At 52.0% G+C, this 288,358-nt stretch overlaps 1 protein-coding gene and 4 non-coding genes across 5 annotated transcripts; 1 reads left to right on the forward strand and 4 right to left on the reverse strand.

Moving 5' to 3' along the window:
* Positions 1–2,232: 2,232 nt before the first annotated feature.
* trnak-uuu (transfer RNA lysine (anticodon UUU)) lies at positions 2,233–2,305 on the reverse strand. Its single transcript has one exon. It is a non-coding gene; the product is annotated as a tRNA-Lys (tRNA).
* Positions 2,306–2,990: 685 nt separating this feature from the next.
* On the reverse strand, positions 2,991–3,063 carry trnak-uuu (transfer RNA lysine (anticodon UUU)). Its single transcript has one exon. It is a non-coding gene; the product is annotated as a tRNA-Lys (tRNA).
* A 4,132-nt stretch (positions 3,064–7,195) lies between these two features.
* trnak-uuu (transfer RNA lysine (anticodon UUU)) lies at positions 7,196–7,268 on the reverse strand. Its single transcript has one exon. It is a non-coding gene; the product is annotated as a tRNA-Lys (tRNA).
* Positions 7,269–9,905: 2,637 nt separating this feature from the next.
* trnav-uac (transfer RNA valine (anticodon UAC)) lies at positions 9,906–9,978 on the forward strand. The gene has a single exon. It is a non-coding gene; the product is annotated as a tRNA-Val (tRNA).
* Positions 9,979–48,248: 38,270 nt separating this feature from the next.
* On the reverse strand, positions 48,249–219,437 carry LOC140411569 (high affinity immunoglobulin epsilon receptor subunit beta-like). The gene is made up of 8 exons (XM_072500651.1): positions 219,389–219,437; positions 212,928–212,972; positions 211,241–211,351; positions 202,216–202,329; positions 190,044–190,100; positions 179,450–179,563; positions 60,472–60,583; positions 48,249–48,391 (listed from the first exon to the last, which is right to left on the reverse strand). The coding sequence occupies exons 2-8, from the start codon at positions 212,943–212,945 to the stop codon at positions 48,354–48,356; spliced, it is 564 nt and encodes a 187-aa protein (XP_072356752.1). The 5' UTR covers positions 212,946–212,972; positions 219,389–219,437; the 3' UTR covers positions 48,249–48,353.
* Between the last annotated feature and the right edge of the window lie 68,921 nt (positions 219,438–288,358).

Consider the following 288,358-nt stretch of genomic DNA (forward strand, 5'->3'; position numbering starts at 1 on the left):
CGACATGAATCCCAGGTCCCGGTTGAGGCCGCACTCATGTGTGCGGAACTTGGCTATAAGTTTCTGCTCGGCGATTCTGCGTTGTCGCGCGTCCTGAAGGCCGCCTTGGAGAACGCTTACCCGGAGATCAGAGGCTGAATGCCCTTGACTGCTGAAGTGTTCCCCGACTGGAAGGGAACATTCCTGCCTGGTGATTGTTGCGCGATGTCCGTTCATTCGTTGTCGCAGCGTCTGCATGGTCTCGCCAATGTACCACGCTTCGGGACATCCTTTCCTGCAGCGTATGAGGTAGACAACGTTGGCCGAGTCGCACGAGTATGTACCGCGTACCTGGTGGGTGGTGTTCTCACGGGTAATGGTGGTATCCATGTCGATGATCTGGCACGTCTTGCAGAGATTGCCATGGCAGGGTTGTGTGGTGTCGTGGTCGCTGTTCTGAGATAGGGGTAACAGAAACTTCTCGCCAAGTTGTGGGGGGTGAGACTCACGCAGACATGGGGAGAATGTGCAAACTCCACACGGACAGTGACCCAGAGCCGGGATCGAACCTGGGACCTCGGCGCCGTGAGGAACATTCTTTGTTGACAGAACTTGCATCAATGGAGGAAACGATTAATTTGCATAGTAAAGCTAATTATAGAAAGATTCTGCTTGTCAATTCAACTGAATATCAATATCAAGCAAAAACATGATGAACTGACGTTTCAAAACAGCGTCAAGCCTGCAAAGGTGTCAAATTCTGCTGTTAAAATTACGTTTATTATCGATTTCCTGAAGTGAGAGTCTGTATGGCTTGTAATAATAATTGATAATAATCTTTATTAGTGTCAGAAGTAGACTTAAATTAACACTGCAATGAAGTTACTGTGAAAATCCCCTCGTCGCCACATTCCGGCGCCAGTCAGGGTACACTGAGGGAGAATATCCCCATTTACCTCCTGTGTCTCCCGCAACTTCTCTCCCGGTTGGATTCAATTCGCCAACACGAGCCACTCTCCCACTCATCTTCCGTCGGATTCCATCTGTTGAAGGCGCGGAGTTTATGTTGGAAAGTTGGATTGGAACAGACAGGGGTTTGATCATAGAATTTACAGTGCAGAAGGAGGCCATTCGGCCCATCGAGTCTGCACCGGCTCTTGGAAAGAGCACCCTACCCATGGTCAACACCTCCACCCTATCCCCATAACCCAGTAACCCCACCCAACACCAAGGGCAATTTTGGACACTAAGGGCAATTTATCGTAGCCAACCCACCCAACCTGCACATCTTTGGACTGTGGGAGGAAACCGGAGCACCCGGAGGAAACCCACGCACACACGGGGAGGATGTGCAGACTCTGCACAGACAGTGACCCAAGCCGGAATCGAACCTGGGACCCTAGCGCTGTGCTACAGTGCTAGCCACTTGTGCTACCGTGCTGCCCTCAATGGATTGCGTTATCCCAATGCACTCCTCGCCCACTGTTGATACCGAATTCTCCATGAACCGGATGTCATCCAACTCTTCTTCACATCTCCCAATCCGTGGTCTCGCATACCCTTCTGGATGCACAAGGTTCCCAAGAGCCACTGCCTGGTTTTTGAAATAGTGTTGAAAAATCTATTCCTTTAAATCAATCATACCTCCATAAATCCTCAACTTCAAATGACAAATAAACAAGCGCTCCATAATATAAGCTCTCAGCAAATTTCTTGCTAACTGGGTGCGGTGGAGATTTCTCAAATCTGAAGTTGCTCCACAAAGCTGTTAGGAAGGAAGCTCCATGGTTTGGACCCAACAAGAGTGAGTGAATGGGGAAATGGTTCCAAGTGAATATGGCGCGTGTTCCTTGGAGGGGAATCTGCAGGCGGCGGCAGAGTTAGCAATCGGCGCTGACAATACTTGTTTTGTCAATGAAAATAATACTCCAGTTACACTTCAATACAAAGTCGATATGCAATATCCACGGCAAAACAGCGGATTTCCTGCCACGATTCACAGTTAATTCAGAAAACAAAATGAAATGTATTGAAATGTAATTTTTATTGGAACCTAACACGAGTTTTCATTGGATAGCAGGACAGAATAGAATGAAACAGCCTCGTTTATTGGGGCTGGATGAAATTCAGATTTTGCTGGGAACAGACAGGGGTTTGCGGGGCAGCAGAGACACAATGGGCCGATGGGCCTCCTTCCCAGTTGATTGACTCCACGAGCGCACGTCGGCATCGATCATTGGGATTTAAAAGTATCGCCCAAACAGGGACTTGAACCTTGGACCCTCAGATTAAAAGTCTGATGCTCTACCCACTGAGCTATCCAGGCTCTGGGAAGTGTTGCCTATAGCCACCATTGGTAGAGGGATTGAGTTTAGGAGCCATGAGGTCATGTTGCAGCTGTACAACACTCTGGTGCGGCCGCATTTGGAGTATTGCGTGCAATTCTGGTCGCCTCATTATAGGAAGGATGTGGAAGCATCCTGCCCGATGGAAGAAGTTGGAAAAGTGAGTAAGCGTGTGGGAGGGGTCTTTGATTATGCTGCCCGCTTTTCACAGACAGCAGGAGGTGTAGATGGAGTCAATGGACGGGAGGCAGGTTTGTGTGATGAACTGGGCGATGTTCACGGCTCTCTGAAGTTTCTTGCGGTCCTGGGCCGAGCAGTTGCCATACCAGGCCGTGATGCAGCCAGATAGGATGCTTTCTATAGCGAGAGTTAATGTGGACATGCCGAATTTCCTTAGTTTCCTGAGGAAGTATAGGCGCTGTTGTGCTTTCTTAGTGGTAGCGGCGACGTGAGTGGACCAGGACAGATTTTTGGAGCTGTGTACCCCAAGGAATTTGAAACTGCTAACGACTGCATACCGCCGAGGTGTGCAATGGTGACGGACCTTGTGTAGGAACAGACAGGGGTTTGATGGGCAGTAGAGACACAATGGGCCGATGGGCCTCTTTCCCAGCAGATTAACTCGACGAGTTCACGTCAGCATCAATCATTGAGACTTAAAAGTATCGCCCGAACAGGGACTTGAACCCTGGACCCTCAGATTAAAAGTCTGATGCTCTACCGACTGAGCTATCCGGGCTCTTGCAAATGTGGCGAGCGCAGCGATCTTTGGTGGATGGCAGGGAATATTGCATCGTTCAAATTCTGCATTTTCATTCTGCAACCGTCCAAGTCTGCCACACACATCCTGGCCCCCAACCCTCCCGTCCTAACTTGCTTCACGATCGCGCTTACCAATGCCGAAGCTTTCCACTTCCATCAGCTCCCATCAAACCCACTTTCCTCTTTTCTGATTGGGAGCAAAAATTGATAATACCGAGCGAATTGCTCATCTAAAGTGAATGCAACACTTGCGCTATCAGGGAAGAAGGCGGTGGCTTGTGGAGGGAATCTTTCCAAACACAAATTTGAATTGAATAAAAAATAACTCGAGTTAAAGTCTATTGTTTTAAAACTAAAACCCCATCTGTTTCATTAATTCCATTTAGGAGAGGAAATCTGCCATCCAGATCTGGTCTGGCCTTCATGTGACTCCAAACCCTCGGCAAGTGGCTGGCCCTTCTTTTGAAATGGCCTAGGGGATGGGACACCCATGGCTCATGAAGGAAATGAGCAAAATAAAACAAACAAGAGTTCCGAACCCACTCTGGGATCCTATGAGATTTGAGTTCTGTTCTGCGTTTGAAAAAAAGTCTCAAATTAAAAATCGCTGGGCAACGCAGAGGGCATTTTACTCTATCTAACCCCGACCTCTGCTTTGCTTATGTTGTGCACAGTAAGAAGTCTTACAACACCAGGTTAAAGTCCAACAGGTTTGTTTCAAACACTAGCTTTCGGAGCGCTGCTCCTTCCTCAGGTGAATGAAGAGGTCTGTCCCAGAAACATATATACAGACAGATTCAAAGATGCCAGACAATGCTTAGAATGCGAGCATTTGCAGGTAATTAAGTGTTTACAGATCCAGAGATAGCGGTAACCCCAGGTTAAAGAGGTGTGAATTGTCTCAAGCCAGGACAGTTGGTAGGATTTCACAAGTCCAGGCCAGATGGTGGGGGGTGAATGTAATGCGACATGAATCCCAGGTCCCGGTTGAGGCCGCACTCATGTGTGCGGAACTTGGCTATAAGTTTCTGCTCGGCGATTCTGCGTTGTCGCGGGTCCTGAAGGCCGCTTACCCGGAGATCAGAGGCTGAATGCCCTTGACTGCTGAAGTGTTCCCCGACTGGAAGGGAACATTCCTGCCTGATGATTGTCGCGCGATGTCCGTTCATTCGTTGTCGCAGTGTCTGCAAGGTCTCGCCAATGTACCACGCTTCGGGACATCCTTTCCTGCAGCGTATGAGGTAGACAACGTTGGCCGAGTCGCACGAGTATGTACCGCGTACCTGGTGGATGGTGTTCTCACGTGTAATGGTGGTATCCATGTCGATGATCTGGCATGTCTTGCAGAGATTGCCATGGCAGGGTTGTGTGGTATCGTGGTCGCTGTTCTGAGATAGGGGTAACAGAAACTTATAGCCAAGTTGTGGGGGGTGAGACTCACGCAGACACGGGGAGAATGTGCAAACTCCACACGGACAGTGACCCATAGCCGGGATCGAACCTGGGACCTCGGCACCGTGAGGCACATTCTTTGTTGACAGAACTTGCATCAATGGAGGAAACGATTAATTTGCATAGTAAAGCTAATTATAGAAAGATTCTGCTTGTCAATTCAACTGAATATCAATATCAATCAAAAACATGATGAACTGACGTTTCAAAACAGCGTCAAGCCTGCAAAGGTGTCAAATTCTGCTGTTAAAATTACGTTTGTTATCGATTTCCTGAAGTGAGAGTCTGTATGGCTTGTAATAATAATTGATAATAATCTTTATTAGTGTCAGAAGTAGACTTAAATTAACACTGCAATGAAGTTACTGTGAAAATCCCCTCGTCGCCACATTCCGGCGCCAGTCAGGGTACACTGAGGGAGAATATCCCCATTTACCTCCTGTGTCTCCCGTAACTTCTCTCCCGGTTGGATTCAATTCGCCAACACGAGCCACTCTCCCACTCACCTTCTGTCGGATTCCATCTGTTGAAGGCGCGGAGTTTATGTTGGAAAATGGGATTGGAACAGACAGGGGTTTGATCATAGAATTTACAGTGCAGAAGGAGGCCATTCGGCCCATCGAGTCTGCACCGGCTCTTGGAAAGAGCACCCTACCCAAGGTCAACACCTCCACCCTAGCCCCATAACCCAGTAACCCCACCCAACACCAAGGGCAATTTTGGACACTAAGGGCAATTTATCATGGCCAACCCACACATCTTTGGACTGTGGGAGGAAACCGGAGCACCCGGAGGAAACCCACGCACACACGGGGAGGATGTGCAGACTCCGCACAGACAGTGACCCAAGCCGGAATCGAACCTGGGACCCTGGAGCTGTGAAGCAATTGTGCTATCCACAATGCTACCGTGCTGCCCAATGGGCAGCAAAGACAGAATGGGCCGATGGGCTTCATTCCATACCTCGATGACTTCACATCAGCATCAATCATGGATTGATTTAAAATGATCGCAGTGCCGCAACATAAAGAAATTCACTGCGGGAACTCGTCAAAGTTCACTCCTCATGTTAGAAGAAAATCTCCATGACCGCTGTAAGGTTGTCAGCAGCGGACTCCCAGGAACACGACCAGCTGAAGTTTCCCCGTGAATTTACTCACACCCTGACCTGGAAATATATCGGCGTCGTTCCAGGGTCATTGGGCCAGAATCCTGTGACACCCTCTCTCGCAACATTGTGAATGTGCCCATTCCTCAGCGATTGCTGCGATTTAATGAAGGAACTGACCAGCACCATCTCAAGGGCAAGAAGCAATGGGTAATAAATGTTGGCATTGCCAGCGACGCCCACATCCCATATCATAAAACAGAGGAGCTTTTAAAATTCGAGCTGTGCCATCATAAAGGCCGCCGATTCCTACCTCATATCCATTGACCGATACCTCATGTACTTTACCCTATCAGCTTGTTGAAACTTCAGCAAGAACTCTGATATTTGTAGACTTGGTTATACATAGAACAGAGAACATACAGTGCAGAAGGAGGCCATTCAGCCCATCAAGTCTGCACCGACCCACTTAAGCCCTCACTTCCACCCTATCCCCGTAACCCAATAGCCCCTCCTAACCTTTTTGGTCACTAAGGGCAATTTATCATGGCCAATCCACCTAACCTGCACGTCTTTGGACTGTGGGAGGAAACCGGAGCACCCGGAGGAAACCCACGCAGACACGGGGAGAACGTGCAGACTCCACACAGAAAGTGACCCTGCAGGGAATCGAACCTGGGACCCTAGCGCTGTGCTACAGTGCTATCCACGTGTGCTACCGTGCTGCCCTCAATGGAGTGCGTTATCCCAATGCACTCCTCGCCCACTGTTGATACCGAATTCTCCATGAACCGGACGTCATCCAACTCTTCTTCACATCTCCCAATCCGTGGTTTCGCATACCCTTCTGGATGCACAAGGTTCCCAAGAGCCACCGCCTGGTTTTTGAAATTGTGTTGAAAAATCTATTCCTTTAAATCAATCATACCTCCATAAATCCTCAACTTCAAATGACAAATAAACAAGCACTCCATAATATAAGCTCTCAGCACATTTCTTGCTAACTGGGTGCGGTGGAGATTTCTCAAATCTGAAGTTGCTCCACAAAGCTGTTAGGAAGGAAGCTCCATGGTTTGGACCCAACAAGAGTGAGTGAATGGGGATATGGTTCCAAGTGAATATGGCGCGTGTTCCTTGGAGGGGAATCTGCAGGCGGCGGTGGAGTTAGCAATCGGCGCTGACAATACTTGTTTTGTCAATGAAAATAATACTCCAGTTACACTTCAATACAAAGTCGATATGCAATATCCGCGGCAAAACAGCGGATTTCCTGCCAGGATTCACAATTAATTCAGAAAACAAAATGAAATGCATTGAAATGTAAATTTAAATGTAATTTTTATTGGAACTTAACACGAGTTTTCATTGGATAGCAGGACAGAATAGAATGAAACAGCCTCGTTTATTGGGGCTGGATGAAATTCAGATTTTGCTGGGAACAGACAGGGGTTTGCGGGGCAGCAGAGACACAATGGGTCGATGGGCCTCCTTCCCAGTTGATTGACTCCACGAGCGCACGTCAGCATCGATCATTGGGATTTAAAAGTATCGCCCGAACTGGGACTTGAACCCTGGACCCTCAGATTAAAAGTCTGATGCTCTACCGACTGAGCTATCCGAGCCCTGGGAAATGCTGCCTATAGCCACCATTACTGGCTGGTCACGAACATTGCATTGATTAAATTTGGTATTTCCCTGTTCAGTCAGACAATCATTCCCAGTTGGGTTTGAGACGCTCACTCCTGACTCTCAATTACTCAACATTCTGCTCAAGCTTTGCTGTGTCCAACACAGGTTGTTAAGAAGGCGTACGGTGTGTTAGCTTTTATTGGTAGAGGGATTGAGTTTAGGAGCCATGAGGTCATGTTGCAGCTGTACAACACTCTGGTGCGGCCGCATTTGGAGTATTGCGTGCAATTCTGGTCGCCGCATTATAGGAAGGATGTGGAAGCATTGGAAAGGGTGCAGAGGAGATTTAGCAGGATGTTGCCTGGTATGGAGGGAAGATCTTATGAGGAAAGGCTGAGGGACTTGAGGCTGTTTTCGTTAGAGAGAAGAAGGTTAAGAGGTGACTTAATTGAGGCATACAAGATGATCAGAGGATTGGATAGGGTGGACAGTGAGAGCCTTTTTCCTCGGATGGTGATGTCTAGCACGAGGGGACATAGCTTTAAATTGAGGGGAGATAGATATAAGACAGATGTCAGAGGTAGGTTCTTTACTCGGAGAGTAGTAAGGGCGTGGAATGCCCTGCCTGCAACTGTAGTGGACTCGCCAACACGAAGGGCATTCAAATGGTCATTGGATAGACATATGGACGATAAGGGAATAGTGTAGATGGGCTTTAGAGTGGTTTCACAGGTCGAGGGCTGAAGGGCCTGTACTGCGCTGTAATGTTCTATGTTCTTACCTCCCCGCCGTAACGTTTAAATGCTCTTTCACTTGGCCTCTTTTTTCTGGAATTTGCCTGACCCAAAGCAAAAAAGTTGGGAACAGTCAGCTGAATGTGAATCAATGGGAAACTCCAACATATATAACAAGTCAGGCGTTGACAGCTGAGCAAATCCCACTAAATGGATGCCTTGCAAAGTTTCTGGAGCGAAGAATGCTGCCACCAACTCCAGTCATGTAAACAGCTGGGGGTGCCACCAGCTGGTTCCGTGGTGTAGTGCTTATCACGTCTGTTTTACACGCAGCCGGTCCTGGGTTCGAGCCCCAGTGGGATCATTGCTGCTATTGGACAAGGAGTTGGCAACATTTAAGAAGCGTGCATCATGATCCTTACTTGTGAGTTATTAAATGTTCATTTTCTTAACCATTATTTACCCAAAGGTCCACTACTTTGTTCACCAACAAATATATTTCGAAATTTCCCAACTATTGCTCTTTATCTCGTGATCCTTTCCCATCTCAAACCCCCTTTGCATCCTGTCCCTGCCCCAACTTTCCCACCGACCGGTTTCCATTCGCCAATTTCTCACTCACGTTCTGTATTTGGTTCTATGGGGGTCCGATCTGTTAATCGCGATTCTCTCCTTTTCTAAACACCCATTAACCTTCACCACATCAACAGACAGCCATTCTCTGTCTAATTCCTTTATATGAGAACATCGAAAGAAGATTTCTTGGGCATTATAGTGGTGAGTTCTTTAAATCCATCACACCCCGATAAATCCGCAATTTCAGATGATAAATAAACAAGCGCTCCATAATATAAGCTCCAATTAAATTCCCATGAAACTGGGTGTGGTGTGGATTTCTGAATCTTGCAGTCCAGTGGTGCAGGTGCACCCACAAAGCTGTTTGGAAGGAAGCTCCATGAATTGGTCCCAACAAGAGTGAGTGAGTGATGATATCAGTCCAAGTGAGAATGGGACACATCACATGTTTCCCATGTGTCCCTAGTCCGACCCTCGGTTTGTGAAGTTCTCGTTCTCCAGATGGAGAAATTCCAACAGATCGCCGGAGGAACAGGATTTTCCAGCGGACGGTTAAGGAAGCAAAATCCAGGGCATCGGCCCTGTTCCCCATGTGTAGTTCTAGTTGGTCTGATACCCCGGACACTACTACTCTCTTATTTTTCTTTTCTTTTATAAATTTAGAGTGCCCAATTATTTTTTTCCAATTAAAGGGCAATTTAGCACGGCCAATCCACCTAACCGGCATATCTTTGGGTTGTTGGGGTGAAACCTACGCAGACACAGGGAGAATGTGCAAACTCTTCACAGAGACTGCACCCGGGTCCTCGGCACTGTGGGCAGCAGTGCTGAACAGCAGTGGTCAGCAGTGCGCCACTCTACTGCCATAAGACTGCCACTCTCGGGCACGGCTCCACCCTCACCCTCGCAACCTCGCGGCATGAAGGCGGTCCAGAACCCAACAAGTCTCGGGTTACCCAGAACATGCGGGCGTGTTTGGCTGAGCCTCCCTGGCACCGTTACCCTTTATCCTCCACCTCCGCGAAGAACCTGCTCATTCAAATTCTGGTTCTGTAGTGCTCTGTACACTAATTTAAACTGCATGAGGCATAGCCTTGCGCAGGATGAGGTGGAGTTGGCCCTGCTCAGTGCTTCCAGATTCCCTCAAACCACTTCATTGCCGAGTTCATCCTTCAGTTTTGCCTAGATCCGTCCAGTGGTGTCCTTGCTCTTTCCAGCAGTCGTCAGTACTGTCCATGTTTATTAGCTCCTGCAGTAAAGGGTCCCTCGGGCCGATAGGGCACCTCGTCGTCTCCCTGTGGAGAAAGTTGATTACCAGCTGGTTCCATGGTGTAGTGGTTATCACGTCTGCTTTACATGCAGCAGGTCCTGGGTTCGAGCCCCAGTGGCATCAGTGCTGCTATTGGACAAGGAGTTGGCAACGTTTAAGAAGCGTGCACCATGATCCTTACTTGTGAGTTATTAAATATTTACTTCCTTACCCATTATTTAGGGGCTGGTTTAGCACACTGGGCTAAATTGCTGGCTTTGAAAGCAGATCAAGGAAGGCCAACAGCGCGGTTCGATTCCCGCATCAGCCTGCCCGAACAGGCGCCGGAATGTGGCGACTAGCGGCTTTTCACAGTAACTTCATTGAAGTCTACTGGTGACAATAAGCGATTTTCATTTCATTTGAGGTGCCAGAGTTCCTGTCCAGTTCATCTGTAAATTCGTCCAGAGTCGCGTGTCTGTCCCCGATGTAAACATTCCTGATCGCGACCGTCCCGCCATCCTGTCTCCATTTTTTGAAGGTGGCGTTGAGCATCTTTAGCGGGTATTTGTGGTTGCCACGGTGAGGGCTCGGAGAGTCATTTCTTTGCAGGAAGGAGGCTCCAGTCTCACCCATTCCAAGTTGGGTTCTGGTATCCATCCCTCACCCTCTCGGCTGTGGCTGCCCAGTAGTAGTGACGAATGTGATATAAAATAGTTACTTTAGAGATATTAGTTACTGTAATGTAGAGATAGGCCAGTCTCATTCTGGTGAGTTCACAGACAAAGGATTTCAGACCGCATGGCAAAGCAAGAAGAGGTGTGTCCACCATAGGAGGAGAAAAGGATGCTGGGTAATAGGGGCCAGAGGAAGGGATTGGAAGTGAGCCAATCAGAATGTCTGACTAGGTCAGGAGGGGTATAGGCTGACCTATGGGAATCGTGTATGTGAAACTTGATACCATTTGAATGGATTTGCAGAGATCCCTTTGTCTCTTTGTTCATTCGCTTTCCGGGATGTAGGAGACTGGATGTGTCCTATGCTTCTGTGAAATGAAACAAGCTTGCAAGCTAAATAAAATAACTAATGCTGTACCTGCAAATCCATCTCGACTTTTATTGAGGCCAGACTGACGGGTAAAGAAATTTGGGATTTGTCATTTGGTGCCGAAAACCCGGGATTTCTCAAGACGGTTCTGACCAACTGCGAAATCAGAATTAGACTGATTATGAACAGGAGGATGGGGAAAAAGGGCCCACAATGTAAAGCTTGAAAATGACCACACATTGATTTTCCCCTCTTCTTATCGTCTGATTAGTCTGGTCACTCGCGGTTGGTACGGAAAGATCGTCTCGACGAAATCAAAGGTCAGTCTGGGGATTAGAAAATTAATTGATGGGATTTCATATTGTTGATTCGGCTTGGGTTAGGTTTTGGGTTGATGAGACATCTAAAATGATGATTCAATTCCAAGTATAAGTGTTTAAGGGCTGATGTGACTTCAGTAGTGAAGGTTCAGTCCAGTATAAGTGTTTTTATGGCTGATGTGACCTCAGGATTAGGGTTCAGTTCAATGAGTGTTTTTAAATCTGAAGATGATTCAATTCCATGTGTGAGTGTTTTAAATCTATAGTTTATTAAGCTAAAAAATTGTACCCTTGGACTGTAGTGGCGAAAAACGCAGTTCTGAGGATGAGTTGAGATTGTGGGGAATTGCTTGGGTAAATTTCAAGACAAGAGCATCCTGTCTTGAAAGCTGGATGCTGCATATTGGTTGAAGCAGAAGTCTCTCAAAGGGTTAACAGCAGCAGCCAAAGTTAAAGACGACAGACAGTGCTTCTCACTCAGGCCTTGAGATAACAGCAGCAGCCTGTAGTGTAATCGGATACCTTTCCTTTGAGTCAGTGAACTCCAGCAAAGTTACGTTTTGAATTAATTAAAGGAAACCAGTGGGTTTCTCCACCTCTTTGATAAAAGTTATTATTTTCGAAAGCAATTGATTGAAATTGCCAGAATCTTAAGTTTTACTTACTTGAAATAATGTTTATCTCATTTTATTTGTGAATTAATAGAAACTTAAAGAAGATCACTGACACCATTTTAAAAAGTGTAAATCTGGAGATGATAGTTGACTTTGCCAACATTTTTGTGAATGTAAGAAAAACTTGTTGAAAGAAAAATTGTTAAGATAAAGAATTAATTAAGTTGTAAATGTTATACAAGTTGTGTTGAGCAAATCGTAAATTTAGTTCTGAGTTGAGATCAGAGCTAAGCTTGCAAGTTGCAGTAATTCAATTTGAATTTTCAAACATTTTTAAGTTTTAAAAGAACACTGTTAGAACCTTTTCAATCATTTTGCCAAGAAAAAAAAAACAAAAAAACGCGCAAGTAGAGACAGGAAAGTCTCGGGTCAAACAAAAGATGAGCTACGTAGTTCAATGGCTGGCCTTGAATTGACAGAAAATGATTAATTTAATAATTTAAAAATGTCAGTAAAAGTTTTGACTGCACCTGTAGCATTGTCTGCACTAATTCCAGAACCACCAGAGTATAATAATTTATATCCAGTTACTGCTCCCCAGATTCCAATCATGCCAGTAACTCCAGCCCTTTTTCGTTGATAGTGTGGGTCCTGATTTACCATCTTCACGATCAGTAGAGAAAGAGGAGCTCTGTTCCGCAAGCCCAGTTAGCTCTAGGACCAGATCTCGGACAGCAAGAGAAGGGCTTGATCATAACCAGAAACAATTAAGCATACCAACTAAATCCCTCCAAACCAAGGGGAAACCGCAAATTTCAGATCAAAGGGAGCTGCAACAGATGATTTTGAAGAGAAAGAACTCCCTCTAGTGACAGGGAGGGACGAAGAACCAGAGGAAATAGCTAGAGTGCCCCCTGGTGAGACTCGGAGACAGTTGCCGATTAGGAAGATACCGATCACTTGAATTATGCTAGCCACGCCGCACTTCAGCAAGCCCATGCGTTAGACGACGCTAGGCGGGCACAGATCCTGAATGCGTTGAATAGCACATTTCAAAAGCCCATAAATATTTCTGCTATCTTAGACCTAAAACCTAAGAAGACTGAAGAGCCAGAGGAATTTCTGGAGCGTTTTAATGAAATCTACTGTGGGCAGTCAGGCGACTTGCTGTATCAAAATGGTCAGAATTCCCCTCAATATTGTGCTATGTTAATGCATTGCCTACTACCTTCCGTGGCTACTGCTGTGAAATGTAATAACATGAATTGGACAGAGAACGACCCTTCCCAGATGGCAAGGGCAGTCAGATTTTATTGGAAGGAGGGTGTAGGCCAGGAAGGAGGCTCAGTTACAAAGGTTAAGACTGAGTATGTAATGAAAAAGGATGATCTGCGACCCCAACAAGCAGCAGAAATGGTAATTTACCAGCAGGAGCCCCAATATTGTGACTTTGGGTGGGTGGATCAGCGAGGGGGAGGAGTTCAAACCCACCCAAAGGGACCCTCATCTGCTTTTTATGGCCCACTGTATACACCAACTGCTTTACAACCGCCGCCCCCTCTGAGGGGCCATTGGTCTACTGGGAGAAGAGGACGGGGCAGATATAGAGGGAGCAATGCATGTTTTAATTGCGGCCGTGCAGATCACTGGCAACAGGAATGCCCCTTTAAAAGACAGGCAGCAGAAGGAGGGGGTACCCACCAAGGGGAAGACAGACGAGATACACTGACTTCTCCCAGGCAAACCCTATCCCAACACAGGATTGACTAGCTAATTTAGTCATAAGGACTCTCCAATCGGACAGGGAACCTATTATCTCTCTGCAGATAGGAGATTAACATCACTCATTTGTAAACGACACTGGAGCAGCCATGTCTTCTGTGCAATCAGAATTTCGACTACCACTATCCGACCACACGCTGCAATTGTCAGGGTTCCAAGGACAGGTGTGTGAGTATCCTATTTCTGAACCTGTGACAGTCACTTACGAGAATAAGTCTGCAGATCATCAGTTTGTAGTGACTACTGGATTGGACTGTAACTTGTTGGCCCGAGATTTACTGTGTATCTTCCAGCTACAGCTAGAGTGCGGAGACGAAGGGGTAATGGTCCAATCATGGAGGATGAGACAACAGTGCTATATTTCTATCACCCCCAGTGGTGGACGTTAGACATTGAACATTCACTGCATCACGTTACCCTGGCCTATGACAGAACCGGACAAAACAGGGAGTTGGAGGACAAATACCGGCCATTAATTGGGACCGAATGGCCAGTCAAAGGTACAGCCACAGTCACGGGAAAAGAAGGTACAGCCGATTTTGTTACAATACCACCGCATTTATGGCCACAGTCAGCTTCGGTAAGCCCTCATATTACACGTCAGGTCCACGACCAGTACCATGCCAGGGATCTGGGGCAAATGGTAAGGAGGGTAGTGGATCATTCGGATCCAACAGACTACGCACTTCAAGTCATGCCGGATGGCACTTCCATAAAATATTTTGAGGTCCCTGAAACAATTAACACTCGACTGCAGCATCACTGGGGACATGATGTTTTGGAATATGTCAATCCACAGGTCCGGGCGGAATACCCATCACAAGTGGGAAAGACAAATGTTACACCTATTAAGGTAACGATTAAGGATCATGTAAAGCTACCTTCCATTCGGCAATACCCCCTGAGATCCCAAGCTGCTCCGTCTATAGACAAATTAATCCGAGAGCTGTTGCAACAGGGCATTTTGGTCCCTTGCCAATCAGAATGTAACACTCCCATACTTGCTGTGCCTAAACCAGCCAAACCAGACCAGTACCGATTAGTACAGGATTTACGTTCAATCAATGCCATCGCATAGCCGTTACATGCTCTCACTCTCCAACAGGATATTACGGTGTATAGCTCCCACTCGGTCATCGCACTACTGAGGCAACTGCAGACTCAGCATCTTACCGCAGCTCGTCAGAATAGGTATGAGATATACCTTTTGAACAATCCACGTCTGACATTTAAACACTGTACCACTATCAATCCAGCCTGTTTTCTTAGTGGTCCCCCTGTCCATGAAGACGCACCTGGCCACGACTGTTTAGCCTTGATTCAGGAAACTACCACAATAAGGGACGATTTGAGTGACATTTCGTCAGAACAACCTGACATGATTATGTGTGGTCAAATATCCCACCGGGGTTTAGTTAATGACTTACTGCAGGCCCTCCTTATGCCCGCACAGATTTCCGTTATTAAATGCGCTGCCCACACAAATGGTAAGACCCCAGTTGACATTGGTAATGAACAAGCAGATTGTGCAGCGCGGACAGCCGCGCAAATTCAGCAAGTGATGGTGCCTAAAATGTTAAGTCAGACTAAATGATCTACTATAAATATGTCTGCTTCTGACAAGTCAATGCCAACCATCCAAGACGTCATGAGGTTACAGGAGGATGCTCCTGAGAGTGATAAACAAATGTGGAAGTGGTTAGGTTGTACATATGATTCTGTTTCCTCTTTATGGACCACGCCAGCACATCAGACTTGTATGTCTGAGGTACTGGCTTTATGGGTCATCGAATGTGTACACTTTGCAACTCATTGTGGGGCTCGGGGGACTAGTGATTTGTTGCTGGACACTTGGTGGCACCCTAAAATGCAGGGGTTGGCCCAGAGTATCAGTAATCGGTGTTTGATTTGTCAGCAATATAACACCGGAAAAGGTATCCCTTGTGGGATGGGGCAAACCCTGTTGCCCAATGGTCCCTTTGAGACGCTCCAGGTGGATTACATTGAGTTGGAAAGGTGTCAATGTTATAAATATGTTTTGGTCATTGTGGATGGGTTCAGCAGATGGGTCGAGGCGTATCCGACTACCGATAATAAAGCTGCTACTGTGGTTAAAGTTCTGATGCGGGAAATCATTCCCCGGTACGGTATACCAGCTCAATGAGTTCTGATAACGGGTCTAATTTTCTTGGACAGTTTAACCTGCCTCCCTTCCCCAGCGCTATTTTACAGGTGTGGAGCATGATGGGGTGGCTACGCACCGCCTGTGTAATCTTCGGCCTCACCTCGCTTGGAGTGTTATTGGCGATGGACATGGAAAAGGGGAATATTATATATTTTTGTAACCCCAACCAATCTACAAGGATATATCACCTATGCAAAGGTGATGTTCTTCGCTGCCCCCATATACGAGGACATGGTATCGACTCATGGAAGGTCGTCAAAGTTAAGGAGAATGCAGGAGTCATGAAGCAATTGCACCGGTCCCGGCGATGGGAAGGGAACATTACATGGACATTGCCTTGTTTTTGGAGTACATGTAAATTTGATTTTGGATGTGTTAAGATTGGTGCGATAAAGGTAACATCAGTCCGTCAGGAGAGCGTAGGAAGAGGCTATGAGAGCAAGAGAGGGACTAGAGAGAGGACGGGGCGTGTGAGAAGGGAAGTACAGCTAGAACGTAGGTTATCGGGAGATACACTTAAGTTAGTTAAAGGCCAAACTGAGGAAAACCTGGGTAGTATGAATCTCTTTTACCAGATTTACCACCGCTTGTATGGCCACGGACGGGTTGTCTGCTACCCGGACCCCGCAGCGGTGTCTAGGTTATTTTCTGTTTCACCGCTTTGGGGCACTCCCCAAACGGTGGTTCATTGTCAGCGTTCCGAGCCATTGCCCGAGCAAGTCACTCTTCCTTACGATCCGGGTTCAGCACCACCGGCTATTTGCCTTCCCCTTCCTCGGGATAATTCCCATTCACAGTATGATAGGCTGCAATGGTGGAGGGCATATATACCTAACCACTTCACTCTCAATAGGGATTCCCGGTCATACGAGAATTGTTTCAGCAGTGAAGGATACGGCTGTTTGCTGGTAGAGGTGGAAACGAATATAACATGTCTGTTCCCCACCTGTACGGACAGGAGGTGCCATATCACCCAGGCGTCTGGCCAATGCGTTTGTTACAACACCACTTGCGTTCCATTGAACGCCGGCCTCCAGCTCCTTTGTGGCTGGGGGAATGTCTCTCATATCACTGTTGGGACGAGGGCTTTCCGCATTGCTAGGCGGCCCGAATGGGCGTTTCGAAGCTAGATAAACTGGGAGGTGTGGGGGGTTCCTTGGCTGTCGGCAATAGGAATTATTTTATTTGTGGCCTTACCATCTTGGGAAATGAAACCTTGGGAGCCCTCGGGGAAATAACCAAGGAATTGTCTCAGCTATGGTTGTTTGCAATGCAGAACCGGTATGCTCTTGACTATCATCTGGCCCGTGAGGGTGGGGTATGCGCCATAGTGCAGGGCAAGTGTATCATGGGAGTTCAGGACTTGACCGCTAACATCACTAAATTTATGGATCACATACGGGATCACCTGGACGGAATGCAGGATCCTGGCGCTTGGGGTAACTGGGGATTTGGAGGTTGGAAGGACTGGTTGATAAATATGGCCATGTATTTAGTGGTGGCTATCGGCTGCATCTTTGTGGGCCCAGCCATCCTTAAATGTGTGTTGGGTAGAATGCGGGGTGCACTGGAACAGATCAACGCCCCTAAAATCTTAGCTGTCAAAATCCATGAGGGTGCAGCAGATGAAGGGGGGCTACGCCAGGAATTGGAAATGCAGTGACAGATCTTTTTAGATGAGGAACCGTAGCTATGGATTGGATAGTTCGGTTATCATGGAATGATAAAAGGAGGGAATGACGAATGTGATATAAAATAGTTACTTTAGAGATATTAGTTACTGTAATGTAGCGATAGGCCAGTCTCATTCTGGTGAGTTCACAGACAAAGGATTTCAGACCGCATGGCAAAGCAAGGAGGAGGTGTGTCCACCATAGGAGGAGAAAAGGATGCTGGGTAATAGGGGCCAGAGGAAGGGATTGGAAGTGAGCCAATCAGAATGTCTGACTAGGTCAGGAGGGGTATAGGCTGACCTATGGGAATCGTGTATGTGAAACTTGATACCATTTGAATTGATTTGCAGAGATCCCTTTGTCTCTTTGTTCATTCACTTTCCGGGATGTAGGAGACTGGATGTGTCCTATGCTTCTGTGAAATGAATCAAGCTTGCAAGCTAAATAAAATAACTAATGCTGTACCTGCAAATCCATCTCGACTTTTATTGAGGCCAGACTGACGGGTAAAGAAGTTTGGGATTTGTCAGTAGTATTGCAGGTTGTGCAGGGCCAGGCCATCCATGTGTTTCCTCCTTTGCAGTGTTGACTTGGGGGATCCTTGGGTTCTTCCCCATAGCCAACCCCCCACCTCCACCCCCGCCCGCACACAAGCACCATGACCATTTTGTCTATCCCTTGGAAAAAGGCCTTGGGGATCTAGATCGGTATGGATCGAAACAGGAAGAGGAACCTTGGCAGTACATTCACTTTGATCACCTGCACTCTCCCCACCAGGGAATGTGGTAGTGTATCCAACTTCTTTCGGTCCTTTTTTACTGCCTCCAGCAGACAGGTGAGATTCCAGTTGTGGATCGGTGTCCAGTCATGGGCGATCTGGATCCCCAGGTAGCGGAATTTGCTTTGGGATAGATTGAATTGTCGGCGGCCCAGCCCTATCCCTCCCCCACCCTCGGGTTCACTGGGAATGCCTCGCTCTTGCCCAGGTTGAGTTTGGAGCCGGCGATGGCCCCAAACTCTTGCAGGAGCTCCATGATTGTTTCCAGGCCATCCTAGGGGCCTGCGGCGTAGAGCAGCAGGTCATCCGCATAGTGTGAAACTCTGCTCTCTGCATTCTCTTCGGATACCCCTCCAGTTCTTTGTGTCCTACAGGTAAATCACCCGGGGTTCGATTGCCAGGGCGAACAAGAGTATCCCTGCCTTGTAGCCCCTGTGTAACTGGAAGTAATCATAGATTCTGCTGTTCGTCCGAATGCTCGCCCTGAGGGCGATGTACAGGGGTGAACCCCTGTCCAATCCCAAACCACTCCAGTACCTCAATGAGATACTTCCATTTGACTCTGTCAAATGCCTTTTCTGTGCCAGAGAGATGATCACGTCTGGTATTCTCTCCGTGGGCAGGGTCTTTGTTACATTCATCAGCTGGCTGATGCTCGCACTTAGCTGTCTACCCTTACAAAGCCCATCTTGTCCTCTGCGACCTCCTCTGGCCCGCAGTTCTCCAGTATCTTCGCGTCCACATTTAGCAGCGAGCTGGGTCTGTATGATGCGCATTCTGTCGGGTCTTTGGATTTTTGGGGTGTCATGACCTGTGTTAGGGTCGCAGGCTGGGTGCATCGCGCTCGTGAGTCCCCGAACATTTCGTGTAGGTGTGGGGCTCGGGCTGGTGTGAATATTTTATACAAACCCACCTGGAACTCACCGCCCTCCCCGCCTGCATGGAGCTGAAGCTCTCCATGACCTCACCCAGTCCGATTAGTGCTTCCAGCTCTCCTCACCTATCATCCCAAGACTGGCATGTCCAGTGCATTGAGGAACCATTTCATCCCCGCCCCCGTGTTGTGGGGTTCGGAAGTGTACAGTCATTGGTAGAAGGTCTGAAATGCTTGGTTGACCTTTGTAGGTTCGGCTACCAGTCTGCCTCTGCTGTCCTTTACCCGTGCGTATATCCCTCGTGGATCCCTGCTTTCTCAGCTGGTGAGCCAAGAGGCGGCTGGCCTTCTCTCCGTGTTCATAGATGGTCCCTCTGGCAGAGGTGGTGCACCGCCTTCCTGGTGGATAGCAGGTTGAAGTCCAATTGCAGCTTTTTCCTCTCCGCCAGAAGCTCTCCAGTCGAGGCCTCAAAGAGTACTTTCTGTCGACCTCCAAAATGGAGTTGAGCAGATGCTGCCTGGCCGCCCTCTCTTCCTTGTGTGCCTTGTGCGCTAATCACCGCTTTCAGTGACTCCCAGAATGTGGAAGGTGAGACTCACCCGTTCTGGTTGTCAGTGCTGAGTCGCCTATGGCAGAAGACCTTATTGGCCAAAAGGCCAGTGTCCAACCTCCACTTGGGGCATTGGTCCCGGCCCACCTTCAACTTCACATCCATGTAATGTGGAGCACAGTCAGAGATAACTATCACGGACTATTCCGCCCTTACTATCTCCGGAAGCATCGATTGCCCCACTGCAAAGACTACGATCCGGATGTATACTTTGTGCACCGGCAAGAAAAACGAGAATTCCTTCTCATCGGGGTGTAGGAGTCGCCGGGGCCTACTGCCCCCATCTACTCCATGAATACCCCCGTTCCCTAGCCGTGTCTGTCTTTGTCCCCGTTCTGGGGTTCGATCAGTCCATCAATGAGTCCTGTACACAGTTGCAGTTGTCCCCGATGATGGGTCGGTGTGTGTCCGCCTCGGCGATTTCCGCCACGGACTTTTTTATGAAATCTGTGTCATCCGAGTTGGGTGCATACGTGTTAACGAGGACTCCCAGTGCCCCGTCCAGGACACCACTGGCTGAGACATGCTGTTCCCCTGGGTCCATATCTGTACTTGTCACCATAAACACCGTCCTCTTACTAATCAGGATAGCTACCCACTTAGCCCTCGTCCCGTAACAAGAATGATAGAGCTGTCCCAACCAGCCCTTCCTTAGATTCAGCCAGTCCATCTCCCTCAGGTTTGTCTCTTGCAGGAAATACTATGTCGGCTTTTAAACTCCTCAAATGGGTGACGACTCTGGATCATTTCACTGGGCCTTTAAGACCTCTGACATTCCAGGTGACTATCCTGATGGGGGAATCTGTCCCCCCATTCTTGCGGGATCAACCAAACTTGCCCGTTGGACGCGCCCCTGTACTCCAGGGTTTCCCTTTGTTAAGGGCCTGTCCACAATGGCCACGGTCAACGTTCTCACCGTGTGGCTGTGCCTGCGCTCCGGGGTCTCCCTTGATCAAGGGGGCAGCCAAAATGGCTTGCTTAGGGTCCCTTGAAAGGGGCTGTTTGATCCTTCAGCCTGTATCTTATCTGCTGAAGCCCAACCCATTCTTCCCTTCGTGTTCCCTTTGTGTTCATCCCCCCCCCCCCCACCTGCCTCACCCCACCCTGAGGCCCCCCCCACCCTGTGTCGCTCCCTCCCAGACCCACACTCTGCGTTCATCCTCCCTGCCCCTGTTGCACCATCTGGGATGGCCACTTCCAGAATGCAAAATGGACATTTGCAAAGATTGCTGGGAAAAAATGGACAATGTTAAGAAAGCAAGGCAGGCACAGAGCCTGTCTGCCTATTGGAGCCGCAGCTCCCAGGCGGGACTGAAGCTGTAGGCCCATTAGCATATGGATGGCCCATCTCCGGGAACAAAGGGAGATACTGAAGTAACCGATCTGACCCCAGACCTCGCGCCGCCAGTTCCCCGAACCGAAAGCAGAAAACGAAGCCAGGCCAACATGCCACCCAGGACCCGCCCAGCCATCAGGGCTCCCACCCCTTTATTGGTCAGGATCAATGCGAATGATCAGGAAATGGCCCAATTGATTGGGGCCAAGTTCAAGGCCCGCCCAAAAGCACGCGAAGCCCCCTTCGGGTATAAGAAGAAGGCCCCAAGAGAGAATCGCTCTCTTGGACTTGGCGCTCACAGCGGAGAGACCCGTCCACCAGCTACACCAGAAGCAACTAAGTCCAAGGTCAACGCTCGCTACCAGACGGACGACCTTAGTTGTTCCCCTCGACCACTTCGACCCCAGCAGCCTCAGAACCGAACAACGGCCATTGTTCCTCTGACTGAGTGGGCGCCCGAAGCTAAGTATAGGCTTTAGTAGTAGTGATAGTTTAGTCTGTAGTATTTTGTGCATGAGTAGATATTGCTGTGTACGGAAATAAATAGTATTGACTTTGAACTAACGAACTGGTGTACCGAATCTTTGATCAGTATTCGGGTTTGAACCGTGTGGCGGTGTCGAAAGATACCTGGCGACTCTAAAGCAAAACGTAATTAGAATTAAGGAAGGCGACCATATTGACCGCCATATTTAGAAACAAATAAAGAGAGCAACACTGTCTCCCCCCCTTCCCCAACAGAGAGGGGCTCCCACCCTGCCGGGAGGTGCTCCGCGTCCCGCCTTGCTCTCTTTCTTCTTGTGCTAGCTATCCCTGCTAGTGTGATGCCCCGCCTCTCGCGGGGCTGATCTTTTTTTTTAAAATAATTTTTATTAAAGGTTTTCATAAAATATCAATGACAAAATGAGAAAGAAAAAGAGCCCAACAGGGTTAAGTACAAAACACAATCTAAAAAAGCAGCCCCCCAAGCCCCTCCCCCCCGTACCTGAATAATAAATTAACATTAACACCCCGACCTAAGACAACAGGGGCAAAATTCTCCCCCAACGGCGCGATGTCCGCCGACTGGCGCCAAAGACGGCGCCAATCAGACGGGCATCGCGCCGGCCCAAAGGTGCGGAATGCTCCGCATCGTTGGGGGCCGAGCCCCAACATTGAGGGGCTAGGCCGACGCCGGAGGGATTTCCGCCCCGCCAGCTGGCGGAAATGGCGTTTGTTGCCCCGCCAGCTGGCGCAGAAATGCGGCGCATGCGCGGGAGCGTCAGCGGCCGCTGACAGTTTCCCGCGCATGCGCAGTGGGGAGAGTCTCTTCCGCCTCCGCCATGGTGGAGGCCGTAGCGGAGGCGGAAGGGAAAGAGTGCCCCCACGGCACAGGCCCGCCCGCGGATCGGTGGGCCCCGATTGTGGGCCAGGCCACCGTGGGGGCACCCCCCGGGGTCAGATCGCCCCGCGCGCCCCCCCCAGGACCCCGGAGCCCGTCCACGCCGCCTGGTCCCGCCGGTAAATACCAGGTTTGATTTACGCCGGCGGGACAGGCAATTTCTGGGCGGGACTTCGGTCCATCCGGGCCGGAGAATCGAGCGGGGGGGGGGGCCCGCCAACTGGCGCGGCCTGATTCCCGCCCCCGCCGAATATCCGGTGCCGGAGACTTCGGCGGGGGCGGGGGCGGGATTCACGGCGGCCAACGGCCATTCTCCGACCCGGCGGGGGGGTCGGAGAATGACGCCCCAGGTGTATACACCCCCTCAGACCCTTCCAGTGTAAATAACGTAAACAAAAATAAAGTAACCCCCCCCCACCCCGAGCTGCTGCTGCCATTGACCAAGGTCTAGCGTTCTGCCAGAAAGTCTAAGAACGGTTGCCACCGCTTAAAGAACCCTTGTACCGACCCTCTCAAGGCGAATTTCACCCTCTCCAATTTAATGAACCCTGCCGTATCGCTGATCCAGGATTCCACGCTTGGGGGCCTCGCATCTTTCCACTGAAGGAGAATCCTTCGCCGGGCTACCAGGGACGCAAAGGCCAGAATTCCGGCCTCTTTCGCCTCCTGCACTCCCGGCTCCTCTGCCACCCCAAATATTGCGAGCCCCCAGCCCGGTTTGACCCTGGATCCTACCTACCACCCTCGACACCGTCCTCGCTACGCCCTTCCAAAATTCCTCCAGTGCTGGGCGTGCCCAGAACATATGGGTGTTATTTGCTGGGCTCCCTGAGCACCTAACACACCTGTCCTCACCCCCAAAGAACCTGCTCATCCTTGTCCCGGTCATGTGTGCCCTGTGCAGCACCTTAAACTGTATGAGGCTGAGCCTCGCGCATGAAGAGGAAGAGTTCACCCTCCCTAGGGCATCTGCCCACGTCCCCTCTTCGATCTCCTCTCCCAACTCCTCCTCCCACTTACCTTTCAACACCACCACCGAGGCCTCCTCCTCCTCCTGCATCACCTGGTAAGTTTCCGAGATCTTCCCCACTCCCACCCACCCCCCCGAGAGCACCCTGTCCTGTACTGTGTGTGGCAGTAGCTGCGGGAATTCCACCACCTGCCGCCTGGCAAACGCCCTTACCTGTAAGTACCTGAAGGTGTTCCCCGGGGGGAGCCCGTACTTCTCCTCCAGCTCACCCAAGCTTGCGAACTTCCCGTCCACAAACAGGTCCCCCATCCTTCTAATACCTACCCTGTGCCACACCGAAAACCCTCCACCTGTTCTTCCTGGGGCAAACCGGTGGTTCCCCCGTAATGGGGTCCACGCCGAGGCCCCAACTTCCCCCCTATGCCGCCTCCACTGCCCCCAAATTTTGAGGGCCGCCACCACCACCGGGCTCGTGGTATACCTCCTTGGAGGGAGCGGCAGCGGCGCCGTTGCCAGCGCCCCCAGACTCGTACCCACACAGGACGCCGTCTCCAGCCTCTTCCATGCAGCCCCCTCCCCCTCCATCACCCACTTGCGCACCATTGTCGCATTGGCGGCCCAGTAGTACCCACAGAGGTTGGGCAGCGCCAGCCCCCCCCCTATCTCTACTCCGCTCCAGGAACACCCTTCTCACCCTCGGAGTCCCTCGCGCCCACACAAACCCCATTATACTCCTGTTAACCCGCCTGAAAAAAGCCTTCGGAATAAACACGGGGAGGCACTGGAACAGGAACAAAAACCTTGGGAGCACCGTCATTTTGATTGACTGCACCCTACCCGCCAGGGACAGCGGCAACGCGTCCCACCTCTTGAACCCCTCCTCCATTTGCTCCACCAGCCTTGTAAAGTTAAGCCTATGCAGGGCCCCCCAGCTCCTGGCCACCTGGACCCCCAAATATCTGAAGCTCCTCTCCGCCCTTTTTAGAGGGAGCTCGCCAATCCCCCTCTCCTGGTCCCCTAGCTGAACTACGAACAGCTCGCTCTTCCCCATATTGAGCTTGTACCACGAAAAGTCCCCGAATTCCCTAAGGATCCTCATTACCTCTGGCATTCCTCCCACCGGGACCGCCACATACAGCAGCAGGTCGTCCGCATAAAGCGACACCCTATGCTCCTCCCCACCCCGCACCAACCCCCTCCAGTTCCTCGACTCTCTCAGTGCCATAGCCAGGGGTTCAATCGCCAGTGCGAAGAGCAGGGGGGACAGGGGACACCCCTGTCTCGTCCCTCGGTGCAACCGAAAGTACTCGGACCTCCTCCTATTTGTGGCCACACTCGCCATCGGGACCTCATACAACAGCCTAACCCACCTGACAAACCCCTCCCCAAACCCGAACCTCTTCAGCACCTCCCACAGGTACCCCCACTCTACCCTATCGAAGGCTTTCTCAGCGTCCATCGCCACCACTATCTCCGCCTCCCCTTCCACCGCCGGCATCATGATAACGTTCAAAAGCCTCCGCACATTCGCGTTCAACTGTCTCCCCTTCACAAACCCCGTCTGGTCTTCATGGATGATCTGTGGCACACAATCCTCAATCCTCGTGGCTAAGACCTTCGCCAGCACCTTGCCATCTACATTTAGCAAGGAAATCGGTCTGTAAGACCCACACTGCAGGGGATCCTTGTCCCGCTTCAGGATCAAGGAGATCAGTGCCCGCGACATCGTCGGGGGTAAAGCCCCCCCCTCCCTTTCCTCATTAAAGGCCCCCCTCCCCCGCCGACTAGCCATGACCCCTCCTTGGCCAGCCACGCGCCCGCACCCCACACCCGGCCCGTTCCCCACAGCGGCATTCCCCCGTCTCGACCCCCCCCACTCGCTCCAGCTCCTCCTTGAATTTAGCCCCCGCCCCCCGCTAGGACCCATCCTAGCTGGTTTACTCCCCCCATTGCACTTCCGCAAGTCAGCTGACTCCTGCTGACCCCGGCCACTCCCGCCTCCCCTTCGACTCCTCACATTATGTGGCACGCCCTCCTCCCCCGCTCCCCATCCACAGGCTCTCCCCTCCCCCCTCCGTTCTAAGCGCGGGAAACAATCCTCACTTCCCGGCCCCGGCCCCGCCCCCCCCTGTCTTCAGCGCGGGAAAAAAGCCCGCGCTCTCCACCTACCAGGCCCCGCCACCAACCAAAACAGTGCCCAACCCGCCCCATCCACCCTCCCCAACCCGAAAGAGAAAAACACAGAGAAAAAGAAACCCAAAACAATGCAAAGGACCTCCCCCAAACAAAAAATAGGCATAACATATCCACCGCAGTCCCCAATCGCCCATCCTGACCCTCAGTCTGTGTCCAGCTTCTCGGCCTGAACAAAGGCCCACGCCTCCTCCGGAGACTCAAAATAATGGTGCCGGTCCTTGTAGGTAACCCACAGTTGCGCCGGCGGCAACAAGCCAAACTTCACCCCCTTCCTGTGCAGCACCGCCTTCGCTCGATTGTACCCAGCCCTCCTCTTCGCCACCTCCGCACTCCAGTCCTGATATATCCGAACCTCCGCGTTCTCCCACCTGCTGCTCCTCTCCTTCTTGGCCCACCTGAGCACACACTCCCGATCGACGAACCGATGGAACCGCACCAGCACCGCCCGCGGAGGCTCGTTAGCCTTGGGCCTCCTCGCCAGCACTCTATGGGCCCCTTCCAGCTCCAGGGGCCCCTGGAAGGACCCCGCTCCCATCAGCGAGCTTAACATGGTGACCACATAGGCCCCCACATCCGGCCCCTCCAGCCCCTCCGGGAGGCCCAGAATCCGCAGATTCTTCCGCCTCGACCGATTCTCCATCTCCTCGAACCGCTCCTGCCATTTCTTGTGGAGCGCCTTGTGTGCCTCCACCTTTACCGCCAGGACTAAGAGCTCGTCCTCATTGTCAGAGATCTTTTGTCGAGCCTCTCGGATCGCCACCCCCTGGGCCGCCTGTGTCTCCAGCAGCTTATCAATAGAAGCCTTCATCGGCTCTAGCAGGTCCGTTTTAATCTCTTTGAGGCAGCGCTGGATACCCTCCTGCTGCTCCTCCGCCCACTGCCTCCACGCTGCCTGGTCTCCGCCTGCCACCATTTTGTCCTTCTTCCCTCTCTTCTTCGGGTCCACCACCACCTTTTTTGTCGCCCCGCTCCTAGATAAAGCCATATACTGACGGGGAGCTATTATTAACTCCTTCCCACACCGGGAAACATCGAAAAAGTGCCGTTGGGGGCCCTGAAAAGGGCCCAAAAGTCCGTTTTCGCGGGAGCCGCCGAATGTGCGACTTAGCTCCGCATAGCCGCAACCGGAAGTCTCGAGAGGGAATCCTTTTGGCAGTGTCCCAAAAAGTCTGTGGAAACTCCTGAAAAAGGTCTGAGAGTCCTTTCCAGACGGGAGCTGCCGAATGCGCGACCTACTCCTCCAGGGCCGCCCCGGAAGCCTCGTGCCCGCTTCTTCAATGGCCTTGGTAGATCTCTTCACAGTTGTTCCCTCTGCTGCTAGAATTCACCTTTAATAAAGGCCCTCAAGTCAGCTTGAAGCCTTTAAGTTTGCCCTTCCCCCGCCTGCATGCTGGAAGATGCTTTTGTCTTTCCTGCAGCTCCAGCCATATCTTTTACTGTTTCTGCCGGGTCTGGTAACCAAGAGACATACCCTTCCTGGGGGACACTGTCGGGGGAATGTTGCAGTCTTCTTCCCACACCGGGAAATGTCGAAATAGTTCCGTTGGGGGCCCGGGAAAGAGCCCAAAAGTCCGTTCCAAGTGGGAGCTGCCGAACATGCGACTTAGCTCTGCATAGCCGCAACCGGAAGTCGACTTGAGAATGGTTAAGTAGACCCTCAAGTACTGAGGAAAATGACTTGCGTATTGTAACCAACTTTATTTTTGCTTCGCGAATGCACAGTGTATAAAATGTAAAAATCTTAAATAAAAACATTAAAAAAACTTTATTCCAATGAACGATATTAAGTATGTTATCTCTTTTCCACTATCGTAGGATTCCTTTCAAACCTGAGACAAACTCTCCCTCATTTCTCCAACCAGGCCTCATTTGCCTTGATTACCTGTGAATTTCTGATTTCCCCGGTTTGCAAACTTCGCAGGTGGACATTTGCGGCGAAAGCGAGGCCTCTGCTTTGAGAGCTCATTTAAAATCATCTCCCAGCCTAGCCGAGCTGTTTAATCGGTTTGATTTTCCACATGCGTTCTCACTGCTGCGGGAGGAGAATCTTTAAATTCCTCCAAAATAGTTGTTTCCACAAGAGAGCCATGCATTTGCTCTATTTTTAGTGCTTTTCTCCACCTGTCCAAATTATTTTGTTTCATTCGTTCAAACTCTATATCTGTCTGAACTGTTTTGATGCCCTGAAATTTCTCTCTGTGAGCTTCTGGCACGAGTTCACTGACTCCGTGTTTCCTCGCCTCACCAGAATCCCCGGACCTCTGAGTTGATGCAACCACTTCACTAGCTGTACCAACCGACGTTGTTTGAACCAACACTGCTGACATGTTCTTTGGCCAATGAAGTTGCTTAGCCACATCCTCAAATGAGATTTTCACATCCTTCTCATCAAGGTTTAGCAGTGTTTGAACAGGTTTAAACATCGGCTTTTGACCACTGAGTGTTATGACTTCATCTAGACTCCCCTCAGCATCTGTCTTTAACTCCAACATTTTCTGTTGATGTTCTCTTTTCAGGCCCATGACTGCGGCAGTCATACGCACACCTCCCCAGGTTTTTAACTCTTACTGCACCAGGTTCATATAATACAATAGAGCTGAAATTCCTACATTCATCACATTAGGCAAGGTCGACAGATTTTGTTTCCGAATGGGCATTAGTGAAACAGCAGGGTGTCCACGGCAATCGATCATTGGTTGAACCTGGATCTCTAGAGCTTTACTCTGGGTCTCTGTAATATTTGTCCAGTGACAATACCAAAATACCGCCACCTCCCCTTAATGCTGTAGGCTGTGTGAAGTAAATTAATAAGAAAGTTATATTACACCAGTTGATTGGGATGATGTCGGCGAATGGGCGCGATGTCTTGGGTATGGTGGGAGTGGTGATTTACGAGAGTCAATTAGTGGTGGAAGTCAACTTGGGCTTGTTCTGATCATGCGGAAGTGGCCAATCGTGTTAGATGGTCGACTGGGGAGGGGTATTGACTGTTAAGCCCAAGCTTGGGAGTTCAGAGAGGAATCTGGTGATGGGGCATGTGTAAGTAGGGTCAGAGATTAGTAGGTGAGGCAGTGGAGAAATTGACGAATACTGTCACTAGACCAGTTGTCCAGAGAGCCAGAGATATTTGGGGGGACGCGGGTTCAAATGCCACCACGGCAGATTGTGAAATATTAATTCAATAAAACATCTGGAATGAAATTTCTAATTCTGACAATGAAACAATGGCCGGTTGTCATTTAAAAAAAAAACACCTGGTATATTAATGCAGTTTTGGAAAGGAACCTGCCGTCCATATGTGACTCCAGATCCACAGCTACTCTTAAATTCCCTCTGAAAGGGAAGGCAGTTAGGGGCGGGGAATGACTACTAGCCTGGCGAATCTACGTCCCGTACAATGAACCATTAAATGGTAATCTGGCAGTAGAGATAGTGGAGTGATTGGAATGGTGGGTTGTAGGGATGTTCAGTTGCAGACTTTCCAAAAATGTGAGACAAAGATACTTGTATCTCACGTTTCCAAGAAAGTTGTAACCCTCTGTCGCCTCGAACCTCACTCAGAGGGTCCGGCGGAGCAGGAAAATAGCTATGGGGTGTTATTCAGGCTTCATGGGAATTATTCACCACGTCAATGCTTTGGGACGTCCGAGTGATCGGCTGGTGTAGCGGGGAAAGTATTTCAGGTGCCCGGCGAGCTGGTGTGCGGGGGCGCATCCACATGGTGTACACATAGTTGGCGGGCATGTTGGGTGCCCCCTGGGCAAAGGGAAAGCCTGGGGCACTGGGGCCCGATCTCACGGTGAGAGCGGCGGCCGCAGCTGTTTTCATAGAATTTACAGTGCAGAAGGAGGCCATTCGGCCCATCGAGTCTGCACCGGCTCTTGGAAAGAGCACCCTACCCAAGCCCACACCTCCACCCTATCCCCATAACCCAGTAACCCCACCCAAAACCAAGGGCAATTTTGGACACTAAGGACAATTTATCATGGCCAATCCACCTAACCTTCACATCTTTGGGCTGCGGGAGGAAACCGGAGCTCCCGGAGGAAACCCACGCACACACGGGGAGGACGTGCAGACTCCGCACAGACAGTGACCCAAGCCGGAATCGAACCCGGGACCCTGGAGCTGTGAAGCAATTGTGCTATCCACAATGCTACCGTGCTGCCCCCGAGCAAAAGGAAACCCTGGAGTGCAGGGGCGCGTCCACCAGGTAAGTCTGGGTAATCCCGCAGACTAGGGGTCAGAAACCCCCCACCAGGATTGTTACCTGGACGTAAGGGGACTCAACGGCCCAGTGAAAAGATCCAGAGTCTTCGCCCACCTAAGAAGCCTAAAAGCAGACACTATCTACCTACAAGAGACGCACCTGAGGTAGAAGGACCGATTTCTGGTAAGGAAGGGATGAGTGGGATAGACATACCACTCTTGTAACGGGGCGAGTGCTCGGGGAGTGGTAATACAAATCAACAAGAGGACGAGGTTTATCGAAACCATTACAGTTATGGACCCAGGGGGGCAGTCAGCGGTGTCCTGGAAGGGGCACTGGTAGTACTGGTGAATGTGTACGCTCCCAACTGGGACAACACATAATTTATGGAAAAGACCATGGCGGACATCCCCGACATTGACACACACCGACTGATTATCGGAGGTGATTTTAACTCTGTACAGGACCCAATGACCGATCGATCAAACCCCAGAACGGGGGAAAAGACAGACTTGGCTAGGGAACTAGGAGCTTTCATGGAGCAGATGGGAGTGGTGGACACATGGAGGTTCCTGAAAGCAGGGGAAAAGGAATTCTCATACTTCACACAAGTGCACAAGATGCACACCCATATCGACTTCTTTGCAGTGGGGAAATCGGCTCTTCCAGGTAATATAGGAGCGGAATACTCCGCAATAGTCATCTCTGACCACACTCCACACTACAGGCATGTGAGGTTGTTCACAGGCCATGCCCAGTGTCCACATGGAGGCTGGACATGGACTTCCTGGCCGACAAGGCCTTCTGCCAAAATACATTGCGGGCCATCGGCGACTACGTGAGTAACAACCAAAACGGGGAGGTCTCACCCTCCACATTTCGGAGGCACTGAAGGCTGTGATTAGATGGGTGACCATAGCCTACAAGGCAAGCAGAGAAAAGGAAGAGAGAGTGGCCAGGCAAAAACTAGTGGACTATATTCTGGAAGTCAACAGAAAATACTCTGAGGCCCCGACCTTAGTGCTGCTGGCGGAGAAGAAAAAGATGCAAATGGACTTAAACCTGCTATCCACTAGGAAAGCAGTGTAGCAACTCTGCCAGACACGGGGGACCTTCTACGGACACGAAGACAAGGCTGGACACCCATTGGCTCACCAGCTAGGAAATGGCGCAGGTAAAGGATAGCAGAGGCAGACTGGTAACAGAACCAAAGGAGGTCAATCGGGCATTTGAGACCTTCTACCGGGGACTGTACACCTCCGAGCCCCCCCAAAGGGGACTCGGGAATGAAACAGTTCCTATACGGATTGGAACTACCGTTGGTGGGGGAGGACAGGCGGGGGGGAGCTGGATAGACCTGGGGCGAATCATGGAGCATCAGCTCCTTGCAGGTAGGGAAGGCATGGGGATCCGGCGGACTTCGACAGAAAATGTGCACCAGTCCTGGCCCCACACCTAAGGGATATGTTCGCGGACTCACTGGCGAGGGGCACTCTGCCCCCCCCAAGCTAGCACAGGCCACAATTTCTCTGATACCCAAAAAAGATAAAGACCCGACGGAACGTGGATGATACAGACCCATTTCACTGCTGAACGTGGATGCGAAAATACTCGCAAAGGTCCTGGCCAAAAGGCTGGAGGGCTGCGTACCAGAGGTGGTCGCAGAGGATCGAACGGGCTTTGTCAAGGGTAGGCAGCTCACAGCGAACATCAGGCAGCTGCTGAATGTGATAATGACCCCACCCGCAACCCCCCGGCGAGAGAACACCAGAGGTGATCGTCTCCCTGGACGCAGAAAAGGCCTTCAACAGAGTCGAATGGAGCTACCTCCTCGAGGTACTGGAACGGATTGGAGTAGGAGTCGGGTTCACCACCTGGGTGAGGCTCTTGTACAACGCTCCCAATACGAGCAGCCAAACTAACACCACCAGCTCAGAATCCTTCCAGCTACAGAGAGGAACAAGACAGTGCTGTCCCCTGTACCAACTCTTGCTCGAACTAGTGACCGAACCCCTGGTGATAGCCCCGCGGGATGCGAAAAGCTGGAAGGGAATCCGGAGAGGAGACAGAGAGCACAGAGTCTCATTCTATGCAGATGACCTGCTCTTCTATGTCTCGAAGCCACTGGAGGGTCTGGAGGCAATACTGCTGATCCTGAAGGAGATTGGAACCTTTTCAGGCTACAAACTTAACCTGGGCAAAAGCGAGGCATTCCCAGTGAACCCAAACGGGGGAGGGGAGAGCTGGAGGGACTCCCGTTTGAAACGGCTCAGAACAGATTCCGTCACCCGGGGATCCAGATAGCCAGAGACTGGACACAGATCCACAAGTGGAACCTGACCAGCCTGGTGGAGGAAGTAAAAGAGGACCTGCAAAGGTGGGGCTCACTCTCGCTCTCCCTGGCGAGGAGAGTGCTGACGATCAAGATGAATGTACTGCCTTGGTTCCTCTTCCTGTTTCGATCCATACCGATCTTCATCCCCAAAGGCCTTTTTCCAAAATGTAGACAGTCTAACCATGGCATTTGTGTGTTTGGTGGGGGGTGGGGGGGGTGGGGGGGGGGGGGGGGGGGGGGGGAGGGGGGAAGAATCCGAGAATTCCCAAACCGACACTGCAAAGAAGGAAAATCAAAGGGGGCTTGACTTTACCGAACCTACAATACTACCACTGGGCAGCAACGGCAGAAAGAGTGAGGGATGGGCACACGACCCAGGCACAGAGTGTGTACGGATGGAGGAGGCCTCCTGTAAAGGAACGACCCTCCAGGCCCTGGCTACAGTAGCCTTCCCATCCCCCTCAACAAGATACACAACGAGCCCAGTGGCAGCTGCCACGCTGAAACCGTGGGTCCAGCTGAGACAACACCGGGCTAACTAGGATATCCCACATGGCCCCCATCTGCAGCAATCACAGATTCCCCCGCCAGCCATACTAGATACCACCTTCAAACAATGGAGGCGGGATGGGGACACACTGACGGTCGGGGAGTTTTACATTGGGCGCAGACTGGTGACACTGGATGAACTGAAGAGGAAGTGGAAATTAGCAAAAGGACAGGAAATGAGACACCTCCAAATAAAATACTTCCACCGCAATGAGACAGTGGGGAACCTGGGGTCCCAGAACCCACTCTATTAGAGTACCTGATAGGCACAGGCAGCAAGGGGGGGGGGGGGCTATGAAGGAAAATATACAGACAATTACTGGACAAGGCACGAACACCACTGGGCGTGACCAGACAAAATTGGGAGGACAAATGGACAGAGGTAGGATGGGGTCTCTGGAGCGAAGCACTGAGCAGGGCTAACTCCACCTCCTCCTGCGCAAGGCTAAGCCTAATGCAGCTCAAGGCGGTGCACAGAGCGCACCTGACCAGAACCCAATGAGCAGGTTGGCTGGATGTATGACTGCATCACCTCTTCCCAGAGGTGGAGGATCAACGTGAATGGTGCCAGGGGGGCCGGCCAACCACACCCACATGCTCTGGGCTTGTCCTAAACTTGCTGGGTTCTGGACAGCCTTCTCCGATGCAATGCCCAAGGTTGTGAGGGTGCGGTTGAAGCCATGCCCAGTAGTGGCAAACTTTGGGGTATCGGAGCAGCCAGAACTATACGTGGGGAAGGGGGGCCAACCCTAGCTTTTGCTTCCCGAATCGCATCCTGGGTAATCCGGCTCGGCTGGCGATCGGCAGCACCACCCACAGCTGTAGACTGGCTCGCTGACCCCGTGAATTTCTCCACCTGGAGAAGATCAAGTCTGACATCCGAGGGTCGGAGGCGGGCTTCTTCGATACTTTGTCGGCCTGTTCCAAAACCTGTTCGAGGCCAGCAACGAGGGGTAAGCTAAGAATTAAAACACAAGATAGATGAGGAACCAAAGGACTGCGCAACCAAATGGGGGTCGGGAGGGAGGGGGGGAAGGAAGACGGAAGGTGGAGAACCACAAAAAGAAGAGGAGGAGGGAGGGGGGTGTCCCCCACCTTGAAAATAAAAACAAAGCACAGCTGAAGTCAACGGGGGGAGGGGGGAGAAGGGAAATGGGGCATATGCAAGGGAGGGGGTGGCAAGGGTGGGTACAGGAGTGGGAGAGACCATACACCGACCCAGAGGGTGGCGAAATGTAGATAGGGTCAATTAAAAGAAAGGCAAAATAAACCTTTCTGGACAATAAAGCAAATTAACGTGGGTGAGGAAAATGTGATGTATATATAGAATTGTTTATAAACCTGAGAAATGGCAATAAAAAGATTTCAAAAAACATATATAGTCAAGCAATCCCATCGTGCTTTTTCTATAATAGCAACTAATATGAATTTATTCTCTAAGCGGGCAACTAATATTACTAATTCCGTGCATTAACTTCCCTGCTACAGAGGTCATTCGGCCCATCGAGTCTGCATCGGGCCGTGGAAAGATCATCCTATCTAAGCCCTCCACCCCTATCCCCATAACCTCACTAAGGGCAATTTAGCACGGCCAATCCACCTAACCTGCACATCTTTGGACTGTGGGAGGAAACTGGAGCACCCGGGGGAAACCTACGCACACACGGGGAGAACGTGCAGACTCCGCACAGACAGTGACCCAAGCCGGGAATCGAACCTGGGACCCTGGGGCTGTGAAACAACTGTGCTAACCACTGTGCTACCGTGCCGCCCACTGATGTTCTGCTGAAACAATGTTGTGCCGAATCAGCTACGTTCAGTCCATTCGAATTGATTTTTGGTTATGAGTTGAGAGTACCACTTCAATTGATGAAAGTGGACAGGGTGAGTCAGTGTTCGGAGACTACGTTGTTGGATTACGCCTCAAACCTTAGGGAAAAATTAACTAGTGCTGGCGAGTTGGCTAGGAAACATTTAAAATGATAACAACGTGACGAAAAAAGAGGCGGATAAGAAATCAAAAGTTTGTAGTATTGTTAGTGAGGAGAAAGTACTGCTATTGTTACCAATGGTAGGTGAACCAATAAAAGCTAAACGTAGTGGGCCTCATAAAATTGAAAGGAAATTGAGTGAGATTACTTATTTGATAAAAACGCCAGAGAGAAAAAAGCTCAAAGAGTGTGTCATGTTGATATGCTCAAAAGGTATTTTGGTAGAGAAGGAATGAAGGACTAAGTATTAATTGTTGTAATGGAGAAGAGATAAATCCAGACGATCCTGAATTTGACATTCCACAAATTGAATTGAATAGTGAGGAAGTACTAAAAATTGGGATAAATTATTAAGTTACCTTCTGGAGAAAAATCAAAATGACCTAAAAGCTTAAATACAGTCACATAGAGCTGTATGTGGGAATAAATTGGGAAGTACGAAAGTAATCATGCATGTTATACATATAGGAAATCTATTTCCCGTTAAATAACATCCGCGCAGGCTCAATCCACTCAAGTTAGCAGAGGCACAAAAGGCGATTGACAACATGCTTAAGGACGATATAATTGAAATGAGTTGCAGCGATTGGAGCTCACCGATTGTCATGGTATGAAAACCGGAGGGAACAGAACAATAGTGTGTGGACTATAAATAGGTTAGCGCAGTTACAAAGTCTGATTCGTACCCTATTACTACTTTGGAAGGCTGTATTGAATGGGTTGGAGAATCACATTTCTTTTTTGCCAAACTTGACTTACTTAAAGGATATTGGCAAGTACCTTTATCAGGCAGGGGAAGGTCATTTCGAATTTTGTGACAGCAAATGGTTTGTATCAATTTAAGGTCGTGCCAATTGAAATGGCCAGCAACATTCCAAAGATTAACCAACAAGATAATCTCTGGACTAAACAATTCTGCAGTGCACAATTGACGATTTGATGGTCTTCAGTGAGACCTGGAAGGAATATCTGGAACATGTTTGAAACTTATTCCATTGATTAAAGAAAGTTGGATTAGAGGTAAACTTAGATTTAGATTTTTAGATTTGTTTTATTGTCATGTATACCGAGGTACAGTGAAAAGTATTGTTCTGCATACAGTCCATGCAAATCATTCTATACTTGAAGAGAAGAAGCGTTTTTGAATTTGTTCGTGCGTGTCCACAGACTTTTGTATCTTCTGCTCGATGGAAGAGATTGGAAGAGAGAATGACCAGAGTGGTGGAGGCCTTTGATTACGCTGGTCACTATTCCAAGTTAGCAGAAGGTGTAGACAGGGTCAATGGGTGGGAGGCAGTTTCGCATGATGGACTGGGCTGCATTCAGGGCTCTCTCTCGGTGCTCACAGTCCGGTGCCGAGCAGTTGCCATGCCAGGCTGCGATGCAGCTATGTAAGATACTTTCTATGGTCAATCTGTAAAAAATGGTGAGTCAATATGGGCATGCCGAATTTCCTTAGTTTCCTGAGAATGTATCAGCGCTGTTGTGCTTTCATGATCATAATGTTGATGTGGGTGGACCGGGACAGATTGTTGGTGATGTGTACACCGAGGAATTCGAAGCTGCCAACCATCTCCACCTCGGCACCATTGATGGAGACAGGGGTGTGTACGGTACTTCACTTCCTGAAGTCGATGACCAGCCCCTTAGTTTTGCTGACATTGAGAGATTGTTGTCGTTGCACCATGCCACAAGGTTCTCGGTCTCCCTCCTGCATTCTGACTCATTATTGTTTGGGATTCCGACCCACTCGGTCGTGTCATTAGCAAACGTGTAGGTGGAGTTGGAGCCGATTTTTGCGACACAGTCGTGTGGGTACAGGGAGTATAGTGGAGGGCTAAGTACACAGCCTTGCGGGGCCCCGGTATTGAGGACAATCGTGGAGGCGGTATCTTATTTATCCTTACTGTTTGTGGTCCATGTGTCAGGGAGTCGACGATGCATGGGGAGGAGCCAAGTCCTAGGTTTTGGAGTTTGGATATGAGCTTGGCTGGGATTATGGTGTTGAAGGCGGAGCTATAGTCAGTGAATAGGCGTCTGATGTAGGAGTCCTTGTTGTCGACATGCTCCAGGGATGAGGGAGATGGTGTCTGCTGTGGACTGGTTGTGGTGGTATTGGAATTGCAGTGGATCAACGCAATCTGAAAGTAGGGAGTTGATGTGTCTCTTGACCAACCTCCGGAAGCACTTTACAATGATAGATATCAAGGCCACCGGATGGTAGTCGTTGAGGCATGTTGCCTGGTTATTCTTTGGCACCTTGGCTAAGAGTGAATTTTCAAAAGCTTATTTCAAGACACTCAGTTTCTGTACTTGGAAATATATGGCCGTCACTTCAGTGTGGCTGCGTCAAAATGATATAATTCACTGCCTCAAAGCACTGGCGTGTACCTGCACTAATGCCCAACAACCTTTCCAAAAGGTAGCTCACCACAAACTATTCTCTGACACGTAATATCGAGACAAAAAATGTTGGCCTAGCCAGAAGAAAAACACATCCAAGGAATGAATAAGAAGTCTTGCTCTGCTGTTTGGATAGAATTGAAATGGGCGAGAGCAGTCTCACACAGCTTCAGGATTGTCACAAACATTTGGAATGAGGATGGGTGTGGTTAAGTGTGCTATATTGTTTGGTTGTGGAAAAGGAGCGTGAAGGAAAGTTTACCTTTGTTATAGTCACTTGCAATTGTTTTTGGAACCTTGGTAATAGCTGCTTTGTAATTCGACACTTTCAGCAACCTAATTTCATGGATTTCAGGGAGGGAGCTCTGCGAACGCTGAGCGTGGATTTCATTAACTTTTATCATGGAATTGAGTTTTGGGTTGAGTCAACAGTTTGAAAGGACAGAGTTGTCAAGGGTGGTTATCGTGAGTTGTGGCCTCACGTGACCACGTTTCTGCGGAAGTAAAACACAGATTATTCACAAAGCTGGCTCACAAAGCTGGGGGAGTGGGGCGAATAGGAAGGAGATTGAGTCAATAAACCGTCTTCAATGATAAAAATAATTAATGCAGACAGGAAGATTTACAACATTAACAACACTTTAGCTTTTTCAAGACATTTCTTTTCCTTCGTTAGGAGATGCGAGAAAATGTGCGTTGATAACGATGGAGGAATATTCCTGGCTTTCCTGTCTTCTCCCGTCCTTTGATGAAACGTTTGAATCTCCTCATGGGACCCTGACTTCTGGAATTCCAGCTGTCACTTCTTGGACAATGGCGTTTTACTTTGCCAACTTTCGATTGAGAATCTCCCACAGGTATTTCATTAATCATAGAATGTACAGTGCAGAAGGAGGCCATTCGGCCCATTGAATCAGCACCGGCCCTTGGAAAGAGCACTCGAGTTAAGCGCCCCCACCTATCCTGTAATCCAGCAACCCCACCGAACCTTTTGGACACGAAAGGGCAATTTAACATGGCCAATCCACCTAACCTGCACATCTTTGGACTGTGGGGGGAAACCGGAGCACCCGGAGGAAACCCACACAGACACGGGGAGAACTTGCAGACTCCGCAGACAGTCACCCGAGGCCGGAATTGAACGTGGGACCCTTGGAGCTGTGAGGCATCAGTGCTGACGGCTGTGTCGCCCATTCAGGCTGGGGAGCCAAAGAGATCCAACATATTTAACCTTTATTTAAAAACACTAGAGACCTTGAAAAATCCACTCACTGTTCGCCTGTGCTCAAGGCAAATAGAAACAAACATTATGTAAACTGTACTTTTAATGAAGCCATTAAAATGCAGAATGCTGCTGGGGAAGCTGCTCTTTCCACTCCCAGCTCACTATAATCCTGTGTGTTGCTCTCCTGAGGGTCTGCAGGGATATCACAAGTAGGAGCAGCAGGAACATCTACCGGATGTAATGACTGCTCCAACATTCAATATGTTCATGGTTCATCTATGTTAATTGTACCTTCCTGAACTGTCCTTGTATCCCTTTGTGCTCAAAGAACCCCTGGAAATGTCCCATCAATATAATCAGCGAGAATCCAAAGAGCTCCCTGAGCCTAGAATGCAGAAGATTCGCAAGCCTTTGATTGGGCAGTGGATATTATCCACATGGACTTTAGTAAAGCCTTTGACAAGGTACCCCATGGCAGACTGGTACAGAAGGTGAAATCAAACGGGATCAGAGGTGAGCTGGCAAGATGGATACAGAACTGGCTCGGTCATAGAAGACTGAGGGTGGCAGTGGAAGGGTGCTTTTCTGAATGGAGGGCTGCTGTTTGCAATATATATATAAATGATTTGGAGAAAAATGTAACTGGACTGAATAGTACATTTTCGGATGACACAAAGGTTGGTGGAATTGGGGATAGAAATGGGGCTGTCAGTGGATACGGCAGGCTGTAGATCGGTTAGACTTGGGTGGAGAGATGGCAGATGGAGTTTACTCAGACAAATGTGAGGTAATGCATTTTGGAAGGTCTAATACAGGTGGGAAATAAACAGTAAATGGCAGAACCCTTAAGAGCATTGATAGGCAGAGAGATCTAGATGTACAAGTTCACAGATCACTAAAAGTGGCAACGTGGGTTGTTTTTGAAAAACTCACCACTATTCTCAGAAGTCCCCCTGTACCAAAAAGGGCCGACATTCTAAATGGTGATCAGGGATTCTCACTCCCCGACTCCGATACAGGCTTCAGTGGGTGCTATTCAGGTCAAACTATATTTTCAAGTTATCCCCTGGTATAACCCATACCTTCACTGAAGATTTCATCTACTTACCACTTAGTAGCATCGGTCCTGGGTCCCGCATTGCTAAGTAAAGTAGACTTTGGAATAACCACTGTTTCAGGTTAAAATGTTAAAGTTATTTTATTATTATATATATATTTTTTCTTTTTAAAAAAAAAGATGCAATCACTGTCTTTACAGAAAGGTAAAAAGATCTTGCTTCTGGATCCTTCTGGTTGGTTGAAGGGACCTTCAGGCCCAACTTGACAATCAATCTTCTTTAAAGTCTGGTCTTCTTTAGATGTATCAGCTATTTTAGCTCGGCTGCTCTGCCCTGTCCATTTCCCATGGCCGAGCTGATTGTGATCTGACTCTAGCTGCTTGTTCCTTCTCTGCTTCTCTCTCTCTCCCTCTGAGCTCTGGTTGTGGATCTGGATCTGATTCTGATAGTTCCTGCCCTGGTCTCGAGGTTTATATTTGCTTTCTAACAATTAAGTTTTTTGATGTTATCGTAAAGTAACTCTTATTTTCTTTAATTGTAAAAAGTACCTTTTGATCTAAACCTTTTAATCCAACTAAGTATACATTTTGACGTGACTTCATCTCATAGATCTGATTACATTGTTTCCTTTGTGATGTTCAAAATGCTTTGGTTTCAATAGGTGTTACTTTTAATTCCTGTCATTTCTATAGTTTTATTTTCCAATTGTGTCCTCAGCTCAATTTTGACTTTGATTTTGGCTTTGAATTATGTTTCTCTTCGACTGAGAGCCTCCAGTTTTCTTTAATTTACCTGGTATTAGCAAATTTTCACACTTAGAATCTCATCCTTTCTTTTCCAGATCCTTACTAAGTTAGTTACTTTCAATGAAGGTGTGAGCCATTGTTTTTGGCTTCATTCAAAATCCTGTTTGTCTTGTTTGCTAAGCCTGCTTGACCAAGGATATCTGCATTTTACAATCCTTCCCTGGCAGCTGCTGTTAACCCTTTGTGGGATCTTTCCCTACATTCTTTCATGTTTCTCTCAGGCCAGATATTGCCAGACTTCCATGTTTCAAATGACACATCTTTCCATATTATCAATTACAGGGTGGAGAAGGTAGTCAAGAAGGCACAAGGCATGCTTGCCCTCAGTGGTCCGGGCATTGAGTATAAAAATTGGCAAATCATGTTGCAGCTGTACAGACCTGAGTTAGGCCACCGAGAGGGCTAGAATACAAGAGCTGGGATGTGCTGCTGAGACTGTATAAGGCTCTGATGAGACCCCATTTGGAATATTATGAGCAATTTTGGGCCCTGTATCTAAGGAAGGGTGTACTGGCCAGAGGAGAATTATTCCAGGAATTAAGGGCTTGTCATATGAGGAGTTGTTGAGGTCTCTGGGCCTGTACTCGATAGAGTTTATAAGGCTGAGGGGGATCTTGCAGAACACTGAGAGGCCTAAATAGAGTGGACGTGGAGAGGATGTTTCCACTAGTAGGAGAAACTAGAACCCGAGGGCACAGCCTCAGACTGAAGGGATGATCCTTTAAAACTGAGATGAAGAATTTCTCCAGCCAGAGGGTGGTGGATCTGTGGCATTTATTGCAGCAGAAGGCTCTGGAGGCCAAGTCACTGTCTTTAAGACAGAGATAGATAGATTCTTGATTAATAAGGGGATTAGGGGTTCCGGGGAGAAGGCAGGAGAATGGGGGTGAGAAACATATCAACCATGATCGAATGGCGGAGCACATTTGATGGGTGGAATGGCCTAATTATGCTTCTGTATCTGATGTCTAAGCTATTTTATTGAGCCGAGGTGAGAGGGATTTGATAATTTTGACGCAGTTCTAACCCCGTTGTTCTCTTTCTCGCTAATTCTGTTGCTCAACGCTCCGACAGTCCGAGCATTGGAGACACTAAATTATGAAGATAGGTTGGGTAGGCTTGGGTTGGTGTCACTGGAGCAGAGAAGACTGAGGGGCAACTTGATCGAGGTGTGCAAGATTATGAGGGCCATGGACAGGGTGCATAGGGAACAGGGAGCAGCTGTTCACCTTCGTTGAAGGGTCAGTTACAAGGGGACACAAGTTCAAGATGAGGGGCAGGATGTTCAGGGGGAATTTGAGGAAAAACATTTTTACCCAGAGGGTGGTGACGGTCTCTGATGCACGATCAATTGGACAATGACGAGAGTTGAATACAACTGAGGCTTTATTGCTCTCAGATGTGTGGCCGCCACAGCAGCTGGTGAAATGGCTGCTGCACGGAGGACACACATACTTATACTCCGCCTACTGGGCGGAGCCAGCAGACAGGAACTACCGCCATACCTGTAGTACAGGTCCTACCGTACATCACTTAATATAGGTGCAACAGTGGTCTACCACATTCACCCCCTGTTAAAATTGAGTACGGCGGGGGGTGGTGGAGAACTATATACAGCAACTGAATTTACATATACAATATTTGCAAAAACAAAATGTTTCTTTTGAAGTCCAGTGAACCAGTTAGAGGTTTAACTGGTTCGGGGCCTTGATGTGCCGCTGGGAGCGAAGCAGTGGTGGCGGCGATGCCGATGCTGGTCTTCGGTGACTCCGGGAGCATGCTGAAATCCTCTTCATCCTTGGACATGAGCAGGGGGAGGACGGATGGTCCTGGAGGGGTTGCTGCTGGGAGCGCCTGGGGGAGGGGGGGGGGGGGCGGTTTGAGCCGGGCCAGAGGTGTGTGTGTGTGGAACCTGCTGGTGCCAGGTCCCTGAGGGGGACAGTATCCTGGCGGCCATAAGGGTACGCCACGTAGGCATACTGGGGTTCACATGGAGCAACTGCACCCTCTCGACCAATGGGCCCGCCTTGTGGAGTCGGACGTGCCTACGGAGGACGGGTCCTGGAGCTGCGAGCCAAGTCGGGATCGACACCCCGGATGTGGACTTCCGTATCCGGGTGGATGAAGCTTTCGGTGCTCCCAGAGTCCAGCAGGCAAGAGGTCACGTGTCCGTCGATTTTAACGCTGGTCGATGCAGTGGCCAGGTTGTGCGGACGAGACTGGTCGATGGTCACTGAGGCGAGTCGTGGTTGGTCGTCGCTGGTGTCGAATGATGGGGTGCCCGGGTCCTGGAACGCTGGTGGTGCCCATGTGCCGTGGGAGAGACAAGATGGTGGCGCCTTAAGATCTTGGGGAGGACAAAATGGCGGCACCCATGGGCCGCATGTGGCAGGGGTTGAACAAGAAGGCGGCACCCATGGGCCGCACGTGTTGCGTGGAAGGGAAGATGGCAGCACCCACTGGCTGTGCTTCATATGAGGGGGAGAAGATGGCAGCACCCACTAGCCACGCGTGGTCTGAGGGGGAGAAGATGGCGGTGCCCACTGGCCGCACATGGTCCGGGGGGGTGAAGATGGCAGCGCCCATTGTGCGTAAACGAGGGGGGGGTGATAGCAGCGCCTGGGCGGGCGCGGGCGAAGTGCCCCTTCTTACTGGAAGCCTTACAAAGGGCAGCGCAGGCCGGGCAGCGTTGGCGGGGGTGTTTTTGCTGGCCGCAAAAGTAACATCGGGGACTCCCGGGGTTAGCTGGCTGGCGCGTGGTGCAGGCGTATTGGCTGGGTAAGGCCCCCGCTGGGACGGCCATCTGTGGGGTTCACGATGGGAAGGGGGTGGGCTGCGCCGCTGGGGGGGGGGGGTAGGTCTGAGTATTCCGGGAGGCGACTGTCATAGAGAGCGCTAGCTTCTTTGTCTCTGCGAGATCGAGCGTGGCCCCTTCTAAAAGTCGCCGGCGTATAAGGTCCGACCCAATCCCCGTAACAAAAGCGTCCCGCATAAGGAGGTTTGAATGTTCAGTGGCCGTAACGGCCTGACAGTCACAGTCCCGGACTAGTGGGATTAGGGCCCGCCCGAAGTCTTCTATGGACTCACCAGGGAGTTGAGAGTGAGTGGCGAGTACGTGTCTGGCGAAGAGCGTGTTCATCCGCTGGGTGTAATTTTAAGTAGCGCCATGGCTTTGTCATAGTTTGCCGCGTCCTGGATCAGCGGAGACATTGGAACTCAACCTCAAGTACAGTATCTGTATTTTCTGAGCCTCCAGAACAGGGTCTGGTGCAGACCTGATGTACACCTCGAAACAAGCTAGCCAGTGCTGAAAAGTCCTTTTTGGCGTTGCTTGATTACAGATCCAGCTGCAGGCGATCCGGCTTGATACGGAGGTCCATCTTCTGAAAATCTTAGAGCAATAAATTGATGCACGATCAATTGGACAAAGACGAGAGTTGAATACAACTGAAGCTTTATTGCTCTAAGATCTGTGGCCTCCCACAGCAGCTGGCGAAATGGCTGCTGCACGGTGATGTGTTGGGTGCTTTGTATCTGTGGAACACATACAGGCTACCAACACTTAAAATAGAACACTATTTTATTAAGCTAGAAACTGTTGAATATACTTTCACTGTAGGTTAACACGATGTTAGATTAAACTAAGGACCTATGCCTATCCTAACCAGTCTATGCACTCAGCACATGGTGAAGATCTGTGCTGTAAGCTCTGTCCTTCTGAGAGGCTGCATCCCGAATGAGCGGGAAAACTGATGCCCTCTATCTTTATAGTCAGTGTGCTCTAACTGGTGATTGGTTGCGATGTTGTGTGTGTTGATTGGTCTTGCTGTGTCCATCAGTGTGTGTGTCTGCACCATGATATACTAGTGTATATTATGACACACAAGGACACACATTTATTCTCCGCCTACTGGGCGGAGCCAGCAGGCAGGGACTACTGCCGTTACTTGTAGTACAGGTCCTACCGTACATCACCGAATAAAGGTGCAACAGTGGTTTACCAGTCTGGAATGCACGGCCTGGGAGGGTGGTTAAGGTGGGTTGCCTCACATCCATTGAAAAATACCTGGATCAGCACTTGGCACCCAATAACATTCAAGGCTTGGGCCAAGTGCTGGCAAATGGAATTAGGTAGACAGGCCAGGTGTTTTTCATGCATTGGTGCAGACCCGATGGGCTGAAGGGCCTCTTCTGGGCTCTATTTTCTATGGTCCTGTGACTTGTAGAGATGGTGTTGTCCCTGAGCTAGTAATCTGGAGACGCATGACATTGCTCTGGTGACCTACCTTCAAGCCCCACCGCAGCAGGTGGTGAAGTTTGAATGTAATAAAATTCTGGAATTAGGTCTAACGATGATCATTGTCGATTGTTGTTAAAAATCTATCTGGTTCCCTCATATCCTTCAGGGATGGAAATCTGCCATCCTTATATGGTCTGGCCTACATCTGACTCCGGACCCACAGCGATGTGAGTGATTCTTCGATCAAGGACAATAATGGAGGGGTAGCAAATGCTGGCCTTGCTAGTGCCACCCACATCTCATGAAAGAATAAAGCAAAAAAGCACATTTTAATGGCCAGTCACGTCCATAAGGGACTGAATGAGCAGGGCAAGACAGAGAGAGAGAGAATCGCAGTGACCCAGAGGTGGAAAGCAGAAGGAAGTCTTTGATTTTACTCTTCACCATATGGGGCAGCTTCATACTTCAGCTGTGGTCAATAACTGTTCCAGTATTATAGGGATTACAGTATATTACAGTATTAAAGGAGCAGATCCCACGTCTGACATGGCTTCTGTAACATTGCTTAACCAAGTCAGATTTATGTTGGTGAGTTTAAATTGCTGCACACTTATTTATGAGATGAGCTCGTCCACATTCAGAAAGGTCTAAGAGTGCAGTGAAGTATCTTGTTACATCCATTATTCAGTTCATGAATTAGAAAACCAAGTGAGAGCCTCCCAGATGGCCATGAAAGTAAGTACCATTTATCTCCAAACTTCCATCAACTGATAAGCACCAGGAATCTCTGGGGCTCTGAAAATATATCCAGCAGGGGGACTGCTTCACTGCTTGGCACAGACATTTTGAACCGCGTGGAATGCTAGTTCACTCTCTCAATCTCTGCTCATTCGTCAATCCCCTCATTCTCCAACATCACTATTCAAAGGAGCTGCATAGAGGATTAGACCGGTAGGACGCAGCCTGACAGTAGTCTGTGCATGACAGGCTGAATGGCCTCCTCCGGTGCTGCATGCTTCTTTGACTCTGTGACCATCTTGCTGCTTCTGGAGATGGTAAAGCCCAACCTGTGCGACTCCAAATTACACACAGACATTGCTTCCACAAGTGACACACACACGCAAGCACTCACACACTTCTTAGTGATGTGTTTGTTTGTGAGTGCATGTATGTGTGCGTGTAGACATTGCTTCCACAACAGTGACACACACACGCAAGCACTCACACACTTCTTACTGATGTGTTTGTTTGTGTGAGTGCATATATGTGTGTGAGTGCATGTGTGCTTGTGTGTGTGTTTGTATCTTTGAGTGCATGTGTGTTTGTATGTTTCAACACCATGATCCCAGCCAAGCTCATATCAAAGCTCCAAAACCTAGGACTTGGCTCCCCACTCTGCAACTGGATCCTCGATTTTCTAACCAACAGACCACAATCAGTAAGAATGAACAACAACACCTCCTCCACAAGTCCTCAATACCAGGGCCCCGCAAGGCTGCTTAATTAGCCCCCTACTCTACTCCCTGTACACACACGACTGCGTGGCAAAACTTGGTTTCAACTCCATCTACAAGTTTGCTGATGATACGATAGTGGGCCAGATCTCGAATAACGACGAGTCCGAATACAGGAGGGAGATAGAGAACCTAGTGGAGTGGTGTAGCGACAACAATCTCTCCCTCAATGCCAGCAAAACTAAAGAGCTGGTCATTGACTTCAGGAAGCAAAGTACTGTACACACCCCTGTCAGCATCAACGGGGCCGAGGTGGAGATGGTTAGCAGTTTCAAATTCCTAGGGGTGCACATCTCCAACAATCTGTCCTGGTCCACCCATGTCGACGCTACCACCAAGAAAGCACAACAGCGCCTATACTTCCTCAGGAAACTAAGGAAATTCGGCATGTCCACATTAACCCTTACCAACTTTTACAGATGCACCATAGAGAGCATCCTATCGCGCTACATCACAGCCTGGTATGGCAACTGCTCGGCCCAGGACCGCAAGAAACTTCAGAGAGTCGTGAACACCGCCCAGTCCATCACACGAACCTGCCTCCCATCCATTTAACTCCATCTACACCTCCCGCTGCCTGGGGAAAGCGGGCAGCATAATCAAAGACCCCTCCCACCCGGCTTACTCACTCTTCCAACTTCTTCCATCGGGCTGGAGATACAGAAGTCTGAGAACACGCAGGAACAGACTCAAAAACAGCTTCTTCCCCAGTGTTACCAGACGCCTAAATGACCCTTATGGACTGACCTAATTAACACTACACCCTGTATGCTTCATCCGATGCCAGTGCTTATGTAGTTACATTGTATATGTTGTGTTGCCCTATTATGTATTTATTCCCTTTTCTTCCCATGTACTTAATGATCTGTTGAGCTGCTCGCAGAACAATACTTTTCACTGTACCTCGGTACACGTGGCAATAAATAAATCCAATCCAATCCAATGTGTGATTGCGAGTGTTTGTATGTGTGTTTGCATGTGTGTGAGTGCGTGTTTGTATGTGTGTGAATGCGCGTTTGTATGTAAGTGTGTATGTTTATATGGGCGTGCGTGTGTGTTTATATGTGTGAGTGCGTGTGTATGCGTGTGAGTGTGTGTTTGTGTGTGTGAGACGCATGGCATGGCTGGTGTTAAACAAAGTGACATTTTCTGGGGAATCAATTTGACACTGTTTTCATTTTTGTAATTAATCTTTGTTTATTGAATTAAATGCTACAACACACATTGTCAGATTACAGTTAGTCAGAATGGTAACCTACCCAGCTGGTGAGCAGATAGTTGAGGAAACTCAGTGGAACCTCACAGTCTCCTCTCAGCGAATTTAAAAAAATCAGAACACTCCATCTATTCTAGAAAAGATTGCGAGGGCACATTCGGGCTCGGTCCGTTTCCCTAACCCTCCTGAATTGTAAATAATCTTTACTGCACTCCACATGGTCTCTAACATTCACGCAGCTTGGAGATCTGGGCCGTGAGCGGCAGGAGAAATGCCAGGTTTCGGACAGGAGAGGAGAGGAAAATGACCAACTAGACTGGTAACAGTGGGGGAGGGACTTTGGTTAATGTGGTGAGAGCAGAGAAGCTGGGATTGTTCTCCTCCAGGCGAAGGTGAAGGAGAGATGTAAGAGAGGTGTTCAAAATCAGGAAGAGTGTTGACAGAGTGAATAAGGAGGGACTGTTTCCAGTGACAACAGGGTATGTAACAAGAGGAAACAGAAACTTGCCTTCACGCGGTGAATTGTTGTGATCTGGAATGTGCTGCCTGACAAGGCAATGGCAGCGAATTCACTTGTAACTTCCAAACTGAAATGGATTGAATATTTGAAGGTGCAACGTTCGCAAAGCTACCGGATTGGGGAAAAAATAGATTGTCCTTTTCACCACAGCTGGCCAGGTGGATGACATTTCCCCTTCCTCCTCTGTAGCATTCTGTGATCACAGTTTCTGATGACATTGTGCAGATCCACAACTCTTCCAGGAATTCACTTGGAGACTCAGCTTGACAGCTGGAAATGTAGCAGGGAGGTGACTGGAAACCATTGCAGATAGCACAGAAGGATTCCGAGCGGCAAAGAGATACTTGCAGCTACTCCCATCTCCTTGACCAGCCATAAAATGGGCAGTCATCTTCAGAACATCAGAAGGTAGTGTGAGGAAGTACAGAAAGATGAGCCATGATCCTACTCAATTGAGGGCCACATGGGCTCCTAGTTCTTAATGTATTCGTTCCCCGCTCCCCCAATTGACAGTTTCAAATGCAGAAGAACATTTTAACTGAAGGGGAACATTTTCACAGTTACCAAAGACAAGGTATTATTCGCCCTATCCACCACAAACGACCACGTTGATTCCTGCGATTGCCACACTTTCCACATTGATGTCTGGAGGGCGAGCGAGTCATTAAACATCCAACAGAAGGCTTCAATGGTGACTCCCAGGCAGCATCTGCAAACCCATCTCTAAACAGATTAACACAGCGAATGTTTAGCTTTATTTGACAAGTGTAGCTCAGGCAAGCTTCATACGTTCGCCCCCCCCACCCCCTGCAGCAGAGCACCAGCAGCGAGAAGGCTACATTCCGCAGTCCTACTTCACAGTCAGAATCACAGAAAAACACAGCGCAGAAGAGGCCTTTGGCCCATCGAGTCTGCACTGACCCACGGAAAGAGCACCCTGCCTGATCAGACTTTACCGCCCTATGTGACCCCACCTAAGGGGCAATTTATCACGGCCAACCCACCGAATATGCACATCTTTGGACTGTGGGAGGAAATCGGAGCACCAGGTATAAACACACGCAGACACAGAAATAACGTGCAAACTCCACACAGGCAGTCACCCGAGGCCGGAATTGAACCTGGATCCCTGGTGCTGTGAGGAAGCAGTGCTAACCACTGTGTCACTGTGCGAGGCCAATCTCCAGTACAACATGACTCCAAACCCCAGTAGAGATATAAACTCAAGACAGGTCACACATACAAAACACAGCCCCAGTCCCCAGTACAGCTGTAAACACAAGCAGTCACACACCCACAACACAGCTCTCGTCGCCAGAACTGCAAACTCCAGCACAGTCACACACTGTGGTAAACCACTGAACATACATTACATTTATTATGGTACACTGCCATTGTACTCCAGTTATTACGGTAAATCCCGGCCTGCTGGCTCCACCCAGCAGGCTCTGTATAAAAGTGTATGCTCTCCTGCACTGCCCCCATTCTTGTCCAGCTGCAGAAGGTTTTACATTGAGCACAATAAAGCCACACTAGTTTACCATTCGTCGCGTGGTCATTGATGGTGCATCAATTTATTGTGCTAGAATTTTGCAGATGAACGTTTTACTCAAGCCGGATCGCCTGGAGCTGAACCCACACGCAGCCGACGCCACAGCGACTTTCAAGCACTGGCTAGCCTGCTTTGAAGGATATCTCGGGAGCATCCACCGAAGTCTTCTCAGACACACAGAAGCTCCAACTACTCCACGCATGGGTGAGCCCACAAGTCTTCTTCCTCATTCGGGACGCTCCCACCTACACAGAGGTGATAGAACTACTGAAAGGACAGTATATCAGGACTGTAAATCAGATGTTCGTCAGGCACCTCCTAGCCACGAGACGGCAAATCCCGGGGGAGTTTCAGGACGATTTCCCACGGGCCTTGCGGCTACTTGGCAGAAACTGCAGTTGCCAGGCAGTGTCGGCCGTCCAACACACGGAGCTGCTGATCCGGAACGTCTATGTTGCGGGCATTAAGTCCAACTACATCCGCCAGCACTTATTAGAAGGGGGTACACTCGGCCGCACAGAGTACAGCTTGCGAACTCCTTAGAAGTGGTCTCCCGCAACCTGGACTCTTACACCTCTGACCGCGCGGCACCCTCGTGGGCGTCGTGGGACCTGCCATCCGACCCGGTTACACCGCATACCTGTGTTGCGCAGCAGCCAGCTAACTCCAGAGGCCCCAAATGCTACTTTTGTGGCCAGAACAAGCACCCCAGACAACGCTGCCCAGTGCGGAGCGCGACCTGCAACGGGTGTGGCAAAAAGGGTCACTTCGTCACCGTTTGCCAGGCCCGTTCGGTCGCTGCCGTTTCTAGGCCCAGCATCGCGACCGCGACATCCCCCCCATGTGTGATCCAGGGGCACGGTTATCTTCGCTTCTGCCCGCCACGTGCGGCCCATGGGCGCCACCATCTTGGATGTCGCCTGCCATGTGCGCCCCGTGTGCGGCGCCATCTTGGAACGCACCCCAGGACCCCTGCTCGCCTGGCAGTATGCTGGCCGCCGATACCTCCGCCATCGCCGATCGGCCCTCCCACCACCTTCCGCAACTTGCCTTCATCACCCTCGACCAGTCTCGGCCTCACAACCTCGCGACCGCTACAACGACCGTACAGATCAACGGGCACAAGACGACCTGCCTCGTCAATTCCGGGAGCATGGAGAGTTTCATACACCCAGCTACGGTAAGGCGCTGCTTACTGGGAACAGGGAGTACTCACCGACCACGTTCAGAAAGTACGTGTTGCGGTCGGTGGAGGGGAGTCTTTGAAGTCCATGCTAAGGCGCTCAAAGAGACGGGAGGCCTTTACCGGGTGCGCTCAAATTGGCCGGTAGTGGTGCGGCTTGCACTCTGCGCAGACCTGGCAGTCTCTGGTGACAGGCCTGACCTCCTCAATGGAGTAGGGCAGGTTGCGGGCGATGATGAAATGGATGAACCGGGTGACCCCCGGGTGGCAGAGGCCATCGTGGAGAGCCTGGAGTCGGTCCACTTGTGCGCTGGCACATGTATCATGGGATAGGGCGTCAGGGGACTCATTGAGCTTCCCGGGGCGATACAAAATCTCGTAATTATAGGTGGAGAGCTCAATCCTCCACCTCAAGATCTTATCGTTTTTGATCTTGTCCAACTGTGTATTATTGAACATGAAGGCAACCAACCGTTGTTCAGTGAGGAGAGTGAATCTCCTGCTGGCCAGTTAATGCCTCCAATGCCACACAGCTTCCACAATGGCTTGGGCCTAATTTTCGACAGAGGAATGGCGAATTTCAGAGGCATGGAGGGTGCGGAAAAAAAAGGCCACGGGCCTACCCGCCTGGATAATGGTGGCGGCCAGAGCTACGTCCGATGTATCGCTCTCGACTAGAAGGGGAGGGACTCATCGACCGTGTGCATCGTGGCCTTGGCGATGTCTGCCTTGATGAGGTTGAAGGCCTGGCGGGCCTCAGCCGTCAGGGGATAAACTGTGGACTGAATGAGTGGGCGGGCCTTGTCTGCATAGTTAGGGACCCACTGGGCATAGTAGGAGAAAAACCCTGTGGTAGTCGGTATGAGGGGCATTACGGTACCCAGGTTGATGCTGTAAGACCATTGGTGTGGGAGGTACCTGAGACAGCAAGATCATTGGTGAAGCCTGCCTGCTGGTCCCGCCCAGTAAGGCGGAAGCTGCATTCTGTACCTGCGCTTCTGGGGGAAACATCTAGTCCAATAAAGCCTTCAATTGTCATCCAATCTCGCTTCTGGAGCCATTGATCAGGCATCAATTTATTGGACTAGATTTTAAAGAATGGAGCTCCGAATCAAGCCGGAGTGTCTGCAACTCAGTCTCACGCGGCAAACTCAGCGGCAACCTTCAAACACTGGCTGCCGTGCTTCAACGGGTACCTCAGGACAATCACGACTGCACCCACGGGAGACCAAAAGATGCAAGTCCTCCACTCGAGGGTGAGCCCAGAGATCTACACCCTCATCGAGGATGCGGACGATTTCGAGGCCGCGATGACGCTGTTAAAAGGACACTACATTCGCCCAGTAAACCAGGTCTACGCTTGACATCTGCTAGCGACAAATCCCGGGGGAATCGCTGGATGAATTCTACCGTGCACTCCTGGTATTAGGTTGGAACTGTGACAGCCCACAAGTTTCAGCCAGCGACCACACAGAACTTTTAATCCGGGACACATTCGTTGCAGGTATGATATCCTCCCAGATCGTCAGCGGCTGCTAAAGAAAGAGACACAAGGCTTCAAGGAGGCACGGGCCCTTGCTAGCTCCCTGGATGTGGCCTCCGAAACGCCCGCGTGTACGTCCCTGACCGCGCGGCAGCCCCTTGGGCAGCGTGGAACCCGCCCGCGGCCTACCCCGATACACCCTCCATCCCCCGACAAGCTTGTGCCGCGCGACTACCAGGCAACCCCGGGGGGCCCCGCTGTTATTTTTGCGGGCAGGCCAAGCACCCCCGGCAGTGCTGCCCGACCCGCTCCTCCACCTGCAAAGGGCGCTGTCTCCGGGGGCGAACCGGGACCGCCAGAACGGGCCACGTGCGGGCAGCGGGTACCACCATCTTCTTTTTCCCGAGCCACGTGCGGGCCCCAGGCACCGCCATCTTGTTCCCCAGGGACCACGTACGACGCGTGGGTGCCGCCACTTTGCCCACCCCCAGCCATGTGCAATCCGTGGGCGCCTCCACCTTGGCTGGAGTCTCAGGACCCCGATTCGGATGACCACACACCGCCCGAGGAAAATCTTCAACTTTTACCACGACTCGCCTTGGTGACCCTGGACCAGTCTCGGCCCCGAACGCTCACGACCGCGACGACGACCATGCTCATCAACGGGTGCAAAACATCCTGCCTGATCGACTCCGGGAGCAAAGAGAGCTTCATACACCCCAACACGGTAAGGCGCTGTTCTCTTCCCATCCATCCAGCTAATCAAATAATCTCCCTGGCCTCCGGGTCTCACTCAAAGGGTTAGAGATCAAAGAGTTCTTCGTAGCGAACCTCACGGTCCAGGGAAGGGAATTGAAAGATTTCAGACTCTACGTCCTTCCTCACCTCTGCGCTGCCACGCTCCTAGGGTTAGACTTCCAATGCAACCTCCAGAGTTTAACCTTTAAATTTGGCGGCCCTATACCCCCTCACTGTCTGCAGCCTCGTGACCCTCAATATCGACCCGCCTTCCCTTTTTGCGAACCTCACCCTGGACTGCAAACCCGTCGCCACCAGGAGCAGACGGTATAGTGCCCAGGATCGGACCTTCATTAGGTTGGAAGTCCAGCGGCTGCTGAAAGAAAGTATTATTGAGGCTAACAACAGCCCCTGGAGAGCTCAAGTAGTGGTTGTCAAGACCGGGGAGAAGCACAGGATGGTCATCGATTCTAGTCAGACCATCAACAGGTATACGCAGCTCGATGCATACCCTCCCCTGCTCAATCAGATTGCACAATACAAGGTCTTTTCAACGGTGGATCTCAAATCCGCCTCCCACCAGCTCCCCATCCGCCCGGGCGACCGCAAATACATTGCATTCGAAGCAGATGGGCGGCTCTACCACTTTCTAATGGTTCCTTTCGGTGTCACAAACGGAGTCTCGGTCTTCCAATGGGAGATGGACCGAATAGTTGACCGGTACGGTTTGCGGGCCACGTTTCCGTACCTCGACAATGTCACCATCTACGGCCACGACCAGCAGGACCACGACACCAACCTCCGAAAATTCCTCCATACCGCAAAAATCCTTAATCTAACCTACATCAAGGACAAATGCGTGTTCAGCACCGACCGTCTAGCCATCCTCGGCTGCGTAGTGCATGATGGAGTTATAGGCCCAAATCCCGAATGCATGGAGAGTTTCCCCTCCCCCACTGCTCCTAGGCCCTGAAACGCTGCCTGGGATTTTTTTCATATTACGCCCAGTGGGTCCCCAATTCTGCGGATCAGGCCCGCCCACTAATCCAATCCATGGTTTTTCCCGTCGGCAGAGGCCCGCCAGGCCTTCAGCCGCATCAAAGCGGACATCGCAAAGGCCACGACGCACGCAATCGATGAATCTCTTCCCTTCCAAGTCGAGAGCGACGCGTCTGACGTAGCTCTGGCGGCCACCCTCAACCGGGGGGGCAGGCCCGTGGCCTTCTTCTCAAGCACCCTCCATGCTTCAGAAATCCGTCATTCCTCCATTGAAAAGGAGGCCTAGGCCATAGTAGAAGCTGTGCGGCATTGGAGGCACTACCTGGCCGGCAGGAGATTAATGCTCCTCATCGACCAACGGTCGGTTGCTTTCATGTTTGATAATGCACAGCGGGGCAAGATAAAGAATGATAAGATCTTGCGGTGGAGGATCGAACTCTCCACCTACAACCATAAGATCTTGTATCGTCCCGGGAAGCTAAACGAGCCTCCTGATGCCTTATCCCGCAGCACATGTGCCAACGCATAAGTGGACCGCCTCCGAGCCCTCCACGAGGACCTCTGCCACCCGGGGGTCACTCGATTCTTCCATTTCATCAAGACCCGCAACCTGCCCTACTCCATCGAGGAGGTCAGGACCGCCACTAGGAACTGCCAAATCTGTGCGGAGTGCAAGCCGCACTTCTACAGGCCAGAGAAAGCGCACCTGGTAAAGGCTTCCCGCCTCTTTGAACGCCTCAGTATGGACTTCAAAGGGCCCCTCCCCTCCACCGACCGCAACACGTACTTCCTGAACATGATTGACGAGTACTCCCGGTTCCCATTCGCCATCCCCTGCCCCGAAATGACCACAGCCACCGTCATAAAAGCCCTCCACAGTACCTTTACACTGTTTGTTTCCCCCGCCTACATACACAGCGATAGAGGGTCCTCCTTCATGAGCGACGAACTGCGTCAATTCCTGCTCAGCAAGGGCATTGCCTCGAGCAAGACGACTAGTTATAACCCCTGAGGAAACAGACAGGTAGAGAAGGAGAACGGAACGGTCTGGAAGACCGTCCTACTGGCCCTGCGGTCCAGGAATCTCCCAGTCTCCCGCTGGCAGGAGGTCCTCCCCGACGCACTCCACTCCATCCGATCACTGCTGTGCACCATGACCAACGAAACACCTCATGAACATCTCCTTGTCTTCCCTAGGAGGTCCTCCTCCGGGACCTCGCTCCCAAGCTGGCTCGCAGCTCCTGGCCCCATCCTGCTCCGCAAACACATGCGGGCGCACAAGTCGGACCCATTGATCAAGAGGGTCCACCTCCTCCACGCTAACCCTCAGTACGCCTACGTGGCGTACCCCGACAGCCGACAGGATACGGTTCTCTCTACGGGACCTGGCGACCGCTGGAGCCCCACCCACAACCCCCACACCGATCTCACCCGCTCTCCAACCGGCGCACCCCACGGCCATCCCCTTCCCAGGTGGATCGGTTCTCCCACTGGTCCCATCTAGGGGTGATGAAGCTACCGACGAAGCCAAAGTCACGCTCCCGGAGTCACGGATGCCCGAGCCCGCGCCTGCATCACCGCCAAAACTGAGACGATCACAGAGGACGACCAGGGCCCCCGATCGACTAATTGCTTCATTTTGATATGCACATGTAAATAAATACTGTAAATAGTTGTGACATGTAACAAGGCAAAACACTGTACTAATGTCTAACGGGTACCACCAGAACCTCAACCTCTACCACTGTATAACGCGAGACCACCACCCCCGCTGGACTCTTTTTTTTAACAGGGAGTGAATGTGGTAGTCGGTATTAGGGGGCATTACGGTACCCAGATTGATGCTGTAAGACCATTGGTGTGGGAGGTACCTGAGACAGCAAGTTCATTGGTGAAGCCTGCTTGCTGGTTTCGCCCAGTAAGGCGGAGTATAAGAGTCTGTGTCCCCCCAGCTGCTGCAGTCTGTACCTGCGCTGCTGGGGGAAACATCTAGTCCAATAAAGCCTTCAATTGTCATCCAATCTCGCTTCTGGAGTCATTGATCGAGCATCAAACCCCAGGCATCATTTCAGGGCCTTGGGGCAGTGGGGGAGGGGAGTTCCAAGAGTTCCATGCGGTCAGGGTCGAGCCCGAGAACTCCATTTTCCACGACATAGTCAAGGATGGCTAAGCAGTCGGTGTGGAATACGCATTTCTCCTTATTGTACGTGAGATTAATGAGCTTGGCGGTCTGGAGAAATTTTAGGAGGTTAGCGTCGTGGTCCTGCTGGTCGTGGCCGCAGATGGTGACGTTGTCGAGGTACGGAAACGTGGCCCGCAAACCGTACCGGTCAACCATTGGGTCCATCTCATGTTGGAAGACCGAGACCCCATTAGTGACGCCGAAGGGAACCCTAAGGAAGTGATAGAGGCAGCCATCTGCTTCAAACGCAGTGTATTGGCGGTCCTCCGAGCGGATGGGGAGCTGGTGGTAGGCGAACTTCAGGTCCACTGTGGAAAAGACCCGATACTGCGCAATCTGATTGACCATGTCAGATATGCGTGGGAGGGGGTACGCGTCGAGCTGCGTGTACCGATTGATGGTCTGACTGTAGTCAATGACCATCCTGTGTTTCTCCCCCGTCTTTACTACTACCACTTGGGTTCTCCAGGGGCTGTTGCTGGCCTCAAAGATGCCTTCCCGCAGAAGCCGTTGGACCTCCGACCTGATGAAGGTCCTGGACACTGTACAGTCTGCTCTTGGTGGCGACGGGTTTGCAATTTGGGGTGAGGTTCGCAAACAAGATGGATCGACCTTAAGGGTCATGAGGCCGCACATGGTGAGGGGTAGGGTAGGGGTCCACCGAATTTTAAGGTTAGGCTTCGGAGGTGGCACTGGAAGTCCAGGCCGAGTAACAGGGCAGCGCAGAGATGGGGGAGGACGTCAAACCGGAAGTTGCTAAACTCTACGCCTTGGACGCTGAGGGTCGCGATGCAGTACCCCTGGATTTCCACAGAATAGGATCCAGAGGCCAGGGAGATTTTCTGGGTAACGGGGTGTACCGCGAGGGAGCAGCGCTTTACCTTCGTGGGATGAATGAAGCTCTCTGTGGTCCCGGAGTAAAAAAAGCAGGTCGTCTTGTGCCCATCGATTTTCACCGTTGTCGTTGCGGTCGCGAGATTGTGGGGCCGGGACTGGTCTATGGTGATCGAGGCGGTCTGCGGCAGATGCCCAGGCCCTGGGCTGGTCAGCGGAGGTGGAGGTAGCGGCAGACGAAGAACGGCCAGACGAGCAGGGGTCCTGAGGCGCCGAAGATGGCGGCACCCACGGGGCGCACATGGCGGGCAGCATTAAAGATGGCGGCGCCCACGGGCTGCACGTGGCCTGCGGGGAAGATGGCGGCGCCCATGGGCCGCACGTGGCTTGCGAGGAGGAAAATGGCAGCTCCCCATGTCGCACATGGGAGGTGTAGGAACGCTGGGCCTAGAAACAGCGGCGACCGACCGGGTCTGGCACACAGAAACAAAGTGTCCCTTTTTTCCGCATCCGTTGCAGGATTCGCTCCACGCCGGGCAGCGCTGCCGGGGGTGTTTGTTTTGCCCGCAAAAATAGCATTTTGGCCCCCCGGTGTTGGCTGGCTGCTGCGCGGCACAGGTTTGCGGTGAGCTGGAGTCGGTAGCTGGTGGGGCCCACGATGCCCATGAGGGTGCCGTGCGGTCGGGGGCGTACGACTGGACGTTATGGGAGGCCACTGTTAACGAGTTTGCGAGCTGCCTGGTTCCTGCAAGATCAACCGTACCCTCCTCCAATAGGCGCTGGCGGACGTACGCAGACCTCATGCTCGTAACAAAGGCATCTCGGATGAAAAGTTCTGTGTGCTGGACTGCCGAAACTGCCTGGCAGCCACAGTTCCTCCACAGGATGTGCAGGGCACGCCAGAAATCGTCCAGAGACTCCCCGGGGAGTTGCTGTCTCGTGGACAGGTGGTGCCTGGCGTTTAGTTGGTTGACTGGCCGAACGTAATGTCCCTTCAGGAGCTCCATTGCTTCGGAGTAAGTGGGCGCATCCGGGATGAGAGAAAAAATGTTAGGGCTCACCCGTGAATAAAGGACTTGGAGCTTTTGCGCATCCGAGGGTTCCTCAGCGGATGTTCGGAGGTAGTGTTCGAAGCAGGCTAGCCAGTGGTCAAAAGCGGACGTAGCGTTGGCTGTTTGAGGGCTCAGTTGCAGGTGATCAGGCTTGATGCGAAGATCCATCGTTTAAAAAATCTTTGCTCAATAAATTGATGCACTATCAATTACCACACAGACGAGAGTAGTGGAATAATCGAGGCTTTATTGAGCAAAGATGTTGTGCCTCCTGTAGCTGCTCCCAGAATGGCTGCAGCACCGGCGAGCACACACATTTATACGCCGCCTACTGGGCAAAGCCGGCAGCCAGGGATTTACCCATGTACCTCTAGTATATGTGTCTTACCATAATACATATAATACAGCCAGTGGTGACTACCACAAGCTGCAAACTCCAGCACACTCACACACCCACAACACAGCTCCAGCCCCAATAAAACTGTTAACTCCAGCAGTCCCACACGCACAATACAGCTGCAGTCCCCAATATAGCTGTAAACTCCAGCACGCTCACACACCCACAACACAGATCCAGTCCCCAATATAGCTGTAAAATCCAGCAGTCACACACCCACAACACAGATCCAGTCCCCAATATAGCTGTAAAATCCAGCAGTCACACACCCGCAGCACAGCTGTAAACTCCAGCAGTCACACACCCACAACACAGCTCCTGTACCCAGTACAGCTGTAAACTCCAGCAGTCGCACACCCACAACACAGCTCCCGTCCCCAATATAGCTGTAAACTCCAGCACAGTCACACACCCACAACACAGCTCCGGTCCCTAGTACAGCTGTAAACTCCAGCACAGTCACACACCCACAACACAGCTCCGGTCCCTAGTACAGCTGTAAACTCCAGCACACTCACACACCCACAACACAGCTCCCGTCCCCAGTACAGCTGTAAACTCCAGCACAGTCACACACCCACAACACAGCTCCGGTCCCTAGTACAGCTGTAAACTCCAGCACAGTCACACACCCACAGTACAGCTGTAAACTCCAGCACAGTCACACACCCATAACACAGCTCCCGTCCCAGTACAGCTGTAAACTCCAGCACAGTCACACACCCACAACACAGCTGCCGTCCCCAGTACAGCTGTAAACTCCAGCACAGTCACACACCCACAGTACAGCTGTAAACTCCAGCACAGTCACACACCCACAGTACAGCTGTAAACTCCAGCACAGTCACACACCCACAGTACAGCTGTAAACTCCAGCACAGTCACACACCCATAACACAGCTCCCGTCCCAGTACAGCTGTAAACTCCAGCACAGTCACACACCCATAACACAGCTCCCGTCCCCAGTACAGCTGTAAACTCCAGCACAGTCACACACCCACAACACAGCTCCCGTCCCCAGTACAGCTGTAAACTCCAGCACAGTCGCACACCCACAACACAGCTCCAGTCCCCAATATAGCTGTAAACTCCAGCACAGTCACACACCCACAACACAGCTCCGGTCCCTAGTACAGCTGTAAAATCCAGCACAGTCACACACCCACAACACAGCTCCCGTCCCCAGTACAGCTGTAAACTCCAGCACAGTCACACACCCACAACAGAGCTCCAGTCCCCAGTACAGCTGAATTCCTCACCTCACACACCCACAGCACCTTTCCAGGAAACAGCCGCACAGCACAGCTCAAAGCCCAAAACTTCCACACGCTGTACTGTATAGTCCCTAGATCTTCCTAACCTGCGCCCCAGCACTTCCCCAAACCACAGCACAGGTCTATCCATCAGCACGCACCCACACCCCTTAATGAGTCATAGACATACGGAGATTTTAGCGACGGAGCAGTGGGGAGGGTTACAGAAATAGATAGGGTTGTTGAGGCTGAACGAGCTTACAGAGATAGGAAGGATTGTAGAGGCTGGAGGTTACAGAGATATGGAGCGTTATAGGGGTTTGAGGAGGTTACAGAGATAGGGAGGGTTGTAAGGGCTGGAGGAGGTTGCAGAAATAGGGAGGGTTGCAAGGGCTGGAAGAGGTTACAGAAACAGAGAGGGTTCTAAAGGCTGGAGGAGGTTGCAGAGATAGGGAGAGTTATATGGGCTTGAGGAGGTTACAGAGATAAGGAGAGGTTTAGTGGCTGGAGGAGGTTACAGAGATGGGGGAGGTTGTTGGGCCTGGAGGAGTTTACAGAGATAGGGATGGTTGTAGGAGGTTATAGAGATAGGAAGGGCTGTAGGGGCTGGAGGAGGTTACAGAGATAGCGAGGGTTGTAGGGACTGGAGGCGGTTACAGAGATAGGAAGGGTTGTAGGGGCTTGAGGAGGTTACAGAGATAGCGAGGGTTGTAGGGACTGGAGGCGGTTACAGAGATAGGAAGGTTTGTAGGGGCTGGAGGTGGTTACAGAGATAGCGAGGGTTGTAGGGACTGGAGGCGGTTACAGAGATAGGACGGGTTGTAGGGGCTGGAGGAGATTACAGAGATAGGGAGGGTTGTAGGGACTGGAGGAGGTTACAGAGGTAGGGAGGCTTGTAGGGGCTGAAGGAGGTTACAGAGGTAGGGAGGCTTGTAGGGGCTGGAGAAGGTTGTAGAGTTAGGGAGGAACGTATGAGGCTCGAGTCGGTAGCTGATACAAACTGGTTTATCGGAGCTGGAGGCCTCCGTCCACCTGGTGAAAACTAAGATTCATGCTGCTGAAAGAACTCCATTTTGATATAAATTCCCTTCGAAGAAAAACTAACTCTCGTTGTCTCGCACCATCTTACCGTCAATAGTGTGTAGGAGGAGTGTACAGTGCAGGAACAAAATAGAGGAGGAGATGAGAAATTCCAGTAAGCTCAACACTGTGAGGAACAAGATCATAAACAAGGGACCCAACTGTAAAAAAAACACAACGTATGACAGCCCAGTCACCTCCTGTCAGTCTGGAACACACACTCAATCCCCTTGTTTCTTCAACACCATTACTGCCGTGCATTCTCTGTCCTCTTTCTCCAACTTCCTCAAACTCTATCCCAAGCACTCCCAAACTCTATCCCACTGACTCCCAAACACTATCCCACTGACTCCCAAACACTATCCCACTGACTCCCAAACACTATCCCACTCACTCCCAAACACTAACGCACTCACTCCCAAACACTATCCCACTGACTCCCAAACACTATCCCACTGACTCCCAAACACTATCCCACTCACTCCCAAACACTAACGCACTCACTCCCAAACACTATCCCACTCACTCCCAAACACTGACCCACTCACTCCCAAACACTGACCCACTCACTCCCAAACACTACCCCACTCACTCCCAAACACTATCCCACTCACTCCCAAACACTATCACACTCACTCCCAAACACTATCACACTCACTCCCAAACACTATCCCACTCACACAGTGAGAATGATAGTGTTTGTGTGTGAGTGGGATAGTGGTTGGGTCCAAACCACTTTCCCATTTACTCCCAAACACTGTCCCAATCTCTCCCACATGTTGTCCAACTCTGTCGCTGCCGATCAGTGACCCACACTCGCCAAAATACTAAGCGCAATTCTCCGATCGCAGGACAGAGTGTCCGCGCTGTCGTGAACGCCGCCGCGGGCAGTAGCGATTCTGTCCCCCACAGGAGGCCAGCACGCCGCTGGAATGGTTCACACCGGCCCCGATGCAACATGGCGCGGGGGTTCTGGGGCCGGATGCGCAACAAATTAGGCCAACAAAGAGGCCGGCCCGCCGATCGGTGGGCCCATTGGAGGCCCCCCCCCGGGGACAGAGCCCCACTCGCCCCCCGAAAAAGCGGCGGTTTAAATGGCACCGATTCTCCGCACCTCGGATAATTGCGCACCAGCGTCGGGGTGGCGTGGCGCGATTGCCCCGATTCTACGGCCCGGCGCAGGACTGGGAGAATCGCGTCCACTATCCCACTCTCTCCCAAATGCTGTCTTTGCCGAACAATGCCCCACATTCTCTCTCCCAAACACAGTCCCACTCTCTCTCACCCCAAACACAGTCCCATTCTCACTCCCAAACACTGACCCACTCACTCCCAAACACTGACCCACTCTCTCTCACCCCAAACACTTTCCCACTCACTCCCAAACACTGACCCACTCACTCCCAAACACTGACCCACTCACTCCCAAACACTATCCCACTCACTCCCAAACACATTCCCACTCACTCCCAAACACTGACCCACTCACTCCCAAACACTGACCCACTCACTCCCAAACACTATCCCACTCACTCCCAAACACTGACCCACTCACTCTCAAACACTGACCCACTCACTCCCAAACACTATCCCACTCACTCCCAAACACTATCCCACTCACTCCCAAACACTATCCCAAACACTACCCCACTCACTCCCAAACACTGACCCACTCACTCCCAAACACTGACCCACTCTCTCTCACCCCAAACACTTTCCCACTCACTCCCAAACACTGACCCACTCACTCCCAAACACTGACCCACTCACTCCCAAACACTATCCCACTCACTCCCAAACACTTTCCCCACTCACTCCCAAACACTGACCCACTCACTCCCAAACACTACCCCACTCACTCCCAAACACTGACCCACTCACTCCCAAACACTGACCCACTCACTCCCAAACACGAACCCACTCACTCCCAAACACTAACCCACTCACTCCCAAACACTATCCCACTCACTCTCAAAAACTATCCCAAACACTATCCCACTCACTCCCAAACACTGACCCACTCACTCCCAAACACTGCCCCACTCACTCCCAAACACGAACCCACTCACTCCCAAACACTAACCCACTCACTCCCAAACACTATCCCACTCACTCTCAAACACTATCCCAAACACTATCCCACTCACTCCCAAACACTGACCCACTCACTCCCAAACACTGCCCCACACTCCCAAACACTACCCCACTCACTCCCAAACACTAACCCGCTCACTCCCAAACACGAACCCACTCACTCCCAAACACTATCCCACTCACTCCCAAACACTATCCCACTCACTCCCAAACACTAACCCACTCACTCCCAAACACTATCCCACTCACTCCCAAACACTAACCCACTCACTCCCAAACACTATCCCGCTCACTCCCAAACACTATCCCGCTCACTCCCAAACACTATCCCACTCACTCCCAAACACTGACCCACTCACTCCCAAACACTACCCCACTCACTCCCAAACACTATCCCACTCACTCCCAAACACTAACCCACTCACTCCCAAACACTAACACACTCACTCCCAAACACTATCCCACTCACTCCCAAACACTATCCCACTCACTCCCAAACACTAACCCACTCACTCCCAAACACTATCCCAAACACTATCCCACTCACTCGCAAACACTATCCCACTCACTCCCAAACACTATCCCACTCACTCCCAAACACTAACACACTCACTCCCAAACACTATCCCACTCACTCCCAAACACTAACACACTCACTCCCAAACACTATCCCACTCACTCCCAAACACTAACACACTCACTCCCAAACACTATCCCACTCACTCCCAAACACTATCCCACTCACTCCCAAACACTGACCCACTCACTCCCAAACACTGACCCACTCACTCCCAAACATTATCCCACTCACTCCCAAACATTATCCCGCTCACTCCCACACACTATCCCGCTCACTCCCAAAAACTAACCCGCTCACTCCCAAACACTGACCCACTCACTCCCAAACACTAACCCACTCACTCCCAAACACTATCCCACTCACTCCCAAACACTACCCCACTCACTCCCAAACACTATCCCACTCACTCCCAAACACTATCCCGCTCACTCCCAAAAACTAACCCGCTCACTCCCAAACACTACCCCACTCACTCCCAAACACTATCCCACTCACTCCCAAACACTAACACACTCACTCCCAAACACTATCCCACTCACTCCCAAACACTAACACACTCACTCCCAAACACTATCCCACTCACTCCCAAACACTAACCCACTCACTCCCAAACACTAACACACTCACTCCCAAACACTATCCCACTCACTCCCAAACACTATCCCACTCACTCCCAAACACTGACCCACTCACTCCCAAACACTGACCCACTCACTCCCAAACATTATCCCACTCACTCCCAAACATTATCCCGCTCACTCCCACACACTATCCCGCTCACTCCCAAAAACTAACCCGCTCACTCCCAAACACTGACCCACTCACTCCCAAACACTAACCCACTCACTCCCAAACACTATCCCACTCACTCCCAAACACTACCCCACTCACTCCCAAACACTATCCCACTCACTCCCAAACACTAACCCGCTCACTCCCAAACACTGACCCACTCACTCCCAAACACTAACCCACTCACTCACAAACACTATCCCACTCACTCCCAAACACTATCCCACTCACTCCCAAACACTATCCCGCTCACTCCCAAAAACTAACCCGCTCACTCCCAAACACTACCCCACTCACTCCCAAACACTATCCCACTCACTCCCAAACACTATCCCACTCACTCTCAAAAACTATCCCAAACACTATCCCACTCACTCCCAAACACTGACCCACTCACTCCCAAACACTGCCCCACTCACTCCCAAACACGAACCCACTCACTCCCAAACACTAACCCACTCACTCCCAAACACTATCCCACTCACTCTCAAACACTATCCCAAACACTATCCCACTCACTCCCAAACACTGACCCACTCACTCCCAAACACTGCCCCACACTCCCAGACACTACCCCACTCACTCCCAAACACTAACCCGCTCACTCCCAAACACGAACCCACTCACTCCCAAACACTATCCCACTCACTCCCAAACACTATCCCACTCACTCCCAAACACTAACCCACTCACTCCCAAACACTATCCCACTCACTCCCAAACACTAACCCACTCACTCCCAAACACTATCCCGCTCACTCCCAAACACTATCCCGCTCACTCCCAAACACTATCCCACTCACTCCCAAACACTGACCCACTCACTCCCAAACACTACCCCACTCACTCCCAAACACTATCCCACTCACTCCCAAACACTAACCCACTCACTCCCAAACACTAACACACTCACTCCCAAACACTATCCCACTCACTCCCAAACACTATCCCACTCACTCCCAAACACTAACCCACTCACTCCCAAACACTATCCCAAACACTATCCCACTCACTCGCAAACACTATCCCACTCACTCCCAAACACTATCCCACTCACTCCCAAACACTAACACACTCACTCCCAAACACTATCCCACTCACTCCCAAACACTAACACACTCACTCCCAAACACTATCCCACTCACTCCCAAACACTAACCCACTCACTCCCAAACACTAACACACTCACTCCGAAACACTATCCCACTCACTCCCAAACACTATCCCACTCACTCCCAAACACTGACCCACTCACTCCCAAACACTGACCCACTCACTCCCAAACATTATCCCACTCACTCCCAAACATTATCCCGCTCACTCCCACACACTATCCCGCTCACTCCCAAAAACTAACCCGCTCACTCCCAAACACTGACCCACTCACTCCCAAACACTAACCCACTCACTCCCAAACACTATCCCACTCACTCCCAAACACTACCCCACTCACTCCCAAACACTATCCCACTCACTCCCAAACACTATCCCGCTCACTCCCAAAAACTAACCCGCTCACTCCCAAACACTACCCCACTCACTCCCAAACACTATCCCACTCACTCCCAAACACTAACACACTCACTCCCAAACACTATCCCACTCACTCCCAAACACTAACACACTCACTCCCAAACACTATCCCACTCACTCCCAAACACTAACCCACTCACTCCCAAACACTAACACACTCACTCCCAAACACTATCCCACTCACTCCCAAACACTATCCCACTCACTCCCAAACACTGACCCACTCACTCCCAAACACTGACCCACTCACTCCCAAACATTATCCCACTCACTCCCAAACATTATCCCGCTCACTCCCACACACTATCCCGCTCACTCCCAAAAACTAACCCGCTCACTCCCAAACACTGACCCACTCACTCCCAAACACTAACCCACTCACTCCCAAACACTATCCCACTCACTCCCAAACACTACCCCACTCACTCCCAAACACTATCCCACTCACTCCCAAACACTAACCCGCTCACTCCCAAACACTGACCCACTCACTCCCAAACACTAACCCACTCACTCCCAAACACTATCCCACTCACTCCCAAACACTATCCCACTCACTCCCAAACACTATCCCGCTCACTCCCAAAAACTAACCCGCTCACTCCCAAACACTACCCCACTCACTCCCAAACACTATCCCACTCACTCCCAAACACTAACCCGCTCACTCCCAAACACTATCCCACTCACTCCCAAACACTAACCCACTCACTCCCAAACACTATCCCACACTCACTCCCAAACACTACCCCACTCACTCCCAAACACTACCCCACTCACTCCCAAACACTACCCCACTCACTCCCAAACACTATCCCACACTCACTCCCAAACACTGCCCCACTCACTCCCAAACACTAATCCACTCACTCCCAAACACTATCCCACTCACTCCCAAACACTAACCCACTCACTCCCAAACACTAACCCACTCACTCCCAAACACTAACCCACTCACTCCCAAACACTAACTCACTCACTCCCAAACACTATCCCACTCACTCCCAAACACTATCCCACTCACTCCCAAACACTATCCCGCTCAGTCCCAAACACTATCCCACTCACTCCCAAACACTAACCCACTCACTCCCAAACACTGACCCACTCACTCCCAAACACTAACACACTCACTCCCAAACACTACCCCACTCACTCCCAAACACTAACCCACTCACTCCCAAACACTAACACACTCACTCCCAAACACTAACCCACTCACTCCCAAACACTGACCCACTCACTCCCAAACACTATCCCACTCACTCCCAAACACTAATCCACTCACTCCCAAACACTGACCCACTCACTCCCAAACACTAACCCACTCACTCCCAAACACTATCCCGCTCACTCCCAAACACTATCCCACTCACTCCCAAACACTACCCCACTCACTCCCAAACACTATCCCACTCACTCCCAAACACTAACCCACTCACTCCCAAACACTAACCCACTCACTCCCAAACACTACCCCACTCACTCCCAAACACTGCCCCACTCACTCCCAAACACTGACCCACTCACTCCCAAACACTGACCCACTCACTCCCAAACACTAACACACTCACTCCCAAACACTACCCCACTCACTCCCAAACACTAACACACTCACTCCCAAACACTACCCCACTCACTCCCAAACACTAACCCACTCACTCCCAAACACTAACACACTCACTCCCAAACACTAACCCACTCACTCCCAAACACTGACCAATCACTCCCAAACACTAACACACTCACTCCCAAACACTACCCCACTCACTCCCAAACACTAACCCACTCACTCCCAAACACTAACCCACTCACTCCCAAACACTGACCCACTCACTCCCAAACACTGACCCACTCACTCCCAAACACTATCCCACTCACTCCCAAACACTATCCCACTCACTCCCAAACATTATCCCACTCACTCCCAAACACTGACCCACTCACTCCCAAACACTAACCCACTCACTCCCAAACACTATCCCACTCACTCCCAAACACTGACCCACTCACTCCCAAACACTAACCCACTCACTCCCAAACACTATCCCACTCACTCCCAAACACTGACCCACTCACTCCCAAACATTAACCCACTCACTCCCAAACACTACCCCACTCACTCCCAAACACTAACCCACTCACTCCCAAACACTATCCCACTCACTCCCAAACACTGACCCACTCACTCCCAAACACTATCCCACTCACTCCCAAACACTAACCCACTCACTCCCAAACACTAACCCACTCACTCCCAAACACTATCCCACTCACTCCCAAACACTGACCCACTCACTCCCAAACACTAACCCACTCACTCCCAAACACTATCCCACTCACTCCCAAACACTATCCCACTCACTCCCAAACACTAACCCACTCACTCCCAAACACTAACCCACTCACTCCCAAACACTGACCCACTCACTCCCAAACACTATCCCACTGACTCCCAAACACTGACCCACTCACTCCCAAACACTATCCCACTCACTCCCAAACACTGACCCACTCACTCCCAAACACTGACCCACTCACTCCCAAACACTGACCCACTCACTCCCAAACACTGACCCACTCACTCCCAAACACTGACCCACTCACTCCCAAACACTGACCCACTCACTCCCAAACACTATCCCACTCACTCCCAAACACTACCCCACTCACTCCCAAACACTAACCCACTCACACCCAAACACTGACCCACTCACTCCCAAACACTATCCCACTCACTCCCAAACACTAACCCACTCACACCCAAACACTGACCCACTCACTCCCAAACACTAACCCACTCACTCCCAAACACTATCCCACTCACTCCCAAACACTAACCCACTCACTCCCAAACACTACCCCACTCACTCCCAAACACTGACCCACTGACTCCCAAACACTAACCCACTCACTCCCAAACACTATCCCACTCACTCCCAAACACTAACCCACTCACTCCCAAACACTATCCCACTCACTCCCAAACACTAACCCACTCACACCCAAACACTGACCCACTCACTCCCAAACACTATCCCACTCACTCCCAAACACTAACCCACTCACACCCAAACACTGACCCACTCACTCCCAAACACTAACCCACTCACTCCCAAACACTATCCCACTCACTCCCAAACACTAACCCACTCACTCCCAAACACTACCCCACTCACTCCCAAACACTGACCCACTCACTCCCAAACACTAACCCACTCACTCCCAAACACTATCCCACTCACTCCCAAACACTAACCCACTCACTCCCAAACACTATCCCACTCACTCCCAAACACTAACCCACTCACTCCCAAACACTAACCCACTCACTCCCAAGCACTAACCCACTCACTCCCAAACACTGACCCACTCACTCCCAAACACTACCCCACTCACTCCCAAACACTATCCCACTCACTCCCAAGCACTATCCCAAACACTACCCCACACTCACTCCCAAACACTACCCCACTCACTCCCAAACACTAACCCACTCACTCCCAAACACTACCCCACTCACTCCCAAACACTGTCCCACTCACTCCCAAACACTGACCCACTCACTCCCAAACACTGACCCACTCACTTCCAAACACTACCCCACTCACTCCCAAACACTATCCCACTCACTCCCAAACACTAACCCACTCACACCCAAACACTGACCCACTCACTCCCAAACACTGACCCACTCACTCCCAAACACTGACCCACTCACTCCCAAACACTGACCCACTCACTCCCAAACACTGACCCACTCACTCCCAAACACTATCCCACTCACTCCCAAACACCATCCCGCTCACTCCCAAACACTATCCCACTCACACAGTGAGAATGATAGTGTTTGTGTGTGAGTGGGATAGTGGTTGGGTCCAAACCACTTTCCCATTTACTCCCAAACACTGTCCCAATCTCTCCCACATGTTGTCCAACTCTGTCGCTGCCGATCAGTGACCCACACTCGCCAAAATACTAAGCGCAATTCTCCGATCGCGGGACAGAGTGTCCGCGCTGTCGTGAACGCCGCCGCGGGCAGTAGCGATTCTGTCCCCCACAGGAGGCCAGCACGCCGCTGGAATGGTTCACACCGGCCCCGATGCAACATGGCGCGGGGGTTCTGGGGCCGGATGCGCAACAAATTAGGCCAACAAAGAGGCCGGCCCGCCGATCGGTGGGCCCATTGGAGCCCCCCCCCCGGGGACAGAGCCCCACTCGCCCCCCGAAAAAGCGGCGGTTTAAATGGCACCGATTCTCCGCACCTCGGATAATTGCGCACCAGCGTCGGGGTGGCGTGGCGCGATTGCCCCGATTCTACGGCCCGGCGCGGGACTGGGAGAATCGCGCCCACTATCCCACTCTCTCCCAAATGCTGTCTTTGCCGAACAATGCCCCACATTCTCTCTCCCAAACACAGTCCCACTCTCTCTCACCCCAAACACAGTCCCATTCTCACTCCCAAACACTGACCCACTCACTCCCAAACACTGACCCACTCTCTCTCACCCCAAACACTTTCCCACTCACTCCCAAACACTGACCCACTCACTCCCAAACACTGACCCACTCACTCCCAAACACTATCCCACTCACTCCCAAACACATTCCCACTCACTCCCAAACACTGACCCACTCACTCCCAAACACTGACCCACTCACTCCCAAACACTATCCCACTCACTCCCAAACACTGACCCACTCACTCTCAAACACTGACCCACTCACTCCCAAACACTATCCCACTCACTCCCAAACACTATCCCACTCACTCCCAAACACTATCCCAAACACTACCCCACTCACTCCCAAACACTGACCCACTCACTCCCAAACACTGACCCACTCTCTCTCACCCCAAACACTTTCCCACTCACTCCCAAACACTGACCCACTCACTCCCAAACACTGACCCACTCACTCCCAAACACTATCCCACTCACTCCCAAACACTTTCCCCACTCACTCCCAAACACTGACCCACTCACTCCCAAACACTACCCCACTCACTCCCAAACACTGACCCACTCACTCCCAAACACTGACCCACTCACTCCCAAACACGAACCCACTCACTCCCAAACACTAACCCACTCACTCCCAAACACTATCCCACTCACTCTCAAAAACTATCCCAAACACTATCCCACTCACTCCCAAACACTGACCCACTCACTCCCAAACACTGCCCCACTCACTCCCAAACACGAACCCACTCACTCCCAAACACTAACCCACTCACTCCCAAACACTATCCCACTCACTCTCAAACACTATCCCAAACACTATCCCACTCACTCCCAAACACTGACCCACTCACTCCCAAACACTGCCCCACACTCCCAAACACTACCCCACTCACTCCCAAACACTAACCCGCTCACTCCCAAACACGAACCCACTCACTCCCAAACACTATCCCACTCACTCCCAAACACTATCCCACTCACTCCCAAACACTAACCCACTCACTCCCAAACACTATCCCACTCACTCCCAAACACTAACCCACTCACTCCCAAACACTATCCCACTCACTCCCAAACACTATCCCACTCACTCCCAAACACTTTCCCCACTCACTCCCAAACACTGACCCACTCACTCCCAAACACTACCCCACTCACTCCCAAACACTGACCCACTCACTCCCAAACACTGACCCACTCACTCCCAAACACGAACCCACTCACTCCCAAACACTAACCCACTCACTCCCAAACACTATCCCACTCACTCTCAAAAACTATCCCAAACACTATCCCACTCACTCCCAAACACTGACCCACTCACTCCCAAACACTGCCCCACTCACTCCCAAACACGAACCCACTCACTCCCAAACACTAACCCACTCACTCCCAAACACTATCCCACTCACTCTCAAACACTATCCCAAACACTATCCCACTCACTCCCAAACACTGACCCACTCACTCCCAAACACTGCCCCACACTCCCAAACACTACCCCACTCACTCCCAAACACTAACCCGCTCACTCCCAAACACGAACCCACTCACTCCCAAACACTATCCCACTCACTCCCAAACACTATCCCACTCACTCCCAAACACTAACCCACTCACTCCCAAACACTATCCCACTCACTCCCAAACACTAACCCACTCACTCCCAAACACTATCCCGCTCACTCCCAAACACTATCCCGCTCACTCCCAAACACTATCCCACTCACTCCCAAACACTGACCCACTCACTCCCAAACACTACCCCACTCACTCCCAAACACTATCCCACTCACTCCCAAACACTAACCCACTCACTCCCAAACACTAACACACTCACTCCCAAACACTATCCCACTCACTCCCAAACACTATCCCACTCACTCCCAAACACTAACCCACTCACTCCCAAACACTATCCCAAACACTATCCCACTCACTCGCAAACACTATCCCACTCACTCCCAAACACTATCCCACTCACTCCCAAACACTAACACACTCACTCCCAAACACTATCCCACTCACTCCCAAACACTAACACACTCACTCCCAAACACTATCCCACTCACTCCCAAACACTAACCCACTCACTCCCAAACACTAACACACTCACTCCCAAACACTATCCCACTCACTCCCAAACACTATCCCACTCACTCCCAAACACTGACCCACTCACTCCCAAACACTGACCCACTCACTCCCAAACATTATCCCTCACTCCCAAACATTATCCCGCTCACTCCCACACACTATCCCGCTCACTCCCAAAAACTAACCCGCTCACTCCCAAACACTGACCCGCTCACTCCCAAACACTAACCCACTCACTCCCAAACACTATCCCACTCACTCCCAAACACTACCCCACTCACTCCCAAACACTATCCCACTCACTCCCAAACACTATCCCGCTCACTCCCAAAAATAACCCGCTCACTCCCAAACACTACCCCACTCACTCCCAAACACTATCCCACTCACTCCCAAACACTAACCCGCTCACTCCCAAACACTATCCCGCTCACTCCCAAACACTAACCCACTCACTCCCAAACACTATCCCACACTCACTCCCAAACACTACCCCACTCACTCCCAAACACTACCCCACTCACTCCCAAACACTACCCCACTCACTCCCAAACACTATCCCACACTCACTCCCAAACACTGCCCCACTCACTCCCAAACACTAATCCACTCACTCCCAAACACTATCCCACTCACTCCCAAACACTAACCCACTCACTCCCAAACACTAACCCACTCACTCCCAAACACTAACCCACTCACTCCCAAACACTAACTCACTCACTCCCAAACACTATCCCACTCACTCCCAAACACTATCCCACTCACTCCCAAACACTATCCCGCTCAGTCCCAAACACTATCCCACTCACTCCCAAACACTAACCCACTCACTCCCAAACACTGACCCACTCACTCCCAAACACTAACACACTCACTCCCAAACACTACCCTACTCACTCCCAAACACTAACCCACTCACTCCCAAACACTAACACACTCACTCCCAAACACTAACCCACTCACTCCCAAACACTGACCCACTCACTCCCAAACACTATCCCACTCACTCCCAAACACTAATCCACTCACTCCCAAACACTATCCCACTCACTCCCAAACACTAACCCACTCACTCCCAAACACTGACCCACTCACTCCCAAACACTGACACACTCACTCCCAAACACTAACCCACTCACTCCCAAACACTAACCCACTCACTCCCAAACACTAACACACTCACTCCCAAACACTAACCCACTCACTCCCAAACACTGACCCACTCACTCCCAAACACTGACACACTCACTCCCAAACACTACCCCACTCACTCCCAAACACTAACCCACTCACTCCCAAACACTAACCCACTCACTCCCAAACACTGACCCACTCACTCCCAAACACTGACCCACTCACTCCCAAACACTGACCCACTCACTCCCAAACACTATCCCACTCACTCCCAAACACTATCCCACTCACTCCCAAACATTATCCCACTCACTCCCAAACACTGACCCACTCACTCCCAAACACTATCCCACTCACTCCCAAACACTATCCCACTCACTCCCAAACACTAACCCACTCACTCCCAAACACTAACCCACTCACTCCCAAACACTATCCCACTCACTCCCAAACACTGACCCACTCACTCCCAAACACTATCCCACTCACTCCCAAACACTAACCCACTCACTCCCAAACACTAACCCACTCACTCCCAAACACTAACCCACTCACTCCCAAACACTGACCCACTCACTCCCAAACACTATCCCACTGACTCCCAAACACTGACCCACTCACTCCCAAACACTATCCCACTCACTCCCAAACACTGACCCACTCACTCCCAAACACTGACCCACTCACTCCCAAACACTGACCCACTCACTCCCAAACACTGACCCACTCACTCCCAAACACTGACCCACTCACTCCCAAACACTGACCCACTCACTCCCAAACACTATCCCACTCACTCCCAAACACTACCCCACTCACTCCCAAACACTAACCCACTCACACCCAAACACTGACCCACTCACTCCCAAACACTATCCCACTCACTCCCAAACACTAACCCACTCACACCCAAACACTGACCCACTCACTCCCAAACACTAACCCACTCACTCCCAAACACTATCCCACTCACTCCCAAACACTAACCCACTCACTCCCAAACACTATCCCACTCACTCCCAAACACTAACCCACTCACTCCCAAACACTAACCCACTCACTCCCAAACACTACCCCACTCACTCCCAAACACTAACCCACTCACTCCCAAACACTGTCCCACTCACTCCCAAACACTGACCCACTCACTCCCAAACACTGACCCACTCACTCCCAAACACTACCCCACTCACTCCCAAACACTATCCCACTCACTCCCAAGCACTATCCCAAACACTACCCCACACTCACTCCCAAACACTACCCCACTCACTCCCAAACACTAACCCACTCACTCCCAAACACTACCCCACTCACTCCCAAACACTGTCCCACTCACTCCCAAACACTGACCCACTCACTCCCAAACACTGACCCACTCACTCCCAAACACTATCCCACTCACTCCCAAACACTAACCCACTCACACCCAAACACTGACCCACTCACTCCCAAACACTGACCCACTCACTCCCAAACACTGACCCACTCACTCCCAACCACTGACCCACTCACTCCCAAACACTGACCCACTCACTCCCAAACACCATCCCGCTCACTCCCAAACACTATCCCACTCACTCCCAAACACTGACCCACTCACTCCCAAACACTACCCCACTCACTCCCAAACACTTTCCCACTCACTCCCAAACACTTTCCCACTCACTCCCAAACACTCACCCGCTCACTCCCAAACACTAACCCACTCACTCCCAAACACTAACCCACTCACTCCCAAACACTAACACACTCACTCCCAAACACTGACCCACTCACTCCCAAACACTGTCCCACTCACTCCCAAACACTAACCCACTCACTCCCAAACACTGACCCACTCACTCCCAAACACTGACCCACTCACTCCCAAACACTGTCCCACTCACTCCCAAACACTATCCCACTCACTCCCAAACACTGACCCACTCACTCCCAAACACTGACCCACTCACTCCCAAACACTGACCCACTCACTCCCAAACACTAACCCACTCACTCCCAAACACTAACCCACTCACTCCCAAACACTGACCCACTCACTCCCAAACACTGACCCACTCACTCCCAAACACTACCCCACTCACTCCCAAACACTACCCCACTCACTCCCAAACACTACCCCACTCACTCCCAAACACTAACCCACTCACTCCCAAACACTGACCCACTCACTCCCAAACACTACCCCACACACTCCCAAACACTAACCCGCTCACTCCCAAACACTAACCCACTCACTCCCAAACACTATCCCACTCACTCCCAAACACTAACACACTCACTCCCAAACACTAACCCACTCACTCCCAAACACTAACCCACTCACTCCCAAACACTATCCCGCTCACTCCCAAACACTACCCCACTCACTCCCAAACACTAACCCACTCACTCCCAAACACTACCCCACTCACTCCCAAACACTAACCCACTCACTCCCAAACACTAACCCACTCACTCCCAAACATTATCCCGCTCACTCCCAAACACTACCCCACTCACTCCCAAACACTAACCCACTCACTCCCAAACACTAACCCACTCACTCCCAAACACTATCCCACTCACTCCCAAACACTAACCCACTCACTCCCAAACACTGACCCACTCACTCCCAAACACTAACCCACTCACTCCCAAACACTAACCCACTCACTCCCAAACACTATCCCACTCACTCCCAAACACTAACCCACTCACTCCCAAACACTATCCCACTCACTCCCAAACACTGACCCACTCACTCCCAAACACTGTCCCACTCACTCCCAAACACTATCTCACTCACTCCCAAACACTAACCCACTCACTCCCAAACACTATCCCACTCACTCCCAAACACTTTCCCCACTCACTCCCAAACACTGACCCACTCACTCCCAAACACTATCCCACTCACTCCCAAACACTATCCCACTCACTCCCAAACACTGACCCACTCACTCCCAAACACTAACCCACTCACTCCCAAACACTAACCCACTCACTCCCAAACACTAACCCACTCACTCCCAAACACTAACCCACTCACTCCCAAACACTGACCCACTCACTCCCAAACACTATCCCACTCACTCCCAAACACTAACCCACTCACTCCCAAACACTAACCCACTCACTCCCAAACACTAACCCACTCACTCCCAAACACTGACCCACTCACTCCCAAACACTAACCCACTCACTCCCAAACACGAACCCACTCACTCCCAAACACTATCCCACTCACTCCCAAACACTAACCCACTCACTCCCAAACACTAACCCACTCACTCCCAAACACTAACCCACTCACTCCCAAACACTATCCCACTCACTCTCAAACACTATCCCAAACACTATCCCACTCACTCCCAAACACTGACCCACTCACTCCCAAACACTAACCCACTCACTCCCAAACACTATCCCACTCACTCCCAAACACTGACCCACTCACTCCCAAACACTAACCCACTCACTCCCAAACACTATCCCACTCACTCCCAAACACTGACCCACTCACTCCCAAACACTAACCCACTCACTCCCAAACACTAACCCACTCACTCCCAAACACTGACCCACTCACTCCCAAACACTATCCCACTGACTCCCAAACACTGACCCACTCACTCCCAAACACTATCCCACTCACTCCCAAACACTGACCCACTCACTCCCAAACACTGACCCACTCACTCCCAAACACTGACCCACTCACTCCCAAACACTATCCCACTCACTCCCAAACACTATCCCAAACACTACCCCACTCACTCCCAAACACTGACCCACTCACTCCCAAACACTGACCCACTCTCTCTCACCCCAAACACTTTCCCACTCACTCCCAAACACTGACCCACTCACTCCCAAACACTGACCCACTCACTCCCAAACACTATCCCACTCACTCCCAAACACTTTCCCCACTCACTCCCAAACACTGACCCACTCACTCCCAAACACTGCCCCACTCACTCCCAAACACTATCCCACTCACTCTCAAACACTATCCCAAACACTATCCCACTCACTCCCAAACACTGACCCACACACTCCCAAACACTGCCCCACTCACTCCCAAACACGAACCCACTCACTCCCAAACACTAACCCACTCACTCCCAAACACTATCCCACTCACTCTCAAACACTATCCCAAACACTATCCCACTCACTCCCAAACACTGACCCACTCACTCCCAAACACTGCCCCACTCACTCCCAAACACGAACCCACTCACTCCCAAACACTAACCCACTCACTCCCAAACACTATCCCACTCACTCTCAAACACTATCCCAAACACTATCCCACTCACTCCCAAACACTGACCCACTCACTCCCAAACACTGCCCCACACTCCCAAACACTACCCCACTCACTCCCAAACACTAACCCGCTCACTCCCAAACACGAACCCACTCACTCCCAAACACTATCCCACTCACTCCCAAACACTATCCCACTCACTCCCAAACACTAACCCACTCACTCCCAAACACTATCCCACTCACTCCCAAACACTAACCCACTCACTCCCAAACACTATCCCGCTCACTCCCAAACACTATCCCGCTCACTCCCAAACACTATCCCACTCACTCCCAAACACTGACCCACTCACTCCCAAACACTACCCCACTCACTCCCAAACACTATCCCACTCACTCCCAAACACTAACCCACTCACTCCCAAACACTAACACACTCACTCCCAAACACTATCCCACTCACTCCCAAACACTATCCCACTCACTCCCAAACACTAACCCACTCACTCCCAAACACTATCCCACTCACTCCCAAACACTATCCCAAACACTATCCCACTCACTCCCAAACACTATCCCACTCACTCCCAAACACTATCCCACTCACTCCCAAACACTAACACACTCACTCCCAAACACTATCCCACTCACTCCCAAACACTATCCCACTCACTCCCAAACACTATCCCACTCACTCCCAAACACTACCCCACTCACTCCCAAACACTATCCCAAACACTATCCCACTCACTCCCAAACACTATCCCACTCACTCCCAAACACTATCCCACTCACTCCCAAACACTAACACACTCACTCCCAAACACTATCCCACTCACTCCCAAACACTATCCCACTCACTCCCAAACACTAACCCACTCACTCCCAAACACTGACCCACTCACTCCCAAACACTAACCCACTCACTCCCAAACACTGACCCACTCACTCCCAAACACTATCCCACTCACTACCAAACACTATCCCACTCACTCCCAAACACTAACCCACTCACTCCCAAACACTAACCCACTCACTCCCCAACACTGACCCACTCACTCCCAAACACTATCCCACTCACTCCCAAACACTATCCCACTCACTCCCAAACACTAACCCACTCACTCCCAAACACTAACCCACTCACTCCCAAACACTAACCCACTCACTCCCAAACACTAACCCACTCACTCCCAAACACTGACCCACTCACTCCCAAACACTATCCCACTCACTCCCAAACACTAACCCACTCACTCCCAAACACTAACCCACTCACTCCCAAACACTAACCCACTCACTCCCAAACACTGACCCACTCACTCCCAAACACTAACCCACTCACTCCCAAACACTAACCCACTCACTCCCAAACACTATCCCACTCACTCCCAAACACTAACCCACTCACTCCCAAACACTGACCCACTCACTCCCAAACACTAACCCACTCACTCCCAAACACTATCCCACTCACTCTCAAACACTATCCCAAACACTATCCCACTCACTCCCAAACACTGCCCCACACTCCCAAACACTACCCCACTCACTCCCAAACACTAACCCGCTCACTCCCAAACACGAACCCACTCACTCCCAAACACTATCCCACTCACTCCCAAACACTATCCCACTCACTCCCAAACACTAACCCACTCACTCCCAAACACTATCCCACTCACTCCCAAACACTAACCCACTCACTCCCAAACACTATCCCGCTCACTCCCAAACACTATCCCGCTCACTCCCAAACACTGACCCACTCACTCCCAAACACTGACCCACTCACTCCCAAACACTATCCCACTCACTCCCAAACACATTCCCACTCACTCCCAAACACTGACCCACTCACTCCCAAACACTGACCCACTCACTCCCAAACACTATCCCACTCACTCCCAAACACTGACCCACTCACTCCCAAACACTGACCCACTCACTCCCAAACACTATCCCACTCACTCCCAAACACTATCCCACTCACTCCCAAACACTATCCCAAACACTACCCCACTCACTCCCAAACACTGACCCACTCACTCCCAAACACTGACCCACTCTCTCTCACCCCAAACACTTTCCCACTCACTCCCAAACACTGACCCACTCACTCCCAAACACTGACCCACTCACTCCCAAACACTATCCCACTCACTCCCAAACACTTTCCCCACTCACTCCCAAACACTGACCCACTCACTCCCAAACACTACCCCACTCACTCCCAAACACTGACCCACTCACTCCCAAACACTATCCCACTCACTCCCAAACACTATCCCACTCACTCCCAAACACTATCCCACTCACTCCCAAACACTATCCCACTCACTCCCAAACACTATCCCACTCACTCCCAAACACGAACCCACTCACTCCCAAACACTAACCCACTCACTCCCAAACACTATCCCACTCACTCTCAAACACTATCCCAAACACTATCCCACTCACTCCCAAACACTGACCCACTCACTCCCAAACACTGCCCCACTCACTCCCAAACACGAACCCACTCACTCCCAAACACTAACCCACTCACTCCCAAACACTATCCCAAACACTATCCCACTCACTCCCAAACACTGCCCCACTCACTCCCAAACACGAACCCACTCACTCCCAAACACTATCCCACTCACTCCCAAACACGAACCCACTCACTCCCAAACACTAACCCACTCACTCCCAAACACTATCCCAAACACTACCCCACTCACTCTCAAACACTATCCCAAACACTATCCCACTCACTCCCAAACACTGACCCACTCACTCCCAAACACTGCCCCACACTCCCAAACACTACCCCACTCACTCCCAAACACTAACCCGCTCACTCCCAAACACGAACCCACTCACTCCCAAACACTATCCCACTCACTCCCAAACACTATCCCACTCACTCCCAAACACTAACCCACTCACTCCCAAACACTATCCCACTCACTCCCAAACACTAACCCACTCACTCCCAAACACTATCCCGCTCACTCCCAAACACTATCCCGCTCACTCCCAAACACTATCCCACTCACTCCCAAACACTGACCCACTCACTCCCAAACACTACCCCACTCACTCCCAAACACTGACCCACTCACTCCCAAACACTGACCCACTCACTCCCAAACACTAACCCACTCACTCCCAAACACTGACCCACTCACTCCCAAACACTATCCCACTCACTCCCAAACACTATCCCACTCACTCCCAAACACTAACCCACTCACTCCCAAACACTAACCCACTCACTCCCCAACACTGACCCACTCACTCCCAAACACTATCCCACTCACTCCCAAACACTATCCCACTCACTCCCAAACACTAACCCACTCACTCCCAAACACTAACCCACTCACTCCCAAACACTAACCCACTCACTCCCAAACACTAACCCACTCACTCCCAAACACTGACCCACTCACTCCCAAACACTATCCCACTCACTCCCAAACACTAACCCACTCACTCCCAAACACTAACCCACTCACTCCCAAACACTAACCCACTCACTCCCAAACACTGACCCACTCACTCCCAAACACTAACCCACTCACTCCCAAACACTAACCCACTCACTCCCAAACACTATCCCACTCACTCCCAAACACTAACCCACTCACTCCCAAACACTAACCCACTCACTCCCAAACACTAACCCACTCACTCCCAAACACTAACCCACTCACTCCCAAACACTATCCCAAACACTATCCCACTCACTCCCAAACACTGCCCCACACTCCCAAACACTACCCCACTCACTCCCAAACACTAACCCGCTCACTCCCAAACACGAACCCACTCACTCCCAAACACTATCCCACTCACTCCCAAACACTATCCCACTCACTCCCAAACACTAACCCACTCACTCCCAAACACTATCCCACTCACTCCCAAACACTAACCCACTCACTCCCAAACACTATCCCGCTCACTCCCAAACACTATCCCGCTCACTCCCAAACACTGACCCACTCACTCCCAAACACTGACCCACTCACTCCCAAACACTATCCCACTCACTCCCAAACACATTCCCACTCACTCCCAAACACTGACCCACTCACTCCCAAACACTGACCCACTCACTCCCAAACACTATCCCACTCACTCCCAAACACTGACCCACTCACTCCCAAACACTGACCCACTCACTCCCAAACACTATCCCACTCACTCCCAAACACTATCCCACTCACTCCCAAACACTATCCCAAACAGTACCCCACTCACTCCCAAACACTGACCCACTCACTCCCAAACACTGACCCACTCTCTCTCACCCCAAACACTTTCCCACTCACTCCCAAACACTGACCCACTCACTCCCAAACACTGACCCACTCACTCCCAAACACTATCCCACTCACTCCCAAACACTTTCCCCACTCACTCCCAAACACTGACCCACTCACTCCCAAACACTACCCCACTCACTCCCAAACACTGACCCACTCACTCCCAAACACTATCCCACTCACTCCCAAACACTATCCCACTCACTCCCAAACACTATCCCACTCACTCCCAAACACTATCCCACTCACTCCCAAACACTATCCCACTCACTCCCAAACACGAACCCACTCACTCCCAAACACGAACCCACTCACTCCCAAACACTAACCCACTCACTCCCAAACACTATCCCAAACACTATCCCACTCACTCCCAAACACTGCCCCACTCACTCCCAAACACGAACCCACTCACTCCCAAACACTATCCCACTCACTCCCAAACACGAACCCACTCACTCCCAAACACTAACCCACTCACTCCCAAACACTATCCCAAACACTACCCCACTCACTCTCAAACACTATCCCAAACACTATCCCACTCACTCCCAAACACTGACCCACTCACTCCCAAACACTGCCCCACACTCCCAAACACTACCCCACTCACTCCCAAACACTAACCCGCTCACTCCCAAACACGAACCCACTCACTCCCAAACACTATCCCACTCACTCCCAAACACTATCCCACTCACTCCCAAACACTAACCCACTCACTCCCAAACACTATCCCACTCACTCCCAAACACTATCCCACTCACTCCCAAACACTAACCCACTCACTCCCAAACACTATCCCGCTCACTCCCAAACACTATCCCGCTCACTCCCAAACACTATCCCACTCACTCCCAAACACTGACCCACTCACTCCCAAACACTACCCCACTCACTCCCAAACACTGACCCACTCACTCCCAAACACTGACCCACTCACTCCCAAACACTAACCCACTCACTCCCAAACACTGACCCACTCACTCCCAAACACTATCCCACTCACTCCCAAACACTATCCCACTCACTCCCAAACACTAACCCACTCACTCCCAAACACTAACCCACTCACTCCCCAACACTGACCCACTCACTCCCAAACACTATCCCACTCACTCCCAAACACTATCCCACTCACTCCCAAACACTAACCCACTCACTCCCAAACACTAACCCACTCACTCCCAAACACTAACCCACTCACTCCCAAACACTAACCCACTCACTCCCAAACACTGACCCACTCACTCCCAAACACTATCCCACTCACTCCCAAACACTAACCCACTCACTCCCAAACACTAACCCACTCACTCCCAAACACTAACCCACTCACTCCCAAACACTGACCCACTCACTCCCAAACACTAACCCACTCACTCCCAAACACTAACCCACTCACTCCCAAACACTATCCCACTCACTCCCAAACACTAACCCACTCACTCCCAAACACTAACCCACTCACTCCCAAACACTAACCCACTCACTCCCAAACACTAACCCACTCACTCCCAAACACTATCCCACTCACTCCCAAACACTGCCCCACACTCCCAAACACTACCCCACTCACTCCCAAACACTAACCCGCTCACTCCCAAACACGAACCCACTCACTCCCAAACACTATCCCACTCACTCCCAAACACTATCCCACTCACTCCCAAACACTAACCCACTCACTCCCAAACACTATCCCACTCACTCCCAAACACTAACCCACTCACTCCCAAACACTATCCCGCTCACTCCCAAACACTATCCCGCTCACTCCCAAACACTGACCCACTCACTCCCAAACACTGACCCACTCACTCCCAAACACTATCCCACTCACTCCCAAACACATTCCCACTCACTCCCAAACACTGACCCACTCACTCCCAAACACTGACCCACTCACTCCCAAACACTATCCCACTCACTCCCAAACACTGACCCACTCACTCCCAAACACTGACCCACTCACTCCCAAACACTATCCCACTCACTCCCAAACACTATCCCACTCACTCCCAAACACTATCCCAAACACTACCCCACTCACTCCCAAACACTGACCCACTCACTCCCAAACACTGACCCACTCTCTCTCACCCCAAACACTTTCCCACTCACTCCCAAACACTGACCCACTCACTCCCAAACACTGACCCACTCACTCCCAAACACTATCCCACTCACTCCCAAACACTTTCCCCACTCACTCCCAAACACTGACCCACTCACTCCCAAACACTACCCCACTCACTCCCAAACACTGACCCACTCACTCCCAAACACTATCCCACTCACTCCCAAACACTATCCCACTCACTCCCAAACACTATCCCACTCACTCCCAAACACTATCCCACTCACTCCCAAACACTATCCCACTCACTCCCAAACACGAACCCACTCACTCCCAAACACTAACCCACTCACTCCCAAACACTATCCCACTCACTCTCAAACACTATCCCAAACACTATCCCACTCACTCCCAAACACTGACCCACTCACTCCCAAACACTGCCCCACTCACTCCCAAACACGAACCCACTCACTCCCAAACACTAACCCACTCACTCCCAAACACTATCCCAAACACTATCCCACTCACTCCCAAACACTGCCCCACTCACTCCCAAACACGAACCCACTCACTCCCAAACACTATCCCACTCACTCCCAAACACGAACCCACTCACTCCCAAACACTAACCCACTCACTCCCAAACACTATCCCAAACACTACCCCACTCACTCTCAAACACTATCCCAAACACTATCCCACTCACTCCCAAACACTGACCCACTCACTCCCAAACACTGCCCCACACTCCCAAACACTACCCCACTCACTCCCAAACACTAACCCGCTCACTCCCAAACACGAACCCACTCACTCCCAAACACTATCCCACTCACTCCCAAACACTATCCCACTCACTCCCAAACACTAACCCACTCACTCCCAAACACTATCCCACTCACTCCCAAACACTAACCCACTCACTCCCAAACACTATCCCGCTCACTCCCAAACACTATCCCGCTCACTCCCAAACACTATCCCACTCACTCCCAAACACTGACCCACTCACTCCCAAACACTACCCCACTCACTCCCAAACACTGACCCACTCACTCCCAAACACTGACCCACTCACTCCCAAACACTATCCCACTCACTCCCAAACACATTCCCACTCACTCCCAAACACTGACCCACTCACTCCCAAACACTGACCCACTCACTCCCAAACACTATCCCACTCACTCCCAAACACTGACCCACTCACTCCCAAACACTGCCCCACTCACTCCCAAACACGAACCCACTCACTCCCAAACACTAACCTACTCACTCCCAAACACTATCCCACTCACTCTCAAACACTATCCCAAACACTATCCCACTCACTCCCAAACACTGACCCACTCACTCCCAAACACTGCCCCACTCACTCCCAAACACGAACCCACTCACTCCCAAACACTAACCCACTCACTCCCAAACACTATCCCACTCACTCTCAAACACTATCCCAAACACTATCCCACTCACTCCCAAACACTGACCCACTCACTCCCAAACACTGCCCCACACTCCCAAACACTACCCCACTCACTCCCAAACACTAACCCGCTCACTCCCAAACACGAACCCACTCACTCCCAAACACTATCCCACTCACTCCCAAACACTATCCCACTCACTCCCAAACACTAACCCACTCACTCCCAAACACTATCCCACTCACTCCCAAACACTAACCCACTCACTCCCAAACACTATCCCGCTCACTCCCAAACACTATCCCGCTCACTCCCAAACACTATCCCACTCACTCCCAAACACTGACCCACTCACTCCCAAACACTACCCCACTCACTCCCAAACACTATCCCACTCACTCCCAAACACTAACCCACTCACTCCCAAACACTAACACACTCACTCCCAAACACTATCCCACTCACTCCCAAACACTATCCCACTCACTCCCAAACACTAACCCACTCACTCCCAAACACTATCCCACTCACTCCCAAACACTATCCCAAACACTATCCCACTCACTCCCAAACACTATCCCACTCACTCCCAAACACTATCCCACTCACTCCCAAACACTAACACACTCACTCCCAAACACTATCCCACTCACTCCCAAACACTAACACACTCACTCCCAAACACTATCCCACTCACTCCCAAACACTAACCCACTCACTCCCAAACACTAACACACTCACTCCCAAACACTATCCCACTCACTCCCAAACACTATCCCACTCACTCCGAAACACTAACCCACTCACTCCCAAACACTGACCCACTCACTCCCAAACACTGACCCACTCACTCCCAAACATTATCCCACTCACTCCCAAACATTATCCCGCTCACTCCCAAACACTATCCCGCTCACTCCCAAAAACTAACCCGCTCACTCCCAAACACTGACCCACTCACTCCCAAACACTGACCCACTCACTCCCAAACACTAACCCACTCACTCCCAAACACTATCCCACTCACTCCCAAACACTACCCCACTCACTCCCAAACACTATCCCACTCACTCCCAAACACTATCCCGCTCACTCCCAAAAACTAACCCGCTCACTCCCAAACACTACCCCACTCACTCCCAAACACTATCCCACTCACTCCCAAACACTAACCCACTCACTCCCAAACACTATCCCACACTCACTCCCAAACACTACCCCACTCACTCCCAAACACTACCCCACTCACTCCCAAACACTAACCCACTCACTCCCAAACACTATCCCACACTCACTCCCAAACACTACCCCACTCACTCCCAAACACTACCCCACTCACTCCCAAACACTATCCCACACTCACTCCCAAACACTGCCCCACTCACTCCCAAACACTAATCCACTCACTCCCAAACACTATCCCACTCACTCCCAAACACTAACCCACTCACTCCCAAACACTAACCCACTCACTCCCAAACACTAACCCACTCACTCCCAAACACTAACACACTCACTCCCAAACACTATCCCACTCACTCCCAAACACTAACCCACTCACTCCCAAACACTGATCCACTCACTCCCAAACACTGACCCACTCACTCCCAAACACTGACCCACTCACTCCCAAACACTGACCCACTCACTCCCAAACACTGACCCACTCACTCCCAAACACTTTCCCACTCACTCCCAAACACTACCCCACTCACTCCCAAACACTAACCCACTCACACCCAAACACGAACCCACTCACTCCCAAACACTAACCCACTCACACCCAAACACTAACCCACTCACTCCCAAACACTAACCCACTCACTCCCAAACACTATCCCACTCACTCCCAAACACTGACCCACTCACTCCCAAACACTACCCCACTCACTCCCAAACACTACCCCACACTCACTCCCAAACACTAACCCACTCACTCCCAAACACTACCCCACTCACTCCCAAACACTGACCCACTCACTCCCAAACACTGACCCACTCACTCCCAAACACTGACCCACTCACTCCCAAACACTACCCCACTCACTCCCAAACACGATCCCACTCACTCCCAAACACTAACCCACTCACTCCCAAACACTGACCCACTCACTCCCAAACACTGACCCACTCACTCCCAAACACTGACCCACTCACTCCCAAACACTGACCCACTCACTCCCAAACACTGACCCACTCACTCCCAAACACTGACCCACTCACTCCCAAACACTACCCCACTCACTCCCAAACACTTTCCCACTCACTCCCAAACACTTTCCCACTCACTCCCAAACACTCACCCGCTCACTCCCAAACACTAACCCACTCACTCCCAAACACTAACCCACTCACTCCCAAACACTAACACACTCACTCCCAAACACTAACCCACTCACTCCCAAACACTATCCCACTCACTCCCAAACACTAACACACTCACTCCCAAACACTAACCCACTCACTCCCAAACACTAACCCACTCACTCCCAAACACTATCCCACTCACTCCCAAACACTAACCCACTCACTCCCAAACACTGACCCACTCACTCCCAAACACTGACCCACTCACTCCCAAACACTACCCCACTCACTCCCAAACACTAACCCGCTCACTCCCAAACACTATCCCGCTCACTCCCAAACACTAACCCACTCACTCCCAAACACTATCCCACTCACTCCCAAACACTAACCCACTCACTCCCAAACACTATCTCACTCACTCCCAAACACTAACCCACTCACTCCCAAACACTATCCCACTCACTCCCAAACACTTTCCCCACTCACTCCCAAACACTTTCCCCACTCACTCCCAAACACTATCCCACTCACTCCCAAACACTATCCCACTCACTCCCAAACACTGACCCACTCACTCCCAAACACTAACCCACTCACTCCCAAACACTAACCCACTCACTCCCAAACACTAACCCACTCACTCCCAAACACTATCCCACTCACTCCCAAACACTAACCCACTCACTCCCAAACACTAACCCACTCACTCCCAAACACTAACCCACTCACTCCCAAACACTAACCCACTCACTCCCAAACACTATCCCACTCACTCCCAAACACTAACCCACTCACTCCCAAACACTAACCCACTCACTCCCAAACACTAACCCACTCACTCCCAAACACTAACCCACTCACTCCCAAACACTATCCCACTCACTCCCAAACACTAACCCACTCACTCCCAAACACTATCCCACTCACTCCCAAACACGGACCCACTCACTCCCAAACACTACCCCACTCACTCCCAAACACTAACCCACTCACTCCCAAACACTATCCCACTCACTCCCAAACACTAACCCACTCACTCCCAAACACTAACCCACTCACTCCCAAACACTATCCCACTCACTCCCAAACACTATCCCACTCACTCACAAACACAACCCCACTCACTCCCAAACACTAACCCACTCACTCCCAAACACTATCCCACTCACTCCCAAACACTGACCCACTCACTCCCAAACACTGACCCACTCACTCCCAAACACTGACCCACTCACTCCCAAACACTGACCCACTCACTCCCAAACACTATCCCACTCACTCCCAAACACTATCCCACTCACTCACAAACACAACCCCACTCACTCCCAAACACTAACCCACTCACTCCCAAACACTATCCCACTCACTCCCAAACACTGACCCACTCACTCCCAAACACTAACCCACTCACTCCCAAACACTAACCCACTCACTCCCAAACACTAACCCACTCACTCCCAAACACTGACCCACTCACTCCCAAACACTATCCCACTCACTCCCAAACACTATCCCACTCACTCCCAAACACTATCCCACTCACTCTCAAACACTATCCCAAACACTATCCCACTCACTCCCAAACACTGACCCGCTCACTCCCAAACACTAACCCGCTCACTCCCAAACACTATCCCACTCACTCTCAAACACTATCCCAAACACTATCCCACTCACTCCCAAACACTGACCCGCTCACTCCCAAACACTATCCCACTCACTCCCAAACACAACCCCACTCACTCCCAAACACTAACCCACTCACTCCCAAACACTAACCCACTCACTCCCAAACACTGACCCACTCACTCCCAAACACTATCCCACTCACTCCCAAACACTATCCCACTCACTCCCAAACACTATCCCACTCACTCTCAAACACTATCCCAAACACTATCCCACTCACTCCCAAACACGAACCCACTCACTCCCAAACACTACCCCACTCACTCCCAAACACTATCCCACTCACTCCCAAACCCTATCCCACTCACTCCCAAACACTGACCCACTCACTCCCAAACACTGTCCCACTCACTCCCAAACACTATCCCACTCACTCCCAAACACTAACCCACTCACTCCCAAACACTAACACACTCACTCCCAAACACTATCCCACTCACTCCCAAACACTAACCCACTCACTCCCAAACACTATCCCACTCACTCCCAAACACTATCCCACTCACTCCCAAACACTAACCCACTCACTCCCAAACACTATCCCACTCACTCCCAAACACTATCCCACTCACTCCCAAACACTAACCCACTCACTCCCAAACACTAACCCACTCACTCCCAAACACTATCCCACTCACTCCCAAACACTAACCCACTCACTCCCAAACACTATCCCACTCACTCCCAAACACTAACACACTCACTCCCAAACACTACCCCACTCACTCCCAAACACTAACCCACTCACTCCCAAACACTGCCCCACTCACTCCCAAACACTACCCCACTCACTCCCAAACACTATCCCACTCACTCCCAAACACTAACCCACTCACTCCCAAACACTATCCCACTCACTCCCAAACACTAACCCACTCACTCCCAAACACTAACCCACTCACTCCCAAACACTAACCCACTCACTCCCAAACACTGCCCCACTCACTCCCAAACACTAACCCACTCACTCCCAAACACTACCCCACTCACTCCCAAACACTATCCCACTCACTCCCAAACACTAACCCACTCACTCCCAAACACTATCCCACTCACTCCCAAACACTAACCCACTCACTCCCAAACACTACCCCACTCACTCCCAAACACTAACCCACTCACTCCCAAACACTAACCCACTCACTCCCAAACACTATCCCACTCACTCCCAAACACTAACCCACTCACTCCCAAACACTAACCCACTCACTCCCAAACACTAACCCACTCACTCCCAAACACTAACCCACTCACTCCCAAACACTATCCCACTCACTCCCAAAAACTAACCCACTCACTCCCAAACACTAACCCACTCACTCCCAAACACTAACCCACTCACTCCCAAACACTATCCCACTCACTCCCAAACACTAACCCACTCACTCCCAAACACTATCCCACTCACTCCCAAACACGGACCCACTCACTCCCAAACACTACCCCACTCACTCCCAAACACTAACCCACTCACTCCCAAACACTAACCCACTCACTCCCAAACACTAACCCACTCACTCCCAAACACTGACCCACTCACTCCCAAACACTGACCCACTCACTCCCAAACACTAACCCACTCACTCCCAAACACTATCCCACTCACTCCCAAACACTATCCCACTCACTCCCAAACACTATCCCACTCACTCCCAAACACTGACCCACTCACTCCCAAACACTAACCCACTCGCTCCCAAACACTATCCCACTCACTCCCAAACACTAACCCACTCACTCCCAAACACTAACCCACTCACTCCCAAACACTAATCCACTCACTCCCAAACACTATCCCACTCACTCCCAAACACTATCCCACTCACTCCCAAACACTATCCCACTCACTCCCAAACACTACCCCACTCACTCCCAAACACTGACCCACTCACTCCCAAACACTGACCCACTCACTCCCAAACACTAACCCACTCACTCCCAAACACTATCCCACTCACTCCCAAACACTATCCCACTCACTCCCAAACACTATCCCACTCACTCCCAAACACTGACCCACTCACTCCCAAACACTAACCCACTCGCTCCCAAACACTATCCCACTCACTCCCAAACACTAACCCACTCACTCCCAAACACTAACCCACTCACTCCCAAACACTAATCCACTCACTCCCAAACACTGACCCACTCACTCCCAAACACTATCCCGCTCACTCCCAAACACTAACCCACTCACTCCCAAACACTAACCCACTCACTCCCAAACACTGCCCCACTCACTCCCAAACACGAACCCACTCACTCCCAAACACTAACCCACTCACTCCCAAACACTAACCCACTCACTCCCAAACACTATCCCACTCACTCCCAAACACTATCCCACTCACTCCCAAACACAACCCCACTCACTCCCAAACACTAACCCACTCACTCCCAAACACTAACCCACTCACTCCCAAACACTGACCCACTCACTCCCAAACACTATCCCACTCACTCCCAAACACTATCCCACTCACTCCCAAACACTATCCCACTCACTCCCAAACACTAACACACTCACTCCCAAACACTATCCCACTCACTCCCAAACACTGACCCGCTCACTCCCAAACACTAACCCGCTCACTCCCAAACACTATCCCACTCACTCCCAAACACTATCCCAAACACTATCCCACTCACTCCCAAACACTGACCCGCTCACTCCCAAACACTAACCCGCTCACTCCCAAACACTATCCCACTCACTCTCAAACACTATCCCAAACACTATCCCACTCACTCCCAAACACTGACCCGCTCACTCCCAAACACTATCCCACTCACTCCCAAACACAACCCCACTCACTCCCAAACACTAACCCACTCACTCCCAAACACTAACCCACTCACTCCCAAACACTGACCCACTCACTCCCAAACACTATCCCACTCACTCCCAAACACTATCCCACTCACTCCCAAACACTATCCCACTCACTCTCAAACACTATCCCAAACACTATCCCACTCACTCCCAAACACACACCCACTCACTCCCAAACACGAACCCACTCACTCCCAAACACTACCCCACTCACTCCCAAACACTAACCCACTCACTCCCAAACACTATCCCACTCACTTCCAAACACTATCCCACTCACTCCCAAACACTGACCCACTCACTCCCAAACAGTGTCCCACTCACTCCCAAACACTATCCCACTCACTCCCAAACACTAACCCACTCACTCCCAAACACTAACACACTCACTCCCAAACACTATCCCACTCACTCCCAAACACTAACCCACTCACTCCCAAACACTATCCCACTCACTCCCAAACACTATCCCACTCACTCCCAAACACTAACCCACTCACTCCCAAACACTATACCACTCAGTCCCAAACACTATCCCACTCACTCCCAAACACTAACCCACTCACTCCCAAACACTAACCCACTCACTCCCAAACACTATCCCACTCACTCCCAAACACTAACCCACTTACTCCCAAACACTATCCCACTCACTCCCAAACACTAACACACTCACTCCCAAACACTACCCCACTCACTCCCAAACACTAACCCACTCACTCCCAAACACTGCCCCACTCACTCCCAAACACTACCCCACTCACTCCCAAACACTATCCCACTCACTCCCAAACACTAACCCACTCACTCCCAAACACTATCCCACTCACTCCCAAACACTAACCCACTCACTCCCAAACACTACCCCACTCACTCCCAAACACTAACCCACTCACTCCCAAACACTAACCCACTCACTCCCAAACACTATCCCACTCACTCCCAAACACTATCCCACTCACTCCCAAACACTAACCCACTCACTCCCAAACACTACCCCACTCACTCCCAAACACTATCCCACTCACTCCCAAACACTAACCCACTCACTCCCAAACACTACCCCACTCACTCCCAAACACTACCCCACTCACTCCCAAACACTATCCCACTCACTCCCAAACACTAACCCACTCACTCCCAAACACTACCCCACTCACTCCCAAACACTACCCCACTCACTCCCAAACACTATCCCACTCACTCCCAAACACTAACCCACTCACTCCCAAACACTAACACACTCACTCCCAAACACTATCCCACTCACTCCCAAACACTAACACACTCACTCCCAAACACTATCCCGCTCACTCCCAAACACTGACCCACTCACTCCCAAACACTATCCCACTCACTCCCAAACACTAACACACTCACTCCCAAACACTAACCCACTCACTCCCAAACACTGACCCACTCACTCCAAAACACTAACCCACTCACTCCCAAACACTATCCCGCTCACTCCCAAACACTACCCCACTCACTCCCAAACACTGACCCACTCACTCCCAAACACTAACCCACTCACTCCCAAACACTGACCCACTCACTCCCAAACACTATCCCACTCACTCCCAAACACTAACCCACTCACTCCCAAACACTATCCCACTCACTCCCAAACACTAACCCACTCACTCCCAAACACTAACCCACTCACTCCCAAACACTAACACACTCACTCCCAAACACTATCCCACTCACTCCCAAACACTGACCCACTCACTCCCAAACACTGTCCCACTCACTCCCAAACACTATCCCACTCACTCCCAAACACTAACCCACTCACTCCCAAACACTAACACACTCACTCCCAAACACTAACGCACTCACTCCCAAACACTATCCCACTCACTCCCAAACACTAACCCACTCACTCCCAAACACTAACCCACTCACTCCCAAACACTATCCCACTCACTCCCAAACACTAACCCGCTCACTCCCAAACACTAACCCACTCACTCCCAAACACTATCCCACTCACTCCCAAACACTAACCCACTCACTCCCAAACACTATCCCACTCACTCCCAAACACTATCGCACTCACTCCCAAACACTAACCCACTCACTCCCAAACACTATCCCACTCACTCCCAAACACTATCCCACTCACTCCCAAACACTGACCCACTCACTCCCAAACACTGACCCACTCACTCCCAAACACTACCCCACTCACTCCCAAACACTAACCCACTCACTCCCAAACACTACCCCACTCACTCCCAAACACTATCCCACTCACTCCCAAACACTATCCCACTCACTCCCAAACACTGACCCACTCACTCCCAAACACTATCCCGCTCACTCCCAAACACTCCCCCACTCACTCCCAAACACTCCCCCACTCACTCCCAAACACTAACGCACTCACTCCCAAACACTATCCCACTCACTCCCAAACACTAACCCACTCACTCCCAAACACTACCCCACTCACTCCCAAACACTATCCCACTCACTCCCAAACACTAACGCACTCACTCCCAAACACTATCCCGCTCACTCCCAAACACTATCCCACTCACTCCCAAACACTATCCCACTCACTCCCAAACACTAACCCACTCACTCCCAAACACTAACCCACTCACTCCCAAACACTATCCCACTCACTCCCAAACACTATCCCACTCACTCCCAAACACTAACACACTCACTCCCAAACACTATCCCACTCACTCCCAAACACTAACCCACTCACTCCCAAACACTATCCCACTCACTCCCAAACACTAACCCACTCACTCCCAAACACTAACCCACTCACTCCCAAACACTATCCCACTCACTCCCAAACACTATCCCACTCACTCCCAAACACTAACCCACTCACTCCCAAACACTATCCCGCTCACTCCCAAACACTAACCCACTCACTCCCAAACACTATCCCACTCACTCCCAAACACTAACCCACTCACTCCCAAACACTAACCCACTCACTCCCAAACACTATCCCGCTCACTCCCAAACACTATCCCACTCACTCCCAAACACTAACCCACTCACTCCCAAACACTAACCCACTCACTCCCAAACACTATCCCACTCACTCCCAAACACTAACACACTCACTCCCAAACACTACCCCACTCACTCCCAAACACTAACCCACTCACTCCCAAACACTAACCCACTCACTCCCAAACACTGCCCCACTCACTCCCAAACACTACCCCACTCACTCCCAAACACTATCCCACTCACTCCCAAACACTAACCCACTCACTCCCAAACACTATCCCACTCACTCCCAAACACTAACCCACTCACTCCCAAACACTAACCCACTCACTCCCAAACACTACCCCACTCACTCCCAAACACTATCCCACTCACTCCCAAACACTATCCCACTCACTCCCAAACACTAACCCGCTCACTCCCAAACACTATCCCACTCACTCCCAAACACTATCCCACTCACTCCCAAACACTAACCCGCTCACTCCCAAACACTATCCCACTCACTCCCAAACACTAACCCACTCACTCCCAAACACTATCCCACTCACTCCCAAACACTATCCCACTCACTCCCAAACACTAATCCACTCACTCCCAAACACTAACCCACTCACTCCCAAACACTAACCCACTCACTCCCAAACACTAACCCACTCACACCCAAACACTATCCCACTCACTCCCCACTCACTCCCAAACACTAACCCGCTCACTCCTAAACACTATCCCGCTCACTCCCAAACACTACCCCACTCACTCCCAAACACTATCCCGCTCACTCCCAAACACTACCCCACTCACTCCCAAACACTGACCCACTCACTCCCAAACACTAACCCACTCACTCCCAAACACTGACCCACTCACTCCCAAACACTATCCCACTCACTCCCAAACACTAACCCACTCACTCCCAAACACTACCCCACTCACTCCCAAACACTATCCCACTCACTCCCAAACACTAACCCACTCACTCCCAAACACTATCCCGCTCACTCCCAAACACTACCCCACTCACTCCCAAACACTGACCCACTCACTCCCAAACACTAACCCACTCACTCCCAAACACTGACCCACTCACTCCCAAACACTGACCCACTCACTCCCAAACACTATCCCACTCACTCCCAAACACTAACCCACTCACTCCCAAACACTATCCCACTCACTCCCAAACACTAACCCACTCACTCCCAAACACTAACCCACTCACTCCCAAACACTAACACACTCACTCCCAAACACTATCCCACTCACTCCCAAACACTAACACACTCACTCCCAAACACTATCCCACTCACTCCCAAACACGAACCCACTCACTCCCAAACACTAACACACTCACTCCCAAACACTATCCCACTCACTCCCAAACACTATCCCACTCACTCCCAAACACTATCCCACTCACTCCCAAACACTGACCCACTCACTCCCAAACACTAACCCACTCACTCCCAAACACTATCCCACTCACTCCCAAACACTATCCCACTCACTCCCAAACACTATCCCACTCACTCCCAAACACTATCCCACTCACTCCCAAACACTAACACACTCACTCCCAAACACTATCCCACTCACTCCCAAACACTAACCCACTCACTCCCAAACACTATCCCGCTCACTCCCAAACACTATCCCACTCACTCCCAAACACTAACACACTCACTCCCAAACACTAACCCACTCACTCCCAAACACTGACCCACTCACTCCCAAACATTATCCCACTCACTCCCAAACATTATCCCACTCACTCCCAAACACTATCCCGCTCACTCCCAAAAACTAACCCGCTCACTCCCAAACACTACCCCACTCACTCCCAAACACTACCCCACTCACTCCCAAACACTGACCCACTCACTCCCAAACACTACCCCACTCACTCCCAAACACTGACCCACTCACTCCCAAACACTAACCCACTCACTCCCAAACACTATCCCACTCACTCCCAAACACTAACCCACTCACTCCCAAACACTAACCCACTCACTCCCAAACACTAACCCACTCACTCCCAAACACTAACCCACTCACTCCCAAACACTAACCCACTCACTCCCAAACACTATCCCACTCACTCCCAAACACTATCCCACTCACTCCCAAACACTAACCCACTCACTCCCAAACACTATCCCACTCACTCCCAAACACTACCCCACTCACTCCCAAACACTACCCCACTCACTCCCAAACACTGACCTACTCACTCCCAAACACTAACCCACTCACTCCCAAACACTAACCCACTCACTCCCAAACACTAACCCACTCACTCCCAAACACTGACCCACTCACTCCCAAACACTACCCCACTCACTGCCAAACACTGACCCACTCACTCCCAAACACTAACCCACTCAGTCCCAAACACTAACCCACTCACTCCCAAACACTAACCCACTCACTCCCAAACACTAACCCACTCACTCCCAAACACTGACCCACTCACTCCCAAACACTAACCCACTCACTCCCAAACACTAACCCACTCACTCCCAAACACTGACCCACTCACTCCCAAACACTGACCCACTCACTCCCAAACACTAACCCACTCGCTCCCAAACACTAACCCACTCACTCCCAAACACTAACCCACTCACTCCCAAAAACTATCCCACTCACTCCCAAACACTAACCCACTCACTCCCAAACACTACCCCACTCACTCCCAAACACTAACCCACTCACTCCCAAACACTACCCCACTCACTCCCAAACACTATCCCGCTCACTCCCAAACACTGACCCACTCACTCCCAAACACTATCCCACTCACTCCCAAACACTAACCCACTCACTCCCAAACACTATCCCACTCACTCCCAAACACTAATCCACTCACTCCCAAACACTGACCCACTCACTCCCAAACACTACCCCACTCACTCCCAAACACTGACCCACTCACTCCCAAACACTAACCCACTCACTCCCAAACACTAACCCACTCACTCCCAAACACTATCCCACTCACTCCCAAACACTAACCCACTCACTCCCAAACACTATCGCACTCACTCCCAAACACTATCCCACTCACTCCCAAACACTATCCCACTCACTCCCAAACACTAACGTACTCACTCCCAAACACTACCCCACTCACTCCCAAGCTCTATCCCAAACACTATCCCACTCACTCCCAAACATTATCCCACTCACTCCCAAGCACTATCCCAAACACTATCCCACTCACTCCCAAACACTACCCCACTCACTCCCAAACACTACCCCACTCACTCCCAAACACTACCCCACTCACTCCCAAACACTAACCTACTCACTCCCAAACACTATCCCACTCACTCCCAAGCACTATCCCAAACACTATCCCACTCACTCCCAAACACTATCCCACTCACTCCCAAGCACTATCCCAAACACTATCCCACTCACTCCCAAACACTACCCCACTCACTCCCAAACACTACCCCACTCACTCCCAAACACTAACCTACTCACTCCCAAACACTATCCCACTCACTCCCAAGCACTATCCCAAACACTATCCCACTCACTCCCAAACACTATCCCACTCACTCCCAAGCACTATCCCAAACACTAACCCACTCACTCCCAAACACTAACCCACTCACTCCCAAACACTATCCCACTCACTCCCAAGCACTATCCCAAACACTAAGCCACTCACTCCCAAACATTATCCCACTCACTCCCAAACACTAACCCACTCACTCCCAAACACTATCCCACTCACTCCCAAGCACTATCCCAAACACTAACCCACTCACTCCCAAACATTATCCCACTCACTCCCAAACACTATCCCACTCACTCCCAAACACTGCCCCACACTCCCAAACACTACCCCACTCACTCCCAAACACTAACCCGCTCACTCCCAAACACGAACCCACTCACTCCCAAACACTATCCCACTCACTCCCAAACACTAACCCACTCACTCCCAAACACTACCCCACTCACTCCCAAACACTATCCCACTCACTCCCAAACACTATCCCACTCACTCCCAAACACTAACCCACTCACTCCCAAACACTATCCCACTCACTCCCAAACACTAACCCACTCACTCCCAAACACTATCCCGCTCACTCCCAAACACTATCCCGCTCACTCCCAAACACTATCCCACTCACTCCCAAACACTGACCCACTCACTCCCAAACACTACCCCACTCACTCCCAAACACTATCCCACTCACTCCCAAACACTAACCCACTCACTCCCAAACACTAACACACTCACTCCCAAACACTATCCCACTCACTCCCAAACACTATCCCACTCACTCCCAAACACTAACCCACTCACTCCCAAACACTATCCCACTCACTCCCAAACACTATCCCAAACACTATCCCACTCACTCCCAAACACTATCCCACTCACTCCCAAACACTATCCCACTCACTCCCAAACACTAACACACTCACTCCCAAACACTATCCCACTCACTCCCAAACACTAACACACTCACTCCCAAACACTATCCCACTCACTCCCAAACACTAACCCACTCACTCCCAAACACTAACACACTCACTCCCAAACACTATCCCACTCACTCCCAAACACTATCCCACTCACTCCGAAACACTAACCCACTCACTCCCAAACACTGACCCACTCACTCCCAAACACTGACCCACTCACTCCCAAACACTACCCCACTCACTCCCAAACACTGACCCACTCACTCCCAAACACTGACCCACTCACTCCCAAACATTATCCCACTCACTCCCAAACATTATCCCGCTCACTCCCAAACACTATCCCGCTCACTCCCAAAAACTAACCCGCTCACTCCCAAACACTGACCCACTCACTCCCAAACACTAACCCACTCACTCCCAAACACTATCCCGCTCACTCCCAAACACTACCCCACTCACTCCCAAACACTACCCCACTCACTCCCAAACACTATCCCGCTCACTCCCAAAAACTAACCCGCTCACTCCCAAACACTACCCCACTCACTCCCAAACACTATCCCACTCACTCCCAAACACTAACCCACTCACTCCCAAACACTATCCCACACTCACTCCCAAACACTACCCCACTCACTCCCAAACACTACCCCACTCACTCCCAAACACTATCCCACACTCACTCCCAAACACTGCCCCACTCACTCCCAAACACTAATCCACTCACTCCCAAACACTATCCCACTCACTCCCAAACACTAACCCACTCACTCCCAAACACTAACCCACTCACTCCCAAACACTAACCCACTCACTCCCAAACACTAACCCACTCACTCCCAAACACTAACACACTCACTCCCAAACACTATCCCACTCACTCCCAAACACTAACCCACTCACTCCCAAACACTGACCCACTCACTCCCAAACACTGACCCACTCACTCCCAAACACTGACCCACTCACTCCCAAACACTGACCCACTCACTCCCAAACACTGACCCACTCACTCCCAAACACTGACCCACTCACTCCCAAACACTATCCCACTCACTCCCAAACACTACCCCACTCACTCCCAAACACTATCCCCCTCACTCCCAAACACTATCCCACTCACTCCCAAACACTACCCCACTCACTCCCAAACACTATCCCACTCACTCCCAAACACTAACCCACTCACTCCCAAACACTAACCCACTCACTCCCAAACACTATCCCACTCACTCCCAAACACTGACCCACTCACTCCCAAACACTACCCCACTCACTCCCAAACACTACCCCACACTCACTCCCAAACACTACCCCACTCACTCCCAAACACTAACCCATTCACTCCCAAACACTAACCCACTCACTCCCAAACACTATCCCACTCACTCCCAAACACTGACCCACTCACTCCCAAACACTACCCCACTCACTCCCAAACACTACCCCACACTCACTCCCAAACACTACCCCACTCACTCCCAAACACTAACCCACTCACTCCCAAACACTACCCCACTCACTCCCAAACACTACCCCACACTCACTCCCAAACACTACCCCACTCACTCCCAAACACTAACCCACTCACTCCCAAACACTACCCCACTCACTCCCAAACACTACCCCACACTCACTCCCAAACACTAACCCACTCACTCCCAAACACTACCCCACTCACTCCCAAACACTGACCCACTCACTCCCAAACACTGACCCACTCACTCCCAAACACTACCCCACTCACTCCCAAACACTATCCCACTCACTCCCAAACACTGACCCACTCACTCCCAAACACTGACCCATTCACTCCCAAACACTAACCCACTCACTCCCAAACACTAACCCACTCACTCCCAAACACTAACCCACTCACTCCCAAACAGTGACCCACTCACTCCCAAACACTGACCCACTCACTCCCAAACACTGACCCACTCACTCCCAAACACTGACCCACTCACTCCCAAACACTATCCCACTCACTCCCAAACACTATCCCACTCACTCCCAAACACTGACCCACTCACTCCCAAACACTAACCCACTCACTCCCAAACACTGACCCACTCACTCCCAAACACTAACCCACTCACTCCCAAACACTAACCCACTCACTCCCAAACACTATCCCACTCACTCCCAAACACTAACCCACTCACTCCCAAACACTAACCCACTCACTCCCAAACACTAACCCACTCACTCCCAAACACTATCCCACTCACTCCCAAACCCTAACCCACTCACTCCCAAACACTAACCCACTCACTCCCAAACACTAACCCACTCACTCCCAAACACTATCCCACTCACTCCCAAACACTAATCCACTCACTCCCAAACACTATCCCACTCACTCCCAAACACTAACCCACTCACTCCCAAACACTAACCCACTCACTCCCAAACACTATCCCACTCACTCCCAAACACGAACCCACTCACTCCCAAACACTAACCCACTCACTCCCAAACACTAACCCACTCACTCCCAAACACTAACCCACTCACTCCCAAACATTAACCCACTCACTCCCAAACACTATCCCACTCACTCCCAAACACGGACCCACTCACTCCCAAACACTACCCCACTCACTCCCAAACACTAACCCACTCACTCCCAAACACTATCCCACTCACTCCCAAACACTATCCCACTCACTCCCAAACACTGACCCACTCACTCCCAAACACTATCCCGCTCACTCCCAAACACTAACCCACTCACTCCCAAACACTAACCCACTCACTCCCAAACACTGCCCCACTCACTCCCAAACACGAACCCACTCACTCCCAAACACTAACCCACTCACTCCCAAACACTAACCCACTCACTCCCAAACACTATCCCACTCACTCCCAAACACTATCCCACTCACTCCCAAACACAACCCCACTCACTCCCAAACACTAACCCACTCACTCCCAAACACTAACCCACTCACTCCCAAACACTGACCCACTCACTCCCAAACACTATCCCACTCACTCCCAAACACTATCCCACTCACTCCCAAACACTATCCCACTCACTCTCAAACACTATCCCAAACACTATCCCACTCACTCCCAAACACTGACCCGCTCACTCCCAAACACTAACCCGCTCACTCCCAAACACTATCCCACTCACTCTCAAACACTATCCCAAACACTATCCCACTCACTCCCAAACACTGACCCGCTCACTCCCAAACACTATCCCACTCACTCCCAAACACAACCCCACTCACTCCCAAACACTAACCCACTCACTCCCAAACACTAACCCACTCACTCCCAAACACTAACCCACTCACTCCCAAACACTATCCCACTCACTCCCAAACACTATCCCACTCACTCCCAAACACTATCCCACTCACTCCCAAACACTATCCCACTCACTCTCAAACACTATCCCAAACACTATCCCACTCACTCCCAAACACACACCCACTCACTCCCAAACACGAACCCACTCACTCCCAAACACTACCCCACTCACTCCCAAACACTAACCCACTCACTCCCAAACACTATCCCACTCACTCCCAAACACTATCCCACTCACTCCCAAACACTGACCCACTCACTCCCAAACACTGTCCCACTCACTCCCAAACACTATCCCACTCACTCCCAAACACTAACCCACTCACTCCCAAACACTAACACACTCACTCCCAAACACTATCCCACTCACTCCCAAACACTAACCCACTCACTCCCAAACACTATCCCACTCACTCCCAAACACTATCCCACTCACTCCCAAACACTAACCCACTCACTCCCAAACACTATCCCACTCACTCCCAAACACTATCCCACTCACTCCCAAACACTAACCCACTCACTCCCAAACACTAACCCACTCACTCCCAAACACTAACCCACTCAGTCCCAAACACTGCCCCACTCACTCCCAAACACTACCCCACTCACTCCCAAACACTATCCCACTCACTCCCAAACACTAACACACTCACTCCCAAACACTATCCCACTCACTCCCAAACACTAACCCACTCACTCCCAAACACTATCCCACTCACTCCCAAACACTAACCCACTCACTCCCAAACACTAACCCACTCACTCCCAAACACTGCCCCACTCACTCCCAAACACTAACCCACTCACTCCCAAACACTACCCCACTCACTCCCAAACACTATCCCACTCACTCCCAAACACTAACCCACTCACTCCCAAACACTATCCCACTCACTCCCAAACACTAACCCACTCACTCCCAAACACTACCCCACTCACTCCCAAACACTAACCCACTCACTCCCAAACACTAACCCACTCACTCCCAAACACTATCCCACTCACTCCCAAACACTATCCCACTCACTCCCAAACACTAACCCACTCACTCCCAAACACTACCCCACTCACTCCCAAACACTATCCCACTCACTCCCAAACACTAACCCACTCACTCCCAAACACTAACCCACTCACTCCCAAACACTAACCCACTCACTCCCAAACACTAACCCACTCACTCCCAAACACTATCCCACTCACTCCCAAACACTAACACACTCACTCCCAAACACTATCCCGCTCACTCCCAAACACTGACCCACTCACTCCCAAACACTATCCCACTCACTCCCAAACACTAACACACTCACTCCCAAACACTAACCCACTCACTCCCAAACACTGACCCACTCACTCCAAAACACTAACCCACTCACTCCCAAACACTATCCCGCTCACTCCCAAACACTACCCCACTCACTCCCAAACACTGACCCACTCACTCCCAAACACTGACCCACTCACTCCCAAACACTGACCCACTCACTCCCAAACACTATCCCACTCACTCCCAAACACTAACCCACTCACTCCCAAACACTATCCCACTCACTCCCAAACACTATCCCACTCACTCCCAAACACTAACCCACTCACTCCCAAACACTAACCCACTCACTTCCAAACACTAACACACTCACTCCCAAACACTATCCCACTCACTCCCAAACACTGACCCACTCACTCCCAAACACTGTCCCACTCACTCCCAAACACTATCCCACTCACTCCCAAACACTAACCCACTCACTCCCAAACACTAACACACTCACTCCCAAACACTAACCCACTCACTCCCAAACACTATCCCACTCACTCCCAAACACTAACCCACTCACTCCCAAACACTAACCCACTCACTCCCAAACACTATCCCACTCACTCCCAAACACTAACCCGCTCACTCCCAAACACTAACCCACTCACTCCCAAACACTATCCCACTCACTCCCAAACACTAACCCACTCACTCCCAAACACTATCCCACTCACCCCCAAACACTATCCCACTCACTCCCAAACACTCCCCCACTCACTCCCAAACACTAACCCACTCACTCCCAAACACTATCCCACTCACTCCCAAACACTAACCCACTCACTCCCAAACACTAACCCACTCACTCCCAAACACTATCCCACTCACTCCCAAACACTCCCCCACTCACTCCCAAACACTCCCCCACTCACTCCCAAACACTAACGCACTCACTCCCAAACACTATCCCACTCACTCCCAAACACTAACCCACTCACTCCCAAACACTACCCCACTCACTCCCAAACACTATCCCACTCACTCCCAAACACTAACGCACTCACTCCCAAACACTATCCCGCTCACTCCCAAACACTATCCCACTCACTCCAAAACACTATCCCACTCACTCCCAAACACTAACCCACTCACTCCCAAACACTAACCCACTCACTCCCAAACACTATCCCACTCACTCCCAAACACTATCCCACTCACTCCCAAACACTAACACACTCACTCCCAAACACTAACCCACTCACTCCCAAACACTAACCCACTCACTCCCAAACACTATCCCACTCACTCCCAAACACTAACCCACTCACTCCCAAACACTATCCCACTCACTCCCAAACACTAACACACTCACTCCCAAACACTACCCCACTCACTCCCAAACACTAACCCACTCACTCCCAAACACTGCCCCACTCACTCCCAAACACTACCCCACTCACTCCCAAACACTATCCCACTCACTCCCAAACACTAACCCACTCACTCCCAAACACTATCCCACTCACTCCCAAACACTAACCCACTCACTCCCAAACACTAACCCACTCACTCCCAAACACTACCCCACTCACTCCCAAACACTATCCCACTCACTCCCAAACACTATCCCGCTCACTCCCAAACACTAACCCGCTCACTCCCAAACACTATCCCACTCACTCCCAAACACTATCCCACTCACTCCCAAACACTAACACACTCACTCCCAAACACTATCCCACTCACTCCCAAACACTAACCCACTCACTCCCAAACACTATCCCGCTCACTCCCAAACACTATCCCACTCACTCCCAAACACTAACACACTCACTCCCAAACACTAACCCACTCACTCCCAAACACTGACCCACTCACTCCCAAACATTATCCCACTCACTCCCAAACATTATCCCACTCACTCCCAAACACTATCCCGCTCACTCCCAAAAACTAACCCGCTCACTCCCAAACACTACCCCACTCACTCCCAAACACTACCCCACTCACTCCCAAACACTGACCCACTCACTCCCAAACACTACCCCACTCACTCCCAAACACTGACCCACTCACTCCCAAACACTAACCCACTCACTCCCAAACACTAACCCACTCACTCCCAAACACTATCCCACTCACTCCCAAACACTAACCCACTCACTCCCAAACACTAACCCACTCACTCCCAAACACTAACCCACTCACTCCCAAACACTGACCCACTCACTCCCAAACACTACCCCACTCACTCCCAAACACTGACCCACTCACTCCCAAACACTAACCCACTCACTCCCAAACACTAACCCACTCACTCCCAAACACTAACCCACTCACTCCCAAACACTGACCCACTCACTCCCAAGCACTAACCCACTCACTCCCAAACACTATCCCACTCACTCCCAAACACTAACACACTCACTCCCAAACACTAACCCACTCACTCCCAAACACTAACCCACTCACTCCCAAACACTGACCCACTCACTCCCAAGCACTAACCCACTCACTCCCAAACACTATCCCACTCACTCCCAAACACTAACCCACTCACTCCCAAACACTACCCCACTCACTCCCAAACACTGACCCACTCACTCCCAAACACTAACCCACTCACTCCCAAACACTAACCCACTCACTCCCAAACACTAACCCACTCACTCCCAAACACTAACCCACTCACTCCCAAACACTAACCCACTCACTCCCAAACACTGACCCACTCACTCCCAAACACTAACCCACTCACTCCCAAACACTAACCCACTCACTCCCAAACACTGACCCACTCACTCCCAAACACTGACCCACTCACTCCCAAACACTAACCCACTCGCTCCCAAACACTAACCCACTCACTCCCAAACACTAACCCACTCACTCCCAAACACTATCCCACTCACTCCCAAACACTAACCCACTCACTCCCAAACACTATCCCACTCACTCCCAAACACTAACACACTCACTCCCAAACACTAACCCACTCACTCCCAAACACTGACCCACTCACTCCCAAACATTATCCCACTCACTCCCAAACATTATCCCACTCACTCCCAAACACTATCCCGCTCACTCCCAAAAACTAACCCGCTCACTCCCAAACACTACCCCACTCACTCCCAAACACTACCCCACTCACTCCCAAACACTACCCCACTCACTCCCAAACACTGACCCACTCACTCCCAAACACTACCCCACTCACTCCCAAACACTGACCCACTCACTCCCAAACACTAACCCACTCACTCCCAAACACTATCCCACTCACTCCCAAACACTAACCCACTCACTCCCAAACACTGACCCACTCACTCCCAAACACTGACCCACTCACTCCCAAACACTATCCCACTCACTCCCAAACACTATCCCACTCACTCCCAAACACTAACCCACTCACTCCCAAACACTATCCCACTCACTCCCAAACACTAACCCACTCACTCCCAAACACTGACCCACTCACTCCCAAACACTACCCCACTCACTCCCAAACACTGACCCACTCACTCCCAAACACTACCCCACTCACTCCCAAACACTGACCCACTCACTCCCAAACACTAACCCACTCACTCCCAAACACTAACCCACTCACTCCCAAACACTAACCCACTCACTCCCAAACACTGACCCACTCACTCCCAAGCACTAACCCACTCACTCCCAAACACTATCCCACTCACTCCCAAACACTAACACACTCACTCCCAAACACTAACCCACTCACTCCCAAACACTAACCCACTCACTCCCAAGCACTGACCCACTCACTCCCAAGCACTAACCCACTCACTCCCAAACACTATCCCACTCACTCCCAAACACTAACCCACTCACTCCCAAACACTACCCCACTCACTCCCAAACACTGACCCACTCACTCCCAAACACTAACCCACTCACTCCCAAACACTAACCCACTCACTCCCAAACACTAACCCACTCACTCCCAAACACTAACCCACTCACTCCCAAACACTGACCCACTCACTCCCAAACACTAACCCACTCACTCCCAAACACTAACCCACTCACTCCCAAACACTGACCCACTCACTCCCAAACACTGACCCACTCGCTCCCAAACACTAACCCACTCGCTCCCAAACACTAACCCACTCACTCCCAAACACTAACCCACTCACTCCCAAACACTATCCCACTCACTCCCAAACACTAACCCACTCACTCCCAAACACTACCCCACTCACTCCCAAACACTAACCCACTCACTCCCAAACACTACCCCACTCACTCCCAAACACTATCCCGCTCACTCCCAAACACTGACCCACTCACTCCCAAACACTATCCCACTCACTCCCAAACACTAACCCACTCACTCCCAAACACTGACCCACTCACTCCCAAACACTAACCCACTCACTCCCAAACACTAACCCACTCACTCCCAAACACTATCCCACTCACTCCCAAACACTATCCCACTCACTCCCAAACACTAACCCACTCACTCCCAAACACTAACCCACTCACTCCCAAACACTAACCCACTCACTCCCAAACACTAACCCACTCACTCCCAAACACTATCCCACTCACTCCCAAACACTATCCCACTCACTCCCAAACACTATCCCACTCACTCCCAAACACTAACGTACTCACTCCCAAACACTACCCCACTCACTCCCAAGCTCTATCCCAAACACTATCCCACTCACTCCCAAACACTATCCCACTCACTCCCAAACACTAACCCACTCACTCCCAAACACTAACCCACTCACTCCCAAACACTATCCCACTCACTCCCAAACACTACCCCACTCACTCCCAAACACTACCCCACTCACTCCCAAACACTAACCTACTCACTCCCAAACACTATCCCACTCACTCCCAAGCACTATCCCAAACACTATCCCACTCACTCCCAAACACTATCCCACTCACTCCCAAGCACTATCCCAAACACTATCCCACTCACTCCCAAACACTAACCCACTCACTCCCAAACACTATCCCACTCACTCCCAAGCACTATCCCAAACACTAAGCCACTCACTCACAAACATTATCCCACTCACTCCCAAACACTAACCCACTCACTCCCAAACACTATCCCACTCACTCCCAAGCACTATCCCAAACACGAACCCACTCACTCCCAAACATTATCCCACTCACTCCCAAACACTATCCCACTCACTCCCAAACATTATCCCACTCACTCCCAAACACTATCCCACTCACTCCCAAGCACTAACCCACTCACTCCCAAACACTGACCCACTCACACCCAAACACTAACCCACTCACTCCCAAACACTATCCCACTCACTCCCAAACACTATCCCACTCACTCCCAAGCACTAACCCACTCACTCCCAAACACTGACCCACTCACTCCCAAACACTAACCCACTCACTCCCAAACATTATCCCACTCACTCCCAAACACTATCCCACTCACTCCCAAACATTATCCCACTCACTCCCAAACACTAACCCACTCACTCCCAAACACTGACCCACTCACTCCCAAACACTATCCCACTCACTCCCAAACACTATCCCGCTCACTCCCAAACACTAACCCACTCACTCCCAAACACTATCCCACTCGCTCCCAAACACTGACCCACTCACTCCCAAACACTATCCCACTCGCTCCCAAACACTATCCCACTCGCTCCCAAACACTAACCCACTCACTCCCAAACACTAACCCACTCACTCCCAAACACTATCCCGCTCACTCCCAAACACTAACACACTCACTCCCAAACACTACCCCACTCACTCCCAAACACTATCCCACTCACTCCCAAACACTAACCCACTCACTCCCAAACACTATCCCACTCGCTCCCAAACACTGACCCACTCACTCCCAAACACTATCCCACTCGCTCCCAAACACTATCCCACTCGCTCCCAAACACTAACCCACTCACTCCCAAACACTACCCCACTCACTCCCAAACACTATCCCACTCACTCCCAAACACTAACCCACTCACTCCCAAACACTATCCCACTCGCTCCCAAACACTGACCCACTCACTCCCAAACACTATCCCACTCGCTCCCAAACACTACCCCACTCACTCCCAAACACTAACCCACTCACTCCCAAACACTATCCCACTCGCTCCCAAACACTCACCCACTCACTCCCAAACACTAACCCACTCACTCCCAAACACTAACCCACTCACTCCCAAACACTATCCCACTCACTCCCAAACACTAACCCACTCACTCCCAAACACTATCCCACTCACTCCCAAACACTATCCCACTCGCTCCCAAACACTATCCCACTCACTCCAAAAAACTATCCCGCTCACTCCCAAACACTAACCCGCTCACTCCCAAACACTATCCCGCTCACTCCCAAACACTGACCCACTCACTCCCAAACACTGACCCACACACTCCCAAACACTACCCCACTCACTCCCAAACACAAACACACTCACTCCCAAACATTACCCCACTCACTCCCAAACACTGACCCACTCACTCCCAAACACTATCCCACACACTCCCAAACACTGACCCACTCACTCCCAAACACGAACCCACTCACTCCCAAACACTACCCCACTCACTCCCAAACACTATCCCACTCACTCCCAAACACTAGCCCACACTCACTCCCAAACACTAACCCACTCACTCCCAAACACTAATCCACTCACTCCCAAACACGAACCCACTCACTCCCAAACACTATCCCACTCACTCCCAAACACTATCCCGCTCACTCCCAAAAACTATCCCGCTCACTCCCAAACAAGAAAACACTCACTCCCAAACATTATCCCACTCACTCCCAAACATTATCCCACTCACTCCCAAACACTAACACACTCACTCCCAAACACTGACCCGCTCACTCCCAAACACTATCCCACTCACTCCCAAACACTAACCCACTCACTCCCAAACACTACCCCACTCACTCCCAAACACTATCCCACTCACTCCCAAACACTAACCCACTCACTCCCAAACACTAACCCACTCACTCCCAAACACTAACCCACTCACTCCCAAACACTATCCCACTCACTCCCAAACACTATCCCACTCACTCCCAAACACTAACCCACTCACTCCCAAACACTATCCCACTCACTCCCAAACACTATCCCACTCACTCCCAAACACTATCCCACTCACTCCCAAACACTAACCCACTCACTCCCAAACACTAACAGACTCACTCCCAAACACTATCCCACTCACTCCCAAACACTACCCCACTCACTCCCAAACACTACCCCACTCACTCCCAAACACTATCCCACTCGCTCCCAAACACTATCCCACTCACTCCCAAACACTATCCCACTCACTCCCAAACACTAACAGACTCACTCCCAAACACTATCCCACTCACTCCCAAACACTAGCCCACTCACTCCCAAACACTACCCCACTCACTCCCAAACACTAACAGACTCACTCCCAAACACTACCCCACTCACTCCCAAACACTATCCCACTCGCTCCCAAACACTATCCCACTCACTCCCAAACACTATCCCACTCACTCCCAAACACTAACAGACTCACTCCCAAACACTACCCCACTCACTCCCAAACACTATCCCACTCGCTCCCAAACACTATCCCACTCGCTCCCAAACACTATCCCACTCACTCCCAAACACTAACCCACTCACTCCCAAACACTAACAGACTCACTCCCAAACACTATCCCACTCACTCCCAAACACTACCCCACTCACTCCCAAACACTACCCCACTCACTCCCAAACACTATCCCACTCGCTCCCAAACACTATCCCACTCACTCCCAAACACTACCCCACTCACTCCCAAACACTACCCCACTCACTCCCAAACACTATCCCACTCACTCCCAAACACTAACCCACTCACTCCCAAACACTACCCCACTCACTCCCAAACACTAATCCACTCACTCCCAAACACTAACCCACTCACTCCCAAACACTATCCCACTCACTCCCAAACACTATCCCACTCACTCCCAAACATTATCCCACTCACTCCCAAACACTGACCCACTCTCTCTCACCCCAAACACTTTCCCACTCACTCCCAAACACTGACCCACTCACTCCCAAATACTATCCCGCTCACTCCCAAACACTATCGCACTCACTCCCAAACACTGACCCACTCACTCCCAAACACTATCCCACTCACTCCCAAACACTAACCCACTCACTCCCAAACACTAACCCACTCACTCCCAAACACTAACCTACTCACTCCCAAACATTATCCCACTCACTCCCAAGCACTATCCCAAACACTATCCCACTCACTCCCAAACACTACCCCACTCACTCCCAAACATTATCCCACTCACTCCCAAGCACTATCCCAAACACTATCCCACTCACTCCCAAACACTATCCCACTCACTCCCAAGCACTATCCCAAACACTATCCCACTCACTCCCAAACACTAACCCACTCACTCCCAAACACTAACCCACTCACTCCCAAACACTATCCCACTCACTCCCAAACACTATCCCGCTCACTCCCAAACACTGACCCACTCACTCCCAAACACTGACCCACTCACTCCCAAACACTACCCCACTCACTCCCAAACACTACCCCACTCACTCCCAAACACTACCCCACTCACTCCCAAACACTAACCTACTCACTCCCAAACACTGACCCACTCACTCCCAAACACTATCCCGCTCACTCCCAAACACTAACCCACTCACTCCCAAACACTAACCCACTCACTCCCAAACACTACCCCACTCACTCCCAAACACTAACCCACTCACTCCCAAACACTATCCCGCTCACTCCCAAACACTAACACACTCACTCCCAAACACTACCCCACTCACTCCCAAACACTATCCCACTCACTCCCAAACACTAACCCACTCACTCCCAAACACTATCCCACTCGCTCCCAAACACTGACCCACTCACTCCCAAACACTATCCCACTCGCTCCCAAACACTATCCCACTCGCTCCCAAACACTAACCCACTCACTCCCAAACACTAACCCACTCACTCCCAAACACTATCCCACTCACTCCCAAACACTATCCCACTCGCTCCCAAACACTATCCCACTCACTCCAAAAAACTATCCCGCTCACTCCCAAACACTAACCCGCTCACTCCCAAACACTATCCCGCTCACTCCCAAACACTGACCCACTCACTCCCAAACACTGACCCACACACTCCCAAACACTACCCCACTCACTCCCAAACACAAACACACTCACTCCCAAACATTACCCCACTCACTCCCAAACACTGACCCACTCACTCCCAAACACTATCCCACACACTCCCAAACACTGACCCACTCACTCCCAAATACGAACCCACTCACTCCCAAACACTACCCCACTCACTCCCAAACACTGACCCACTCACTCCCAAACACTATCCCACTCACTCCCAAACACTACCCCACACTCACTCCCAAACACTAACCCACTCACTCCCAAACACTAATCCACTCACTCCCAAACACGAACCCACTCACTCCCAAACACTATCCCACTCACTCCCAAACACTATCCCGCTCACTCCCAAAAACTATCCCGCTCACTCCCAAACAAGAAAACACTCACTCCCAAACATTATCCCACTCACTCCCAAACATTATCCCACTCACTCCCAAACACTAACACACTGACTCCCAAACACTGACCCGCTCACTCCCAAACACTATCCCACTCACTCCCAAACACTTACCCACTCACTCCCAAACACTACCCCACTCACTCCCAAACACGAACCCACTCACTCCCAAACACTATCCCACTCACTCCCAAACACTATCCCACTCACTCCCAAACACTAACCCACTCACTCCCAAACACTAACCCACTCACTCCCAAACACTAACCCACTCACTCCCAAACACTATCCCACTCACTCCCAAACACTATCCCACTCACTCCCAAACACTATCCCACTCACTCCCAAACACTAACCCACTCACTCCCAAACACTATCCCACTCACTCCCAAACACTATCCCACTCACTCCAAAACACTATCCCACTCACTCCCAAACACTAACCCACTCACTCCCAAACACTAACACACTCACTCCCAAACACTACCCCACTCACTCCCAAACACTATCCCACTCACTCCCAAACACTAACCCACTCACTCCCAAACACTACCCCACTCACTCCCAAACACTAATCCACTCACTCCCAAACACTAACCCACTCACTCCCAAACACTAACCCACTCACTCCCAAACACTATCCCACTCACTCCCAAACACTATCCCACTCACTCCCAAACACTACCCCACTCACTCCCAAACACTAACCCACTCACTCCCAAACACTATCCCACTCACTCCCAAACACTATCCCACTCACTCCCAAACACTACCCCACTCACTCCCAAACACTATCCCACTCACTCCCAAACACTATCCCACTCACTCCCAAACACTATCCCACTCACTCCCAAACATTATCCCACTCACCCCCAAACACTGACCCACTCTCTCTCACCCCAAACACTTTCCCACTCACTCCCAAACACTGACCCACTCACTCCCAAATACTATCCCGCTCACTCCCAAACACTATCGCACTCACTCCCAAACACTGACCCACTCACTCCCAAACACTATCCCACTCACTCCCAAACACTAACCCACTCACTCCCAAACACTACCCCACTCACTTCCAAACACTATCCCACTCACTCCCAAACACTGACCCACTCACTCCCAAACACTAACCCACTCACTCCCAAACACTAACCTACTCACTCCCAAACATTATCCCACTCACTCCCAAGCACTATCCCAAACACTATCCCACTCACTCCCAAACACTACCCCACTCACTCCCAAACATTATCCCACTCACTCCCAAGCACTATCCCAAACACTATCCCACTCACTCCCAAACACTATCCCACTCACTCCCAAGCACTATCCCAAACACTATCCCACTCACTCCCAAACACTAACCCACTCACTCCCAAACACTAACCCACTCACTCCCAAACACTATCCCACTCACTCCCAAACACTATCCCGCTCACTCCCAAACACTGACCCACTCACTCCCAAACACTGACCCACTCACTCCCAAACACTAACCCACTCACTCCCAAACACTACCCCACTCACTCCCAAACACTACCCCACTCACTCCCAAACACTAACCTACTCACTCCCAAACACTATCCCACTCACTCCCAAACACTGACCCACTCACTCCCAAACACTGACCCACTCACTCCCAAACACTAACCCACTCACTCCCAAACACTACCCCACTCACTCCCAAACACTACCCCACTCACTCCCAAACACTGACCCACTCACTCCCAAACACTAACCCACTCACTCCCAAACACTACCCCACTCGCTCCCAAACATTATCCCACTCGCTCCCAAAAACTAACCCACTCACTCCCAAACACTAACCCACTCACTCCCAAACACTGACCCACTCACTCCCAAACACTAACCTACTCACTCCCAAACACTAACCCACTCACTCCCAAACACTATCCCACTAACTCCCAAACACTAACCTACTCACTCCCAAACACTGACCCACTCACTCCCAAACACTAACCTACTCACTCCCAAACACTAACCTACTCACTCCCAAACACTAACCTACTCACTCCCAAACACTGACCCACTCACTCCCAAACACTGACCCACTCACTCCCAAACACTAACCCACTCACTCCCAAACACTACCCCACTCACTCCCAAACACTACCCCACTCACTCCCAAACATTATCCCACTCGCTCCCAAACACTAACCCACTCACTCCCAAACACTAACCCACTCACTCCCAAACACTATCCCGCTCACTCCCAAACACTAACACACTCACTCCCAAACACTACCCCACTCACTCCCAAACACTACCCCACTCACTCCCAAACACTAACCCACTCACTCCCAAACACTAACCCACTCACTCCCAAACACTACCCCACTCACTCCCAAACACTACCCCACTCACTCCCAAACACTGACCCACTCACTCCCAAACACTAACCCACTCACTCCCAAACACTACCCCACTCACTCCCAAACACTACCCCACTCACTCCCAAACATTATCCCACTCGCTCCCAAACACTAACCCACTCACTCCCAAACACTAACCCACTCACTCCCAAACACTATCCCGCTCACTCCCAAACACTAACACACTCACTCCCAAACACTACCCCACTCACTCCCAAACACTATCCCACTCACTCCCAAACACTAACCCACTCACTCCCAAACACTAATCCACTCACTCCCAAACACTATACCACTCGCTCCCAAACACTAACCCACTCACTCCCAAACATTATCCCACTCACTCCCAAACACTAACCCACTCACTCCCAAACACTAACCCACTCACTCCCAAACACTATCCCACTCGCTCCCAAACACTGACCCACTCACTCCCAAACACTATCCCAAACACTACCCCACTCACTCCCAAACACTAATCCACTCACTCCCAAACACTATCCCACTCGCGCCCAAACACTAACCCACTCACTCCCAAACATTATCCCACTCACTCCCAAACACTAACCCACTCACTCCCAAACACTAACCCACTCACTCCCAAACACTATCCCACTCACTCCCAAACACTATCCCACTCGCTCCCAAACACTATCCCACTCACTCCAAAAAACTATCCCGCTCACTCCCAAACACTAACCCGCTCACTCCCAAACACTGACCCACTCACTCCCAAACACTATCCCACTCACTCCCAAACACTACCCCACTCACTCCCAAACACAAACACACTCACTCCCAAACATTACCCCACTCACTCCCAAACACTGACCCACTCACTCCCAAACACTATCCCACTCACTCCCAAACACTGACCCACTCACTCCCAAACACGAACCCACTCACTCCCAAACACTACCCCACTCACTCCCAAACACTGACCCACTCACTCCCAAACACTATCCCACTCACTCCCAAACACTACCCCACACTCACTCCCAAACACTAACCCACTCACTCCCAAACACTAATCCACTCACTCCCAAACACGAACCCACTCACTCCCAAACACTATCCCACTCACTCCCAAACACTATCCCACTCACTGTCCCGCTCACTCCCAAAAACTATCCCGCTCACTCCCAAACACGAACCCACTCACTCCCAAACACTGACCCACTCACTCCCAAACACTAACCCGCTCACTCCCAAACACTATCCCACTCACTCCCAAACACTATCCCACTCACTCCCAAACACTATCCCACTCACTCCCAAACACTACCCCACTCACTCCCAAACACTAACCCGCTCACTCCCAAACACTATCCCACTCACTCCCAAACACTAACACACTCACTCCCAAACACTAATCCACTCACTCCCAAACACTAATCCACTCACTCCCAAACACTAACACACTCACTCCCAAACACTAATCCACTCACTCCCAAACACTGACCCACTCACTCCCAAACACTGACCCACTCACTCCCAAACACTACCCCACTCACTCCCAAACACTACCCCACTCACTCCCAAACACTGTCCCGCTCACTCCCAAACACTATCCCGCTCACTCCCAAACACTATCCCACTCACTCCCAAACACTATCCCACTCACTCCCAAACACTAACCCACTCACTCCCAAACACTAACCCACTCACTCCCAAACACTAACCCACTCACTCCCAAACACTATCCCGCTCAGTCCCAAACACTATCCCACTCACTCCCAAACACTAACCCACTCACTCCCAAACACTGACCCACTCACTCCCAAACACTGTCCCACTCACTCCCAAACACTAACCCACTCACTCCCAAACACTAACCCACTCGCTCCCAAACACTATCCCACTCACTCCCAAACACTAACCCACTCACTCCCAAACACTAACCCACTCACTCCCAAACACTATCCCACTCACTCCCAAACACTATCCCACTCACTCCCAAACACTATCCCGCTCAGTCCCAAACACTATCCCGCTCAGTCCCAAACACTATCCCACTCACACCCAAACACTATCCCACTCACTCCCAAACACTAACCCACTCACTCCCAAACACTATCCCACTCACTCCCAAACACTAACCCACTCACTCCCAAACACTATCCCACTCACTCCCAAACACTAACCCACTCACTCCCAAACACTACCCCACTCACTCCCAAACACTAACCCACTCACTCCCAAACACTAACCCACTCACTCCCAAACACTATCCCACTCACTCCCAAACACTAACCCACTCACTCCCAAACACTATCCCACTCACTCCCAAACACTAACCCACTCACTCCCAAACACTATCCCGCTCAGTCCCAAACACTAACCCACTCACTCCCAAACACTAACCCACTCACTCCCAAACACTAACCCACTCACTCAAAACACTAACCCACTCACTCCTAAACACTGTCCCACTCACTCCCAAACACTGACCCACTCACTCCCAAACACTACCCCACTCACTCCCAAACACTAACCCACTCACTCCCAAACACTACCCCACTCACTCCCAAACACTATCCCGCTCACTCCCAAACACTATCCCGCTCACTCCCAACCACTATCCCACTCACTCCCAAACACTATCCCACTCACTCCCAAACACTAACCCACTCACTCCCAAACACTAACCCACTCACTCCCAAACACTATCCCACTCACTCCCAAACACTGACCCACTCACTCCCAAACACTAACCCACTCACTCCCAAACACTAACCCACTCACTCCCAAACACTAACCCACTCACTCCCAAACACTATCCCGCTCAGTCCCAAACACTAATCCACTCACTCCCAAACACTATCCCCCTCACTCCCAAACACTACCCCACTCACTCCCAAACACTAACCCACTCACTCCCAAACACTAACCCACTCACTCCCAAACACTATCCCGCTCACTCCCAAACACTATCCCACTCACTCCCAAACACTAACCCACTCACTCCCAAACACTAACCCACTCACTCCCAAACACTAACCCACTCACTCCCAAACACTATCCCGCTCAGTCCCAAACACTATCCCACTCACTCCCAAACACTATCCCACTCACTCCCAAACACTAACCCACTCACTCCCAAACACTAACCCACTCACTCCCAAACACTAACCCACTCACTCCCAAACACTATCCCACTCACTCCCAAACACTATCCCGCTCAGTCCCAAACACTATCCCGCTCAGTCCCAAACACTATCCCACTCACACCCAAACACTATCCCACTCACTCCCAAACACTATCCCACTCACTCCCAAACACTATCCCACTCACTCCCAAACACTAACCCACTCACTCCCAAACACTATCCCACTCACTCCCAAACACTAACCCACTCACTCCCAAACACTATCCCACTCACTCCCAAACACTAACCCACTCACTCCCAAACACTATCCCACTCACTCCCAAACACTAACCCACTCACTCCCAAACACTATCCCGCTCAGTCCCAAACACTAACCCACTCACTCCCAAACACTAACCCACTCACTCCCAAACACTAACCCACTCACTCCCAAACACTAACCCACTCACTCCTAAACACTGTCCCACTCACTCCCAAACACTGACCCACTCACTCCCAAACACTACCCCACTCACTCCCAAACACTAACCCACTCACTCCCAAACACTACCCCACTCACTCCCAAACACTATCCCGCTCAGTCCCAAACACTAATCCACTCACTCCCAAACACTATCCCCCTCACTCCCAAACACTACCCCACTCACTCCCAAACACTAACCCACTCACTCCCAAACACTAACCCACTCACTCCCAAACACTATCCCGCTCACTCCCAAACACTATCCCACTCACTCCCAAACACTAACCCACTCACTCCCAAACACTAACCCACTCACTCCCAAACACTATCCCGCTCAGTCCCAAACACTATCCCACTCACTCCCAAACACTATCCCACTCACTCCCAAACACTAACCCACTCACTCCCAAACACTAACCCACTCACTCCCAAACACTAACCCACTCACTCCCAAACACTATCCCACTCACTCCCAAACACTATCCCGCTCAGTCCCAAACACTATCCCGCTCAGTCCCAAACACTATCCCACTCACACCCAAACACTATCCCACTCACTCCCAAACACTAACCCACTCACTCCCAAACACTATCCCACTCACTCCCAAACACTAACCCACTCACTCCCAAACACTATCCCACTCACTCCCAAACACTAACCCACTCACTCCCAAACACTATCCCACTCACTCCCAAACACTAACCCACTCACTCCCAAACACTATCCCACTCACTCCCAAACACTAACCCACTCACTCCCAAACACTATCCCGCTCAGTCCCAAACACTAACCCACTCACTCCCAAACACTAACCCACTCACTCCCAAACACTAACCCACTCACTCCCAAACACTAACCCACTCACTCCCAAACACTATCCCACTCACTCCCAAACACTAACCCACTCACTCCTAAACACTGTCCCACTCACTCCCAAACACTGACCCACTCACTCCCAAACACTAACCCACTCACTCCCAAACACTAACCCACTCACTCCCAAACACTACCCCACTCACTCCCAAACACTATCCCGCTCACTCCCAAACACTATCCCGCTCACTCCCAACCACTATCCCACTCACTCCCAAACACTATCCCACTCACTCCCAAACACTAACCCACTCACTCCCAAACACTAACCCACTCACTCCCAAACACTATCCCACTCACTCCCAAACACTATCCCACTCACTCCCAAACACTGACCCACTCACTCCCAAACACTATCCCACTCACTCCCAAACACTAACCCACTCACTCCCAAACACTAACCCACTCACTCCCAAACACTATCCCGCTCAGTCCCAAACACTAATCCACTCACTCCCAAACACTATCCCCCTCACTCCCAAACACTATCCCGCTCAGTCCCAAACACTGACCCACTCACTCCCAAACACTACCCCACTCACTCCCAAACACTACCCCACTCACTCCCAAACACTAACCCACTCACTCCCAAACACTAACCCACTCACTCCCAAACACTAACCCACTCACTCCCAAACACTATCCCACTCACTCCCAAACACTATCCCACTCACTCCCAAACACTATCCCACTCACTCCCAAACACTATCCCCCTCACTCCCAAACACTAACCCACTCACTCCCAAACACTAACCCACTCACTCCCAAACACTACCCCACTCACTCCCAAACACTCACCCACTCACTCCCAAACACTATCCCCCTCACTCCCAAACACTATCCCACTCACTCCCAAACACTAACCCACTCACTCCCAAACACTACCCCACTCACTCCCAAACACTAACCCACTCACTCCCAAACACTACCCCACTCACTCCCAAACACTATCCCGCTCACTCCCAAACACTATCCCGCTCACTCCCAAACACTATCCCACTCACTCCCAAACACTAACCCACTCACTCCCAAACACTACCCCACTCACTCCCAAACACTATCCCGCTCACTCCCAAACACTATCCCGCTCACTCCCAAACACTATCCCACTCACTCCCAAACACTATCCCACTCACTCCCAAACACTAACCCACTCACTCCCAAACACTAACCCACTCACTCCCAAACACTATCCCACTCACTCCCAAACACTATCCCACTCACTCCCAAACACTATCCCGCTCAGTCCCAAACACTAATCCACTCACTCCCAAACACTGACCCACTCACTCCCAAACACTGACCCACTCACTCCCAAACACTAACCCACTCACTCCCAAACACTATCCCACTCACTCCCAAACACTATCCCACTCACTCCCAAACACTATCCCACTCACTCCCAAACACTATCCCCCTCACTCCCAAACACTAACCCACTCACTCCCAAACACTAACCCACTCACTCCCAAACACTACCCCACTCACTCCCAAACACTAACCCACTCACTCCCAAACACTACCCCACTCACTCCCAAACACTATCCCACTCACTCCCAAACACTATCCCACTCACTCCCAAACACTATCACACTCACTCCCAAACACTATCCCCCTCACTCCCAAACACTACCCCACTCACTCCCAAACACTATCCCGCTCAGTCCCAAACACTGACCCACTCACTCCCAAACACTATCCCACTCACTCCCAAACACTAACACACTCACTCCCAAACACTAACCCACTCACTCCCAAACACTAACCCACTCACTCCCAAACACTAACCCACTCACTCCCAAACACTACCCCACTCACTCCCAAACACTACCCCACTCACTCCCAAACACTAACCCACGCACTCCCAAACACTAACCCACTCACTCCCAAACACTAACCCACTCACTCCCAAACACTATCCCACTCACTCCCAAACACTATCCCACTCACTCCCAAACACTATCCCACTCACTCCCAAACACTATCCCCCTCACTCCCAAACACTAACCCACTCACTCCCAAACACTAACCCACTCACTCCCAAACACTACCCCACTCACTCCCAAACACTATCCCACTCACTCCCAAACACTATCCCCCTCACTCCCAAACACTAACCCACTCACTCCCAAACACTAACCCACTCACTCCCAAACACTACCCCACTCACTCCCAAACACTAACCCACTCACTCCCAAACACTAACACACTCACTCCCAAACACTAACCCACTCACTCCCAAACACTATCCCGCTCAGTCCCAAACACTAACCCACTCACTCCCAAACACTAACCCACTCACTCCCAAACACTAACCCACTCACTCCCAAACACTATCCCACTCACTCCCAAACACTATCCCACTCACTCCCAAACACTATCCGACTCACTCCCAAACACTATCCCACTCACTCCCAAACACTATCCCACTCACTCCCAAACACTACCCCACTCACTCCCAAACACTATCCCACTCACTCCCAAACACTAACCCACTCACTCCCAAACACTAACCCACTCACTCCCAAACACTATCCCACTCACTCCCAAACACTATCCCACTCACTCCCAAACACTATCCCGCTCAGTCCCAAACACTAATCCACTCACTCCCAAACACTGACCCACTCACTCCCAAACACTGACCCACTCACTCCCAAACACTAACCCACTCACTCCCAAACACTATCCCACTCACTCCCAAACACTATCCCACTCACTCCCAAACACTATCCCACTCACTCCCAAACACTATCCCACTCACTCCCAAACACTATCCCCCTCACTCCCAAACACTAACCCACTCACTCCCAAACACTAACCCACTCACTCCCAAACACTACCCCACTCACTCCCAAACACTATCCCACTCACTCCCAAACACTAACCCACTCACTCCCAAACACTACCCCACTCACTCCCAAACACTATCCCACTCACTCCCAAACACTATCCCACTCACTCCCAAACACTATCACACTCACTCCCAAACACTATCCCCCTCACTCCCAAACACTACCCCACTCACTCCCAAACACTATCCCGCTCAGTCCCAAACACTGACCCACTCACTCCCAAACACTATCCCACTCACTCCCAAACACTAACACACTCACTCCCAAACACTAACCCACTCACTCCCAAACACTAACCCACTCACTCCCAAACACTACCCCACTCACTCCCAAACACTACCCCACTCACTCCCAAACACTAACCCACTCACTCCCAAACACTGACCCACTCACTCCCAAACACTGACCCACTCACTCCCAAACACTGACCCACTCACTCCCAAACACTGACCCACTCACTCCCAAACACTATCCCACTCACTCCCAAACACTAACCCACTCACTCCCAAACACTAACCCACTCACTCCCAAACACTACCCCACTCACTCCCAAACACTACCCCACTCACTCCCAAACACTAACCCACGCACTCCCAAACACTAACCCACTCACTCCCAAACACTAACCCACTCACTCCCAAACACTATCCCACTCACTCCCAAACACTATCCCACTCACTCCCAAACACTATCCCACTCACTCCCAAACACTATCCCCCTCACTCCCAAACACTAACCCACTCACTCCCAAACACTAACCCACTCACTCCCAAACACTACCCCACTCACTCCCAAACACTATCCCACTCACTCCCAAACACTATCCCCCTCACTCCCAAACACTAACCCACTCACTCCCAAACACTAACCCACTCACTCCCAAACACTACCCCACTCACTCCCAAACACTAACCCACTCACTCCCAAACACTAACACACTCACTCCCAAACACTAACCCACTCACTCCCAAACACTGACCCACTCACTCCCAAACACTGACCCACTCACTCCCAAACACTGACCCACTCACTCCCAAACACTACCCCACTCACTCCCAAACACTAACCCACTCACTCCCAAACACTAACCCACTCACTCCCAAACACTACCCCACTCACTCCCAAACACTACCCCACTCACTCCCAAACACTAACCCACGCACTCCCAAACACTAACCCACTCACTCCCAAACACTAACCCACTCACTCCCAAACACTATCCCACTCACTCCCAAACACTATCCCACTCACTCCCAAACACTATCCCACTCACTCCCAAACACTATCCCCCTCACTCCCAAACACTAACCCACTCACTCCCAAACACTAACCCACTCACTCCCAAACACTACCCCACTCACTCCCAAACACTATCCCACTCACTCCCAAACACTATCCCCCTCACTCCCAAACACTAACCCACTCACTCCCAAACACTAACCCACTCACTCCCAAACACTACCCCACTCACTCCCAAACACTAACCCACTCACTCCCAAACACTAACACACTCACTCCCAAACACTAACCCACTCACTCCCAAACACTATCCCGCTCAGTCCCAAACACTAACCCACTCACTCCCAAACACTAACCCACTCACTCCCAAACACTAACCCACTCACTCCCAAACACTATCCCACTCACTCCCAAACACTATCCCACTCACTCCCAAACACTATCCGACTCACTCCCAAACACTATCCCACTCACTCCCAAACACTATCCCACTCACTCCCAAACACTACCCCACTCACTCCCAAACACTATCCCACTCACTCCCAAACACTAACCCACTCACTCCCAAACACTATCCCGCTCAGTCCCAAACACTAACCCACTCACTCCCAAACACTGTCCCGCTCACTCCCAAACACTATCCCGCTCACTCCCAAACACTATCCCACTCACTCCCAAACACTATCCCCCTCACTCCCAAACACTAACCCACTCACTCCCAAACACTAACCCACTCACTCCCAAACACTAACCCACTCACTCCCAAACACTACCCCACTCACTCCCAAACACTAACCCACTCACTCCCAAACACTATCCCGCTCACTCCCAAACACTAACCCACTCACTCCCAAACACTAACCCGCTCACTCCCAAACACTAACCCGCTCACTCCCAAACACTAACCCGCTCACTCCCAAACACTAACCCACTCACTCCCAAACACTACCCCACTCACTCCCAAACACTAACCCACTCACTCCCAAACACTATCCCGCTCACTCCGAAACACTAACCCACTCACTCCCAAACACTAACCCACTCACTCCCAAACACTAACCCACTCACTCCCAAACACTGACCCACTCACTCCCAAACACTGACACACTCACTCCCAAACACTATCCCACTCACTCCCAAACACTACCCCACTCACTCCCAAACACTAACCCACTCACTCCCAAACACTACCCCACTCACTCCCAAACACTGTCCCACTCACTCCCAAACACTGACCCACTCACTCCCAAACACTACCCCACTCACTCCCAAACACTACCCCACTCACTCCCAAACACTAACCCGCTCACTCCCAAACACTGTCCCGCTCACTCCCAAACACTATCCCACTCACTCCCAAACACTATCCCACTCACTCCCAAACACTAACCCACTCACTCCCAAACACTAACCCACTCACTCGCAAACACTAACCCACTCACTCCCAAACACTAACCCACTCACTCCCAAACACTATCCCGCTCAGTCCCAAACACTATCCCACTCACTCCCAAACACTATCCCACTCACTCCCAAACACTAACCCACTCACTCCCAAACACTAACCCACTCACTCCCAAACACTAACCCACTCACTCCCAAACACTATCCCACTCACTCCCAAACACTACCCCACTCACTCCCAAACACTACCCCACTCACTCCCAAACACTAACCCACTCACTCCCAAACACTAACCCACTCACTCCCAAACACTACCCCACTCACTCCCAAACACTACCCCACTCACTCCCAAACACTACCCCACTCACTCCCAAACACTAACCCACGCACTCCCAAACACTAACCCACTCACTCCCAAACACTAACCCACTCACTCCCAAACACTATCCCACTCACTCCCAAACACTATCCCACTCACTCCCAAACACTATCCCACTCACTCCCAAACACTATCCCCCTCACTCCCAAACACTAACCCACTCACTCCCAAACACTAACCCACTCACTCCCAAACACTACCCCACTCACTCCCAAACACTATCCCACTCACTCCCAAACACTATCCCCCTCACTCCCAAACACTAACCCACTCACTCCCAAACACTAACCCACTCACTCCCAAACACTACCCCACTCACTCCCAAACACTAACCCACTCACTCCCAAACACTAACACACTCACTCCCAAACACTAACCCACTCACTCCCAAACACTATCCCGCTCAGTCCCAAACACTAACCCACTCACTCCCAAACACTAACCCACTCACTCCCAAACACTAACCCACTCACTCCCAAACACTATCCCACTCACTCCCAAACACTATCCCACTCACTCCCAAACACTATCCGACTCACTCCCAAACACTATCCCACTCACTCCCAAACACTATCCCACTCACTCCCAAACACTACCCCACTCACTCCCAAACACTATCCCACTCACTCCCAAACACTAACCCACTCACTCCCAAACACTATCCCGCTCAGTCCCAAACACTAACCCACTCACTCCCAAACACTGTCCCGCTCACTCCCAAACACTATCCCGCTCACTCCCAAACACTATCCCACTCACTCCCAAACACTATCCCCCTCACTCCCAAACACTAACCCACTCACTCCCAAACACTAACCCACTCACTCCCAAACACTATCCCACTCACTCCCAAACACTAACCCACTCACTCCCAAACACTAACCCACTCACTCCCAAACACTAACCCACTCACTCCCAAACACTAACCCACTCACTCCCAAACACTAACCCACTCACTCCCAAACACTATCCCGCTCACTCCCAAACACTAACCCACTCACTCCCAAACACTAACCCACTCACTCCCAAACACTAACCCGCTCACTCCCAAACACTAACCCGCTCACTCCCAAACACTAACCCACTCACTCCCAAACACTACCCCACTCACTCCCAAACACTAACCCACTCACTCCCAAACACTATCCCGCTCACTCCGAAACACTAACCCACTCACTCCCAAACACTAACCCACTCACTCCCAAACACTAACCCACTCACTCCCAAACACTGACCCACTCACTCCCAAACACTGACCCACTCACTCCCAAACACTATCCCACTCACTCCCAAACACTACCCCACTCACTCCCAAACACTAACCCACTCACTCCCAAACACTACCCCACTCACTCCCAAACACTGTCCCACTCACTCCCAAACACTGACCCACTCACTCCCAAACACTACCCCACTCACTCCCAAACACTACCCCACTCACTCCCAAACACTAACCCGCTCACTCCCAAACACTGTCCCGCTCACTCCCAAACACTATCCCACTCACTCCCAAACACTATCCCACTCACTCCCAAACACTAACCCACTCACTCCCAAACACTAACCCACTCACTCGCAAACACTAACCCACTCACTCCCAAACACTATCCCGCTCAGTCCCAAACACTATCCCACTCACTCCCAAACACTAACACACTCACTCCCAAACACTAACACACTCACTCCCAAACACTAACCCACTCACTCCCAAACACTATCCCACTCACTCCCAAACACTATCCCACTCACTCCCAAACACTATCCCGCTCAGTCCCAATCACTATCCCACTCACTCCCAAACACTATCCCACTCACTCCCAAACACTAACCCACTCACTCCCAAACACTATCCCACTCACTCCCAAACACTAACCCACTCACTCCCAAACACTATCCCACTCACTCCCAAACACTAACCCACTCACTCCCAAACACTATCCCACTCACTCCCAAACACTAACCCACTCACTCCCAAACACTATCCCACTCACTCCCAAACACTAACCCACTCACTCCCAAACACTACCCCACTCACTCCCAAACACGACCCCACTCACTCCCAAAAACTATCCCACTCACTCCCAAACACTATCCCACTCACTCCCAAACACTATCCCACTCACTCCCAAACACTATCCCACTCACTCCCAAACACTACCCCACTCACTCCCAAACACTAACCCACTCACTCCCAAACACTATCCCGCTCACTCCCAAACACTATCCCGCTCACTCCCAAACACTATCCCACTCACTCCCAAACACTAACCCACTCACTCCCAAACACTACCCCACTCACTCCCAAACACTATCCCGCTCACTCCCAAACACTATCCCGCTCACTCCCAAACACTATCCCACTCACTCCCAAACACTATCCCACTCACTCCCAAACACTAACCCACTCACTCCCAAACACTAACCCACTCACTCCCAAACACTAACCCACTCACTCCCAAACACTATCCCGCTCAGTCCCAAACACTAATCCACTCACTCCCAAACACTATCCCCCTCACTCCCAAACACTACCCCACTCACTCCCAAACACTATCCCGCTCAGTCCCAAAAACTGACCCACTCACTCCCAAACACTACCCCACTCACTCCCAAACACTACCCCACTCACTCCCAAACACTATCCCGCTCAGTCCCAAACACCAATCCACTCACTCCCAAACACTATCCCCCTCACTCCCAAACACTACCCCACTCACTCCCAAACACTATCCCGCTCAGTCCCAAAAACTGACCCACTCACTCCCAAACACTACCCCACTCACTCCCAAACACTAACCCACTCACTCCCAAACACTATCCCGCTCAGTCCCAAAAACTGACCCACTCACTCCCAAACACTACCCCACTCACTCCCAAACACTAACCCACTCACTCCCAAACACTATCCCACTCACTCCCAAACACTAACCCACTCACTCCCAAACACTAACCCACTCACTCCCAAACACTATCCCGCTCAGTCCCAAACACTAATCCACTCACTCCCAAACACTATCCCCCTCACTCCCAAACACTACCCCACTCACTCCCAAACACTATCCCGCTCAGTCCCAAAAACTGACCCACTCACTCCCAAACACTACCCCACTCACTCCCAAACACTAACCCACTCACTCCCAAACACTACCCCACTCACTCCCAAACACTACCCCACTCACTCCCAAACACTAACCCACTCACTCCCAAACACTAACCCACTCACTCCCAAACACTAACCCACTCACTCCCAAACACTATCCCACTCACTCCCAAACACTATCCCACTCACTCCCAAACACTATCCCACTCACTCCCAAACACTATCCCCCTCACTCCCAAACACTACCCCACTCACTCCCAAACACTAACCCACTCACTCCCAAACACTAACACACTCACTCCCAAACACTAACCCACTCACTCCCAAACACTAACCCACTCACTCCCAAACACTATCCCGCTCAGTCCCAAACACTAACCCACTCACTCCCAAACACTAACCCACTCACTCCCAAACACTAACCCACTCACTCCCAAACACTATCCCACTCACTCCCAAACACTATCCCACTCACTCCCAAACACTATCCCACTCACTCCCAAACACTATCCCACTCACTCCCAAACACTATCCCACTCACTCCCAAACACTACCCCACTCACTCCCAAACACTATCCCACTCACTCCCAAACACTAACCCACTCACTCCCAAACACTATCCCGCTCAGTCCCAAACACTAACCCACTCACTCCCAAACACTGTCCCGCTCACTCCCAAACACTATCCCGCTCACTCCCAAACACTATCCCACTCACTCCCAAACACTATCCCCCTCACTCCCAAACACTAACCCACTCACTCCCAAACACTAACCCACTCACTCCCAAACACTAACCCACTCACTCCCAAACACTACCCCACTCACTCCCAAACACTAACCCACTCACTCCCAAACACTAACCCACTCACTCCCAAACACTAACCCACTCACTCCCAAACACTACCCCACTCACTCCCAAACACTAACCCACTCACTCCCAAACACTACCCCACTCACTCCCAAACACTAACCCACTCACTCCCAAACACTAACCCACTCACTCCCAAACACTACCCCACTCACTCCCAAACACTAACCCACTCACTCCCAAACACTAACCCACTCACTCCCAAACACTACCCCACTCACTCCCAAACACTAACCCACTCACTCCCAAACACTATCCCGCTCACTCCGAAACACTAACCCACTCACTCCCAAACACTAACCCACTCACTCCCAAACACTAACCCACTCACTCCCAAACACTAACCCACTCACTCCCAAACACTGACCCACTCACTCCCAAACACTGACCCACTCACTCCCAAACACTATCCCACTCACTCCCAAACACTACCCCACTCACTCCCAAACACTAACCCACTCACTCCCAAACACTACCCCACTCACTCCCAAACACTGTCCCACTCACTCCCAAACACTGACCCACTCACTCCCAAACACTACCCCACTCACTCCCAAACACTACCCCACTCACTCCCAAACACTAACCCGCTCACTCCCAAACACTGTCCCACTCACTCCCAAACACTATCCCGCTCACTCCCAAACACTATCCCACTCACTCCCAAACACTATCCCACTCACTCCCAAACACTAACCCACTCACTCCCAAACACTAACCCACTCACTCGCAAACACTAACCCACTCACTCCCAAACACTAACCCACTCACTCCCAAACACTATCCCGCTCAGTCCCAAACACTATCCCACTCACTCCCAAACACTATCCCACTCACTCCCAAACACTAACCCACTCACTCCCAAACACTAACCCACTCACTCCCAAACACTAACCCACTCACTCCCAAACACTATCCCACTCACTCCCAAACACTAACACACTCACTCCCAAACACTAACACACTCACTCCCAAACACTAACGCACTCACTCCCAAACACTATCCCACTCACTCCCAAACACTATCCCGCTCAGTCCCAAACACTATCCCGCTCAGTCCCAAACACTATCCCACTCACTCCCAAACACTATCCCACTCACTCCCAAACACTAACCCACTCACTCCCAACACTATCCCACTCACTCCCAAACACTAACCCACTCACTCCCAAACACTATCCCACTCACTCCCAAACACTAACCCACTCACTCCCAAACACTATCCCACTCACTCCCAAACACTAACCCACTCACTCCCAAACACTATCCCACTCACTCCCAAACACTAACCCACTCACTCCCAAACACTAACCCACTCACTCCCAAACACTACCCCACTCACTCCCAAACACTACCCCACTCACTCCCAAACACTATCCCACTCACTCCCAAACACTAACCCACTCACTCCCAAACACTACCCCACTCACTCCCAAACACTATCCCGCTCACTCCCAAACACTATCCCGCTCACTCCCAAACACTATCCCACTCACTCCCAAACACTATCCCACTCACTCCCAAACACTAACCCACTCACTCCCAAACACTAACCCACTCACTCCCAAACACTATCCCGCTCAGTCCCAAACACTAATCCACTCACTCCCAAACACTATCCCCCTCATTCCCAAACACTACCCCACTCACTCCCAAACACTATCCCGCTCAGTCCCAAAAACTGACCCACTCACTCCCAAACACTACCCCACTCACTCCCAAACACTAACCCACTCACTCCCAAACACTATCCCGCTCAGTCCCAAACACTAATCCACTCACTCCCAAACACTATCCCCCTCACTCCCAAACACTACCCCACTCAGTCCCAAACACTATCCCGCTCAGTCCCAAAAACTGACCCACTCACTCCCAAACACTACCCCACTCACTCCCAAACACTAACCCACTCACTCCCAAACACTACCCCACTCACTCCCAAACACTATCCCGCTCAGTCCCAAAAACTGACCCACTCACTCCCAAACACTACCCCACTCAGTCCCAAACACTAACCCACTCACTCCCAAACACTATCCCACTCACTCCCAAACACTAACCCACTCACTCCCAAACACTAACCCACTCACTCCCAAACACTATCCCGCTCAGTCCCAAACACTAATCCACTCACTCCCAAACACTATCCCCCTCACTCCCAAACACTACCCCACTCACTCCCAAACACTATCCCGCTCAGTCCCAAAAACTGACCCACTCACTCCCAAACACTACCCCACTCACTCCCAAACACTAACCCACTCACTCCCAAACACTACCCCACTCACTCCCAAACACTAACCCACTCACTCCCAAACACTAACCCACTCACTCCCAAACACTAACCCACTCACTCCCAAACACTATCCCACTCACCCCCAAACACTATCCCACTCACTCCCAAACACTATCCCACTCACTCCCAAACACTATCCCCCTCACTCCCAAACACTAACCCACTCACTCCCAAACACTAACCCACTCACTCCCAAACACTAACCCACTCACTCCCAAACACTACCCCACTCACTCCCAAACACTAACCCACTCACTCCCAAACACTAACCCACTCACTCCCAAACACTATCCCCCTCACTCCCAAACACTATCCCACTCACTCCCAAACACTATCCCACTCACTCCCAAACACTATCCCACTCACTCCCAAACACTATCCCACTCACTCCCAAACACTATCCCACTCACTCCCAAACACTACCCCACTCACTCCCAAACACTAACCCACTCACTCCCAAACACTATCCCACTCACTCCCAAACACTACCCCACTCACTCCCAAACACTGACCCACTGACTCCCAAACACTATCCCGCTCAGTCCCAAACACTAACCCACTCACTCCCAAACACTAACCCACTCACTCCTAAACACTAACCCACTCACTCCCAAACACTATCCCGCTCACTCCCAAACACTAACCCACTCACTCCCAAACACTGTCCCGCTCACTCCCAAACACTATCCCGCTCACTCCCAAACACTATCCCACTCACTCCCAAACACTATCCCACTCACTCCCAAACACTAACCCGCTCACTCCCAAACACTAACCCACTCACTCCCAAACACGAACCCACTCACTCCCAAACACTAACCCACTCACTCCCAAACACTAACCCACTCACTCCCAAACACTAACCCACTCACTCCCAAATACTATCCCGCTCAGTCCCAAACACTAACCCACTCACTCCCAAACACTAACCCACTCACTCCCAAACACTAACCCACTCACTCCCAAACACTATCCCACTCACTCCCAAACACTATCCCACTCACTCCCAAACACTATCCCACTCACTCCCAAACACTATCACACTCACTCCCAAACACTATCCCACTCACTCCCAAACACTACCCCACTCACTCCCAAACACTATCCCACTCACTCCCAAACACTAACCCACTCACTCCCAAACACTATCCCGCTCAGTCCCAAACACTAACCCACTCACTCCCAAACACTGTCCCGCTCACTCCCAAACACTATCCCGCTCACTCCCAAACACTATCCCACTCACTCCCAAACACTATCCCACTCACTCCCAAACACTATCCCACTCACTCCCAAACACTAACCCACTCACTCCCAAACACTAACCCACTCACTCCCAAACACGAACCCACTCACTCCCAAACACTATCCCGCTCAGTCCCAAACACTAACCCACTCACTCCCAAACACTAACCCACTCACTCCCAAACACTAACCCACTCACTCCCAAACACTATCCCGCTCAGTCCCAAACACTAACCCACTCACTCCCAAACACTAACCCACTCACTCCCAAACACTAACCCACTCACTCCCAAACACTATCCCGCTCAGTCCCAAACACTAACCCACTCACTCCCAAACACTATCCCGCTCACTCCCAAACACTAACCCACTCACTCCCAAACATTATCCCACTCACTCCCAAACACTAACCCACTCACTCCCAAACACTAACCCACTCACTCCCAAACACTATCCCGCTCAGTCCCAAACACTAACCCACTCACTCCCAAACTCTAACCCACTCACTCCCAAACACTAACCCACTCACTCCCAAACACTAATCCACTCACTCCCAAACACTGACCCACTCACTCCCAAACACTACCCCACTCACTCCCAAACACTAACCCACTCACACCCAAACACGAACCCACTCACTCCCAAACACGAACCCACTCACTCCCAAACACTATCCCACTCACTCCCAAACACTAACCCACTCACTCCCAAACACTAACCCACTCACTCCCAAACACTAACCCACTCACTCCCAAACACTAACCCACTCACTCCCAAACACTACCCCACTCACTCCCAAACACTGCCCCACTCACTCCCAAACACTAACCCGCTCACTCCCAAACACTAACCCTCTCACTCCCAAACACTATCCCACTCACTCCCAAACACTGTCCCACTCACTCCCAAACACTGTCCCACTCACTCCCAAACACTATCCCACTCACTCCCAAACACTAACCCACTCACTCCCAAACACTATCCCACTAACTCCCAAACACTAACACACTCACTCCCAAACACTATCCCACTCACTCCCAAACACTAACACACTCACTCCCAAACACTATCCCACTCACTCCCAAACACTAACCCACTCACTCCCATACACTAACCCACTCACTCCCAAACACTATCCCACTCACTCCCAAACACTATCCCACTCACTCCCAAACACTATCCCACTCACTCCCAAACACTAACCCACTCACTCCCAAACATTATCCCACTCACTCCCAAACACTAACCCACTCACTCCCAAACACTATCCCACTCACTCCCAAACACTAACCCACTCACTCCCAAACACTGACCCACTCACTCCCAAACACTATCCCACTCACTCCCAAACACTATCCCACTCACTCCCAAACACTATCCCACTCACTCCCAAACACTATCCCACTCACTCCCAAACACTAACCCACTCACTCCCAAACATTATCCCACTCACTCCCAAACACTAACCCACTCACTCCCAAACACTATCCCAAACACTATCCCACTCACTCCCAAACACTAACCCACTCACTCCCAAACACTATCCCACTCACTCCCAAACACTATCCCAAACACTATCCCACTCACTCCCAAACACTAACCCACTCACTCCCAAACACTATCCCACTCACTCCCAAACACTATCCCAAACACTATCCCACTCACTCCCAAACACTAACACACTCACTCCCAAACACTATCCCACTCACTCCCAAACACTAACCCACTCATTCCCAAACACAAACCCACTCACTCCCAAACACTGACCCACTCACTCCCAAACACTAATCCACTCACTCCCAAACACTAACCCACTCACTCCCAAACACTAACCCACTCACTCCCAAACATTATCCCACTCACTCCCAAACACTATCCCACTCACTCCCAAACACTAACCCACTCACTCCCAAACACTAACCCACTCACTCCCAAACACTATCCCACTCACTCCCAAACACTATCCCACTCACTCCCAAACACTAACCCACTCACTCCCAAACACTAACCCACTCACTCCCAAACACTAACCCACTCACTCCCAAACACTAACCCACTCACTCCCAAACACTATCCCACTCACTCCCAAACACTATCCCACTCACTCCCAAACACTATCCCACTCACTCCCAAACACTAACCCACTCACTCCCAAACACTATCCCACTCACTCCCAAACACTAACCCACTCACTCCCAAACACTATCCCACTCACTCCCAAACACTAACCCACTCACTCCCAAACACTATCCCACTCACTCCCAAACACTAACCCACTCACTCCCAAACACTATCCCACTCACTCCCAAACACTAACCCACTCACTCCCAAACACTAACCCACTCACTCCCAAACACTACCCCACTCACTCCCAAACACTACCCCACTCACTCCCAAACACTATCCCACTCACTCCCAAACACTAACCCACTCACTCCCAAACACTACCCCACTCACTCCCAAACACTATCCCGCTCACTCCCAAACACTATCCCGCTCACTCCCAAACACTATCCCACTCACTCCCAAACACTATCCCACTCACTCCCAAACACTAACCCACTCACTCCCAAACACTAACCCACTCACTCCCAAACACTATCCCGCTCAGTCCCAAACACTAATCCACTCACTCCCAAACACTATCCCCCTCATTCCCAAACACTACCCCACTCACTCCCAAACACTATCCCGCTCAGTCCCAAAAACTGACCCACTCACTCCCAAACACTACCCCACTCACTCCCAAACACTAACCCACTCACTCCCAAACACTATCCCGCTCAGTCCCAAACACTAATCCACTCACTCCCAAACACTATCCCCCTCACTCCCAAACACTACCCCACTCAGTCCCAAACACTATCCCGCTCAGTCCCAAAAACTGACCCACTCACTCCCAAACACTACCCCACTCACTCCCAAACACTAACCCACTCACTCCCAAACACTACCCCACTCACTCCCAAACACTATCCCGCTCAGTCCCAAAAACTGACCCACTCACTCCCAAACACTACCCCACTCAGTCCCAAACACTAACCCACTCACTCCCAAACACTATCCCACTCACTCCCAAACACTAACCCACTCACTCCCAAACACTAACCCACTCACTCCCAAACACTATCCCGCTCAGTCCCAAACACTAATCCACTCACTCCCAAACACTATCCCCCTCACTCCCAAACACTACCCCACTCACTCCCAAACACTATCCCGCTCAGTCCCAAAAACTGACCCACTCACTCCCAAACACTACCCCACTCACTCCCAAACACTAACCCACTCACTCCCAAACACTACCCCACTCACTCCCAAACACTAACCCACTCACTCCCAAACACTAACCCACTCACTCCCAAACACTAACCCACTCACTCCCAAACACTATCCCACTCACCCCCAAACACTATCCCACTCACCCCCAAACACTATCCCACTCACTCCCAAACACTATCCCACTCACTCCCAAACACTATCCCCCTCACTCCCAAACACTAACCCACTCACTCCCAAACACTAACCCACTCACTCCCAAACACTAACCCACTCACTCCCAAACACTACCCCACTCACTCCCAAACACTAACCCACTCACTCCCAAACACTAACCCACTCACTCCCAAACACTATCCCCCTCACTCCCAAACACTATCCCACTCACTCCCAAACACTATCCCACTCACTCCCAAACACTATCCCACTCACTCCCAAACACTATCCCACTCACTCCCAAACACTACCCCACTCACTCCCAAACACTAACCCACTCACTCCCAAACACTATCCCACTCACTCCCAAACACTACCCCACTCACTCCCAAACACTGACCCACTGACTCCCAAACACTATCCCGCTCAGTCCCAAACACTAACCCACTCACTCCCAAACACTAACCCACTCACTCCTAAACACTAACCCACTCACTCCCAAACACTATCCCGCTCACTCCCAAACACTAACCCACTCACTCCCAAACACTGTCCCGCTCACTCCCAAACACTATCCCGCTCACTCCCAAACACTATCCCACTCACTCCCAAACACTATCCCACTCACTCCCAAACACTAACCCGCTCACTCCCAAACACTAACCCACTCACTCCCAAACACGAACCCACTCACTCCCAAACACTAACCCACTCACTCCCAAACACTAACCCACTCACTCCCAAACACTAACCCACTCACTCCCAAATACTATCCCGCTCAGTCCCAAACACTAACCCACTCACTCCCAAACACTAACCCACTCACTCCCAAACACTAACCCACTCACTCCCAAACACTATCCCACTCACTCCCAAACACTATCCCACTCACTCCCAAACACTATCCCACTCACTCCCAAACACTATCACACTCACTCCCAAACACTATCCCACTCACTCCCAAACACTACCCCACTCACTCCCAAACACTATCCCACTCACTCCCAAACACTAACCCACTCACTCCCAAACACTATCCCGCTCAGTCCCAAACACTAACCCACTCACTCCCAAACACTGTCCCGCTCACTCCCAAACACTATCCCGCTCACTCCCAAACACTATCCCACTCACTCCCAAACACTATCCCACTCACTCCCAAACACTATCCCACTCACTCCCAAACACTAACCCACTCACTCCCAAACACTAACCCACTCACTCCCAAACACGAACCCACTCACTCCCAAACACTATCCCGCTCAGTCCCAAACACTAACCCACTCACTCCCAAACACTAACCCACTCACTCCCAAACACTAACCCACTCACTCCCAAACACTATCCCGCTCAGTCCCAAACACTAACCCACTCACTCCCAAACACTAACCCACTCACTCCCAAACACTAACCCACTCACTCCCAAACACTATCCCGCTCAGTCCCAAACACTAACCCACTCACTCCCAAACACTATCCCGCTCACTCCCAAACACTAACCCACTCACTCCCAAACATTATCCCACTCACTCCCAAACACTAACCCACTCACTCCCAAACACTAACCCACTCACTCCCAAACACTATCCCGCTCAGTCCCAAACACTAACCCACTCACTCCCAAACTCTAACCCACTCACTCCCAAACACTAACCCACTCACTCCCAAACACTAATCCACTCACTCCCAAACACTGACCCACTCACTCCCAAACACTACCCCACTCACTCCCAAACACTAACCCACTCACACCCAAACACGAACCCACTCACTCCCAAACACGAACCCACTCACTCCCAAACACTATCCCACTCACTCCCAAACACTAACCCACTCACTCCCAAACACTAACCCACTCACTCCCAAACACTAACCCACTCACTCCCAAACACTAACCCACTCACTCCCAAACACTACCCCACTCACTCCCAAACACTGCCCCACTCACTCCCAAACACTAACCCGCTCACTCCCAAACACTAACCCTCTCACTCCCAAACACTATCCCACTCACTCCCAAACACTGTCCCACTCACTCCCAAACACTGTCCCACTCACTCCCAAACACTATCCCACTCACTCCCAAACACTAACCCACTCACTCCCAAACACTATCCCACTAACTCCCAAACACTAACACACTCACTCCCAAACACTATCCCACTCACTCCCAAACACTAACACACTCACTCCCAAACACTATCCCACTCACTCCCAAACACTAACCCACTCACTCCCATACACTAACCCACTCACTCCCAAACACTATCCCACTCACTCCCAAACACTATCCCACTCACTCCCAAACACTATCCCACTCACTCCCAAACACTAACCCACTCACTCCCAAACATTATCCCACTCACTCCCAAACACTAACCCACTCACTCCCAAACACTATCCCACTCACTCCCAAACACTAACCCACTCACTCCCAAACACTGACCCACTCACTCCCAAACACTATCCCACTCACTCCCAAACACTATCCCACTCACTCCCAAACACTATCCCACTCACTCCCAAACACTATCCCACTCACTCCCAAACACTAACCCACTCACTCCCAAACATTATCCCACTCACTCCCAAACACTAACCCACTCACTCCCAAACACTATCCCAAACACTATCCCACTCACTCCCAAACACTAACCCACTCACTCCCAAACACTATCCCACTCACTCCCAAACACTATCCCAAACACTATCCCACTCACTCCCAAACACTAACCCACTCACTCCCAAACACTATCCCACTCACTCCCAAACACTATCCCAAACACTATCCCACTCACTCCCAAACACTAACCCACTCACTCCCAAACACTATCCCACTCACTCCCAAACACTAACCCACTCATTCCCAAACACGAACCCACTCACTCCCAAACACTGACCCACTCACTCCCAAACACTAATCCACTCACTCCCAAACACTAACCCACTCACTCCCAAACACTAACCCACTCACTCCCAAACATTATCCCACTCACTCCCAAACACTATCCCACTCACTCCCAAACACTAACCCACTCACTCCCAAACACTAACCCACTCACTCCCAAACACTATCCCACTCACTCCCAAACACTATCCCACTCACTCCCAAACACTAACCCACTCACTCCCAAACACTAACCCACTCACTCCCAAACACTAACCCACTCACTCCCAAACACTAACCCACTCACTCCCAAACACTATCCCACTCACTCCCAAACACTATCCCACTCACTCCCAAACACTATCCCACTCACTCCCAAACACTAACCCACTCACTCCCAAACACTATCCCACTCACTCCCAAACACTAACCCACTCACTCCCAAACACTATCCCACTCACTCCCAAACACTAACCCACTCACTCCCAAACACTATCCCACTCACTCCCAAACACTAACCCACTCACTCCCAAACACTATCCCACTCACTCCCAAACACTAACCCACTCACTCCCAAACACTAACCCACTCACTCCCAAACACTACCCCTCACTCCCAAACACTACCCCACTCACTCCCAAACACTATCCCACTCACTCCCAAACACTAACCCACTCACTCCCAAACACTACCCCACTCACTCCCAAACACTATCCCGCTCACTCCCAAACACTATCCCGCTCACTCCCAAACACTATCCCACTCACTCCCAAACACTATCCCACTCACTCCCAAACACTAACCCACTCACTCCCAAACACTAACCCACTCACTCCCAAACACTATCCCGCTCAGTCCCAAACACTAATCCACTCACTCCCAAACACTATCTCCCTCACTCCCAAACACTACCCCACTCACTCCCAAACACTATCCCGCTCAGTCCCAAAAACTGACCCACTCACTCCCAAACACTACCCCACTCACTCCCAAACACTAACCCACTCACTCCCAAACACTATCCCGCTCAGTCCCAAACACTAATCCACTCACTCCCAAACACTAACCCACTCACTCCCAAACACTACCCCACTCACTCCCAAAAACTGACCCACTCACTCCCAAACACTACCCCACTCACTCCCAAACACTAACCCACTCACTCCCAAACACTATCCCGCTCAGTCCCAAACACTAATCCACTCACTCCCAAACACTATCCCACTCACTCCCAAACACTAACCCACTCACTCCCAAACACTAACCCACTCACTCCCAAACACTATCCCGCTCAGTCCCAAACACTAATCCACTCACTCCCAAACACTATCCCCCTCACTCCCAAACACTACCCCACTCAGTCCCAAACACTATCCCGCTCAGTCCCAAAAACTGACCCACTCACTCCCAAACACTACCCCACTCACTCCCAAACACTAACCCACTCACTCCCAAACACTACCCCACTCACTCCCAAACACTATCCCGCTCAGTCCCAAAAACTGACCCACTCACTCCCAAACACTACCCCACTCAGTCCCAAACACTAACCCACTCACTCCCAAACACTATCCCACTCACTCCCAAACACTAACCCACTCACTCCCAAACACTAACCCACTCACTCCCAAACACTATCCCGCTCAGTCCCAAACACTACCCCACTCACTCCCAAACACTATCCCGCTCAGTCCCAAAAACTGACCCACTCACTCCCAAACACTACCCCACTCACTCCCAAACACTAACCCACTCACTCCCAAACACTACCCCACTCACTCCCAAACACTAACCCACTCACTCCCAAACACTAACCCACTCACTCCCAAACACTAACCCACTCACTCCCAAACACTATCCCACTCACTCCCAAACACTATCCCACTCACTCCCAAACACTATCCCACTCACTCCCAAACACTATCCCCCTCACTCCCAAACACTAACCCACTCACTCCCAAACACTAACCCACTCACTCCCAAACACTACCCCACTCACTCCCAAACACTATCCCCCTCACTCCCAAACACTATCCCACTCACTCCCAAACACTACCCCACTCACTCCCAAACACTATCCCGCTCAGTCCCAAAAACTGACCCACTCACTCCCAAACACTACCCCACTCACTCCCAAACACTAACCCACTCACTCCCAAACACTATCCCGCTCAGTCCCAAACACTAATCCACTCACTCCCAAACACTATCCCCCTCACTCCCAAACACTACCCCACTCAGTCCCAAACACTATCCCGCTCAGTCCCAAAAACTGACCCACTCACTCCCAAACACTACCCCACTCACTCCCAAACACTAACCCACTCACTCCCAAACACTACCCCACTCACTCCCAAACACTATCCCACTCACTCCCAAACACTACCCCACTCACTCCCAAACACTAACCCACTCACTCCCAAACACTATCCCGCTCACTCCCAAACACTAACCCACTCACTCCCAAACACTAACCCACTCACTCCCAAACACTAACCCACTCACTCCCAAACACTGACCCACTCACTCCCAAACACTAACCCACTCACTCCCAAACACTATCCCACTCACTCCCAAACACTGTCCAACTCACTCCCAAACACTATCCCACTCACTCCCAAACACTATCCCACTCACTCCCAAACACTACCCCACTCACTCCCAAACACTAACCCACTCACTCCCAAACACTAATCCACTCACTCCCAAACACTATCCCCCTCACTCCCAAACACTACCCCACTCACTCCCAAACACTATCCCGCTCAGTCCCAAAAACTGACCCACTCACTCCCAAACACTACCCCACTCACTCCCAAACACTAACCCACTCACTCCCAAACACTACCCCACTCACTCCCAAACACTAACCCACTCACTCCCAAACACTAACCCACTCACTCCCAAACACTAACCCACTCACTCCCAAACACTATCCCACTCACTCCCAAACACTATCCCCCTCACTCCCAAACACTATCCCACTCACTCCCAAACACTATCCCACTCACTCCCAAACACTAACCCACTCACTCCCAAACACTACCCCACTCACTCCCAAACACTAACCCACTCACTCCCAAACACTAACACACTCACTCCCAAACACTAACCCACTCACTCCCAAACACTATCCCGCTCAGTCCCAAACACTAACCCACTCACTCCCAAACACTAACCCACTCACTCCCAAACACTAACCCACTCACTCCCAAACACTAACCCACTCACTCCCAAACACTATCCCACTCACTCCCAAACACTATCCCACTCACTCCCAAACACTATCCCACTCACTCCCAAACACTATCCCACTCACTCCCAAACACTACCCCACTCACTCCCAAACACTATCCCACTCACTCCCAAACACTAACCCACTCACTCCCAAACACTATCCCGCTCAGTCCCAAACACTAACCCACTCACTCCCAAACACTGTCCCGCTCACTCCCAAACACTATCCCGCTCACTCCCAAACACTATCCCACTCACTCCCAAACACTATCCCCCTCACTCCCAAACACTATCCCGCTCACTCCCAAACACTATCCCACTCACTCCCAAACACTATCCCCCTCACTCCCAAACACTAACCCACTAACTCCCAAACACTAACCCACTCACTCCCAAACACTAACCCACTCACTCCCAAACACTACCCCACTCACTCCCAAACACTAACCCGCTCACTCCCAAACACTATCCCGCTCACTCCCAAACACTAACCCACTCACTCCCAAACACTAACCCGCTCACTCCCAAACACTAACCCGCTCACTCCCAAACACTAACCCGCTCACTCCCAAACACTAACCCACTCACTCCCAAACACTACCCCACTCACTCCCAAACACTAACCCACTCACTCCCAAACACTATCCCGCTCACTCCGAAACACTAACCCACTCACTCCCAAACACTAACCCACTCACTCCCAAACACTGACCCACTCACTCCCAAACACTGACCCACTCACTCCCAAACACTGACCCACTCACTCCCAAACACTATCCCACTCACTCCCAAACACTACCCCACTCACTCCCAAACACTAACCCACTCACTCCCAAACACTACCCCACTCACTCCCAAACACTGTCCCACTCACTCCCAAACACTGACCCACTCACTCCCAAACACTACCCCACTCACTCCCAAACACTACCCCACTCACTCCCAAACACTAACCCGCTCACTCCCAAACACTGTCCCGCTCACTCCCAAACACTATCCCACTCACTCCCAAACACTATCCCACTCACTCCCAAACACTAACCCACTCACTCCCAAACACTAACCCACTCACTCCCAAACACTAACCCACTCACTCCCAAACACTAACCCACTCACTCCCAAACACTATCCCGCTCAGTCCCAAACACTATCCCACTCACTCCCAAACACTATCCCACTCACTCCCAAACACTAACCCACTCACTCCCAAACACTAACCCACTCACTCCCAAACACTAACCCACTCACTCCCAAACACTATCCCACTCACTCCCAAACACTAACCCACTCACTCCCAAACACTATCCCACTCACTCCCAAACACTATCCCGCTCAGTCCCAAACACTATCCCGCTCAGTCCCAAACACTATCCCGCTCAGTCCCAAACACTATCCCACTCACTCCCAAACACTATCCCACTCACTCCCAAACACTAACCCACTCACTCCCAAACACTATCCCACTCACTCCCAAACACTAACCCACTCACTCCCAAACACTATCCCACTCACTCCCAAACACTACCCCACTCACTCCCAAACACTATCCCACTCACTCCCAAACACTACCCCACTCACTCCCAAACACTAACCCACTCACTCCCAAACACTATCCCGCTCACTCCCAAACACTAACCCACTCACTCCCAAACACTAACCCACTCACTCCCAAACACTAACCCACTCACTCCCAAACACTGACCCACTCACTCCCAAACACTAACCCACTCACTCCCAAACACTATCCCACTCACTCCCAAACACTGTCCAACTCACTCCCAAACACTATCCCACTCACTCCCAAACACTATCCCACTCACTCCCAAACACTACCCCACTCACTCCCAAACACTAACCCACTCACTCCCAAACACTAACCCACTCACTCCCAAACACTATCCCCCTCACTCCCAAACACTACCCCACTCACTCCCAAACACTATCCCGCTCAGTCCCAAAAACTGACCCACTCACTCCCAAACACTACCCCACTCACTCCCAAACACTAACCCACTCACTCCCAAACACTACCCCACTCACTCCCAAACACTACCCCACTCACTCCCAAACACTAACCCACTCACTCCCAAACACTAACCCACTCACTCCCAAACACTAACCCACTCACTCCCAAACACTATCCCACTCACTCCCAAACACTATCCCACTCACTCCCAAACACTAACCCACTCACTCCCAAACACTAACCCACTCACTCCCAAACACTATCCCACTCACTCCCAAACACTACCCCACTCACTCCCAAACACTAACCCACTCACTCCCAAACACTAACACACTCACTCCCAAACACTAACCCACTCACTCCCAAACACTATCCCGCTCAGTCCCAAACACTAACCCACTCACTCCCAAACACTAACCCACTCACTCCCAAACACTAACCTACTCACTCCCAAACACTATCCCACTCACTCCCAAACACTATCCCACTCACTCCCAAACACTATCCCACTCACTCCCAAACACTATCCCACTCACTCCCAAACACTACCCCACTCACTCCCAAACACTATCCCACTCACTCCCAAACACTAACCCACTCACTCCCAAACACTATCCCGCTCAGTCCCAAACACTAACCCACTCACTCCCAAACACTGTCCCGCTCACTCCCAAACACTATCCCGCTCACTCCCAAACACTATCCCACTCACTCCCAAACACTATCCCCCTCACTCCCAAACACTATCCCGCTCACTCCCAAACACTATCCCACTCACTCCCAAACACTACCCCACTCACTCCCAAACACTGTCCCACTCACTCCCAAACACTGACCCACTCACTCCCAAACACTACCCCACTCACTCCCAAACACTACCCCACTCACTCCCAAACACTAACACGCTCACTCCCAAACACTGTCCCGCTCACTCCCAAACACTATCCCACTCACTCCCAAACACTATCCCACTCACTCCCAAACACTAACCCACTCACTCCCAAACACTAACCCACTCACTCCCAAACACTAACCCACTCACTCCCAAACACTAACCCACTCACTCCCAAACACTATCCCGCTCAGTCCCAAACACTATCCCACTCACTCCCAAACACTATCCCACTCACTCCCAAACACTAACCCACTCACTCCCAAACACTAACCCACTCACTCCCAAACACTAACCCACTCACTCCCAAACACTATCCCACTCACTCCCAAACACTAACCCACTCACTCCCAAACACTATCCCACTCACTCCCAAACACTATCCCGCTCAGTCCCAAACACTATCCCGCTCAGTCCCAAACACTATCCCGCTCAGTCCCAAACACTATCCCACTCACTCCCAAACACTATCCCACTCACTCCCAAACACTAACCCACTCACTCCCAAACACTATCCCACTCACTCCCAAACACTAACCCACTCACTCCCAAACACTATCCCACTCACTCCCAAACACTAACCCACTCACTCCCAAACACTAACCCACTCACTCCCAAACACTGTCCCACTCACTCCCAAACACTAACCCACTCACTCCCAAACACTACCCCACTCACTCCCAAACACTATCCCACTCACTCCCAAACACTAACCCGCTCACTCCCAAACACTACCCCACTCACTCCCAAACACTATCCCACTCACTCCCAAACACTACCCCACTCACTCCCAAACACTATCCCACTCACTCCCAAACACTAACCCACTCACTCCCAAACACTACCCCACTCACTCCCAAACACTACCCCACTCACTCCCAAACACTATCCCACTCACTCCCAAACACTATCCCACTCACTCCCAAACACTATCCCACTTACTCCCAAACACTATCCCACTCACTCCCAAACACTACCCCACTCACTCCCAAACACTAACCCACTCACTCCCAAACACTATCCCACTCACTCCCAAACACTACCCCACTCACTCCCAAACACTGACCCACTGACTCCCAAACACTATCCCGCTCAGTCCCAAACACTAACCCACTCACTCCCAAACACTAACCCACTCACTCCTAAACACTGTCCCACTCACTCCTAAACACTGTCCCACTCACTCCCAAACACTGACCCACTCACTCCCAAACACTACCCCACTCACTCCCAAACACTAACCCACTCACTCCCAAACACTAACCCACTCACTCCCAAACACTGTCCCGCTCACTCCCAAACACTATCCCACTCACTCCCAAACACTATCCCACTCACTCCCAAACACTAACCCACTCACTCCCAAACACTAACCCACTCACTCCCAAACACTAACCCACTCACTCCCAAACACTAACCCACTCACTCCCAAACACTAACCCACTCACTCCCAAACACTATCCCGCTCAGTCCCAAACATTAACCCACTCACTCCCAAACACTAACCCACTCACTCCCAAACACTAACCCACTCACTCCCAAACACTATCCCACTCACTCCCAAACACTATCCCACTCACTCCCAAACACTATCCCACTCACTCCCAAACACTATCCCACTCACTCCCAAACACTATCCCACTCACTCCCAAACACTATCCCACTCACTCCCAAACACTACCCCACTCACTCCCAAACACTATCCCACTCACTATCAAACACTAACCCACTCACTCCCAAACACTATCCCGCTCAGTCCCAAACACTAACCCACTCACTCCCAAACACTGTCCCGCTCACTCCCAAACACTATCCCGCTCACTCCCAAACACTATCCCACTCACTCCCAAACACTATCCCACTCACTCCCAAACACTAACCCACTCACTCCCAAACACTAACCCACTCACTCCCAAACACGAACCCACTCACTCCCAAACACTATCCCGCTCAGTCCCAAACACTAACCCACTCACTCCCAAACACTAACCCACTCACTCCCAAACACTAACCCACTCACTCCCAAACACTATCCCACTCACTCCCAAACACTAACCCACTCACTCCCAAACACTATCCCGCTCAGTCCCAAACACTAACCCACTCACTCCCAAACACTAACCCACTCACTCCCAAACACTAACCCACTCACTCCCAAACACTATCCCGCTCAGTCCCAAACACTAACCCACTCACTCCCAAACACTATCCCGCTCACTCCCAAACACTAACCCACTCACTCCCAAACATTATCCCACTCACTCCCAAACACTAACCCACTCACTCCCAAACACTAACCCACTCACTCCCAAACACTATCCCGCTCAGTCCCAAACACTAACCCACTCACTCCCAAACTCTAACCCACTCACTCCCAAACACTAACCCACTCACTCCCAAACACTAATCCACTCACTCCCAAACACTGACCCACTCACTCCCAAACACTACCCCACTCACTCCCAAACACTAACCCACTCACACCCAAACACGAACCCACTCACTCCCAAACACGAACCCACTCACTCCCAAACACTATCCCACTCACTCCCAAACACTGACCCACTCACTCCCAAACACTGACCCACTCACTCCCAAACACTGACCCACTCACTCCCAAACACTAACCCACTCACTCCCAAACACTAACCCACTCACTCCCAAACACTAACCCACTCACTCCCAAACACTACCCCACTCACTCCCAAACACTGCCCCACTCACTCCCAAACACTAACCCGCTCACTCCCAAACACTAACCCACTCACTCCCAAACACTATCCCACTCACTCCCAAACACTGTCCCACTCACTCCCAAACACTGTCCCACTCACTCCCAAACACTATCCCACTCACTCCCAAACACTAACCCACTCACTCCCAAACACTATCCCACTAACTCCCAAACACTAACACACTCACTCCCAAACACTATCCCACTCACTCCCAAACACTAACTCACTCACTCCCAAACACTATCCCACTCACTCCCAAACACTAACCCACTCACTCCCATACACTAACCCACTCACTCCCAAACACTATCCCACTCACTCCCAAACACTATCCCACTCACTCCCAAACACTATCCCACTCACTCCCAAACACTAACCCACTCACTCCCAAACATTATCCCACTCACTCCCAAACACTAACCCACTCACTCCCAAACACTATCCCACTCACTCCCAAACACTAACCCACTCACTCCCAAACACTAACCCACTCACTCCCAAACACTGACCCACTCACTCCCAAACACTATCCCACTCACTCCCAAACACTATCCCACTCACTCCCAAACACTATCCCACTCACTCCCAAACACTAACCCACTCACTCCCAAACATTATCCCACTCACTCCCAAACACTAACCCACTCACTCCCAAACACTATCCCAAACACTATCCCACTCACTCCCAAACACTAACCCACTCACTCCCAAACACTATCCCACTCACTCCCAAACACTATCCCAAACACTATCCCACTCACTCCCAAACACTAACCCACTCACTCCCAAACACTATCCCACTCACTCCCAAACACTATCCCAAACACTATCCCACTCACTCCCAAACACTAACCCACTCACTCCCAAACACTATCCCACTCACTCCCAAACACTAACCCACTCATTCCCAAACACGAACCCACTCACTCCCAAACACTGACCCACTCACTCCCAAACACTAATCCACTCACTCCCAAACACTAATCCACTCACTCCCAAACACTATCCCACTCACTCCCAAACACTATCCCACTCACTCCCAAACACTATCCCACTCACTCCCAAACACTAACCCACTCACTCCCAAACATTATCCCACTCACTCCCAAACACTATCCCACTCATTCCCAAACACTAACCCACTCACTCCCAAACACTAACCCACTCACTCCCAAACACTATCCCACTCACTCCCAAACACTATCCCACTCACTCCCAAACACTAACCCACTCACTCCCAAACACTAACCCACTCACTCCCAAACACTAACCCACTCACTCCCAAACACTATCCCACTCACTCCCAAACACTATCCCACTCACTCCCAAACACTAACCCACTCACTCCCAAACACTATCCCACTCACTCCCAAACACTATCCCGCTCACTCCCAAACACGAACCCACTCACTCCCAAACACTATCCCACTCACTCCCAAACATTATCCCACTCACTCCCAAACATTATCCCACTCACTCCCAAACACTATCCCACTCACTCCCAAACACTAACCCACTCACTCCCAAACACTGTTCCACTCACTCCCAAACACTAACCCACTCACTCCCAAACACTGACCCACTCACTCCCAAACACTAACCCACTCACTCCCAAACACTGACCCACTCACTCCCAAACACTAACCCACTCACTCCCAAACACTATCCCACTCACTCCCAAACACTAATCCACTCACTCCCAAACACTATCCCACTCACTCCCAAACACTGACCCACTCACTCCCAAACACTATCTCACTCACTCCCAAACACTATCCCACTCACTCCCAAACATTATCCCACTCACTCCCAAACACTGACCCACTCACTCCCAAACACTAACCCACTCACTCCCAAACACTAATCCACTCACTCCCAAACACTATCCCACTCACTCCCAAACACTGACCCACTCACTCCCAAACACTATCTCACTCACTCCCAAACACTATCCCACTCACTCCCAAACATTATCCCACTCACTCCCAAACACTAACCCACTCACTCCCAAACACTATCCCACTCACTCCCAAACACTAACCCACTCACTCCCAAACACTATCCCACTCACTCCCAAACACTATCCCACTCACTCCCAAACATTATCCCACTCACTCCCAAACACTGACCCACTCTCTCTCACCCCAAACACTTTCCCACTCACTCCCAAACACTGACCCACTCACTCCCAAACACTGACCCACTCACTCCCAAACACTATCCCGCTCACTCCCAAACACTGACCCACTCACTCCCAAACACTAACCCACTCACTCCCAAACACTATCCCACTCACTCCCAAACACTATCCCACTCACTCCCAAACATTATCCCACTCACTCCCAAACACTGACCCACTCACTCCCAAACACTAACCCACTCACACCCAAACACTGACCCACTCACTCCCAAACACTGACCCACTCACTCCCAAACACTGACCCACTCACTCCCAAACACTATCCCACTCACTCCCAAACACTATCCCATTCACTCCCAAACACTAACCCACTCACTCCCAAACACTGACCCACTCACTCCCAAACACTAACCCACTCACTCCCAAACACTACCCCACTCACTCCCAAACACTATCCCACTCACTCCCAAACACTGACCCAGTCACTCCCAAACACTAACCCACTCACTCCCAAACACTACCCCACTCACTCCCAAACACTAACCCACTCACTCCCAAACACTAATCCACTCACTCCCAAACACTACCCCACTCACTCCCAAACACTAACCTACTCACTCCCAAACATTATCCCACTCACTCCCAAGCACTATCCCAAACACTATCCCACTCACTCCCAAACACTACCCCACTCACTCCCAAACATTATCCCACTCACTCCCAAACACTATCCCAAACACTATCCCACTCACTCCCAAACACTATCCCACTCACTCCCAAGCACTATCCCAAACACTATCCCACTCACTCCCAAACACTACCCCACTCACTCCCAAACATTATCCCACTCACTCCCAAACACTATCCCAAACACTATCCCACTCACTCCCAAACATTATCCCACTCACTCCCAAGCACTATCCCAAACACTATCCCACTCACTCCCAAACACTACCCCACTCACTCCCAAACATTATCCCACTCACTCCCAAACACTATCCCAAACATTATCCCACTCACTCCCAAACACTAACCCACTCACTCCCAAACACTATCCCACTCACTCCCAAGCACTATCCCAAACACTATCCCACTCACTCACAAACACTATCCCACTCACTCCCAAACACTAACCCACTCACTCCCAAACACTAACCCACTCACTCCCAAACACTATCCCACTCACTCCCAAACACTACCCCACTCACTCCCAAACACTATCCCGCTCACTCCCAAACACTAACCCACTCACTCCCAAACACTGACCCACTCACTCCCAAACACTAACCCACTCACTCCCAAACATTATCCCACTCGCTCCCAAACACTAACCCACTCACTCCCAAACATTATCCCACTCGCTCCCAAACACTAACCCACTCACTCCCAAACATTATCCCACTCGCTCCCAAACACTAACCCACTCACTCCCAAACACTAACCCACTCACTCCCAAACATTATCCCACTCGCTCCCAAACACTATCCCACTCACTCCCAAACACTAACCCACTCACTCCCAAACGCTAACCCACTCACTCCCAAACACTATCCCACTCACTCCCAAACACTAACCCACTCACTCCCAAACATTATCCCACTCGCTCCCAAACACTAACCCACTCACTCCCAAACATTATCCCACTCGCTCCCAAACACTATCCCACTCGCTCCCAAACACTATCCCGCTCACTCCCAAACACTATCCCACTCACTCCCAAACACTGACCCACTCACTCCCAAAAACTATCCCGCTCACTCCCAAACACTAACCCACTCACTCCCAAACACTATCCCACTCACTCCCAAACACTACCCCACTCACTCCCAAACACTATCCCACTCACTCCCAAACACTAACCCACTCACTCCCAAACACTACCCCACTCACTCCCAAAAACTATCCCACTCACTCCCAAGCACTATCCCAAACACTATCCCACTCACTCCCAAACACTATCCCACTCACTCCCAAACACTAACCCACTCACTCCCAAACACTAACCCACTCACTCCCAAAAACTATCCCGCTCACTCCCAAACACTAACCCACTCACTCCCAAACACTACCCCACTCACTCCCAAACACTACCCCACTCACTCCCAAACACTATCCCACTCACTCCCAAGCACTATCCCAAACACTATCCCACTCACTCCCAAACACTAACCCACTCACTCCCAAACACTAACCCACTCACTCCCAAACACTAACCCACTCACTCCCAAACATTATCCCACTCGCTCCCAAACACTATCCCACTCGCTCCCAAACACTATCCCACTCACTCCCAAACACTAACCCACTCACTCCCAAACACTAACCCGCTCACTCCCAAACACTATCCCGCTCACTCCCAAACACTGACCCACTCACTCCCAAACACTATCCCACTCGCTCCCAAACACTATCCCACTCACTCCCAAACACTAACCCACTCACTCCCAAACACTACCCCACTCACTCCCAAACACTACCCCACTCACTCCCAAACACTATCCCACTCACTCCCAAGCACTATCCCAAACACTATCCCACTCACTCCCAAACACTAACCCACTCACTCCCAAACACTAACCCACTCACTCCCAAACATTATCCCACTCGCTCCCAAACACTATCCCACTCGCTCCCAAACACTATCCCACTCACTCCCAAACACTAACCCACTCACTCCCAAACACTAACCCGCTCACTCCCAAACACTATCCCGCTCACTCCCAAACACTAACCCACTCACTCCCAAACACTAACCCGCTCACTCCCAAACACTATCCCACTCACTCCCAAACACTGACCCACTCACTCCCAAACACTATGCCGCTCACTCCCAAACACTAACCCACTCACTCCCAAACACTGTCCCACTCACTCCCAAACACTAACCCACTCACTCCCAAACACTGACCCACTCACTCCCAAACACTAACCCACTCACTCCCAAACACTATCCCACTCACTCCCAAACACTAACCCACTCACTCCCAAACACTATCCCACTCACTCCCAAACACTAACCCACTCACTCCCAAACACTATCCCACTCACTCCCAAACACTAACCCACTCACTCCCAAACACTATCCCACTCACTCCCAAACACTAACCCACTCACTCCCAAACACTAACCCGCTCACTCCCAAACACTATCCCACTCACTCCCAAACACTAACCCACTCACTCCCAAACACTAACCCGCTCACTCCCAAACACTAACCCACTCACTCCCAAACACTGTCCCACTCACTCCCAAACACTAACCCACTCACTCCCAAACACTATCCCACTCACTCCCAAACACTAACCCACTCACTCCCAAACACTGACCCACTCACTCCCAAACACTGCCCCACTCACTCCCAAACACTACCCCACTCACTCCCAAACACTATCCCACTCACTCCCAAACACTATCCCACTCACTCCCAAACACTATCCCACTCACTCCCAAACACTATCCCACTCACTCCCAAACACTATCCCACTCACTCCCAAACACTACCCCACTCACTCCCAAACACTACCCCACTCACTCCCAAACACTAACCCACTCACTCCCAAACACTGACCCACTCACTCCCAAACACTGCCCCACTCACTCCCAAACACTAACCCACTCACTCCCAAACACTATCCCACTCACTCCCAAACACTAACCCACTCACTCCCAAACACTATCCCACTCACTCCCAAACACTAACCCACTCACTCCCAAACACTATCCCACTCACTCCCAAACACTAACGTACTCACTCCCAAACACTACCCCACTCACTCCCAAGCTCTATCCCAAACACTATCCCACTCACTCCCAAACATTATCCCACTCACTCCCAAGCACTATCCCAAACACTATCCCACTCACTCCCAAACACTACCCCACTCACTCCCAAACACTACCCCACTCACTCCCAAACACTACCCCACTCACTCCCAAACACTACCCCACTCACTCCCAAACACTAACCGACTCACTCCCAAACACTATCCCACTCACTCCCAAGCACTATCCCAAACACTATCCCACTCACTCCCAAACACTATCCCACTCACTCCCAAGCACTATCCCAAACACTATCCCACTCACTCCCAAACACTAACCCACTCACTCCCAAACACTATCCCACTCACTCCCAAGCACTATCCCAAACACTAACCCACTCACTCCCAAACATTATCCCACTCACTCCCAAACACTAACCCACTCACTCCCAAACATTATCCCACTCACTCCCAAACACTATCCCACTCACTCCCAAACATTATCCCACTCACTCCCAAACACTATCCCACTCACTCCCAAACACCATCCCACTCACCCCCAAGCACTAACCCACTCACTCCCAAACACTGACCCACTCACTCCCAAACACTAACCCACTCACTCACAAACATTATCCCACTCACTCCCAAACACTATCCCACTCACTCCCAAACATTATCCCACTCACTCCCAAACACTAACCCACTCACTCCCAAACACTGACCCACTCACTCCCAAACACTATCCCACTCACTCCCAAACACTATCCCGCTCACTCCCAAACACTACCCCACTCACTCCCAAACACTGACCCACTCACTCCCAAACACTATCCCACTCACTCCCAAACACTATCCCACTCACTCCCAAACACTGACCCACTCACTCCCAAACACTATCCCACTCGCTCCCAAACACTATCCCACTCGCTCCCAAACACTATCCCACTCACTCCCAAACACTGACCCACTCACTCCCAAACACTATCCCACTCGCTCCCAAACACTAACCCACTCACTCCCAAACACTAACCCACTCACTCCCAAACACTAACCCACTCACTCCCAAACACTGCCCCACTCACTCCCAAACACTGACCCACTCACTCCCAAACACTAACCCACTCACTCCCAAACACTATCCCACTCACTCCCAAACACTATCCCACTCGCTCCCAAACACTATCCCACTCACTCCCAAAAACTATCCCGCTCACTCCCAAACACTAACCCGCTCACTCCCAAACACTATCCCGCTCACTCCCAAACACTGACCAACTCACTCCCAAACACTGACCCACACACTCCCAAACACTACCCCACTCACTCCCAAACACTAACACACTCACTCCCAAACACTACCCCACTCACTCCCAAACACTATCCCACTCACTCCCAAACACTAACCCACTCACTCCCAAACACTGACCCACTCACTCCCAAACACGAACCCACTCACTCCCAAACACTACCCCACTCACTCCCAAACACTGACCCACTCACTCCCAAACACTATCCCACTCACTCCCAAACACTACCCCACACTCACTCCCAAACACTAACCCACTCACTCCCAAACACTAATCCACTCACTCCCAAACACGAACCCACTCACTCCCAAACACTAACCCACTCACTCCCAAACACTATCCCACTCACTCCCAAACACTATCCCACTCACTCCCAAACACTAACCCACTCACTCCCAAACACTATCCCACTCACTCCCAAACACTATCCCACTCACTCCCAAACACTATCCCACTCACTCCCAAACATTATCCCACTCACTCCCAAACACTGACCCACTCTCTCTCACCCCAAACACTTTCCCACTCACTCCCAAACACTGACCCACTCACTCCCAAATACTATCCCGCTCACTCCCAAACACTATCCCACTCACTCCCAAACACTGACCCACTCACTCCCAAACACTGCCCCACTCACTCCCAAACATTATCCCACTCACTCCCAAACACTGACCCACTCTCTCTCACCCCAAACACTTTCCCACTCACTCCCAAACACTGACCCACTCACTCCCAAATACTATCCCGCTCACTCCCAAACACTATCCCACTCACTCCCAAACACTAACCCACTCACTCCCAAACACTATCCCACTCACTCCCAAACACTGACCCACTCACTCCCAAACACTATCCCACTCACTCCCAAACACTAACCCACTCACTCCCAAACACTATCCCACTCCCTCCCAAACACTATCCCACTCACTCCCAAACACTATCCCACTCACTCCCAAACATTATCCCACTCACTCCCAAACACTGACCCACTCTCTCTCACCCCAAACACTTTCCCACTCACTCCCAAACACTGACCCACTCACTCCCAAATACTATCCCGCTCACTCCCAAACACTATCCCACTCACTCCCAAACACTGACCCACTCACTCCCAAACACTATCCCACTCACTCCCAAACACTAACCCACTCACTCCCAAACACTAACCTACTCACTCCCAAACATTATCCCACTCACTCCCAAGCACTATCCCAAACACTATCCCACTCACTCCCAAACACTATCCCACTCACTCCCAAGCACTATCCCAAACACTACCCCACTCACTCCCAAACACTAACCCACTCACTCCCAAACACTACCCCACTCACTCCCAAACACTAACCCACTCACTCCCAAACACTAATCCACTCACTCCCAAACACTAACCCACTCACTCCCAAACACTATCCCACTCACTCCCAAACACTGACCCACTCACTCCCAAACACTAACCCACTCACTCCCAAACACTAATCCACTCACTCCCAAACACTAACCCACTCACTCCCAAACACTATCCCACTCACTCCCAAACACTAATCCACTCACTCCCATACACTATCCCACTCACTCCCAAACACTGACCCACTCACTCCCAAACACTAACCCACTCACTCCCAAACACTGTCCCACTCACTCCCAAACACTAACCCACTCACTCCCAAACACTATCCCACTCACTCCCAAACACTGACCCACTCACTCCCAAACACTAACCCACTCACTCCCAAACACTGTCCCACTCACTCCCAAACACTAACCCACTCACTCCCAAACACTATCCCACTCACTCCCAAACACTAATCCACTCACTCCCAAACACTATCCCGCTCACTCCCAAACACTGACCCACTCACTCCCAAACACTGACCCACTCACTCCCAAACACTAACCCACTCACTCCCAAACACTACCCCACTCACTCCCAAACACTACCCCACTCACTCCCAAACACTAACCTACTCACTCCCAAACACTATCCCACTCACTCCCAAACACTGACCCACTCACTCCCAAACACTGACCCACTCACTCCCAAACACTAACCCACTCACTCCCAAACACTACCCCACTCACTCCCAAACACTACCCCACTCACTCCCAAACACTGACCCACTCACTCCCAAACACTAAACCACTCACTCCCAAACACTACCCCACTCACTCCCAAACATTATCCCACTCGCTCCCAAACACTAACCCACTCACTCCCAAACACTACCCCACTCACTCCCAAACACTAACCTACTCACTCCCAAACACTATCCCACTCACTCCCAAACACTGACCCACTCACTCCCAAACACTGACCCACTCACTCCCAAACACTAACCCACTCACTCCCAAACACTACCCCACTCACTCCCAAACACTACCCCACTCACTCCCAAACACTGACCCACTCACTCCCAAACACTACCCCACTCACTCCCAAACACTATCCCACTCACTCCCAAACACTACCCCACTCACTCCCAAACATTATCCCACTCGCTCCCAAACACTAACCCACTCACTCCCAAACATTATCCCACTCGCTCCCAAACACTATCCCACTCACTCCCAAACACTATCCCACTCACTCCCAAACACTAACCCACTCTCTCCCAAACACTAACCCACTCACTCCCAAACACTATCCCACTCACTCCCAAACACTAACCCACTCACTCCCAAACACTGTCCCACTCACTCCCAAACACTAACCCACTCACTCCCAAACACTAACCCACTCACTCCCAAACACTATCCCACTCACTCCCAAACACTGTCCCACTCACTCCCAAACACTACCCCACTCACTCCCAAACACTAACCCACTCACTCCCAAACACTAACCCACTCACTCCCAAACACTAACCCACTCACTCCCAAACACTGTCCCACTCACTCCCAAACACTAACCCACTCACTCCCAAACACTAACCCACTCACTCCCAAACACTAACACACTCACTCCCAAACACTATCCCACTCACACCTAAACACTGCCCCACTCACTACCAAACACTATCCCGCTCACTCCGAAACACTGCCCCACTCACTCCCAAACACTATCCCACTCACTCCCAAACACTAACACACTCACTCCCAAACACTACCCCACTCACTCCCAAACACTAACCCACTCACTCCCAAACATTATCCCACTCGCTCCCAAACACTATCCCACTCACTCCCAAACACTATCCCACTCACTCCCAAACACTAACCCACTCACTCCCAAACACTATCCCACTCACTCCCAAACACTATCCCGCTCACTCCCAAACACTATCCCACTCACTCCCAAACACTTACCCACTCACTCCCAAACACTATCCCGCTCAGTCCCAAACACTACCCCACACTCACTCCCAAACACTAACACACTCACTCCCAAACACTAACCCACTCACTCCCAAACACTATCCCACTCACTCCCAAACACTATCCCACTCACTCCCAAGCACTATCCCACTCACTCCCAAACACTAACACACTCACTCCCAAACACTGCCCCACTCACTCCCAAACACTATCCCACTCACTCCCAAACACTACCCAACACTCACTCCCAAACACTACCCCACTCACTCCCAAACACTATCCCACTCACTCCCAAACACTAACCCACTCACTCCCAAACACTATCCCACTCACTCCCAAACACTACCCCACACTCACTCCCAAACACTGTCCCACTCACTCCCAAACACTATCCCACTCACTATCCCGCTCACTCCCAAAAACTATCCCGCTCACTCCCAAACACGAACCCACTCACTCCCAAACACTGACCCACTCACTCCCAAACACTAACCCGCTCACTCCCAAACACTATCCCACTCACTATCCCACTCACTCCCAAACACTACCCCACTCACTCCCAAACACTAACCCGCTCACTCCCAAACACTATCCCACTCACTCCCAAACACTAACACACTCACTCCCAAACACTAACACACTCACTCCCAAACACTACCCCACTCACTCCCAAACACTAACCCACTCACTCCCAAACATTATCCCACTCGCTCCCAAACACTATCCCACTCACTCCCAAACACTATCCCACTCACTCCCAAACACTAACCCACTCACTCCCAAACACTATCCCACTCACTCCCAAACACTATCCCGCTCACTCCCAAACACTATCCCACTCACTCCCAAACACTTACCCACTCACTCCCAAACACTATCCCGCTCAGTCCCAAACACTACCCCACACTCACTCCCAAACACTAACACACTCACTCCCAAACACTAACCCACTCACTCCCAAACACTATCCCACTCACTCCCAAACACTATCCCACTCACTCCCAAGCACTATCCCACTCACTCCCAAACACTAACACACTCACTCCCAAACACTGCCCCACTCACTCCCAAACACTATCCCACTCACTCCCAAACACTACCCAACACTCACTCCCAAACACTACCCCACTCACTCCCAAACACTATCCCACTCACTCCCAAACACTAACCCACTCACTCCCAAACACTATCCCACTCACTCCCAAACACTACCCCACACTCACTCCCAAACACTGTCCCACTCACTCCCAAACACTATCCCACTCACTATCCCGCTCACTCCCAAAAACTATCCCGCTCACTCCCAAACACGAACCCACTCACTCCCAAACACTGACCCACTCACTCCCAAACACTAACCCGCTCACTCCCAAACACTATCCCACTCACTATCCCACTCACTCCCAAACACTACCCCACTCACTCCCAAACACTAACCCGCTCACTCCCAAACACTATCCCACTCACTCCCAAACACTAACACACTCACTCCCAAACACTAATCCACTCACTCCCAAACACTAATCCACTCACTCCCAAACACTAACACACTCACTCCCAAACACTAATCCACTCACTCCCAAACACTGACCCACTCACTCCCAAACACGAACCCACTCACTCCCAAACACTGTCCCACTCACTCCCAAACACTAACCCACTCACTCCCAAACACTAACCCACTCACTCCCAAACACTATCCCACTCACTCCCAAACACTGTCCCACTCACTCCCAAACACTAACCCACTCACTCCCAAACACTAACCCACTCACTCCCAAACACTGTCCCACTCACTCCCAAACACTAACCCACTCACTCCCAAACACTATCCCACTCACTCCCAAACACTAACCCACTCACTCCCAAACACTAACCCACTCACTCCCAAACACTAACACACTCACTCCCAAACACTATCCCACTCACACCTAAACACTGCCCCACTCACTCCCAAACACTATCCCGCTCACTCCGAAACACTGCCCCACTCACTCCCAAACACTATCCCACTCACTCCCAAACACTAACACACTCACTCCCAAACACTACCCCACTCACTCCCAAACACTAACCCACTCACTCCCAAACATTATCCCACTCGCTCCCAAACACTATCCCACTCACTCCCAAACACTATCCCACTCACTCCCAAACACTAACCCACTCACTCCCAAACACTATCCCACTCACTCCCAAACACTATCCCGCTCACTCCCAAACACTATCCCTCTCACTCCCAAACACTGACCCACTCACTCCCAAACACTATCCCGCTCACTCCCAAACACTACCCCACACTCACTCCCAAACACTAACACACTCACTCCCAAACACTAACCCACTCACTCCCAAACACTATCCCACTCACTCCCAAACACTATCCCACTCACTCCCAAACACTATCCCACTCACTCCCAAACACTAACACACTCACTCCCAAACACTGCCCCACTCACTCCCAAACACTATCCCACTCACTCCCAAACACTACCCCACACTCACTCCCAAACACTACCCCACTCACTCCCAAACACTATCCCACTCACTCCCAAACACTAACCCACTCACTCCCAAACACTATCCCACTCACTCCCAAACACTACCCCACACTCACTCCCAAACACTGTCCCACTCACTCCCAAACACTATCCCACTCACTATCCCGCTCACTCCCAAAAACTATCCCGCTCACTCCCAAACACGAACCCACTCACTCCCAAACACTGACCCACTCACTCCCAAACACTAACCCGCTCACTCCCAAACACTATCCCACTCACTATCCCACTCACTCCCAAACACTACCCCACTCACTCCCAAACACTAACCCGCTCACTCCCAAACACTATCCCACTCACTCCCAAACACTAACACACTCACTCCCAAACACTAATCCACTCACTCCCAAACACTAATCCACTCACTCCCAAACACTAACACACTCACTCCCAAACACTAATCCACTCACTCCCAAACACTGACCCACTCACTCCCAAACACGAACCCACTCACTCCCAAACACTGCCCCACTCACTCCCAAACACTAACACACTCACTCCCAAACACTAATCCACTCACTCCCAAACACTATCCCACTCACTCCCAAACACTAACACACTCACTCCCAAACACTAATCCACTCACTCCCAAACACTAACACACTCACTCCCAAACACTAATCCACTCACTCCCAAACACTGACCCACTCACTCCCAAACACTAACCCACTCACTCCCAAACACTGACCCACTCACTCCCAAACACTATCCCACTCACTCCCAAACACTACCCCACTCACTCCCAAACACTAACCCACTCACTCCCAAACACTGACCCACTCACTCCCAAACACTAACCCACTCACTCCCAAACACTACCCCACTCACTCCCAAACACTAACCCACTCACTCCCAAACACAAACCCACTCACTCCCAAACACTACCCCACTCACTCCCAAACACTACCCCACTCACTCCCAAACACTGACCCACTCACTCCCAAACACTGACCCACTCACTCCCAAACACTAACCCACTCACTCCCAAACACTACCCCACTCACTCCAAAACACTAACCCACTCACTCCCAAACACTAATCCACTCACTCCCAAACACTAACCCACTCACTCCCAAACACTATCCCACTCACTCCCAAACACTGACCCACTCACTCCCAAACACTATCCCGCTCACTCCCAAACACTATCCCGCTCACTCCCAAACACTATCCCACTCACTCCCAAACACTACCCCACTCACTCCCAAACACTACCCCACTCACTCCCAAACACTACCCCACTCACTCCCAAACACTATCCCACTCACTCCCAAACACTACCCCACTCACTCCCAAACACTACCCCACTCACTCCCAAACACTGACCCACTCACTCCCAAACACTGACCCACTCACTCCCAAACACTAACCCACTCACTCCCAAACACTACCCCACTCCCAAACACTACCCCACTCACTCCAAAACACTAACCCACTCACTCCCAAACACTATCCCGCTCACTCCCAAACACTAACCCACTCACTCCCAAACACTAACCCACTCACTCCCAAACACTATCCCACTCACTCCCAAACACTATCCCGCTCACTCCCAAACACTAACCCACTCACTCCCAAACACTAACCCACTCACTCCCAAACACTAACCCACTCACTCCCAAACACTAACCCACTCACTCCCAAACACTATCCCGCTCACTCCCAAACACTATCCCACTCACTCCCAAACACTAACCCACTCACTCCCAAACACTAACGCACTCACTCCCAAACACTACCCCACTCACTCCCAAACACTAACCCGCTCACTCCCAAACACTATCCCGCTCACTCCCAAACACTAACCCACTCACTCCCAAACACTAACCCACTCACTCCCAAACACTGACCCACTCACTCCCAAACACTATCCCACTCACTCCCAAACACTATCCCACTCACTCCCAAACACTAACCCACTCACTCCCAAACACTACCCCACTCACTCCCAAACACTAACCCACTCACTCCCAAACACTGACCCACTCACTCCCAAACACTAACCCACTCACTCCCAAACACTGACCCACTCACTCCCAAACACTGACCCACTCACTCCCAAACACTACCCAACTCACTCCCAAACACTAACCCACTCACTCCCAAACACTAACCCACTCACTCCCAAACACTACCCCACTCACTCCCAAACACTACCCCACTCACTCCCAAACACTGACCCACTCACTCCCAAACACTACCCCACTCACTCCCAAACACTACCCCACTCACTCCCAAACACTAACCCACTCACTCCCAAACACTGTCCCGCTCACTCCCAAACACTATCCCGCTCACTCCCAAACACTATCCCACTCACTCCCAAACACTATCCCACTCACTCCCAAACACTAACCCACTCACTCCCAAACACTAACCCACTCACTCCCAAACACTAACCCACTCACTCCCAAACACTATCCCGCTCAGTCCCAAACACTATCCCACTCACTCCCAAACACTATCCCACTCACTCCCAAACACTAACCCACTCACTCCCAAACACTAACCCACTCACTCCGAAACACTAACCCACTCACTCCCAAACACTATCCCGCTCAGTCCCAAACACTAACCCACTCACTCCCAAACACTATCCCACTCACTCCCAAACACTAACCCACTCACTCCCAAACACTGTCCCACTCACTCCCAAACACTGACCCACTCACTCCCAAACACTGACCCACTCACTCCCAAACACTACCCCACTCACTCCCAAACACTATCCCACTCACTCCCAAACACTATCCCACTCACTCCCAAACACTGACCCACTCACTCCCAAACACTGTCCCACTCACTCCCAAACACTATCCCACTCACTCCCAAACACTGACCCACTCACTCCCAAACACTACCCCACTCACTCCCAAACACTATCCCACTCACTCCCAAACACTATCCCACTCACTCCCAAACACTATCCCGCTCACTCCCAAACACTAACCCACTCACTCCCAAACACTAACCCACTCACTCCCAAACACTGTCCCGCTCACTCCCAAACACTATCCCGCTCACTCCCAAACACTATCCCACTCACTCCCAAACACTACCCCACACTCACTCCCAAACACTAACCCACTCACTCCCAAACACTATCCCACTCACTCCCAAACACTAACCCACTCACTCCCAAACACTATCCCACTCACTCCCAAACACTACCCCACACTCACTCCCAAACACTGTCCCACTCACTCCCAAACACTATCCCACTCACTATCCCGCTCACTCCCAAAAACTATCCCGCTCACTCCCAAACACGAACCCACTCACTCCCAAACACTGACCCACTCACTCCCAAACACTAACCCGCTCACTCCCAAACACTATCCCACTCACTATCCCACTCACTCCCAAACACTACCCCACTCACTCCCAAACACTAACCCGCTCACTCCCAAACACTATCCCACTCACTCCCAAACACTAACACACTCACTCCCAAACACTAATCCACTCACTCCCAAACACTAATCCACTCACTCCCAAACACTAACACACTCACTCCCAAACACTAATCCACTCACTCCCAAACACTGATCCACTCACTCCCAAACACGAACCCACTCACTCCCAAACACTGCCCCACTCACTCCCAAACACTAACACACTCACTCCCAAACACTAATCCACTCACTCCCAAACACTATCCCACTCACTCCCAAACACTAACACACTCACTCCCAAACACTAATCCACTCACTCCCAAACACTAATCCACTCACTCCCAAACACTAACACACTCACTCCCAAACACTAATCCACTCACTCCCAAACACTGACCCACTCACTCCCAAACACTAACCCACTCACTCCCAAACACTGACCCACTCACTCCCAAACACTATCCCACTCACTCCCAAACACTACCCCACTCACTCCCAAACACTAACCCACTCACTCCCAAACACTGACCCACTCACTCCCAAACACTAACCCACTCACTCCCAAACACTACCCCACTCACTCCCAAACACTAACCCACTCACTCCCAAACACAAACCCACTCACTCCCAAACACTACCCCACTCACTCCCAAACACTACCCCACTCACTCCCAAACACTGACCCACTCACTCCCAAACACTGACCCACTCACTCCCAAACACTAACCCACTCACTCCCAAACACTACCCCACTCACTCCAAAACACTAACCCACTCACTCCCAAACACTATCCCGCTCACTCCCAAACACTAACCCACTCACTCCCAAACACTAACCCACTCACTCCCAAACACTATCCCACTCACTCCCAAACACTATCCCACTCACTCCCAAACACTGACCCACTCACTCCCAAACACTATCCCGCTCACTCCCAAACACTATCCCGCTCACTCCCAAACACTATCCCACTCACTCCCAAACACTACCCCACTCACTCCCAAACACTACCCCACTCACTCCCAAACACTGACCCACTCACTCCCAAACACTGACCCACTCACTCCCAAACACTAACCCACTCACTCCCAAACACTACCCCACTCCCAAACACTACCCCACTCACTCCAAAACACTAACCCACTCACTCCCAAACACTATCCCGCTCACTCCCAAACACTAACCCACTCACTCCCAAACACTAACCCACTCACTCCCAAACACTATCCCACTCACTCCCAAACACTATCCCGCTCACTCCCAAACACTAACCCACTCACTCCCAAACACTAACCCACTCACTCCCAAACACTATCCCACTCACTCCCAAACACTATCCCGCTCACTCCCAAACACTAACCCACTCACTCCCAAACACTATCCCACTCACTCCCAAACACTAACCCACTCACTCCCAAACACTATCCCGCTCACTCCCAAACACTATCCCACTCACTCCCAAACACTAACCCACTCACTCCCAAACACTAACGCACTCACTCCCAAACACTACCCCACTCACTCCCAAACACTAACCCACTCACTCCCAAACACTATCCCGCTCACTCCCAAACACTAACCCACTCACTCCCAAACACTAACCCACTCACTCCCAAACACTGACCCACTCACTCCCAAACACTAACCCACTCACTCCCAAACACTACCCCACTCACTCCCAAACACTAACCCACTCACTCCCAAACACTGACCCACTCACTCCCAAACACTAACCCACTCACTCCCAAACACTGACCCACTCACTCCCAAACACTGCCCCACTCACTCCCAAACACAGACCCACTCACTCCCAAACACTAACCCACTCACTCCCAAACACTAACCCACTCACTCCCAAACACTGACCCACTCACTCCCAAACACTAACCCACTCACTCCCAAACACTCACCCGCTCACTCCCAAACACTGACCCACTCACTCCCAAACACTGACCCACTCACTCCCAAACACTACCCAACTCACTCCCAAACACTAACCCACTCACTCCCAAACACTAACCCACTCACTCCCAAACACTACCCCACTCACTCCCAAACACTGTCCCACTCACTCCCAAACACTGACCCACTCACTCCCAAACACTACCCCACTCACTCCCAAACACTAACCCACTCACTCCCAAACACTGTCCCGCTCACTCCCAAACACTATCCCGCTCACTCCCAAACACTATCCCACTCACTCCCAAACACTATCCCACTCACTCCCAAACACTAACCCACTCACTCCCAAACACTAACCCACTCACTCCCAAACACTAACCCACTCACTCCCAAACACTATCCCGCTCAGTCCCAAACACTATCCCACTCACTCCCAAACACTATCCCACTCACTCCCAAACACTAACCCACTCACTCCCAAACACTAACCCACTCACTCCCAAACACTAACCCACTCACTCCCAAACACTATCCCGCTCAGTCCCAAACACTACCCCACTCACTCCCAAACACTAACCCACTCACTCCCAAACACTGTCCCACTCACTCCCAAACACTGACCCACTCACTCCCAAACACTACCCCACTCACTCCCAAACACTATCCCACTCACTCCCAAACACTATCCCACTCACTCCCAAACACTATCCCGCTCACTCCCAAACACTAACCCACTCACTCCCAAACACTAACCCACTCACTCCCAAACACTGTCCCGCTCACTCCCAAACACTATCCCGCTCACTCCCAAACACTATCCCACTCACTCCCAAACACTATCCCACTCACTCCCAAACACTAACCCACTCACTCCCAAACACTAACCCACTCACTCCCAAACACTATCCCACTCACTCCCAAACACTATCCCACTCACTCCCAAACACTGACCCACTCACTCCCAAACACTAACCCACTCACTCCCAAACACTACCCCACTCACTCCCAAACACTATCCCGCTCAGTCCCAAACACTACCCCACTCACTCCCAAACTCTAACCCACTCACTCCCAAACACTGTCCCGCTCACTCCCAAACACTATCCCGCTCACTCCCAAACACTATCCCACTCACTCCCAAACACTATCCCACTCACTCCCAAACACTAACCCACTCACTCCCAAACACTAACCCACTCACTCCCAAACACTAACCCACTCACTCCCAAACACTAACCCACTCACTCCCAAACACTAACCCACTCACTCCCAAACACTATCCCACTCACTCCCAAACACTATCCCACTCACTCCCAAACACTATCCCACTCACTCCCAAACACTATCCCACTCACTCCCAAACACTATCCCACTCACTCCCAAACACTATCCCACTCACTCCCAAACACTAACCCACTCACTCCCAAACACTATCCCGCTCAGTCCCAAACACTAACCCACTCACTCCCAAACACTGTCCCGCTCACTCCCAAACACTATCCCGTTCACTCCCAAACACTATCCCGCTCACTCCCAAACACTATCCCAATCACTCCCAAACACTATCCCACTCACTCCCAAACACTAACCCACTCACTCCCAAACACTAACCCACTCACTCCCAAACACTAACCCGCTCACTCCCAAACACTATCCCGCTCAGTCCCAAACACTAACCCACTCACTCCCAAACACTGACCCACTCACTCCCAAACACTATCCCGCTCACTCCCAAACACTAATCCACTCACTCCCAAACACTAACCCACTCACTCCCAAACACTAACCCACTCACTCCCAAAAACTAATCCACTCACTCCCAAACACTGACCCACTCACTCCCAAACACTACCCCACTCACTCCCAAACACTAACCCACTCACACCCAAACACGAACCCACTCACACCCAAACACGAACCCACTCACTCCCAAACACGAACCCACTCACTCCCAAACACGAACCCACTCACTCCCAAACACTAACCCACTCACTCCCAAACACTAACCCACTCACTCCCAAACACTGACCCACTCACTCCCAAACACTAACCCACTCACTCCCAAACACTAACCCACTCACTCCCAAACACTGACCCACTCACTCCCAAACACTGTCCCGCTCACTCCCAAACACTATCCCGCTCACTCCCAAACACTATCCCACTCACTCCCAAACACTATCCCACTCACTCCCAAACACTAACCCACTCACTCCCAAACACTAACCCACTCACTCCCAAACACTAACCCACTCACTCCCAAACACTATCCCGCTCAGTCCCAAACACTATCCCACTCACTCCCAAACACTATCCCACTCACTCCCAAACACTAACCCACTCACTCCCAAACACTAACCCACTCACTCCCAAACACTAACCCACTCACTCCCAAACACTATCCCGCTCAGTCCCAAACACTACCCCACTCACTCCCAAACACTAACCCACTCACTCCCAAACACTGTCCCACTCACTCCCAAACACTGACCCACTCACTCCCAAACACTACCCCACTCACTCCCAAACACTATCCCACTCACTCCCAAACACTATCCCACTCACTCCCAAACACTATCCCGCTCACTCCCAAACACTAACCCACTCACTCCCAAACACTAACCCACTCACTCCCAAACACTGTCCCGCTCACTCCCAAACACTATCCCGCTCACTCCCAAACACTATCCCACTCACTCCCAAACACTATCCCACTCACTCCCAAACACTAACCCACTCACTCCCAAACACTAACCCACTCACTCCCAAACACTATCCCACTCACTCCCAAACACTATCCCACTCACTCCCAAACACTGACCCACTCACTCCCAAACACTAACCCACTCACTCCCAAACACTACCCCACTCACTCCCAAACACTATCCCGCTCAGTCCCAAACACTACCCCACTCACTCCCAAACTCTAACCCACTCACTCCCAAACACTGTCCCGCTCACTCCCAAACACTATCCCGCTCACTCCCAAACACTATCCCACTCACTCCCAAACACTATCCCACTCACTCCCAAACACTAACCCACTCACTCCCAAACACTAACCCACTCACTCCCAAACACTAACCCACTCACTCCCAAACACTAACCCACTCACTCCCAAACACTAACCCACTCACTCCCAAACACTATCCCACTCACTCCCAAACACTATCCCACTCACTCCCAAACACTATCCCACTCACTCCCAAACACTATCCCACTCACTCCCAAACACTATCCCACTCACTCCCAAACACTATCCCACTCACTCCCAAACACTATCCCACTCACTCCCAAACACTAACCCACTCACTCCCAAACACTATCCCGCTCAGTCCCAAACACTAACCCACTCACTCCCAAACACTGTCCCGCTCACTCCCAAACACTATCCCGTTCACTCCCAAACACTATCCCGCTCACTCCCAAACACTATCCCAATCACTCCCAAACACTATCCCACTCACTCCCAAACACTAACCCACTCACTCCCAAACACTAACCCACTCACTCCCAAACACTAACCCGCTCACTCCCAAACACTATCCCGCTCAGTCCCAAACACTAACCCACTCACTCCCAAACACTGACCCACTCACTCCCAAACACTATCCCGCTCACTCCCAAACACTAATCCACTCACTCCCAAACACTAACCCACTCACTCCCAAACACTAACCCACTCACTCCCAAAAACTAATCCACTCACTCCCAAACACTGACCCACTCACTCCCAAACACTACCCCACTCACTCCCAAACACTAACCCACTCACACCCAAACACGAACCCACTCACACCCAAACACGAACCCACTCACTCCCAAACACGAACCCACTCACTCCCAAACACGAACCCACTCACTCCCAAACACTAACCCACTCACTCCCAAACACTAACCCACTCACTCCCAAACACTGACCCACTCACTCCCAAACACTAACCCACTCACTCCCAAACACTAACCCACTCACTCCCAAACACTGACCCACTCACTCCCAAACACGAACCCACTCACTCCCAAACACTAACCCACTCACTCCCAAACACTAACCCACTCACTCCCAAACACTAACCCACTCACTCCCAAACACTAACCCACTCACTCCCAAACACTACCCCACTCACTCCCAAACACTACCCCACTCACTCCCAAACACTGACCCACTCACTCCCAAACACTACCCCACTCACTCCCAAACACTACCCCACTCACTCCCAAACACTGACCCACTCACTCCCAAACACTACCCCACTCACTCCCAAACACTAACCCACTCACTCCCAAACACTACCCCACTCACTCCCAAACACTACCCCACTCACTCCCAAACACTGACCCACTCACTCCCAAACACGAACCCACTCACTCCCAAACACTAACCCACTCACTCCCAAACACTACCCCACTCACTCCCAAACACTACCCCACTCACTCCCAAACACTAACCCACTCACTCCCAAACACTATCCCACTCACTCCCAAACACTACCCCACTCACTCCCAAACACTACCCCACTCACTCCCAAACACTGACCCACTCACTCCCAAACACGAACCCACTCACTCCCAAACACTAACCCACTCACTCCCAAACACTAACCCACTCACACCCAAACACGAACCCACTCACTCCCAAACACGAACCCACTCACTCCCAAACACGAACCCACTCACTCCCAAACACTATCCCACTCACTCCCAAACACTGACCCACTCACTCCCAAACACTAACCCACTCACTCCCAAACACTAACCCACTCACTCCCAAACACTAACCCACTCACTCCCAAACACTAACCCACTCACTCCCAAACACTACCCCACTCACTCCCAAACACTGCCCCACTCACTCCCAAACACTAACCCGCTCACTCCCAAACATTATCCCACTCACTCCCAAACATTATCCCACTCACTCCCAAACACTATCCCACTCACTCCCAAACACTATCCCACTCACTCCCAAACACTATCCCACTCACTCCCAAACACTAACCCACTCACTCCCAAACATTATCCCACTCACTCCCAAACACTATCCCACTCACTCCCAAACACTATCCCAAACACTATCCCACTCACTCCCAAACACTAACCCACTCACTCCCAAACACTATCCCACTCACTCCCAAACACTAACCCACTCACTCCCAAACACGAACCCACTCACTCCCAAACACTGACCCACTCACTCCCAAACACTAACCCACTCACTCCCAAACACTGACCCACTCACTCCCAAACACTACCCCACTCACTCCCAAACACTGACCCACTCACTCCCAAACACTATCCCACTCACTCCCAAACACTAACCCACTCACTCCCAAACACTATCCCACTCACTCCCAAACACTATCCCGCTCACTCCCAAACACTACCCCACTCACTCCCAAACACTATCCCACTCACTCCCAAACACTATCCCACTCACTCCCAAACACTACCCCACTCACTCCCAAACATTATCCCACTCACTCCCAAACACTAACCCACTCACTCCCAAACACTATCCCACTCACTCCCAAACACTTACCCACTCACTCCCAAACACTATCCCACTCACTCCCAAACACTATCCCACTCACTCCCAAACATTATCCCACTCACTCCCAAACACTGACCCACTCTCTCTCACCCCAAACACTTTCCCACTCACTCCCAAACACTGACCCACTCACTCCCAAACACTGACCCACTCACTCCCAAATACTATCCCACTAACTCCCAAACACTGACCCACTCACTCCCAAACACTATCCCACTCACTCCCAAACACTATCCCACTCACTCCCAAACACTGACCCACTCACTCCCAAACACTATCCCGCTCACTCCCAAACACTGACCCACTCACTCCCAAACACTATCCCGCTCACTCCCAAACACTGACCCACTCACTCCCAAATACTATCCCACTCACTCCCAAACACTGACCCACTCACTCCCAAACACTAACCCACTCACTCCCAAACACTACCCCACTCACTCCCAAACACTAACCTACTCACTCCCAAACATTATCCCACTCACTCCCAAGCACTATCCCAAACACTATCCCACTCACTCCCAAACACTACCCCACTCACTCCCAAACATTATCCCACTCACTCCCAAACACTATCCCAAACACTATCCCACTCACTCCCAAACACTATCCCACTCACTCCCAAACACTATCCCACTCACTCCCAAACACTAACCCACTCACTCCCAAACACTATCCCACTCACTCCCAAGCACTATCCCAAACACTATCCCACTCACTCCCAAATGCTGTCTTTGCCGAACAATGTCCCACTCTCTCTCACCCCAAACACAGTCCCACTCTCTCTCACCCCAAACACAGTCCCATTCTCACCCCAAACACCGTCCCACACTCTCTCACACCAAACACAGTCCCATTCTCACCCCAAACACCGTCCCACTCTCTCTCCCCAAACAGTCCAACTTTCTCTCTCACAGTCCCACTCTCTTACCCCAAACACAGTCCCACTCCCTCCCAAACACAGTCTCACTCTCTCTCTCCCCCCCCAAACTGTCCCATTCTCTCTCCCTAAACACAGTCCCAGTCTCTCACCCCAAACAGTCCCACTCTCACCCCAAACACCGTCCCACACTCTCACCCCAAACACCGTCCCACTCTCTCACCCCAAACACAGTCCTACTCTCTCCCAAACACAGTCCCACTCTCTCTCTCTCTCCCCAAACTGTCCCACTCTCTCTCCCCAAACACAGTCCCAGTCTCTCTCTCCCCAAACACAGTCCCACTTTCTCTCACCCCAAACACAGTCCCACTCCCTCCCAAACAGTCCCACTCTCTCACTCCCCCAAACTGTCCCACTCTCTCTCCCCAAACACAGTCCCAGTCTCTCTCTCCCCAAACACAGTCCCACTCTCTCGCTCCAAACAGTCCCACTCTCTCACCCCAAACAGTCCCACTCTCTCTCCCCACAGTCCCACTCTCTCTCATGCCAAACACAGTCCCACTCTCTCTCCCCAAACACTCTTTCACTTTCTCTCCCAAACGCAGTCCCACTCTCTTTCACCCCAAACACAGTTCCACTCTCTCTCCCCAAACACTCTTCCACTTTCTCTCCCAAACACAGTCCCACTCTCTCCCCAAACACAGTCCCACTCTCTCGCTCCAAACCGTCCCACTCTCTCACCCCAAACACAGTCCCACTCTCTCTCCCCAAACACAGTCCCACTCTCTCTCATGCCAAACACAGTCCCACTCTCTCTCATGCCAAACACAGTCCCACTCTCTCTCCCCAAACACTCTTCCACTTTCTCTCCCAAACGCAGTCCCCCTCTCTCTCACCCCAAACACAGTTCCACTCTCTCTCCCCAAACACTCTTCCACTTTCTCTCCCAAATACAGTCCCAGTCTCTCTCCCCAAACACTCTTCCACTTTCTTTCCCAAACACAGTCTCACTCTCTCTCACCCTGAACACAGTCCCACTCTCTCCCCCAAACACAATCCCACTCTCACCCAAACTGTCCCACTCTCTCTCCCCAAACACAGTCCCACTCTCTCTCTCTCCCAAACACTGTCCCAGTCTCTCTCCCCAAACACAGTCCCACTCTCTCACCCTAAACACAGTCCCACTCTCTCTCCCCAAACAGTCCCACTCTCTCTCACCCCAAACACAGTCCCACTCTCTCTCCCCTCTTCCACTTTCTTTCCCAGTCTCACTCTCTCTCACCCCAAACACAGTCCCACTCTCTCTCCCAAACACAATCCCACTCTCTCTCTCCTCCAAACTGTCCCACTCTCTCTCCCGAAACACAGTCCCACTCTCTCACCCCAAACACAGTCCCACTCTCTCACCCCAAACGCAGTCCCACTCTCTCTCCCCATAGTCCCACTCTCTCACCCAGCCCAAACACAGTCCCACTCTCTCTCCCCAAACACAGTCCCACTCTCTCTCACCCTAAACAGAGTCCCACTCTCTCTCTACAAACACAGTCCCACTCTCATTCACTCCAAACACAGTCCCACTCTCTCTCCCCAAACACAGTCCCACTCTCTCACTCCCAAACACAGTCCCACTCTCTCTCATTCCCAAACACTACCCCTCTCACTCCCAAACACGGCTCTAATCTTCCTCACTCCTGAATGCTGCCCAAAACGTCCTCTCTCCTGAATGCTGCCCAAATCTTCCTCTCTCCCGAATGCTGCCCAAATCGTCCTCTCTCCTGAACACTGCCCAAATCTTCCTCTCTCCCGAATGCTGCCCAAATCGTCCTCTCCCGAACACTGCCCAAATCTTCCTCTCTCCCGAATGCTGCCCAAATCTTCCCCTCTCCTGAATACTGTCCAAATCGTCCTCTCTCCCGAACACTGCCCAAATCTTCCTCTCTCCCGAATGCTGCCCAAATCGTCCTCTCCCGAACACTGCCCAAATCTTCCTCTCTCCCGAATGCTGCCCAAATCTTCCTCTCTCCCGAATGCTGCCCAAATCTTCCTCTCTCCCGAATGCTGCCCAAATCTTCCCCTCTCCTGAATACTGTCCAAATCGTCCTCTCTCCCGAACTCTGCCCAAATCTTCCTCTCTCCCGAATGCTGCCCAAATCTTCTTCTCTCCTGAATACTGTCCAAATCTTCCTCTCTCCCGAACGCCACCCTAATATTCCTCTCTCCCAAATGCTGCTCAAATCTTCCTCACTCCCGAATGCTGCCTAAATTGTCCTCTCTCCTGAATACTGAAGTGCCGCCCATATTATCTTCCACGTGAGTTCACTTCAGCCATTATCATAGCGGTCTACATCTCACCCCGGGCAGCACGGTAGCATTGTGGATAGCACAATTGCTTCACAGCTCCAGGGTCCCAGGTTCGATTCCGGCTTGGGTCACTGTCTGTGCGGAGTCTGCACGTCCTCCCCGTGTGTGCGTGGGTTTCCTCCGGGTGCTCCGGTTTCCTCCCACAGTCCAAAGATGTGCAGGTTAGGTGGATTGGCCATGATAAATTGCCCTTAGTGTCCAAAATTGCCCTTAGTGTTGGGTGGGGTTACTGGGTTATGGGGATAGGGTGGAGGTGTTGACCTTGGGTAAGGTGCTCTTTCTAAGAGCCGGTGCAGACTCGATGGGCCGAATAGCCTCCTTCTGCACTGTAAATTCTATGATAAAAAAAAAAGTGAGGAAGGCGTTGGACGAACTATACACAGTAATAAACAACTACGAAACAGAACACCCGGAGGCCTTGTTCATCGTGGCCGGAGACTTCAACAAGGCCAACCTCAAGAGTGTACGGCCAAAATTCCACCAGCACATCTCCTGTCCCACCAGGGGCGACAACACTCTTGACCACTGCTACTCAAAAATCAAGGGCGCCTACCGTTCCATTCCCCGACCGCGCTTTGGGAAATCAGACCATAAGACGGTGCTCCTTCTCCCAGCATACAAGCAGAAACTCAAGCGGGAGAATCCAGTTAAGAAGGTTGTGCAGTGCTGGTCCGAGGAGACAGAAGAGCTCTTACGTGACTGCTTAGAGACAGTGGACTGGTCCATATTTAAGAACTCAGCGACCAACTTAAATGAGTATGCCACCACCGTCACAGACTTCATCAGAAAATGTGTGGACGACTGCGTGCCAAAGAAAGCAGTACGTGTGTTCCCCAACCGGAAATCATGGCTCAATCGTGAGATTGACTCCCTATTGAAGGACAGATCGGAGGTGTTCAAGGCAGACGACCCTGACCTATACAAGAAATCCAGGTACGACCTCCGCAAAGCCATCAGAGATGCCAAGAGAGAATATCAAACCAAGCTAGAGTCACAGACAGACTCTCGGCGGTTGTGGCAAGGACTAAACAACATAACGGGCTACAAAGCGAAGCCGAACAGTATCTCTGGCAGCAGCGCACCCCTCCCCGATGAACTCAATGCATTCTATGCTCGGTTCGAGCAGGTAACCAACAATCCGCTGTCGAGTGCCCCAGCAGCCCATAATTCACCCATACCCACCATCACAGCTTCCAAAGTCAGATTGGCCTTCCTGAAAGTGAACCCTCGGAAGGCGACGGGCCCGGACGGGATCCCTGGTCGTGCACTCAGAGCCTGCGCGGACCAGCTGGCAGAGGTATTCGCGGACATCTTTAACCTGTCCCTACTCCACTCCGGGTCCCCACCTGCTTCAAGAAGACCACCATCATACCGGTACCAAAGAAGAACCAGGCAACGTGCCTCAATGACTACCGACCAGTGGCCCTGACTTCAGTCGTAATGAAGTGCTTCGAGAGGTTGATCATGAAGCGCATCACCTCCATACTCCCAGAACGCATTGATCCACTGCAATTTGCATACCGCTGCAACCGGTCCACATCAGACACCATTTCCCTGGCCCTACACTCATCCCAAGAGCATCTCGAAAACAAGGACTCCTACATTAGACTCCTATTTATTGACTACAGCTCCGCCTACAACACCATAATCCCAGCCAAGCTCATATCAAAGCTCCAAAAGCTAGGACTTGGCTTCCCACTCTGCAATTGGATCCTCGATTTTCTGACCAACAGACCACAATCAGTAAGAATGAACAACAACACCTCCTCCACAATAGTCCTCAACACCGGCGCCCCGCAAAGCTGCGTACTTAGCCCCCTACTCTACTCCCTGTACACACACGACTGCGTGGCAAAACTTGGTTCCAACTCCATCTACAAGTTTGCTGACGATACGACCATAGTGGGCCGGATCTCGAATAACGATGAGTCCGAATACAGGAGGGAGATAGAGAATCTAGTGGAGTGGTGTAGCGACAACAATCCCTCCCTCAATGCCAGCAAAACTAAAGAGCTGGTCATTGACTTCAGGAAGCAAAGTACTGTACACACCCCTGTCAGCATCAATGGGGCCGAGGTGGAGATGGTTAGCAGTTTCAAATTCCTAGGGGTGCACATCTCCAAAAATCTGTCCTGGTCCACCCACGTCGACGCTACCACCAAGAAAGCACAACAGCGCCTATACTTCCTCAGGAAACTAAGGAAATTCGGCATGTCCACATTCACCCTTACCAACTTTTACAGATGCACCATAGAAAGCATCCTATCGCGCTACATCACAGCCTGGTATGGCAACTGCTCGGCCCAGGACCGCAAGAAACTTCAGAGAGTCGTGAACACCGCCCAGTCCACCACACGAACCTACCTCCCATCCATTGACTCCATCTACACCTCCCGCTGCCTGGGGAAAGCGGGCAGCATAATCAAAGATCCCTCCCACCCGGCTTACTCACTCTTCCAACTTCTTCCATCGGGCAGGAGATACAGAAGTCTGAGAACACGCACGAACAGACTCAAAAACAGCTTCTTCCCCACTGTCACCAGATTCCTAAATGACCCTCTTATGGACTGACCTCATTAACACTACACCCTGTATGCTTCATCCGATGCCAGTGCTTATGTAGTTACATTGTACGTGTTGTGTTGCCCTATTATGTATTTTCTTTTATTCCCTTTTCTTCTCATGTACTTAATGATCTGTTGAGCTGCTCGCAGAAAAATACTTTTCACTGTACCTCCGTATACGTGACAATAAACAAATCCAATCCAATCCAATACTGTCCAAATCTTCCTCTCTCCCGAACTCCACCCAAATATTCCTCTCTCCAGAATGCTGCCCAAATCATCCTCCCTCCTGAATGCTGCTCTGCAGATCTCATTCATTCCAAACACTGGACCTCTCTCTTTCCCTCGTGCTGTATTTTTCTGTCTCATTCTCTCCCTGTTCTCATGTTCCCAAATCTTGACCAAGCTCTCTCTCTCCATGCAGTGCCCCTCCTTCCTGAGCACTTTGTCTCTCTCTGCCTCCCAGGCACTGCCTCTCTCCCTTTCCCTCCCACCCCAGCTTTTCTGCTCTCTCAATCCTGAGCAGTGCCTCCTTCCCTTTCCAGTTCTCTCTGTCTCCTCCATCCCACTGTTTCTGTTGCTATAACTCAGCCACTGTAAAAGAGATACTCACAAGGTAAAAGCTTGAGTTTAGTGGTTCCATCAGGCTCAAGGATAAAAGATACATTCCTGAACCAACGGCTGCTGCGATTGTGCTGACTATGTGCATCAATAATATTGCTTGTTTCTGCAAGGAGAATAACACCGGTTACTCAGCAATACCCAGATGATCAAACCTGCAACGGGGCCATAAAATTCTACCCCTGCTTTCTGTATCCCTCCCGTTGTAAATAATTGAGTTACGTTTCTTATTTTCCAATCTAACAGAACCTTCCCCGTATCTAGGGAATTTAGGAAATTAAAACCAATTCATCAATTATCTCACCAGTATGACACCCTGGACAAGTGCACGATTAATTCCCCGAGTCAACACAAGTGAACTGACCAATAATTCTTATAAAAATACCCAAAGTCTTTGGCCCTTGGCTGCCCCAATAATTACAGTCACCAGGTTTGTAAATTGAAACACAATTACTGGTTATTTATAACAAGAACTACAATGAAATAGGCAGCAAATACAGTTGGGCAACTATTAATACTGAGCCTCTACTTTAACTGGCCTCCCACTCTCTACACACACACACACACAAAACAGACAAACACAGGGTAGAAAGGGGTAAAAAATGTAAATGAAAGGGAAATGAGTATATGCTTCAGCTGATGGTTCTGAGCATCCTTTCTTCACAGTGAGCTTGTAGATTGGAGTCTTGGTTTTGCAGCCCGTACTGGTCTTTTCTGTGGTTTTAAAATACGGTACTCACAACTTTCCGGAGAGGCAGAGTCTTTCTCATCAAACCTTGCTTTCAGTTCGTGGTTTGTCTTCAGGCTTCTGTAGTTCCAGGAATCGAACATCAACAGGCTTATTGGAGAGGGAGTTAGCTGGAACTTTCTTGAGAGAGATTCATCCTCACAGCAGTCTTTCTGGGGAGAGTGAGCTACAGCTATCTGGAACAACAGGTTTCTGGAGAAAATTAGCTGGACCTTTTTAACCTCCGTGCTACCAAAATCGAAACTGAACTCTTGTGAAGTCTCTGAACCATTTCAGTGGGCTATGATCCAGTCACCACCACCTGTTACCGGGCAGAACACGGCCTTTTGGAGCCAATTCATTGGCCACCAGCCAAATCATTTAAACCGGGTCCCAGCTCACCTCTGTCATTCGTGCCGGCCAGTCAACAACTCCAGTTTAAATTAGCACAGGTTTCTGCTTTCTTTGCTTGAATTAAAAACACAGGTCACTTGCAATAAAGTCACATGTCCATCGATCATTCAAGGATCAAAAATGAAACGGCAAAAAAATCAAGAGGGAAAAAGTGAATAAATAAGAAGGACCCTTAGATAGCAACATAGCCCTAGTGGTACCTCCAGTCATTGTTTCCTGTCCTTCCCCATCACTGGTATATCCAGTCTGTCGAGGAACTGTTTAATCCCCGAGTCTCCCTCACAGGTTTTGGAGGTGTATCACCCTCGGTAAAAGTTTGTAAAGGCCTTGTTAATCTCGTTCGGTTCCGTTGCCATCTTACCATTTCTGGCCCTAACTTGTGCTATCTCTTTCACTGCTGCCCGTTTTCTCATGCAGCTTGTGATTAAATGGGCCAATAAAGCACCCAGACCCTGCAGGGCCCATCAGGGCCTCGATGGTGCCCGTGAACACAACTGTGTGCTTTCTCTCCAGGGACTCCTGGCTGCGAATGTAGCCGCGGTAGAGGGGTGGACAGTCGGGTCGGATGACACCCTCGGTCACCCACTGCTTGGCCTGGTGATGGCAAGTTTGGCCAGGCCCAGGAGCAGGTTCACGAGGGAATCCTCCTCCTTCCCTGCCCCTTTCCACAATGGGTGCCACGCTAATGCTTCGAAAGAACTTGGTTCCAAGTGGCACACTCATGTATTGCTGTGCTGACTTAATTGGAACAATTGACTGGGCAAGGAAGGGTCAGGGAGCTGATCAGACAACTGGTTTCCTGCTGTGGCAAGTGAGGCACAGCTGATTCACATGGAGAATGCAATTAGCACATCATCCTCATCCTCAGAGGCATCCTCATTCCCCCAGCTCGCAAATGCTGCAGGCTCTGTGTTTCTCTGTACTCCTGCTGCTTCTGGCTCGAACCCTGTTTCCTAACCTGGTGTGTTATTCAGAACGCTGGCTGCCTTTTCTTCCAGACTTTGAAGCCTGGACTTCTGGGAGGACGAACAATGCTACGACCAGTTGGATGGAGGGGAAGAGGAGCTTGTTGCCTGCTGCCAGTTGCTAACGGGAGAGTAAAGGTCCAAACAGCACTGATCCCTGAGGAACACCACTAGTCACAGCCCTTCATTCAGAAATGCACGCTTCCACTGCTACCCGCTATCTTCTACGACCGAGCCAGTTCTGTATCCATCTTGCCAGCTCATCTCTGATCACGTGCGACTTCACCTTCTGCACTAGTCTACCATGAGGGAGCTTGTCAAAGGCCTTACTGAAGTCCATGTAGACAACATGCACTGTCCTACCCACATCAATCAGCTTTGTCACTTCCTCAAAAAACTCGATCAACTTAGTGAGATACAACCTTCACAAAACTAAGTTGCCTCTCGCTAATACGTCCACTTATTTCCAAGTGGGAGTAAATCGTGTCTCGAAAATCCTCTCCAGTAACTTCACTACCACTGACGTAAGCTTCACTGGCCTGTATTTATCTGGATTATCCTTGCTACCCTTCTTAAACAAAGGAACAATGTTACCTATTTTCCAATCCTCTGGAACCTCCCCTGTAGCCTGTGAGGATACAACGATTTCTCTCAAGGCTCCAGCAATTTCCTCCCTTGCCTTTCTCAGTAGTCTGGGGTATATCCCATCAGGCCCTGGGGACTTGTCTACCTTAATGTTTTTCAAGACCCCCAATACCTCCTCCTTTCTGATTTCAACATGACCCATACTATCTACACACCCTTCCCCAGACTCATCATCCACCAAGTCCTTCTCTTTGGTGAATACTGACACTGCATTATCACTGACGGCTTGGGCTCGGAGTGGTCCGAAACCATTGCCACGAGTTCATTGAACAACTTGGAATCCGGTGCAGCGGGTAGGTCAAGCTTTTGATGATCCCAAATGTCTGGGCTCCGCAGGCGGTCAGAAGGAGACCTTTTTCCCGGTCCTCCCTCAACATACCATTTGTTTGGTCGAAGTACCGCAAACGCTCTGCATACTGATTCCAATAGTCAGTCCTGCATCGAATGAATCCAATTTACTGAGCAATGACATTTTATACGATATGACGTACGGCAGTCAATACGAGCGTCTGGAGGTCAAGGCATAACAACAGGTGAGTTTGGGGTGTCCGTATATCCTTGTCGCCAATATGATAACTCAAAAGGAAATCATCATAAACGTAGGTAAATTTATTTGCATTTATACAGGTTAAGTTTTACCTAGCATCTCACACCCCAGGTAGATGCTACTGGGAGGAAAGGTCTCACCAGGCCTTGATTTGGGACTGTTTTTATCCATTGGTTTAATGATACCCAGGTGGTGGGTCTCTGCCCCCTATCTGGGGAGCTCGTATTCAATGAGCCCCATTGGAAGATCAGTGCTTGTTTGTTCATGATTCTCATGGGTGCTGTAACAAGGAGAAACAAGGCAAGAGAATACATGATGAACGGCAGTCCCATGGAAAGCACCGAGGATCACACTGGACCGTTAACGTAGCAGGGCAGGTGGATAAAGTGGTTCAAAGAACAAAAGAACAAGAAAGGTACAGCACAGGAACAGGCCCTTCGGCCCTCCAAGCCTGTGCTGACCATGCTGCCCGTCTAAACTAAAACCTTCCACACTTCCGAGGTCCGTATCCCTCTTATTCCCATCTTATTCATGTATTTGTCAAGATGCCCCTTAAATGTCCCTATCGTCCCTGCTTCCACCACCTCCTCCGGCAGCGAGTTCCAGGCACCCACTACCCTTGGTGTAAAAAGCTTGCCTCGTACATCTCAAACAAAGAACAAAGAAATGTAAAGCACAGGAACAGGCCCTTCGGCCCTCCAAGCCTGTGCCGACCATGCTGCCCGACTAAACTACAATCTTCTACACTTCCTGGGTCCGTATCCCTCTATTCCCATCTTATTCATGTATTTGTCAAGATGCCCCTTAAATGTCCCTATCGTCCCTGCTTCCACCACCTCCTCCGGCAGCGAGTTCCAGGCACCCACTACCCTTGGTGTAAAAAACTTGCCTCGTACATCTCAAACAAAGAACAAAGAAATGTACAGCACAGGAACAGGCCCTTCGGCCCTCCAAGCCTGTGCCGACCATGCTGCCCGACTAAACTACAATCTTCTACACTTCCTGGGTCCGTATCCCTCTATTCCCATCCTATTCATGTATTTGTCAAGATGCCCCTTAAATGTCACTATCGTCCCTGCTTCCACCACCTCCTCCGGTAGCAAGTTCCAGGCACCCACTACCCTCTGCGTAAAAAACTTGCCTCGTACATCTACTCTAAACCTTGCCCCTCTCACCTTAAATCTATGCCCCCTAGTAATTGACCCCTCTACCCTGGGGAAAAGCCTCTGACTATCCACTCTGTCTATGCCCCTCATAATTTTGTATATCTCTATCAGGTCTCCCCTCAACCTCCTTCGTTCCATTGAGAATAAACCGAGTTTATTCAACCGCTCCTCATAGCTAATGCCCTCCATACCAGGCAACATTCTGGTAAATCTCTTCTGCACCCTCTCTAAAGCCTCCACATCCTTCTGGTACTGTGGCGACCAGAATTGAACACTATGCTCCAAGTGGGGCCTAACTAAGGTTCTATACAGCTGCAACATGACTTGCCAATTCTTATGCTCAATGCCCCGGCCAATGAAGGCAAGCATGCCGTATGCCCTGACTACCTTCTCCACCTGTGTTGCCCCTTTCAATGACCTGTGGACCTGTACTCCTAGATCTCTTTGACTTTCAATACTCTTGAGGGTTATACCATTCACTGTATATTCCCTACCTGCATTAGACCTTCCAAAATGCATTACCTCACATTTGTCCGGATTAAACTCCATCTGCCATCTCTCCGCCCAAGTCTCCAAACAATCTAAATCCTGCTGTATCCTCCGACAGTCCTCATCGCTATCCGCAATTCCACCAACCTTTGTGTCGTCTGCAAACTTACTAATCAGACCAGTTACATAGGTCCCAGCACTGATCCCTGTGGAACACCACTAGTCACAGTCCTCCAATGAGAAAAGCATCCTTCCATTGCTACTCTCTGCCTTCTATGGCCTAGCCAGTTCTGTATCCACCTTGCCAGCTCACCCCTGATCCCGTGTGACTTCACCTTTTGTACTAGTCTACCATGAGGGACCTTGTCAAAGGCCTTACTGAAGTCCATATAGACAACATCCACTGCCCTACCTGCATCAATCATCTTAGTGACCTCCTCGAAAAACTCTATCAAGTTAGTGAGACACGACCTCCCCTTCACAAAACCGTGCTGCCTCTCACTAATACGTCTATTTGCTTCCAAATGGGAGTAGATCCTGTCTCGAAGAATTCTCTCCAGTAATTTCCCTACCACTGAAGTAAGGCTCACCAGCCTGTAGTTCCCGGGATTATCCTTGCTACCCTTCTTAAACAGAGGAACAACATTGGCTATTCTCCAGTCCTCCGGGACATCCCCTGAAGACAGCGAGGGTCCAAAGATTTCTGTCAAGGCCTCAGCAATTTCCCCTCCAGCCTCCTTCAGTATTCTGGGGTAGATCCCATCAGGCCCTGGGGACTTATCTACCTTAATATTTTTTAAGACACCCAACACCTCGTCTTTTTGGATCTCAATGTGACCCAGGCTATCTGCACACCCTTCTCCAGACTCAACATCTACCAATTTCTTCTCTTTGGTGAATACTGATGCAAAGTATTCATTTAGTACCTCGCCCATTTCCTCTGGCTCCACACATAGATTCCCTTGCCTATCCTTCAGTGGGCCAACCCTTTCCCTGGCTACCCTCTTGCTTTTTATGTACGTGTAAAAAGCCTTGGGATCCTTAACCCTATTTGCCAATGACTTTTCGTGACCCCTTCTAGCCCTCCTGACTCCTTGCTTAAGTTCCTTCCTACTTTCCTTATATTCCACGCAGGCTTTGTCTCCTCTAAACCTTGCCCCTCGCACCTTAAACCTATGCCCCCTAGTAATTGACCCCTCTACCCTGGGAAAAAGCCTCTGACTCTCCACTCTGTCTGTGCTCAACTATGGTTGGCCCAACTATGGTTGGCCCAACCAGTCTATGGTTCAAAAGGCATATGGTATACTTTCCTTTATTAGCCGAAGCAGAGCATTTAAGAGGACGGAGGTTATGCTGAAACTGCATAAAATGTTGGTTAGACCACAGCTAGAGCGTTGTGTGTAGTTCTGGAATCCACATTATAGGAGGGATGTGACAGCACTGGAAATGATGCAGAGGAGATTTACCAGGATGTTGAATGGGCTGGAGAGTGTTAGTTGTGAAGAGAGATTGGATAGACTTGGTTTGTTTTCCTTGGAGCAGATGTGACTGAGTGGGGACATGCTTGAGAAGTATGAAATTATGAGGGGCATTGATAGAGTAGACAGGGAGAACCTTTTCCCTTTCGCAGAGGAATCAATGACCAGAGGAAATTGATTTAAGGAAAGGGGCAGGAAGTTTAAACGTTTTCACCCAGAGGATGGTGGGAGTCTGGAACTCACTGCCTGAAAGGGTGGTAGGGGCAGAGATCCTCATAACATACAAGGCATACAAGGCTATGGTTAAGTGCTGGAAAATACGATTAGAATAATTAAGTGGTTATTTTTGACAGGCGCAGTCACACTGGGCAAAGGGACCATTTCTGTACTGTAGACCTCTCTGACTATGACGAATATTCAAGTGCCCACAAATTAACTGCTCTAAAACTGAAGAGTTTCTCTACCTTGCAAGGCCCCAGTTGCTAAGCAACTTCAAGCTGTAGCACTCTCTAAGCGCAATAGAAACACACCTTTATCCAGCATGAATCTAACTTTCTTTTCACCTTTCCAGGCACAGAAACATTAAATTAAACCCACTTAAAACTGTGCCTTATTTATAATGTTCACCAATACAGATATAAATCCCTAAAAACTACCTTTGTTTTCCCAACACCTGGGCTGGAGCATTTCAGCGAAACGTCATGTTGGCACAATGTTTAACACTGCTACCTCAGGGACCCACTTTCAATTCTGGCCTTGGGAGACAGTGTGGAGTTGACAATTTAATAATAATAATCTTTATTATTGTCACAAGTAGGCTTACATTAACACTGCAATGAAGTTACTGTGAAAATCCCCCAGTCGCCGCATTTTGGCGCCTGTTCGGGTACACGGAGGGAGAATCCAGAATGTCCAATTCACCTAACAGCACGTCTTTCGCGACTTGCGGGAGGAAACCGGAGCACCCGGAGGAAACCCACGCAGACACGGGCAGAACAAGCAGACTCCGCACAGACAGTGACCCAAGTCGAGAATCGAACCTGGGACCATAGCGCTGTGAGGCAACAGTGCTAACCACTGTGCTACAGTGTCATCCTACTCTCCCAGTATCTATGTGCGTTTCCTCTGGGTGCTCTGGTTTCCTCCCACAGTGCAAACATGTGCAATTTAGGTGGATTGGCCATGGCAAATTGCCCCTTAGTGTCCAGGGATGTGCAGGTTATGTGGCTTACAGGAATAGGTCGGGGGAGTATGCATTGTTAGGGTGGTCTTTCAGACGGTCGGTGCGGACTCGATGAGTCAAATAACCTCCTTCTCCACTGTAAGAAATCTATGAAGAGAGGTTGGGATTGTTGATGGGGGACCTGATTGAGGTGTACTAAAATATGAGGGACATGGCTAGGTTAGATAGAAAACACCTTTCCCCTTAGTAGCATACTCAATAAGCAAGGATCATTGATTTAAGATAATGGGCAGGAGATTTTGAGGAGATTTGAGGAAAATCTTTTTCACCCAGAGGGTGGTGGGAATTAGAACTCACGGCCTGAAAGTGTCACAACATTTCAGAAGTCTTTAGCTGAGCACTTGAAATGTCAAAGCATGCAGGGCTATTATCATAACCGTCCGAGGCCATGGCGTATGGGATCTGGGGCGAAATTCTCCGGAAATGGCGCGATGTCCGCCGACTGGCGCCCAAAACGGCGCAAATCAGACGGGCATCGCGCCGCTCCAAAGGTGCGGAATGCTCCGCATCTTTGGGGGCCGAGCCCCAACATTAAGGGGCTAGGCCGGCGCCGGACGAATTTCCTCCCCGCCAGCTGGCGGAAAAGGCCTTTGGTGCCCCGCCAGCTGGCGCGGAAATGACATCTCCAGGCGGCGCATGTGCGGGAGCGTCAGTGGCCGCTGACAGCATTCCCGCGCATGCGCAGTGGAGGGAGTCTCTTCCGCCTCCGCCATGGTGGAGACCGTGGCGGAGGGAAAGAGTGCCCCCACGGCACAGGCCCGCCCGCGGATCGGTGGGCCCCAATCGCGGGCCAGGCCACCGTGGGGGCACCCCCCGGAGCCAGATCGCCCCGCGACCCCTCCAGGACCCCGGAGCCCGCCCGCGCCGCCTTGTCCCGCCGGTAAGGTAGGTGATTTAATTTACGCCGGCGGGACAGGCATTTTACCGGCGGGACTTCGGCCCATCCGGGCCGGAGAATCGAGCGGGGGGGCCCGCCAACCGGCGCGATTCCCACCCCCGCCGAATACCCGGTGCCGGAGACTTCGGCAACCGGCGGGGGCGGGATTCACGCCAGCCCCCGGCGATTCTCCGACCCGGCGGGGGGTCGGAGAATTTCGCCCCAGGTCTTCCTAGAACCCCGAGGGAATTTGCGCTCCCCCACTGAAGTGGTGGAGCTAACCAGGGCTTCCGGTACAAAACCGGCCAGCCGGGAACCTGCCGGCATCACTCGGTTCAGTGGTACTTGCTTGGACTCACTGCTGTTCTTTGAAGTAAACCTCTTATTTTACCTTGCAACTCGGTGTGGACTCCTTCCTTTTGGCAGACAGAATATCGATGGAGCGAGTGTTAGGACATGGGAATAGATCGGTGCCTAATGGTCGGTGCAGTCACAATGGAGCAATGGAAATCTCTTTGTGATGTAAAATTCTATGACTATGTCACACAGCCCATTGACTTCTTAAATGTTTCTCCATTCAGTGAGACCATGGCTGATCTGATTGAGTCTCCGGCCTATCCCAGATATCGATTTACACCAAATAATCCAATTAGCACCTTTCTTGTTAAATGGCTCTAGTCAAATCGGTTTTGGCCTTGACCCCTCTGGGACATCTTCGCTCTCCAGCATGCAATGTTCTCCTTTATCGATACTGTCACCCTTCCACCTCGTCTTCCATTCCTACCTTTCCTCGATACCAGGAATATATAACCAGTCCATCCCTTCTCTGAGGCAGGCCTCTGTATCAGACTGAATATCACAGGCTGGATTCTCCTATTATTGAAGCTGTGTCCCCACGCCGGTGTGGTACTGGTGGCGTTTTACGACAGAAAAAATGGGGTAAAACGGCCACTGATCCTCCGGGGGGGGGAGCTAGCATGCCGGCAGTGTAGAGCACCCGGCTCTAGCTGTCAATAAGGCCTGGAGAATTGCCGGGTCCGTGGCCGCACATGCGCACGGCGGCAGCCGCACTGTGCAATTTGGCACCAACCGCCCGCGGATCCGGCCTGCAAAACAGTGCCCCCCCCTTTGGCTGGCTCACATGCCCCGCCATTCCCACAGTGCACCCCGGCCCCAGGCAAAGTCCTCCCTGCGCACTGATCGGACCTCCCCTGACTGTGGCGGCGCTGGACGGAGTCCGCAGCCGCCACGCCAAGTTCCCGAAAAACAATTGCACGAGAGATCCATGCCGTCGGGAACTCGGCCGGTTGGGGGTGCAGCATCAGGGGGCGGGGCTCAGGCAATGTCCTAAGGCCTTCGAGAACGCTGCTTTGGAGCGGGCGGAGCATCGTGAAAGCGGAGCCGCACCCGATTTGGTTGTAAATGGGGATTCTCCGGCCAATCGTCGAATGCGATTTCCCCGTCCGGAGAATCCAGCCCCACATTTCCACATGGATATCTGCACCAGTCTCAATTCGGTATTCTGCACTTCCACAAACATGCACAGTAACCCTCATTTGGATTGTATTACTTTTCTGCCTCTGCTCAAACCACCTAACAACCTGCTAATTCATACTCCAGTGATATCTATCATTCCCAGTATTCTGTTCCTCTTGGTGTTCCTCTTCAGTTTTAGCTCTTAGTTCCCACACTTCTCCCAGATCATTTAAACTCCTCTCCAAATCGCCCGATAAGGATATTTCTCCCGGCCTGTCTTGGTCTCATCTGCTCTCGAGCTGGTGCCAATGTCCCAGGAATCTGCAGCTTCCCCCTTCCCCCTCCTGCAATCTTACCAGGTCGGATTTATGCCAACATGTCTACACTCATGTGCACGTGGTGCCAAGAGTAATCCGGAGATTACTCACACACACACAGTTTGTGTCATAACTTCCTACCCAAGAGATTCAATGAAGGGACTGACCACTGACTTCTCCAGACACCCCTGATTGGGACGATACACCAGGCACTGCCAAGAATAAAAATCAGTATTACTTACGAGGTGGATATTCGATGTATTTATAATGTCAACCACCAGTGATCCTGATATGATATACTAGGGGGAAAAAAAACACTGCATGAGAGATACGTCTGGGATGATAGCATTAGTAAACGACATATTAAAATGCACAATTGTAAAATCCTGTACTTGTTTAAACATACATACGATGGTTGCAATTTACAGAGACATTATGGTAACAAGACATAAAGGGGGTGATTTTGAGCCCCTGTTAGCCGTGGGTGGGATCAACAGCATGTGCAAAATCTGGAAAGAATCAGAAAACACGAATCTCGCCAGGGACATGGCGATGTCCAATTTTCATGCCTTCTCGTTGGCAGAGTAACAGGAAAAATGCCGCCGGAGCCCGGGGATATAATTTGTCTCCATTAATATGTCATTAGCGAGCACTCACTCAGGGACTTCGTCTTCACTGAATATTCAGTGGGCGCCGGTGTGACATCACGCCAGCACCACTTACAACACAGAAATGTAGAAAATAGAAGCAGGAGGCCATTCGGCCCTTCGAGCCTGCTCCACCATTCATTATGATCACTGCTATTCATCAAGCTCAATACCCTGATCACGCCTTCACCCCATATCCCTTGATCCATTTAGCCCCCAGAACAGTGGGTAGGATTCTCCGACCCTTGATTTTGGCGCCGGCGCGGAGAATAGGCTTTGACGCTGAAATCCGGCGCGACGCCACTCCCGTGATTCTCCGCTCCCGCGGTGTTGGGAAGCCCAGGCCACCCACTGGGTCCGCCCATTCCCCCCTCAACATTTGTCCATTCGTCACCTCCCAGCCCTCACACCCATCGGACAGAGCACTGAGGCAGGTTTAAACAGTGGTAACTGCACCACATCACTCATTGACTGTGCCACCACCTTTGTCTGGGTTTGTGTCACGTCAGCCAGCGACTGCATCATCTCCCTCTGTGTCTGCGCCATGTCAGCCAGTGCCTGGGCAATGCTGCTGACTTTCCCAGCCATGGCCTGCTGTGACTGGGTCACGTTTAGGAGCCAGGTGGCTCTGGGACATGGTTGCGTGTGACTATGGAAACCCTGTCCTGTGCCTCCGCCAGCATCTGCAAAGAGTACCGCAGGCATTGGACACGCTGATCCATAGCCACAACTGTCGGCCCCAATGCCTCCACCGCAGACTCCACCCATGCAGTGTTGGCCTGGGTGGCATACATTGTCGGCACCACCTCCTGCCGCTGTACCAACAACCCTTCATGTAGTCCCTGGCTCTGTGACTGCACCTCCACATTCGACGGGACTGTCCGTTCCAGAAGCCCGATACCTGTCTGGGTGGCAGCAATTCCTTGGGCCGGCCCACCCTCTGACCGTCCGCTCCCTCCACCTGCTGTGCCCGATGCGTTGTGTGATGCGCACCAGGTGGTGGCCCAGAAGCCTCTTCACTAAAGTGCCCAACCGAGGTGAGTATCTGTGAGATGGTGGAGGGTGTTGGAGACAGCTGTGACGAACAATCTTTGCCATCCTCCGACCTGGGCTCCGGGGTCTCCTGAGTCTTGGGCAGAAGGCTGCTTACCCCGACACTGCTCGGCTCACGGTAGGCTCTATCTGCGGCACTGTCTGGGGGCCCCATCCCCAGCAGGTCCTGCAAGACACAAGACAAGGCGCATGATTAGACCACTGAGGGGTTGAGGGTGGTGTGGAGGTAAGGGTCGTGTGGAGGGAGGTGATGGCCCGGGGGGAGGGGTGGCCCCATGCAGGAGCCCTCCTCCATTCTTACCCACTCAGCCTCTGGTTCCTTTATCCATCCCGTTATTCTTTCTGCTACTGCCCAGTGATAAAATTGCAGTTTGGGAGGGCTAGGTCCCCCCATGCTTCTCGTTCTACCTCCAGTCTTTCAAGGACTTTTTGGGAGATCCTAGGGTTCTCCTACACCCCCCCCCCCCAAAACCACACACACACACACACAAACATCATGATAAATTTTTCCACTGAGTTGAAAAAGGCCATGGGGATGTAGATCGGTATGGATCTGAACAGGAAGAAGAATCTGGGCAGTACGTTCATCTCTATCGTCTGCACCCTCCCCATCAGCGAGAGTGGGACTGTGTCCCACCTCTGCAGATCCTTTTTAACTTCCTCCACCAGGCTGGTCAGGATCCACTTGTGGATCCCTGTCTATTCATGGATCTCCAAGTAGTGGAAATTATGACGTGCCTGTTTAAATGGCAGTCCCTCCAGCTCTGTCCCTCCCTTTGCGGGTTCACTGGGAAGATCTCACTTTTGCTCAGGTTGAGTGTGTAGCCCAAGAAGGTTCCAAACTCTTTCAGGAGCGCCATGATTCCCTCCATGCTGCTTTGGGGGGTCTGCGACATATTGGAGCAGGTCATCCGAATAGAGCAAGACTTTGTGCTCTCTGTCTCATCTCCGGATTCACTTCCAATTCTTTGCTACATTGAGCATGATAGCTAGTGGTTCAATCACTGGTACGAACAGCAGCGGGAATCCCTTCCTTGTGCCTCTGTGGAGTTGGAAGTACTTAGAGCTGGTGGTGCTCGTCCGTACACTCACCATGGGTGTGAAGAACACATGTTTTACCCAGGCGGTGAACCCCGTTCCAAGCCCGAACCGCTCTAGTGCTTCCACTGCTATGATACTTCCATTCGACTCTGTCGGAGGCCTTTCCTGCATCCAGGGAGATGATCACCTCTGGGGTTATTATCACATTCAGCAGGTGCCTGATGTTCGATGTTAGATGTCTACCCATGACAAAGCCCGTCTGGTCCTCTGCCACTACCTCTGTACGCAGTCCTCCAGCCTCTTGGCTCGGATTTTGGCCAGTATTTTTGCGTCCAAGTTTAGCAGCGAGATGGATCTGTAGGTGCTGCATTCTGTTGGATCTATGTCCTTTTTCGGTATCAGAGAGATTGAGGCTTGTGCTAACATAGGAGGCAGAGTGCTCTTCGCCAGCGAGTCAGTGAACATCTCCCACAAGTGCAGGGCCAGTGGCGCCGTGAAGCTTTTGTAGATGTCCTTCGGGAATATGTCTGGTCCCACACCTTCCCGGCCTGCATGGAGTTGATGCTCTCCATGACTTCTCCCCATTCTAGTGGTGCTTCTAACCCCCGTTTCCTATCCTCCACTGCTATGTCCAGTCTATCAAGGAATTGTTTAATTCCCAAGTCCACCTGGGGCTTGGAGGTGTACAGCCCCCGGGAGGAGATCTCAAATGCCTCGTTGACCTTTTCCGGCTCTGCCACTACTTTGCCTCTGCTGACTCTAATGTAGGCTATTTCTCTCGTGGCTGCCTACTTTCTCTGCTGATGAGCCAGCAGGTGGCTGGGTTTGTCTTCGTGCTCGTACAGGATCCCCGTGCCTTGGTGGAGTTGGTCCACTGCTTTCCTCTTGGAGAGCAAACAATCCATTTTTAGCTTCTTCCTCTCCACCAAGAGCCCTACGGTCGAGGTCTCGGAGTATCGGCGGTCTACCTCCAGTAGGAAGTCGACTAGCTGTTGCCTGGCCACCCTCCATTCCCTATCTCCTCATGTTTTGTCAGCAATAATTTCACCCCTGATCACAGCCGTCAGTGCCTCCCAGAGTGTGGGAGGGTGAGACCTCCCCATTCTGGTTGTTAGTAATATACTCGTCTATGGTCTGTGATATTTTCTCACAGCAAGTCTTATCGGCCACATGGGGAGCATTGGTCACAGCCCGTCTCCAACCTCACATCCATGTAATGTGAAGTGGGGTTGGAGATCACGATCGCAGATTATTCTGCTTTTGTTATGCCTGGAAGCACCGATTTCCCCACTACAAAGGTCAATTCGGGCGTACAAGTGTGTACCTGGGAGAACAAGAACTCCTTCTCCCCCGGGTTGGTAACCACCATGGGTCCACCGCCCCATCTATGCAGAGTTCTTGCGCCATATTAAAGGTCCTCCCTGGTTTGAGGTTCGACCCACCTGTACGTAGGTCCTGTACAGTTAAAGCACCGCCCCCTCCCCCCCATGATAAGTTGGTGTGTGTCGACGTCAGGGATTTCCACCATGATCTTCTTTGTAAACTACGTGTCGTCCCAGTTGGGCACGTACACATTCACTAGAACCACTGCTGCCCGTCCAGGACACCGCTGAACGTGACATACCATCCCCCTGGGTCCATAACGGTCCTCATTGCAGAAAATATCATCCTCTTATTTAACAGTATGGCTAATCCCCCTGGCTCTCATCCCCTAGCAGGAAGAGTACATCTATCCCACCCAGCCCTTCCTTACGCACAGTCGGTCCTTCTCTCTCAGGTGCGTCTCTTGTGCGAAGACTATGTCGGCTTTCATACTTTTCAGGTGGGCGAAGGCGCTGCATCTTTTCACTGGGCCGTTAAGTCCCCTGACGTTCCAGGGGACTATCCTGATGGAAGGTATTGTCCCCCCCCCCCCCCGCCCCCCCGGCTTCCTGCAGGATCAACTATACTTAGCTGGTGGATGCGCCCTTGCATTTTGGGGTTTTCCTGTGTTAGGGGGCCGTCCAAAATATCCAGTCACCGTACTCACCATGAGACCGGGCCCATGCTCTCCGGGGTTTCCCTTTACCCAGGTGCCACCCAGCATGGCCGCCAACTATGTGTATGGCATGTGGGTGACCCCCTGCATTCTAGGGTTTCCCTTTGTTTGGGGACCCTCCAAAGTGGCTGCTTGCGATGCCTTTGTGCTCCAAGTCGCCACATGTGGCGTGCTTATTCCAGCTTAATGCCCTTACTATCCTTGTTTCCCTTATGATTCTTCCCCCTTGTCGTCTGCACCCCCCCCGCCCTTAACTGTTCCGCCCCTTACTCCCCTGCCCCCATTTACTCCCCTGACTGTCCTCTCATTGGTGACCCCCATCCTCTCCCCGTTGCCTCCTAATCCTGGTGCTAGCTTTCCCGCTAGTGTGGTCACCCCTCTCTTGGGGTCCGCTATGTGTCTAACCTTCGCCCGATATGTAGTTTCCCTTCCTGCCATCCACCTCAGCTCCTCTGTGCTCCGCTCTGTGCCCCTTCCTTCCAAAGCTTTAGTTCCCGTCTTCAAAGTGAGGCAATGTAGTCCCGTGGAAAGTGCGTCTCATTTCGGGCGGCACAGTGGTTCCATAGTTCTATGTTCCCCCTGCTCAGAATCCTTACATGCATTCTCATCTCCCTGCCATATTAGTTTAAATCCACCCCAACCGCTCTATAGCAAGTGCCCAATCAAGGACATCAGTCCCGGTACTGCCCAGCTGTAATCCGACCAGTTTGTATAAGTCCCACCTCCAACAGAACCGGTGCCAATTCCCCAGGAATCTGAAATACTCCCTCACACCATCTCCTTAGTCACGCAGTCATCCGACATATCCGACTATTTCTACTCTGACTAGGACGTGGTACTGGTGCCACACGAATCCTGAGATCACTATCTTGGAGGTCCGAATTCTCAACTTTCTTCCTAACTCGCTACATTCTACTTTCAGGACCTCGTCCTTTTCTTTTTACCTATGTCGTTGGTCCAATGTGCACCATGACAACTGGCTGTTCACCCTCCCCCTCCAGAATGTCCTGTAGCCGCTCTTCGACCTAGGATGGCAACATACAATCCCGGAGTCTCATTTGTGGCCACAGAAACACCCTTACAATTGAATCTGTTGTAACTATTGCATTCCCACACGTTTTACTCCTCCCCTCTGCAACAGAACCCACCCTGGTGCAATGAATTTGTCTGCTGCTGCTTACCCACCCCCCCCACCCCCGAGAGGTCATTCCCCTCAATAACCCCCAAAAGTGGTATATCTGCTTTGTAGGGGAATGGCCACAAGGAATTCCTGCACAGACTGCCTAACTCTCACCCTCTACCTGGTGGTCATCCATTCCCTTCCTGCCTGTGGAGTCTGAGCCTGTGGTGTGACCACCTCTCTGTACATGCTATCCAGGGCACTCTCAACCTCACAGATGCTCCACAGTGTCCCCAGCTGCCTCTCCAGCTCTGAAACACGGGCTTCCAGGAGCTGGAGCTGGAGACACTTCCTGTACAAACGTTGACCCCGAGCACTGCAAATGTTCCTGGCTTCCCACATGCTGCAAGGGGAGCAAACCATGGCTTTGAGCTCTCCAGCCATGACTTACCCTTCTACATTAAAGCTTTGGAAGATTCTTAATATTAGATGATATCCAATTCTCTCGGGCCCTTCTTTGCTTGTCCTCATTAATACCAATTGTAGCCCTTGCAGATTATAAACCACAAAATATATTTTCAAACTAGATTCAATGAAAGTTGCAAAGATTTATCGACCTTACCCACTACTTACAAATCAGCTCACTCGCTTGCAGCGTCAGCTGCAGCAGGGCAGGACCCCTGTCTGAAGATGTAAAAGTTACAAAGTAAGGTTAATCCAGGTAATTACAGGCCGGTGAGCCTTACGTCAGTGTTAGGGGAATTGTTGAAGAGGATTCTTTAAGGTAGGAATTAGTCTCATTTGGAAGTAAATGGACGTATTAGCGAGATGCAACATGGTTTTGTGAAAGGGAGGTTGTGTCTCATTAACTTGATCGAGCTTTTCGAGGAAGTGGCGAAGATGATTGATGAGGGTAAGGCAGTGGATGTTGTCTAAATGGACTTCAGGAAAGCTTTTGACAAGGTTTCTAATGGCAGCCTGGTACGCAAGGTGTAGTCGCACGGGATCAGAGGTGAGCTGGCAAGATGGATACAGAACTGGCTAGGTCTTAGAAGATCATAGAATTTACAGATCATAGAATTTACTGCCTTCCTTCTCACCCCACGGCTCCAGGAAGAGCCCCACGTCGGTGGAAAGGCACCCGCAAGCAGTAAAATCCACCGGAAAAGGACAGGCAGTGCACGGCTGAGGAGAAAGAGAATACCCATCCCCCTCACTAGCACCGGGAGGGGCCCCTCAACCCCCACTGCGCAGAAGCAGGAGGGCCACAACTGGCGAGCACCCAGCTCTTAGGGATATTAAAAAACAATACACAACTAAAGTACAATAAGAACCATACAATCCCCCAACAGTAAAACAAAGCCAACATCAGAAGTTGCCCTGTGCTTGTACAGTTACAGCATACGGTCTCCGCACACCATCCAGTCCAAAAGGGCAAAAGCAACTCCGTTATCCTTGTCCTTCAGCCTGGTAGTAGGTCAACCAAACCTACTCCTCGCTCCACTCCAAACTGATAAGCAGAAAGACAGACAGTAACGAATACAAGTCTGAGGCGTGGCAGTTGCAGGCAGGCAAGCTCTTTCATCTCTCTCTCGTTAGCAACTGGCAGCAGGCAACAAGCTCCTCGTCCCCTCCCTCCAACTGGTCATAGCATCGTTCGTCCTTGCAGTTGTCCAGGCTTCAATGTCTGGAAAAAGGCAGCCAGCATTCAGAATAACTCAAAGCGTTGGCCTGGCTCCCACTGTGGAGAGGAGGGAAGGAGGACGTCCTCGTCAACCTGCTCCTGGGACTGGCTAAACTTTCCATAAACAGGTGAAGCAATGGGTGACTGAGGGGGGTCATCCGTCCCGGGTGTCTATCCCTCTACCGCGGTTACATTCGGGGCCAGGAGAGAGAGGTGTGCTGTACATGGTCACCGTGCTTCCTGCAGGGTCTGGGTGCTTTATGGGCCCTTTCAATCACATTTTAGTTCAATGTTTCATTTATAATTAGCTTTCTGTTTAAGGCAGTTTCCCTTTGAGGGACTGTCCCTTTAATTTGTCCCTCAGTTCATTTGATTTAGTTTTATTGCTTTTGTACAATATAGTGGAAGCTTTGGCCCCCAAGCATTGCACTCCAATGTTCACAGGAACGTCTACACGAGAGACATATGGACACTAAAATATAGGGAGGCGGTGGCATGGTGGTATTGTCACTGGACTAGTCAACTAGAGACCAGGGGCGGGATTCTCTAATATTGGGGATATGTCCCCACACCCGCAAAAGAACGCACGCGAATCACTCTGTAGTAAGTCCACGATGATTCTGCGATTTGCAGGGGGCTAGCAGGGGCCCGGAGTGCTCTTGCAGCTCCGGCTGCCGATACGGGGCCCTGCACTTCCGGTCGGGAGTCCGGGCATGCGCACGGAGACGGCCTGTGTCGCCCGCACCGCGCGCCATAGCCAACCCACACCAGATCATGTGCGCTGGCGGACCGGCGGCCTCCTGGAGGTCTCCCCGGTGAATAAGTCCGCAGCCGCCATGCCGAGTGCCCGCTGAGGGAGCCATGCCGATGAGAACTCGTCCAGCTGCACTGGGAGAATCACCGCGGGGTGATTTTTTCAATGGCCACCGATCGGCGCCGCGTTGACCGCGCGCGCCAGATTGGCAGTGATTCTCAAGGACTGGAGAATCGCTAGAGTGGCGATCTCGGGTCTGACGCCCCCGCGCTGAGCACTATTTCGGCACGGCAGCTCAGAGAATCCCGCCATGGTTCAAACCCCTTCATGGTGAAATTTGAACTAAAAGTCTAATGAGATGAAACCATTGTCGATTGTCGTAAAAACCCATCGCTGGCGATCTTTCGGGCAGGAAATCTGCTGTCTTTACCTGGTTTGGCCTGCATGTGACTCCAGATACACAGCAACATTGTTGATTCTCAACTGCTCTCAAGGGCAATTAGGGTTGGGCATAAATTCTGGCCCAGCTTGCGCTGTCCACGTCCCATGAACGAATAAAATAAAAAGAATGCAAATCTTCCTTCACTCACCCCGTTCAAAGTGGGGCATCATTGCGTTCCCCCTGCAATGCTGAAATATCGGACCAATGCATGCACTCAATTGCCCTTTAATCTAACGTTTGGGTTTTTTTTTGGGGGGGGGGCGGTGGTGGATTGAATGGTCAGGGGTGAGGTACAACTGAGGCACTTCAGGATCAACGCACTTCATCAATGTGGAGTTGGGAGGAACAACTGTCGGAAAGTGACTATTATGTTAAAGGGGAGGAAGTGAGGCTCAGTGGAGAGGTGCTCACTGAGGGAGAAGCACATGCATTTATGTCCCAGAAGTGTACAGGGCTCAAGGTTAATGCCCGTCAGGAATCTTCATCACTGAATTTGACATTATCTACCTTTAAGTTTGTGATTCTGGAGGATTATGGAGCCAGTTGAGCTGTCGATTCTATTGATTGTGATTGACCAGCAGCAGTGATATAAATGTGCCACTCAAGGCCATCAGGACTAGCGCCCTGCAGATGACAGGGAGGCTGTGCCCAATGCTCTTCTGGGAGCAAAATAACAGATGGAGAAACTTTGTAGGAGACACTTCCGGCAAAGGGTCTTCTGGTGGCGAACATCCTACCTACAGATGTCAGAGCTGCAGTTCCAGAGAAGACTGCATTTGTTCTGGGGGATAATGGGTAACAGCTTTGACAGTTTATACACGAGCTGGCACTGCATGGACTGGGAGGTCATTTATCAACTTTGGCCCTGAAACATACCACCGCTCTGAACCTCTAGCCCACTGGCTTGTTTCAGAGCAGCATGGGTGCAGCATCTCCCAGTCAGCCACACATGCGTGCACAAGGGACGTCACAGGTGCTCTATTCACAATGGTGCACATGTACACCAACTTGCAATGGGACCAGGCAAGAGGGGATGTCAGGGTATGGGATTTGCCCACTTTAATGACCCGCAAGGGATACTATTCCTGCAATGTCCAGCTCTTCTGTGACCACATGATGCCCATCATGCAGGTATGTGCCCGTTTCCCGGGGAGTGTCCATGGCAGTTACATCTTGCAGCGCTCACAGATCCCAGCCGACTTTAGAGGGAGAACAGAGGCTGGGAGATGACCCCTCGGTGTCAAAGGGTACCCACTAGGGAGGTAGCTGCGGATGCCAGTGCAGAGGCCACAAACATCCGCTGAGACTTGCTCATGCGTCAAGTAGGCGATAGGATGCGGATTTGGAAATCTAAGATAAAACAGAAAATGCTGGATGTTATAATCTGCCTGAATTCTATTGGCTGGGGACTATTGGTTATCCCATAACTCTTGGTGAGTATGAGCTCTCCCAATGAGGGGGGGGGAATCATTAGCAGTTGCACCTGTATAAATAGAGCTGGCCAGTGTGCTACTGGCGAGTGAAGGAAGCAGTGGTGAACTACTCATCGTTGTAAATAAAGTTACTTTCTATTTGACTCTACAAACCCGTGCTGAATTCTTCACACTGGATAAACTCAAACAGGTCTGGCACCATCCGTGGAGAAAGAAACACCATCCGTGGAGAAAGAAACACCATCCGTGGAGAAAGAAACACCATCCGTGGAGAAAGAAACACCATCCGTGGAGAAAGAAACACCATCCGTGGAGAAAGAAACAGAGTTAATGGGCGTGATGCTCCATCCCAGCAGCCGGCCAATGGGGTTTCCCTTATATCGTCTTCTCTCACGTACGCATCTATTTCCCTTCTGAAAGCCTCAAAGGACTTGGCGACTCTCTGTGATAGCGAGGTCCACATTCTCACAACGCAGGAGAAACACATTTCTTCTTATTTACAGACAGGGTTTAGTTGTAGAAATTCTGCACTTATGTCCGTCTAGTCTTATATTCTCCCATCAGGAGAAACAGTCTCTCCAACACTGTACAAAATCTAAATATTGTGGATGCAGAAATCTGAGGCAAAGACACAAAATGCTGGAAACAGGCAGCACATCTGACAGCACAGCCCTCCACTTGCAGGCTGTCCAAACCCATTCAGAATGTCCTGCCTTCCGTCAGGTCGATCCTCAGTCTTTTCTGTCCCACAGAAATATGACTCTTCTTCAGAGCTGATGGGCGGGATTCTCCGTTTCTGAGACTAAGTGTTGACGGCAACGGAGAATCTGTGAACTTTTACGACAGAAAAACCGGCGTCGCACCTGGACCGATTCTGCTACCGTTTGAGGGGCTCGCACCGGTGCTGCGTGGAACACAATTGGTTCCAATGAAAATCGGTGCGGGATTGGTCGGGTCCGTGATCAACACTCGGGAGGCTGACAAGCGGCAGTTGCACATACACATTACATACACATACACGTTACACATTCCACACACACTTATCCCAGCCAAAAAGATGGCACTGGTTGTGCTGGAGCACGCCCATGCAGCTGATGGGTCATCTGGGGCCAACAGCCTCCCTGGGGGGACCTATACGACCCGTGGCACCAGGGTCAAAGTGGGTTGTTAGCGGTGTGCGCAGCTGCATGGCTGCCTTGCCGGCTGCGGCAATAGTGCTCCGTATCCGTCCACGCCGATCTCACCTCTTGGCATCCCCCACTGCTCCCCCCAGCCCTGGCAGAAACCTCCCGGCCAGCGGCAGTCAGAAAACTGGCGATGTTGGACACGTTCCATACCCTCTCTCTCTCCCTCAGCAGCCGCCACGCCGGTCTCACGATTTTTAAAAGTGCAAGTGAACCTCGCCGTTGGGAACTCAGCCCAATGGAGGCGGAAAATTGCAGAGGCCCCGGAGAATACCGGGTCCGGCCCGCGAATGATATGCAAATGGTACCTACTCTACTTGTGGAGCAAAATGCACTGATGCCGTTTTCGAAGTGACGGAGAATCGCAATTTGGTGTCAAATCAGCGCCTGCCGTGATTTTGCCATCAGAAGCTATTCTCCTCCCAATCGCATTTCCCGATTTCAGCGTCGGCTAACGGAGAATCCCGCCCTTAACCAGGATCCTGTACCACTTCAGAACATAAATTCACTACATCTGAATTCTATACCCCGTAAAATAAATTCCTGCATAAGTGGGAAGCCCTTTGAGGACAGATTGAACAGAATTGGCATTTACACTCGGGAGGTTAGAAGAATGTGAGGGGTAAAATAGAAATGGCTAAATACGTTAAAAAGGGCTTGACAGCTTAGATGCCTAGAGGATGGTTTCCTTTGAGTAAAGAGTTCATAACTAGGGATGTTGGGATAAGGATTCAGCAATTTGGGACTGAGATGATGGGACATTCCTCACTCAGAGGCTGCAAATCTCTGGAGCTGTGGACGCCCAGTCACGGAGTCTATTCAAGACTGGGATGGAAAATCATTTGGGCTCCAAGAGCGATGGAACTGAGGTGGATCAGCTGTGATAACACTGAAAGGTGCGGTAGGTCATGAGGGGCCAAGTGGCCTCCTCGCCTCCTATTCACTGTTCTTATCAACCTCCCGTGGTTCTGGAGAGCAACTAATCAATATATATATATACATATGAAACGGAACCTACCAAAATTCCTGTCCACCAGGGGACACCGAGTAACACAGCAAAGATGTAGCTTTCTTCAAAATTCAAGGGTAGTCCAAACACCACCTGAATTATTCCAATCATTATTTCGGTGATCTGCAATTTGAGACGTATGAGTTGACTGACAACCTTTTCCCTGAAACTCAATTTGTCAAGAAATCGTAGAATTGTAATACTTTTACTTTTGGTAATATCACTGTGATATTTCTGACGTTCTGGGAAAACAGGCTGATCGAAGGGGTGGGGGAAAGTTATAATCACAGTAATAGGAGCAAGAGACAGAGTGACTATAAGGGTTGAATCCAATCTTACCAACCTTTCCGTGCGAGAGGCCACATTTCCGGAGTTTTTTTCACTCCAGGAAGTCAATAAGAAAATTTCAAAAAGGCTTCGACCAACATTAAAATTAATTCCAATAAAATGTTTCCCTCGTTGCCCTCGTTGGTGACAACTTTCTGGGCGGGGATCTCATGTAAATACATTTTAATACATTTGCCCTCTGTTTAAAGCTCCTCCCCTCCACATTATCCCCCCTCAGAGAATATTGAAAGTCACATCATAACGAATTGCGCAGCGGGATCGAAGGAATGGCCTCCTCCTGCTCCTATTTTTAATGTTTCTATGTTTGTGAAGACGGGAAACAGTTGATGGGATCCTGCTGGGGAGTCAAGAGGGGAGTATAGCCCCTGGTGGAAGGGACATGCCCAGGCAGTGCCCTGGCACAGCCCCCTGGCAGTGCCAACCTGGCAGCACCAATCTGGTAGTCCCAACTTGGGGGCATTGCCAGGGGTGGGCCGAGAAGGTAGCCCCATGGGCGGAGTTCTCCTTCTGTACTTTGGGAAGGGCTGGTGCCTTTGAGGGGGAGAGTTCCAACATGACTGCGGTGGTTTTGAAGTTGGGGGGTGAGAGGGGAGAGACTGGGCCGAGGAGGAAAGGTGCTGCCGTGACTGCGGTGGAGGGGGTGGGGAGAAGGGACGATTGTGTGGGGGAGGGGGCGTTCACATCCTGTGCTGTTCACGGCGCCTTCAAAGATGGGGCCCTGATCACTGTGGAAGCTCTATTAGACTGACGGCGTAAATCACACTGACCCAATTTATTCCCAGGGTGCCTGAAAATCGGGTCTAAATATTTGGCTGCGCAGCTGGAGAGCTACAGGCCGATTTTCACTCAGAGCCTGACTGTGCAGCTGGAGAGCTACAGGCCGGTTTTCACTCAGAGCCTGAATGTGCAGCTGGAGAGCTACAGGTCGGTTTTCAGTCAGAGCCTGACTATGCAGCTGGAGAGCTACAGGACGGTTTTCACTCAGAGCCTGACTGTGCAGCTGCAGAGCTACAGGCTGGTTTTCACTCAGAGCCTGACTGTGCAGCTGCAGAGCTACTGGCCGGTTTTCACTCAGAGCCTGACTGTGCAGCTGGAGAGCTACAGGGTGGTTTTCAGTCAGAGCCTGACTGTGCAGCTGCAGAGCTACTGGCCGGTTTTCACTCAGAGCCTGACTGTGCAGCTGGAGAGCTACAGGCTGGTTTTCACTCAGAGCCTGACTGTGCAGCTGGAGAGCTACAGGCTGGTTTTCACTCAGAGCCTGACTGTGCAGCTGCAGAGCTACAGGGTGGTTTTCAGTCAGAGCCTGACTGTGCAGCTGCAGAGCTACTGGCCGGTTTTCACTCAGAGCCTGACTGTGCAGCTGGAGAGCTACAGGCTGGTTTTCACTCAGAGCCTGACTGTGCAGCTGCAGAGCTACTGGCCGGTTTTCACTCAGAGCCTGACTGTGCAGCTGGAGAGCTACAGGGTGGTTTTCAGTCAGAGCCTGACTGTGCAGCTGGAGAGCTACAGGCCGGTTTTCAGTCAGAGCCTGACTGTGCAGCTGGAGAGCTACAAGGTGGTTTTCAGTCAGAGCCTGACTGTGCAGCTGGAGAGCTACTGGCCGGTTTTCACTCAGAGCCTGACTGTGCAGCTGGAGAGCTACAGGCCGGTTTTCAGTCAGAGCCTGACTGTGCAGCTGGAGAGCTACAGGCCGGTTTTCACTCAGAGCCTGACTATGCAGCTGGAGAGCTACAGGCCGGTTTTCAGTCAGAGCCTGACTGTGCAGCTGGAGAGCTACAGGGTGGTTTTCAGTCAGAGCCTGACTGTGCAGCTGGAGAGCTACTGGCCGGTTTTCACTCAGAGCCTGACTGTGCAGCTGGAGAGCTACAGGCCGGTTTTCAGTCAGAGCCTGACTGTGCAGCTGGAGAGCTACAGGCCGGTTTTCAGTCAGAGCCTGACTGTGCAGCTGCAGAGCTACTGGCCGGTTTTCACTCAGAGCCTGACTGTGCAGCTGGAGAGCTACAGGCCGGTTTTCAGTCAGAGCCTGACTGTGCAGCTGGAGAGCTACAGGCCGGTTTTCAGTCAGAGCCTGACTGTGCAGCTGGAGAGCTACAGGGTGGTTTTCAGTCAGAGCCTGACTGTGCAGCTGGAGAGCTACAGGCTGGTTTTCAGCAGAGCCTGACTGTGCAGCTGGACAGCTACAGGCCGGTTTTCAGCAGAGCCTGACTGTGCAGCTGGACAGCTACAGGCCGGTTTTAAGCAGAGCCTGACTGTGCAGCTGGACAGCTACAGGCCGGTTTTCACTCAGAGCCTGACTGTGCAGCTGGAGAGCTACAGGGTGGTTTTCAGTCAGAGCCTGGCTGTGCAGCTGGAGAGCTACAGGGTGGTTTTCAGTCAGAGCCTGACTGTGCAGCTGCAGAGCTACTGGCCGGTTTTCACTCAGAGCCTGACTGTGCAGCTGGAGATCTACAGGCCGGTTTTCACTCAGAGCCTGACTGTGCAGCTGGAGAGCTACAGGCCGGTTTTCACTCAGAGCCTGACTGTGCAGCTGGAGAGCTACAGGCTGGTTTTCACTCAGAGCCTGACTGTGCAGCTGCAGAGCTACTAGCTGGTTTTCACTCAGAGCCTGACTGTGCAGCTGGAGAGCTACAGGGTGGTTTTCAGTCAGAGCCTGACTGTGCAGCTGGAGAGCTACAGGCCGGTTTTCACTCAGAGCCTGACTGTGCAGCTGGAGAGCTACAGGCCGGTTTTCAGTCAGAGCCTGACTGTGCAGCTGGAGAGCTACAGGCCGGTTTTCAGTCAGAGCCTGACTGTGCAGCTGGAGAGCTACAGGCCGGTTTTCAGTCAGAGCCTGACTGTGCAGCTGGAGAGCTACAGACCGGTTTTCAGTCAGAGCCTGACTGTGCAGCTGGAGAGCTACAGGCTGGTTTTCAGCAGAGCCTGACTGTGCAGCTGGAGAGCTACAGGCCAGTTTTCACTCAGAGCCTGACTGTGCAGCTGGAGAGCTACAGGCTGGTTTTCACTCAGAGCCTGACTGTGCAGCTGGAGAGCTACAGGCCGGTTTTCAGCAGAGCCTGACTGTGCAGCTGGAGAGCTACTGGCCGGTTTTCACTCAGAGCCTGACTGTGCAGCTGGAGAGCTACTGGCCGGTTTTCACTCAGAGCCTGACTGTGCAGCTGGAGAGCTACAGGCTGGTTTTCACTCAGAGCCTGACTGTGCAGCTGGAGAGCTACAGGCTGGTTTTCACTCAGAGCCTGACTGTGCAGCTGGAGAGCTACAGGCCGGTTTTCACTCAGAGCCTGACTGTGCAGCTGGACAGCTACAGGCCGGTTTTCAGCAAAGCCTGACTGTGCAGCTGGAGAGCTACAGGGTGGTTTTCAGTCAGAGCCTGACTGTGCAGCTGGAGAGCTACAGGCCGGTTTTCACTCAGAGCCTGACTGTGCAGCTGGAGAGCTACAGGCCGGTTTTCACTCAGAGCCTGACTGTGCAGCTGGACAACTACAGGCCGGTTTTCAGTCAGAGCCTGACTGTGCAGGGAGAGAGCTACAGGCCGGTTTTCACTCAGAGCCTGACTGTGCAGCTGGAGAGCTACAGGCCGGTTTTCACTCAGAGCCTAACTGTGCAGCTGGAAAGCTACAGGCCGGTTTTCACTCAGAGCCTGACTGTGTAGCTGGAGAGCTACAGGCCGGTTTTCAGTCAGAGCCTGGCTGTGCAGCTGGAGAGCTACAGGCCGGTTTTCACTCAGAGCCTGACTGTGCAGCTGGAGAGCTACAGGCCGGTTTTCAGTCAGAGCCTGACTGTGCAGCTGGAGAGCTACAGGCCGGTTTTCACTCAGAGCCTGACTGTGCAGCTGGAGAGCTACAGGCCGGTTTTCAGTCAGAGCCTGGCTGTGCAGCTGGAGAGCTACAGGCCGGTTTTCACTCAGAGCCTGACTGTGCAGCTGGAGAGCTACAGGCCGGTTTTCAGTCAGAGCCTGACTGTGCAGCTGGAGAGCTACAGGCCAGTTTTCACTCAGAGCCTGACTGTGCAGCTGGAGAGCTACAGGCCAGTTTTCAGTCAGAGCCTGACTGTGCAGCTGGACAGCTACAGGCCGGTTTTCAGCAGAGCTTGACACTCTGGAGAGAAAATATGGGACAATTCCACACACCCTCTCACTCGCACGTGATCCCTCATTCGCCCACGGCAACTGCCTCGCACGCACTCTCCCACTCGCGCGTGCAAACTCTCCCACCCCCACTTGCGTGCCCTCCCACTTCGCACATGCCCCTTCTCACTCACGCCCTCCTAATCACACGTTCGCCCCCTCTTACTCGCGCCTGTGCGTTCTCACTTGGCACAGTGCGCCCTACACTCACACGCCCCCCTCAGTCGAGTGTCACCTCCCACATGCCACCCTCTTACTTGTGCTTGCCCACTAGAGTCATGGAGTCATTCAGTGCAGAAACGACCCTTTGACTCATTGAGTCTGTGCCAATCAAAAACAACCACCTAACTATTCTAACCCCATTTCCAAGCACCTGGCCCGGAGCCTTGTATGCCCTGGGATCGCAAGGGCACATCTAAATACTTCTGACCTGCTATGTGGATCTCTGCTTCCACCACCATGTCAGGAAGTGAGTTCCACACTGCACCACTCACTGAAATCCAGAATTCAGGTGCACCAAGCTGTTAGGAAGGCAAATGGTATGTTGGCCTTCGTTGCAAAAGGATTTGAGTACTTGAACAAGGATCCCTTATTACAACTGTACAGGGCTTTGGTGAGACCAGTGCAGTTTTGGTCTCTGTACCAAAATCAGGATATACTTGTCACAGAGGGAGTGCACCAAAGGTTCACCAGAATGATTCCTGGGATGACAGGATTGTCATGTGAGGAGAGATTGGGTCAATTGGGGCCATTTACAGTGGAATTCAGAAGAGTGAGAGGGGATCTGATTGAAACGTATAAGATTCTGACGGATGGACAGACTGGATGTAGAGATGTTCTGCGGGATTCTCCGTTGGCAGGATTCTCCACTTCGCTGGCAGTGCACCCACGCTGCGGGGTTCCCAACGGCTTGGGGCGGACACATCGGGAAACCGCATTGGCCGGCTGCGGGAAGAGAATTCCGCTGCCAGTGGGGGTGCGCCGCAACAGAAAACAGGGCTGGTGGGAAGGAGAATCCGCCCGTTCTTTCCAACGCCTGGGGAGGTCTAGAACAAGGGGTCAGTCTCAGGATACCGGGTAGGACATTTTTTTTTTTTTCTGATTGGCAGGCAGTGATGAGTTGGGTACCATAGGGATCTGTGCTAGGATCGCAGCTATTCACATTATATATTAATCATTGGACGAGGGAACTAAATGTATCTCCAAACTAGCAGGTGGTACAAAGTTGGGTGGGAGGGTGAGCTGTGAAGAGGATGCAAAGATGCTTCAGTGTGATTTGGACAGATTGAGTGAGCGGGCATAGATTTAGATTTATCATCACGGGTACTGAAGTACTGTGAAAAGTATTGTTCTGCGCACAGTCCATGCAGATTGTTCCATACATGAAAAAACAAAGGACATATGATATATACACACGATATAAATACAGACATAAGGTGAAGCATACGGAGTGTAGTACTACTTAATCGAGATGTGTGAAGGGATCAGTTTCGTCCATTGGAGGGCCATTCAGGAGTTTGGTAACAGCAGGGAAGAAGCTGTTTTTGAATCTATTAGTGCGTGTTCTCAGACTTTTGTATCTCCTGCCTGAGGGAAGAGGTTAGAAGAAATAATAGCCCGGGTAGGAAGGGTCTTTGATTATGCTACCCGCTTTCCCCAGGCAGCGGGAGGTGTAGACAGAGTCAAAGGATAGGAGACAGGTTTGCGTGATGGACTGGGCTGTGTTTCACGACTCTCTGTAGTTTCTTGCTGTCTTGGGCCGAGCAGTTGCCATCTCAAGCTGTGATGCAGCCTGATAGGATGTTTTCTATGGTGCGCCTGTAAAAGTTGGTAAGAGTCGATGTGGACATGCCGAATTTCCTTAGTTTCCTGAGGAGGTATAGGCGCTGTTGTGCTTTGTTGGTCGGAGCGTCGACGTGGGTGGACCAGGACAGATTGTTGGTGATGTGCACATCTAGGAATTTAAAGCTGTCAACCATCTCCACCTCAGCACCATTGTTCCAGACAAGGCTGTGTACGACACTTCGCTTCCTGAAGTCGATGACCAGCTCCTTAGTTTTGCTGACATTGAGGGAGAGATAGTTGTCATTGCACCATGCCACTAGCTTCTCTAGCTTCCTCCTGTACTCTGAATCGTCGTTATTCGAGATCTGACCCACTATGGTCGTGTCATCAGCAAAATTGTAGATGGAGTTGGAGCTGAATTTTGCCGCACAGTCGTGTGTGTTTAGGGAGTATAGTAGGGGGATAAGTACGAAGCCTTGCGGGGCCCCGGTATTGAGGACTACCGTGGAGGAGGTGCCATTGTTTATCCTTACTGATTGTGGCCTATGGGTCAGGAAGTCAAGGATCCAGGTGTAGAGGGAGGAGCCAAGTCCTAGGTTTTGGAATTTGGATATGAGCTAGGTTGGAATTATTGTGTTGAAGGTGGAGCTGTAGTCAATAAATAGGAGTCTGATGTAGGAGTCCTTGTTGTTGAGATGCTCTGGGGATGAGTGTAGGGCCAGGGAGATGGTGTCTGCTATGGACCGGTTGTGGCGGTATGCAAATTGCAGTGGATCAAAGCATTCTGGGAGTATGGAGTTGATGTGTCTCATGTCAACCTCTTGAAGCACTTCACAATGATTGATGTCAAGGCAGTTGGTCCGTGCAGGATCTGAGTGTACGACCAGGGACTCCGTCAGGACCCGTTGCTTTCCATGGGTTCACTTTCAAGAAAATGCATGGCAGATGCAGTACAATGTGGATAAATGTGAGGTTATCCACTTCGGTCGCAAAAATAGGAAGGCAGTTTATTATATAAATGGGTGTAAATTGAGAGAGGTGGATACTCAGCGAGACCTTGGTGTCCTTGTGCATCAGTCACTGAAAGTAAGCGCACAGGTACAGCAGGCAGTAAAGAAGACAAATTGTATGATCGCTTTCAGAGCGACAGGATTTGAATACAGGAATAGGGATGTTTTACTGCAATTGTATAGAGCATTGGTGAGGCCACACCTGGAGTATTGTGAGCAGTTTTGGTGTCCTTATCTGAGGAAGGATGTTCTTGCTATGGAGGGAGTGAAGGTTTACCAGGCTGATTCCTGGGTTGGTAGGACTGTCATTGAGGAGAGACAAAGTTGGTTAGGATTATATTTATTGCAGTTTAGATGAGAGAGAGGTGATCTGATAGAAATTTATAAAATTCTAACCGGATTAGACAGGTAGGTTCAGAAAGAATGTTCCTGATGGTGGGGGAGTCCGGAACTAGGGGTCATAGTTTGAGGATAAGGGATAAACCTTTTAGGACTTAAATGAGGAGAAATTTCTTCACCTAGAGAGTCGGGAATCTGTGGAATTCACTACCACCGGAAGTAGGTGAGCCCAAAACCTTGCGTGATTTCTAAAAGGAATTAGATATATAGCTCTTGGGGCTAAAGGGATCAAGGGATATGGCGGGAAAGGCAGGATCAGGGTATTGAACTTGATGATCAGCCATGATCATAATGAATGGCAGAGCAGGCTCGAAGGGCGAATGGCCTCCTCCTGCTTCTATTTTCTATGGGTGTAGGACTGAGATGAGGAGAAATTTCTTCATTCAGAGGGTGATGAATCTGTGGAATTCTCTACCACAGAAGCCGTGGAGGCCAAGTCACCGAATATACTTAAGAAGGAAATAGATAGATTTCTAGACCAGAAAGGCGAGAAGGGATATGGGGAGAGCACGGAAGTGTGGTGTTAAGACAGAGGAACAGCCATGATCAAACTGAATAGTGGATCAGACTCGATGGGCCGGATAGCACCACTCCTGCTCCTATTTTCTATGTTTCAACAAATGTTTTGATGGCAGTGCTAGATAAATTCTTGATTAAAAACGGGATGAAAGGTTATTGAAGGTAGGCCTGAATGAAATGTTGAGGTGACATTCAATTCATATTGAATGGCAGAGCAGGTCTGAAGGGCCGGGTGAGCTACTCCTGCTCCTAATTCACATCTCCTGTGGAAAACATGGCACCTCTTACAGTGAAACTCTCCCTGAATCCTGAGTCTCCCAACAGTGGAGGAGAAGGTTGCCTCTCTCTATCCCTGTCAAGACCAACCCCTGCCAGCCGCCCTACAAACCTATCTCTGATATCTCTGCCAGCTCTGCCATCCTGTCAAGATCTCCGCACTCTTCCAATTCGGGCCTCATGCGTCTCCGCCAATTTTAATCCATCCAGCGATGGCGGCAATGCCTCAGCTGCTGAGGTCTCCAAGCTCGAGGATTCTTTCCTCAACCCTCTCTCCCTCTGCCTTTACACCCTTCTTAAAACCCACTTATCTCAGCAAGTTTTTGGTCACTGAATGTAACCGCTCCTCCAGACTCTCAATCTCAATGCTAAGTTAGTGTCTGAATCATCCTTCTGTAGGTTCCATGGAATGGGGTCAACTCTATTAACATGTGCTATATAAATACAAGGCTGTGTTTACTATGAACAGGCAGACACTTATAACAATCTGAGGGACATGTCAAACATGGGTGAAACTGCTGCCATGGGCTCCACATTGTGTGAGGTGTGTGGGAAAAATACCATTTGTACTCACACCCAGAATTTTCAGCTCCTTGCTGACAAAGGTGTTTATAGCCTTAAGAAACCAGCCGTCATCCTTGACTGTGTCAATGTAGAGTGTAGACACATCTCTGAATCGGGGTAGCTGGAAGAAAAGGAACAGCTTGCTTTCCATGCAGCATCATTCATCACCTTATAGCAGATTAAGGTGCTTCACAATCACTGTGGGGAAAATTCTGAATTGCGGACAAATAGGGAAATGCAAATTTGCAGCCTCATGCTGCACTGTCAGAGGGTCAGTACTGAGTGAGTGCTGCACTGTCAGAGGGTCAGTACTGAGGGAGTGCTGCACTGTCAGAGGGTCAGTACTGAGGGAGTGCCGCACTGTCAGAGGGTCAGTACTGAGGGAATGCTGCACTGTCAGAGGGTCAGTACTGAGGGAGTGCTGCACTGTCAGAGGGTCAGTACTGAGGGAGTGCTGCACTGTCAGAGGGTCAGTACTGAGGGAGTGCCGCACTGTTAGAGGGTCAGTACTGAGGGAGTGCTGCACTGTCAGAGGGTCAGTACTGAGGGAGTGCTGCACTGTCAGAGGGTCAGTACTGAGGGAGTGCTGCACTGTCAGAGAATCAGTACTGAGGGAGAGCTGCGCTGTCATGGTGTGAAAATTTGAGGGAGTGCTGCACTGTCAGAGGGTCAGTATTGTGGGAGTGCTGCACTGACAGAAGGTCAGTACTGAGGGAGTGCTGCACTGTCAGAGGGTCAGTACTGAGGGAGTGCTGCACGGTCGGAAGGTCAGTACTGAGGGAGTGCTGCACTGTCAGAGGGTCAGTACTGAGGGAGTGCTGTACTGTCACAGGGTCAGTACTGAGGGAGTGCTGTACTGTCAAATGGTCAGTACTGAGGGAGTGCTACATCGTCAGAGGGTCAGTACTGCGGGAGTGCTGCGCTATCAGAGGGTCAGTACTGAGGGAGTGCTGCACTGTCAGACAGTCAGTACTGAGGGAGCACGGCACTGTCAAGAGGTACAGTTATAAGGACTGCTGCACTATCAGAGGGCCAGGACTGAGGGAGCGATGCACTGTCAGAGGGTCAGTACTGAGGGAGTACTGCACTGTCAAGAGGTACAGTTATAAGGACTGCTGCACTGTCAGAGGGTCAGTACTGAGGGAGCGATGCACTGTCAGAGGGTCAGTACTGAGGGAGTGCCGCACTCAGAGGGTCAGTACTGAGGGATGCTGCACTGGCAGAGGGTCAGTACTAAGGGAATGCTGCACTGTCAGAGGGCCAGTACTGAGCGAGTGCTGCCCTATCGGAGGTTCAGTACTGAGGGAGCACTGCACTGTTGGGGTGCGAGCATTGTAGGAGCGCTGCACTATCAAAGGCTCAGAATAGTGGAGGCACAGCAATCTCAGATGGACAGCACAGAGGCAGCGCAGTGTTCTTGGCGGACTACTACGGCAGGAGTGTTTCTATTTCAGGTAATGTTTTCAGCGTTAGCTGCAATGTCCATGGTGACGCTCTTGGATGACATGTGAAACTGAGGCTGCATCTGCCCTCGTTCAGTGTGTGGTCTCTGTTGTAACATAGGAAAAAAAAAGTGTTCAATTTTTTCACAGCAAGATCCCTTTATCAACAATGTGATAAATGTGCATTGGGATAGCGTCAGAAAGTAACCGTATGTGTAGAAGCAGTTCTGATTTACTGAAGATGGTTCCACTCACCTGGTGTGAACTTCTCATCCCTAACCCAAGAGTCGATCCAGCTGGCTAGAAAGAAAGAAACCACAGGAACATGTTTGTTAGTCATGTCACTGTTGCTCTCCTCAGAAGAGGTTTCAAAACCAGTGAATGCTGAGGATATTTCTATTTTCAAGAATGAATTAGATATAACTCCTGGCACTAAAGAGATCGAAGGAAATGAGGTGAAGGCTGTAATCAGGGTATAAAGAACAAAGAAAAGTACAGCACAGGATCAGGCCCTTCGGCCCTCCAAGCCCGTGCCGACCATGCTGCCCGACTAAACTACAATCTTCTACACTTCCTGGGTCCGTATCCCTCTATTCCCATCCTATTCATGTATTTGTCAAGATGCCCCTTAAACGTCACTATCGTCCCGACTTCCACCACCTCCTCCGGTAGCGAGTTCCAGGCACCCACTACCCTCTGTGTAAAAAACTTGCCTCGTACTTCTACTCTAAACCTTGCCCCTCGCACCTTAAACCTATGCGCCCTAGCAATTGACCCCTCTACACTGGGAAAAAGCCTCTGACTATCCACTCTGTCTATGCCCCTCATAATTTTGTAGACCTCTGTCAGGTCGCCCCTCAACCTCCGTCGTTCCAGTGAGAACAAACCGGGTTTATTCAATCGCTCCTCATAGCTAATGCCCTCCATACCAGGCAACATCCTGGTAAATCTCTTCTGCACCCTCTCTAAAGCCTCCACACCCTTCTGGTAGTGTGACGACCAGAATTGAACATTGTACTCCAAGTGTGGCCTAACGAAGGTGCAACATGACTTGCCAATTCTTATACTCAATGCCCCGGCCAATGAAGGCAAGCATGCCGTATGCCTTCTTGACTACCTTCTCCACCTGTGTTGCCCCTTTCAGTGACCTGTGGACCTGTACACCTAGATCTCTCTGACTTTCAATACTCTTGAGGGTTCGACCATTCACTGTATATTCCCTACCTGCATTAGACCTTCCAAAATGCATTACCTCATATTTGTCCGGATTAAACTCTATCTGCCATCTCTCCGCCCAAGTCTCCAAACAATCTAAATCCTGCTGTATCCTCTGACAGTCCTCATCGCTATCCGCAATTCCACCAACCTTTGTGTCGTCTGCAAACTTACTAATCAGACCAGTTACATTTTCCTCCAAATCATTTAAAGATACGACAAACAGCAAAGGTCCCAGCACTGATCCCTGCGGAACACCACTAGTCACAGCCCTCCAATTAGAAAAGCATCTTTCCATTGCTACTCTCTGCCTTCTATGACCTAGCCAGTTCTGTATCCACCTTGCCAGCTCACCCCTGATCCTGTGACTTCACCTTTTGTACTAGTCTACCATGAGGGATCTTGTCAAAGGCCTTACTGAAGTCCATATAGACAACATCCACTGTCCTACCTGCATCAATCATCTTTGTGACCTCTTCGAAAAACTCCATCAAGTTAGTGAGACACGACCTCCCCTTCACAAAACCATGCTGCCTCTCACTAATACGTCCATTTGCTTCCAAATGGGAGTAGATCCTGTCTTGAAGAATTCTCTCCAGTAATTTCCCTACCACTGACGTAAGGCTCACCGACCTGTAGTTCCCTGGATTATCCTTGCTACCCTTCTTCAAAGAGGAACAACATTGGCTATTCTCCAGTCCTCCGGGACATCACCTGAGATAGTGAAGATCCAAAGATTTCTGTCATGGCCTCAGCAATTTCCTCTCTAGCCTCCTTCAGTATTCTGGGGTAGATCCCATCAGGCCCTGGGGAGTATCGACCGTAATATTTTTCAAGACGCCCAACAACTCGTCTTTTTGGATCTCAATGTGACCCAGGCTATCTACACACCCTTCTCCAGACTCAACATCCACCAATTCCTTCTCTTTGGTGAATACTGATGCAAAGTATTCATTTAGTACCTCGCCCATTTCCTCTGGCTCCACACATAGATTCCCTTGCCTATCCTTCAGTGGGCCAACCCTTTCCCTGGCTATCCTCTTGCTTTTTATGTACGTGTAAAAAGCCTTGGGATTTTCCTTAACCCTATTTGCCAATGACTTTTCATGACCCCTTCTAGCCCTCCTGACTCCTTGCTTAAGTTCCTTCCTACTTGCCTTATATTCCACACAGGCTTCGTCTGTTCCCAGCCTTTTAGCCCTGACAAATGCCTCCTTTTTCTTTTTGACGAGGCCTACAATATCTCTCGTTATCCAAGGTTCCCGAAAATTGCCGTATTTATCCTTCTTCCTCACAGGAACATGCCGGTCCTGAATTCCTTTCAACTGACAGTTGAAAGCCTCCCACATGTCAGATGTTGATTTACCTTCAAACATCCGCCCCCAATCTAGGTTCTTCAGCTCCCGCCTAATATTGTTATAATTAGCCTTCCCCCAATTTAGCACATTCACCCGAGGACCACTCTTATCCTTGTCCATCAGCACTTTAAAACTTACTGAATTGTGGTCACTGTTCCCGAAATGCTCCCCTACTGAAACTTCTACCACCTGGCCGGGCTCATTCCCCAAAACCAGGTCCAGTACAGCCCCTTCCCTAGTTGGACTGTCTCCATATTTTTTAAGAAGCCCTCCTGGATGCTCCTTACAAACTCTGCCCCGTCTAAGCCCCTGGCACTATGTGAGTCCCAGTCAATATTGGGGAAGTTGAAGTCGCCCATCACAACAACCCTGTTGTTTTTACTCTTTTCCAAAATCTGTCTACCTATCTGCTCCTCTATCTCCCGCTGGCTGTTGGGAGGCCTGTAGTAAACTCCCAACATTGTGACTGCACCCTTCTTATTCCTGATCTCTACCCATATAGCCTCACTGCCCTCTGAGGTGTCCTCCCGTAGTACAGCTGTGATATTCTCCCTAACCAGTAGCGCAACTCCGCCACCCCTTTTACATCCCCCTCTATCCTGCCTGAAACATCTAAATCCTGGAACGTTTAGCTGCCAATCCTGCCCTTCCCTCAACCAGGTCTCTGTCATGGCAACAACATCATAGTTCCAAGTACTAATCCAAGCTCTAAGTTCATCTGCCTTACCCGTAATACGTCTTGCATTAAAACATATGCACTTCAGGCCACCAGACCCGCTGTGTTCAGCAACTTCTCCCTGTCTGCTCTGCCTCAGAGCCATACTGGCCCTATTCCCTAGTTCTCCCTCAATGCTCTCACCTTCTGACCTATTGCTCCAGTGCCCACCCCCCTGCCATACTAGTTTAAACCCTCCCGTGTGACACTAGCAAACCTCGCGGCCAGGATATCTATACCTCTCCAGTCTAGATGCAACCCGTCCTTCTTATATAGGTCACACCTGCCTCGGAAGAGCTCCCAGTGGTCCAGATAACGCAAACCCTCCCTCCTACACCAGCTGTTTACCCACGTGTTTAGCTGCTCTATCTTCCTATTTCTAGCCTCACTGGCCCGTGGCACAGAGAGTAATCCCGAGATTACAACCCTAGAGGTCCTGTCTTTTAACTTTCTGCCTAGCTTCCTAAACTCCTGCTGCACGATCTCATGCCCCTTCCTGCCTATGTCGTTAGTACCAATATGTACAACAACCTCTGCCTGTTTGCCCTCCCCCTTCAGGATACCCTCTACCCGTTCGGAGACATCCTGGACCCTGGCACCAGGGAGGCAAGATACCTTTCTGGAGTCTCTTTCACGTCCACAGAAGCGCCTATCTGTGCCCCTGACTATAGAGTCCCCTATGACTATTGCTCCTCTGCGCTTTGACCCTCCCTTCTGAACATCAGAGCCAGCCGTGGTGCCACTGCTCTGGCTGCTGCTGTTTTCCCGATAGGCTATCCCCCCCGACAGTATCCAAAGGGGGAGACCTGTTCGAGAGGGGGACAACCACAGGGTTTCCTGCACTCACTGCCTGCCCTTTCCGGTGGTCACCCATTTCGCTGCCTGCATCTTGGGTGTGACCACATTTATATAACTGCTATCTATGACGCTTTCCGCCACCTGCATGCTCCTAAGTGCATCCAATTGCTCCAACCGAACCATGCGGTCTGTGAGGAGCTCCAGTTGGGTGCACTTTCTGCAGATGAAGCCATCCGGGATGCTGGAAGCCTCCTGGACCTGCCACATCTCACAGTCAGAGCACTGCACCCCTCTAATTGACATTGCGTCAATTAATTAGTAAATTAAACTTAAAAGTTTTTTAAAAGTTATTGTTAATTGTATGTTTCCTAGCACTAGATTTCAATTATAAATGTAGAAGCTAAATACAGTCCTCTCCGATCTCTGGCTTAGATACCCCTCTAAATTATAATTAAGTAATTATGTTTAATTAGTTTACCAATGCTTAATTTTTAAAATTTAGTGTAGATTCTCAACCAGCCAATCAGGTCACAGCTTTTCTGTGATGTCACTTCAGTTCCCCCCCACCCCACCCCCCTCACACACACAATTTGTGAAGGTAATAAAAGTAAAAATGAATAAAAATCACTTACTTACCTTCCGAGGGTCTCAGATGCTCTCTGGTTCTCTCCCTGCTGATTAAAAGTTACAGGCCAGAAGAAAGAGAGAGAACAAAACAGTAGGGAAAAAGCACCTTCTCCCACTCTGCACCGAATTACCTCACTGCACCAAATTACCAAGTTCCAAATTCCCACTCTGGATGTGTCGCACTCAGGCTGTGTCTCTTTGACCTGCGCGAAGATCTTACCTGCGCAAAGGTATTGAACTTGATGATGATCAGCCATGATCATAATGAATGGCGGAGCAGGCTCGGAGGGCTGAATGCCCTCCACCTGCCTCTATTTTCCATTTATGTTTCTATGTATATAGTGAGGTTGGATACAGTGAGAACGGGGTGAGGGACGACATTAAACCAGCTTGAAAAATGATCAATGTTTCAAAACTGCATGGTTGTTTAGATGGCAATCATCAGTGTCTTAATCCTTTTCCTGTTTAGATACCGAAATGTATTCTTTGCACCTTACGAAGATCTTGGTCGCTGTGGGGCAACAAGACTGGCTGTTTCCACTACTGTTGACCAGGAACACATGGGGGCTGCACTGTCAGAGCATCAGTACTGAGGGAGAATGCACAGTCAGAGGGTCAGTACTGAGGAAGTGCTGCACTGTCAGAGGGGCAATACTGAGGGAGTGATGCACAGTAAGAGGGTCAGTACTGAAGGTGGGCTGCACTGTAAGGGGGTCAGTACTGAGGGAGTGCTGCACAGTCATAGGGTCAGTACTGAGGGAGGGCTGCACTGTAAGAGGGTCAGTCGTGAGGGAGTGCTGCACTGTCAGAGGGTCAGTCCTGAGGGAGTGCTGCACTTTCAGAGGTTCAGTTCTGAGGGAGTGCTGCACTCGAAGAGGGTCAGTTCTGAGGGAGTGCTGCACTGTCAGAGAATCAGTTCTGTGGGAGTGCAGCAGTGTCAGAGGGTCAGTACTGAGGGAGTGCGGCACTGTCAGTGGGTCAGTGCTGAGGGAGTGCTGCACTGTGAGAGGGTCAGTACTGAGGGAGTGCTGCACTATCAGAGGCTCGGTACTGAGGGAGTGCCGCACTGTGAGAGGGTCAGTACTGAGGGAGTGCTGCACTATCAGAGTCTCGGTACTGAGGGAGTGCCGCACTGTCAGAGGGTCAGTACTGAGGGAGTGCTGCACTGTCAGAGGGGCAGTACTGAGGGGTTGCTGCACTGAGGGTCAGTACTGAGGGAGTGCTGCACTGTCAGAGAGTCAGTACTGAGGGAGTGCTGCACTGTCAGAGGGTCAGTACTGAGGGAGTGCAGCAGTGTCAGAGGGTCAGTACTGAGGGAGTGCTGCACTGTCAGTGGGTCAGTACTGAGGGAGTGCAGCAGTGTCAGAGGGTCAGTACTGAGGGAGTGCTGCACTGTCAGAGTGTCAGTGCTGAGGGAGTGCTGCACTGTTAGAGGGTCAGAACTGAGGGAGTGCTGCACAGTCAGAGGGTCAGTGTTGAGGGAGTGCTGCACTGTCAGAGTGTCAGGACTGAGGGAGCGCTGCACTGTCAGAGGGTCAGTGCTGAGGAAGCCTTGCACTATCAGAGGGTCAGTGCTGAGGGAGTGCTGCACTGTCAGAGGGTCTGTACTGAGGGAGAGCTGCACTGTCAGAGGGTCAGTACTGAGGGAGTGCTGCATTGTCAGAGGGTCAGTACTGAGGGTGAGCTGCACTGTGAGAGGGTCAGTGCTGAGGGAGTGCAGTATTCTTGGCGGGGTACTATGGTGGGAGTGTTTCTATTTCAGGGAAAGATTTCAGGGTTAGCTGCAATGTCCATGGTGACGCTCTTGGATGACATGTTAAACTGACATTGCATCTGTCCTCGTTTAGTGTGTGGTGTCTGTTGTAGCATAGGAAAACACAGTAGCCAATTTCTTCACAGCAAGATCCTGCAGTCAACAGCGTGATAAATGTGCATTGGTATAGCGTTAGAAAGTAACAATATGGGCAAGTCTGTTCTGATTCACTGAGGATGGTGCCACTCACCTGCAGTGAACTACTCGTCCCGAACCTGAGAGTCGAACCAGGTCGCTGGAAAGAAAGACATCACCGGAACATGTTGTTAGTCGTGTCACTGTTACTCAACTCAGATGTGGTTTCAATAACAGTTAAAGCTGACGATATTTCTACTTTCAGGAAGAAATGAGATACAGCTCTTGGGACTAAAGGGATCATGGGATATGGGGAGAAGGTGGGAATGAGGGTATTGAACTTGATGATCAGCTCTGATCATAATGAATGATGGAGCAGCTTTGCAGACCGAATGCCTGCCTCCTGCTTCTATTTTCCGTGTATGTTTCTCTGTATATAGTGGGGTTGGATACAATCATGGTGAGAGGGAGGCTGGGGGTGTCAAGCACAGTGCAGTAAACAGAGGACATGGACCTCCCCCAACTCTAACATCACCTCTGGGCTGGCAAGTAGCAGGGCTTGAAGTCTCAAGTCGTAAAACATTGAACCCGCTTGAAAAATTATTAATGTTTCAAAACTGCGGATTAGATGGCAATTCTCACTCTCTTAATCCTGTCCTTGTTTGGATACCGAAATTTATTCTTTGCACCTTACAAAGATGGTCATCGCTGTGGGGCAACAAGACTGGCTGTTTCCACCACCGTTGACGAGGAACACATCGGCACTGCACTGTCAGAGGGTCAGTACTGAGGGAGTGCTGCACTGTCAGAGGGTCAGTACTGAGGGAGTGCTACACTGTCAGAGAGTCAGTACTGAGGGAGTGCTGCACTGTCAGAGAGTCAGTACGGAGGGAGTGCTGCACTGTCAGAGAGTCAGTACTGAGGGAGTGCTGCACTGCCAGAGGGTCAGTACTGAGGGAGTGCTGCACTGTCAGAGGGTCAGTACTGAGAGAGTGCTGCACTGTCAGAGGGTCCGTACTGAGGGAGTGCTGCACTGTCAGAGGGTCAGTACTGAGAGAGTGCTGCACTGTCAGAGTGTCAGTACTGAGGGAGCGTTGCACGGTCAGTGGGTCAGTACTGAGGGAGTGCTGCACTGTCAGAGGGTCAGTGCTGAGGGAGTGCTGTACTGTCAAAGGGTCGGTACTGAGGGAGTGCTGCACTGTCAGAGTGTTAGTACTGAGGGAGCGCTGCACTGTCAGAGGGTCAGTTCTGAGGGAGCCCTGCACTGTCAGAGGGTCAGTACTGAGGGAGTGCTGCACTGTCAGAGGGTCACTGATGAAGGCGTGCTGCACTGTCAGAGGGTCAGTACTGAAGGAGAGCTGCACTGTCAGAGGGTCAGTACAGAGGGAGAGCTGCACTGTCAGAGGGTCAGTACTGAGGGAGTGCTGCACTGTCAGAGGGTCAGTTCTGAGGCAGTGCAGCAGTGTCAGAGGGTCAGTACTGAGGGAGTACTGCACTGTCAGAGGGTCAGTACTGTGGGAGTGCTGCACTGTCAAAGGGTCAGTACTGAGGGAGTGCAGCAGTGTCAGAGGGTCAGTACTGAGGGAGTGCAGTATTCTTGGCGGGGTACTACGGTGGGAGTGTTTCTATTTCAGGGAAAGATTTCAGGGTTAGCTGCAATGTCCATGTTGACGCTCTTGGATGAGATGTTAAACCGATGTTGCATCTGTCCTCGTTCAGTGTGTGGTCTCTGTTGTAATGTAGGAAAAAAAGTGTCCAATTTGTCCACAGCCAGATCCCGCAGTCAACAGCGTGATAAATGTGCATTGGGATAGCGTTAGAAAGTAACAATATGGGCGAGTCTGTTCTGATTCACTGAGGATGGTGCCACTCACCTGCAGTGAACTACTCGTCCCGAACCTGAGAGTCGAACCAGGTCGCTGGAAAGAAAGACATCACCGGAACATGTTGTTAGTCGTGTCGCTGTTACTCAACTCAGATGTGGTTTCAATAACAGTTAAAGCTGACGATATTTCTACTTTCAGGAAGGAATTAGATATAGCTCTTGGGACTAAAGGGATCAAGGGATATGGGGAGAAGGTGGGAATCAGGGTATTGAACTTGATGATCAGCTCTGATCGTAATGAATGATGGAGGAGCTTTGCAGGCCGAATGCCTGCCTCCTGCTTCTATTTTCCGTGTATGTTTCTATGTATATAGTGGGGTTGGATACAATCATGGTGAGAGGGAGGCTGGGGGTGTCAAGCACAGTGCGGTGAACAGAGGTCATGGACCTCCCCCAACTCTAACATCACCTCTGGGCTGGCAAGTAGCAGGGCTTGAAGTCTCAAGTCGTAAAACATTGAACCCGCTTTAAAAATTATCAATGTTGCAAAACTGCGGATTAGATGGCAATTCTCACTCTCTTAATCCTGTCCTTGTTTGGATACTGAAATTTATTCTTTGCACCTTACAAAGATGGTCATCGCTGTGGGGCAACAAGACTGGCTGTTTCCACCACCGTTGACCAGGAACACATCGGCACTGCACTGTCAGAGAGTCAGTACTGAGGGAGTGCTGCACTGTCAGAGGGTCAGTACTGAGGGAGTGCTGCACTGTCAGAGGGTCAGTACTGAGGGAGTGTGCATTGTCAGACGGTGAGTACTGAGGGAGAGCTGCACAGTCTGAGGGTCAGTGCTGCGTGAGTGCTGTACTGTCAGAGGGTCAGTACTCAGGGAGTGCTGCACTGTCAGAGGGTCAGTACTCAGGGAGTGCTGCACTGTCAGAGAGTCAGTACTCAGGGAGTGCTGCACTGTCAGAGAGTCAGTACTGAGCGAGAGCTGCACTGTCAGAGGGTCAGTACTGAGGGAGTGCCGCACTGTCAGAGGGTCAGTACTGAGAGAGGGCCGCACTGTCAGAGGGTCAGGACTGAGAGAGGGCCGCACTGTCAGAGGGTCAGCACTGAGGGAGTGCTGCACTGTCAGAGGGTCAGTACTGAGGGAGCGTTGCACTGTCAGAGGGTCAGTACTGAGGGAGTGCCGCACTGTCAGAGGGTCAGTACTGAGAGAGGGCCGCACTGTCAGAGGGTCAGTACTGAGAGAGGGCCGCACTGTCAGAGGGTCAGCACTGAGGGAGTGCTACACTGTCAGAGGGTCAGTACTGAGGGAGCGTTGCACTGTCAGAGGGTCAGTACTGAGGGAGTGCTGCACTGTCAGAGGGTCAGTGCTGTACTGTCAAAGGGTCGGTACTGAGGGAGTGCTGCACTGTCAGAGTGTCAGTACTGAGGGAGTGCTGCACTGTCAGAGGGTCAGTTCTGAGGGAGTGCTGCACTGTCAGAGGGTCACTGATGAGGGCGAGCTGCACTGTCAGAGGGTCAGTACTGAGGGAGTGCTGCACTGTCAGAGGGTCAGTACTGAGGGAGTGCTGCACTGTCAGAGGGTCAGTACTGAAGGAGTGCTGCTCTGTCAGAGGGTCAGTACAGAGGGGGAGCTGCACTGTCAGAGGGTCACTGATGAGGGCGAGCTGCACTGTCAGAGGGTCAGTACTGAGGGAGTGCTGCACTGTCAGAGGGTCAGTACTGAGGGAGTGCTGCACTGTCAGAGGGTCAGTACTGAAGGAGTGCTGCTCTGTCAGAGGGTCAGTACAGAGGGGGAGCTGCACTGTCAGAGGGTCAGTACTGAGGGAGTGCTGCACTGTCAGAGGGTCAGTACTGAGGCAGTGCTGCACTGTCAGAGGGTCAGTACTGTGGGAGTGCTGCACTGTCAGAGGGTCAGTACTGAGGGAGTGCAGCAGTGTCAGAGAGTCAGTACTGAGGGAGTGCAGTATTCTTGGCGGGGTACTACGGTGGGAGTGTTTCTATTTCAGGGAAAGATTTCAGGGTTAGCTGCAATGTCCATGATGACGCTCTTGGATGAGATGTTAAACCGATGTTGCATCTGTCCTCGTTCAGTGTGTGGTCTCTGTTGTAATGTAGGAAAAAAAGTGTCCAATTTGTCCACAGCCAGATCCCGCAGTAAACAGCGTGATAAATGTGCATTGGGATAGCGTTAGAAAGTAACAATATGGGCGAGTCTGTTCTGATTCACGGAGGATGGTGCCACTCACCTGCAGTGAACTACTCGTCCCGAGCCTGAGAGTCGAATCAGGTCGCTGGAAAGAAAGACATCACCGGAACATGTTGTTAGTCGTGTCGCTGTTACTCAACTCAGATGTGGTTTCAATAACAGTTAAAGCTGACGATATTTCTACTTTCAGGAAGGAATTAGATATAGCTCTTGGGACTAAAGGGATCAAGGGATATGGGGAGAAGGTGGGAATCAGGATATTGAACTTGATGATCAGCTCTGATCGTAATGAATGATGGAGCAGCTTTGCAGGCCGAATGCCTGCCTCCTGCTTCTATTTTCCGTGTATGTTTCTCTGCACATAGTGGGGTTGGATACAATCATGGTGAGAGGGAGGCTGGGGGTGTCAGGCACAGTGCGGTGAACAGAGGACATGGACCTTCCCCAACTCTAACATCACCTCTGGGCTGGCAAGTAGCAGGGTTTGAAGTCTCAAGTCGTAAAACATTGAACCTGCTTGAAAAATTATCAATGTTTCAAAACTGCGGATTAGATGGCAATTCTCACTCTCTTAATCCTGTCCTTGTTTGGATACCGAAATTTATTCTTTGCACCTTACAAAGATGGTCATCGCTGTGGGGCAACAAGACTGGCTGTTTCCACCACCGTTGACGAGGAACACATCGGCACTGCACTGTCAGAGAGTCAGTACTGAGGGAGTGCCGTACTGTCAGAGAGTCAGTAATGAGGGAGTGCTGCACTGTCAGAGGGTCAGTACTGAGGGAGTGCTGCACTGTCAGAGGGTCAGTACTGAGTGAGAGCTGCACTGTCAGAGGGTCAGTACTGAGGGAGAGCTGCACTGTCAGAGGGTCAGTACTGAGGGAGTGCAGCAGTGTCCGAGGGTCAGTACTGAGGGAGGGCTGCACTGTCAGAGGGTCAGTACTGAGGGAGTGCTGCCCTGTCAGACGGACAGTGCTGAGGGAGTGCTGCACTGTCAGAGGGTCAGTACTGAGGGAGTGCCGCACTGTCAGAGGGTCAGTACTGAGGGAGTGCTGCACTGTCAGAGGGTTAGTATTGAGGGAGTGCTGCACTGTCAGAGGGATAGTACTGAGGGAGTACTGCACTGTCAGAGGGTCAGTACTGAGGGAGGGCTGCACTGTCAGAGGGTCAGTACTGAGGAAGTGCTGGACTGTCAGAGGGTCAGTGCTGAGGGAGTGCTGCACTGTCAGAGGGTCAGTACTGAGGGAGTGCTGCACTGTCAGAGGGTCAGCACTGAGGGAGTGCGGCACAGTCAGAGGGTCAGTACTGAGGGAGTGCAGCAGTGTCCGAGGGTCAGTACTGAGGGAGGGCTGCACTGTCAGAGGGTCAGTACTAAGGGAGTGCTGCACTGTCAGAGGGTCAGTGCTGAGGGAGTGCTGCACTGTCAGAGGTCAGTACAGAGGGAGTGCTGCCCTGTCAGACGGTCAGTGCTGAGGGAGTGCTGCACTGTCAGAGGGATAGTACTGAGGGAGTGCTGCACTGTCAGAGGGTCAGTACTGAGGGAGGGCTGCACTGTCAGAGGGTCAGTACTGAGGGAGTGCTGCACTGTCAGAGAATCAGTTGTGTGGGAGTGCAGCAGTGTCAGAGGGTCAGTACTGAGGGAGTGCAGCAGTGTCAGAGGGTCAGTACTCATGGAGTGCTGCACTGTCAGTGGTCTGTACTGAGGGAGTGCTGCACTGTGAGAGGGTCAGTGCTGAGGGAGTGATGCACTGTCAGAGGGTCTGTGCTGAGGGAGTGATGCACTGTCAGAGAGTCAGTTCTGAGGGAGTGCAGCAGTGTCAGAGGGTCAGAACTGAGGGAGTGCTGCGCTGTCAGAGAATCAGTTCTGTGGGAATGCAGCAGTGTCAGAGGGTCAGTACTGAGGGAGTGCTGCACTGTCAGAGGGTCTGTGCTGAGGGAGTGATGCACTGTCAGAGAGTCAGTACTGAGGGAGTGATGCACTGTCAGAGGTCAGTACTGAGGGAGTGTTGCCCTATCAGAGAGTCAGTACTGAGCGAGAGCTGCACTGTCAGAGGGTCAGTACTGAGGGAGGGCCACACTGTCAGAGGGTCAGTACTGAGGGAGTGCTGCACTGTCAGAGTGTCAGTACTGAGGGAGTGCTGGACTGTGAGAGGGTCAGCACTGAGGGAGTGCTGCACTGTCAGAGGGTCAGTACTGAGGGAGTGCCGCACTGTCAGAGGGTCAGTACTGAGACAGGGCCGCACTGTCAGAGGGTCAGCACTGAGGGAGTGCTGCACTGTCAGAGGGTCAGTACTGTGGGAGTGCTGCACTGTCAGAGGGTCAGTGCTGAGGGAGTGCTGTACTGTCAAAGGGCCGGTACTGAGGGAGTGCTGCACTGTCAGAGGGTCAGTTCTGAGGGAGCCCTGCACTGTCAGAGGGTCAGTACTGAGGGAGTGCTGCACTGTCAGAGGGTCAGTACTGAGGGAGCGCTGCACAGTCATAGGGTCAGTACTGAGGGAGTGCTGCTCTGTCAGAGGGTCAGGACTGAGGGAGAGCTGCACTGTCAGAGGGTCAGTACTGAGAGAGTGCTGCACTGTCAGAGGGTCAGTACTGAGGGAATGCTGCACTGTCAGAGGGTCAGTACTGAGGGAGTGCTGGACTGTCAGAGGGTCAGTGCTGAGGGAGTGCTGCACTGTCAGAGGGTCAGTACTGAGAGAGAGCTGCAGTGTCAGAGGGTCGGTTCTGAGGGAGTGCAGCAGTGTCAGAGGGTCAGTACTAAGGGAGTGCTGCACTGTCAGAGGGTCAGTAATGAGGGAGTGCAGCACTGTCAGAGGGTCAGTACTGAGGGAGTGCAGCAGTGTCAGAGGGTCAGTACTGAGGGAGTGCAGCAGTGTCAGAGGGTCAGTCCTCATTGAGTGCTGCACTGTCAGTGGGTCAGTACTGAGGGAGTGCTGCACTGTCAGTGGGTCAGTACTGAGGGAGGGCTGCACTGTCAGAGGGTCAGTACTGAGGGAGTGCTGCACTGTCAGAGAGTCAGTACTGAGGGAGGGCTGCACTGTCAGAGGGTCAGTACTGAGGGAGTGCTGCACTGTCAGAGAATCAGTTTTGTGGGAGTGCAGCAGTGTCAGAGGGTCAGTACTGAGGGAGTGCTGCACTGTCAGAGGGTCAGTACTGAGGGAGTGCAGCAGTGTCAGAGGGTCAGTACACATGGAGTGCTGCACTGTCAGTGGTCTGTACTGAGGGAGTGCTGCACTGTGAGAGGGTCAGTGCTGAGGGAGTGCTGCACTGTCAGAGGGTCTGTGCTGAGGGGGTGATGCACTGTCGGAGAGTCAGTGCTGACTGAGTGATGCACTGTCAGGGGTCAGGACTGAGGGAGTGTTGCACTATCAGAGAGTCAGCACTGAGGGAGGGCTGTTCTGTCAGAGGGTCAGTACTGAGATAGTGCAGCAGTGTCAGAGGGTCAGTACTGAGGGAGTGCTGCACTGTCAGAGAATCAGTTCTGTGGGAGCGCAGCAGTGTCAGAGGGTCAGTACTGAGGGAGTGCAGCAGTGTCAGAGGGTCAGTACTGAGGGAGTGCAGCAGTGTCAGAGGGTCAGTCCTCATGGAGTGCTGCACTGTCAGTGGGTCAGTACTGAGGGAGTGCTGCACTGTCAGAGAGTCAGTACTGAGGGAGGGCTGCACTGTCAGAGGGTCAGTACTGAGGGAGTGCTGCCCTGTCAGAGGGTCAGTGCTGAGGGAGTGATGCACTGTCAGAGAGTCAGTACTGAGGGAGGGCTGCACTGTCAGAGGGTCAGTACTGAGGGAGTGCTGCAGTGTCAGAGAATCAGTTTTGTGGGAGTGCAGCAGTGTCAGAGGGTCAGTACTGAGGGAGTGCTGCACTGTCAGAGGGTCAGTACTGAGGGAGTGCAGCAGTGTCAGAGGGTCAGTACACATGGAGTGCTGCACTGTCAGTGGTCTGTACTGAGGGAGTGCTGCACTGTGAGAAGGTCAGTGCTGAGGGAGTGCTGCACTGTCAGAAGGTCTGTGCTGAGGGGGTGATGCACTGTCAGAGAGTCAGTGCTGAGGGAGTGATGCACTGTCAGGGGTCAGTACTGAGGGAGTGTTGCACTATCAGAGAGTCAGCACTGAGGGAGGGCTGCACTGTCAGAGGGTCAGTACTGAGGGAGTGCAGCAGTGTCAGAGGGTCAGTACTGAGGGAGTGCTGCACTGTCAGAGAATCAGTCCTGTGGGAGCGCAGCAGTGTCAGAGGGACAGTACTGAGGGAGTGCTGCACTGTCAAAGGGTCAGCACTGAGGGAGTGCAGCAGTGTCAGCGGGTCAGTACTCATGGAGTGCTGCACTTTCAGAGGGTCTGTACTGAGAGAGTGCTGCACTGTCAGTGGGTCAGTGCTGAGGGAGTGCTGCACTGTGAAAGGATTAGTGCTGAGGGAGTGCTGCACTGTCAGAGGGTCAGTGCTGAGGGAGTGATGCACTGTCAGAGGTCAGTACTGATGGAGTGTTGCACTATCAGAGAGTCAGTACTGAGGGAGTGCTGCACTGTCAGAGGGTCAGTGCTGAGTGAGTGCTGCACTGTCAGAGGGTCAGTACTGAGGGAGTGCAGCAGTGTCAGAGGGTCAGTACTGAGGGAGTGCTGCACTGTCAGAGGGTCAGTACTGAGGGAGTGCAGCAGTGTCAGAGGGTCAGTACTGAGGGAGCGCAGCAGTGTCAGAGGGTCAGTACTGAGGGAGTGCAGTATTCTTGGCGGGCTTCTACAGTGTGAGTGTTTCTATTCAGGGAAAGATTTCAGTGTTAGCTGCAATGTCCATGGTGACGCTCTTGGATGACATCTTAAACTGACGTTGCATCTGTGCTCGTTCAGTGTGTGGTCTCTGTTGTAACATAGGAAAACACAGTAGCCAATTTGTTCACAGCAAGATCCCGCAGTCAACAGCGTGATAAATGTACATTGGGATAGCGTTAGAAAGTAACAATATGGGCGAGTCTGTTCTGATTCACTGAGGATGGTGCCACTCACCTGCGGTGAACTACTCGTCTCGAACCTGAGAGTCGAACCAGGTGGCTGGAAAGAAAGACATCACCGGAACATGTTGTTAGTCGTGTCGCTGTTACTCAACTCAAGATGTGGTTTCAATAACAGTTAAAGCTGACGATATTTCTACTTTCAGGAAGAAATGAGATATAGCTCTTGGGACTAAAGGGATCAAGGGATTTGGAGAGAAGGTGGGAATCAGGGTATTGAACTTGATGATCAGCTCTGATCGTAATGAATGATGGAGCAGCTTTGCAGGCCGAATGCCTGCTTCCTGCTTCTATTTTCCGTGTATGTTTCTATGTATATAGTGGGGTTGGATACAATCATGGTGAGAGGGAGGTTGGGGGTGTCAAGCACAGTGCGGTGAACAGAGGACATGGACCTCCCCCAACTCTAACATCACCTCTGGGCTGGCAAGTAGCAGGGCTTGAAGCCTTAAGTCGTAAAACATTGAACCCGCTTGAAAAATTATCAATGTTTCAAAACTGCGGATTAGATGGCAATTCTCACTCTCTTAATCCTGTCCTTGTTTGGATACCGAAATTTATTCTTTGCACCTTACAAAGATGGTCATCGCTGTGGGGCAACAAGACTGGCTGTTTCCACCACCGTTGACCAGGAACACATCGGCACTGCACTGTCAGAGAGTCAGTACTGAGGGAGTGCTGCACTGTCAGAGGGTCAGTACTGAGGGAGGGCTGCACTGTCAGAGAGTCAGTACTGAGGGAGTGCTGCACTGTCAGAGGGTCATAGTGAGGGAGTTCTGCACTGTCAGAGGGTCAGTACTGAGGGAGTGCTGCACTGTCAGAGGGTCAGTACTATGGGAGTGCAGGACTGTCAGAGGGTCAGTGCTGAGGGAGTGCTGCACTGTCAGAGGGTCAGTACTGAGAGAGAGCTGCACTGTCAGAGGGTCGGTTCTGAGGGAGTGCAGCAGTGTCAGAGGGTCAGTACTGAGGGAGTGCTGCACTGTCAGAGGGTCAGTAATGAGGGAGTGCAGCAATGTCAGAGGGTCAGTCCTGAGGGAGTGCAGCAGTGTCAGAGGGTCAGTACTGAGGGAGTGCAGCAGTGTAAGAGGGTCAGTACTCATGGAGTGATGCACTGTCAGTGGGTCAGTACTGAGGGAGTGCTGCACTGTCAGAGAGTCAGTACTGAGGGAGGGCTGCACTGTCAGAGGGTCAGTACTGAGGGAGTGCTGCCCTGTCAGAGGGTCAGTGCTGAGGGAGTGCTGCCCTGTCAGAGGGTCAGTGCTGAGGGAGTGCTGCACTGTCAGTGGTCTGTACTGAGGGAGTGCTGCACAGTGAGAGGGTCAGTGCTGAGGGAGTGCTGCACTGTCAGAGGGTCTGTGCTGAGGGGCTGATGCACTGTCAGAGAGTCAGTGCTGAGGGAGTGATGCACTGTCAGGGGTCAGTACTGAGGGAGTGTTGCACTATCAGAGAGTCAGCACTGAGGGAGGGCTGCACTGTCAGAGGGTCAGTACTGAGGGAGTGCAGCATTGTCAGAGGGTCAGTACTGAGGGTGTGCTGCACTGTCAGAGAATCAGTTCTGTGGGAGTGCAGCAGTGTCAGAGGGTCAGTACTGAGGGAGTGCTGCACTGTGAAAGGGTCAGCACTGAGGGAGTGCAGCAGTGTCAGAGGGTCAGCACTCATGGAGTGCTGCACTTTCAGAGGGTCTGTACTGGGACAGTGCTGCACTGTCAGTGGGTCAGTGCTGAGGGAGTGCTGCACTGTGAGAGGGTCAGTGCTTGAGGGAGTGTTGCACTGTCAGAGGGTCAGTGCTGAGGGAGTGATGCACTGTCAGAGGTCAGTACTGATGGAGTGTTGCACTGTCAGAGGGTCAGTGCTGAGGGAGTGCTGTACTGTCAAAGGGTCAGTACTGAGGGAGCGCTGCACTGTCAGAGTGTCAGTTCTGAGGGAGCCCTGTTCTGTCAGAGGGTCAGTACTGAGGGAGTGCAGCAGTGTCAGACAGTCAGTACTGAGGGAGAGCTGCACTGTCAGAGGGTCAGTACTGAGGGAGTGCAGCAGTGTCAGAGGGTCAGTACTGAGGGAGTGCAGTATTCTTGGCGGGGTACTACGGTGGGAGTGTTTCTATTTCAGGGAAAGATTTAAGGGTTAGCTGCAATGTCCATGATGACGCTCTTGGATGAGATGTTAAACCGATGTTGCATCTGTCCTCGTTCAGTGTGTGGTCTCTGTTGTAATGTAGGAAAACACAGTAGCCAATTTGTTCACAGCAAGATCCCGCAGTCAACAGCGTGATAAATGTGCATTGGGATAGCGTTAGAAAGTAACAATATGGGCGAGTCTATTCTGATTCACTGAGGATGGTGCCACTCACCTGCGGTGAACTACTCATCCCGAATCTGAGAGTCGAACCAGGTGGCTGGAAAGAAAGACATCACCGGAACATGTTGTTAGTCGTGTCGCTGTTACTCAACTCAGATGTGGTTTCAATAACAGTTAAAGCTGACGATATTTCTACTTTCAGGAAGGAATGAGATATAGCTCTTGGGACTAAAGGGATCATGGGATATGGGGAGAAGGTGGGAATCAGGGTATTGAACTTGATGATCAGCTCTGATCGTAATCAATGATGGAGCAGCTTTGCAGGCCGAATGCCTGCCTCCTGCTTCTATTTTCCGTGTATGTTTCTATGTATATAGTGGGGTTGGATACAATCATGGTGAGGGGGAGGCTGGGGGTGTCAATAACAGTGCGGTGAACAGAGGACATGGACCTCCCCCAACTCTAACATCACCTCTGGGCTGGCAAGTAGCAGGGCTTGGAGTCTCAAGTCGTAAAACATTGAACTGCTTGAAAAATTATTAATGTTTCAAAACTGCGGATTAGATGGCAATTCTCACTCTCTTAATCCTGTCCTTGTTTGGATACCGAAATTTATTCTTTGCATCTTACAAAGATGGTCATCGCTGTGGGGCAACAAGACTGGCTGTTTCCACCACCGTTGACCAGGAACACATCGGCACTGCACTGTCAGAGAGTCAGCACTGAGGGAGTGCTGCACTGTCAGAGGGTCAGTACTGAGGGAGTGCTGCACTGTCAGAGGGTCAGTATTGAGGGAGTGCTGCACTGTCAGAGGGTCAGTACTGAGGGAGTGCTGCACTGTCAGAGAGTCAGTACTGAGGGAGTGCTGCACTGTCAGAGGGTCAGTACTGAGGGAGTGCTGCACTGTCAGAGGGTCAGTACTGAGGGTGTGCTGGACTGTCAGAGGGTCAGTATTGAGGGAGTGCTGCACTGTCAGAGGTTCAGTTCTGAGGGAGTGCTGCACTGTCAGAGCGTCAGTGCTGAGGGAGTGCTGCACTGTCAGAGGGTCAGTTGTAAGGGAGTGCTGCACTGTCAGAGGGTCAGTTGTGAGGGAGTGCTGCACAGTCAAGTGGGTCAGTTGTGAGGGAGTGCTGCACTGTCAGAGGGTCAGTACTGAGGGAGTGCTGCTCTGTCAGAGGGTCAGTTGTGAGGGAGTGCTGCACTGTCAGAGGGTCAGTACTGAGGGAGTGCTGCACTGTCAGAGGGTCAGTACTGAGCGAGTGCTGCACTGTCAGAGGGTCAGTACTGAGGGATTGCTGCACTGTCAAGAGGGTCGGTTCTGAGGGAGTGCAGCACTGTCAGAGGGTCAGTACTGAGGGAGTGCTGCTCTGTCAGAGGGTCAGTTGTGAGGGAGTGCTGCACTGTCAGAGGGTCAATACTGAGAGAGTGGTGCACTGTTAGAGGGTCAGTACTGAGCGAGTGCTGCACTGTCAGAGGGTCAGTACTGAGCGAATGCTGCACTGTCAGAGGGTCAATACTGAGAGAGTGGTGCACTGTTAGAGGGTCAGTACTGAGCGAGTGCTGCACTGTCAGAGGGTCAGTACTGAGCGAATGCTGCACTGTCAGAGGGTCAGTACTGAGGGAATGCCGCACTGTCAGAGGGTCACTGATGAGGGCGTGCGGCACTGTCAGAGGGTCAGTACTGAGCGAGTGCTGCACTGTCAGAGGGTCAGTACTGAAGGAGTGCTGCACTGTCAGAGGGTCACTGATGAGGGCGTGCTGCACTGTCAGAGGGTCAGTACTGAGGGAGTGCTGCACTGTCAGAGGGTGAGTACTGAGCAAGTGCTGCACTGTCAGAGGGTCAGTACTGAGGGATTGCTGCACTGTCAAGAGGGTCGGTTCTGAGGGAGTGCAGCAGTGTCAGAGGGTCAGTACTGAGGGAGTGCTGCACTGTCAGAGGGTCAGTACTGAGGGAGTGCTGCACTGTCAGAGAATCAGTTCTGTGGGAGTGCAGCAGTGTCAGAGGGTCAGTGCTGAGGGAGTGCTGCACTGTCAGAGGGTCAGCACTCAGGGAGTGCTGCAATGTCAGAGAATCAGTTCTGTGGGAGTGCAGCAGTGTCAGAGGGTCAGTACTGAGGGAGTGCTGCACTGTCAGTGGGTCAGTGGTGAGGGAGTGCTGCACTGTGAGAGGGTCAGTGCTGAGGGAGTGCTGCACTGTCAGAGGGTCAATACTGAGAGAGTGGTGCACTGTTAGAGGGTCAGTACTGAGCGAGTGCTGCACTGTCAGAGGGTCAGTACTGAGCGAGTGCTGCACTGTCAGAGGGTCAGAACTGAGGGAATGCCGCACTGTCAGAGGGTCACTGATGAGGGCGTGCGGCACTGTCAGAGGGTCAGTACTGAGCGAGTGCTGCACTGTCAGAGGGTCAGTACTGAGGGAGTGCTGCACTGTCAGAGGGTGAGTACTGAGCAAGTGCTGCACTGTCAGAGGGTCAGTACAGAGGGATTGCTGCACTGTCAAGAGGGTCGGTTCTGAGGGAGTGCAGCAGTGTCAGAGGGTCAGAACTGAGGGAGTGCTGCACTGTCAGAGGGTCAGTACTGAGGGAGTGCTGCACTGTCAGAGAATCAGTTCTGTGGGAGTGCAGCAGTGTCAGAGGGTCAGTGCTGAGGGAGTGCTGCACTGTCAGAGGGTCAGCACTCAGGGAGTGCTGCAATATCAGAGAATCAGTTCTGTGGGAGTGCAGCAGTGTCAGAGGGTCAGTACTGAGGGAGTGCTGCACTGTCAGTGGGTCAGTGGTGAGGGAGTGCTGCACTGTGAGAGGGTCAGTGCTGAGGGAGTGCTGCACTGTCAGAGGGTCAGTGCTGAGGGAGCGCTGCACTGTCAGAGGGTCAGTACTGAGAGAGTGTTGCACTATCAGAGAGTCAGTACTGAGGGATTGCTGCGCTGTCAGAGGTTCAGTACTGAGGGGAGTGCTGCACTGTCAGAGGGTCAGTATTGAGGGAGTGCTGCACTGTCAGAGGGTCAGTCCTGAGGGAGTGCAGCACTGTCAGAGGGTCAGTACTGAGGGACTGCTGCACTGTCAGAGGGTCAGTACTGGGGGAATGCAGCACTGTCAGAGGGTCAGTTCTGAGGGAGTGCTGCACTGTCAGAGGGTCAGTACTGAGAGAGACCTGCACTGTCAGAGGGTCGGTTCTGAGGGAGTGCAGCAGTGTCAGAGGGTCAATACTGTGGGAGTGCTGCAGTGTCAGAGGGTCAGCACTGAGGGAGTGCAGCAGTGTCAGAAGGGCAGTACTGAGGGAGTGCTGTACTGTCAGAAGGTCAGTACAGAGGGAGTGCTGCACTGTCAGACTGTCAGTACAGAGAGAGTGCTGCACTGTCAGAGGGTCAGTACTGAGGGAGTGCTGCACTGTCAGAGGGACAGTACTGGGGGAATGCAGCACTGTCAGAGGGTCAGTTCTGAGGGAGTGCTGCACTGTCAGAGGGTCAGTACTGAGAGAGAGCTGCACTGTCAGAGGGTCGGTTCTGAGGGAGTGCAGCAGTGTCAGAGGGTCAATACTGTGGGAGTGCTGCACTGTCAGAGGGTCAGCACTGAGGGAGTGCAGCAGTGTCAGAAGGGCAGTACTGAGGGAGTGCTGTACTGTCAGAAGGTCAGTACAGAGGGAGTGCTGCACTGTCAGACTGTCAGCACAGAGGGAGTGCTGCACTGTTAGAGGGTCAGTACTGAGGGATTGCTGCACTATCAGAGGGTCAGTACTGAGGGAGTGCTGCACTGTCAGAGGGTCAGTCCTGAAGGAGTGCAACAGTGCCAGAGGGTCAGTATTGAGGGAGTGCTGCACTGTCAGAGAGTCAGTTCTGAGGGAGTGCATCAGTGTCGAGGGAGTGCAGCAGTGTCAGAGGGTCAGTACTGAGGGAGTGCTGCACTGTCCGAGAATCAGTTCTGTGGGAGTGCAGCAGTGTCAGAGGGTCAGTACTGAGGGAGTGCAGCAGTGTCAGAGGGTCAGAACTCATGGAGTGCTGCACTGTCAGAGGGTCAGTTCTGAGGGAGTGCTGCACTGTCAGAGGGTCAGTACTGAGGGATGCTGCACTGTCAGAGGATCTGTACTGAGGGAGTGCTGCAGTGTCAGAGAGTCAGTACTGAGTGAGTGCTGCACTGTCAGAGGGTCAGTACTGAGGGAGTGCAGCAGTGTCAGAGGGTCAGTACTGAGGGAGTGCTGCACTGTGAGAGGGTCAGTACTGAGGGAGTGCTCCACTGTCAGAGGGTCAGTACTGAGGGAGTGCCGCACTGTCAGAGAGTCAGTACTGAGCGAGTGCTGCACTGTCAGAGGGTCAGTACTGAGGGATTTGCTGCACTGTCAAGAGGGTCGGTTCTGAGGGAGTGCAGCAGTGTCAGTGGGTCAGTACTGAGGGAGTGCTGCACTGTCAGAGGGTCAGTACTGAGGGAGTGCTGCACTGTCAGAGAATCAGTTCTGTGGGAGTGCAGCAGTGTCAGAGGGTCAGTGCTGAAGGAGTGCTGCACTGTCAGAGGGTCAGTACTCAGGGAGTGCTGCACTGTCAGAGAGTCAGTACTGAGCGAGAGCTGCACTGTCAGAGGGTCAGTACTGAGGGATGGCCACACTGTCAGAGGGTCAGTATTGAGGGAGTGCTGCACTGTCAGAGGGTCAGTACTGAGGGAGTGCTGCACAGTCTGAGGGTCAGTGCTGCGTGAGTGCTGTACTGTCAGAGGGTCAGTACTGAGGGAGTGCTGCACTGTCAGAGGGTCACTACTGAGCGAGAGCTGCACTGTCAGAGGGTCAGTACTGAGGGAGGGCCACACTGTCAGAGGGTCAGCACTGAGGGAGTGCTGCACTGTCAGAGTGTCAGTACTGAGGGAGTGCTGCACTGTCAGAGGGTCAGCACTGAGGGAGTGCTGCACTGTCAGAGGGTCAGTACTGAGGGAGTGCCGCACGGTCAGACAGTCAGTACTGAGAGAGGGCCGCACTGTCAGAGTGTCAGCACTGAGGGAGTGCTGCACTGTCAGAGGGTCAGTACTGAGGGAGTGCTGCACTGTCAGAGGGTCAGTACTGAGAGAGTGCTGCACTGTCAGAGGGTCAGTACTGAGGGAGCGCTGCCCTGTCAGAGGGTCAGTACTGAGGGAGCGCTGCACTGTCAGGCGGTCAGTACTGAGGGAGTGCCGCACTGTCAGAGGGTCAGTACTGAGGGAGTGCCGCACTGTCAGAGGGTCAGTACTGAGGGAGTGCTGCACTGTCAGAGGGTCAGTACTGAGGGAGTGCTGCACTGTCAGAGGGTCAGTACTGAGGGAGTGCTGCACTGTCAGAGGGTCAGTACTGAGGGAGCGTTGCACTGTCAGAGGGTCAGTGCTGAGGGAGTGCTGTACTGTCAAAGGGTCGGTACTGAGGGAGTGCTGCACTGTCAGAGGGTCAGTTCTGAGGGAGCCCTGCACTTTCAGAGGGTCAGTACTGAGGGAGTGCTGCACTGTCAGAGGGTCACTGATGAGGGCGTGCTGGACTGTCAGAGGGTCAGTACTGAGGGAGTGCTGCACTGTCAGAGGGTCAGTACTGAGGGAGTGCTGCACAGTCATAGGGTCAGTACTGAGGGAGTGCTGCACTGTCAGAGGGTCAGTACTGAGGGAGTGCTGCACTGTCAGAGGGTCAGTACTGAGGGAGTGCTGCACTGTCAGAGAGTCAGTACTGAGCGAGAGCTGCACTGTCAGAGGGTCAGTACTGAGGGAGGGCCACACGGTCAGAGGGTCAGTACTGAGGGAGTGCTGCACTGTCAGAGTGTCAGTACTGAGGGAGTGCTGCACTGTCAGAGGGTCAGCACTGAGGGAGTGCTGCACTGTCAGAGGGTCAGTACTGAGGGAGTGCCGCACTGTCAGAGGGTCAGTACTGAGACAGGGCCGCACTGTCAGAGGGTCAGCACTGAGGGAGTGCTGCACTGTCAGAGGGTCAGTACTGTGGGAGTGCTGCACTGTCAGAGGGTCAGTGCTGAGGGAGTGCTGTACTGTCAAAGGGCCGGTACTGAGGGAGTGCTGCACTGTCAGAGTGTCAGTACTGAGGGAGAGCTGCACTGTCAGAGGGTCAGCACTGAGGGAGTGCTGCACTGTCAGAGGGTCAGTACTGAGACAGGGCCGCACTGTCAGAGGGTCAGCACTGAGGGAGTGCTGCACTGTCAGAGGGTCAGTGCTGTGGGAGTGCTGCACTGTCAGAGGGTCAGTGCTGAGGGAGTGCTGTACTGTCAAAGGGCCGGTACTGAGGGAGTGCTGCACTGTCAGAGGGTCAGTTCTGAGGGAGCCCTGCACTGTCAGAGGGTCAGTACTGAGGGAGTGCTGCACTGTCAGAGGGTCAGTACTGAGGGAGTGCTGCACAGTCATAGGGTCAGTACTGAGGGAGTGCTGCTCTGTCAGAGGGTCAGTACTGAGGGAGAGCTGCACTGTCAGAGGGTCAGTACTGAGAGAGTGCTGCACTGTCAGAGGGTCAGTACTGAGGGAGTGCTGCACTGTCAGAGGGTCAGTACTGAGGGAGTGCTGGACTGTCAGAGGGTCAGTGCTGAGGGAGTGCTGCACTGTCAGAGGGTCAGTACTGAGAGAGAGCTGCACTGTCAGAGGGTCGGTTCTGAAGGGGTGCAGCAGTGTCAGAGGGTCAGTACTAAGGGAGTGCTGCACTGTCAGAGGGTCAGTAATGAGGGAGTGCAGCACTGTCAGAGGGTCAGTACTGAGGGAGTGCAGCAGTGTCAGAGGGTCAGTACTGAGGCAGTGCAGCAGTGTCAGATGGTCAGTCCTCATGGAGTGCTGCACTGTCAGTGGGTCAGTACTGAGGGAGTGCTGCACTGTCAGTGGGTCAGTACTGAGGGAGGGCTGCACTGTCAGAGGGTCAGTACTGAGGGAGTGCTGCCCTGTCAGAGGGTCAGTGCTGAGGGAGTGATGCACTGTCAGAGAGTCAGTACTGAGGGAGGGCTGCACTGTCAGAGGGTCAGTACTGAGGGAGTGCTGCACTGTCAGAGAATCAGTTTTGTGGGAGTGCAGCAGTGTCAGAGGGTCAGTACTGAGGGAGTGCTGCACTGTCAGAGGGTCAGTACTGAGGGAGTGCTGCACTGTCAGAGGGTCTGTGCTGAGGGGGTGATGCACTGTCAGAGAGTCAGTGCTGAGGGAGTGATGCACTGTCAGGGGTCAGGACTGAGGGAGTGTTGCACTATCAGAGAGTCAGCACTGAGGGAGGGATGCACTGTCACAGCGTCAGTACTGAGATAGTGCAGCAGTGTCAGAGGGTCAGTACTGAGAGAGTGCTGCACTGTCAGAGAATCAGTTCTGTGGGAGCGCAGCAGTGTCAGAGGGTCAGTACTGAGGGAGTGTAGCAGTGTCAGAGGGTCAGTACTGAGGGAGTGCAGCAGTGTCAGAGGGTCAGTGCTGAGGGAGTGATGCACTGTCAGAGAGTCAGTACTGAGGGAGGGCTGCACTGTCAGAGGGTCAGTACTGAGGGAGTGCTGCACTGTCAGAGAATCAGTTTTGTGGGAGTGCAGCAGTGTCAGAGGGTCAGTACTGAGGGAGTGCTGCACTGTCAGAGGGTCAGTACTGAGGGAGTGCAGCAGTGTCAGAGGGTCAGTACACATGGAGTGCTGCACTGTCAGTGGTCTGTACTGAGGGAGTGCTGCACTGTGAGAGGGTCAGTTCTGAGGGAGCCCTGCACTGTCAGAGGGTCAGTACTGAGGGAGTGCTGCACTGTCAGAGGGTCAGTACAGAGGGAGTGCTGCACAGTCATAGGGTCAGTACTGAGGGAGTGCTGCTCTGTCAGAGGGTCAGTACTGAGGGAGTGCTGCACTGTCAGAGGGTCAGTACTGAGAGAGTGCTGCACTGTCAGAGGGTCAGTACTGAGGGAGTGCTGGACTGTCAGAGGGTCAGTGCTGAGGGAGTGCTGCACTGTCAGAGGGTCAGTACTGAGAGAGAGCTGCACTGTCAGAGGGTCGGTTCTGAGGGGGTGCAGCAGTGTCAGAGGGTCAGTACTAAGGGAGTGCTGCACTGTCAGAGGGTCAGTAATGAGGGAGTGCAGCACTGTCAGAGGGTCAGTACTGAGGGAGTGCAGCAGTGTCAGAGGGTCAGTACTGAGGGAGTGCAGCAGTGTCAGAGGGTCAGTCCTCATGGAGTGCTGCACTGTCAGTGGGTCAGTACTGAGGGAGTGCTGCACTGTCAGTGGGTCAGTACTGAGGGAGGGCTGCACTGTCAGAGGGTCAGTACTGAGGGAGTGCTGCCCTGTCAGAGGGTCAGTGCTGAGGGAGTGATGCACTGTCAGAGAGTCAGTACTGAGGGAGGGCTGCACTGTCAGAGGGTCAGTACTGAGGGAGTGCTGCACTGTCAGGGAATCAGTTTTGTGGGAGTGCAGCAGTGTCAGAGGGTCAGTACTGAGGGAGTGCTGCACTGTCAGAGGGTCAGTACTGAGGGAGTGCTGCACTGTCAGAGGGTCTGTGCTGAGGGGGTTATGCACTGTCAGAGAGTCAGTGCTGAGGGAGTGATGCACTGTCAGGGGTCAGGACTGAGGGAGTGTTGCACTATCAGAGAGTCAGCACTGAGGGAGGGATGCACTGTCAGAGCGTCAGTACTGAGATAGTGCAGCAGTGTCAGAGGGTCAGTACTGAGAGAGTGCTGCACTGTCAGAGAATCAGTTCTGTGGGAGCGCAGCAGTGTCAGAGGGTCAGTACTGAGGGAGTGTAGCAGTGTCAGAGGGTCAGTACTGAGGGAGTGCAGCAGTGTCAGAGGGTCAGTGCTGAGGGAGTGATGCACTGTCAGAGAGTCAGTACTGAGGGAGGGCTGCACTGTCAGAGGGTCAGTACTGAGGGAGTGCTGCACTGTCAGAGAATCAGTTTTGTGGGAGTGCAGCAGTGTCAGAGGGTCAGTACTGAGGGAGTGCTGCACTGTCAGAGGGTCAGTACTGAGGGAGTGCAGCAGTGTCAGAGGGTCAGTACACATGGAGTGCTGCACTGTCAGTGGTCTGTACTGAGGGAGTGCTGCACTGTGAGAGGGTCAGTGCTGAGGGAGTGCTGCACTGTCAGAATGTCTGTGCTGAGGGGGTGATGCACTGTCAGAGAGTCAGTGCTGAGGGAGTGATGCACTGTCAGGGGTCAGTACTGAGGGAGTGTTGCACTATCAGAGAGTCAGCACTGAGGGAGGGCTGCACTGTCAGAGGGTCAGTACTGAGGGAGTGCAGCAGTGTCAGAGGGTCAGTACTGAGGGAGTGCTGCACTGTCAGAGAATCAGTTCTGTGGGAGCGCAGCAGTGTCAGAGGGTCAGTACTGAGGGAGTGCTGCACTGTCAAAGGGTCAGCACTGAGGGAGTGCAGCAGTGTCAGAGGGTCAGTACTCATGGAGTGCTGCACTTTCAGAGGGTCTGTACTGAGAGAGTGCTGCACTGTCAGTGGGTCAGTGCTGAGGGAGTGCTGCACTGTGAGAGGGTCAGTGCTGAGGGAGTGCTGCACTGTGAGAGGGTCAGTGCTGAGGGAGTGATGCACTGTCAGAGGTCAGTACTGATGGAGTGTTGCACTATCAGAGAGTCAGTACTGAGGGAGTGCTGCACTGTCAGAGGGTCAGTGCTGAGTGAGTGCTGCACTGTCAGAGGGTCAGTACTGAGGGAGTGCAGCAGTGTCAGAGGGTCAGTACTGAGGGAGTGCTGCACTGTCAGAGGGTCAGTACTGAGGGAGTGCAGCAGTGTCAGAGGGTCAGTACTGAGGGAGCGCAGCAGTGTCAGAGGGTCAGTACTGAGGGAGTGCAGTATTCTTGGCGGGCTTCTACAGTGTGAGTGTTTCTATTCAGGGAAAGATTTCAGTGTTAGCTGCAATGTCCATGGTGACGCTCTTGGATGACATGTTAAACTGACGTTGCATCTGTGCTCGTTCAGAGTGTGGTCTCTGTTGTAACATAGGAAAACACATTTGCCAATTTGTTCACAGCAAGATCCCGCAGTCAACAGCGTGATAAATGTACATTGGGATAGCGTTAGAAAGTAACAATATGGGCGAGTCTGTTCTGATTCACTGAGGATGGTGCCACTCACCTGCGGTGAACTACTCGTCTCGAACCTGAGAGTCGAACCAGGTGGCTGGAAAGAAAGACATCACCGGAACATGTTGTTAGTCGTGTCGCTGTTACTCAACTCAGATGTGGTTTCAATAACAGTTAAAGCTGACGATATTTCTACTTTCAGGAAGAAATGAGATATAGCTCTTGGGACTAAAGGGATCAAGGGATTTGGAGAGAAGGTGGGAATCAGGGTATTGAACTTGATGATCAGCTCTGATCGTAATGAATGATGGAGCAGCTTTGCAGGCCGAATGCCTGCTTCCTGCTTATATTTTCCGTGTATGTTTCTATGTATATAGTGGGGTTGGATACAATCATGGTGAGAGGGAGGCTGGGGGTGTCAAGCACAGTGCGGTGAACAGAGGACATGGACCTCCCCCAACTCTAACATCACCTCTGGGCTGGCAAGTAGCAGGGCTTGAAGCCTCAAGTCGTAAAACATTGAACCCGCTTGAAAAATTATCAATGTTTCAAAACTGCGGATTAGATGGCAATTCTCACTCTCTTAATCCTGTCCTTGTATGGATACCGAAATTTATTCTTTGCACCTTACAAAGATGGTCATCGCTGTGGGGCAACAAGACTGGCTGTTTCCACCACCGTTGACCAGGAACACATCGGCACTGCACTGTCAGAGAGTCAGTACTGAGGGAGTGCTGCACTGTCAGAGGGTCAGTACTGAGGGAGTGCTGCACTGTCAGAGAGTCAGTACTGAGGGAGTGCTGCACTGTCAGAGGGTCAGTACTGAGGGAGTGCTGCACTGTCAGAGGGTCAGTACTGAGGGAGGGCTGCACTGTCAGAGAGTCAGTACTGAGGGAGTGCTGCACTGTCAGAGGGTCATAGTGAGGGAGTTCTGCACTGTCAGAGGGTCAGTACTGAGGGAGTGCTGCACTGTCAGAGGGTCAGTACTGAGGGAGTGCTGGACTGTCAGAGGGTCAGTGCTGAGGGGTGGTGCACTGTCAGAGGGTCAGTACTGAGAGAGAGCTGCACTGTCAGAGGGTCGGTTCTGAGGGAGTGCAGCAGTGTCAGAGGGTCAGTACTGAGGGAGTGCTGCACTGTCAGAGGGTCAGTAATGAGGGAGTGCACCACTGTCAGAGGGTCAGTACTGAGGGGGTGCAGCAGTGTCAGAGGGTCAGTACTGAGGGAGTGCAGCAGTGTAAGAGGGTCAGTCCTCATGGAGTGCTGCACTGTCAGTGGGTCAGTACTGAGGGAGTGCTGCACTGTCAGAGAGTCAGTACTGAGGGAGTGCTGCACTGTCAGAGAGTCAGTACTGAGGGAGTGCTGCACTGTCAGAGGGTCAGTACTGAGGGAGTGCTGCCCTGTCAGAGGGTCAGTGCTGAGGGAGTGCTGCCCTGTCAGAGGGTCAGTGCTGAGGGAGTGATGCACTGTCAGAGGTCAGTACTGAGGGAGTGTTGCACTGTCAGAGAATCAGTTCTGTGGGAGTGCAGCAGTGTCAGAGGGTCAGTACTGAGGGAGTGCTGCACTGTCAGAGGGTCAGTACTGAGGGAGTGCAGCAGTGTCAGAGGGTCAGTACACATGGAGTGCTGCACTGTCAGTGGTCTGTACTGAGGGAGTGCTGCACAGTGAGAGGGTCAGTGCTGAGGGAGTGCTGCACTGTCAGAGGGTCTGTGCTGAGGGGGTGATGCACTGTCAGAGAGTCAGTGCTGAGGGAGTGATGCACTGTCAGGGGTCAGTACTGAGGGAGTGTTGCACTATCAGAGAGTCAGCACTGAGGGAGGGCTGCACTGTCAGAGGGTCAGTACTGAGGGAGTGCAGCAGTGTCAGAGGGTCAGTACTGAGGGTGTGCTGCACTGTCAGAGAATCAGTTCTGTGGGAGTGCAGCAGTGTCAGAGGGTCAGTACTGAGGGAGTGCTGCACTGTCAAAGGGTCAGCACTGAGGGAGTGCAGCAGTGTCAGAGGGTCAGTGCTTGAGGGAGTGTTGCACTGTCAGAGGGTCAGTGCTGAGGGAGGGATGCACTGTCAGAGGTCAGTACTGATGGAGTGTTGCACTGTCAGAGGGTCAGTGCTGAGGGAGTGCTGTCCTGTCAAAGGGTCGGTACTGAGGGAGTGCCGCACTGTCAGAGTGTCAGTACTGAGGGAGCGCTGCACTGTCAGAGTGTCAGTTCTGAGGGAGCCCTGTTCTGTCGGAGGGTCAGTACTGAGGGAGTGCTGCACTGTCAGAGGGTCAGTACTGAGGGAGTGCAGCAGTGTCAGAGGGTCAGTACTGAGGGAGTGCAGTATTCTTGGCGGGGTACTACGGTGGGAGTGTTTCTATTTCAGGGAAAGATTTCAGGGTTAGCTGCAATGTCCATGATGACGCTCTTGGATGAGATGTTAAACCGATGTTGCGTCTGTCCTCGTTCAGTGTGTGGTCTCTGTTGTAATGTAGGAAAACACAGTAGCCAATTTGTTCACAGCAAGATCCCGCAGTCAACAGCGTGATAAATGTGCATTGGGATAGCGTTAGAAAGTAACAATATGGGCGAGTCTATTCTGATTCACTGAGGATGGTGCCACTCACCTGCGGTGAACTACTCATCCCGAATCTGAGAGTCGAACCAGGTGGCTGGAAAGAAAGACATCACCGGAACATGTTGTTAGTCGTGTCGCTGTTACTCAACTCAGATGTGGTTTCAATAACAGTTAAAGCTGACGATATTTCTACTTTCAGGAAGGAATGAGATATAGCTCTTGGGACTAAAGGGATCATGGGATATGGGGAGAAGGTGGGAATCAGGGTATTGAACTTGATGATCAGCTCTGATCGTAATGAATGATGGAGCAGCTTTGCAGGCCGAATGCCTGCCTCCTGCTTCTATTTTCCGTGTATGTTTCTATGTATATAGTGGGGTTGGATACAATCATGGTGAGGGGGAGGCTGGGGGTGTCAATAACAGTGCGGTGAACAGAGGACATGGACCTCCCCCAACTCTAACATCACCTCTGGGCTGGCAAGTAGCAGGGCTTGGAGTCTCAAGTCGTAAAACATTGAACCGCTTGAAAAATTATTAATGTTTCAAAACTGCGGATTAGATGGCAATTCTCACTCTCTTAATCCTGTCCTTGTTTGGATACCGAAATTTATTCTTTGCATCTTACAAAGATGGTGATCGCTGTGGGGCAACAAGACTGGCTGTTTCCACCACCGTTGACCAGGAACACATCGGCACTGCACTGTCAGAGAGTCAGTACTGAGGGAGTGCTGCACTGTCAGAGGGTCAGTACTGAGGGAGTGCTGCACTGTCAGAGGGTCAGTACTGAGGGAGTGCTGCACTGTCAGAGGGTCAGTACTGAGGGAGTGCTGCACTGTCAGAGGGTCAGTACTGAGGGAGTGCTGCACTGTAAGAGGGTCAGTTGTGAGGGAGTGCTGCACTGTCAAGTCTGTCAGTTGTGAGGGAGTGCTGCACTGTCAGAGGGTCAGTACTGAGGGAGTGCTGCTCTGTCAGAGGGTCAGTTGTGAGGGAGTGCTGCACTGTCAGAGGGTCAGTACTGAGCGAGTGCTGCACTGTCAGAGGGTCAGTACTGAGGGATTGCTGCACTGTCAAGAGGGTCGGTTCTGAGGGAGTGCAGCACTGTCAGAGGGTCAGTACTGAGGGAGTGCTGCTCTGTCAGAGGGTCAGTTGTGAGGGAGTGCTGCACTGTCAGAGGGTCAATACTGCGAGAGTGGTGCACTGTTAGAGGGTCAGTACTGAGCGAGTGCTGCACTGTCAGAGGGTCAGTACTGAGCGAGTGCTGCACTGTCAGAGGGTCAGTACTGAGGGAATGCCGCACTGTCAGAGGGTCACTGATGAGGGCGTGCGGCACTGTCAGAGGGTCAGTACTGAGGGAGTGCTGCACTGTCAGAGGGTCAGTACTGAGGGAGTGCTGCACTGTCAGAGGGTCACTGATGGGGGCGTGCTGCACTGTCAGAGGGTCAGTACTGAGGGAGTGCTGCACTGTCAGAGGGTGAGTACTGAGCAAGTGCTGCACTGTCAGAGGGTCAGTATTGAGGGATTGCTGCACTGTCAAGAGGGTCGGTTCTGAGGGAGTGCAGCAGTGTCAGAGGGTCAGTACTGAGGGAGTGCTGCACTGTCAGAGGGTCAGTACTGAGGGAGTGCTGCACTGTCAGAGAATCAGTTCTGTGGGAGTGCAGCAGTGTCAGAGGATCAGTGCTGAGGGAGTGCAGCACTGTCAGAGGGTCAGCACTCAGGGAGTGCTGCAATGTCAGAGAATCAGTTCTGTGGGAGTGCAGCAGTGTCAGAGGGTCAGTACTGAGGGAGTGCTGCACTGTCAGTGGGTCAGTGGTGAGGGAGTGCTGCACTGTGAGAGGGTCAGTGCTGAGGGAGTGCTGCACTGTCAGAGGGTCAGTGCTAATGGAGCGCTGCACTGTCAGAGGGTCAGTACTGAGAGAGTGTTGCACTATCAGAGAGTCAGTACTGAGGGATTGCTGCGCTGTCAGAGGTTCAGTACTGAGGGGAGTGCTGCACTGTCAGAGGGTCAGTATTGAGGGAGTGCTGCACTGTCAGAGGGTCAGTCCTGAGGGAGTGCAGCACTGTCAGAGGGTCAGTACTGAGGGACTGCTGCACTGTCAGAGGGTCAGTACTGAGAGAGTGCTGCACTGTCAGAGGGTCAGTACTGAGGGAGTGCTGCACTGTCAGAGGGACAGTACTGGGGGAATGCAGCACTGTCAGAGGGTCAGTTCTGAGGGAGTGCTGCACTGTCAGAGGGTCAGTACTGAGAGAGAGCTGCACTGTCAGAGGGTCGGTTCTGAGGGAGTGCAGCAGTGTCAGAGGGTCAATACTGTGGGAGTGCTGCACTGTCAGAGGGTCAGCACTGAGGGAGTGCAGCAGTGTCAGAAGGGCAGTACTGAGGGAGTGCTGTACTGTCAGAAGGTCAGTACAGAGGGAGTGCTGCACTGTCAGACTGTCAGTACAGAGGGAGTGCTGCACTGTCAGAGGGTCAGTACTGAGGGATTGCTGCACTGTCAGAGGGTCAGTCCTGAAGGAGTGCAACAGTGCCAGAGGGTCAGTATTGAGGGAGTGCTGCACTGTCAGAGAGTCAGTTCTGAGGGAGTGCAGCAGTGTCGAGGGAGTGCAGCAGTGTCAGAGGGTCAGTACTGAGGGAGTGCTGCACTGTCCGAGAATCAGTTCTGTGGGAGTGCAGCAGTGTCAGAGGGTCAGTACTGAGGGAGTGCAGCAGTGTCAGAGGGTCAGAACTCATGGAGTGCTGCTCTGTCAGAGAGTCAGTACTGAGGGAGTGCAGCAGTGTCAGAGGGTCAGAACTCATGGAGTGCTGCTCTGTCAGAGAGTCAGTTCTGAGGGAGTGCTGCACTGTCAGAGGATCTGTACTGAGGGAGTGCTGCAGTGTCAGAGGGTCAGTACTGAGGGAGTGCCGCACTGTCAGGGAGTCAGTACTGAGGGAGTGCTGCACTGTCAGAGGGTGAGTACTGAGCGAGTGCTGCACTGTCAGAGGGTCAGTACTGAGGGATTGCTGCACTGTCAAGAGGGTCGGTTCTGAGGGAGTGCAGCAGTGTCAGAGGGTCAGTACTGAGGGAGTGCTGCACTGTCAGAGGGTCAGTACTGAGGGAGTGCTGCACTGTGAGAGGGTCAGTACTGAGGGAGTGCTCCACTGTCAAGAGGGTCAGTACTGAGGGAGTGCCGCACTGTCAGGGAGTCAGTACTGAGGGAGTGCTGCACTGTCAGAGGGTGAGTACTGAGCGAGTGCTGCACTGTCAGAGGGTCAGTACTGAGGGATTGCTGCACTGTCAAGAGGGTCGGTTCTGAGGGAGTGCAGCAGTGTCAGAGGGTCAGTACTGAGGGAGTGCTGCACTGTCAGAGGGTCAGTACTGAGGGAGTGCTGCACTGTCAGAGAATCAGTTCTGTGGGAGTGCAGCAGTGTCAGAGGGTCAGTGCTGAGGGAGTGCTGCACTGTCAGAGGGTCAGCACTCAGGGAGTGCTGCACTGTCAGAGAATCAGTTCTGTGGGAGTGCAGCAGTGTCAGAGCTGAGGGAGTGCTGCACTGTCAGTGGGTCAGTGGTGAGGGAGTGCTGCACTGTGAGAGGGTCAGTGCTGAGGGAGTGCTGCACTGTCAGAGGGTCAGTACTGAGAGAGTGTTGCACTATCAGAGAGTCAGTACTGATGGATTGCTGCACTGTCAGAGGTTCAGTACTGAGGGGAGTGCTGCACTGTCAGAGGGTCAGTATTGCGGGAGTGCTGCACTGTCAGAGGGTCAGTCCTGAGGGAGTGCAGCACTGTCAGAGGGTCAGTACTGAGGGACTGCTGCACTGTCAGAGGGTCAGTACTGAGAGAGTGCTGCACTGTCAGAGGGTCAGTACTGAGGGAGTGCTGCACTGTCAGAGGGACAGTACTGGGGGAATGCACCACTGTCAGACGGTCAGTTCTGAGGGAGTGCTGCACTGTCAGAGGGTCAGTACTGAGAGAGAGCTGCACTGTTAGAGGGTCGGTTCAGAGGGAGTGCAGCAGTGTCAGAGGGTCAATACTGTGGGAGTGCTGCACTGTCAGAGGGACAGTACTGGGGGAATGCAGCACTGTCAGACGGTCAGTTCTGAGGGAGTGCAGCACTGTCAGAGGGTCAGCACTCAGGGAGTGCTGCAATGTCAGAGAATCAGTTCTGTGGGAGTGCAGCAGTGTCAGAGGGTCAGTACTGAGGGAGTGCTGCACTGTCAGTGGGTCAGTGGTGAGGGAGTGCTGCACTGTGAGAGGGTCAGTGCTGAGGGAGTGCTGCACTGTCAGAGGGTCAGTGCTAATGGAGCGCTGCACTGTCAGAGGGTCAGTACTGAGAGAGTGTTGCACTATCAGAGAGTCAGTACTGAGGGATTGCTGCGCTGTCAGAGGTTCAGTACTGAGGGGAGTGCTGCACTGTCAGAGGGTCAGTATTGAGGGAGTGCTGCACTGTCAGAGGGTCAGTCCTGAGGGAGTGCAGCACTGTCAGAGGGTCAGTACTGAGGGACTGCTGCACTGTCAGAGGGTCAGTACTGAGAGAGTGCTGCACTGTCAGAGGGTCAGTACTGAGGGAGTGCTGCACTGTCAGAGGGACAGTACTGGGGGAATGCAGCACTGTCAGAGGGTCAGTTCTGAGGGAGTGCTGCACTGTCAGAGGGTCAGTACTGAGAGAGAGCTGCACTGTCAGAGGGTCGGTTCTGAGGGAGTGCAGCAGTGTCAGAGGGTCAAGACTGTGGGAGTGCTGCACTGTCAGAGGGTCAGCACTGAGGGAGTGCAGCAGTGTCAGAAGGGCAGTACTGAGGGAGTGCTGTACTGTCAGAAGGTCAGTACAGAGCATGAGTGCTGCACTGTCAGACTGTCAGTACAGAGGGAGTGCTGCACTGTCAGAGGGTCAGTACTGAGGGATTGCTGCACTGTCAGAGGGTCAGTCCTGAAGGAGTGCAACAGTGCCAGAGGGTCAGTATTGAGGGAGTGCTGCACTGTCAGAGAGTCAGTTCTGAGGGAGTGCAGCAGTGTCGAGGGAGTGCAGCAGTGTCAGAGGGTCAGTACTGAGGGAGTGCTGCACTGTCCGAGAATCAGTTCTGTGGGAGTGCAGCAGTGTCAGAGGGTCAGTACTGAGGGAGTGCAGCAGTGTCAGAGGGTCAGAACTCATGGAGTGCTGCTCTGTCAGAGAGTCAGTACTGAGGGAGTGCAGCAGTGTCAGAGGGTCAGAACTCATGGAGTGCTGCTCTGTCAGAGAGTCAGTTCTGAGGGAGTGCTGCACTGTGAGAGGGTCAGTACTGAGGGAGTGCTCCACTGTCAGAGGGTCAGTACTGAGGGAGTGCCGCACTGTCAGGGAGTCAGTACTGAGGGAGTGCTGCACTGTCAGAGGGTGAGTACTGAGCGAGTGCTGCACTGTCAGAGGGTCAGTACTGAGGGATTGCTGCACTGTCAAGAGGGTCGGTTCTGAGGGAGTGCAGCAGTGTCAGAGGGTCAGTACTGAGGGAGTGCTGCACTGTCAGAGGGTCAGTACTGAGGGAGTGCTGCACTGTGAGAGGGTCAGTACTGAGGGAGTGCTCCACTGTCAGAGGGTCAGTACTGAGGGAGTGCCGCACTGTCAGGGAGTCAGTACTGAGGGAGTGCTGCACTGTCAGAGGGTGAGTACTGAGCGAGTGCTGCACTGTCAGAGGGTCAGTACTGAGGGATTGCTGCACTGTCAAGAGGGTCGGTTCTGAGGGAGTGCAGCAGTGTCAGAGGGTCAGTACTGAGGGAGTGCTGCACTGTCAGAGGGTCAGTACTGAGGGAGTGCTGCACTGTCAGAGAATCAGTTCTGTGGGAGTGCAGCAGTGTCAGAGGGTCAGTGCTGAGGGAGTGCTGCACTGTCAGAGGGTCAGCACTCAGGGAGTGCTGCACTGTCAGAGAATCAGTTCTGTGGGAGTGCAGCAGTGTCAGAGGGTCAGTGCTGAGGGAGTGCTGCACTGTCAGTGGGTCAGTGGTGAGGGAGTGCTGCACTGTGAGAGGGTCAGTGCTGAGGGAGTGCTGCACTGTCAGAGGGTCAGTACTGAGAGAGTGTTGCACTATCAGAGAGTCAGTACTGATGGATTGCTGCACTGTCAGAGGTTCAGTACTGAGGGGAGTGCTGCACTGTCAGAGGGTCAGTATTGCGGGAGTGCTGCACTGTCAGAGGGTCAGTCCTGAGGGAGTGCAGCACTGTCAGAGGGTCAGTACTGAGGGACTGCTGCACTGTCAGAGGGTCAGTACTGAGAGAGTGCTGCACTGTCAGAGGGTCAGTACTGAGGGAGTGCTGCACTGTCAGAGGGACAGTACTGGGGGAATGCAGCACTGTCAGACGGTCAGTTCTGAGGGAGTGCTGCACTGTCAGAGGGTCAGTACTGAGAGAGAGCTGCACTGTTAGAGGGTCGGTTCTGAGGGAGTGCAGCAGTGTCAGAGGGTCAATACTGTGGGAGTGCTGCACTGTCAGAGGGTCAGCACTGAGGGAGTGCAGCAGTATCAGAAGGGCAGTACTGAGGGAGTGCTGTACTGTCAGAAGGTCAGTACAGAGGGAGTGCTGCACTGTCAGACTGTCAGTACAGAGGGAGTGCTGCACTGTCAGAGGGTCAGTACTGAGGGATTGCTGCACTGTCAGAGAATCAGTTCTGTGGGAGTGCAGCAGTGTCAGAGGGTCAGTGCTGAGGGAGTGCTGCACTGTCAGAGGGTCAGCACTCAGGGAGTGCTGCACTGTCAGAGAATCAGTTCTGTGGGAGTGCAGCAGTGTCAGAGGGTCAGTGCTGAGGGAGTGCTGCACTGTCAGTGGGTCAGTGGTGAGGGAGTGCTGCACTGTCAGAGAATCAGTTCTGTGGGAGTGCAGCAGTGTCAGAGGGTCAGTGCTGAGGGAGTGCTGCACTGTCAGAGGGTCAGCACTCAGGGAGTGCTGCACTGTCAGAGAATCAGTTCTGTGGGAGTGCAGCAGTGTCAGAGGGTCAGTGCTGAGGGAGTGCTGCACTGTCAGTGGGTCAGTGGTGAGGGAGTGCTGCACTGTGAGAGGGTCAGTGCTGAGGGAGTGCTGCACTGTCAGAGGGTCAGTACTGAGAGAGTGTTGCACTATCAGAGAGTCAGTACTGATGGATTGCTGCACTGTCAGAGGTTCAGTACTGAGGGGAGTGCTGCACTGTCAGAGGGTCAGTATTGCGGGAGTGCTGCACTGTCAGAGGGTCAGTCCTGAGGGAGTGCAGCACTGTCAGAGGGTCAGTACTGAGGGACTGCTGCACTGTCAGAGGGTCAGTACTGAGAGAGTGCTGCACTGTCAGAGGGTCAGTACTGAGGGAGTGCTGCACTGTCAGAGGGACAGTACTGGGGGAATGCAGCACTGTCAGACGGTCAGTTCTGAGGGAGTGCTGCACTGTCAGAGGGTCAGTACTGAGAGAGAGCTGCACTGTTAGAGGGTCGGTTCTGAGGGAGTGCAGCAGTGTCAGAGGGTCAATACTGTGGGAGTGCTGCACTGTCAGAGGGTCAGCACTGAGGGAGTGCAGCAGTATCAGAAGGGCAGTACTGAGGGAGTGCTGTACTGTCAGAAGGTCAGTACAGAGGGAGTGCTGCACTGTCAGACTGTCAGTACAGAGGGAGTGCTGCACTGTCAGAGGGTCAGTACTGAGGGATTGCTGCACTATCAGAGGGTCAGTACTGAGGGAGTGCTGCACTGACAGAGGGTCAGTCCTGAAGGAGTGCAGCAGTGCCAGAGGGTCAGTATTGAGGGAGCGCTGCACTGTCAGAGAGTCAGTTCTGAGGGAGTGCTGCAGTGTCGAGAGAGTGCAGCAGTGTCAGAGGGTCAGTACTGAGGGAGTGCTGCACTGTCCGAGAATCAGTTCTGTGGGAGTGCAGCAGTGTCAGAGGGTCAGTACTGAGGGAGTGCAGCAGTGTCAGAGGGTGAGTACTCATGGAGTGCTGCACTGTCAGAGGGTCAGTTCTGAGGGTGTGCTGCACTGTCAGAGGGTCAGTACTGAGGGAGTGCTGCACTGTCAGAGGATCTGTCCTGAGGGAGTGCTGCAGTGTCAGAGAGTCAGTACTGAGTGAGTGCTGCACTGTCAGAGGGTCAGTACTGAGGGAGTGCAGCAGTGTCAGAGGGTCAGTACTGAGGGAGTGCTGCGCTGTGAGAGGGTCAGTACTGAGGGAGTGCTCCACTGTCAGAGGGTCAGTACTGAGGGAGAGCCGCACTGTCAGAGAGTCAGTACTGAGGGAGTGCCGCACTGTCAGAGGGTCAGTACTGAGGGAGTGCTGCACTGTGAGAGGGTCAGTACTGAGGGAGTGCAGTATTCTTGGCGGGCTGCTACAGTGGGAGTGTTTCTATTCAGGGAAAGATTTCAGGGTTAGCTGCAATGTCCATGGTGACGCTCTTGGATGACATGTTAAACTGACGTTGCATCTGTCCTCGTTCAGTGTGTGGTCTCTGTTGTAACATTGTAAAACACAGTCGCCAATTTGTTCACAGCCAGATCCCGCAGTCAACAGCGTGCTAAATGTGCTTTGGGATAGCGTTAGAAAGTAACAATATGGGCGAGTCTGTTCTGATTCACTGAGGATGGTGCCACTCACCTGCGGTGAACTACTCGTCCCGACCCTGAGAGTCGAACCAGGTGGCTGGAAAGAAAGACATCACCGGAACATGTTGTTAGTCGTGTCGCTGTTACTCAACTCAGATGTGGTTTCAATAACAGTTAAAGCTGACGATATTTCTACTTTCAGGAAGAAATGAGAGACAGCTCTTGGGACGAAAGGGATCAAGGGATATGGGGAGAAGGTGGGAATCAGGGTATTGAACTTGATGATCAGCTCTGATCGTAATGAATGATGCAGCAGCTTTGCAGGCCGAATGCCTGCCTCCTGCTTCTATTTTCCGTGTATGTTTCTATGTATATAGTGGGGTTGGATACAATCATGGTGAGGGGGAGGCGGGGGTGTCAAGCACAGTGCGGTGAACAGAGGACATGGACCTCCCCCAACTCTAACATCACCTCTGGGCTCGCAAGTAGCAGGGCTTGAAGTCTCAAGTCGTAAAACATTGAACCCGCTTGAAAAATTATCAATGTTGCAAAGCTGCGGATTAGATGGCAATTCTCACTCTCTTAATCCTGTCCTTGTTTGGATACCGAAATTTATTCTTTGCACCTTACAAAGATGGTCATCGCTGTGGGGCAACAAGACTGGCTGTTTCCACCACCGTTGACCAGGAACACATCGGCACTGCACTGTCAGAGAATCAGTACTGAGGGAGTGCTGCACTGTCAGAGGGTCAGTACTGAGGGAGTGCTGCACTGTCAGAGGGTCAGTACTGAGGGGGTGCTGCACTGTCAGAGGGTCAGTACTGAGGGAGTGCTGCACTGTCAGAGGGTCAGTACTGAGGGAGTGCTGCACTATCAGAGAGTCAGTACTGAGGGAGTGCTGCACTGTCAGAGGGTCAGTACTGAGGGAGGGCTGCACTGTCAGAGAGTCAGTACTGAGGGAGGGCCGCAATGTCAGAGGGTCAGTACTGAGGGAGTGCTGCACTGTCAGAGGGTCAGTTCTGAGGGAGTGCTGCACTGTCAGAGGGTCAGTACTGAGGGAGTGCTGCACTGTCAGAGGGTCAGTTCTGAGGGAGTGCTGCACTGTCAGAGGGTCAGTACTGAGGGATTGCTGCACTGTCAGACCGTCAGTACTGAGGGAGTGCTGCACTGTCAGAGGGTCAGTGATGAGGGAGTGCTGCACTGTCAACGGTCCGTACTGAGGGAGTGCAGCAGTGTCAGAGGGTCAGTACTGAGGGAGTGCTGCACTGTCAGAGAATCAGTTCTGAGGGAGTGCTGCACTGTCAGAGGGTCAGTACTGAGGGAGTGCTGCACTGTCAGAGGGTCAGTACTGAGGGAGTGCTGCACTGTCAGAGGGTCAGTACTGAGGGAGTGCAGCAGTGTCAGAATGTCAGTACTGAGGGAGTGCCGCACTGTCAGAGGGTCAGTACTGAGGGAGTGCTGCACTGTCAGAGGCTCAGTACTGAGGGAGTGCCGCACTGTCAGAGGGTCAGTACTGAGGGAGTGCTGCACTGTCAGAGTGTCAGTACTGAGGGAGTGCTGCACTGTCAGAGGGTCAGTACTGAGGGAGTGCTGCACTGTCAGAGGGTCAGTACTGAGGGAGTGCTGCACTGTCAGAGAGTCAGTATTGAGGCAGTGCTGCACTGTCAGAGGGTCAGTACTCAGGGAGTGCTGCACTGTCAGAGGGTCAGTACTGAGGGAGTGCTGCACTGTCAGAGGGTCAGTGCAGAGGGAGTGCTGCACTGCGAGAGATCTGTATTGAGGGAGTGCTGCACTGTCAGAGGGTCAGTACTGGGGGAGTGCTGCACTGTCAGAGGGTCAGTACTGAGGGAGTGCTACACTGTCAGAGGGTCAGTACTGAGGGAGTGTTGCACTGTCAGAGGGTCAGTGCTGAGGGAGTGCTGCACTGTCAGAGGGTCAGTACTGAGGGAGTGTTGCACTGTCAGAGGGTCAGTGCTGAGGGAGTGCTGCACTATCAGAGGGTCAGTACTGAGGGAGTGTTCCACTGCCAGAGGGTCAGTGCTGAGGGAGTGCTGCACTATCAGAGGGTCAGTACTGAGGGAGTGCAGCAGTGTAAGAGGGTCTGTACTCATGGAGTGCTGCACTGTCAGTGGGTCAGTACTGAGGGAGTGCTGCACTGTCAGAGAGTCAGTACTGAGGGAGGGCTGCACTGTCAGAGGGTCAGTACTGAGGGAGTGTTGCACTGTCAGAGAATCAGTTCTGTGGGAGTGCAGCAGTGTCAGAGGGTCAGTACTGAGGGAGTGCTGCACTGTCAGAGGGTCAGTACTGATGGAGTGCAGCAGTGTCAGAGGGTCAGTACACATGGAGTGCTGCACTGTCAGTGGTCTGTACTGAGGGAGTACTGCACAATGAGAGGGTCAGTGCTGAGGGACTGCTGCACTGTCAGAGGGTCTGTGCTGAGGGGGTGATGCACTGTCAGAGAGTCAGTGCTGAGGGAGTGATGCACTGTCAGGGGTCAGTACTGAGGGAGTGTTGCACTATCAGAGAGTCAGCACTGAGGGAGGGCTGCACTGTCAGAGGGTCAGTACTGAGGGAGTGCAGCAGTGTCAGAGGGTCAGTACTGAGGGAGTGCTGCACTGTCAGAGAATCAGTTCTGTGGGAGTGCAGCAGTGTCAGAGGGTCAGTACTGAGGGAGTGCTGCACTGTCAAAGGGTCAGCACTGAGGGAGTGCAGCAGTGTCAGAGGGTCAGCACTCATGGAGTGCTGCACTTTCAGAGGGTCAGTACTGAGGGAGTGCTGCACTGTCAGTGGGTCAGTGATGAGGGAGTGCTGCACTGTGAGAGGGTCAGTGCTTGAGGGAGTGTTGCACTGTCAGAGGGTCAGTGCTGAGGGAGTGATGCACTGTCAGAGGTCAGTACTGATGGAGTGTTGCACTGTCAGAGGGTCAGTGCTGAGGGAGTCCTGTACTGTTAATGGGTCGGTACTGAGGGAGTGCCGCACTGTCAGAGTGTCAGTTCTGAGGGAGCCCTGTACTGTCAGAGGGTCAGTACTGAGGGAGTGCAGCAGTGTCAGACAGTCAGTACTGAGGGAGTGCCGCACTGTCAGAGGGTCAGTACTGAGGGAGAGCTGCACTGTCAGAGGGTCAGTACTGAGGGAGTGCTGCACTGTCAGAGGGTCAGTACTGAGGGAGTGCTGCACTGTCAGAGGGTCAGTACTGAGGGAGTGCAGCAGTGTCAGAGGGTCAGTACTGAGGGAGTGCAGTATTCTTGGTGGGGTACTACGGTGGGAGTGTTTCTATTTCAGGGAAAGATTTCAGGGTTAGCTGCAATGTCCATGATGACGCTCTTGGATGAGATGTTAAACCGATGTTGCATCTGTCCTCGTTCAGTGTGTGGTCTCTGTTGTAATGTAGGAAAACACAGTAGCCAATTTGTTCACAGCAAGATCCCGCAGTCAACAGCGTGATAAATGTGCATTGGGATCGCGTTAGAAAGTAACAATATGGGCGAGTCTATTCTGATTCACTGAGGATGGTGCCACTCACCTGCGGTGAACTACTCATCCCGAATCTGAGAGTCGAACCAGGTGGCTGGAAAGAAAGACATCACCGGAACATGTTGTTAGTCGTGTCGCTGTTACTCAACTCAGATGTGGTTTCAATAACAGTTAAAGCTGACGATATTTCTACTTTCAGGAAGGAATGAGATATAGCTCTTGGGACTAAAGGGATCATGGGATATGGGGAGAAGGTGGGAATCAGGGTATTGAACTTGATGATCAGCTCTGATCGTAATGAATGATGGAGCAGCTTTGCAGGCCGAATGCCTGCCTCCTGCTTCTATTTTCCGTGTATGTTTCTATGTATATAGTGGGGTTGGATACAATCATGGTGAGGGGGAGGCTGGGGGTGTCAATAACAGTGCGGTGAACAGAGGACATGGACCTCCCCCAACTCTAACATCACCTCTGGGCTGGCAAGTAGCAGGGCTTGGAGTCTCAAGTCGTAAAACATTGAACCGCTTGAAAAATTATTAATGTTTCAAAACTGCGGATTAGATGGCAATTCTCACTCTCTTAATCCTGTCCTTGTTTGGATACCGAAATTTATTCTTTGCATCTTACAAAGATGGTCATCGCTGTGGGGCAACAAGACTGGCTGTTTCCACCACCGTTGACCAGGAACACATCGGCACTGCACTGTCAGAGAGTCAGTACTGAGGGAGTGCTGCACTGTCAGAGGGTCAGTACTGAGGGAGTGCTGCACTGTCAGAGGGTCAGTACTGAGGGAGTGCTGCACTGTCAGAGGGTCAGTACTGAGGGAGTGCTGCACTGTCAGAGGGTCAGTACTGAGGGAGTGCTGCACTGTCAGAGAGTCAGTACTGAGGGCGTGCTTCACTGTCAGAGGGTCAGTACTGAGGGAGTGCTGCACTGTCAGAGGATCAGTACTGAGGGTGTGCTGGACTGTCAGAGGGTCAGTATTGAGGGAGTGCTGCACCGTCAGAGGTTCAGTTCTGAGGGAGTGCTGCACTGTCAGAGCTTCAGTGCTGAGGGAGTGCTGCACTGCGAGAGATCTGTACTGAGGAAGTGCTGCACTGTCAGAGAGTCAGTTCTGAGGGAGTGCTGCACTGTCAGAGAGTCAGTACTGAGGGAGTGCTGCACTGTCAGAGGGTCAGTTGTGAGGGAGTGCTGCACTGTCAGAGGGTCAGTTGTGAGGGAGTGCTGCACTGTCAAGTGGGTCAGTTGTGAGGGAGTGCTGCACTGTCAGAGGGTCAGTACTGAGGGAGTGCTGCTCTGTCAGAGGGTCAGTTGTGAGGGAGTGCTGCACTGTCAGAGGGTCAGTACTGAGCGAGTGCTGCACTGTCAGAGGGTCAGTACTGAGGGATTGCTGCACTGTCAAGAGGGTCAGTTGTGAGGGAGTGCTGCACTGTCAGAGGGTCAATACTGAGAGAGTGGTGCACTGTTAGCGGGTCAGTACTGAGCGAGTGCTGCACTGTCAGAGGGTCAGGACTGAGCGAGTGCTGCACTGTCAGAGGGTCAGTACTGAGGGAATGCCGCACTGTCAGAGGGTCACTGATGAGGGCGTGCGGCACTGTCAGAGGGTCAGTACTGAGCGAGTGCTGCACTGTCAGAGGGTCAGTACTGAGGGAGTGCTGCACTGTCAGAGGGTCACTGATGAGGGCGTGCTGCACTGTCAGAGGGTCAGTACTGAGGGAGTGCTGCACTGTCAGAGGGTGAGTACTGAGCAAGTGCTGCACTGTCAGAGGGTCAGTACTGAGGGATTGCCGCACTATCAAGAGGGTCGGTTCTGAGGGAGTGCAGCAGTGTCAGAGGGTCAGTACTGAGGGAGTGCTGCACTGTCAGAGGGTCAGTACCGAGGGAGTGCTGCACTGTCAGAGAATCAGTTCTGTGGGAGTGCAGCAGTGTCAGAGGGTCAGTGCTGAAGGAGTGCTGCACTGTCAGAGGGTCAGCACTCAGGGAGTGCTGCAATGTCAGAGAATCAGTTCTGTGGGAGTGCAGCAGTGTCAGAGGGTCAGTACTGAGGGAGTGCTGCACTGTCAGTGGGTCAGTGGTGAGGGAGTGCTGCACTGTGAGAGGGTCAGTACTGAGGGAGTGCTGCACTGTCAGAGGGTCAGTGCTGAGGGAGCGCTGCACTGTCAGAGGGTCAGTACTGAGAGAGTGTTGCACTATCAGAGGGTCAGTACTGAGGAACTATTGCACTGTCAGAGGGTCAGTACTGAGAGAGTGCTGCACTGTCAGAGGGTCAGTACTGAGGGAGTGCTGCACTGTCAGAGGGACAGTACTGGGCGAATGCAGCACTGTCAGAGGGTCAGTTCTGAGGGAGTGCTGCACTGTCAGAGGGTCAGCACTGAGAGAGAGCTGCACTGTCAGAGGGTCGGTTCTGAGCGAGTGCAGCAGTGTCAGAGGGTCAATACTGTGGGTGTGCTGCACTGTCAGAGGGTCAGCACTGAGGGAGTGCAGCAGTGTCAGAAGGGCAGTACTGAGGGAGTGCTGGACTGTCAGAAGGTCAGTACAGAGGGAGTGCTGCACTGTCAGAGGGTCAGTACTGAGGGATTGCTGCACTATCAGAGGGTCAGTACTGAGGGAGTGCTGCACTGTCAGAGGGTCAGTCCTGAAGGAGTGCAACAGTGCCAGAGGGTCAGTATTGAGGGAGTGCTGCACTGTCAGAGAGTCAGTTCTGAGGGAGTGCAGCAGTGTCGAGGGAGTGCAGCAGTGTCAGAGGGTCAGTACTGAGGGAGTGCTGCACTGTCCGAGAGTCAGTTCTGAGGGAGTGCAGCAGTGTCGAGGGAGTGCTGCACTGTGAGAGGGTCAGTACTGAGGGAGTGCTCCACTGTCAGAGGGTCAGTACTGAGGGAGTGCCGCACTGTCAGAGAGTCAGCACTGAGGGAGTGCTGCACTGTCAGAGGTTGAGTACTGAGCGAGTGCTGCACTGTCAGAGGGTCAGTACTGAGGGATTGCTGCACTGTCAAGAGGGTCGGTTCTGAGGGAGTGCAGCAGTGTCAGAGGGTCAGTACTGAGGGAGTGCTGCACTGTCAGAGGGTCAGTACTGAGGGAGTGCTGCACTGTCAGAGAATCAGTTCTGTGGGAGTGCAGCAGTGTCAGAGGGTCAGTGCTGAGGGAGTGCTGCACTGTCAGAGGGTCAGCACACAGGGAGTGCTGCAGTGTCAGAGAATCAGTTCTGTGGGAGTGCAGCAGTGTCAGAGGGTCAGTACTGAGGGAGTGCTGCACTGTCAGTGGGTCAGTGGTGAGGGAGTGCTGCACTGTGAGAGGGTCAGTGCTGAGGGAGTGCTGCACTGTCAGAGGGTCAGTGCTGAGGGAGCGCTGCACTGTCAGAGGGTCAGTACTGAGAGAGTGTTGCACTATCAGAGAGTCAGTACTGAGGGATTGCTGCACTGTCAGAGGTTCAGTACTGAGGGGAGTGCTGCACTGTCAGAGAGTCAGTACTGAGGGAGTGCTGCACTGTCAGAGGGTCAGTACTGAGGGAGTGCTGCACTGTCAGAGGGTCAGTACTGAGTGAGTGCAGCAGTGTCAGAGGGTCAGTACTGAGGGAGTGCAGTATTCTTGGTGGGGTACTACGGTGGGAGTGTTTCTATTTCAGGGAAAGATTTCAGGGTTAGCTGCAATGTCCATGATGACGCTCTTGGATGAGATGTTAAACCGATGTTGCATCTGTCCTCGTTCAGTGTGTGGTCTCTGTTGTAATGTAGGAAAACACAGTAGCCAATTTGTTCACAGCAAGATCCCGCAGTCAACAGCGTGATAAATGTGCATTGGGATCGCGTTAGAAAGTAACAATATGGGCGAGTCTATTCTGATTCACTGAGGATGGTGCCACTCACCTGCGGTGAACTACTCATCCCGAATCTGAGAGTCGAACCAGGTGGCTGGAAAGAAAGACATCACCGGAACATGTTGTTAGTCGTGTCGCTGTTACTCAACTCAGATGTGGTTTCAATAACAGTTAAAGCTGACGATATTTCTACTTTCAGGAAGGAATGAGATATAGCTCTTGGGACTAAAGGGATCATGGGATATGGGGAGAAGGTGGGAATCAGGGTATTGAACTTGATGATCAGCTCTGATCGTAATGAATGATGGAGCAGCTTTGCAGGCCGAATGCCTGCCTCCTGCTTCTATTTTCCGTGTATGTTTCTATGTATATAGTGGGGTTGGATACAATCATGGTGAGGGGGAGGCTGGGGGTGTCAATAACAGTGCGGTGAACAGAGGACATGGACCTCCCCCAACTCTAACATCACCTCTGGGCTGGCAAGTAGCAGGGCTTGGAGTCTCAAGTCGTAAAACATTGAACCGCTTGAAAAATTATTAATGTTTCAAAACTGCGGATTAGATGGCAATTCTCACTCTCTTAATCCTGTCCTTGTTTGGATACCGAAATTTATTCTTTGCATCTTACAAAGATGGTCATCGCTGTGGGGCAACAAGACTGGCTGTTTCCACCACCGTTGACCAGGAACACATCGGCACTGCACTGTCAGAGTCAGTACTGAGGGAGTGCTGCACTGTCAGAGGGTCAGTACTGAGGGAGTGCTGCACTGTCAGAGGGTCAGTACTGAGGGAGTGCTGCACTGTCAGAGGGTCAGTACTGAGGGAGTGCTGCACTGTCAGAGGGTCAGTACTGAGGGAGTGCTGCACTGTCAGAGAGTCAGTACTGAGGGCGTGCTGCACTGTCAGAGGGTCAGTACTGAGGGAGTGCTGCACTGTCAGAGGATCAGTACTGAGGGTGTGCTGGACTGTCAGAGGGTCAGTATTGAGGGAGTGCTGCACTGTCAGAGGTTCAGTTCTGAGGGAGTGCTGCACTGTCAGAGCTTCAGTGCTGAGGGAGTGCTGCACTGCGAGAGATCTGTACTGAGGAAGTGCTGCACTGTCAGAGAGTCAGTTCTGAGGGAGTGCTGCACTGTCAGAGAGTCAGTACTGAGGGAGTGCTGCACTGTCAGAGGGTCAGTTGTGAGGGAGTGCTGCACTGTCAGAGGGTCAGTTGTGAGGGAGTGCTGCACTGTCAAGTGGGTCAGTTGTGAGGGAGTGCTGCACTGTCAGAGGGTCAGTACTGAGGGAGTGCTGCTCTGTCAGAGGGTCAGTTGTGAGGGACTGCTGCACTGTCAGAGGGTCAGTACTGAGCGAGTGCTGCACTGTCAGAGGATCAGTACTGAGGGATTGCTGCACTGTCAAGAGGGTCAGTTGTGAGGGAGTGCTGCACTGTCAGAGGGTCAATACTGAGAGAGTGGTGCACTGTTAGCGGGTCAGTACTGAGCGAGTGCTGCACTGTCAGAGGGTCAGTACTGAGCGAGTGCTGCACTGTCAGAGGGTCAGTACTGAGGGAATGCCGCACTGTCAGAGGGTCACTGATGAGGGCGTGCGGCACTGTCAGAGGGTCAGTACTGAGCGAGTGCTGCACTGTCAGAGGGTCAGTACTGAGGGAGTGCTGCACTGTCAGAGGGTCACTGATGAGGGCGTGCTGCACTGTCAGAGGGTCAGTACTGAGGGAGTGCTGCACTGTCAGAGGGTGAGTACTGAGCAAGTGCTGCACTGTCAGAGGGTCAGTACTGAGGGATTGCCGCACTATCAAGAGGGTCGGTTCTGAGGGAGTGCAGCAGTGTCAGAGGGTCAGTACTGAGGGAGTGCTGCACTGTCAGAGGGTCAGTACTGAGGGAGTGCTGCACTGTCAGAGAATCAGTTCTGTGGGAGTGCAGCAGTGTCAGAGGGTCAGTGCTGAAGGAGTGCTGCACTGTCAGAGGGTCAGCACTCAGGGAGTGCTGCAATGTCAGAGAATCAGTTCTGTGGGAGTGCAGCAGTGTCAGTGGGTCAGTACTGAGGGAGTGCTGCACTGTCAGTGGGTCAGTGGTGAGGGAGTGCTGCACTGTGAGAGGGTCAGTACTGAGGGAGTGCTGCACTGTCAGAGGGTCAGTGCTGAGGGAGCGCTGCACTGTCAGAGGGTCAGTACTGAGAGAGTGTTGCACTATCAGAGGGTCAGTACTGAGGAACTATTGCACTGTCAGAGGGTCAGTACTGAGAGAGTGCTGCACTGTCAGAGGGTCAGTACTGAGGGAGTGCTGCACTGTCAGAGGGACAGTACTGGGGGAATGCAGCACTGTCAGAGGGTCAGTTCTGAGGGAGTGCTGCACTGTCAGAGGGTCAGCACTGAGAGAGAGCTGCACTGTCAGAGGGTCGGTTCTGAGGGAGTGCAGCAGTGTCAGAGGGTCAATACTGTGGGTGTGCTGCACTGTCAGAGGGTCAGCACTGAGGGAGTGCAGCAGTGTCAGAAGGGCAGTACTGAGGGAGTGCTGGACTGTCAGAAGGTCAGTACAGAGGGAGTGCTGCACTGTCAGAGGGTCAGTACTGAGGGATTGCTGCACTATCAGAGGGTCAGTACTGAGGGAGTGCTGCACTGTCAGAGGGTCAGTCCTGAAGGAGTGCAACAGTGCCAGAGGGTCAGTATTGAGGGAGTGCTGCACTGTCAGAGAGTCAGTTCTGAGGGAGTGCAGCAGTGTCGAGGGAGTGCAGCAGTGTCAGAGGGTCAGTACTGAGGGAGTGCTGCACTGTCCGAGAATCAGTTCTGTGGGAGTGCAGCAGTGTCAGAGTGTCAGTACTGAGGGATTGCTGCACTGTCAAGAGGGTCGGTTCTGAGGGAGTGCAGCAGTGTCAGAGGGTCAGTACTGAGGGATTGCTGCACTGTCAAGAGGGTCGGTTCTGAGGGAGTGCAGCAGTGTCAGAGGGTCAGTACTGAGGGACTGCTGCACTGTCAGAGGGTCAGTACTGAGGGAGTGCTGCACTGTCAGAGAATCAGTTCTGTGGGAGTGCAGCAGTGTCAGAGGGTCAGTGCTGAAGGCGTGCTGCACTGTCAGAGGGTCAGCACTCAGGGAGTGCTGCAATGTCAGAGAATCAGTTCTGTGGGAGTGCAGCAGTGTCAGAGGGTCAGTACTGAGGGAGTGCTGCACTGTCAGTGGGTCAGTGGTGAGGGAGCGCTGCACTGTCAGAGGGTCAGTACTGAGGGAGTGCTGCACTGTCAGAGGGTCAGTACTGAGGGAGTGCTGCACTGTCAGAGGGTCAGTACTGAGGGAGTGCTGCACTGTCAGAGAGTCAGTACTGAGGGCGTGCTGCACTGTCAGAGGGTCAGTACTGAGGGAGTGCTGCACTGTCAGAGGATCAGTACTGAGGGTGTGCTGGACTGTCAGAGGGTCAGTATTGAGGGAGTGCTGCACTGTCAGAGGTTCAGTTCTGAGGGAGTGCTGCACTGTCAGAGCTTCAGTGCTGAGGGAGTGCTGCACTGCGAGAGATCTGTACTGAGGAAGTGCTGCACTGTCAGAGAGTCAGTTCTGAGGGAGTGCTGCACTGTCAGAGAGTCAGTACTGAGGGAGTGCTGCACTGTCAGAGGGTCAGTTGTGAGGGAGTGCTGCACTGTCAGAGGGTCAGTTGTGAGGGAGTGCTGCACTGTCAAGTGGGTCAGTTGTGAGGGAGTGCTGCACTGTCAGAGGGTCAGTACTGAGGGAGTGCTGCTCTGTCAGAGGGTCAGTTGTGAGGGAGTGCTGCACTGTCAGAGGGTCAGTACTGAGCGAGTGCTGCACTGTCAGAGGGTCAGTACTGAGGGATTGCTGCACTGTCAAGAGGGTCAGTTGTGAGGGTGTGCTGCACTGTCAGAGGGTCAATACTGAGAGAGTGGTGCACTGTTAGCGGGTCAGTACTGAGCGAGTGCTGCACTGTCAGAGGGTCAGTACTGAGCGAGTGCTGCACTGTCAGAGGGTCAGTACTGAGGGAATGCCGCACTGTCAGAGGGTCACTGATGAGGGCGTGCGGCACTGTCAGAGGGTCAGTACTGAGCGAGTGCTGCACTGTCAGAGGGTCAGTACTGAGGGAGTGCTGCACTGTCAGAGGGTCACTGATGAGGGCGTGCTGCACTGTCAGAGGGTCAGTACTGAGGGAGTGCTGCACTGTCAGAGGGTGAGTACTGAGCAAGTGCTGCACTGTCAGAGGGTCAGTACTGAGGGATTGCCGCACTATCAAGAGGGTCGGTTCTGAGGGAGTGCAGCAGTGTCAGAGGGTCAGTACTGAGGGAGTGCTGCACTGTCAGAGGGTCAGTACTGAGGGAGTGCTGCACTGTCAGAGAATCAGTTCTGTGGGAGTGCAGCAGTGTCAGAGGGTCAGTGCTGAAGGAGTGCTGCACTGTCAGAGGGTCAGCACTCAGGGAGTGCTGCAATGTCAGAGAATCAGTTCTGTGGGAGTGCAGCAGTGTCAGAGGGTCAGTACTGAGGGAGTGCTGCACTGTCAGTGGGTCAGTGGTGAGGGAGTGCTGCACTGTGAGAGGGTCAGTACTGAGGGAGTGCTGCACTGTCAGAGGGTCAGTGCTGAGGGAGCGCTGCACTGTCAGAGGGTCAGTACTGAGAGAGTGTTGCACTATCAGAGGGTCAGTACTGAGGAACTATTGCACTGTCAGAGGGTCAGTACTGAGAGAGTGCTGCACTGTCAGAGGGTCAGTACTGAGGGAGTGCTGCACTGTCAGAGGGACAGTACTGGGGGAATGCAGCACTGTCAGAGGGTCAGTTCTGAGGGAGTGCTGCACTGTCAGAGGGTCAGCACTGAGAGAGAGCTGCACTGTCAGAGGGTCGGTTCTGAGGGAGTGCAGCAGTGTCAGAGGGTCAATACTGTGGGTGTGCTGCACTGTCAGAGGGTCAGCACTGAGGGAGTGCAGCAGTGTCAGAAGGGCAGTACTGAGGGAGTGCTGGACTGTCAGAAGGTCAGTACAGAGGGAGTGCTGCACTGTCAGAGGGTCAGTACTGAGGGATTGCTGCACTATCAGAGGGTCAGTACTGAGGGAGTGCTGCACTGTCAGAGGGTCAGTCCTGAAGGAGTGCAACAGTGCCAGAGGGTCAGTATTGAGGGAGTGCTGCACTGTCAGAGAGTCAGTTCTGAGGGAGTGCAGCAGTGTCGAGGGAGTGCAGCAGTGTCAGAGGGTCAGTACTGAGGGAGTGCTGCACTGTCCGAGAATCAGTTCTGTGGGAGTGCAGCAGTGTCAGAGGGTCAGTACTGAGGGAGTGCAGCAGTGTCAGAGGGTCAGTACTCATGGAGTGCTGCACTGTCAGAGGGTCAGTTCTGAGGGAGTGCTGCACTGTCAGAGGGTCAGTACTGAGGGAGTGCTGCACTGTCAGAGGATCTGCACTGAGGGAGTGCTGCAGTGTCAGAGAGTCAGTACTGAGTGAGTGCTGCACTGTCAGAGGATCAGTACTGAGGGAGTGCAGCAGTGTCAGAGGGTCACTACTGAGGGAGTGCTGCACTGTGAGAGGGTCAGTACTGAGGGAGTGCTCCACTGTCAGAGGGTCAGTACTGAGGGAGTGCCGCACTGTCAGAGAGTCAGCACTGAGGGAGTGCTGCACTGTCAGAGGTTGAGTACTGAGCGAGTGCTGCACTGTCAGAGGGTCAGTACTGAGGGATTGCTGCACTGTCAAGAGGGTCGGTTCTGAGGGAGTGCAGCAGTGTCAGAGGGTCAGTACTGAGGGATTGCTGCACTGTCAAGAGGGTCGGTTCTGAGGGAGTGCAGCAGTGTCAGAGGGTCAGTACTGAGGGAGTGCTGCACTGTCAGAGGGTCAGTACTGAGGGAGTGCTGCACTGTCAGAGAATCAGTTCTGTGGGAGTGCAGCAGTGTCAGAGGGTCAGTGCTGAAGGAGTGCTGCACTGTCAGAGGGTCAGCACTCAGGGAGTGCTGCAATGTCAGAGAATCAGTTCTGTGGGAGTGCAGCAGTGTCAGAGGGTCAGTACTGAGGGAGTGCTGCACTGTCAGTGGGTCAGTGGTGAGGGAGCGCTGCACTGTCAGAGGGTCAGTACTGAGGGAGTGCTGCACTGTCAGAGGGTCAGTACTGAGGGAGTGCTGCACTGTCAGAGGGTCAGTACTGAGGGAGTGCTGCACTGTCAGAGAGTCAGTACTGAGGGCGTGCTGCACTGTCAGAGGGTCAGTACTGAGGGAGTGCTGCACTGTCAGAGGATCAGTACTGAGGGTGTGCTGGACTGTCAGAGGGTCAGTATTGAGGGAGTGCTGCACTGTCAGAGGTTCAGTTCTGAGGGAGTGCTGCACTGTCAGAGCTTCAGTGCTGAGGGAGTGCTGCACTGCGAGAGATCTGTACTGAGGAAGTGCTGCACTGTCAGAGAGTCAGTTCTGAGGGAGTGCTGCACTGTCAGAGAGTCAGTACTGAGGGAGTGCTGCACTGTCAGAGGGTCAGTTGTGAGGGAGTGCTGCACTGTCAGAGGGTCAGTTGTGAGGGAGTGCTGCACTGTCAAGTGGGTCAGTTGTGAGGGAGTGCTGCACTGTCAGAGGGTCAGTACTGAGGGAGTGCTGCTCTGTCAGAGGGTCAGTTGTGAGGGAGTGCTGCACTGTCAGAGGGTCAGTACTGAGCGAGTGCTGCACTGTCAGAGGGTCAGTACTGAGGGATTGCTGCACTGTCAAGAGGGTCAGTTGTGAGGGAGTGCTGCACTGTCAGAGGGTCAATACTGAGAGAGTGGTGCACTGTTAGCGGGTCAGTACTGAGCGAGTGCTGCACTGTCAGAGGGTCAGTACTGAGCGAGTGCTGCACTGTCAGAGGGTCAGTACTGAGGGAATGCCGCACTGTCAGAGGGTCACTGATGAGGGCGTGCGGCACTGTCAGAGGGTCAGTACTGAGCGAGTGCTGCACTGTCAGAGGGTCAGTACTGAGGGAGTGCTGCACTGTCAGAGGGTCACTGATGAGGGCGTGCTGCACTGTCAGAGGGTCAGTACTGAGGGAGTGCTGCACTGTCAGAGGGTGAGTACTGAGCAAGTGCTGCACTGTCAGAGGGTCAGTACTGAGGGATTGCCGCACTATCAAGAGGGTCGGTTCTGAGGGAGTGCAGCAGTGTCAGAGGGTCAGTACTGAGGGAGTGCTGCACTGTCAGAGGGTCAGTACTGAGGGAGTGCTGCACTGTCAGAGAATCAGTTCTGTGGGAGTGCAGCAGTGTCAGAGGGTCAGTGCTGAAGGAGTGCTGCACTGTCAGAGGGTCAGCACTCAGGGAGTGCTGCAATGTCAGAGAATCAGTTCTGTGGGAGTGCAGCAGTGTCAGAGGGTCAGTACTGAGGGAGTGCTGCACTGTCAGTGGGTCAGTGGTGAGGGAGTGCTGCACTGTGAGAGGGTCAGTACTGAGGGAGTGCTGCACTGTCAGAGGGCCAGTGCTGAGGGAGCGCTGCACTGTCAGAGGGTCAGTACTGAGAGAGTGTTGCACTATCAGAGGGTCAGTACTGAGGAACTATTGCACTGTCAGAGGGTCAGTACTGAGAGAGTGCTGCACTGTCAGAGGGTCAGTACTGAGGGAGTGCTGCACTGTCAGAGGGACAGTACTGGGGGAATGCAGCACTGTCAGAGGGTCAGTTCTGAGGGAGTGCTGCACTGTCAGAGGGTCAGCACTGAGAGAGAGCTGCACTGTCAGAGGGTCGGTTCTGAGGGAGTGCAGCAGTGTCAGAGGGTCAATACTGTGGGTGTGCTGCACTGTCAGAGGGTCAGCACTGAGGGAGTGCAGCAGTGTCAGAAGGGCAGTACTGAGGGAGTGCTGGACTGTCAGAAGGTCAGTACAGAGGGAGTGCTGCACTGTCAGAGGGTCAGTACTGAGGGATTGCTGCACTATCAGAGGGTCAGTACTGAGGGAGTGCTGCACTGTCAGAGGGTCAGTCCTGAAGGAGTGCAACAGTGCCAGAGGGTCAGTATTGAGGGAGTGCTGCACTGTCAGAGAGTCAGTTCTGAGGGAGTGCAGCAGTGTCGAGGGAGTGCAGCAGTGTCAGAGGGTCAGTACTGAGGGAGTGCTGCACTGTCCGAGAATCAGTTCTGTGGGAGTGCAGCAGTGTCAGAGGGTCAGTACTGAGGGAGTGCAGCAGTGTCAGAGGGTCAGTACTCATGGAGTGCTGCACTGTCAGAGGGTCAGTTCTGAGGGAGCGCTGCACTGTCAGAGGGTCAGTACTGAGGGAGTGCTGCACTGTCAGAGGATCTGCACTGAGGGAGTGCTGCAGTGTCAGAGGGTCAGTTGTGAGGGAGTGCTGCACTGTCAGAGGGTCAGTTGTGAGGGAGTGCTGCACTGTCAAGTGGGTCAGTTGTGAGGGAGTGCTGCACTGTCAGAGGGTCAGTACTGAGGGAGTGCTGCTCTGTCAGAGGGTCAGTTGTGAGGGAGTGCTGCACTGTCAGAGGGTCAGTACTGAGCGAGTGCTGCACTGTCAGAGGGTCAGTACTGAGGGATTGCTGCACTGTCAAGAGGGTCAGTTGTGAGGGAGTGCTGCACTGTCAGAGGGTCAATACTGAGAGAGTGGTGCACTGTTAGCGGGTCAGTACTGAGCGAGTGCTGCACTGTCAGAGGGTCAGTACTGAGCGAGTGCTGCACTGTCAGAGGGTCTGTACTGAGGGAATGCCGCACTGTCAGAGGGTCACTGATGAGGGCGTGCGGCACTGTCAGAGGGTCAGTACTGAGCGAGTGCTGCACTGTCAGAGGGTCAGTACTGAGGGAGTGCTGCACTGTCAGAGGGTCACTGATGAGGGCGTGCTGCACTGTCAGAGGGTCAGTACTGAGGGAGTGCTGCACTGTCAGAGGGTGAGTACTGAGCAAGTGCTGCACTGTCAGAGGGTCAGTACTGAGGGATTGCCGCACTATCAAGAGGGTCGGTTCTGAGGGAGTGCAGCAGTGTCAGAGGGTCAGTACTGAGGGAGTGCTGCACTGTCAGAGGGTCAGTACTGAGGGAGTGCTGCACTGTCAGAGAATCAGTTCTGTGGGAGTGCAGCAGTGTCAGAGGGTCAGTGCTGAAGGAGTGCTGCACTGTCAGAGGGTCAGCACTCAGGGAGTGCTGCAATGTCAGAGAATCAGTTCTGTGGGAGTGCAGCAGTGTCAGAGGGTCAGTACTGAGGGAGTGCTGCACTGTCAGTGGGTCAGTGGTGAGGGAGTGCTGCACTGTGAGAGGGTCAGTACTGAGGGAGTGCTGCACTGTCAGAGGGTCAGTGCTGAGGGAGCGCCGCACTGTCAGAGGGTCAGTACTGAGAGAGTGTTGCACTATCAGAGGGTCAGTACTGAGGAACTATTGCACTGTCAGAGGGTCAGTACTGAGAGAGTGCTGCACTGTCAGAGGGTCAGTACTGAGGGAGTGCTGCACTGTCAGAGGGACAGTACTGGGGGAATGCAGCACTGTCAGAGGGTCAGTTCTGAGGGAGTGCTGCACTGTCAGAGGGTCAGCACTGAGAGAGAGCTGCACTGTCAGAGGGTCGGTTCTGAGGGAGTGCAGCAGTGTCAGAGGGTCAATACTGTGGGTGTGCTGCACTGTCAGAGGGTCAGCACTGAGGGAGTGCAGCAGTGTCAGAAGGGCAGTACTGAGGGAGTGCTGGACTGTCAGAAGGTCAGTACAGAGGGAGTGCTGCACTGTCAGAGGGTCAGTACTGAGGGATTGCTGCACTATCAGAGGGTCAGTACTGAGGGAGTGCTGCACTGTCAGAGGGTCAGTCCTGAAGGAGTGCAACAGTGCCAGAGGGTCAGTATTGAGGGAGTGCTGCACTGTCAGAGAGTCAGTTCTGAGGGAGTGCAGCAGTGTCGAGGGAGTGCAGCAGTGTCAGAGGGTCAGTACTGAGGGAGTGCTGCACTGTCCGAGAATCAGTTCTGTGGGAGTGCAGCAGTGTCAGAGGGTCAGTACTGAGGGAGTGCAGCAGTGTCAGAGGGTCAGTACTCATGGAGTGCTGCACTGTCAGAGGGTCAGTTCTGAGGGAGCGCTGCACTGTCAGAGGGTCAGTACTGAGGGAGTGCTGCACTGTCAGAGGATCTGCACTGAGGGAGTGCTGCAGTGTCAGAGAGTCAGTACTGAGTGAGTGCTGCACTGTCAGAGGGTCAGTACTGAGGGAGTGCAGCAGTGTCAGAGGGTCACTACTGAGGGAGTGCTGCACTGTGAGAGGGTCAGTACTGAGGGAGTGCTCCACTGTCAGAGGGTCAGTACTGAGGGAGTGCCGCACTGTCAGAGAGTCAGCACTGAGGGAGTGCTGCACTGTCAGAGGTTGAGTACTGAGCGAGTGCTGCACTGTCAGAGGGTCAGTACTGAGGGATTGCTGCACTGTCAAGAGGGTCGGTTCTGAGGGAGTGCAGCAGTGTCAGAGGGTCAGTACTGAGGGAGTGCTGCACTGTCAGAGGGTCAGTACTGAGGGAGTGCTGCACTGTCAGAGAATCAGTTCTGTGGGAGTGCAGCAGTGTCAGAGGGTCAGTGCTGAGGGAGTGCTGCACTGTCAGAGGGTCAGCACACAGGGAGTGCTGCACTGTCAGAGAATCAGTTCTGTGGGAGTGCAGCAGTGTCAGAGGGTCAGTACTGAGGGAGTGCTGCACTGTCAGTGGGTCAGTGGTGAGGGAGTGCTGCACTGTGAGAGGGTCAGTGCTGAGGGAGTGCTGCACTGTCAGAGGGTCAGTGCTGAGGGAGCGCTGCCCTGTCAGAGGGTCAGTACTGAGAGAGTGTTGCACTATCAGAGAGTCAGTACTGAGGGATTGCTGCACTGTCAGAGGTTCAGTACTGAGGGGAGTGCTGCACTGTCAGAGAGTCAGTACTGAGGGAGTGCTGCACTGTCAGAGGGTCAGTACTGAGGGAGTGCTGCACTGTCAGAGGGTCAGTACTGAGGGAGTGCTGCACTGTCAGAGGGTCAGTACTGAGGGAGTGCTGCACTGTCAGAGGGTCAGTACTGAGGGAGTGCTGCACTGTCAGAGGGTCAGTACTGAGGGAGTGCTGCACTGTCAGAGAGTCAGTACTGAGGGCGTGCTGCACTGTCAGAGGGTCAGTACTGATGGAGTGCTGCACTGTCAGAGGATCAGTACTGAGGGTGTGCTGGACTGTCAGAGGGTCAGTATTGAGGGAGTGCTGCACTGTCAGAGGTTCAGTTCTGAGGGAGTGCTGCACTGTCAGAGCTTCAGTGCTGAGGGAGTGCTGCACTGCGAGAGATCTGTACTGAGGAAGTGCTGCACTGTCAGAGAGTCAGTTCTGAGGGAGTGCCGCACTGTCAGAGGGTCAGTACTGAGGGAGTGCTGCACTGTCAGAGGGTCAGTTGTGAGGGAGTGCTGCACTGTCAGAGGGTCAGTTGTGAGGGAGTGCTGCACTGTCAAGTGGGTCAGTTGTGAGGGAGTGCTGCACTGTCAGAGGGTCAGTACTGAGGGAGTGCTGCTCTGTCAGAGGGTCAGTTGTGAGGGAGTGCTGCACTGTCAGAGGGTCAGTACTGAGCGAGTGCTGCACTGTCAGAGGGTCAGTACTGAGGGATTGCTGCACTGTCAAGAGCGTCAGTTGTGAGGGAGTGCTGCACTGTCAGAGGGTCAATACTGAGAGAGTGGTGCACTGTTAGCGGGTCAGTACTGAGCGAGTGCTGCACTGTCAGAGGGTCAGTACTGAGCGAGTGCTGCACTGTCAGAGGGTCAGTACTGAGGGAATGCCGCACTGTCAGAGGGTCACTGATGAGGGCGTGCGGCACTGTCAGAGGGTCAGTACTGAGCGAGTGCTGCACTGTCAGAGGGTCAGTACTGAGGGAGTGCTGCACTGTCAGAGGGTCACTGATGAGGGCGTGCTGCACTGTCAGAGGGTCAGTACTGAGGGAGTGCTGCACTGTCAGAGGGTGAGTACTGAGCAAGTGCTGCACTGTCAGAGGGTCAGTACTGAGGGATTGCTGCACTGTCAAGGGGTCGGTTCTGAGGGAGTGCAGCAGTGTCAGAGGGTCAGTACTGAGGGAGTGCTGCACTGTCAGAGGGTCAGTACTGAGGGAGTGCTGCACTGTCAGAGAATCAGTTCTGTGGGAGTGCAGCAGTGTCAGAGGGTCAGTGCTGAAGGAGTGCTGCACTGTCAGAGGGTCAGCACTCAGGGAGTGCTGCAATGTCAGAGAATCAGTTCTGTGGGAGTGCAGCAGTGTCAGAGGGTCAGTACTGAGGGAGTGCTGCACTATCAGTGGGTCAGTGGTGAGGGAGCGCTGCACTGTCAGAGGGTCAGTACTGAGAGAGTGTTGGACTATCAGAGGGTCAGTACTGAGGGACTGCTGCACTGTCAGAGGGTCAGTACTGAGAGAGTGCTGCACTGTCAGAGGGTCAGTACTGAGGGAGTGCTGCACTGTCAGAGGGACAGTACTGGGGGAATGCAGCACTGTCAGAGGGTCAGTTCTGAGGGAGTGCTGCACTGTCAGAGGGTCAGCACTGAGAGAGAGCTGCACTGTCAGAGGGTCGGTTCTGAGGGAGTGCAGCAGTGTCAGAGGGTCAATACTGTGGGTGTGCTGCACTGTCAGAGGGTCAGCACTGAGGGAGTGCAGCAGTGTCAGAAGGGCAGTACTGAGGGAGTGCTGGACTGTCAGAAGGTCAGTACAGAGGGAGTGCTGCACTGTCAGAGGGTCAGTACTGAGGGATTGCTGCACTATCAGAGGGTCAGTACTGAGGGAGTGCTGCACTGTCAGAGGGTCAGTCCTGAAGGAGTGCAACAGTGCCAGAGGGTCAGTATTGAGGGAGTGCTGCACTGTCAGAGAGTCAGTTCTGAGGGAGTGCAGCAGTGTCGAGGGAGTGCAGCAGTGTCAGAGGGTCAGTACTGAGGGAGTGCTGCACTGTCCGAGAATCAGTTCTGTGGAGTGCAGCAGTGTCAGAGGGTCAGTACTGAGGGAGTGCAGCAGTGTCAGAGGGTCAGTACTCATGGAGTGCTGCACTGTCAGAGGGTCAGTTCTGAGGGAGTGCTGCACTGTCAGAGGGTCAGTACTGAGGGAGTGCTGCACTGTCAGAGGATCTGCACTGAGGGAGTGCTGCAGTGTCAGAGAGTCAGTACTGAGTGAGTGCTGCACTGTCAGAGGGTCAGTACTGAGGGAGTGCAGCAGTGTCAGAGGGTCAGTACTGAGGGAGTGCTGCACTGTGAGAGGGTCAGTACTGAGGGAGTGCTCCACTGTCAGAGGGTCAGTACTGAGGGAGTGCCGCACTGTCAGAGAGTCAGTACTGAGGGAGTGCTGCACTGTCAGAGGGTGAGTACTGAGCGAGTGCTGCACTGTCAGAGGGTCAGTACTGAGGGATTGCTGCACTGTCAAGAGGGTCGGTTCTGAGGGAGTGCAGCAGTGTCAGAGGGTCAGTACTGAGGGAGTGCTGCATTGTCAGAGGGTCAGTACTGAGGGAGTGCTGCACTGTCAGAGAATCAGTTCTGTGGGAGTGCAGCAGTGTCAGAGGGTCAGTGCTGAGGGAGTGCTGCACTGTCAGAGGGTCAGCACTCAGGGAGTGCTGCACTGTCAGAGAATCAGTTCTGTGGGAGTGCAGCAGTGTCAGAGGGTCAGTACTGAGGGAGTGCTGCACTGTCAGTGGGTCAGTGGTGAGGGAGTGCTGCACTGTGAGAGGGTCAGTGCTGAGGGAGTGCTGCACTGTCAGAGGGTCAGTGCTGAGGGAGCGCTGCACTGTCAGAGGGTCAGTACTGAGAGAGTGTTGCACTATCAGAGAGTCAGTACTGAGGGATTGCTGCACTGTCAGAGGTTCAGTACTGAGGGGAGTGCTGCACTGTCAGAGGGTCAGTATTGAGGGAGTGCTGCACTGTCAGAGGGTCAGTCCTGAGGGAGTGCAGCACTGTCAGAGGGTCAGTACTGAGGGACTGCTGCACTGTCAGAGGGTCAGTACTGAGAGAGTGCTGCACTGTCAGAGGGTCAGTACTGAGGGAGTGCTGCACTGTCAGAGGGACAGTACTGGGGGAATGCAGCACTGTCAGAGGGTCAGTTCTGAGGGAGTGCTGCACTGTCAGAGGGTCAGTACTGAGAGAGTGCTGCACTGTCAGAGGGTCGGTTCTGAGGGAGTGCAGCAGTGTCAGAGGGTCAATACTGTGGGAGTGCTGCACTGTCAGAGGGTCAGCACTGAGGGAGTGCAGCAGTGTCAGAAGGGCAGTACTGAGGGAGTGCTGTACTGTCAGAAGGTCAGTACAGAGGGAGTGCTGCACTGTCAGACTGTCAGTACAGAGGGAGTGCTGCACTGTCCGAGAATCAGTTCTGTGGGAGTGCAGCAGTGTCAGAGGGACAGTACTGAGGGAGTGCAGCAGTGTCAGAGGGTCAGTACTCATGGAGTGCTGCACTGTCAGAGGGTCAGTGCTGAGGGAGTGCTGCACTGTCAGAGGGTCAGTACTGAGGGAGTGCTGCACTGTCAGAGGGTCAGTACTGAGGGAGTGCAGCAGTGTCAGAGGGTCAGTACTGAGGGAGTGCCGCACTGTCAGAGGGTCAGTACTGAGGGAGTGCTGCACTGTCAGAGGGTCAGTACTGAGGGAGTGCTGCACTGTCAAAGGGTCAGTACTGAGGGAGTGCTGCACTGTCAGAGGGTCAGTACTGAGGGAGTGCTGCACTGTCAGAGAGTCAGTATTGAGGCAGTGCTGCACTGTCAGAGGGTCAGTACTGAGGGAGTGCTGCACTGTCAGAGGGTCAGTACTGAGGGAGTGCTGCACTGTCAGAGGGTCAGTTCTGAGGGAGTGCTGCACTGTCAGAGGGTCAGTGCAGAGGGAGTGCTGCACTGCGAGAGATCTGTACTGAGGGAGTGCTGCACTGTCAGAGGGTCAGTACTGAGGGAGTGCTGCACTGTCAAAGGGTCAGTGCTGAGGGAGTGCTGCACTATTAGAGGGTCAGTACTGAGGGAGTGTTGCACTGTCAGAGGGTCAGTGCAGAGGGAGTGCTGCACTATCAGAGGGTCAGTTCTGAGAGAGTGCTGCACTGTCAGAGGGTCAGTGCTGAGGGAGTGCTGCACTATCAGAGGGTCAGTTCTGAGGGAGTGCTGCACTGTCAGAGGGTCAGTGCTGAGGGAGTGCTGCACTGCGAGAGATCTGTACTGAGGGAGTGCTTCACTGTCAGAGGGTCAGTACTGAGGGAGTGCTGCACTGTCAGAGGGTCAGTGCTGAGGGAGTGCTGCACTATCAGAGGGTCAGTACTGAGGGAGTGCTGCACGGTCAGAGGGTCAGTTCTGAGGGAGTGCTGCACTGTCAGAGCGTCAGTGCTGAGGGAGTGCTGCACCGCGAGAGATCTGTACTGAGGAAGTGCTGCACTGTCAGAGAGTCAGTTCTGAGGGAGTGCTGCACTGTCAGAGGGTCAGTTGTGAGGGAGTGCTGCACTGTCAAGTGGGTCAGTTGAGAGGGAGTGTTGCACTGTCAGAGGGTCAGTACTGAGGGAGTGCTGCACTGTCAGAGGGTCAGTTGTGAGGGAGTGCTGCACTGTCAGAGGGTCAGTTGTGAGGGAGTGCTGCACTGTCAAGTGGGTCAGTTGTGAGGGAGTGTTGCACTGTCAGAGGGTCAGTACTGAGGGAGTGCTGCTCTGTCAGAGGGTCAGTTGTGAGGGAGTGCTGCACTGTCAGAGGGTCAGTACTGAGCGAGTGCTGCACTGTCAGAGGGTCAGTACTGAGGGATTGCTGCACTGTCAAGAGGGTCGGTTCTGAGGGAGTGCAGCACTGTCAGAGGGTCAGTACTGAGGGAGTGCTGCTCTGTCAGAGGGTCAGTTGTGAGGGAGTGCTGCACTGTCAGAGGGTCAATACTGAGAGAGTGGTGCACTGTTAGAGGGTCAGTACTGAGCGAGTGCTGCACTGTCAGAGGGTCAGTACTGAGCGAGTGCTGCACTGTCAGAGGGTCAGTACTGAGGGAATGCCGCACTGTCAGAGGGTCACTGATGAGGGCGTGCGGCACTGTCAGAGGGTCAGTACTGAGCGAGTGCTGCACTGTCAGAGGGTCAGTACTGAGGGAGTGCTGCACTGTCAGAGGGTCACTGATGAGGGCGTGCTGCACTGTCAGAGGGTCAGTACTGAGGGAGTTCTGCACTGTCAGAGGGTGAGTACTGAGCTAGTGCTGCACTGTCAGAGGGTCAGTACTGAGGGATTGCTGCACTGTCAAGAGGGTCGGTTCTGAGGGAGTGCAGCAGTGTCAGAGGGTCAGTACTGAGGGAGTGCTGCACTGTCAGAGGGTCAGTACTGAGGGAGTGCTGCACTGTCAGAGAATCAGTTCTGTGGGAGTGCAGCAGTGTCAGAGGGTCAGTGCTGAAGGAGTGCTGCACTGTCAGAGGGTCAGCACTCAGGGAGTGCTGCAATGTCAGAGAATCAGTTCTGTGGGAGTGCAGCAGTGTCAGAGGGTCAGTCCTGAGGGAGTGCTGCACTGTCAGTGGGTCAGTGGTGAGGGAGTGCTGCACTGTGAGAGGGTCAGTGCTGAGGGAGCGCTGCACTGTCAGAGGGTCAGTGCTGAGGGAGTGTTGCACTATCAGAGAGTCAGTACTGAGGGATTGCTGCACTGTCAGAGGTTCAGTACTGAGGCGAGTGCTGCACTGTCAGAGGGTCAGTATTGAGGGAGTGCTGCACTGTCAGAGGGTCAGTCCTGAGGGAGTGCAGCACTGTCAGAGGGTCAGTACTGAGGGACTGCTGCACTGTCAGAGGGTCAGTACTGAGAGAGTGCTGCACTGTCAGAGGGTCAGTACTGAGGGAGTGCTTCACTGTCAGAGGGACAGTACTGGGGGAATGCAGCACTGTCAGAGGGTCAGTTCTGAGGGAGTGCTGCACTGTCAGAGGGTCAGTACTGAGAGAGAGCTGCACTGTCAGAGGGTCGGTTCAGAGGGAGTGCAGCAGTGTCAGAGGGTCAATACTGTGGGAGTGCTGCACTGTCAGAGGGTCAGCACTGAGGGAGTGCAGCAGTGTCAGAAGGGCAGTACTGAGGGAGTGCTGTACTGTCAGAAGGTCAGTACAGAGGGAGTGGTGCACTGTCAGACTGTCAGTACAGAGGGAGTGCTGCACTGTCAGAGGGTCAGTACTGAGGGATTGCTGCACTATCAGAGGGTCAGTACTGACGTAGTGCTGCACTGTCAGAGGGTCAGTCCTGAAGGAGTGCAACAGTGCCAGACGGTCAGTATTGAGGGAGTGCTGCACTGTCAGAGAGTCAGTTCTGAGGGAGTGCAGCAGTGTCAAGGGAGTGCAGCAGTGTCAGAGGGTCAGTACTGAGGGAGTGCTGCACTGTCCGAGAATCAGTTCTGTGGGAGTGCAGCAGTGTCAGAGGGTCAGTACTGAGGGAGTGCAGCAGTGTCAGAGGGTAAGTACTCATGGAGTGCTGCACTGTCAGAGGGTCAGTTCTGAGGGAGTGCTGCACTGTCAGAGGTTCAGTACTGAGGGAGTGCTGCACTGTCAGAGGATCTGTACTGAGGTAGTGCTGCAGTGTCAGAGAGTCAGTACTGAGTGAGTGCTGCACTGTCAGAGGGTCAGTACTGAGGGAGTGCAGCAGTGTCAGAGGGTCAGTACTGAGGGAGTGCTGCACTGTGAGAGGGTCAGTACTGAGGGAGTGCTCCACTGTCAGAGGGTCAGTACTGAGTGAGTGCCGCACTGTCAGAGAGTCAGTACTGAGGGAGTGCTGCACTGTCAGAGGGTGAGTACTGAGCGAGTGCTGCACTGTCAGAGGGTCAGTACTGAGGGATTGCTGCACTGTCAAGAGGGTCGGTTCTGAGGGAGTGCAGCAGTGTCAGAGGGTCAGTACTGAGGGAGTGCTGCACTGTCAGAGGGTCAGTACTGAGGGAGTGCTGCACTGTCAGAGAATCAGTTCTGTGGGAGTGCAGCAGTGTCAGAGGGTCAGTGCTGAGGGAGTGCTGCACTGTCAGAGGGTCAGCACTCAGGGAGTGCTGCACTGTCAAAGAATCAGTTCTGTGGGAGTGCAGCAGTGTCAGAGGGTCAGTACTCATGGAGTGCTGCACTGTCAGAGGGTCAGTGGTGAGGGAGTGCTGCCCTGTGAGAGGGTCAGTGCTGAGGGAGTGCTGCACTGTTAGAGGGTCAGTGCTGAGGGAGCGCTGCACTGTCAGAGGGTCAGTACTGAGAGAGTGTTGCACTATCAGAGAGTCAGTACTGAGGGATTGCTGCACTGTCAGAGGTTCAGTACTGAGGGGAGTGCTGCACTGTCAGAGGGTCAGTATTGAGGGAGTGCTGCACTGTCAGAGGGTCAGTCCTGAAGGAGTGCAGCACTGTCAGAGGGTCAGTACTGAGGGACTGCTGCACTGTCAGAGGGTCAGTACTGAGAGAGTGCTGCACTGTCAGAGGGTCAGTACTGAGGGAGTGCTGCACTGTCAGAGGGACAGTACTGAGGGAATGCAGCACTGTCAGAGGGTCAGTTCTGAGGGAGTGCTGCACTGTCAGAGGGTCAGTACTGAGAGAGAGCTGCACTGTTCGAGGGTCGGTTCTGAGGGAGTGCAGCAGTGTCAGAGGGTCAATAATTTGGGAGTGCTGCACTGTCAGAGGGTCAGCACTGAGGGAGTGCAGCAGTGTCAGAAGGGCAGTACTGAGGGAGTGCTGTACTGTCAGAAGGTCAGTACAGAGGGAGTGCTGCACTGTCAGACTGTCAGTACAGAGGGAGTGCTGTACTGTCAGAGGGTCAGTACTGAGGGATTGCTGCACTATCAGAGGGTCAGTACTGAGGGAGTGCTGCACTGTCAGAGGGTCAGTCCTGAAGGAGTGCAACAGTGCCAGAGGGTCAGTATTGAGGGAGTGCTGCACTGTCAGAGAGTCAGTTCTGAGGGAGTGCAGCAGTGTCGAGGGAGTGCAGCAGTGTCAGAGGGTCAGTACTGAGGGAGTGCTGCACTGTCCGAGAATCAGTTCTGTGGGAGTGCAGCAGTGTCAGAGGGACAGTACTGAGGGGGTGCAGCAGTGTCAGAGGGTCAGTACTCATGGAGTGCTGCACTGTCAGAGGGTCAGTGCTGAGGGAGTGCTGCACTGTCAGAGGGTCAGTACTGAGGGAGTGCTGCACTATCAGAGGGTCAGTACTGAGGGAGTGCTGCACTGTCAGAGGGTCAGTCCTGAAGGAGTGCAACAGTGCCAGAGGGTCAGTATTGAGGGAGTGCTGCACTGTCAGAGAGTCAGTTCTGAGGAAGTGCAGCAGTGTCGAGGGAGTGCAGCAGTGTCAGAGGGTCAGTACTGAGGGAGTGCTGCACTGTCCGAGAATCAGTTCTGTGGGAGTGCAGCAGTGTCAGAGGGACAGTACTGAGGGAGTGCAGCAGTGTCAGAGGGTCAGTACTCATGGAGTGCTGCACTGTCAGAGGGTCAGTGCTGAGGGAGTGCTGCACTGCGAGAGATCTGTACTGAGGGAGTGCTTCACTGTCAGAGGGTCAGTACTGAGGGAGTGCTGTACTGTCAGAGGGTCAGTGCTGAGGGAGTGCTGCACTATCAGAAGGTCAGTACTGAGGGAGTGCTGCACGGTCAGAGGGTCAGTACTGAGGGAGTGCTGCACTGTCAGAGGGACAGTACTGAAGGAGTGCTGCACTGTCAGAGGGTCAGTACTGAGGGAGTGTTGCACTGTCAGAGGGTCAGTGCTGAGGGAGTGCTGCACTATCAGAGGGTCAGTTCTGAGAGAGTGCTGCACTGTCAGAGGGTCAGTACTGAGGGGGTGCTGCACTGTCAGACGGTCAGTACTGGGGGAATGCAGCACTGTCAGAAGGTAAGTTCTGAGGGAGTGCTGCACTGTCCGAAGGTCAGTTCTGAGGGAGTGCAGCACTGTCGGAGGGTCAGTACTGGGGGAATGCAGCACTGTCAGAGGGTCAGTTCTGAGGGAGTGCTGCACTGTCAGAGGGTCAGTACTGAGGGAGTGCTGCACTGTCAGAGGGTCCGTACTGAGGGAGTGCTGCACTGTCAGAGAATCAGTTCTGAGGCAGTGCAACAGTGTCAGAGGGTCAGTACTGAGGGAGTGCTGCACTGTCAGAGGGTCAGTACTGAGGGAGTGCTGCACTGTCAGAGGGTCAGTACTGAGGGAGTGCAGCAGTGTCAGAGGGTCAGTACTGAGGGAGTGCAGTATTCTTGGCGGGGTACTACGGTGGGAGTGTTTCTATTTTAGGGAAAGATTTCAGGGTTAGCTGCAATGTCCATGGTGACGCTCTGGATGCGATGTTAAATCGATTTTGCATCTGTCCTCGTTCAGTGTGTGGTTTCTGTTGTAATGTAGGAAAAAAAGTGTCCAATTTGTTCACAGCAAGATCCTGCAGTCAACAGCGTGATAAATGTGCATTGGGATAGCGTTAGAAAGTAACAATATGGGCGAGTCTGTTCTGATTCACTGAGGATGGTGCTACTCACCTGCGGTGAACTACTCGTCCCGACCCTGAGAGTCGAACCAGATCGCTGGAAAGAAAGACATCACCGGAACATGTTGTTAGTCGTGTCGCTGTTACTCAACTCAGATGTGGTTTCAATAACAGTTAAAGCTGACGATATTTCTACTTTCAGGAAGAAATGAGATATAGCTCTTGGGACTAAAGGGATCAAGGGATATGGGGAGAAGGTGGGAATCAGGGTATTGAACCTGATGATCAGCTCTGATCATAATGAATGATGCAGCAGCTTTGCAGGCCGAATGCCTGCCTCCTGCTTCTATTTTCCGTGTATGCTTCTCTATACATAGTGGGGTTGGATAAAATCATGGTGAGGGGGAGGTGGGGGTGTCAAGCACAGTGCGGTGAACAGAGGTCATGGACCTCCCCCAACTCTAACATCACCTCTGGGCTGGCAAGTAGCAGGGCTTGAAGTCTCAAGTCGTAAAACATTGAACCCGCTTAAAAAATTATTGATGTTTCAAAGCTGCGGATTAGATGGCAATTATCACTCTCTTAATCCTGTCCTTGTTTGGATACCGAAATTTATTCTTTGCACCTTACAAAGATGGTCATCGCTGTGGGGCAACAAGACTGGCTGTTTCCACCACCGTTGACGAGGAACACATCGGCACTGCACTGTCAGAGAGTCAGTACTGAGGGAGTGCTGCACTGTCAGAGAGTCAGTACTGAGGGAGTGCTGCACTGTCAGAGAGTCAGTACTGAGGGAGTGCTGCACTGTCAGAGGGTCAGTACTGAGGGAGTGCTGCACTGTCAGAGGGTCAGTACTGAGGCAGTGCTGCACTGTCAGAGGGTCAGTACTGAGGGAGTGCTGCACTGTCAGAGGGTGAGTACTGAGCAAGTGCTGCACTGTCAGAGGGTCAGTACTGAGGGATTGCTGCACTGTCAAGAGGGTCGGTTCTGAGGGAGTGCAGCAGTGTCAGAGGGTCAGTACTGAGGGAGTGCTGCACTGTCAGAGGGTCAGTACTGAGCGAGTGCTGCACTGTCAGAGGGTCAGTACTGAGGGATTGCTGCACTGTCAAGAGGGTCGGTTCTGAGGGAGTGCAGCACTGTCAGAGGGTCAGTACTGAGGGAGTGCTGCTCTGTCAGAGGGTCAGTTGTGAGGGAGTGCTGCACTGTCAGAGGGTCAATACTGAGAGAGTGGTGCACTGTTAGAGGGTCAGTACTGAGCGAGTGCTGCACTGTCAGAGGGTCAGTACTGAGCGAGTGCTGCACTGTCAGGGTCAGTACTGAGGGAATGCCGCACTGTCAGAGGGTCACTGATGAGGGCGTGCGGCACTGTCAGAGGGTCAGTACAGAGCGAGTGCTGCACTGTCAGAGGGTCAGTACTGAGGGAGTGCTGCACTGTCAGAGGGTCACTGATGAGGGCGTGCTGCACTGTCAGAGGGTCAGTACTGAGGGAGTGCTGCACTGTCAGAGGGTGAGTACTGAGCTAGTGCTGCACTGTCAGAGGGTCAGTACTGAGGGATTGCTGCACTGTCAAGAGGGTCGGTTCTGTGGGAGTGCAGCAGTGTCAGAGGGTCAGTACTGAGGGAGTGCTGCACTGTCAGAGGGTCAGTACTGAGGGAGTGCTGCACTGTCAGAGAATCAGTTCTGTGGGAGTGCAGCAGTGTCAGAGGGTCAGTGCTGAAGGAGTGCTGCACTGTCAGAGGGTCAGCACTCAGGGAGTGCTGCAATGTCAGAGAATCAGTTCTGTGGGAGTGCAGCAGTGTCAGAGGGTCAGTACTGAGGAAGTGCTGCACTGTCAGTGGGTCAGTGGTGAGGGTGCTGCACTGTGAGAGGGTCAGTGCTGAGGGAGCGCTGCACTGTCAGAGGGTCAGTGCTGAGGGAGCGCTGCACTGTCAGACGGTCAGTACTGAGAGAGTGTTGCACTATCAGAGAGAGTACTGAGGGATTGCTGCACTGTCAGAGGTTCAGTACTGAGGCGAGTGCTGCACTGTCAGAGGGTCAGTATTGAGGGAGTGCTGCACTGTCAGAGGGTCAGTCCTGAGGGAGTGCAGCACTGTCAGAGGGTCAGTACTGAGGGACTGCTGCACTGTCAGAGGGTCAGTACTGAGAGAGTGCTGCACTGTCAGAGGGTCAGTACTGAGAGAGTGCTGCACTGTCAGAGGGACAGTACTGAGAGAGAGCTGCACTGTCAGAGGGTCGGTTCAGAGGGAGTGCAGCAGTGTCAGAGGGTCAATACTGTGGGAGTGCTGCACTGTCAGAGGGTCAGCACTGAGGGAGTGCAGGAGTGTCAGAAGGGCAGTACTGAGGGAGTGCTGTACTGTCAGAAGGTCAGTACAGAGGGAGTGGTGCACTGTCAGACTGTCAGTACAGAGGGAGTGCTGCACTGTCAGAGGGTCAGTACTGAGGGATTGCTGCACTATCAGAGGGTCAGTACTGACGTAGTGCTGCACTGTCAGAGGGTCAGTCCTGAAGGAGTGCAACAGTGCCAGAGGGTCAGTATTGAGGGAGTGCTGCACTGTCAGAGAGTCAGTTCTGAGGGAGTGCAGCAGTGTCAAGGGAGTGCAGCAGTGTCAGAGGGTCAGTACTGAGGGAGTGCTGCACTGTCCGAGAATCAGTTCTGTGGGAGTGCAGCAGTGTCAGAGGGTCAGTACTGAGGGAGTGCAGCAGTGTCAGAGGGTAAGTACTCATGGAGTGCTGCACTGTCAGAGGGTCAGTTCTGAGGGAGTGCTGCACTGTCAGAGGGTCAGTACTGAGGGAGTGCTGCACTGTCAGAGGATCTGTACTGAGGTAGTGCTGCAGTGTCAGAGAGTCAGTACTGAGTGAGTGCTGCACTGTCAGAGGGTCAGTACTGAGGGAGTGCAGCAGTGTCAGAGGGTCAGTACTGAGGGAGTGCTGCACTGTGAGAGGGTCAGTACTGAGGGAGTGCTCCACTGTCAGAGGGTCAGTACTGAGGGAGTGCCGCACTGTCAGAGAGTCAGTACTGAGGGAGTGCTGCACTGTCAGAGGGTGAGTACTGAGCGAGTGCTGCACTGTCAGAGGGTCAGTACTGAGGGATTGCTGCACTGTCAAGAGGGTCGGTTCTGAGGGAGTGCAGCAGTGTCAGAGGGTCAGTACTGAGGGAGTGCTGCACTGTCAGAGGGTCAGTACTGAGGGAGTGCTGCACTGTCAGAGAATCAGTTCTGTGGGAGTGCAGCAGTGTCAGAGGGTCAGTACTCATGGAGTGCTGCACTGTCAGAGGGTCAGTGGTGAGGGAGTGCTGCCCTGTGAGAGGGTCAGTGCTGTGGGAGTGCTGCACTGTTGGAGGGTCAGTGCTGAGGGAGCGCTGCACTGTCAGAGGGTCAGTACTGAGAGAGTGTTGCACTATCAGAGAGTCAGTACTGAGGGATTGCTGCACTGTCAGAGGTTCAGTACTGAGGGGAGTGCTGCACTGTCAGAGGGTCAGTATTGAGGGAGTGCTGCACTGTCAGAGGGTCAGTCCTGAGGGAGTGCAGCACTGTCAGAGGGTCAGTACTGAGGGAGTGCTGCACTGTCAGAGGGTCAGTACTGAGAGAGTGCTGCACTGTCAGAGGGTCAGTACTGAGGGAGTGCTGCACTGTCAGAGGGACAGTACTGGGGGAATGCAGCAATGTCAGAGGGTCAGTTCTGAGGGAGTGCTGCACTGTCAGAGGGTCAGTACTGAGAGAGAGCTGCACTGTTCGAGGGTCGGTTCTGAGGGAGTGCAGCAGTGTCAGAGGGTCAATAATTTGGGAGTGCTGCACTGTCAGAGGGTCAGCACTGAGGGAGTGCAGCAGTGTCAGAAGGGCAGTACTGAGGGAGTGCTGTACTGTCAGAAGGTCAGTACAGAGGGAGTGCTGCACTGTCAGACTGTCAGTACAGAGGGAGTGCTGCACTGTCAGAGGGTCAGTACTGAGGGATTGCTGCACTATCAGAGGGTCAGTACTGAGGGAGTGCTGCACTGTCAGAGGGTCAGTCCTGAAGGAGTGCAACAGTGCCAGAGGGTCAGGATTGAGGGAGTGCTGCACTGTCAGAGAGTCAGTTCTGAGGGAGTGCAGCAGTGTCGAGGGAGTGCAGCAGTGTCAGAGGGTCAGTACTGAGGGAGTGCTGCACTGTCCGAGAATCAGTTCTGTGGGAGTGCAGCAGTGTCAGAGGGACAGTACTGAGGGAGTGCAGCAGTGTCAGAGGGTCAGTACTCATGGAGTGCTGCACTGTCAGAGGGTCAGTGCTGAGGGAGTGCTGCACTGTCAGAGGGTCAGTACTGAGGGAGTGCTGCACTATCAGAGGGTCAGTACTGAGGGAGTGCTGCACTGTCAGAGGGTCAGTCCTGAAGGAGTGCAACAGTGCCAGAGGGTCAGTATTGAGGGAGTGCTGCACTGTCAGAGAGTCAGTTCTGAGGGAGTGCAGCAGTGTCGAGGGAGTGCAGCAGTGTCAGAGGGTCAGTACTGAGGGAGTGCTGCACTGTCCGAGAATCAGTTCTGTGGGAGTGCAGCAGTGTCAGAGGGACAGTACTGAGGGAGTGCAGCAGTGTCAGAGGGTCAGTACTCATGGAGTGCTGCACTGTCAGAGGGTCAGTGCTGAGGGAGTGCTGCACTGTCAGAGGGTCAGTACTGAGGGAGTGCTGCACTGTCAGAGGGTCAGTACTGAGGGAGTGCAGCAGTGTCAGAGGGTCAGTACTGAGGGAGTGCCGCACTGTCAGAGGGTCAGTATTGAGGCAGTGGTGCACTGTCAGAGGGTCAGTACTGAGGGAGTGCTGCACTGTCAGAGGGTCAGTACTGAGGGAGTGCTGCACTGTCAGAGGGTCAGTTCTGAGGGAGTGCTGCACTGTCAGAGGGTCAGTGCAGAGGGAGTGCTCCACTGCGAGAGATCTGTACTGAGGGAGTGCTGCACTGTCAGAGGGTCAGTACTGAGGGAGTGCTGCACTGTTAGAGGGTCAGTGCTGAGGGAGCGCTGCACTGTCAGAGGGTCAGTACTGAGAGAGTGTTGCACTATCAGAGAGTCAGTACTGAGGGATTGCTGCACTGTCAGAGGTTCAGTACTGAGGGGAGTGCTGCACTGTCAGAGGGTCAGTCCTGAGGGAGTGCAGCACTGTCAGAGGGTCAGTTCTGAGGGAGTGCTGCACTGTCAGAGGGTCAGCACTGAGAGAGAGCTGCACTGTCAGAGGGTCGGTTCTGAGGGAGTGCAGCAGTGTCAGAGGGTCAATACTGTGGGTGTGCTGCACTGTCAGAGGGTCAGCACTGAGGGAGTGCAGCAGTGTCAGAAGGGCAGTACTGAGGGAGTGCTGGACTGTCAGAAGGTCAGTACAGAGGGAGTGCTGCACTGTCAGAGGGTCAGTACTGAGGGATTGCTGCACTATCAGAGGGTCAGTACTGAGGGAGTGCTGCACTGTCAGAGGGTCAGTCCTGAAGGAGTGCAACAGTGCCAGAGGGTCAGTATTGAGGGAGTGCTGCACTGTCAGAGAGTCAGTTCTGAGGGAGTGCAGCAGTGTCGAGGGAGTGCAGCAGTGTCAGAGGGTCAGTACTGAGGGAGTGCTGCACTGTCCGAGAATCAGTTCTGTGGGAGTGCAGCAGTGTCAGAGGGTCAGTACTGAGGGAGTGCAGCAGTGTCAGAGGGTCAGTACTCATGGAGTGCTGCACTGTCAGAGGGTCAGTTCTGAGGGAGCGCTGCACTGTCAGAGGGTCAGTACTGAGGGAGTGCTGCACTGTCAGAGGATCTGCACTGAGGGAGTGCTGCAGTGTCAGAGAGTCAGTACTGAGTGAGTGCTGCACTGTCAGAGGGTCAGTACTGAGGGAGTGCAGCAGTGTCAGAGGGTCACTACTGAGGGAGTGCTGCACTGTGAGAGGGTCAGTACTGAGGGAGTGCTCCACTGTCAGAGGGTCAGTACTGAGGGAGTGCCGCACTGTCAGAGAGTCAGCACTGAGGGAGTGCTGCACTGTCAGAGGTTGAGTACTGAGCGAGTGCTGCACTGTCAGAGGGTCAGTACTGAGGGATTGCTGCACTGTCAAGAGGGTCGGTTCTGAGGGAGTGCAGCAGTGTCAGAGGGTCAGTACTGAGGGAGTGCTGCACTGTCAGAGGGTCAGTACTGAGGGAGTGCTGCACTGTCAGAGAATCAGTTCTATGGGAGTGCAGCAGTGTCAGAGGGTCAGTGCTGAGGGAGTGCTGCACTGTCAGAGGGTCAGCACACAGGGAGTGCTGCACTGTCAGAGAATCAGTTCTGTGGGAGTGCAGCAGTGTCAGAGGGTCAGTACTGAGGGAGTGCTGCACTGTCAGTGGGTCAGTGGTGAGGGAGTGCTGCACTGTGAGAGGGTCAGTGCTGAGGGAGTGCTGCACTGTCAGAGGGTCAGTGCTGAGGGAGCGCTGCCCTGTCAGAGGGTCAGTACTGAGAGAGTGTTGCACTATCAGAGAGTCAGTACTGAGGGATTGCTGCACTGTCAGAGGTTCAGTACTGAGGGGAGTGCTGCACTGTCAGAGAGTCAGTACTGAGGGAGTGCTGCACTGTCAGAGGGTCAGTACTGAGGGAGTGCTGCACTGTCAGAGGGTCAGTACTGAGGGAGTGCTGCACTGTCAGAGGGTCAGTACTGAGGGAGTGCTGCACTGTCAGAGGGTCAGTACTGAGGGAGTGCTGCACTGTCAGAGGGTCAGTACTGAGGGAGTGCTGCACTGTCAGAGAGTCAGTACTGAGGGCGTGCTGCACTGTCAGAGGGTCAGTACTGATGGAGTGCTGCACTGTCAGAGGATCAGTACTGAGGGTGTGCTGGACTGTCAGAGGGTCAGTATTGAGGGAGTGCTGCACTGTCAGAGGTTCAGTTCTGAGGGAGTGCTGCACTGTCAGAGCTTCAGTGCTGAGGGAGTGCTGCACTGCGAGAGATCTGTACTGAGGAAGTGCTGCACTGTCAGAGAGTCAGTTCTGAGGGAGTGCCGCACTGTCAGAGGGTCAGTACTGAGGGAGTGCTGCACTGTCAGAGGGTCAGTTGTGAGGGAGTGCTGCACTGTCAGAGGGTCAGTTGTGAGGGAGTGCTGCACTGTCAAGTGGGTCAGTTGTGAGGGAGTGCTGCACTGTCAGAGGGTCAGTACTGAGGGAGTGCTGCTCTGTCAGAGGGTCAGTTGTGAGGGAGTGCTGCACTGTCAGAGGGTCAGTACTGAGCGAGTGCTGCACTGTCAGAGGGTCAGTACTGAGGGATTGCTGCACTGTCAAGAGCGTCAGTTGTGAGGGAGTGCTGCACTGTCAGAGGGTCAATACTGAGAGAGTGGTGCACTGTTAGCGGGTCAGTACTGAGCGAGTGCTGCACTGTCAGAGGGTCAGTACTGAGCGAGTGCTGCACTGTCAGAGGGTCAGTACTGAGGGAATGCCGCACTGTCAGAGGGTCACTGATGAGGGCGTGCGGCACTGTCAGAGGGTCAGTACTGAGCGAGTGCTGCACTGTCAGAGGGTCAGTACTGAGGGAGTGCTGCACTGTCAGAGGGTCACTGATGAGGGCGTGCTGCACTGTCAGAGGGTCAGTACTGAGGGAGTGCTGCACTGTCAGAGGGTGAGTACTGAGCAAGTGCTGCACTGTCAGAGGGTCAGTACTGAGGGATTGCTGCACTGTCAAGGGGTCGGTTCTGAGGGAGTGCAGCAGTGTCAGAGGGTCAGTACTGAGGGAGTGCTGCACTGTCAGAGGGTCAGTACTGAGGGAGTGCTGCACTGTCAGAGAATCAGTTCTGTGGGAGTGCAGCAGTGTCAGAGGGTCAGTGCTGAAGGAGTGCTGCACTGTCAGAGGGTCAGCACTCAGGGAGTGCTGCACTGTCAGAGGGTCAGTACTGAGGGAGTGCTGCACTGTCAGAGAATCAGTTCTGTGGGAGTGCAGCAGTGTCAGAGGGTCAGTACTGAGGGAGTGCTGCACTGTCAGTGGGTCAGTGGTGAGGGAGCGCTGCACTGTCAGAGGGTCAGTACTGAGAGAGTGTTGGACTATCAGAGGGTCAGTACTGAGGGACTGCTGCACTGTCAGAGGGTCAGTACTGAGAGAGTGCTGCACTGTCAGAGGGTCAGTACTGAGGGAGTGCTGCACTGTCAGAGGGACAGTACTGGGGGAATGCAGCACTGTCAGAGGGTCAGTTCTGAGGGAGTGCTGCACTGTCAGAGGGTCAGCACTGAGAGAGAGCTGCACTGTCAGAGGGTCGGTTCTGAGGGAGTGCAGCAGTGTCAGAGGGTCAATACTGTGGGTGTGCTGCACTGTCAGAGGGTCAGCACTGAGGGAGTGCAGCAGTGTCAGAAGGGCAGTACTGAGGGAGTGCTGGACTGTCAGAAGGTCAGTACAGAGGGAGTGCTGCACTGTCAGAGGGTCAGTACTGAGGGATTGCTGCACTATCAGAGGGTCAGTACTGAGGGAGTGCTGCACTGTCAGAGGGTCAGTCCTGAAGGAGTGCAACAGTGCCAGAGGGTCAGTATTGAGGGAGTGCTGCACTGTCAGAGAGTCAGTTCTGAGGGAGTGCAGCAGTGTCGAGGGAGTGCAGCAGTGTCAGAGGGTCAGTACTGAGGGAGTGCTGCACTGTCCGAGAATCAGTTCTGTGGAGTGCAGCAGTGTCAGAGGGTCAGTACTGAGGGAGTGCAGCAGTGTCAGAGGGTCAGTACTCATGGAGTGCTGCACTGTCAGAGGGTCAGTTCTGAGGGAGTGCTGCACTGTCAGAGGGTCAGTACTGAGGGAGTGCTGCACTGTCAGAGGATCTGCACTGAGGGAGTGCTGCAGTGTCAGAGAGTCAGTACTGAGTGAGTGCTGCACTGTCAGAGGGTCAGTACTGAGGGAGTGCAGCAGTGTCAGAGGGTCAGTACTGAGGGAGTGCTGCACTGTGAGAGGGTCAGTACTGAGGGAGTGCTCCACTGTCAGAGGGTCAGTACTGAGGGAGTGCCGCACTGTCAGAGAGTCAGTACTGAGGGAGTGCTGCACTGTCAGAGGGTGAGTACTGAGCGAGTGCTGCACTGTCAGAGGGTCAGTACTGAGGGATTGCTGCACTGTCAAGAGGGTCGGTTCTGAGGGAGTGCAGCAGTGTCAGAGGGTCAGTACTGAGGGAGTGCTGCATTGTCAGAGGGTCAGTACTGAGGGAGTGCTGCACTGTCAGAGAATCAGTTCTGTGGGAGTGCAGCAGTGTCAGAGGGTCAGTGCTGAGGGAGTGCTGCACTGTCAGAGGGTCAGCACTCAGGGAGTGCTGCACTGTCAGAGAATCAGTTCTGTGGGAGTGCAGCAGTGTCAGAG

The sequence above is a fragment of the Scyliorhinus torazame genome, chromosome 4 (genome assembly GCF_047496885.1).
Source record: "Scyliorhinus torazame isolate Kashiwa2021f chromosome 4, sScyTor2.1, whole genome shotgun sequence".
Taxonomy (NCBI): Eukaryota; Metazoa; Chordata; class Chondrichthyes; order Carcharhiniformes; family Scyliorhinidae; genus Scyliorhinus; species Scyliorhinus torazame.

Coding starts and splice junctions, on each gene's coding strand:
- LOC140411569 (XM_072500651.1), bottom strand. Junction 202,330..211,240: donor AGGAGCTGAAAATTCTGGGT/GTGAGTACAAAT, acceptor CTCAAATTGCAG/ATCACCGAAATAATGATTGG. Junction 179,564..190,043: donor ATACATCGAATATCCACCTC/GTAAGTAATACT, acceptor TTCTCCTTGCAG/AAACAAGCAATATTATTGAT.